Consider the following 288,358-nt stretch of genomic DNA (forward strand, 5'->3'; position numbering starts at 1 on the left):
GTCTCACTTAGCAACATAAATTTGGGGTGCAATTGCAGTCATAAGTCGAGAGCTATATGCGTTACGTTCTTCTTCTGAGACAGTGAAAGCTCAGACTCCCCCCCCCATAAAAAGTTAGGGGAGCATTTAGATGAAATAAAACTCTAAAATGCTGCCTGCTGGCATCAGAAAAATATAAATCTTAGAAATCAAACCATTATTTTTTATTTATTTACTCTGAACTTTTAGTTTCAGCCAAAGTGCAGGCCAAGTTCCCAAAGGAAGAAGCATCTTTTTATACACGGTGATGTGAAGCAGAGATATCTGAGGCTGGCCTGCCCTGGACAGGGGACAGATCCCTCTGGGCTTTCAGCACTGACCCAAAGGAACGTACCGAACCCGGGCAGCCTTTGGCAACTTGCCCTTCATTCGTCTACAGGCTGATTTGGTGTTTTCTGCACAACTCCGGAAAGGAAATGGAAGGATTATTCAATGAAAAGGCTGGGATTTATTTGCTAGTATTACTTATTCATAGAAAGCACAGCATTAAAACATCCATGCACAGTAAATTTTTAAAAAAAAAATCTAAGCTGTTGCAAACTTGGGAAGTAACCCTCGCTCTTTTCTTTGTATGGATAGTGTGAGCAGCATAATGATAAGTACAGCATCATTTCTGAGCGGCTGCTTCTGTTTTTGGAAGGAAAAAGGCATTCTTCACATGCTCATCTGTATTGAACAGGCTCCCATCAGCAATGTTTGGCTAAGAGCTGCTTGTAAAATGGCCGCCAAAGTAAAATCTCAACCTCTACGCTATAAAAATTCCTTCACTGCCCCTTTCAGGTCAGTCAAGGCTAAAGAGCCCGAGGACAGAGTGGCTGAAGGGAAAACAAGCCACACAACTTGGCCCACAGCCTGGCCAAGTGACTCTGTTAGAGTATAGATGCCAGTCTCGAACCAGGAAAGCAATCAACATAAATTATGCTGACTGACAGCCAAAGCTAGGCTGACAGCAATGCTCTTTTTTTTTCATGTAGGACAAGTTGAAGAAAGTGCTTGATGAAGTTTCTTGGTCTGGTTTCTCTCCAAGTATCACTTACTAGTAGGAAAACCACCCACGGATTGTCTGCTTATTGTGTGGTGGTGTGGGATGGGCTAGTGTGGATGGATGTTTTGAGTGGTTGACCTCCCCTGCCCAACTAATGGTTCTTTGGCCATGGTTGGCCAAACATCTTGGAGAAGGTATCCTTGGCTGGAGGGACTCATTTTTGTTGCTGTAGAAAAAGGCAACTGGTGCATATGAAGAGGGTTCACCTGAGGCTACAGATTCAATGTGCTCTTTTCCATTCTTGAGTGACAAAAAACTTGACACCAGTTTGGGTACATACTGAACTCTTGAAAGAGTCCTTCCAAGCAACCTGGTGCTTATGGAGTCATATGATGTGGGATCTGAAGGTGTGAGATGTTGATCTACCTCTAATGGCTGTTTCATGTTCCCAGCTGAAGTAGCACTCAAGGCCTCTTCGAACTTCTCACCAGACAGGATAATGGGGGTCAATGAGCAGGAGGGTGATCTTCAGTGTGAATTATGAGCATCACGCTCAGCTGAGGTGAGTCCTTGAGATCTGAAGAAGCTTCTCAGATAACCTCATCTGCATCTTCTCCCTTTGAAGCCAAGAAGTCCTCGGTGGTTGGTCAAACTTCTTCGGGAAAGCTTTTATCTGCTAACCAACTGGATAAAACTAATCTTCCATTAACTCACAGGGGTTACAATACTTTAGTAGCAGAAACAGGAAATCAGTCCTATTTTTCCCACCATTTGGCACTGAGTGAGGCCAGTCTTCCCATTAAAGGTTATTTGTCAGCTGGGCCAATTATTCTTCAATCACTCTTCAGTGCTTTCCCAACCTTACAGGAGACCGGCTGTTTAGACCCGTTTCTCAACCTCAGCAGCTTTAAGATCTGTAGATGTGGAGTCCCAGAATTCCCTAGCCAGCTTTAAAGTTGCTGAGGAATGTTGCTTTAGAGTCTAGACCACGGTGGATTTTCCATTCTTTGTTTGGCATCTTGTCCAAATTTCAGCAATCAAAAGAGGACAGGTCTGCATACGGTTTTTTGAGTTGATTTGGAGTAGAAAGACACCCGACTAGCTAGTGCATCTTTACAGAATGCAGTTATTTTCAAAAGAGGCTTATTTACAAAGCTGGGCTAGGACTCGCTGAAAGCACTGCCTTTGATTAAATGTGCTGCGACTAATGGACTTGAAAAAATGAGATTGTTGGTAATGTGCTGGCTGTAGAGCAGCAAAGGGTAAATAATAGCCGCCGATTGCTTTTCTGCATCATGTTTTCAAAGCAGCACCCTTGACCCTTTCCTCCTAGGCCGGGGGTTGGCTCAAAGATGGCCCAGAATGCAAAATGACTCTGGGAATTGGTCCCTTCCTTGCCTAATGAGGATGTAACAGGCTGGATTATGTGGGCCGTGGGCTGGTCCAGGGAGCCCTTACAACTCTCAGGAGCTGCTGGAATGAACCACAGGAATGGGACCTGCCCGTTAAGATGGGTGGCAATCAATCTGGAGTGTTGGAAGCTCAACATAGATACTAGATTAGAACACTGGACTACAAGTAGTCCTCGACTTACAAGAATTTGTTTAGTGACCAAAGTTACAATGGCACTGAAAAAAGGGACTTATAACCATTTCTTACACTTATGACTGTTGCATTATCCCCATGGTCATGGGATGGTTGGCAACCGACTCATATTTATGATGGTCGCAATGTCCCGGGATCACGTGATCCCAATTTTCTGACGAGCAAAGTCAAGAGGGAAGCGAATTTCACTCAAGAACTGTCCCATTAACTTAACAACTTCAGTGATTCACTTAACAACTGTGATAAGAAGGATGGGGCAAAACTCACTTAACAAATGTCCCACTTATCAACAGAAATTTTGGGTTTAACTGTGGTCACAAATAGAGGACTAACTTTAGTTGCCTTCCATATGAAATTCATGGCTATGACCATAGGCCAGTCACTTCTCTACCTATTCTACTTTAGGATGCCTGAGCAGGTATCAGAATCCCACCCATCTGCATTTGTGAAATGTTGAAGGATCCACAGACTTCTGTCCAGAATCTCACCAAACTCTGAAGTGAACAGAAAGGCTGACCGCAACTATTAGAACCGAGTTGCCCATAATAAATTTAAAGATGGAAAAACAACTCCAACACATCATTATACACATATTGACTGCAGCTCGTATAGCATATGCTCAATGTTGGAAGAGTGAAAATATTCCCACAAATGATATGATTATGTACAAAATCTTGGAATGCGCAGAAATGAACAAACTTACGTTAGAATTAAAAGACAAGGAGGCGACTGAATGTTATGAAATTTTGAATAAATGTTATAATTGGCTAGAACAGAGAAAGAAAAAGACATAATTATTGATGTACATAAAATGTAAATAAGATGTAAAGAATGCTTAAAATGTAGAGTACTGTTCTGTTAAAAGAAAAGATTTATGTTTATGTATTTTAAGTTTGTTTTGGTGTATGGTGTATGGTGAAAAATAAAAAAAAATCCTGCAAAAAAAAAAAAAGAACCGAGTTGCCCAAATTGAGATGACCACTAGATAGCAGCCAAGAGCTAGAAAGGGGGTATCTCCATACATCTCTGCTGCCATCTGGTGGTTGCCCCCACTTTTGCAGCCCAGGTTGGATAATTCTTTTCTATGAAAAACTGCTCGAACAGCATTCTTCAAAATGAAAAAGATCTTCTGCAGTCATGACATAAGCCTAAGACTGACAATCAGGCTTGTCAGATGTTATATTTTTTCTATCCTGCTCTGTGGAGTAGAGAGTTGGTCTCTGACAGAAGGCCACCTGAAGAGACTAGAAACATTTGAAATGTGGATTTACAGGCGGTTGTTACATATAAGCTGGGTTGACAAGATCAGAAATGAGGGGGTGATAAGCCGTCTGGGAAAGCCAAGGGAAATCATCAAAACAATTAAAAAAACGAAAGTTAGAATATTTTGGACATGTGATGCGACACCCAGAAAAATACGGCATACTCCATTTAATCCTCCAGGGAAAGATTGAAGGCAAATGAGGTCTAGGCAGAAGAACATCATGGCTTCAAAATCCAAGGGACTGGTTTGGACAAAACTCAGCAGCACTTTTTCGTGCGGCTGCTGATAAAAACAGGATCGCCAACGTCCAATAACGGATATGGCACAAGAAGAAGAAGAACTGCTCCAACCATACTGAAGGTGTATTTCCAGACAGGAGGCCTGAACAGCTAAACCTGGCTTCCAAACGGTGTGCTGATTAAAAAAAAAAAAAAATCAAGAGAAAACGAGGACAGAGGATGCCTCCCCCAGATTCTCTGTTTAAAAATATTACTAAACTCTTTCACCACCAGATTTCTTCTCCTCTTTGAATTATCTGCAGCCAACACTTTTACCATGTCCTTGTGGGAATTCAGACAATCTCATGGAGAAAGGATGGAGAAGCAGGAAAAAAGAGAAAGAAAACATGCTCACTTTTCCTGTGTATTTTCTTCTACCGTGCTGTGTTCAAGCCACTTAAATAGAGACCATCAAAATATTTACCCAAAGAATATTTACAAGGGGACTGGGAATGACTTCTCGGTGCAAATACCCACCTGCAAGGTATTTTGAAGGACTTTCTCAGGAGAAGAAAGGCCTTCGGGCTAACAGTGCCTGTAGCTTCTTCTCCTCTTCCCTGATTCCAGCTAGTAACCTCTCCTCCCAACTGATGGAATTTGCATTTTTCACTGAAAAGAAATCCCTGCGTGTTCAGTGGAAGGACATGTATTTGACCCGTGGAAAAGAGGCTCCTCAATCCTGCTCAGAAGACACAAGAGTTTCCCACCACTGTCCCAATCCCATCCCTGCAGAATTTCCTTTTGGTGCCTGTAGTAGTGCACAGATGTGCCTTCTGATAAGAGACACCTCTCCCTCCCTCCCTCCCTCCCTCCCTCTCTCCCTCCATCCCTCCCTCTCCTGCTCTGGTATTCAGCACCAGGCGGCACACAAGGACCTGCAGCTTGAGAATCAATTAGAAGCATTAGAAGCATTACGGTGAATTGCACCATTTGGAGCAGTTCCCAAAATTAATCTAGGCTGCTGCTGCATGAAGTGGGCCCTGTCAAACGAATTAATTGTACCCTCCTTGGTAAGGGTGCTTGGGGCAGATGAGGTGGGGCAGGACCCACAAGTATGAACAAAAATGCTCACATAGAAGAGTGTATTTCTCCCCCCCACACACAATTCTCTTTTAAGCCAAAGCTACTTTGAATTTACTTGGATTTTTTTCTCTCTCTGACACGTATAAGAGATTTGGATTTTTTTTTTTTTTACAAAGCGAGGTGCTACCCTATACTCTCAATCCAGGGTCTCTTCCTAGTGAAAAAGAGTTTGGGGTTTTTTTGTGGAAGGGGCCTCTTAAGATTCTTTCCTTCGCTGCATTCTTCACCCCTCCATGAGGTGGCAAACATGGAATTGGCTTCCTTATGCTGTTGACACTGAGTAAACACTTTTGGCCTGCAAAAGCTCGGGTGGCCACTAGATGGCAGCAAAGAGAAATAGAGGGGGAAAATTCATTTTTGCTGCCCCCAGTGGACATCCCAAGTGCTACCCTGGGGCACGGCAGGCGCATGTGGGAAAACCCTCCTTCAACAGTAAGGAAGATGTGGCCTGGCCTGACTCATGAGCTGGGAACAGAATGAATTCTGCCAAGGCATGTGGGTGCTGTAATTGGGGTGACTCAGCCTTTATCAAGCAACTCAAAAAACAGAGCGGCCCCCGAATTCTCTAATTCCATCATATTGTAGGTTTTTCACATGTACAACCGTAGCAGCATCCCCAGAGTCACATGATTTACATTCAGATGCTTGGCAACTGACTCATATTTACGACGGTTGCAGTGTCCCAGGGTCACGTGATCCCCGTCTGACAAGCCAAGTCAAGGAGGAAGCCAGATTCACTTAACAACCATGTTACTAACTTAACAACTGCAGCAATTCACTTAACAACTGTAGCAGAAAAGTCATAAAATGGGGCAAAACTCACTTAACAAATTTCTCACTTAGCAACATACATTTTAGCAGTGCTTTTTTTCTATATATAAAAAAAAAAGGTGCTGGAACTCACACACGTCATACAACCCGCCATGCCTATCCTACAAGGTTCCATCCAAAAAAGATGCCGGAACTCCCTTCTGGGTGTTTTATGAGGAAAAAAAGCCCTGCGTTTTAGGCTCAGTTGTGCTCATAAGTTGTACTTGTACAACCTTGCAAGGCACCCTGGCTCTCTTCCTAATAACCAGCCAAAGGTCTAGAAAAGACTCTGGAAAGGGATGCAGAACTGGAAGGAAGAAAGATCGTGGAAGGAAAGCTGACAAAGCAGCGCCCAGCAGGATCCAGCTCCAGCCTGGGAAGACCAAATGCCACTGTCACTTCAGCCTTCGACTCCCGTGTCCTCCAGGATTGGGCAGACAATTTGGCTCCCGTAATTCCTCCCCTGAATACTAGGGAAAATCCTCATGAGCTATTCTTCATTCAATCCGTCGATCAGAATAGAGCTGGAAGGGACCTTGGAGGTCTTCTAATCCAACCCCCTGCTCAAGCAGGAGACCCTATACAGTTTGAGACAAGTGGCTGTCCAGTCTCTTCTTAAAAAACACCACTGATGGAGCACTTACAACTTCTGGAGGCAAGCTGTTTCATTGGTTAATCGTCTTCACTTCAGGAAGTTTCTCCTTAATCCCAGGTTGCTTCTTTCCTTGATTAATTTCCATCCATTGTTTCGTGTCTTCCCTTCTGGTACTTTGGAAAATAAGTTGACACCCCCCACCCATCTTTGTGGCAGTCCCTCAAATACTGGAATATTGCTATCATGTCCCACCTGGTCCTTCTTTTGTCTAGACTGACCAAACCCAAATCCTGCAGCCGTTCTTCATATTTTTAGTCTCCAGGCCTTTAATCATCTTAGTTGCTCCTCTCTGCACTTTTTCCAAAGTCTCAACAATCCTCAGTGGCTATTCTTGTCAAGTAACCCACAGAATTGTTGTAGACCCTCCCTTGTGGAGGTCAAATCGGCAGCCCCACACAGGAGCACTCTATTCCAATTGTGCATGCCCCTCACTTTAAGACGGGTGCAGTGGCAAAACACAGGAACCCTGGGATGCAGCAGCTGGAGCAAGCAGGCAAAACTGAGAGGCAGTGATGGCAATTCTGCTCCTTGCAAGCTCTGTGCATTTCCTGTGGAGTAGATTAGCACACCCATCAGCGGCTCCCAAGAAGAGATAATGACATACAATTTCACATCTGCTCATCTTGGCATAATGGCCATCTCAAAGAGTCAAGGAGGGAGAAGGGAGGAATCTATTTGAAATTAAGTGAGTTTCTCCTGCCCAGATTGCACCACAACCTGATTAGGAAGGCCAGAAAGCTCAACTCACATAACAGAATAACAGAATTGGATGGGACCTTGGGGGGGGGGTGTCTTCTAGTCCAATCCCCTGCTCAGCAAGAAACCCTAAACCATTTCAGACAAATGGTTGTCCAATTGCTTCTTCAAAACCTCCAGTGCTGGCACATTCACAACTTCTGGAGGCAAGTCGTTCCACTGATTCAGCAAGCTGTTCCACTGGTTAATTGTTCTGTTAGGAAATTTCTCCTTAGTTCCAGATTGCTTCTCTCCTTGATGAGTTTCCATCTGTTGCTTCTTGTCCTGCCTTCAGATGCTTTGGAGAATGAGTTGGCCCTCTCTTCTTTGTGGTAGCCCCTCAAATATTGGAACACGGCTGTCACGTCATCCTTAGTTCTTCTTTTCACTAGTCTAGACGTACCCAATTCCAGCAACTGTTCTTTATGTTTTAGCCTCCAGTCCCTTAATCATCTTTGTTGCTCTTCTCTGCACTCTTTCTAGAATCTCAACATCTTTTTTACATTGTGGCAACCAAAACTGGATGCAATATTCCAAGTGTGGCCTTACCCAGGCATTATAGAGTGGTACTAACACTTCACGTGATCTTGTTTCTATCCTTCTGTTGATGTAGCGTAGGATTGCATTGGCATTTTTGGCAGCTGCAGCACAAGGCTGGCTCCTATTTAAGGGATTGTCCACTAGGATGTGGATATATTTGAAGGCAAACCTTGGCATGAAGCCTGCAATCTATCCATAGTCAGCATTTGCAGTATGAAACAGGGGAGCTATGCTCAAGGAAAGAATGAAAAAAGATCCCCAAATACTCAGATCCCAAGGAATCCAGCCGGACTGGGTCTGTTTGATGGCCCTATCTTAAGTAACCTCTTCTCCCTAATTTTTAAATAGGCTCCTTTGGAAAGTGACAATTCCTACCTGGATAAGGAACAGGTTCCTAGAATTGCTGCTGTATTTTTAGGAACACAGGAAAACCCTTTAATCCAGGCACTGTTCCAAGCGATTTATTATATTTGTTATTTTTATGACCCTCTCTCTCCCTCTGCCCCACCCCGTTTTTAATCCTCTTTATTGTAAAAAGAAAGCACAATTCCAACCCGAGACGGGGCTGGCCACAGAAACCTTGTCTGGACCATCTGCTGGCACCCTAACAGCCTTGCATCTTCCTGACGGAAGCACTCAGGGCCGCCATTCCATTCAGCTCCCGCAGCCGGCTGGTGTGCCTGCAAAGACCAGAGAGAGACAGCAAAACCAGATATAAAAGATGCTGGCCAGACAGATCTGAAGGCAGCAGCTTCAAAAGAAAATTCTGTGTGGCGATCAACAAGATTTGTCGGCAAGCAGAAGAGGGCAATGACATTTCTTCACATTCTATCCCAGAAGGACAACATGGGACATATTTCAGTCTGAGGGGAGGACTTCATTGTCCCCAACAATTGGTGACTTTATGTTCTCAGAACCATTGTTCTGGAACCTGGCCTCATTTAGGCAGAACTTCACTTTTTCTCAGTATCCTTATGTAGCCTTTCTCTTTCCAAATATGTTAAAATACCTCGGTCCTTCTGCGTGTAAGGAAATCTACCCCAATTCAAATAGGGTGCGTTTAAATGCCAAAGGTGAGCACAAATACCTTGCTCAGGTATCCCCCGGCTTGGGGGACGGAAGGACCATCAGGCTGAGGTCCTTCCATTTAATGGGTGAAATTCTTCTAGGTTTGGCTGATTCCCTTGGTCCAAACAGGATGCACGCCTTCTTTACACTGACTGCAGATGGAAAACCCAACTGATTCTATCAGCAGGATTCTACCAACCCCGTTTGGATCACAGCCAAGCAATCTTCCAGCTCCGATCTTACATAACTTTACCCCAAAGCAAATTCTTGAGACCTCCTAGGATTGAGGGAAGCTGGCACCACAGCCTTGGCCACTCTCTCCAAGTCTGGTTTAGAGAGACCATCAAAGTGACGAGGAAGCCACCTAACAGGAGAACCTCTCCAGAGAATGAAGAACTTCTCACAAATGAAGAAGTGCACCCACCCCCAATACCACTATCCCAACTTCTGTCTCACACCACACACCGGGAGGAGTTCCAGAAGATACCAAAGAAATTTTTTGGGAAACTTCAAGATGGGGGGCAGGAGGAGGATTTGAGTCCATCCATAAAGGTTCTCAGAAACACAAAGGGAGGGGACAATTCCTGACCAGGCCACTCAGAAGAAGACTTGCCTGGCATCAGCTGCGCAGAGCTTCCCTAAGGCGATGGCTGCATTGTCTTGCACAGAAGCCTTTTGGGCTCTCCCTGTGGTGACTCTCAAGAGGATTCTGACCACATCCGTGTCCAGCAAATTGGTGGCTGTGCCAGGCACCTCCAGACATTTCTCCAGGCAGAAAGCAGCGTTGCCTGCCACCCCCTCGTTCGGCCAGGACAGAAGCTTCAGCAACAGGCTGCATTCTGGGGGAGAGACCAAACAAGGCCGAATTAGATCCTGGGAGGAGTGAAAGCTAAAATGGAAGGTTAATTCCCTCAGTGCCAAGGGGATTTGTGGAAAGGCAAGATGGAGGGAGGAATGGCTGAATTCTTGGGAGGGGGAGGCCATGCCAATTAAACTCTCCCTCTCGGAAAAGACCATCTTTGAACCAACCAACAAGGAGGTCAACAGCCTCCAGCAGCACCCAGAGGAAGGAGGTTGCAGGATGATTAGAGGGCCAGGAAGCCAACTGGCACCAGGACTAAAAAGAACAGAGCCACGGGAGCTTTCCAGAAAGAGCCCTCTTGTTTGTTTATTCGTGTCAGAAGCATCACAATTAAAATAAGGCATTCTCTACAACATAAAATTTAAAATATAAAACGCAAGATTAAAATACGTACAAGTGAAACAAATCTTGCCCAGAAACATTCATTGCATTCTGACAGGCTGCCGTGAGGTCGGCAAGTGTACAATAGGGACACAAAGGACAGGCATAAATGTATGTGTTGTTGTCTGCATGTCACCACAATCGCAAAGGGCAGAAGCCCCATTTGTTCAAGGTGTCTCTGGGTCTTCTTGTACCCGTGAGCCTTATTGCCAGGAGAAAGGAGGGTTTCTTCAAAAGGAGAAGCCAGCAAAATCCCAGGGCTTTCCCCTTTTTCCTCCCTCCATAATTTGAAGCTCCTGCTCACCCTCCAAAGGTGTCCCAACCCTCAGGAAGCACCTTTTTCTCAGGCAGCCACAGAATTTTGCAACCATTTTTATCGCAGAGGAAGCCTTGAAATAGTTTTCGGCTCTCGAGGAACAAACATATAAAAACGTAATGATACAATTCCAACCTATCCGTGTTTTACAACAGCAGGCAGGCTGATGGCTGAATTCCCAGGGCTGTGAGCACTAGAACTGCATGTTGTACACAGTTACAAAAAAAAATGTATGTTTTATTTTTGCAATCATGCCTTCTTGTGGAACCTCAGCTGAGAAAAACTGCTCTAGAGGAAGGTGATCCTTTTTGGCCAGCAGTTCTATTTCTCTAAGTGAGCTGGGACTGGGAGGATGCCTCAAAGGAATACAGGATGGCCTCTGATCTTTCAAGGGGGGGGGCAGGTTCTGCCCCACAAAGCTATTTTTTAAGAAAGGGAGGAACGTACTCCAGAGGCCACCCTATCACTTGGCTTCTCTGACATTTCTGGGGTGGTTGCTCAACTTTAGCAACTTTAAGAAAGGTGGACTTCAACTCCCAGAACTCCCCAGCCAACCATGCTGGCTGGGGAATTCTGGGAGTTGAAGTCTGTATCTCTGAAAGTTGCCCAGTTTGAACAACCCTGCCCTAGACTGAGTAGAAGGCAGCGGCACTTACTCTTATCCAGTTTCACAATCTGCGTCAGAGCCAGCCGACTATTCTTGGCACAAATGGCAAGGACCTTCATGGCATAACCGGTCGTGGTTTGTCCACCAGCCTAGATTGGAGACAGGAAAAGACACATAAACACACACACACACACACACACACACACACACACACACACATCAAAAGCAGAGACTTGTCTCCAGAAACCCTATATTGCAGAAACAAGAACTTCACGTTTTAGGTCTCCGGAGACTTTTAATGTTGCAAGTTCTAAGCATCTGTAGGGAGAAGGCGCTAGAACACTAGAGCTGGCCCATGAGAAAAATCAGCTTCATGAGCTGAGACCCACCCAGGGTCTGATGCTGTGCAGGTGTTTCTGTGTTCTGGAGGTGAAACAAGTTAATGCTAGGTAGGGATCAAGTCAGTGTTTTGCAAACTTGGCCGCTTGAAGATGTGTGGACTTCAACTCCCAGGGAATTCTGGGAATTGAAGTCCACACATCTTCAAGCAGCCAAGTTTGCAAAATACTGGATTAAGTGCTAAATGGGACAGTAGCTACCTGTACCTAGCAGCATTCCTAACACTGCGAAACCAGCCTGCATCATATTTCTCCTCTCCCCGAAGACCCCAAAAGCATCTATTCCACATTTGCTGTTCCTTTCCACCCCATTTTTTCTCTTCCAGCGCTCTACCTCGGGCAGTGTGTGAATGTGGAACCGGGATGTTCTTCTTACTGCTGCTCTGATGCGCCAGGAGCCCCTTTGCATCTACCGCCTGGGTATTAATTGTGACCGCCCATCGGTGTCTGATTTTTTGGTGAAACAGCTGAGGAAGGAAAACCTGTTCAGGAGCCAAGGGCGCATGAAAGATGCAGGGAGGGAACAGGCCACTCCGTTCTGCACCGTTGGCTTGCAGAGTTCATCACCGTGAGCTGATGGAGGGCTCAGGGGATGGCTGGGTCTCTGAAGAGAAGGTCATTTCTGCCCCAAGGCAGAGAGGGAAGTAGGGCTCACGACATTGGCAGAACATACCCCCTGGCATCTCCATCTAAAAGACCTTGGAAGCAGGAGGCGGTAAGAAAATGTTTGGGAAGCTGCTACTGATCTCAAGATACGTTAAGGGACACAGTCACGTTCTTCTGTTTTGACCCGGACAATGACAAAAACTGTAACAGCCACTGTGTAGGACAAACAAGTAGAAGACTGGTCAAGTGTATCTATGAACACCAAGTAGCAGTCAGAAGATTGCTCAATACATGGACAGACTAAGAAAGAGTTTCAACTGGAAAACTGTAATCATCCTAGACCAAGCCAAGTCCAAAAGCATTCTGGAGAATTTCTGGAAGTTGGGCACTCAGACAAAGCAGCCATCAACAGGCACATAGAGATAAACCACATCTACATACCATTCAAAAAGGACAATCTACAAGCCAAAAGAAGAAGAAATAAAAAGACCAAAACACCTCCTCACCAGCATTCAACACCAGGATGAGCAGAGGTTAACACCAAGATCAATACCAGAACAACAACCAAGCAGTAAACAACAGGCTAATCAAGGAACTACCACGAATATAAAAGAGAATATAATCCCACTCCCTTTTAGCATTGATGGTGTTCCCTAGTTGGGTCACGAAATGTCTGCAAGGAAATAACCCAGCTCAGAGAGCACCAGGGACCCCACAGTCCTCCTCCTCCTCTCTACAAACCCCACATCCTCCTAGCACTGATGATGTTCCCTTGTTGGGTCATGAAACATCTTCAACAAGACAACCAAGTTCAGAGAGCACCAAGGATCCCACAGTCATCCTCCTCCTCCTCCTCCTCCACTCTGCAAACCCCCTCCCTTCTAGCACTGATGATGTTACCTAGTTAGGTCACGAAATGTTTCAAGGAAACAACCCAACTCAGAGAGCACCAAGGACCCCATAGAAAGATTCAGCCAGAGGCTCCTATTGTTTGATTCGGCTGAATTTAGCTGAAAGGATGAACACTGCAGAGGATCAGAACAGCTAAAAACTGCAATGTGCAACTTGACTCCCTGTAGAACACCAGGGAAGATGGAAAACAAGCCAATTGGGCCTTCACACTCCATGCTTCTGGCATGGGAATAATGGAGTTGTCTGCTCGCGCACTGGGCAGAAGCATTTCAAGGCCACTGGGACGGAAAGTCCTGTCTAATGTAAGGACCCACCCCACTTTGCATCTTAAGAAGACAGAACTCTTGGAATAATTCTTCCAACAGGCATCCTTTATTAAGAGAAAATGGTTGCAGGTGTTCTAGACAGGACTTGGGGTCCAAGCTCTCCCATTCAAGGTTTTAAGGGGTTCCCCTATAGCCCCACCCAATCAACCCCCTCTTTCAATGATAGTCTCAGGCATTACACTTCCACCCCCTTTTCATTACTGCCCGGCTGGATGGAGACTTCAAAGAAACTACATGAAAGGAAACGGCCCCATTCTTATGGTTAGTTCTTTTGCAACACACACATTCAGTTCCTTAGAAGTCTACTGAAGGAAGTGAGGGCCATAAAGCCCCTTTGTTCTCCCCCTTCTCTCCCTCTTATGGCAGAATCCAGAGAAGGCAGAATTGGGGTTTTCTATATTTGATAACTAAAGATGAAATATAATTGGATTCTGACATCATAGCTCTGAAATAGGAAGACCACCGGAGATGGCAAATTACCTTCAGAAATCGGATCGCTTTCCTCACCACGTCTTGTCTCACAGCTTCTTCCAGAGCCACCAGACTTGTCGGCAGGACGTGACTCAAAAGCCCCACGGCTCTCTTAGAGAAAATAGAAAAGAGATGGAGGCTCACAGGGAAAGGGCTGGGTGGTTGTTTCTCCAAGCAAGTTATCAAGTTGCCTTATCTGCTTCCTGGGCTGGTCACGTCAAGGGCCCAGGAACCCGCCCAGCTGGTTGCCATCTTGCTTTTTCCAGGCTCAGAGAAGGAGCAGGGCGCAGCACCATGGGATCCTGACACCGATGCAAGTAATCACTGACTTACAACCGTTTATGCAGTAGCCATTTGAAATTACACTGGCTCTGAAACAAGAGACCTATGACTGATCCTCAGGCTTACGACCACAGCAGCATCCCGATGGTCATGTGATCGAAAACTGGGCGCTTGGCTAACTGGCATGTACTTACAATGGTTGCAGCATCCCTGGGTCACGTGACCGCCCTTTGGGACCTTCCCAGTCGGCTTCAGACAAAACAAAGTCAGTGGGGGAAATCAGTTTTGTTTCCTGGCTTCCGTGACTCACTCAACAACCGGGGTGAAAAAGGTTGCGAAATCTGGCACGACTCGCCGCCTGGCTAGCAACAGACGTTCTGGGACTGATTGTAGATTGAGGTGACTGGGGCAAGGTCAGGGGTGGGGAACCTTGGCTCTTGTACGACTCATGGACTTCAACTCCCAGAATTCCTGAGTCAGCCACGCTGAGGGGAAAGGGAGAGGTTTCTAAGATGAGCCATGCTGGCTCAGGAATTCTGGGAGTTGAAGTCCACGAGTCATAAAAGAGCCCAGGTTGCCTACCCCTGGGCAAGGTGTAAAGGGAATTAAAGGTGGCAATTCTGGAGGGGGTCTGAAAAAGACACGGGGAGGGGGCAACAGAGACAATAAGAGGAGGGGAATCAGTAGAAAGCTGATAAGAGAAGTACTTTCTGTTCGATTAATTCTGCCAGCTTCTACCTTACAGACGTCCAATAAAGGGAAACAAACAAACAAACAATAAATAAATAATAAACAAAACGGAGTGACATTTGTACTGGGAATGAAAGGTGAGGAGGGAAAGGCAAATCCCAGAATGATCTAGTCATCAATAAGCCCAAAGCTTGGGACTCTTCACCTTCAGCATAAGGTCTCCTGCTTGGGCGAGCGATGGGTGGGGTTGGACTGGAGGACCTCCAAGGTCCCTTCCAAGTCTTTTATTCTGTTTTGTTACTCTATTATTCTTTCCATGATTGTGTGTATCCAACCTGTCAAGCCCAAAGAAAGTCCGGAATGGTATAGGACAGTGATGGCGAACCTTTTAGAGATCGAGTGCCCAAACCACAACCCCAAACTCAGTTATTTATTGCAAAGTGCCAGGGCCGCTTCAGCATTGTGGTGCCCTCAGGGGGGCATGGGGTTGTGGCCCACTGGGTGGGCATGGCTCCAGTTGTCACAGCAGACTGGGTGGGTGTGGCTGGGAGGGGGCATGGCCACCTCGATGTTGCTCATGGAGGGGGCACCTGTAGGGTTGGGGGAGATCCAGGGGGTCTCTGGTGGGTGGGGCGGTGGGCAGGAGGCCCAGCATAGATGGGGGGAGGCATGCAATCCTAGCTGGGACTGGGGGGCCATGGTGCCGATGGAGATCCGGCTTTCCCTGCTCGGGGTGGCCTTTGGCTTGCTGGCTGTGGGCGTGCTCCACCTCTACTCGAGCTTGCTAGCTGGCCGCTTCGCCTCCTTTGTGCTGGGCAGCGGCGGCCTAATGGACCTGTGCAAGCTGCTGGCAGCAGCAGCATGCATGCCCATAGAGAGGGCTCTGAGTGCCGCCTCTGGCACGCGTGCCATAGGTTCGCCACCACTGGTATAGGACCTCCTGTCATGGGCGGCAGGGGAGGGGGGGTTGGACTAGAAGACCTCCAAGGTCCCTTCCAGCTCTCTTGTTTGATGTTCTGTGTTCTAACACTCACTGTGATGATCCTCCCGTCTGGACTGTTGAAGAGAGACATACACGTGTCACAGATTTCTTCTGCAAGTTCCTGAAACAACCATCGGGATTAGAATGCCAGTGTGCAAAGGGCAGAACTAGTCTGCTCCAGTTGTCACGGCAAACACAAAATCGGTGGTCTTCCTTGGACAGAAGAACAGACAGAAGCAGGAGGACCAAGCTGGGCTGAGACCTGCTCAAACCCAAAACTTGTGGGGTGGGGGGCAGAAGATTGACTCAACCCCCCGCTCTTTCACAGCCCACTTTATCCCACGGGGATGTGATGTGGATAAAGGGGCAATGTGTAATTCCCTGAACAACTCCTCCCCCCCGGGCCTGCCCAGGTCAAAGAGGACGTCTTTCCAGCTCAGAATTCCTCAAAGGAGCCCCCCCCCCCAAGGAATGAAGGGCATGGAAAGAGGAGGTAGATCAGATGAGAATCCCAGAGGTTCTGAGGCCATAAAGCGATGCAGATTTATAAATCACCTCGATGACTGAGTTGGGTTCCAGGGAGAGGTTCATCATTAGGCCTAGGACTGCATGCAAACATTCAGGATATCTGGCGACACTGTTTTCGATCCAGCATTGATTCTACAGAAGCAGAAAACACAACCTCGTCACAAGGTCAGCCAATCCCTTGGATGCTCCAAAATGGATGAATTCTTCTGCTGTACCACCCCTTAATCCCTTGGTAGCATCTCCTGATCAAAGACACCTCACTAGGAAGGTTGTCTCCCAGGGAACCCCAAGGTCATTATGGTAAAGAAGCAATAGATGCTGGCGTGTCCAGCGAGACTTGGATTGGGGTCTCTTTCTTGGTGTCAGGCCTGCCCCAGCCCGATCCCTTGACTCCATTTGGTTGAAGTGACAGGTTCCTTTACTAAAAGATGTTGGTTGCAGTAGAGTCAGGCTAGAACTAAATTTCCCGCGCTCAAAAGATACAGAAAGTTTCCCTGCGTCCCAGCCCTCCCACCCCACCTCCCGACCAGTCCATCTTCAGCCAATAAGAGTCCGCCTAGGAGAGGACCTAGGTGTTTTGAGAATGCTGGGATGTTTAGGGTAATTCACATTCTTCCCCTTGGGTGCTGGCACAAACCGGTTCCGAGCTCTCCTCCTCTTCGTCAAGCTGTCCTCCCCCCCTCCTGATTTCCCATCACGTACACATGAAGGTTGATTGCCCCACTGTTTCCCCCCCCCCGGTGTCTCCCCTCCTCCCTCCTAGCCTCTGATGGCAGGATGCCAGCAAGGCGCCAATCCGAAGATGGCAGACCTTAGTCAGAAATTCTAGAGACTGGCAGCCAGTTGATTGTTGAGGGATGGAGAACTTGTTGGCCAAAACACTCTGACTGAACTCAAGGCCACCTTAAGGGAACCCTTCAGTTCATAAGAGCAAAGCAAATCCAGAGCAGCCAGGATTGACGTGGTTAGAGAAGGGCCAGGTGGCAAAAAAAGAAGAGGTTATGACTCAGGGGGTTTGATTTGTCAGCTGAGCTTCCCACTTCCCACAGGCTAATGGAGCAGAAAGGAGACAGGCGGGCGTGGAAGGAGGAAGCAACCGAATGGACAATCAACCGGCCGCAGCAAATGGCGAGACGTACCACGAAGCTCAAGCAAGCTTGCCAGCATTCCTGATTTTCGGTCATCTGCATCCGGATGACCACATCTGAGCAGAGGTCTCCCATGAGGGCAATGCACTGGCTCAGGACCGTCTCCTTCAAAGGCTTGGAAGAGCTCTTGAGAGAAAAGAAGAACAGCTTCATTGGGGCACCCCAGCAAGAGACCCAGTCGAGTCTGAAACCACAGGCAGCTGCAATGTTCAAAAAATTCCATCTAATTGATCTGGTTTTCTAGAATGTTCAAAAAGGTTCACGTTTAGAGAACAGTCGGATTTCTGTCGGGTGGTGTTGAGATATCAACAGGAAAAACAAAACCAATAAAACAAAATGGAAAAAAAAATAGGGGAAGAGGAAGAATGATGAGAAAATCTTTCAGGAGCTCGAAGTAGACGTTGAAATGGATTCTGAGCTGCTTTTCGGGGAAAGAAACCCGAAGGCAGGTAAATCTTCTGTAAATAATCTGTAGCTGGGCACTCGGGGTCCTATTTGCAACCTCGACTCCTGCAGAAGGAGATCGGCTAAGACAGTGGTGGCAAACCTACGGCACACATGCCAGAGGTGGCACTCAGAGCCCTCTCTCTGGGCACGTGCGCTGTCACCCCATCCCCACCTCCCCCCCGCGGCCCCCTCATCACCAGTCCCCCCAGAGGAGAGTCACCCCCGAGGCTGGCCCACACGGAGCAGCACACCCAAGGACATGGCAGCTGGGCAGCAGGGACAAGACTCCGCCCTCGCACCCATCATGCACAGTGGATGCTGCAGGGCGCAGGCGGAAGACATGGCTGCCATGGCGCTGCTGGGCCGTCTGGGCGATCTGCAGTGGGTGGCGCTGTGGGCGGGCGGGCTGGGACGGGTGGGTGGAGCAGGGGAGGAGTTGGGATAAGATGGGGGTGGGGCAGTTTTTGGGCACTCAGTCTCTAAAAGCCCAGTGATGGGCTAAGACGATCCAAGTTCCAGACGATTCAAGATGGGGAAAGGGATGTCATCACTAACGCCCTTTCAAGTCATCACAGCAATTCTGGGCTTGGAGGGGGGGGGGCGGTTCAGGAAACACCTAAAGTTCCCGTTATCCTTTTTCATAAAACCTCCGTCTATTTTTAGTGCTGGGTCCTGCCAACCTGGTTCCTGATATCAAATATCAATGAGTCAACGCCGAGAAACAGAACTTGGGGGTACAAACATCAGGAAGAAAAAAGGTTTGCTTACCAGCAATTGAGTAAAGATTGGCAAGGCTTCTGTGGACAGTTTAATACGGCACTGGATTTTGAAGCTGTAAGCAAAGTAAGACGGAGAGTTAAGACTTTGAGTTCTGGTCTTCAAGAGACCGAGGTGGCCATCCAAGAGTTAAATCTTGCCCTGTAGACACCATTTACCATTTTATACCCAAATCAGAATTCTATTAAAGCTCAAACTTGGACACAGAGGAGCTGGAGAATGCCACTCACTTTTCTTCCAGGATTAAGTGGGTCAGCAAATTCATTGCGCTGGCAGCTCTGCTGTCAGCAACTTTAACTAAGGATATCAATGTCTGTAGCCACCTGGAAAAGAAAAGCCATGTTCTCTGGGGTCTACAGGAGATCTACAATTCCAATAAATTGGCCAGAGTAAAATTTAAGGATAGTTATCAGTTTGTACCCAGAAAACCTTGCACCAGGGAGTGAAAGCTATAGTGTTCCATGAATTATGCGGAATACAATTTGGATGGCTTGACTAGCCCTTAGTGAGTACTAACTCTGAGCAGAAATTGTAGAAAACAACTTTAGCATTTTTGGCCCCCCCAGGAGAAGAAGCAAAATAGCTCTGATGCCTTCTGAGTGATGCCAACTGGCCTTCAAGTTCACCACTGGGGGAATTGGAGAGGGGCGTGTTAAAGAGTAGAAATTCACTGGGTTCCACCGATAAATGGTATCAGCTGCAGGCTTTTCCACAGAACTGGGCAAAAGGAGACTGACTCATGGAAATACTTGCTGGCAGCATTAGAAACAACCCCTGTAGTTTGTTTTTTTTTAAAAAAAGACCTTGATGATATAATCATTGCATAACGTTCCTCTTCATCAGAAAATGTACGGTATGTTCAAAAGTTTTTCAAAGGGCAGTATTTCTGGGCTCCTCAGAATTATCCTAATTTCCCATGATGTGGATAGATTCTTGCTAACCCAGAAGGATATTTAAAAAAATGACAGAAGCTCTAAATCGGGACTGTCCAACCTTGACAACTTTAAGTCTTGTAGATTTCAACTCCCAGAATTCCCCAACCACCCAGGCTTAGACCTTTCAATCAAGGTCTTCTGAGTCTCTGTCAGCTCCACTACGGAAGAGACGTCCAACCTTAGCAAATTTAAGACCGGTGGACTTCAACTCCCAGAATGCCCCAGCCAGGTGTATGGTATATCCCAGCTTTCCATTTAGAGCAGGGGTGTCCAACATTGCCAACATTAAGACCTGCTGGGGCTCTGCTCATTATGCCAGCCAGCCAGCAAGAGCCTCAGTAACTTTCTGAGGTGGTCAGGAGCTTCTCTCTGCTTCAGCACGAAGACCCAGTTGGGTTGCAGAGGAGTGGGGGAGGGGCAGCCATATCATCACTCTGTGCAGTTTACTTGGTGGTGTTCAGATGTCTGACCAGGAGGATCCTCCCGTGCTCAGTCTCCGCGAAGAGAGACAGCAGAGCCATGCACTGTTCCTGGACTTCAGGCGCCTCCGAGCACAGCAAGCCGGGAAGCTGCGCATTCACATCGGGATGAGTTAGAAGCAGCCGCTGGTTCTCCTCTGGGGTGAGAAGGAAGCAAAGCCAGAAGAAAGTTTCAGCCAGAGGGCTGCACCAAACGCTCTACAAGTCCTTCTCCTAGTCCCCTCTGCCTTCCCCAAAATGTGCGACCGCCGGAGCGTCCTTTTGTGCCCCAGTGAAGAGATCCGTCTATCTCCAGGAGCGATGGAAAAAAAGGAGCATTCTGTCTGCAGAATCTAAACATCTGACTTGCTCACCCCTCTGAAGGGCAAATTATGTCTCACACAGAGGTGGGAAAAGCAATCCATGTCTCACTTAGTGATCTGGATCGAGGCAAATTTGGACATCAGCATGCCCAAGAAACTAAGCTAGTCTCCTTTATCCAACCCACTTCCTTTCCCCAGATTGCTGGTTCCTTCAGAGGGCCCAAGGAGACCCTTCCCCCAGACAGGCTTGACACTCAACAGAAGCCACAATGGCTCCCCCACATAGCTACACTCTTTACAGGCATAAAGACCCTGGATCTTGGTAAGGCAAATAAAATTCTTGTGAAGGAAGAGGGATCTTGCCTGAGGAATGCTGGCATTATTCAATGAAAAGGCTGACTGAGAAGAACCCAAGGTCAGAGAGACAGCCAGACACAAGAGCCAAGTTGTGAAGCCTCTAGGACAGTGGTTCTCAACCTGGGGGTCGGGACCCCATTTGGGGTCGAATGACCATTTCACGGGGGTCGCCAAACAACGCTGTCCGCCATTTCCCCCCCTTTTCCCTAGCTGTCCTACTCCCTCTTATTGGTGGCCACACCCACTTGGGGGTCACCACAACATGGGGAACTGTATTATGGGGTCACGGCATTAGAAAGGTTGAGAACCACTTCTCTAGGAGAAACCGAAGTATCTGGGAAAATGATTTGCCACCCACACAGGAAGGTGGTGTGGAGCAATCCACAGGTTTGTGCTAATGCTGCCCTTGCAGCGGAGACCTTTGACCTGTAACTCTTTGGTGCTTGCCAAGGTCTCAGCAGGATTTGTGCCTGAAAGAGCAGAGCTGCCCTCCCCGGAAGGATGGATGGAGTCAAAATCAGCATCCCAGGAGGAAGGACTGGCACAGATTACCGTTCCCTTTGCAGACGGCTTGCCAGAGGAGAAGCAGGGAGCGAACCAGCTCCAGTTCGGCAGGCGAGCTGATCTTGGCGCCGAGGACCCTGGAGAAGAAAGGGGCTGATTAAATGAAGGGCCAACTCCTTGCTGCAGAATTGCTTGTCTTCCCAGGATAACAAAACACAAGCTCTGGATTTGGCCTCTGATCTGGATGCTTTGAAAGAGCCTCTCAGCCTTGCAAGAGACCAAGCCGGGCGTTGGGCAGAGACAAATAAAAAGCTGCCACGCCTGGCCGTGAGTTCCCCCTTCATGGCAAAACCTTCCCTTCCAAGGAAGCCTTAAGACTGAAATAATGCAATAAATGAATAATGATGCCAAATTATACCCTTACTGACAAACTGAGCATCTGTCAGCAGAGGTGGGAAAGAAAGATTTCTCTTGCCAGTTTCAAATAAATAACATTCCCCTCCTTGGTAAGGAAAAACACGTGGGAAATAGGGGAAGAGATTTTTCTTCTGGAGGGAGGCTTGGAGTAGGAAAAGATCTCTCCAGCGTAACGGTTCTCCCCCCAAAAGAGTTGAAAGAGTTATGTGGGCTGCCTCTCAGAGAAAGAAAACACACAGGATCATTCCTCAGCTTGGCCTTAATAAGAATAGAATAGAATAGAATAGAATAGAATAGAATAGAATAGAATAGAATAGAATAGAATAGAATAGAATAGAATAGAACTGGAAGGGACCTTGCAGGTCTTCTAGTCTGACCCCTTGCTCAGGCAGGAAACCCTATACCATTTCAGACAAATGGCTGTCCAGTCTCTTCTTTAAAAACCTCCAGTGTTGGAGCATCCACAACTTCTGCAGGCAAGCTGTTCCACTGATTAACTGTTCTAACTATCAGGAAATTCCTCCTTGGTTCTAGGTTGCTTCTCTCTTTGATTAGCTTCCATCCATTGCTTCTCGTCCTGCCCTCTGGTGCTTTGGAAAATAAGTTGACCCCCTCCTCTTCTTTGTGGCAGCCCCTGATATATTGGAAGACAGCTATTGTGCCACCCCTCATCCTTCTCTTCATTAAACTAGACATACCCAATTCAAGCCACCGTTCTTTTTATGTTTCAGCCTCCAGCTCCCTAATCATCTTTGTTGCTCTTCTCTACACACTTTCTAGAGTCTCAACATCTTTTTTATGATGGACTAAGAGGGCACTTTTCAAACCTCTGAACTGATCGCCACAAACAATCTGATGTTTGTGATGTCCACACTGCTTTCCTTGCTGGTCTGGCCAGCTCCGTATAACTATGCTGCTGTGCCCGAGGCTGGTCAGCCCTGCTGCAGGCCACAGAACCCATTCTGTTTTCTGCCCATCATCTTGGGGCTGCTGTGCCACGAGACCCCTTCTCCCATCTTCTCCGGATGAGAACACCTACTGTTCTATGACCTTGTTGTCGGAGATGACGCTGAACCCGCCGTTCATCCTAAATAAAGTTTGCTCGGTGCCTGCAAGCAATTCAGACAAGGGAGAAGACATTCAGATGTAAGCAATATCTCGCTAGCAGCTAAAACCCAGGATTAAGAGCTGAGGGTGCAGCATTTCCTGGTGTCTGGGTTAAGATTCTTTGTGGAACACTGGGAAATTGGAAGTTCAGTCTGGGGCTGCTCCTTCTACGGGACACTCACAGGCTTGAACTAGGTCCGCCAGAAGCCGAATGCCACCTGCGTAATAAAGAAGGTCCTGATCCGGCTTGCTGAGTTTCTGAAGCATCTCATTCACGGTGACCGCGGTGAGTTTCCCGGACTTGAAATCTTCTGCTGCTCTCTCCTCCTCACAGAGTCTTTTTTCCTCCAAGTCTATTTTGTGTATGCAGTCTGAGGGTGGGAAAGGGCAGAATTGACAGGTGGGAAGAGGAGAAAACGGGATGAAATGAACCGAGGTGAATGATGTGATCCTGGCTTGGGGCAACCCAGGGGACAATTGCCGATCCTGTCCTTCAGGGCCTGTGTTTGGTCTTTTGGTGCTTAGTGGGACGGGGGCAGCAGGGTGACGCGGGAAGACCGGGGCGCCTTACCTTTGCACAGCTTCTCCTTCTGGGGGTCAATTTCTAAAATCTTCAGGTAGCACTCTCTGGCCTGGAAGCAGAAGGAAAAAACATCAGAAACACCAGAAAGAGAGGGAGAGAGGAGCAACCAAGAAAAAGCCTCGGCCTCATGGCTAGCACAAAACACCAAGGCATCTCCCCTCTTGCTGAAATCTCGGCCTCACAATTTACTTCCCAGGACAATCCTGCAAACGCAGGCGCTTCTGAGCGCCCCCAGCCAGCTGAGACTCAGCCATGCTCTCTCTGGTTTTTCTCCCCCAAAGACTGGAGTCCCCGGAAGTTTAAAATTAAAGTGTTTGTTAACAGCAGGGGTCTTCAAACTTGGCCCTTTTATGACTTGTGGACTTCAGCTCCCAGAATTCCTCAGCCAGCTTTGCCAGCTTCTAGGAGTTGAAGTCCACAAGTCATAAAAAGGCCAAGTTTGAAGACCCCTGGCTAACAGTTTAGTCAACAGGCTACGGGCAAAGGCATCTGACCTGCCAATTCTGAGCATGGCTTCTTGAGGACTATCTCCCCGGGGCCCCTTTTTAATCTTCTCGTTTTCCTTCCTCAACAACAATGCAGACCCACCAGCATCTGAACAAGTTAATACAACTCACATTCAGACAGTAGAGGCAGTCCCTAACTTACAACCATTTGTTTAGCAAGTGTTCAAAGTTACAATGGCACTGAAAAAAAGTTACTTGTAACTGGTCCTCAGGCTTATGACCCTCGCAGTATCCCGATGGTCAGGTGACCGAGATTCAGAGGTCTGCCCCGGGGGGGGCGGGGGGTCACATGGTTGCACCTGCAACCTTCCCAGCCAGCAAAGTCTGGCAAGCAAAGTCAAAGGAGGGGAAGCCAGATTCGCTTAATGACCACATGATTCGCGTAACGACTGAGCAAAAAAAACAAACAAAAAAACCCACAATGTGGCAGGACTCACTTAAGAAGCGCCTTGCTTAGCCAGGGAGATACTGGCCCCATTTGGGGAGATAAATCGGGGACTACCTGTAATAACTCGGCGCAACGCAGACCCCGAGCCCGATGAGGTCTCACCTGCTGGAACTGCTTCTTGGCTTGGTGGGCCTTTCCCATATGGAAGAGAGCCTTGGTGCATTTTTCATCACACTACGGGAAAGAGAATCGTTTAGTAAAATTCACAGATCGCCATGTCCCCAATTAAGGGCTGCGAAAATGGCACCAGGGGGGGTTTGGCTGGTGGGTATGGGTGTTAAAAATATCAAGATGGGGGGGGGGAGGCTACAGTTGTGTGGCTGAAGCTGGGCACTCTGTGTGTGTGTGTGTGTGTGTGTGTGTGTGTGTGTGTGTGTGTGAAAAGGGGGTCATTCAACGGGAGCAGCTTGTCACTGGAAACTGAAGGTGTTTCAGCCCTTTTAGAAAATTACTACTTACTTTTTATTGTCTAGCAGAGGACCGTACGGGCCAAAGCCACCTGCCTATTGCCGTTTTGACTGGATGCCACCTTGCCACTCAGAGCCCAGATCCCTCCCTGGGCCTGTTCTGTCCCTCTCACGGAGGGCAGGGACGGAAGGAGGGAACGAGTCTTACCCTCAATGCCCAGCTGCAGTCGCTAATGGCTTTCTCGTACTTCCGCAACTTGATGTAGGCCTAATGCAAAAATAAGCCCGGAGAAGCACGTTGTTGACTTGGTGCTGTTCCTTCAAAATGCCAGCCGTCCCACCTGGGCTTTCCTGCCAGAAGAGCTGAGCCGTTCACCAGCCAGACCGCTGATGTCAGAAAACCTGGGCAGGCTGGTTTCAGTTAGTAGCCACGGGTTGTATTGCTGGCTCAGATTGTTGAATTTCCTACAATATTCTCAGAAAAACGTATTTAGGAGGAAATAAGATGGAAGGTTGTGGCTAGACTACTGCAAGTCCAGGTCTCCAGGGAAACTCATCCTGCTTCTCTGAGCTTCTGTAGAGGAGGCCAAGCAATGGAATTAGCCTTTTTTTTTTTTCTTCACAGGGTGGGGGGCAATCTGGACCCACGGTTTCCTATAGATTCACTTTTCTGAGCTCCAAATTTGTGGGATTTGGTTCTGTAAAGGGGAAACCTCTTGAGTCAGGCAGAATTTTGAGGCTGAGAGAATTTTGAGGGAAAGAACACACAACCAGGGTAGCCCACTTTTCTGTAATTCTTCAGCTAAAGAATTATCTCTGCCTAAAGAATCACTCCAAAGAAGGCTTGCAAGTAAAAGAGAGCTGAGAGAGATCAAAGGATGGATCCTGACGGACACTTTTCAGGAAAGGAAGCTTCCAAGCATCTCATGCAGAGCTTCAGAGGGGCGAGAAAAAAGCAGGAACGGGAAGAGATAAGGAGAGGCGCCTCTGCCTATGGATGTTGAAGTATTTTCCCTGTGATGTAGGAGTCACCTTCATGTAGAGTTGGGGAACAGCCTGCAATGCCTTCTCTATCCCTGAGAGAAAGGAAGATCCGAGAACCCTGTCATCGGGACGGACTGATAGAGTTGTCTTTCCCTAGACAGGAATGTCTAATTGATGTCTTTTGCTACTTGGAGAAAGGGATCAGCAGTCCCGAGCTGGCCTTTGTGTGACTCTGCAGAACAGCAGCCACATCCCAAGGGCAGGACCCCCAGCAGGAGCTGGCAACTGGGGTGCCAAGGTCCTGGAGGAAGGGGCCGCTGGCACACTGACCTGCGCCCGGTTGGTATACAAGGCTGGCATGTCCTTTTGCTTCTTCAGGCCTTCTGTGTAGTTTTGCACAGCTGAAGCGTAGTCCCCTTTGCTGAAAGCGTCGTTCCCTTGGTCTTTCAGGGCTGTGGGAAAGAGGAATAACTGAAGGCGCTTTTTTTTTTTAAAAAAAAAAAGTCAAGTTGTTACAGGAGGTGTGGAGAAAGGCCTCCAAAAAGGGAGGGAAGGTCTGCTCCTGACGCAGTGGCAGTGATCAGAGAAAGGAGACTGGAGAAAGCAGTTTGTGAAACCCTCACCCCACTTAACCCACAGGAAGATTAAAGGGGGGGGGCTGGAAGCTCATTCAGCCTTGCTCGGTTCTGTTCCCGTGTCTGTTCTAATAAAAGTAGCTTTGGGTCTGTGGGGGCCCCGTTCCTTAGCCTGCCCTGCCCAATGGGGCTGTGGCCATTACGCTCGGCTGGAAAGTGGGAGGAGAGCATGAAGGCTCTCGTGGCAGCACGGGGCAACTTGCCACGGCCAGCTCACCATGGGACAACTCGCTGTGGGACAACTCAATAATTCAATTTAATTATTTAAAATGATTAAAACGCTATTTTAAGTTTTGCCATTCTCCTTTCATTTTGTCCCTCCTTTGGCATCCTTTCTTTAACGATTCTATTCCACTATTTTTTCGATATTAGCACAATTTTTGTCCGGCGGCGAGTTAGCCATAGCGAGTTGTCGTTAGACCCTCTCGCGATCCAAGAACCGTCAAATTTCCGCTGGTGTTGTTGAACTGTAAGCCTCTCCCTGCTGTCTGCTGAGCTGCAATGATGCCTTGAGATCAATCAAGCAACTCTTGACAGTCCACAAAACTGCGGGAGGCTTGAATTGCCCCGCAAAACCTTTGCCAGGGGCCGAGATCCTCGGGGGGGGGGGGGGGCAAGTTCCAGGACTTCCTTTCTAGCCAACAGCTCCCTCTGCTTCTGCTGAAGTCCAACGCAACCCAACCCTCACCGTTTGCCAAGGCTTCATTTTCTTTCCTCCTCCTGGCTCGCTCCTGGGCATCCTTCTCTAAAGCCGCCAGGAAGCTCTCTAAAAGTCAGCAAAGCAAAGACAGAGGTTCAGTCCAAAGGCTATTTGAAAAGGGGAAAAGAGCAAAGTCATTTCAGAGATAGGAAGTGGAAATCTACAAAGGCCGATTCATTAAAGTGGCAGCCAACTAGAACGGGGGTCTGAAGCTTCCATTTACAGAGAGCCAGACTGCAGAGACAGGGTAGTCCCTGCTTTGAAGAAAGAAAAAAAAGCAACATTTCTAAGAGAGAGAGGAGCTCTCTAATTTCTGGCTAATGGAGTGATTAATATATCCTGAATTGCACCTTCCAGCCAATGAAGGATAATTCATGTATTTAGTAAATAACTGGATCCAGTTCTGATTTTACAACTGATTGGTCTTACCTGGATTCATTGTCTCCTCTTGACTTGGCAACCCCTAGAAGAGTGGAAGGACAGCCGAAAGTCAGCTGGAGGCTATGGGAAGGAAGGAAGGAAGGAAGGAAGGAAGGAAGGAAGGAAGAAAGAATGGAAATGGGGAAAATATCTTGTGGAGGAAGGCAGAGACAGATCAGTTTTGCATTGCTGACAAGAAACCCAGTTTGATGATATTACCAGGGGTCCTATTATATAAGTCTTTACTTCGTTACAGGAGCAGTTTGCTTAGGCTGGTCAACTAAGTAGGGTCAGGCTTAATTATTCCACTAATTATGCCTATTAATTATCTTTATGGGAGACCACCCAAGAATGCCCGCAGGTCCGCTGGAGGAGACCTGGGCGAGCCCCCCTGGGCCCAGAACAACCACAGAGACGTCTCCACGAAGTCACCCCAAGTCGGACTGAGCTTGAAGGAGACGTTGCCTTTGCTGCATGAGAGAAACATAAGTGAGAAAAATGAATCAGACTCATTTTTCAGAGCCACTTAAACGCGACTTGCACAATAACATACACCTCAAAAAGTGCTTCCAAAGCTGTCAAAGTTAATTTCAGTCAATAACCTTAAAAATCCACCCGGTGGAATGAAAACAAACAAAAGGCCCAGAACATTCTGGGTGCAAGATAGAAAAAACAATTTGGACCAGGATTTTGCAGGCATTTCAATTGGGCAAATGGCAGCTGCAGGCAGATGATTTAAGTGGCTTTAATAGCTCACCGCCGTTCTTTGTAGCAGAACCTTTCAAAAAAAAAAAAAAATCTCTTTGTGGGGCCAAAAATGGTAGAGGGTCAATTCTGAACAGGTCCCTATGCTAGAATAAGTACAACAAGTTGCATAAATGGAACTAGACTAGAGTTACCTTCTGATTAATTCATTTAAAGAACTGAATATTTTGCCTTTTGTCTTTTCCAGGATTATATACCCTATTAGCATTATAACCTAACTGGGGGTAGTCGAATAACAAAGTGAGGATAAAAATCTTCTAAAATAACTACAATTAAATTAAACGTGTCTGGATGAATCAGACTAGGAGATTTATAAGATACAACCCAGCCAGACAATCGAGCCGCTTTGAGGGGTCAGGGTTGGGTCTGCATCCATCCCAGAATTTTTCAGAGGTAAGGGATTCCATGAAAGGTTAGAAGCGAGTCCCAGCCGTGATTCTTCTGACACTCCAAAGTGGATGGAAAAAAGATTTCCATTGAATCCAACAGAAAGCTATTTTTCAAATCCAGCTTTGGGGTTCGGGGGATATATATTTATTTAAGCTAGGATTTTTTCTCAGGTTGTCCTCAGTTTACGACCACAACTGAGCCCAAAATGTCTCTTGTTAAGTGAGACATTTGTTAAGTGAGTTTTGCCCCATTTTACAACCTTTCTTGCCACAATGATTAAGTGAATCCCTGCAGTTGTGATGTTAGTAATCTGGTTGTTAAGTGAATCTGGCTTCCCCATTGACTTTGCTGGTCAGGTCGCAAAAGGGGATCACCTTACCCCGGGATGCTGCAACCGTCATAAGTATGAGCCAGTTGCCAAGCATCTGAATTTGGATCTTGTGACCATGGGGGGTGCCACAACGGTCGTAAGTGTGAAAAATGGTCATAGGTCACTTTTTTCAGTACTGTTTTAACTTTGAACGGTCATTAAATGAACTGCTGTATGTCGAAGACTAGATGTAGGTATCCCTTCAACAGCAAGCTTACTAACAGAGGCTTCTGAACCCCAAGCGGTGTGTTTGTGTAATCATCTTAGCAGCCAAAGGGAGAGTCGCTCTTTCCCTTAAGCTGCTAAAATGGATAAGAAGCCCCGATTACTTGTTGAAAACGGATTTGTTCAGTCTCATTCATTGGAACCAGGACGCCTGATTTGTTCTCGAAGGACCCAAGGTTACCGGTGAAGGCTGCATGTTGATGACCGTCCTGTCCACTTTGGGCTTCGGCTTCTTTCCCTCCTCGCCTGAAATGGACCCGAGTCTCTTCTCCGTATCTGCAATGGCTTTTTCCTGGATGGCCGGATCGCTGGACTTCAGGCCTTCAATCAAGGCCGCTGGAAAGGAATGTTTTTAAAGACAAATAGGTCATTGGGAAACAGGAAAAGTAATGTAGGACCAATCAGGAGTTTTAAGGCTTGGGAACATTTTCCAGAGGGGAGAGGAGGTCAAAAAAGTCAAGATGGCAGCTGCAATGGATGCCCAGCTCTCCTGATCCCTGTTGATTCAATGCTGGGGGGGCACCTTGGCTCCAAAGACCCCCGGCAGTTTCAACGGACCCTCAGCCGAGGTCACCACCATGCAGCGGGGGGGGGGGGGGGAGGAAGGGAAAACGGACCACTGGGTGATCTCCCTGAAGGAGGAAAAAAAAAGAGAGAGAGAATTCTTTTCCTGAAACCGAAGGGGAGATCTGAAGGTCCCGAGCGGTCAAAAGGGAGCCGGGGTGGGCAGCAATCCAAGCGGGGACCCTCAATCCCTCTTATCCCGGCACCCATCAATGAGGGGCTTCTCCTCTATCCTTGCACAGAAGGACCCCGGCAGACCCCCACCCATTCACCTGCCAGCCTGCTGCAAGGCCTCCAAGGCCGGACTGGGCAGGGAAGGGGCTGCCTTTTGGGGGAGTACCCTGCCCTTAGCCAGATGGGAGACCCCCGGCTGGGGGGGGGAGGCTGGAGAAATGCCACAAACCAGGAAAACCAGGCAGATTTGGGGAGGGGGTCTCGGCCCCCCTCAAGTAGAGAGCCGGGGGGACCCTGGCGGGACCCCGCCCCCCCCCACGCCCGAGGACCAAGCCGGGCTCACCGACTTCGTCCACGTCCTGCAGGAAGCTCTGCAGCTCCCGCTCCTCCCGCCGCCCCGACATCCTCGGCTGGGGAAGGGCCCCGGGGCCCGGCTGGCTGCGGGGCGGAGCTGCACCGGTTGGACAGCCGAAGCGCTCCGGGAACCGGCTCGAAAACTCCGCCCGGAGCCCCGGCGGGCGCGTCTGCTGTCGCCCCGGCAACCATGGGCGGGGCTATGCAAAGCGGAGTCGCGGCGGGACGGCCCTCTTGTGGGAAGGAGGGAGACGCGGCCGCGGAACCCCCTCCTTTCGGGCGGGGCTATGCAAAACCCCGACGCGGGGGGCGAGCGCGAGGCATTGTGAGTCTGCGCTCTGGCCGTTGCTGCAATTCCCACCAGCCCTTGCTCTGCGCAGCGGCTGCTGGGAGTTGAAGTCTCGAAAACGCAGGGGAAGCCCGGTTGCCTACAGCTCCCACAGTTCCCAGCCGCTGAAGGTTTGCAGGACTTTCTGGCTTGGAATTCTGGGGGTTGAAGTCCGCGCGTCTTAAAGTGGCCGCGTTTGAATTCAGGCCGGATCGCCCAATACTGTAATACTCACCAATTCAATGGAAACTAAGCATCTTTTAAAACACCTGAATTTCTCTGAACATCTCAAGTAGATTTCTTACTTGTTCCAGCTTGGACTTCATCCAAGGCTCTCTGAGCAGCAAATAATATTTAACAATTTTTCTATTCCTTATTAAGGACTTCTCAGCGTCCCTTCTGGGAGCACCCCAAAAAAATTCCCCATGGAGGCTTACAGAAATGCAAGCACTTATGAAGCAAAGCAGATGTTAGACCAAGAATCCTAAAATTCCTATTTTAGGGCAGTTACTGCTAAAAAAAAGCCAGGAGTTTCAATCTTCCACTGAAACAATGCACAATTTATCTGCCCTTGTTTTCTATTGTGGCCAACAGAAGTGCCAGTAGCTGGCTGCACTGTTGTTAAGACCTATAATCTGATAAAGCAGAACACACAATAAAAAGTAAACAAACTGAGTCCGTATGTTGCATCTTTGCCTTTGCACCAGCGAATGGACAGATTTTGGCCAGAAGTGACCTTTTTGCCCAGGCAGGCCAGGAGGACACAGTCTGCTGCTTTTAGCTGAGAAGAACCCATCTTTCTGGCCTGGATATTAATATAAAAGATAAAGGTTTCCCTGACTAGTCACGTCCGACTTTAAGGAGTAGTGGTCATCTTTGTTTCTTGGCTGAGGGAGCCAGAATTGTCCGAAGACATTTCCGTGCTCACGTGGCCAGCATGGCTCTATGCCAGTGGTTCTCAACCTTTTTAATGCCATGATGCCCAACCGGTCGTAAGTCGAGGACTACTCAACCGGTCGTAAGTCGAGGACTACTCAACTGGTGCAGCACCGTTTGCAGAATGGGACTTTTGGCGGGCTCAGCAGGGCAGAGACAGCCTGGACAATTCCTATTGGCTTTTGAAAGCCAATAGAATTAGACTCTATTCAAGAGAGTCTATTCTATTGGCTTTCAAAAGCCAATAGAATAAAAGGGAGTAGCACAGCTAAGGAAAAGGGGGAAAAAATGGTGGACTGCATTGTTTGGCGACCCCCGTGAAATGGTCGTTCGACCCCAAATGAGGTCCCGACCCAGAGGTTGAGAACCACTGCTGTATGCCAAAGGCACACAGAACGCTGATGGCTTCCCACCGAAGTGGTACCTATTGATCTACTCGCATTTGCATGTTATAGAACTGCTAGGTGGGCAGGAGTGGGGGCAGGAATGGGAACTCACCCTGTTGCACAGAGCTCAGGTCTTGAACCCGGGCTGCCAACTTTTCAGCTGACAGGCTCAGCTTCTTAAACACTAAGCGTCTTGCCCTCCCCCTAGATATTAATATACAGAATATTAATATACAGAACAGCAATTTTTATGAATCAATGTACTTTAAAATGTAACCAATAACACATATAATTTTATTTCCCCAAAGCTTACAAAATTGCCTATATCTTTCCATCATAGACGTACCACAGTATTATGTTGTCCTTCCATATAATTTTATTACTGTTATCCATGGGCTCTATCCCACGCACCAGATAACAATGGAGAGGGAAGCTGGATCCCCTCACCTGCCACTAGATGGCGGCAGTGGCTCATTTAACCATCGCAGTCTCCCTCCATCCCAAATTTCTTCATTCTAGCTCAGTGTTTGTCAACCTTGACAATTTTAAGGCATGTGGACTTCAACTCCCAGAATTCCACAGCCAGCAATGCTGGCTGTGGAATTCTGGGAGTTGAAGTCCACATGCCTTAAAATTGTCAAGGTTGAGAAACACTGTTCTAGCTGCTGTTTTCTGGAGAGGTGCTGAGCAGGACTTTCTCCTTCCCTGTCCTCCCCCCAACTTTAGACTGATAAGCCATCACCAAAGGTTAGTTAACCTAGCAAGAAATGGGCAGCCAAATGCTCCAAATCTGATAGAAAAATCAAGGTCAAGAACAGCCACTGCAGAAACTTAACTCTGGAGTGGAAAACAAAAGGAGGCACTGGATTATAACACTGTCCACTAGATGGTGTTTGTGGCTAATACAGTGGGTTTTTGTTTTTTTTTTCAATTTTATGACTTGTGGACAGCAGCTCCCTGAATTCTAGGAGTTCAAGTCCATACCTCATAAATTTGCCAAGACTGAAAAAAAAAAACACAGGAGTCCCCACCCTTGGCAACTTTAAGACTTGTGGACTTCAACTCCCAGAATTCTGGGAATTGAAGTCCACAGGTCGTAAAGTTGCCAAGGTTGGAGACCCCTGGGCTAACATGTGCAAAGACTAATGGAGAGACATCATGCTCCTTTCCATTGGCAAATCGCTTTCACACCAATCCCTATTTGTCTTCTCCCACTGCAGGTTGGCACGATCTCGTTTGGGAGAGCGGCCTCAACTGATCAGGATCAGCTCCAACCAGCTAACATTTGAGCACAGAGAAGGCCAAGGAACCAGTAGCCAAAAAATCAGGAGGCGTTTGGTAGCCCAGAAGCTTCTGCTTTGATCGTATTGGTTAGTGGGAAATCCTTGATGGAGTCAGGATTTCTCTTGCGGTCCCCCAGCTGCAGCGACATCCCAGGAGGGCTGGGGAAGGGGCTTCGTCACACAGTTCCTGTCGCAGCACAAGGAAAACTGGCTTTGAGACAGGCACTTGTGGGGCAAGGGAACACCAGGAAGAGGAGGAGGGGAACAAAGCAAAATACAGGTAGTCCTTGACTTATAACCATTTGCTTAGTGACCGTTCAAAGTTACAACAGCATTAAAAAGTGACTTATGACCGTCTTTCACACTTATGATCGTTGCAGCATAATCAAAATTCAGACACTTGGCGACTGACTCACAGTTACGATGGTCGTAGTGTCCCGAGGTTACGTGATCCCCCTTTTGCGACCTTCTGACAAGCAATGTCACTGGGGAAGCCAGAGTCACTTAACAATCGTGTGATTAACAATTGCAGTGATTCACTTAACTCTTGCAAGAAAGGTCACACAATGGGGCAAAACTCCCTTGACAAATGCCTCACTTAGCAATGGAAATTTTCAGCTGAGACCTGTAAGGAGATTCTGCACTCAGATGCTGAGGCTCCAGAATAGCTGAGCTAAAAACATGATGCAAAGCACTTTGCTACACAACATAGCATCTTTGGGAACCCCCAAAGCTGCCCTCTTGATGGCACCGGAGTCTTACCTTTGGTGTAAGACAAAGGGACGTCTACAGTCAGCAGGCCTCGGCTTCAGAAGCCCCGCACGGCCCGACAGCCAATGCCACAACAGCCCCACAGGGCATACGCTCAAAGCACCCCCCAAGTGTGCCAGGAGATCCTGCACACCAGCCCGTGTTTGGATGTTCTTCCTCCTCCAGCACTGAAGGACTCAGACCTTGGACAATGCAGCGATTGTCCTCCTTGGGGGCTCCGTCAGCTTCCTCCTTCTCTCCTCTCCATTTTGCTCCTTGCCCTGGAGACACACAGCTTCCAGACAACCGTCCAGGTTAATCCCGGCCCACCTGTGAGTAGATAATGGGCTAATGGCCTGAGTAGTAGTAAATAAGAATGGCAGGTCTCAAAACCCTTGAGCTTTCCCTTTCCCATCCTCCAGGCTTAACTGCTATTTGACAGGCCAGCCGATTCCTTTACCAACTTTGTGCTTTTAATTAAAGCTGTCAATCATCCCAGAAAACTCATTAAAATTGCATTCAGCTTGGAGGATAGGGGGCACCCAGCAAAGCGATCTCATCTCCTTTTCTATGCACGATCAGGAGGGCTGGAAGGTATGCAACGAGGTGCATAGAATTCATAGGGAAATCACTCTCTGGTTGGGCTCAAGACAACCACGGACGGTATGAACCACAGATTCAGCTGAGCATCTGACGACTCGGGTCCCCTTAGCAACCTCTTTTCAATCTCACCCAGGTCAGTTCTTCTTCTCCATTTCTGGGAGGTCAAAAGGAAGGTCTCAGCTGTTGCTGAGATCACCCCCAACTTAGCAGGGGGGGGGGCAGGCTTGCTCCACCTCCTGGCTCCCTGGAGGCTGGTGTAGTTGGAGCTGTCCAGCTCCATGTTGACCCTGAAGTCCTTTCTAAGAGTCAAAATGCCTTTGGCTTTCTGGCGGGCCTTTGTCTCCCCCAAGGAGCTCTCGTGCCCCTGCAGGACGATGCTTCTGAAAAGGGCACCATTACCAAAGTTGTCAGAAACAGCTGTGATGAATGTGCTCCACCAAACCAATTGGGACATCAGGCATGTCAATGGACTGTAACATCGCAAGACACAAACTGAACGCAAATACTTCTTGGAACGCGAGCCGGTGGAGGACTGATCCAAATTGCTAGTAACCGTTTGACGGCTGGGATTGGCAGGAGCACCCTGGGTTCTGATGGAGAATGGCAGAATAGAGAAGCCACAGATCAAAACTCAGGCAAATAAGCTCAGAGGAAATCAAGCCTAATCGAGGAAGCACCGAGACGACTCCCACCAGCAGTGACAGGGAGATCAACAGGGAGCAAACCCCACACTCTTGTAGCACTGATGAGGTTATCTAGTAGGGTTATGAAATGTCTACAAGAAAACAACCAAACTCAAGAGAGCACCAGATCTATTCTACTTGACAAAATGGGCTTTGTCAAGTAGAGTTGCAGATCTTTTGGAAGCTGGTAGTCCTGGCACATCTAGAGGTGCCAGCTGGGTTTCTGTTGTTTTCCTGCAGATGTTTCATAACCCAACTAGGTAACCTCATCTGTGCTGGAAGACAGTGGCCTTTGCTCTCTGTTTCTCTATTAGTGGCCTGCCCTGTCCGTGCTGGTGGGAGTCGCCTCAGTGCTTCCTTGATTAGGCTACCCATAATATGCCTAGGAAAAGGCAAAGCCACCTTTAGACTATCCCTTTCCCAGAACTGCCCCGCAAGACCAATGCAACAGAGGCTTACACAAAATCCTTTTTTTTTTGGGGTAATTTTTATTTGAACACAAGTATTGTGACAGAATGCAAAGTCAAAATTCTTCGTTAGCATCAGTATTTACATTGGTGAGAATGGCAATAAAGGTGGTGCCCATTGTTTCACTTGGTAAAAAGTTTTTTGTCTTTTGTTTTGTTTTTTATAACAAGAGAGAAGGCCCCTGAAAGAGGGATGCTGGAGGGGGTGGGGTGGGCAGAGGGGTGAGAGCCACCGTCCCCCCTGCCTAAGGGAACCGGGGCTCTGAAGACCGTCCCACAGTCAGAGGAGACGGGTGGGGGGGTTGCAGGAGAAAACGCACAGTAAGAAACAAACAAAGTCGAACCCTTTGGGGTAGAAACCAAGCAGATAATGTGCTACTGTCTTTCCCCCCCTAATATATTGCATGATAAAACACGTTTACTGTACTACAAGAAGTATGAATGCCAGATAGATAGATAGATAGATAGATAGATAGATAGATAGATAGATAGATAGATACCGATGGTGCATACATATCTAGATGTACACATTGTAAACAGTGGGGCTGTTGGTCCCTCTTCAAAGTTTGTATCCCCTTAGAAAATAAAATATAAAACATGAGCGCAAAGACTCTGTTCTTTAAAAAAAAAAAAAAAAAAGGAAAAGGAGAATGCCATTTCCGAATGAAGCCCACAACGAGCCCAGCCCTTTCCCTGCAGGGAAGGAAGAGGCGGGACGGCCGTTCGCTGGTCAGGACATGGAGTCCTCTCCTTAAGGGATCGCCAGCTGACGTTCTCCAGAACCTTCCTGAGCCCCGGAAGAAGACCACGCTCCTGCTCGGGAAGCGACATGGTTTTCCAAGCCTTCAGGAGCCCCACAACTTTTCTCCACAGTGTCAGGCGAGTTCTCCACCCATGTGAGAGGATCAGCCTGGTGAGGTGTCCCTGTGTGGCCACCTCTGAAATGGACGGGGAGGGTGGAAAAGGAGCAAATTTCCACCATCCCCCCCCCCGTCTCAGCCTTCCTGGGAGCCGCTGGGGGCTTAAGGACACAGGGAGGGGGGGAGAAGGACTGGCCAAACAGGCTCCCTTCCTGGCAAGGCCCCCCTGTATGTTCCTGCCCTTGTGAACCTGCTTAGGATCATCTTCCAGGGCTCCAAGAAGGAGGGTGAGTGTCAGATGGGTGCCCCCCCCCCCGGCAGGAGCTGAAGGCAACCACAATAGAACTGAGCAAAAGGACAAGACTGCTTCCGCCCCCCCCGCCCCCCCCCGGAAAGCCTGACCAGGAGATGATGCAGCATCACACCCGGGTGTGCCCGGAGATGCCGCTTGCGGCCCCCCACCCCTCCCTCGGCCCCGTCTCTGCCCCCAAGGAATGTTACATATCACATTCAGTTTCACAGGTTGTACATTTATTGAAAGACGAACTCCTCTCTGGTCAAGAACAGCTCTTTTTTTTTTTTACATCTCCTGAACCCAAGAGGTCTGCTTTCGGGTTTTGTTTTTTTTTTTTCTCGATCACCCAAACTATCCCTGCTACACTTTCCACATCCGAACTAGATTGAAGGTTTTTTTTTCTTTCTTCGATTAAAAAAAGATCGTTACTATGACAAAGAACACATTTCACATTAAGATATTCACGCACTCACAGTGCACAAGCTTGCAGATCTAATGATTAAAAAAAATGAAAACAATTTTTTTTTTTTTACAAAAGGGCTGTCTTTTTCACTTCTCTATCCCTTTTTCCACATTCCCATTTGCAGAATAATATTTTTTTGAAAAGCTAAATTACAGTTTTAGGCACAAGACCCTGGCAGAAATTTGTGAATGCCGAGTTTGCACCTACCAGTCTCTTACAATAACCCAGGAGTAGCCCTTGTGGTTCAAACAGCACTACTCCGGCAAACAGCAGTCAAGACTGTTGAACGCTTTATTCGGTCCGCTTAACATTCTGACAAGAAGCAGCATTCTAACCCCAGCTATGGGGTATTTTGAACCACTGGCGATTTCCTAAGGGTGTTCTAGATCAGTAGATCCAAACTAGAACCCCCACTCCTTTTGCAAACCCCTTTTTGCCCAGGTTTTTGCGTTAGGCAAGGGAACTGCTAGCGCCCAGGAGAAAGCTGACACCATTCACTCCTGGAGCGATGAAAACAGGGGAGGGAAGGCCACCTGTCTGCGCGTGAGCCTTTTCACAAAGCATGCCTGTGCCAGATGCAGCCCTTGGAGGCAGCATCTTGTTATGCCAAAACAAGCACCCTGGTCCTACAAGGGATTGCTTGTAACATTCAGAAATTGTGCAGTGCCAGCGCCCTTGGCCCCACTGACTGCACGGCTCCCTCCCAACACAGCAAGTTCCTTAAACAGGAGAGTCTCACTACGTATCTAAGACTCTGTAGGCTGAAACTGGATTTTACCTACAAAGAGAGGATGGATCTATATGTAAGCCAGGACACCCAAACCGAAGGAACTGCATCCTCTATCAGCAGAGACCAGGGACTTCTACCTAAGCCAGCTGCTTCTTTCCCCAAGGGGTCAAATGGCCAAAAACCCCCTCGCCCTGCCAAAGGTCGCGTTTGATGCACTAATGGCTTTTTAAGGAAGATCTCAGCTCTAACTGCCTGGATCTGGGAAAGTCCAAACCGGCTCTCCTAAACAGGTCTTGAATGGGACTGGGCAATGCTGGGGCTGCCAAGCTAAGCCTTTGGATCCCTTGCTGAATGGCTTCTCACCCTCCCCCGGCCAGGAATCAGGATGGACACCCACCGGATCCGCCACCAGACCCTGGCCACCCTTGGGGGCTGGAGCTTGGGGCGGGCTGCGTCTGTGCCAGCCCGGTCCAGCCCAAGACGCGCCCTCAGTCTATACATTCTTTAAGACAGATTTACAGTTCTTACATCCTAGCCTTAGGCATATTTATATACATACATTTGGACTGCACTCCAAGAAACCTCCAGGGATGCTGCTTTCCAGGGCCATAAAAGTACCCTCAAGGTTCAACTTGGCCAACAGCCTTCGTGACATTTGCATTTACAGTACGGTTATTCTTCCGAAGCCAAGCCACGATTAACTGGCTCCTGAAATTCAACACAATATATAATTCATCAAATATATTAAGTTAGGAAGGAACCGTTTATCAACAGCAGGAGGTGCCACTCCCCGCTGCCCCCTACCTGGATGTGGGTGACCTACCAATGTTCCAAATCTCCCTATTTTTCAGTGGAGAGCAGGTGGGGGGGGGTCTCAGGGACGTCCCCACGGCTCTTCTGGAGGCGACCCATCCCAGGTGCTCTCTGGAAGGTTACAGGAAAATCTGTTGCGAGTGGACAGGGTTGAGAAGGAACCACTTGAGCATCACCCAGGCCAAGTTAACTTTTGTGGATTCTAGGGGGTAGGTTAAGCACCACGTGGGGATATTCTCCCTTAAACTCAAGCACTTTGTAAAATCTTCGGGGGGGGGGCTACATTCCTGCCTTCCCAAACTCTACTTCCTTCAAGGGGGTGCTTAGAGTTTCCTGCATGTTTCTCAAGGAACTAGCTTGGACCAAGAGACCAGCTGGCCCTTAATTCACCCATCTCTATCAAAAGAAGGATCAAGGGAAAGGGGAGGGTTACTTGATTTTCTTACTTTAGTAAGAATTAAAAATAAAAATAATTAAAGAAAGATAAAAGGGAAAACATCTATGTAAACATCCATATTTTAAAATGTCTCCCTCTGCAAAGCAAGCATGCTGGCCCACCTATTATCTATATAGCCTGCATTTTAGTTTCTCGGTCAGTCTCTCTCTCTTTTTCTCTTTCTCTCTCTCACTCTCTCTTTCTCTCTCTAAAAAGGCAGCTATTTTACATACTTTTAAACACAAGTTTTAAAAAAACACATTTTGTTGACTGTAAACACTGGAAGAAAAAAAATGTTGGCAAAACAAATGAACAAGAAGGACCCCCTCCCCTCCCACAAAGACAGAAGAGAACCAACAAACGAACGGAGAATACTGTGATTTGAAACCGGTCTCCCTTCTTCAATGCAAAGATAGGAATTAGAACTAAGGAGTCGAAGGGCGCCATCAGCTGCAGCCTCTTCCAGGAAACCCAGGGAAATGAACCGAGGTGCTCATTGCCAAGGGTTCCCCCAGAGACGAAGAGCGGCTGGGCCCCCAGGCTTCAAGACATGAGAACAGGGGTCAGTTAGGGAGGACGAACGCACCTTTGGGACCAGAAGAAATTCAAAATCAACCAGGGAAAAAAGAGGGAGGAAACGGTCTCTCCACTTAGCTGGAATATATAAAAATAAAAGATTTGTGGCTGGCGGTACTATTCTGCTCAACCACGCCTTGCTAATTCTGTTTCTGATTCTCCCTAAATTTGCGGTAGTTAGTTTGGTTTCACTGACACCTCTGCACAGATGTTTTGCACAGACTCTCTGCTGTGCTACCGAGGACGTCTGTCCTCGAAGTAGTAGTAGAAGGGGTAAAAAAAGAGGGGGTTCCTTTCCTCTTAAAAGCAAGTGCACATGAAAGTAAGATTCTTTCTACAAACCTACCCAAACAAAAACAAAAAACAAAAAAAAACAAGCCCTAATAAAAACACCCCCCCCAATAACGAAACACATTTTCCCCATTGTATGCATTTTTTTTGTCTGTTTTCATTTAAAAAAGGCAAAGACACTAGAGGAATGAGATGTGTATTTTTTCTGTTTTAAATGCTCAGGTGAAGCTGTTCTGTCATTTTTTTCTTTTAAATTTCCATCTGCTCTGCTTTTGGCCTGGGTGCCCCATCATGCTTTGCTCTCAGTTTCATTTGTTTGTGTGGCTTCGGTGGGGACCGTCTTCACTTCTGCAGGGGCTGCTGCCTTGTTGGCGTCTGTGGTGGGGACTGACGGCTTTTCTTCTACAGCGTTTTTCCTGTGTGGAAAACCAGAGAAACACGGCCCGTCAGAGGGAGGTGGGTGATGCTTGTTTCCAGAAAAAGGGCAGGAGGGACCAGGGGCTGGGACCCCTCTTGGGCGGCTGAGGAAGGGACTCAAACGTGCTGGATGACACTTCGGTCATCAATAGCCACCCTTTCTGAAAGAATGATCTGGAGGTCACTAGAAAAACTGTTTAAGAATTGGCTTGGTGAGAGATCTTTCTTTCTTTCTTTCTTTCCTTTCTCTCTCTGGTGAAGGGGCTTTTTTATCTGTTTTAGGTACATCACACAATACAAGCACTTAATGGACTTGGGGAGGAGGGTCCCAACAGGGAAAATAAGAAACCACTTTGGCCAAATTGGGAAGTTGTTTGTGAGAAGCTCTGGAATCCAGGCCCTCCGGCCATGATGCCAACAGAGGGCCTGTGGTCACTTGCTCCTCAGGACCCTCCTGAGCCCAGGACCCTTGTCTTTCCTGCTTCTCCTAACCTGGGGTCAGGGTGGGAGAAGGACAAGTTTTAGAAAGCCCCAAAGATGCCACCTGGCCTTCCCGACCTTTGTAAAACATAAATTCCCTTTTTGTTTCCTATTTGTGGGGAGGATGACCCAGCACGAACGTGTGATGGGGATAATTACCATAATTATCTCATCACTGCACAATCTTTTTCAACAAAGCCTCCATCACCAGAACCATATTTGGGGAGGACAGCCAGTCCTTTGGGATCTGTTCAGAATCCAGTTTTTCCAAACTCCGGATTTCCTTCAAGATTCTTACAGCTCTTCCATTTTTCAGCCCTTCTCCTCTGTTCTTTTCCAGCTAGCAATCCCAAAGTCCTCACAGGGCAGGACATGCTCTGGCCAGGAGACTGCCAACCCCCTCCCCCTTTGGGACCCCTGATGCTTCTCTGAACCCCGGAGGCAGAGGTGGGCACGGGGATGTCTACTCACCACCGGGTAGGACGTGCCCAGAATGGAACTCTTAACCATTCAAGGATCTGGCCAACCAACCCAACCTGCTCCTCCTGGCAGTCTCAAGGGACCCAACCCTCCCTAGATGGGCCGTAACCCCTCAAGTGGCGTCTTGGCTTCCCTTTGGGGGGGAGAGCCTTCGAGCGAGATGGGGAAAAGTCAGTTTCACCAGAGCGCCTAGAGGACTGGATGGACCCCACACGCCAGTTGTGATGGCTTGGTGAAGGAGCCACAGCACAGGTTAGCTTGCTTAGAGGAAAAGCCAGGTTAACACAGAGAAGGGGGCAAAGCAGTGGGCCATAGAACCCCCTCCCCAGCACAGCACAAGAAAGAGAAGGGGTGCATCGCAAAGGGGCGCAAGCTGGAGGCCTACTCTGTCTTGGCAGACGCTGGCAATGCCGAGGTCTCCAGGGTGGGCACGGGGGCCACGGCTGGGGCTTCGGCAACGGGGGCCGCTGTGCCCAGGGCGGCAAAAACATCCTTGGCAAGGTCAAGATCAGGCGTCTTGAAGGTCCCCTCGTCCATTTTAAAGTCCTCATTCTGAGGAGGTTTTCTGGTGCCCCCCGGGGCCACCTCGCCTGTCTGGCTCCCCGCGGTCTTCGGTGCCTCTGTCGGACTCTTTGCTGTGCCGGACTGGGTGGCTTCCTTCTCTGGGCTTCTGGCACTGGAGGCCGCCTCCTGCTTGGGCTCGGATGAGGCTGGAAGGCTGGCTGGATTTGAGGGTGGGGAGGCAACGGCAGGGCCCTTGGGAGCCTCGGGCCCCTTGGCGGTGGAGCTGGGACTCAACACCGCCCCCTGGTGGTTGAGGACATTGGAGGATAGATTGCCAGTGGCCGGAGGGGACGTGGGGGTGTCACTGAGGTCCACCAGGGGAGCCACTTTGGGGGCCGAGGCCGGGGGAGGCGAAGATGCCGTGGCAGCTTTGGAAGGCGTGCTCTGGCTGGGGGGCCCAGCAGTGGCATTGGGTATGGGAGTGTCTGGCAGTGTGATGCTGGAGGTTAGCGTGGTTGTCTCACTGGTGGGGCTATTTTGGGCAGTGGCAAAAGTCTCAGTGATGGTGTCAGAGTTTGTGGTGACTGTGGTCACTGACGGCATCATGTCCTCTGTGGCTGCCACGGTGTCGGCAGGGTGCCTGTGAGGAGGGTGGGAAGCGAGAGAGAGAGAGAGAGAGAGAGAGGCAGTGACAGCCGTCAACGTCACAAGCGGCTGGAGGAGTCAATGCAACAGCCGGACTCGCATGCAGTTATTTTGGCACAAACAAAGGGGAGGAAGGAGAGAAATAGAGGCAAGAGGGTCGAGCCTGAGGAGAGTCATCCAGGCAGGACGGGGCCAGCGGTGTCGGGTGCAGGCCACGGCGACCTCACGTGTCTTGGCGCCACTGTGCCGATACAATTGGTGCACATAAATCGTTCATCTCACTGGTACTATGACACTACAATGACCACGGCACTGCATGGGTACTTAGAGGAGGGGTTTCTACAGATGGGGGAGGGGTGAGAGAATCCTGAGCTTGTAATTAAACACAAAAATATTCCCTTTTGGAGATGCTCAGTTTGGGCTGGACATTCCTCCTCTCTCACCCTGCTTGGGGTTCCCAAGGGTCAATTGAGGCAATAGACAAAATGGACTCCAGGCCACAAAAACCCACACAGAAAAGGAAATGCATGACTCTTTCGAGGCCCATAAGCCACCTCCATTTCTCCCTTAGGATAGCCAGATTTCCAGATGCTGGACCTGCTTCCACAGTGGCCTCCATGCCCTTCTCACCCTCACTCACTCCTGGCACCCAACCTGGGCACCTGGCACGAGGCCCACAGAGGCCGGGAGGATGATGAGCATCCTGGTGTTCTCCTCCAGGGAAAGTGCCCCCCCAACCTACTCTGGCTCAGTGAGCGGGGTTGTCTCGTTTGGTTCTGTGTGTTTGCCTCCATCGTGATTGGGTGTCCGTTCCTCTTCCGTCCGCACCTCAACGATGGGCTCTTTTGATTCGTCCTTCCTGCAAGGGAGGGAGGGATTCAGAATTGTAGTCTCTCAGTTTGTTCCCGAAAACGTTTCCTACTTGCAACGGGTGGAAACTAATCAAGGAGAGAAGCAACCTAGAACTAAGGAGGAATTTCTGGACAGTTAGACCAATTAATCAGTGGAACGGCTTCTCTCCAGAAGGTGTGGATGCTTTGGAGGTTTCTAAGAAGAGACTGGAGAGACACTTGTCTGGAACAGTATGGGGTCTCCTGCTGGAGCAAGGGGTTGGACTAGAAGATCTCCAAGATCCCTTCCAGCTCTGTTATTCTGCCCCTTTCCTACTCATTACACTGCTGGTGGATTACGAAGGCAGCACTCTGACCCATCTCTCCTGGCTAGCTTGCAAAACGTTAAACAGAGCATGGCGGAAACTCGAAATAGGCAGGGCGATGCTAAAACCTTCCTTATTTAGATTTAACACAACACAGTTGTGACTCAGCTGCCACCTTCTGCAACGCATCAACTGTGGGGAAGGAGAGATGGCTTCCTCCCTCTAAGCAGGGGAGCGGGCTTCCAGTTACTCACGAGAAGGCAGCCTTGCCCTCTTCCATGTCCTTCCCCTTTGCGCCGGGACCCGATTTGCCACACAGGTTGACGGCGATGCACATAAAAAGGCCGCACTTGTTCAGGAAGTAGCAGGTGACGTCCACGGCCACCAGCAGGAGGACGAAGATGACGATGAGGATGCCCACAATGGCTGCTGTGCCCAGTCCTGATGTTGGGGTGCTGCTGGCTTTGGACCCCAAAAGGAAGCAGAGAAGATATGATGAGCAAGGAGGCAAGGCCACCTTCTGCTTGGCTCAGGCCCTTTCAATCTCCTCTCTGCCCAACAGGAATACTACTTCTCCTCTCGTCTGTGGAGCGTCTCAACCCTCCAGGTGATATGTTGTCCCAGAGGTGCTTTCCGAAAGGCAACTGGACTTTCTTGGCCTTTTCCTTGAAAACATGGTGTTTCTCATCCAAGAAGCATCTTTAGAACTGAAGAAGTTCTGAAGAAGCTTCTTGGATGAGAAGCAAAATGTTTCTGGAGGGAAAACCCAAGAAAGTCCAGTTGCTTTTTGGAAAGCAGCTTTGGGACATTACTCCTCTCTCCCAAGCAAAGCAAGGGAAGACAATGCAGCTCCTGCTTAGGCCTGGAGGGGAGGTTTTGGAGAGGGCGCCCAATGAAAAGAGCAGCAAGCACCGCACTGCGTTCCACCTCTCCCTGTTTTGGACATTTTCAGGAACGTTTGCCTAATTTCTGTAAAAACTCTTGTTGAGCTGGGACCAAAAAGCTTAGAGTAGGTGGAAGCACCATGAAAACAGATGGCTTTGAGATTATTATTCTATTTCTTTTAATGGATTACAGCTCTACTGCAATTGTACTTTTTTGTTTGTTTCTGTTGCAGCATCAAAAGGTTTTACATACACTGTTCAGGCCAATCAACATTCTGTGCGTGCAACCTTCAATTGGTTTTACAAAACTTCCCATAGGTTGGGAAAGACATTCCCCTGCCCCCCCCCCAAAAGCCATTTTGCTCCAGACATGTGAGGTGGTTGCTGTCTCGGGGGTTCTTTTGTGGGATCAATTTTAGCAGAGCACACAAAGACACTGGATCCAACGCCAACCGATTCAGAGGACTTCTTGCCTCCTTCCCCAGAGAAGGCAGCATGTCGGGCGTACTTCCCTCTGCATCAGAAGTCCATTAAGGTCTCTGGAGCAGGGCTGTACCTACCTGATCCGCTTGATGCCAAGATCTACCATTAAGCAACTCCATCTGCTCTGGTGAGGATAGGGAGAAGACCCCAAATGCATTTTCCTTCTATCTTACAGTCTAAATTCATGGATGGCTTGCTCAGCTATGAGCAACGTTTTTCTCTTGGTCTATTCCCTCTGAGGAAAGAGTTTCGTAAGCTGTCAAGTTTTTACTTCTTTTCATCTCATGAATTTCCCATGATGGACGTTCAACATGAGCCATTGTCTATTGCAAATGCCTACGGAGGGTCACGGCTGTCCCAAAGGTGCTTTTTCAAAAGCTTCTTGGATGAGAAGCAAAATGTTTTCAAGGGAAAACAAAGTCCAGCTGTCTTTTGAAAAAGCACCTTTGAGATGTCCACCACAAAGGTTTCCGGGCGCATTTTTCACCTCAGATCTGAAAACGCTGTTAGGGCCCTTCTGGGGGCAGCTTTGTGCCTGCCAACCTGACCTTGTTTGGGGGAAATGAATCTTTCCTGTCCTGTGCCCAAACTTTCAGCCCATCTCTTAGGAACTGATAAAATATCACAAGGAAAGACTCTGTATTTGCAATGAGACAATGAAATTATTTATTTTCATGGCTGCAGAAAGAAAGTTCTTTGATTTATGCCCCCCCCCCCCACTCCAGAGCAAGAAAAAAGCAACAGCTATTTTTGGCCCACTGGGGAAGCAGTTTTGATACAGCTATGCATATATGTATATATATTTTAAAAAAAATAGGTGTCTTATATAACCTCCCCCCTCTTTTTAATGCAAATGTGCAAATATCATGAAAGGCTTCAGCAGAATTGCTGTGACAAAGCAGAACTGTCCTATAAATAGCCTTTATGGAGAGCATCCAGAGTGGTCCAGGAGATGCCAGGTTGAAGCACATGGATTAATGCAGTTTGGAAGAGGCCAGGTTGGGATGATATACAGGGGGTCCTCGACTTCCGAGCACAATTATGTGTTGCTAAGCGAGACATTTGTTGTGAGTTTGCTCCATTTTACAACCTTTCTTGTCACAGTTGTTAAGTGGAACCCTGCGGTTGTTCATTGTTAAGTGAATCTGGCTTCCCCATTAACTTTGCTTGTCAGAAGGTCACAAACAGAGATCACATGACTGTGTGTGTGTGTGTGTGTGTGTGTGTGTGTGCGCGCGCGTGCGTGGTGGCTAGACATGGTTTGGGTCCTAACAGGTCAATGGGCATGGAACAAGAAAGGGCGAAAGAGGCTCTCGCCCAGCCTGCCTCCCCAGCCTAACACCCTTCAAATTTGTTGGGTGTGGTAGTTCTCTGAAAAGCTGATGTAGGAGGAACACACACACACAAACACACATCATTCATGGGCAGAACCTAAACTGCTCAACCTTTACGGCCCATTCAAACAGATCTGGGGAAATGGTCCAAGAGAAAGATTTATCTGTCTTAAGAAACAAGAGAGCCCTCCTCTGCATGTTGACCTTCCCTTCCCCTGAAGCAGGGCTCTCCAAACTTGGCAACTTTAAGACTTGTGGACCTCAACTCCCAGAATTCCCCAGCCAGCTAGGTTGTGGAGTTGAAGTCCACAAAGTGGATGCAGATCTTGGTCTCCATTGTGGGAGGATCTCTTCACAAGCAACTTCACTGGGGACGAGGAGAATCAAGTCAGCGTCTTGTTACCCCATGAAATCCTTCTTACATAAGGCGACTTTAGTCCAGACTCACAAGTCTGATAGCCCCATTTTGGTGTTGAGGATAGACAGGCCTCCGAGAGCTCCAATGGTTGACAGTCCCCATCCACTTCATCCAGCACGGGGACGATGGCAGTGAAAGCTCAACGAACGCGATGGGCACTGGGTGGGGGAATGGTGTGGGAACACAATGGACTTTGCTGCTTGGCGCCATTGGCAAGGAAACGTGAGGGGGAGGGCTCCACCAGGGATACAAATACAGGGAGTCCTTGACTTACCACCGCAACTGAGCCCAATTGGCTTAGCAAAATTGGAGTTTGACCGATTTTACGACCTTCCTTGCCACAATTGTTAAATGTATCCCTGCAGTTGTTAAGTTAGTAGCATGGATATTAAGTGAATCTGGCTTCCCCATTGAATTTGCTTGTCAGAATGTCACAAAAGGGGATCACTTGACCCCGGGACATAGCAACCGTCATAAATATGAGTGAGTTGCCCGGTGTCCGAATTTTGATCACCTGACTATGGGGATGCCGCAATGGTCGTGCAAAAAACGGTCATAAGTCACCTTTTTCCAGTGCCCTTTGTAACTTCGAATGGTCACTAAATGAACTGTAGTTAAGTCGAGGACCTTTGCAGATACACCTAATCTGCAAAGCTTATCTTTTGCACTTCCTTTGGCATTATGGCTGCATTTTCGTCCTCCATTTTATAGCGGGCAAAGGAGAGTGACGAGGGGAAACGGAGACAAAACCTGCTTTCAGAAAAATCAACTTTTTTCCATTACAGCTTGAAAAGTGTAAGCGATCGGTTTTATTTTTCACAGCCAGGGGCTCAAAAGGGGTTAAGAGGAGAAGCCGTTGTACTTCAGGAGAGACATGCAGAGAATCTTAAAACATGCCCGGTTTAAAATATTGCCTCCTCCTTCCTCATTGCAAAATAGCAAATCTCTCTGCCCAAAAGAAAAATATTTTCCTGTGCTGCACCCACCCCCGCCCCTTCCCACGTCCCCCTCCCCGGACAGATGCCATCCTTGGAAAACCAGGGGCCCCCTCTCGGTGTCCGGCCTCAGGGGGACAACGGGGGTCTTCGGAAAGCAGCTGCTGTGTGTCCCTAGCAGAGCCAAAGCAGAGCTGCTGGGATCAGGAGCAGAGAGACCCAAGGAGACGAAGCAGCTGGACTTCCCAAGGTGGCTGCCACAATCAAGGAGGGTTCCCAGGATTAGGAAACGGGGACCGGCGTGGAAAGGGTCGTTTTTTGAAAAGGGAAATGTCGGTGGCGCAGGCAGAAAAGTGGATGTTTCCATTGGGGTCCAAAGTGGCATGTAGGACAACAGAAACACGAAAGGAACAACGGGGGTAGAAGGGAAGGGATCAGAATAAAAAAAAAAAAAAGAAGAAAGAGAGAAAGAGAGAGAGAATAGATAAAAGAAAAAATAGGTCATAAATACAGAAAAAACGATAAGAATTTTAAAAAGTTTTTGCTTAACTCAGTATAAATTAAAGAAAAATGTTCAAAAAGTTAGAGAAGAACAGAGCAGCGGTAGCAGCAGCGGCAGCAGCGATGATGGTAATAGAGAAGCCTGATGGGGAAGCCAGCAGTAAGAGGGGGAGAGAGAATAGGGATGGGGGGAGGACTGGGGGCAGCTGACACTGAAGGGGCCGAGGGGCAGAGGAGAGGGGTCAGGTCATGACTGAAGTGCCTCAGGCCTCCTTGGTCCTCCCCCCCCACCTTTGCACAGAGCAAAAGGGGGCAACCAGAAACTGTGAGAATTTCCAGAATAAGAGACTTGGAAGGGACCTTGGAGGTCTTCTAGTCCAACCCCCTGCTCAGGCCGGAAACTCTATACTACTTCAGACAAATGGTTGTCCAATCTTTTCTTAAAAACTTCCAGAGCCAGTTTGAGGTGATACAGCCCAGGCTGATCTTAATCTCCTGAGACTAGACTGCAGTTCCCAACATAGCCTGTTTGACTTGGTGGGTTTGCTTTCAATTAAATTCAGTATCCAGCATTAGGTAAGACATCCAGTTGAGTCCTAGGCAGGTTGTCCAAATTAAGTTTCTCTTTGCATCTCTCAACCGAACACGCCTATATTCAGTCAAGTCGGAATCTCTGTTGTTGTTGTTCAGTGACTAAGTTGGGTCTGAGAGGTCTTTCCTGCTTTCTAAGCTTGGAGGACCAAATATGGCCACAAGTACGGATGGATACTACCTAGTTTATTCAAGGCCTCTATCAGTGTTCAAGAACGATGATCTTTCCTGGGTGGGTCTTGTCCATCTGTTGTCAGTCCTGGACTAGGTTCCTGGTCATGCAGACAGGAAAACACATTTACTTTTCCTGTCCAACATAAAGAGCTACATAATTGCTCTCTGGAAAATGAGACTCAGTCTCCTCACACTGAGGCTGGCTCACAACTGGTTTCCATGCCTAAAGTGGGACTAGAACTCACAATCACCTAGTTTCTAGCCTGGTTCCTTCACCACTAGATCAAACAGGCTCATGGTTTACCAAATAAACTGCAGCAGGCTGGTTTGACATTTCCTTCGACAGATTAAACTGAAAGCAAATAAAACTTATTGTGGCTTGCCACAAAGTGTCCTGAGGTCACCAAGTCCCTTTCTTCTGCTTGCTTTCCACCAGCCAAGAATGCCATTCAACCTTCCGCCAATTCTAAAATAGCAACTAGAGGTTGTTGAATTGTAGCTCCTGCTCTCCTCACCACCACATTTTGGACCATGTTTACTGAGATTGACTGGGACTCAGGCACCAACTCGGGAGGGTCCCACTGAGCAAATGCAGAAGGTCAAGATTTCAGTAGGACCTTCCAACCAGAATGTCAAAGTTTAGAGCTAGCCTTCTTCAGAATTTGCCACAGAAATTTGACTCTGAGCATTTAGAAAATGTAATGTGATGCCTTAATGCCGAATTTCAACCCACCAGGACAGACCTCATACAAACTGGAGATTTTTCAGGGGGCTGGAAACACAAGATGAAGGCTAGAGGACAGGCCGGTTAAGAAGTTGTAGATTCAAATTTTTGCCAACTAAATCGTGTTTTAAATATACCTGAAGTCAGTCTCCCATTCCATTCCCCAATTAGATTTATTTCAAATGGAGCTGTACAATTTGTCTTTCAGACAAACCAAGGTGAGGGGCATTAGAACTGCTGATGTGGCTGAATGAAGCGTCAGTTGTTTTAGTATGTTACTGGACATGACTATAATGAAACTGTCCCCTCAAGTGAAATATAAATCTTTGGCTGACAAATTGTATCGAAGACCCATTGCAGCCTATGTCGTGCAGAAAGAAAGAGAGAAAGAGGGAAAGAAAAAAAAAAGAGAGAGAGAGACTGACTGTCTTCCCCTTCTCAATCTGTCCCTCTGGAGGCTGTGGGAAGGAAGGAAGGAAAGAAAGGAGGAAGGAAAGGAAGGAGGGAAGGAGGGAAGGAAAAAAGAAAGAAAGAAAGCTATAGAGACCACCATCTTTTTTTAAAATGCCTTTTCTATGTGATCGCCCTCCATCACTTTCAATTATTTCAAAATTAGGGCTGGCAGGAACTCCAAAGGGCGGGGGGATAGAGAGGGGTAAAATCTGCAGTATTTTTAGTAGTTGCCCACCCAAAGCAAAACCAACAATACAAAGGAGCTAAATATAAATACACACTTAATTTGCATCCAGCTCTTTGTAGCCAGGCATTTGAAGGAACCGTCTTAGAAGAGAATGCACAGCTGACCAGGTTTTCTCATACCGTTACTGTCTTGGCCCCTGGGAAGGGGACGATCAGCGACAAGTGGAGAAAAACCAGTGACCCAAACTGGTGGGTTCCCCCACTTGCCCCTTGCCTTCCTTGGAAGAGCCTGACTCAAAAGCCATGCACAGCAAATTCAACCGTCTCGAGATTTGCCGGGGGAACCGACCACAGATGGAGCACGCATACCGCAGACGGGCCCTTTCGGGATGTTCGCGGCTGAAGAGCTACGTTCTAAGATGGATTACCAGTTATGAGGATGACTGAAAGCAAGCGAGTTGCTGAGGAGTTTCTGTTGCTTTTTTCTCGGTGGTTTTAAATTGAAGCGCATTAAAGGATGTGGTGCCAGTGCATTAAGTTCAAGCGGAAAACAAGGGTAGAAAATGAGGGGCTACCTGGGATGATGGTGGGCTGGGCCGAGGTCCTGAAAGCGTAACGCGCTGGCTTAGACTTCCCTTGCTGGTTCTCTGCAATGACGGTGACTTCGTACTCCGCGTTCCAGTCGAGAGATTTCAGCATGACATGGTCGCTGCCCGAAGGGAGACGGATTTCCGGTTTCCAGTCGGGAGATTGTTTCTGCAGAAAAGTGGGAGGCGTGGGGTAAGGGAGGAGGAGAACGGGAGCATGAGCACCATGGGGCTGGGAAGTTTCAGAAGCTTGACACGAAAGACCAACCCATCCCTTGCATCCTTTAGCTGTTGGCTTTTGCACCAAAGCTCTTGTCTGGTCAGGCCATCAAGGTTCAGTTAGCAGGACATCAACCAAGGAAGAAAGTTCTCTGGTGTCCTAGGCTGAACCTTGTCCTGCCCACCTGGGGAGGGGCTCCTGCTCTGCCCCTGAGCCACAGGGGTCCTCTGACATCATGGCATGTTGAAGCTGGAGACAGATCCCCATGCTAGCCACCTGGCCATTAACAGAACAGCTTCCCAACAGCGACTAGGAAGGTCCTTTGTAGGAATCTAGGTGATCAATTAAATCCCCAAAGGAAGGAGGGGGGATGCCCAACTTGCTGTGATCTTGTCCCATCCTTCTTTAGTAAAGAATTTCCTGGAGAACCTTGCCTTCTGTGGAGATGGGGCACCTGGTAAAGGAGAAGTCTAGGAGTATAAGTAAGGCAAGTCAGGCTGCTGATGCCTCTGTCTTAGTATTGGCTGAAGCTTTTCTTGCTCCACATGGAGCGTGCCAGAATTAACAAAGTTATAAACGATGGTGAGACAGGAGCATCCCTTATGGCAAGGGACTCCAATGTTGGCAACTTTTAAGACCTGTGGACTTCGACTCCCAGGATTCCTTAGCCAGCCATGGGAATTCTGGGCTTTGAAATCTATCGGTTATAAAGTTGCCAAGGTTGGAGACCCTGACTTAGGGGATGTCATGGCACCTGCCTAGAGCCTCTAGGCCAGTGGTTCTCAACCTTTCTAATGCCGCAACCCCATAATACAGTTCCCCATGTTGTGGTGACCCCCAAACACTTATACATCACCGGGTGCCAGGGGCGTGGCCAAAGAAAAGGGGGAAAAAATGGCGGACAGCCTTGTTTGGCGACCCCCATGAAATGGTCATTCGACCCCAAATGGGGTCCCGACCCACAGGTTGAGAACCACTGCTCTAGGCATTTTCATTCCAACAGAAGCTCTAGGGAAGAACATCATGCTCCATAGACCTTCACTGGCTGCTGGGGATGCCTTCAAAGACAAGATCACACAGAAATCTTGATTACTTTCATGCTCTTCCACGTTCCCCTTTTTCTCAAGCCCGCCCATCCTTGGCCTGCTGAACCCAAACAACTGTACACTGAGGCTTCCCCAGTGGAGGCTGGAAAGGGTTCTGGATGCCAGCAGAATGTCTTTGTTTGCCCCTGGCCAGGGCAGTTTGCAAAAGAGCCCTAGTAAACTCAAACACATTCCTACAAAACCTGGGGCCTTGAGTTATTTCTGCTACTGCTTCTCCCATCTTCCTTTTCAAAGGAGTAGTACAAGAATAGGGGCTGAATGAAGATTTCCAAAAATGAAACATTTTCAAAGGAAGTTAATGGTGAAGCCTATGGCAAGTATTTGAAAATGCTCAATATTTTCCCAGAGAAATAATGCAGAGAAGAGGGGGAAACGGGAAGCAGAAAGACATTATAGCCACATTTTAAATGATCTTCTTTATCTTTCTTAATTTTGATTTTGAGTTTAAAAGAGAAACAGGGCTTTCCTACAAGGCACCTTTTTCTAGGAAGCTACTGTAATCTTTTCTCACTAAGCACAATAATTCTTTCTGCTTTTTCCAACATTCAAATGCATAGAAATTTATCTGACAAAATGACTGACTCAGCTAAGGGTTGTTCCTTTTAAATATCAGCCGAGAGTTAAAAACCAGCCTCAGAAGCTAAGTGAGGTTTGTCAGCCAGACTTACAACTCTGTATTTAATGAGATAGTGGCGGATGGGGGAGCCCCCGTCGTCCTGCTTGATGAGGTTCACTTTGATGGAGTTTCCGTCTTCTCCTATGTGGCCTTCGAGCTTTGGCGCGCTGGGCTCCCCTGCCAAAATGGGTGCAATTGCACATTGAACGGGACAAGCAACAGACTCAACAAATACACAGTGACATCCCATATTCGACCCAGTTAAAATATGCTCCTGTGACCCAATTCAGAAGGTTGGCCATCTTCATACGACCAATTCCATACCACCTCCATCTTTTCACTGCAGCCTAAAAGTTTGTCATGAAGCAAAAGGATTTGAAGAAGATTTTGTAGATGACCAGGCTGAATCCGAGGGAGGAGTCAAGCGTGTTATCAGTTTCGCATCCCTTTGTGCCCACAAGTGGTCAAAGTCCAGCCCTCCTTGAATTCCATTGACTCTTATCTACCGCCAATTTGCCTTAACCGTGGCCAAAGGGAGTAGGCAGGAAAACTGGAGGGAGCCTGGAGCTTTGCCTTAATGTTTGCAGAATTTGAATATTGTAGAAGTGTCAATAGACATTTTATATATTTCTTGCATTTATATCCCATTTCCCTTCATGATCTGAAAGATGTGCATAGTGTTTCCTTGTCTCATTTTTTTCCTCGAAGCTAACATGTAGACATTTTCTCCTCCTTCCCCCCCAGCTGTGTGGGGGAAAACACAACAGCTTTGTGTTGACAATCACATAGCCCTTCTTTGGTTTCTTGTCAAATTTCAACAGGAAAATTTTAGAAGACTCTGGAATCTGCAAGAAATTTGTGCACTGATTGCCCACCTCTGCACCAGAGGAACCTCTGGGCCTGCCTATGTTCCCATCTAAATAGCTTTTCTGTTTCAGTTCATGTGTACACGTGCACACAGACACACCCTCTTGCTTTTGTTGTAGGAGCCTAAACTATAATAACCACTTATATATATCCTACAGAAGCCAACATGAAGGAGAAGTTGAAACCAACATGAAATTTTCAGGAAACTACCCTGAGAATTCTATTTTATTTTCCTTCCTTGCTCTTTCCTGAAATTAATTGTTTCTTCTGAGAAGACCACTAAACCTTGGCAACTTTAAGACTTATGGACTTCAACTCCCAGAATTCCTCAGCCAGCAAGTCTGGGAGTTGAAGTCCACAAGTCTTAAAGTTGCCAAGGTTGGAGAGCCCTGTCCTAAATGATGCTAGAGTGAGGATAGGATGAGCATGCAAAAGTGTGGGTTGGCTGCTGTACCCGTGGATGGACCAAAAAGAAAACAAGGAAACCCAAAAGCCAAAGGGAAGGGAAAGAAAAGACCACCTTAAGATGGTCAAAAGAAGTTCCAGTGCTACCTCCTGCTAACAGGAACCTCTAAATTTAAGCAACTAATCATCTAGAATTTCTCTCCAGTGGATAATATTCAATGGAATGCTTTTTTCCCAGGCTCACCAGTCATGATCAAGAGTTTTGTTTAGAAGCAGCAAAAATACGGACAGCTCCTAAGTTGGAACAAGTGGGGAAGAAAAGAGTAGTAATCTGACTCAAGAGGTCTTAGCCATAGTCTTAGCCAAGAGTAGTTACTTCAAGGTTATTAAGAAAGGAGACATAGTAGTAGCTGCTGGCAAGTCTCTAGCAGAAGATACTCTAAAGAAAAATGTTGAGTTTTTTTCCTAAAATGTCTAAAAGAAGAGGTCCAGCTCCTTTCTGACCAGGTCTAGCCTGTATGTCCATTCGTGTTCGGGATGACTGGTCTGATCCTGCCATCCCTAAGAAAAGAAACAAGGCCAGGGCTCCCTTTGTCTTCTTTCTGCTGAAAGCAAAACTTTTCCCTCCCAGGACCCAAAGAATGGACCTATTTTGCCCTGGAGGGGCAGTGACCAGAGAATGCCAACCCACTGCAGGTGAAACAGGAAAGGATCCCTCTGATCTAGTTTCTTGCCTTCTTGCAACAACTGAAAAAGGGTCACGCTCCGAAGATCCATTCCATCGCTTGCTAGTTAATGGGCAACTGAAGGAAAATTGCCCGCTCCCTCTTCCCACTCCAACTGCTTCCAGGCCCTCACCTTTGATGGGGGATGCTCTGGCTGGAAATGATGGAGGAGGAGGAGGAGTCGATGACTGTCAAAGGGCTCCCTGCATCCTCCCTTCTCCAAGGGCATTGATTTATGCCTCCTTTTCCTCCAAAGGGAAACTTTCTGACAAGCATTCTGGGGCCCTGGCAGTGGCTGGAGACAAGTGGAAGTCCAGAAGAAGCATCAGGCCCAAGATGAGATCAGACAATTCATGGCTCAGGGTTTGGTTTTCTGCTCTCCAGATAAAAGTGACAGATTGGGAGATGGAGGGTGGGAGGGCGGAGAGATTTGCACCAGGACAGGTGCAACTGAAGGGAACCCAGGCATTGTTTTTCAATAGACAGAAGTCACCCAGCACTTTCCCAAGGACTTCTGGGAAACTACAGCCCATAAATTAAAATCAGGATAGTACCATAAACTCATTAGGAACAGAGGGAAAAAAAAAACCCTGTATGTGCGCCCATTGCTCACATTAGAACATTTGGGAGGTGCAAAGGGGGAGAGGGCGGGGGAAAGTAAAGCTACAGACGAATAAATAAACAAATTGGGTATTATTACCTGATGACGATGAACATCTAGAAAGTTTATTCTATAAAGGAGATAGAGGTGGGGTTTTGTTTTGTTTCATTTTAGCAGACGTCAATTAAAATAATTATGGGAAGGGTGAGATATTAGAAAAGAGTGAAAAGGCACAAAAAACAAATCACAGAAATTTCAGAGACAAATGGACCGTGTCTATGACATGAGTGATTTGTTGTCTTTGCCTAAAATCTATTTTGACAAATCTTAATTTTTAGCTGTCAAAATAAACATAACAACTGAGATTATCCCAGGTCCTTTTTATTGTTCACAGTCCTCTTGATTAATATCTGACAATGTATATTGATAGTTTCCACCCATTTTTATTTAGGGACTTTTTTTTTGTAATGTTTAATCTAAACATTACATTCCTTTTTTAAAAATTGTGCAATGTTTTGATTTCTGCCTGTAAAATTCATCCAGATAGATAATTAAAAGAAAACAAAAGGAGCTTGCATGAATTTTAGGTTTTTCTCATTCTGATCTCGCTCTAAATCCAGATTTGCCAGCAGTGCTTGACTGCTCCTTCTCAGATCTCAAAGGCTTACGGAGGAATCATATCAACAGAGGGAAGCTGGTTTTCCAGAGTCAGGACAGACCCGAGGATGGATCTTTCCACTCCTCCCCACTCTTTTATCACTTCTATATGGAAAGGGGCTTTGAAAGTCTGGACCAGACTCAGAATGATGTTAACTCTCAAATAACGAGCGCTGAAGGAAAAAAGAAGTTAGGGTTATTATAAAGTCAACAACCCCCACAATCCGAGAAAGAGAGGACGAGACGACCACACTTAGAGCTTGCCCATGCAACCTAGAGGAAAAGGAACACAACCTCTTTTTACACAGCAACTCATTTGCCTTGAATGGATAACAGGGACAGGTGACCGTTGACTTCGGCACACACCATCCCTAAGCCCTGACCGTGCGAAGCAGGCTGGCAGTCCAAAAGGCAGGTGGGCCCTTCCCTGCCTCTTGCTTCAGCGTTCATGCCCTCCTTTGTGCATCGAGAGGAGAAAGGAGCCATCTGCCCCTCAGGTATCTCAGGAGCAAAGAGGGACATTAAAATGCAATGAAGGAAATGGTGTCTTTTCTTTGCAACAGCACCGCTTCTCCTTCAGTTCAGCAGGAGGGAGAAGAGCCGCCCTCTAGAGTGGACCCAACTCGGAAAGGCTGAGCAGGGGGCTATAAAAAAATGTTTGGTCCCATGCCTCTCCTTGGAGCACAATTAAAGACCCTTCCCCGCTTCCTGGTCCTATGCCATTAAGCGCCTTTCAAGGCTCTCCCCACCCCCTTTGGTCACTGTGTAAAAAGGATTGAAAACTGTGACAAAAGCTCCTGCCACAGTTTCAAATCACGAATGGCACTAATCACAAGTTTAGTCAATAGTTGAGGTAGAAAGAGACACAGAAGAGAAAGAGGGTTAAAGTAACACACAAAGAAATGAGATGGATGGGGGGGGGAGGGAGAAGACAACAGGCTGCACACAATCAAGAAGGCCGAGGGTTAGTTCCAGGGGGATGTCGCCCAAACATCTGTGGAAGGAGAGAGAGAAAACAGGACAGTGGCTTCTTCACTCCACACGTGGCAACAGCTGTTGAGTTACTCAGGTTAGTTTCCCTGGCAAACCCCTGCTTGAACGCAAAAGGGAGCAGCATTCCGAGATGGGGGTCAAATGGGGTGAAATGATGATGGCCTTGGGTGCTTTTCCAAATAAACTATTGATCTTCTGAGAAGCAAAAGGGCAAGTTGGTCTTCTCAAATGTCAGGCGGGGGCAAATCAAGTGACATTCTAGACCAGGGGTGCCCAAACTTGGCAACTTTAAGACCTGTGGACTTCAACTCCTAGAATTCTTCAGCCCTACCAGAATATTTCCTCTGTGCCAGTTTTATTCCCATTGGGTGAACCAACTCTGCAAAACCCTTTGGTCATGCAAACATATGTAAACTCTCTCTTGATTGACTTAATGGCTGACATTTATATAAGTGACTCACTTCCTAGCTGTCCTCTGCCTTCTCAATTTCCCTGTTCAGGGAAGATGAGTCTAAGGAAATAGCAATTGGATTAAAAAAAAAAAAGAGGACAGAAGTACGGTAGTCCAGGAGAAGGGATACTTAGCACTTCCCCAAGTGATGCTTCTTATTACCTCCAACCTCCCTAAAACATAAAAACATATAAAACTGACTGCAGAAAAAGACCTAGTGATCCATCAAGACTGCTCTTTTGAGTTTTTTGTTTTTTTCTTTCTTTTCTTTCTCTCTCCTTTCCTTTATTTTTTTATTTATATAGATTTTATTTTATTTTTATTTTTGTTGGATGATGGACACGTGCTCATTCCAAGCATGTTTAAACTCAGTTACTAATGACTGACCCACTACCTCCTCTGGAAGTTGGTTCCAAGCTTCCACTACTCCTTCTGTGAAGTCCTACTTTCTAACAAGACTTTTGAACTTCTCTCCTGTCCCCCCACACGAGTTTATCCAGAAGACTTTGCTTAATAGCAAAAACAATATTTTTTTTTGCTTAACATCTGAGCATGCTTGTTTGTGCCACTGGCATGAAGCCTTGGCCTCTTATCCAAGCATCTAATCACCGATTGCTGCTAGCATGGAGGTGGAGAATAGGTCTTCAGCCTTGGGCTACTACTTAGTAGACCCAGTCCTAGAAAACCAGGGCCAGATGGGTCTTTCAGAGGTCACCCAAGATCTTGTGTTGCAACAGGACATGTTTGTCCTGGATTTCTTTCTCTCCTGTGCAACATCAAACTTCCTTAATCGGATGGTTACATCAATGCAACCATGGCAGCATTCCAGGTCTCGCACGGTAACTGGGATTTGCTGATGGACCAATAACTGCAGGATGAGCAGACAAACTCAGTGAAGAAGCTTGCATTTTGTACTCAGCACTAACCACTGGGCCTGCAGTTTATCTACACGAGTATATTCAGAATATGTTTTTATCTGCAACATGTTCTGGAAGAAAAATACACCTGATAATAGAAATTGAGAAAGGGACCCCTGGCACAACGGAAGCAAACAATTTAGCCTGGCACCCCCAAACACAGCAGTGACTTGCCCTCACAGAAGAGCAACAGAAGGATGAATTTAGTTGGGTTGCATGCAGACATAATGTGTTGAACAAAGCTTTAAAAAATAATGAGAGGTTATAGAAGGAAAATTTTAAGCGATGACAATTCAGAGGTTCTGAATGGAAAAAAAAGGTATCGTGTTTCTAATTTGTTTTGTTTTGTCCTGTGCAGAATTTGTTAACTAATCAGAACAAAGGCTGTGTTTTGTTGCTGTCATTTAATTTTTTTACCTTCTGTTCACCAGCGTGGACGACATCATCAGCACCATGCAAGCCACATGACAAAGTCACATGATACGCACGCACATGATTTGGTTGAAAGGAAAGTGGAGGAAGTCACATGAAAAATACAAAAAAAAAAAAATTAAAAAAACTGATGTAAACAATGGGCAAAAAAGAATCAACAACATTTACAGATTAAAGTCTAAACAAAATCAAATTAGCCATTCTACTGAAACACCAGAGCAGACAGTTAAAAACAAAACAAAACAAAACTCCACCAATCTAAAAAAACACAAGATTATTATTAAACAAGCGCAAGCACTGAGGTCCTTGTAGGGAAAGGCTGGGTGGGTTAGGCAGAGCTCTGGGGCAGCAGATTAATTAATACCAAATCAGATAAAGAGTCACAAAACATCACTGGGACTACTAGAGAAGGGTTCCTCTTAGCAATCAACTCCTGGCACAGCCGTAACAAAGGGAAGGAGGGAAAGGGAAGGGAGGGTAGTGGAGGGGAGGGGAGAGGGGAGGGGATGGAAGGAGAGGGGAGGGAAGGGAAGGCCCAGGGATTTCATTTAGCAACAGGCCATTCACCCAAAAGGACACTAAAGAAGAAAGTCAGCTTCTAAAATTTAAGGCAAATGGAGCGGGCTGCCTTCCTTTAGGCATCGCCTCTTCTCTGTAGGAATAGAAAAACAAAGGAAAACCAATAGACCCCATGCCCCCCCCCCAGTCTTCCCACTCTGCTAGCTGTGAAGGAAGATAAACGGAGGGTGCCTAGCCCAGACTCCAGGTTTTCCATCATCAGTGCTCCAGGCCAACTGGAAGAGTCCATTAGGATGGGCCAAGTCTTCAGAGCTGAGCAAGACTCTGAAAGGATCAATCAATAATTTTGCTGTACGTGGAAATTCCCGAGGCGTGTGTGTGTCTCACAGTGTCCAAAGGCCTCTTTGCTGGCTTGGACAGCAGTGAAGGTTGATGCAACAAGCGCCTCCTTTTCACATCATTTAAGAATTGTTCTTGTATGGCATCATCAAACCAGCTTCTCCATTATGACCTAACTTGAAAACCTGGTATAACCCTAAATATCGTATCAGCAAGTTAACATCTTTTATTTTACTTTATTTTATTTTTAATGAGGAAGAAGGATTGCCTGCTCAGGACAAGGCATGGGTGATCGGCCAGCGAGGGAGGCCAACTGGTCTCTTGCTACGAGGAAAGAGCAGCCAGAAGGACAAATCTTCACAAACAAGCCAAAATCCCTTTGCAACAGCATCTCAAAGTCCACAGCCCAGATCAACCCTGTGGTCTCTAAAGCAAAATCGGAGGCACGCAAAGCTTCGTGGCCTGGAAGGGCCCTCATTAAGCAACTCCAGAGTCATACAATTTGGACGCAAATCTTGAGCATTTCCACTGTTTCTCTGCAGCCTGACATCTCCTGGCCTCCTTCTCCATTAATAGCTGCTCATCTCATGAAACCTTTTGGCCCCATTCAGATTCACAGCTTGTAGGCACCAAAATAAATGGTGATATGGAAGGAAGAAAGAGGAGACCATTTCTGAATGAAACTCCTGTCGCTCAGAACCTTGCTTTTGAGCAGCTCTGTTGTGGAAAGAAAAAAAATCTAAGACCCCCAAATCCATTCGGAATCTTCTCAGTCAAGAACCCCTGTCCATTCAGAGAGGCTTGATGTCACTTGCCTATCTTAACTTTCACTCTTTTCTTCTTCTCTGTGAAATAATCTGGTGTGTGTGTGTGTGTGTGTGTGTGTGTGTGTGTGTGAGAGAGAGAGAGAGAGAGAGAGAGAGAGAGAGAGAGAGAGAGAGAGAGAGAGAGAGAGAGACTCTATTCCCCTCTTCTCGATCTGTCTCTCTGGGATGAGAACAAACCTATTCAAACAGCCAGGATGCCATGCCACTCTTTACCACTGCAAAGAGGTTGAGTTTTCATTAATCATCTGCTTCATCTTCCATCCAAGGTCTTTCTTGAACTTTCTCAAATGGTCCTACATCCAAAGCACTGTTTAAGTTTAAGGACTGGATGCTTTGGAGATGTACAAAAACTTTTCAAGGACTTGGTTGTTTTTTTTATATTTTCTTTGAGCCCTTCAGATTCATCCTGCTCAATGTTGAAATATAATTTAATTCATCTCTGCCACTTGCAAAGATCAATAAGCTACTTATAACGGGTGCATGAAAGGAAGCATGAGGAGAAGAGAATAAAGGCTTCCTGGAGCATGGCTAAAAATCCCAATCACATCCATGTCAATGCCTATGGTTTTTTTTCTCCTGCGGCGAAGTTGGGGGGAGGAGAAAGGCTCCCTCTCCCTTAATTCACACCCATCTGGTCCACATTTGCTGGACGACCAGCCCTCTGAGACGGCAAAGTCCCAGCCACTGACTGAATGGGACCCTGGTTTGGGGGGGAAGCAAAGGGGCAAGAGCAGAGACTGTGTGGGGAGGGAGGGAGGGAGAAAAGGGGAGGAAACCATCTTGCTCCTCTCAATCTGGTCCGGTAATTTCAGTTTTGATGGGATGCTGGGTTGCTATGGCAACATAAAGGATAGATAAGACCCATAAAGGTGAAGCCTGCTGTGAAGATAAATTATGAAGGAAAATAAAAAGCAGAGCGGAGAAAGAGAGACAAGACCTAATGAGGAGAATGAACACAAAGGAGGAGAGACTTTGCCCTCTGGATTTACTGGCTATGAGCATTAAGGTTAGAGCAGCTTTTCTCAAGCTGGTGTCCTCCAGTTGTGCTGCACGAGGACCCCCCACCCGCCCTTGGCAGCTGCAGATAATGGAAGCCTTACCTCAGTCCCTGTGAGGGACACCAAGTTGGGGAAAGCTGACTTCATGTGGCGTCTTGCCAAGGTCGCCCACTTGCCAAGACTATGGGGAAAATATAAGGACTGGGTAGGGGAAAGGAAGGGAAGGAGGAAGGAAGGAAGGAAGGAAGGGAGAGGGGGAGGGAGAGGGGGAGGGAGGAAGGGCCCCAAACCTCCTTCAGGGAGGGTGGGATAGAAATGTAGTAAGTAACCACAATGTCTGAAGAAAAATGGTAGGAGGGAAGAAATGGCACTGGATCTGAAGCCTTGGCAGAGGCAGGATTCAGAGACACAACAGACATCTGGCTGTCCACAGTGGAGAAATGAATATCCCAGTCACTAGAATTGGGAAGAAAGAGGTCCCCAGTAGAAGACAAGGCTCGGAAGAACCAACGCTACTACAATTGTTCTACAGAAAAGGGCAGAATATGGTCCCTGAACCAGACCATCCTCAATGGCCTCCTCTGCCTAAGGCAGTGTTTCTCAACCTTGACAATTTTAAGGCATGTGGACTTCAACTCCCAGAATTCCACAGCCAGCAATGCTGTGGAATTCTGGGAGTTGAAGTCCACATGCCTTAAAATTGTCAAGGTTGAGAAACACTGGCCTAAGGTAAACCTATTTCTTGGCAAGAACTTCAAAAAACACCATGAAAGAGATTCTTCTCAAAAGGAATGATGTACTTTTGAGTCAGAAATATTTGTTGCTTTCCACATTCCCAAGGAATAACCTGGCCAAGGTGCCCCTGCCAGTCAGAGTGGGGGAAACCCAAGAGAAACCATTGTGTGGATTTCTGGAGATGGTGGTCAACAGATCGACCGCTGAGTGCCAGACTCCTGATTCCAGTTTCATCTGAATGCACCAGGTGAGTTCAGATACTTCTCGCTGTCTCAGCCTTACTCTCTCCACCTGTCTATAAAATGAGGGAATGATGCAAATCTACTTCACTGGTTGCTGTTTTTCTTTTGAACACAATTTCCTTCTAAAATCTTAGGGGGAAAAAAACATCAAGGAAGGATTATATCATTTGTAAGCTCTCGCCTCTCAAAAACTCCTGGAAGTTTTCTTTAAAAAATTATTTGAGAAGGAATTTAGAAGCCATTCAGGGTTGTTCTGTGTCCTTTCTCCAGCTTTTTATTTAATCCCGAAGAAGCAGAATAGCTCATCATGACACCAACACTGAGATTTCTATTTCGGGTACCTTCCATTGATGAAATTCATCTCTCATTACTTCTCTCTCTCTCCTGTTTAATTCCCCTGAAAAAAATTAGGTAATAACATCCTGGCAATTACATTCAAAAGGTTAACAGCTCAATCACAACGAAGCCCAGGAATCTTTCACAGCAACTTCATTCCTTTGCTAACCGCTTCCTCTCTCTCTCAAACTGCAATCAGTAACCTAATGAAATATATTGCTTCACAGATTCCATCTGGCCCTGATTATTTGACAGCAGATTTTATTTTATTATTTAGGAAAGAGGAAGGGGACTTTTTCCTGAAGCTGAAGAGTTGCAACTATGAGGGAGGTGGGCAATTTCTAAATGTGATCGATCAATAAATAAATAAGCTACAGATGTGAGCAGTTTTGAGGCCCACCCAGGTGACAAACACCCTCATGACCTTTCTCCAAAGGGCTGATCTCAGGGAAACCCCTTGCCCTCTTAAGAAATGCAAGTGCAAGCTTCTGTTTACGGCAGTTCTGGTGTCGCCGGAAGGCAAGACCCCACCCAGCCCACAGGATGGCTTTGTGGGGCCAGGTTCTCATAGACATGGCTGTGGCAGCCATGTTTTCCTTCCAGCTGTTCCACTGAAGGGAATCTTCTCTGTGTCCCTCTGAGAAGTCTCAGCTGTCTGCATTCTCTTGTATTAAATATTAAACTGTATAAAGTGGACTTCCTTAAGTATAGACCCGGCTCTTATCTACACAAGCTAAATCAGATCTCTCTGTCCAGCAGCAGGTCACGTCAGAAGCCCTCCAGAGTGAAGGGCTACTGCCCTCTTTGGCCTCCTGCCTGGAGATCAAGGCAACCGGCAATCTCCCACACTTTTGGCCTCATCTGCCAGAACTCTCTGGCATAGAAATTTTCCACTGAAAGGGAACTCAGGAAACCATGTTATGCTCCCTGATGGAAGACGTTTCATCTACAGTTAAGGCAGGGTAAAAGTAAATGGTTGATTCTGATGGTCTGGAATCCTAAGAGGCCTTTAAGACTCCTTTCATACCAAGCCAGAATAGGAATGTCCACTCTGGCCAGTTACTGTAGATCAGACTGTCTTGAAAGTTTATAATGAAGTCTGCCTTCATTCATCTAACCGAGAATAGATGCTGGCTGGGGAATTCTGGGAGTTGAAGTCCACGAGTCTTAAAGTTGTCAAGGCTGGAGAGTCCTGGAGATGTTTCTCAGTTAGATGAATGAAGGTAGACAGGGAGAGAGAACTTCTAATATTCTCTTTTAGGGAATGGTTCTTGAACTATAAACAAAATTCAAATTATGGAGAGATCAGTAATGTTCTTATGAAGTTCTTCCCCTGCTTTCTACATATAGACTTTCAAGACAGCCTTGAAAGGACTGTCTTTTTATATTTTCCCCTCTGTCTTTGCCTGAGCTATTTCTGCTATTTTTTTTCCTGCCTCTCTTGAACAATCTTTTCTCCGCAAATAGGGCCTGGCAGAATCTGACTGCCTTGCCTGAGATAGCTTGCGGGTATCAATATTGCATGTCCCTGCCATGGAGGAAGAAGAGAAGAGAAGAGAAGAGGAAGAGAAGAGAAGAGAAGAGAAGGAGGGAAGAGAAGAGGAGGAGAAGGGAAGAGAAGAAAAAGGAGAAGAAGAAAAAGGAGAAGAGAAGAAGAGAGGAGAGGAGAGAAAGAAAAGAAAAAGAGAAAAGACACCTCCACTCCAGCCAGGTGGCATGCAGATAGAGACAACATGCAGACTCTGGAGGTAAGGGGGAAAGGGAGCATCCACCTCTTGACCAGGTGTTAATGGGAAACACAACAGCTACTTGAGCGTCAGTATTGTTAAGAGAACTGATTTACCCACTACAGACAAGGAGAAAGAGAAGCAAAGCCAAAGAGAGAAATGTTAAGTTAGGAGAAATCACACGTGGATCTACAGGACACGTTAAAGCCGGGGCACTCTATGGAGAGGAACGGAGAAGCAGCACTTACGTGGCGGTGGGGTGCCTGTGGTTCCCCCATGGGCGGAAGACGGAAGATGTAAAGAAAAGACAGACCCCCAAAAAAGAAAAGAGGCAACAGAGATGAAAAGAAAAAAATTGATGGAGGAAGGTGCCAAACACAAGACAACACTCTGGGCCGCCCAACTGTTGAGGACTAGCTCCTCAGGAGGCGGACCAGCTTTTCAGGGTAAAATAAGGGTAAAACAACAACGGGCACAATGGGCCACCCTTCAACTCATTGCAAGAGTTGAGGAAATAGGTTACACATCACAGAACAGCTGCTAAGGAGAGGAAGGTATCGGAAGTCGTAAATATGGAGGTTATTCCTGCATCAATGAATTATGCAGGCAGCCCAGTTTCCTTTAGTTTTTTCTTTTTTCTTTTAACAGGTGGCCATCCTTCCAAACTTAGCTTTGTCTGTGACATCTCGCATTTTCCTTTTTTAAAACATGCATCCTGGGAGACCCAGAGGCGTTTCTATAATAAAAAGGCTGCTACAGACAGGGAGGCAAGGTGGGTAGCCCCTGCTTAATGCATTGAAGAGGGAGAGAGGGGGATGGGGAATGCCCCCCCCCAGGAGTTTTGCTGGAGGTCGCAGAAGCAGAGAGGATGGAAGAGGGTTGCTCTTGATCATTTCTGGGCAGGGAAGGAGGATAGCCAGTCAGCCAGAGGTGATAAAAGGGACCCAGCCCCTGAACTTGAGTAAGAGGGCTATATAGCTGAATTCGTCTCTCTCCAAATTCAAAGGGCGCAGATTTGAGATGCATCAGAAATAAATCCAATTTGTCTTTGAGTTTCCCAGAGCTTACAAATTATACAAAGCAGGGAGGATCTAAACAGGACTGCAAACTGCCCATCTTCTTCCAGAGAAGAAGACTAAGAGCAGTTAGAGCAGATACCCCTCACACAGAGGCTGGAAAAAAAAAATACACCGGCAGGGCCCACAGGCTCCCCCCCACTCGCCTGCTGCTCTGCCAGAGTGTGTGGGGGTCTTGCAGCCTATAAAATGGGAGTGGGAGGCAGCCCATTCATGGATGCTATTTGCCAAGCAGACATTTTTACGTCATTCTGAACCGAATTGCACTTGATCGGTTCTCCGCTAGCCAGGGGATTTTAATGCATGCTTCCACATTGCTTGGTCAGCAGCTGTTCCGGAAACAAATTGATGGGAAATTCAGGTTTGGATAAAACAATGAAGATCTCGTAGTTCAACCTGCCTGAATTTACCGCCCTCAGTTGCGGCGAAAGGTGGCTTTAAGAGCCAATTGTGCAAGTCGGCAGAAAGTGCTAAATCTGTTGCCGGACACGGGATGGGGGAGGACAAAACTGCCCCAGTTTTTCTCTCCAAGCACAGTCGGAAAGACCGCATCCTTCTTCACCTGAAGCTGATCTTCTAAAGCTATGGGACCCTATTCTTTTTTTTAATGTAAGTTTTTATTGATTTTTTTTAATACAGTTCAAAAGTACTTATTCAACAAATGTGTTGTCTGAGTTTATCACTCAAAATTCCTAATCTCTTGTTCGTTTCCCCAACCATTGATAAAATAAGTCCCAAGTTCCATTTGCGCACAATCTAACATTTTTTTAATTATTTCTTCCTCTGGTGGTATTTCTTCATTTTCCCAATATTGTGCGAATATGATTCTTGCTGTTCTTGTTACATGTAAAATTAAGTATATACTATGGGACTCTATTCTTAAGTAGATTACGGATCTCTCGGGGAGATCCAGTAGAGCTGGGACCAGGTAGGAGATTGGGACAGCCCAGCCTTGGAAAGAGCTGTGCTCCAAATGAGCTCTTAAGCGGAAGTACATTTTCAAAACTGCTTCACAGGTAGTTCTTGACTTACAACCATCCATGAAGTGACCAAAATTATAACAGCACTGAAAAAAGCGACTGATGAACATTTTTCACCCTTAGAACCGCTGCAGCCTGTCCGTGGGCAGCTGATCAAAATTTGGACGCTTGCAGCTGTTTCATATTTATGACTGTTGCCATGCCCCGGGGTCACGCGACCCCCTTTTGCGACCTTCTGCCAAGCAACCTCAGTGGGGAAGGCAGAGTCACTTGTTGCCAGTTTAACAACGGCAGTGATTTACTTAACAGTTGTGGCAAGATGGGTTGTAAAAAGGGGCAAAACTCACTTAGGAGCCATCTTGCTTAGCAACAGAAATCTTGGGGCTCAATGTGGCCAAGGTAAGTCGAGAACCACCTGTAGCCCTCAAGCCCATCTTTCCTGAGAGTAAAAGCTTGGAGGCTAAATCGGGGGGTATTTTTTTACCCTTCTAATCTCTTAAAGCAGCCCCCTTTCCCCCAAAACGGGGGTCCTGGCTTCCCCAACCCATCTCTAACCTCCTCCTGGCTTAATTAACAAGAAGATGTGAGGATCGGCATTTTTAAAAAACCAATAGAAGTAGCTGTAGCCGTGTAATAATAATAATAATAACACATTCCTAAGTGCTGATAGTGCACCCTCCACAACCCTTTGTCAAAAACACAACTGGACAATAGGATTTAAAAAAAGAAGAAAAAGAAGAAGAAAGAAAAGATCTTGGGTGGGATGTTCCAGCTCAGGGACAGGGAGGGAACCTGCGCAGAGTTCGGGAGAGGAGCAGGTGAGAGGTGAAGGATGGGCAGTTGACTCAAGAAAGGGCTGAGGGGAGAAGGGAGGGCTTTACTTACGAACTGGCTGCGTCTTGAAGTCGGAGAGGGGGCTGATCTCCCCGGTGCCTTTGCCGTTGATGGCCGTCAGTCGGATGGCGTACATGGTCTCTGGCTTCAAGCCGATGACCGTGAAGATGCCTTCCGTGTTGGCTGTGCCAGGAGAGACAGAAGGCAAATAGAGGATCAGAACCATCTCTAGGAATGTTCCACCTCACTTTTCTACCTTTGCTTATATGCAGCAGTGTGGGAAAATGTTAAGCCATGCCGGACAAGAGTTTATGCCATAAGGAAGGCAGAGACAGGCCGGCTTCATTTAGACGGGGGGTCTCCAAACTAGGTAACCTTGTGGACTTCAACTCCCAGAGGGAATTGGGGAATTCTGGGAGTTGAAGTCCACATGCCTTAAAATGGTCAAGGTTGAGAAACACTGCACTAGAGGTTCTCCAGAGGATCCAAGGGAATATCTAAAAAGGTTAAATCCTGGCAACTGGACCAAAGTTTATTAAAACCGAGACCTTTTGCTACTCATCCAAGTAACTTCTTCAGTCAAAATGAAGATTTGGGCAAGAATCGTTGGAAAGAACCAGCTCTTGCCATACAGACTCTGTGTGTGTGTGTGTGTGTTTCCCAAAATGAAAAAGCAACATGTAAATGAAGGTCATGGCAAAAGTATCTTAACAGGTTAAATCACGGCAACTGCACCAAACACTCTGATTCTCTGCCTATGCAAATCTTTATTTTGACTGAAGAAGTTACTCGGATGATTAACGAAACATCTCAGTTTTAATAAACTTTGGTCCTGTTGCCAGCATTTAACCTTTTAAGATACTTTTCGCCTGGGTGATTGGAGTCTTCGTTTGCATGAACCCCAGGAATCCATCTAAATTTGATTTAGGCAGAAGACATTTTCTGTAGGTGCAGCTAGGCTTTTTTCCCCAAAGAAAGGTCAGCGTTCGTTTTGGGGAGAAATAATCTGCTTCTTAGAAGAAAAGAGCTATTTTTGGAGCTGCTGCTGTTTCTTCCCTATTGCTTTATGGCTGTGGCATTTAAGAATTAATGCTTTCAAATTTTTTGGTTCTGCTTTCATTTTCCCGCTGGCTAGCTTCAGCCTTTCCCCCCCCCCATTTTGGGAAGGGGAGAAGAGTGTAAATGCGACCAATAAAAGGATCAAAGCAGATCTCTCTTATCAGCCAGAATGGAAAAGTTGCCAAGTTGCCCCCCCCACACCCTGCTTCCCTTCCCATCTTTTAATTGTACTTCAGTGTTTGACTTTGTGTGCTAACATATTTATCTTTGTACTCTATATACGTTTTTTTTGGGGGGGGGGTTGGTTTTTTTTTTTTGTTTTCTGCCTCCAGAAGTGGTGAATGCTCCAACACTGCAAGTTTTTAAGAAGAGACTGGATAGCCATTTGTCTGAAATGGTTGTAGGGTTTCCTGCCTGAGGAGGTGGTTGGACTAGATGACCTCCAAGGTCCCTTCTAACTTTATCATCATCATCATCATCATCATTATGATTGTAAGCCCCCCAGAGTTACCTTGAGGTAAGATGGACGGTCAATAATTTTTACAAATAAACAAATCATCAATGTGGGACAGGTTCTGCCCCCTCACCTTCTTTGGCGTCGTAGATTCGGGTGTGCCAGTCTTCCTCCCCGATAGCTTGCCACTCGGCCTTGTACCACAGGATGGGGACACCCCCGCTGGCCTCCGGTTCATCAAACTTGATCTGGGCTGTGCTGGAGTAGGGCTCCACTTTCTCAATGGAAGGCGCAGAGGGAGTATCTGCAGAGGATGGGAACCGGAAAAGGAGGTCAGGCACAGACTAGGCCAAGATTCTGATCCCAGCAGGAGCCAGTCGCTGAGGGAGCCTGGGAGGTTGAACGGTCAATGTTGTCAGAAGACGCTTTCATCCTCCTTTGATTTATTCCAGGGCTCTCCAAACTTGGCGACTTTGAGACTTGTGGACTTCAAGTCCCAGAATTCCCCAGCTAGCCATGGGCTGGCTGGGGAATTCTGGGAGTTGAAGTCCACAAGTCTTAAAATCATCAAGTTTGGAGAGCCCTGATTTATTCCAAAGAAAGAGAAGACCACTCCAAACTAACCTGCTTGCACAAGGATGAACTCGGAAGATTCCTGGCCAATCCGGTTGGCTGCTGTGCAATTGTAATTCCCGAAATCATTTTCTGAATATGGCGTCACCTGAAAAAAAGTAGGCTGACCAGGTGAGTCAGAGAAGGCTTCTCAGGAAGAAAAACTAAGCAAGCATTTTGGATTTTTGTTAATTAGAAGACAGTTTAAGGACTGTCCAAGTCTATATGGTGCACAGAAAATAGGCAGGTAATTGGCAGCCTGGCCATTCTCAGGTTACCAGAACGGAGATTAGGAACAGAGTCAGGAGAGAAGGAAGGAAGGTACATTTTTGCACACAACAAATTTATAGAATTTGTGGAAACAGATATAGAGGCACCCATTATCTTCAATAACTAATCAAAACCAAGCAATTAATGGAGATGGAGGAGGAGGAGGAGGAGGAGGAGGAAGAAAAGTGATCTAGCTCTCAGCCTGGAAGAAGGGAAATCAAACATAACATGTGTAAAGGTTGCACAACACCAAACTGGGATGCTGGGAAGGGAGCAAAGCTGCTCCTGAGCACTTTCATAGTCCTCGGGTGTCCCTGTAACTGTCTAAAGCACTCTAAACATGTGCTAAGTGTCAACTGGTACAACTATCCTAAATGGATGGGGTTGCCTGAGCAATGCCATCTTTGGCTTGAATCCTTGACTTTAGTGCGGTTCCTCTGTCCTTTGCACATCTTCTTGTGCGCCCACAGATGCAGCCCGCCCCTTCCCAGCTCTCACCTCCAGGTAACTGGCAGCTGGTGTGTTGTAGATCCGGATGTTGCTGTAGTTGGAGCTGGGCAGCAGCTGTCCATCCCGGAACCATGAGATGACAGCGCTAGGGTAAGCAAAGACTTCGCAGGTGATGTTTGCGGGGTTACCTTCCCAGGTGTAAACTGCAACAGGGCCCTGCAACTTTGGGGCATCTGGAACCAAGGGGGAGCAATGTTGAAGTCAGTCTCCAAGAGAAGGCATCAAGAAGAACATCTCCCCATCTTCTCATCCCTTCTTCCCACCCACCCTCTTTGCGTAATTCTGCCATGGCAACTAATGCTTCTCTAGATGATGCCCCAGGCAGATTCAGCCAATAAGGCCAAAGCAAAGGATCTTGGGCACGCAGCCCACAAATACACCATATTGTATTCCTTGCAAGATCTTGGGCAGTTCATTTATTTGGGGCAAAGGACCTCGGACTGCAGATCATTCAAACTCTTGACTATGTCTGTAGGCAGATGCAGTCAATTCTTTGCTCAGACACCTCCTATATTTGACTGTTGAGAAATCAAGGGAACTAGGAAGCCCAGGCAATGTCCAAGAAGAATGAAACTTCAACGAGACATGCTGTACAAACACAGCTACAGGTCCCTTTACTCAACAATATGTTCCCAAGAGTGGCCACCTAGAAGCAAACATTACTCCAGCTCATCAGCTGACTTCACAAGCAAAAATCCTCCCTCACTTTTGCCCCATTTATTACAATCCAAAGTGCACTGTAGTAGTATTCTGTTAGTACATGTAGAAGTACACCACAATCAGAAGTACACTGCAGAAGTACACTCTCTGCTCATGAGAGCTCCAACCCAATGGATAAATATAAACTTCCTCAATGTAAAGATGGACAACAAGCTTCAGCTAATATCGGTTAGTTTGGCTTGTTGCCTTTGATTCTTGCCACTTGGCCATAAGGCCAGTCAATATCAGTGGATGATGTGCTCTGTTTTCCAGTTCCTCTCATTCTCTCCCACCTTTCCACCCCTCCCCAAGTCTCACAGGTATTCCATAAAAGTTCATCACCTGAGCGTCCATCTCCAGCTCAGAATGACCCTTTCCTGTTCTGATTCTTGCTCTTTACTCTGCCAGTGATCACTGTTTCCATCCCATGAGTTGGAAGAGAAGGGAGAAACACAGGAGCTGGCTCTACTTGGAGCAAGGGTAGAATGACTCAACTTACACTGAACTTCTAAGTACATGACTTGGGAGTCTTGCCCAATGGTGTTGCTGGCTATGCAGGTGTACTCCCCAGCATCGGTGTACTGAATATCCTTCAGGGTCAGGGAAGACACACGGGCGTGGCTGCGGACTTCAATGCGTCCATCTAGGGTCTAGCAGGAAAGAGAGGAAAAGTCTCAGAAGATGGGTATGACGTGAATTCTGCAAGGGAGGCAATGCTGGTTATGCAGAAAATACCTCTTCGGCAGGTCAATTCCGCCCTGCGGACTAAGCTGCTTGCCTCCCATGAGGTCCTGGCAGTTTCCTAGCCAGTTTCAGAAATTCCAGTCTGGACTGCAATGGATTGGCAACCAGTTCTGGCTGGTGCTCAGTCCAAGCTAAGCCGCCAGATAGACCTAATTGGTCATTCTCCTACTTCTTGTCTTTCCCATCTTTAACGGCCAGACAAACCTGGTTGGCTGGCTTCCGTGCGGTCCAGCCTATCAACGCCCTCCTGTCCCTTTAAGGGGTTGTTCCCTCTTCTCTGGATCCCGTTCCTTTCCTTTGTTTTTCTTTTCTAAGATTTGTTTGCAACACAGATGCCTTCAAGCCACATTTCTTTACTCCCTTTGCTGCTAACTCAGAACCTTTATATTTCCCCTCCTTATCTCTCCCCCCCCCCAGTTTACCATTGTGAAATAGGTTTATTTCATTCCTACACTTCTCGGAAGGTCTGTGGAAATGCTACGGCAAGGAGGTTGAGCTTCCTTGAAACAAAGTCGTAATGAACCTGGGTTTAAGACTGAAGATGAAGGGAAGGTTTGTGATATCCTGGGCAGGGATGGAGAAGGAAGCTGGCATCAACTGCAGGGAGATGTAAGGACTGACTGGAACACGAGCTTCTAGGAGAGCTCCCAGCTATCCCTGGATCAATGACACCTGTCCCTCTCCTAAGAGAGAACACATTTTATATGGCTTGCCTGGACTTCAGCACCCTTCCTTCCCAATCTGCCCGTTTCACGAGATTTTTTTTCTCTTTTGATGGAATTATAGGCCAGCTAAAAAGGAGACACCTGTCCATTCTCCCCTCACAGATAATGTAAAGATCCAGGGGCACCCGCACAAAACCTGCACATTGATCCTTCCCAAATCCACTGGAGAAGAGATGACTAACCCCAAAGAGTTCCCTGAATCAGCATTCCAAAAGGGAAACGTCACCCCCCTTTCTTGTGCATGAAGAGGCTTGTTCCAACCCCAAAGGGAACACAGGCACACACGGAGAGAGCTGAAAGGCCTGGTTTGATTGGGTGTTGCCATGGCAACAGATGCAGGCAGAGGATGGCTGCTGCAGAGATGCCAAAACAGGCCTGGCAGCCATTCCCAACCTCAACCCATGCAAATCAGCCAAGGGGGTCCTCCTGCAAACTCCTTTGGATGCAGCCTAGGATTTGGGGAGGGGCAATTTAAAGACTATGTCCTTGGAATGGCCTTTGCCATTTGCCCATCTCTGCTCAATTCCTGAACCATCAATTTTAGATCCTCAAAATTAAGGACTGGCCATCCTGGAAACCTAAGATTTTCACTGGACAGAAATTGCCTCAAGTGAGCAGAACCATCCCCATGTTATCAGTTGCGCACTGAACAGGAAGGATCCCTTCTGTGGGCAGAGGAAGAGTCTCACGCATCAGCCCAGCTCCATCCCACACAAAGATCACTATCTCACTCACATCTGTCTTTGTGCAATTCAGGATTTGTTCACTCTCTGCCCAAGCCCAGGTGAAGAGCATCTTATGACAAAAGCTCCTTCTGCTTTCGATTCTCATCCCCCTGCTTGAAGTGGAAATTTGGAATCCCCACAGCCATGGCTACCCTCCCCAGATCCAAACTCAATAAGCAACTGAGGCACGCATTTCATCCTTTTGGGTTACATTAAGGAACATGTGGTGGCCCATTAAATATGCACAAGAAACCCAGCCCAGAAGCCAGAAACTCTGATCTAGAGCCAGTTCTCCAAACTTGGCAACTTTAAGGCTTGTGGACTTCAATTCCCAGAATTCCTTAGCCAGCCAGCCTCCAGGCTATATTATTTCAACAACACAAAACTGAAATAAAATCTATCCAAAGGACCATTAACCCTCAATCCTGTCTGATGCTTTTCCAAAATATAATAGAGGGAACAAAACCATGAAAAAGGGCATTTTCTTCCTGAAAATAAGTTGCTGCTTAAAGCTTCAGCTACCAATCATGCTGGCTGGGAATTCTGGGAGTTGAAGTCCACAAGTTTTAAAAGTTGGCAAGTTTGCAGACTCCTGATCTAGAGGGCCCTTTTCTGAAATGGGTGCAATTGGAGACAGGACCGTTGCTTTGCTTCTGAGATGGAATGTGATGCAAACATTAAAAGAGAACAGAGTGTGTCTAATTGGAAAGAAATGAGCAAACACATTAATTGGTGGATAGAGAGGAACAGCTTTGGTCCCAGGGAATGCAAGCGCTTTACGTATTTTAAGAAGTCTGCTTTGGATATTTGCGCCTCAGCAGCTCCAAACTTTGTGAATTTGATGTTGCATATTGTCATGGAAAAGCTATGGGACCCTTTTAAATCCACCAGCATCCCAAGGAGCAAGTGAGAACTAGCCAAGATTTGGCCCGTTTTAAGAGAGGATGCTTGCTCACTTCAACATCCACTAGGAATATATATATATTCCAGCTGAATTTATATCCTCAGCATCGGTGAAGTTACATTGTTAACACTAGCTTTTAGTTTGCTTTGTTACTTCTACAATCAATTGGTTATTTTGCAATAGCTAAATATTTACAAAATGATAGATACGTAAAGCTAGATAAAATGAACTATTGGTCTGGTAAGCTAATACCTCTTGTTTCTCGGGCCTGGTCCATGAAGCCTGGAAAGAATAAATAAATAACACACACACACACACACACACACACACACACAAAGAATAATAAATTTCTTACATATGTTGTGCTGTCCTTCCCCCCACCAGCCCACCCCCTCGCCCCCATTTCAGTTACCACCATTTATGCTTCCCCCTTCATTCCGTGCGCATGCAAAATCAAAATAGGTAAGGCAAATGTGCAAGGAAGGTGACTTACTAATGGAACGAAAACTACCTCCGTTCCTGAATATCTATCGGTTCTTTTCAGAAATGCAGAAACCCAACTGATCAAACGCCACAAAGCTACTGAAGGGTAATGGATGCTGGAGATTTTTTTTTAACGTTGCCAAGCATTCAGGCTGTGCCTCAACCTTTGCTTTCCCAACTTGATCTGCTAAAGTGAAGGGGACCACAGACAGCAAGCATGACACAAAACCAGACGCCCAAGAGACAAATGGGATGTTGGAAGGAGAAGGGGACCAACACGGCATGGTTATTCCAAGGCTTCCCCAGTAAACAATGACTGTAGTCTCGCATGCCACATCCACAACACCAGTTCTCCTAGCAAACAAACAAACAAAAAAGTGTCTTAACTTTGATTTAGAGCAGAGGTATCTAAGCTTGGCCACATTAAGACTTGTGAACTTCAACTCCCAGAATTCAATGCAGGCTGAGGAATTCTGGGAGTTGAAGTCCACAAGTCTTAACATGGCTAAATTTGGACACCCTGATTTAGAGGCTGCCGAGAGTGTTGGGAAACCCCCTCTCTTCACCAAAGGCAAATCCAGTCCATACTGCAAGTAACAACTGCTCCAGATATTCACACAGGAATTTAAATTCAGTTAGATATGAATGGACGTCTTATTGTTATAGTTCAATGCCATCATCTGAGGAAAAGGCCTCCAGGGTGTATTATTTTAACAACATAAAATTGAAATAAAATACATCCAAAGGGCCATTAGCGCTCAGTTGTCTGATGCTTTCCCCAAATATAATGGGGGAGGGACCATGGAAAAGAGGCATTTTCTTCCTGATAATAAGTGTCAGCTATGAACCAAAGAGTTCTAGGCTTCAGAAATCCCTTATATAGCTTTAGAAAAACCATATCTCTATTTTCATAATATGGAGCCTAATTTTCATAAGGAACGGGAATAGAAAGCACTTTCTAAGATATAAAAACAGTTTACAAGCCTGCTATTTATTTTTAAATTATATTTTTATGTGGATAACTCTCATAGAATCCAGGCAGTTCTGAGGGGAAAAAGTGAGCTGGATTTTTGAAGATCATGTTTAAAAAGGAATGTAATTTTTTTTGTTGGATAGAGGCACTGTCAATCAGATGAAAGTTTAAATAAAAAGTGCCATAACTTTATGTGTCGCTTTACAAATAACCATGGCAAATCTGAGTGGTAAAATATAAGTAAATGATGCAGTTAGTTAGCAGAATCTTCCCTAAAGGTCTTCTGGAAAAGAGAATCACACTTACGACTATTACTGATATTTTTCCCCAGATTTATAGGCCCTTTTTATAACATGACACTTGACTGACAGAGGCAACATGATTTTTGCAAGTTTTTTTTAAAAAAGAATAATCATACAACATCCACCATTTTTTACCTACAGTGGTGGCCGCTAAATTCAGCAAAGAATTGCTGTCCCAAGCAGTAACAATCAAAGCTGTGGCATTAGAGCACGGGTATCCAACCTTGGCAACTTTAAGATCTATGGACTTCAACTCCCAGAATTCCCTAGCCAGACAGCTATGCTATTCTATGCTGGCTGGGGAATTTTGGGAATTTAAGCCCAGAGGTCTTAAAGTTGCCAAGGTTGGGCATCCCCTGCTCTAGAAGATGTGATTACACACCTCTGCTCAATTCCGGAACCATAAAGTTTAGATCCTCAAAATTAGGACCCGCCACCCTGAAAACCTCAGATTTTCAATTCCATCTGGACAGAATTGCTAAAATGAGGATTGTTTGACTTGTTTCTGGCAGTTGCCTTCAACAGACGTGGGGGGTCTGATGTTTAGAAGGAAAGCGGGGGAATTATGGTGAAAGGTTTCAGGAAAACAATCTACCACCTACTATCAGATAAAGAGATTCTCTAAACCCAGGCTTGCGCTAAGCGCACAGAGGTCAGAGAAGATTAACCTCACGCAAAGATGGAGAAACACCTGCTGCGGGTGTTAAGCATCATCAACTGGTGATTCCATCTCCAGGGCGCTGTAGCTGGTTAAGAAAGACACGGGTTCAAGTCCCTATTTAAGCACTAGGTTCATTGGATGACTCTGAGCCAGTCATATATTTTTTCTACCGTCTATCTTACAGGATCACCGCTGCAAGGATAAAATTAAGGGAGTTTCCCCCCTTCCCAGGAATGCTGACTTGGCCTCTCATAAGAAAAGATGAGAATGTAACAATAAAATAACATAAAATCATTGAAAAACAAAGGCAAATATTTGCATAGTGTGATAAACCAAACTTCCCCCTCCTCTATCATCCAGATTGGTCCAAGATATCTGGAAAACACTAAATCGAGAAACTCTATAATAAACTGATCTCTTCTTCTTTCTTTTCTTTTTAAACAGCCATTGCAGTGGTTTGATTCAGCCAGTTCGCATCGGTTCGGTAGAACTGGTAGCTAATTTTTTGTTGACTTTGGCGAACTGGCTGATGCCCTAGCCCTTTTTCGCAAGGCCCAGAACGGACCACCGGAAGCACGTGGACGCCACTTCCAGAAGTCTGTTCTGAGCCAGGGAGGCCTCCCAGGCCCAGAACAGACTTCCAGAAGTGGCATCCATGCAGAGAACCGGTTGTTCAGATATCTGAATCCCACTGAGCCATTGATAATGGTGGCTGTTTGTTTTGAGCACTGATAACCCCAGAGGATCCCTCACTATCATTCTGCTTCGTTGCACTTGGAAGGCAGGGGGGCATTAACAAGAAAGCTACAGTGCAGGCAACTGAGAACTGCGCAGGAGATAGTTGGCAACCAAACCAGGATAAAATGCAGAGGCCACACACTGCTGAAAAGAAAATAACAACTGCAGCTCTGAGCAGCATGCATCAAACAAGACTTCCAGCCCGCTGGCTCCACATAACAAATTATCCTTAAAAAATGAACTTTCGCAGTTCTTTGGTATCGATTGTCCAACCATAGAGGTGAATGTTTCAAAAATAGTTAGCAGTTTGACAGTCATTCCTTGAAGAGTCCTCTACGAAAAGGTAATATTTTCAAGGGGAAAATGTCATGGTGAACTTACCTGCTCCTTTGTACTATTCTGCACTATTCTGCATCATCTTCCCATGTCATTCGTGCTGAAAGACTATAGAATTGCCTTCCCTTAAGCCAGGTCTAGCTAGGTCAGGTCTACACCGGCCTTCCTTGAACTGATGTTGGATTATTGTATCTAAACATTTATCCAGCAAGAAGGTCACATAAGGCTGAAACTCTGCACTCTGGCAACAGGGTTGTCCGGATGATCAGTTCTGAAACCTTTCCAATCTTAGCTGGAATCAAAAGGGTTTCTACAACTGAGCTATGTCCCACTTATTTCTCCTTGTGAATTCTAAAAACTGGACCCAAGAATGAGCCTTGCCATAAATGATCTCCAGCAGTCCATTAACAAGTTGTACCATTCTTGAAAATCTTTCATCTTGTGTGCCATGACTATCCCTGTATGACAGCGGTCCCCAACTTTTTTTGGCACCAGAGACCAGCTTCCTGGAAGACAATTTTTCCATGGACTGGGAAGGGGGAATGGTTTTGTGCACCATCTAGATTCCTCGCATGCACAGTTTACAGTAGGGTTTCATGTGGCCCAGTTCCTAATAGGCCACGGACCGGTATTGCTCTGCAGCCCGGGAGGGTTGGGGACCCTTGCTGTATGGTACAAAAGAGTAAGAAGCATTTGGTTACCAAAAGCCCACCTGTTGGTCGATCAGGGCAAGGAAGTATCCTGACCTGTAGGAAGCCCTCAAGAAGACAGAGCCTTGTCTTAGTATGATGCTGCAACACTATTAGTCTTTTGAGTTCAGATCTCAATTCCTTTCCTTTTTAATATTAGCATTAGTAATGTACTGTTTGATCTTGTAGCTATAGGATTTCAGATCTCCGCTCTCAGGTTCTGCAAATATCTGCCTTTCCCACCAGATCCCAAGGGCAGGAGACATGCACCGATCCCATTGGTGGGCTTGGTTTTTCTTTCCAAACTGCTAATTATTTTTGCCAGTACGGACAGAAACAACTTCCAGAAGTGAGCAATGACAGGTAACAAGCAAACACAGAGGCAGCCATGGCTTTTGTGCCTAAAATTATGTGCAGCGCAAGTACAAATGCAGGCGATCAAGAGAAAAGGGGAAAAGAACCATCCACAAGCTAATTGTGTTCTAGAAAAAACTTTCAGGTTCTCCTTTGCCCGTCACCCCCTCTCCTCAAGGCAACGTATACATTTGAAAAGAGTTGCTGGAACAGCAGTGCACGCTGAAGCAAGAGCATCCAAGACTGGAATCCAGATGACTCAGATCATCCCTTGCCCATCACAAGCCTCTTCAAAGACACTGAAGGTGGATTCACTTGGTTAGGAGACTGGCATTAGTCCCTCTTGAAATGTTAATTTCAAATCGAGATCAAGAGAACAATGCATAATGAGTTGGTCAACCTCATCCTCTGGGAGGAAAAACCATCAGGACATCAAAGGTCTTCTGTCCACAATGACACCATGGGACAGGTGGCGTCACTTGCTGGTTTCTTGAGAATAGATTTGCACCCTGCCATCGTGATGCTTAGAGAGCCTTTCCCAGCCAAGGCCTTCTAAGTCTCTCACTACCCACTACCCTCTACAGCAGGGGTGTCCAATCTTGGCAACTTTAACACCCGTGGACTTCCAACTCCCAGAATGGCTGTGGAATTCTGGGAGTTGAAGTCCACAGGTCTTAAAATTGTCAAAGTTGGACGCCCCTGCTCTACATTATGCAGACTACTACTCCCATTTCTCCAGACAGTCTCCCAGGAAGAGTCCCACTATCTGTGCTGGGACCTGTAGCTTGCCACTTCACAACAGGGTAGAGATGATTTTCTCTGACTGAGCTGTTTTCCTGTGACAGCCCTTCCCCTGCATGAAAGACCTCTTTTGTAAGCTCCTCCTTAACAAATGTTGGCCTTCCCACTACTAACGCTTTCTCCTGATTGATAACTTTCCAACTGCTTAAAAAAACTTTATGTGATCACATCGGCAAGGCTTCAATGAAGGTTTCATGGCTCTGGGTTTGGATTCAGCCAGGACTTTTGGCCACGTTTCCATGTAAGGAGAGGGCTGTCTCTGCTAGTCCAATTCCACTGCAACAACGAGCTTCCTTCAGCAGTGGAGAACTTGGTGTTTTCAGATGTTCAGGAGCTATTTTTGATATTGCCTAAATGCAAATTACAATTATCTACGCCTGACCTACAAAGCTTTGATTTCAGCGTGCAAAGCTGCAGAACTAGGAGAATCCAAAGTCCTGGCCTATCTCCCCCTCCATCTTTGGTTTCTGCTACCTGGGGGTGTGAACAGGTAGTCTAGGAGAAAGCCATACCTTCTCTTCACTACTGATGTTTCGGGAAGAGGTCCTCCAAGTGATGGAGGGGATGGGATCGCCAGAGGCCTCGCAGGTCAGAATGATCTGGTCTTCCAGCTCCATTGCAGTTTTGTTCTCCACAAAGGTGATCTGAGGCTTTGCTAAAGAAAGGGTAAAAAAAGAGACATACCCGGTTGAATTGGCAATTGGAGATCGCAGACCCCTTCTCTTGGTAGCTCATTGTCAAAAAGGAGGACCTGGATTGCTAAGGGGGCTACTAAGAGAATTAGAAGCGCCATATCGTCCAATAACACAAGAGGTAATTTGCATAGGATGACGCATTCTGCATATTTGAATGGGTCAAAATTAACTGCGGGATAAAAACGAAACAAAGCTTTTGTCATCTTTTTTCAGAAAAGGGGCGTTGTCTTACCTGAACGCCTTTTCTCAGTACGGCGATGGAAAATCCACCAATGGGTTTTCTCTGTCTGCCTGCTCTTGAGACCAAGTAGCCAAACTTGACACGCCCCCTCTGGCTAGGAGATCCAGTCTTGACGAGGGTGAAAGTGGCTGATGCTGTGCGAGGTGTTGGCTCTCAACCCCTTAATACCGGCCTAACTGACCTAAAGGGTGGATGTGGATCCTCCATCTCCATACTGAGAAAAGGTAAGACAACGCCCCTTCTCCAGTACAGGAGATGGAGAATCCACCAATGGGAAATACCAAAGCCTCACTGTCCCAACGGGTGGGAAACAGATAAGGCCGGATCTACGTCCCCGAAGACCACCTGCTGAAGGATCCTCCGACCAAAGGAGGCGTTGCGGAAGCGAAGCAGTCAATCCTATTATGGCGTACGAATGGTGAGGACGGGGAACATGTTGCAGCCCTGCAAATCTCCTTGATGGACACCCGAGTGGCCCATGCCGCAGATGTCGCAGCGCTGCGAGTGGAATGGGCTGTGATATGACTTGGAGCCGACAGGGAAGAAGACTGGTACGCCTCTGCAATACAGGTCCTGATCCACCTGCCTATAGTGCCAGCGGACACCTTCTGTCCCAGAGAAGCCGGAAGGAAGGAAATAAAGAGGGCCTTAGATCTGTGAAAAGGCTCCGTGCGTTTGATGTAATGTCGCAGAGCCCTGTGGATGTCCAGTATGTGCCATTGCCGCTCCAAGTCATGGGAAGGATTGGGACAAAAATTTGGCAAGATGACTTCCTTTGCCCTATGGAAGAGTGAGTTGACCTTGGGCACGAAAGCGGGATCCAAACGAAGGACCACCCGGTCTTGGTGGAAGATGCAAAGGTCATTCCTGACTGAGAGAGCAGCCAGTTCAGAGATACGCCTGGCTGACGTGATTAAGAATGCAACCTTAAGAGACAATGCCCGCAATGGTATAATAGCAATGGCCTCAAAGGGCGGTTTTGTTAGAGCGCGAAGCACACGAGGCAGCTCCCAAGAGGGGTACCTGTGTACCACGGGAGGCCTGTTGTTGCATGCACCCTTGATGAAGGCGCATATTCTAGGGTGATGTGCTAAAGGAACTGAATCCGCACAAGTGAGCAACGTTGATAGGGCTGCCATCTACCTACGAATGGTAGCAGGGGCCAGGCCTCTGTCCAGACCATCCAGAAGGTAATCTACGATCTGAGGGATGGTTAATTTGTAGACATCCAGTTGTCGCCTTCTGCACCAATGGCAAAATTTTTTCCAAGTAGAATCATAAATACAATTGGTCGCCGGACGACGAGAGGCCTGAATCATGGTAATTGCCCGTGGTGAGAATAACTCCTGCGTCATGATGCGGCGCTCAAGCGCCAAACAGTCAATTGTAACCACTGAGGGTCCAGGTGTTGGAGGACCCCTTGGTGCAAGGACACGCGATGTGGGGGAATCTTCCAAAGAGGAGACTGGGAGAGATTCATCAGGTCGGCAAACCAGGGCTTCTGTGGCCAGTACGGGGCCACGAGGATCACTTCCACTTGCTCCTGGAGCAGTTTGCGGATGGTCGCCAGAATGAGCGGGAGGGGAGGGAAGGCGTAAAGGAGACCTTGCAGTCACGGAGTCTGCAGGGCGTCCGTCCCCTCCGCCCCCGGAAGGTAATAACAGGAGAAGTACCTGGGGAGTTGGGCATTGTTTGATGATGTAAACAGGTCGAGGATCGGATGGCCGAACCTGTGGGAGATCTCGGAAAAAAGATCCGGATGCAATTCCCATTCTGAGGGGTCTACCGTAGAGCAACTCAGAAAGTCTGCCTGTTGGTTCTTGACCCCTGAGATGTGTTCAGCCCTGAGAGAGGCCAGGTTGGACTCTGCCCAGGAGCCCAGGAGCCGTGCCTCAGACATAAGGGACTTGGACCTGGTGCCCCCCTGCTGGTTCACATGGGCCTTGGACGCCATGTTGTCCATTAGGATCAATACGTGACGGGCCTTGATCAAGTGTCGGAATTGGCGAAGAGCTAAATGGATGGCCCTGAGCTCCAGCCAATTAATGTTGTGTCTCAAATCTGCGTGGGACCAACAGCCCTGCGCAAACTGAGACTGTAGATGGGCACCCCAACTGAATAGACTGGTGTCCATCATAATGGTGATGCAGTCCAGCTCCTTAAAAGATGACCCCTTGGTCACCGCTTGTGAGAACCATCAGTGTAGAGAACTGAGGGTGTGGACCGGGAGCCTGACCTGGTGGTTGGATGCGCTGGCATTCACTCGTTGGAATGGTAGGAGGAACCATTGAAGATCCCGCAAGTGGAGTCCGGCCCAGAGGACTATGGCTATGCAGGAGACCATATTTCCCAGAAGCTGGGAGAGTAAGACCAGTGGAACGGTGCGGTCCTTGTATACCCAATGAGCCAGATCCCTGATGCTGACCAACCGCTCCTTGGAGAGATAGACCATGCAGTTTGTGGTGTCTATGATGGCTCCCAGGTGCAGAAGCCTGGATGAGGGAACCATCTGGCTTTTTTGGAAGTTGACTGAGAACCCGTGCTGTTGGAGGACCTGAATAGTTAGTTCCGGGTCCAACTGGGTTGCCCGGAAGGAGGACGCTTGGATCAGGATGTCATCCAGGTAACACTGGACGCGTACCGGTACCTTCCGCAAGTGGGCGGCTAGTACAGCCAGGATCTTGGTGAACACCCTGGGTGCCAAGGAGAGGCCAAAAGGAAGGGCCTTGTACTGGAAATGACTGCCCCTGTTAACAGAGCCTGAGGAACTGCCAGTGAGCTGGATGGATGGGGATGTGGAGATACGCTTCCGTGAGATCTATTGACGCCAGGAAGTCTCCTTGTCTGATGCCTCCCAGGATAGACTGGAGTGATTGCATTTTGAACTTCGTGTATGTGATGTAATAGTTCAGACCTTTGAGGTCTAGAATTGCTCTCCATCCTTCTGAGGTCTTGGGGACCACAAAAAGAATGGAGTAGAATTCCCCTCCCATGTGGTCCGGCAGTACCGGTTCTATGGCCGGAATCTCTAGAACAGTGGTTCTCAACCTGTGGGTCGGGACCCCATTTGGGGTTGAACGACCATTTCACGGGGGTCGCCAAACAACGCAGTCCGCCATTTTTTTCTCCCTTTTCCTTAGCTGTGCTACTCCCTTTTATTCTATTGGCTTTTGAAAGCCAATAGAATAGACTCTCTTGAATAGAGTCTAATTCTATTGGCTTTCAAAAGCCAATAGGAATTGTCCAGGCTGTCTCTGCCCTGCTGAGCCCGCCAAAAGTCCCATTCTGCAAACGGTGCTGCACCAGTTGAGTAGTCCTCGACTTACGACCGGTTGAGTAGTCCTTGACTTATGAACGGTTGGGGGTCGCGGCATTAAAAAGGTTGAGAACCACTGCTCTAGAAGATGTTGAATGGCCTCCTGCATAAGTCTCCCTTTGAGTGGATCCTGGGAAATGGGACAGATGATGAAGCGGTCCGGGGGGCTGGCTAGAAACTCCAGGGACAGGCCAAACTGGATGATTTGTCCAGGTGTCCATGGATGTGAGTTCCCACTGATGGAAGAAGTGGGCCAGCCTTCCCCCAATGGGAAGTGCGGGTGTAAGAGTCACTTGGACCTCCTATAGGGGCGTCCTGCTCCTTGAAATGGCCTCTTAGATTGGTTCTGCTGCCTAGGCCGAAAGCCCGGCCTGTCATACGGACGGTCATATGGCCTGTTCTGCCTGGGTGTGTATGAGCGGGAGGACTGAGTAACTGTGGAACCTGCTGCCGGCTGAAAGGACTGCCTGCGGAATTAGGGAGCGGGAGGTTTGTCGGCCTGTTTATTCAAGTGAGTCATGACCTTCCGTTTGTTCTTGTTCTCCACAAGGTATGGGGCAAGGGCCTCCCCAAAAAGAACTGCCCAGATAGAGGGCAGTTGCAAGACGCCATTTGGCTTTGGCGTCAGCCTGCCAGCGTTTCAGCCATAGCATCCTGCTGGCTGTAATGTTGGATGCTAGAGACCTAGAAGCAAAGTTGGCTGACTGAAGCGTCGCGTCCGCAGCATACTCAGTGGCCGCCACCATTTTGCTTAGGTCCTGGTGAGCCCGAATGTCCTCGGCAGGGACTCTGGCCTGAAGTTGACGAAGCCATAAAAGGGTGGTCCGGACAAAGAAGGACGCACAAGTGGCCGTTTTAATTGATGGGTCTTCCGGAAAGTTTGGTCCCATTTTCTGTCATCCGCTTTAAGTGCCTCCGACATGTCCCCAGCGACCGCAGTCTGGGATACCAGAGGGGTCCAGGCTTCGTCTACCTTGGGGACCTCCAGGGCCTCAGTGAGGTCTGTGGAGGTGCTAAAAATCTTTTTATCAGTCCCACTTACGGAAGGAAAGGAGGAAGGGGAGGCCCATTGCTTTTTGGTCCCTTTAAGAAAAATAGAGGGACATGGAACTTTATGTTGGGCTGCCACCATTTCAAAAAATATCGGATTTGGACTGGAATCCAATGTTGCCTGCAGCTGAGAGAACTGATCGGACCCTGTTTGCTGTTGATGTGGCCTTACGAAGCAGGGGAAGAAACAGGGTTGGATTGAACAGGCCTCCCGATGGGGAGGGTTCAGGGGGAAGTTCCTCCTCCTCTGATAGATTAAAGTCCGGCTGCTCCTCACCCTGCAGGGATGAGTATCCACTCATGGAGAAGTGTGCAGGAGGTGTGGATTCCTGAAGTATAGGGAACCCCATAGGAGGGACATAAGGTGGCATGGCCGACGTGGAAGCCCCCTGTCCGGGTGGATGGAAGGTCCACAACCTTGGATAGCAAGCTTCAAAGCATCTGTCAGAGAAAATGTCTCCGATGTCTGGTCCTCTGAACCTTGCGGCCGTTGGCGTGAAGGTGGCCTCTGGAGCTGAACCCGAGACGGTTGCTGTGTGTTGAACCAATTCAGAAGGGGAACTAAGTGTGGCGGGCGTCCCTGTGAGAGACCACACGCCCTGAGCTGAGGTTGAAGGACCTAAAGGAAGGTCAAATTCAGGGGCCGCCATTTGATCCATCTCTAATCTGGCCTGTCTCTGCGCTCTGGAGAACTCCTTCTCCAGAGCCTGGTGCCTACGGCTGGCTTGCTTTTCCGCCAACTTGGAAAGCTTCTTCAGAGTGGCCTTAGCCTTGGATTTGAGCTTGCCTGCCGCCTCCTGATCAGACATTTTGTGCCAGCCGTAACTGGAGGATGGGGAGGCAGTGCTCATGGGTTGAGGCATCATGGAGTCCTCCATCCTGGCTAAGCTGTCTCAGGGAAACTGAGGCGGAGCTCTGGCAGGCAAGTGGTTGGCAGAAGCGAAATTGAAGCAAGTAACGAAGACTGCTCCCCTGACCACCTGACCAGAAAACAATCTATCTGGGCTTTGGTCACGACAATTGAGTCAGATGCCGAAGGCACAGTTGGGGACACGCTCCGGGCTCTGCCTGGAGGCCTTAAGTGGCCAGTCAAGGTGCACCAGATGGCCCAATGAAGGGCGCAGAGGGCCTAAAAGGAGGCTTGGCAGAGGCAATGTGAATTCAAAATGGCAGCTCCGAATCAAGATGGTGGCGTGAGAATTTGGGCTGTGAATTATTGGGGATGTAAATAATGATGCAGTTAATGAGGCCTAGATGGCAGTTGCTGGGCAGGGCTAGAATAGTTTTTCAGATGTGCTGAGAAGTAGCCAGAATATAGGAAAGGCCTTGTGGGAGAGCTTGGGGGCCTGCAGTCAATACAGGAGGTCTGATGTGTAGGCCTGAGGGAGGGCCTCACGATGTTCCCAAGATGGTGGCCGCAACGTGCTCTGCCAAAATTCCTGGGATGGCAAGGTCAGGTGAGGGGCCTGAAGTCCTGGGGGAAGTCCCTGTAGTACACAGAGGCCTTCAACACTCAATCCGGCTGATGTGAATTTGCAAGGCTGGCCACGTGGCGCACCCAAAATGGCGGCCGCAGCGAACTTAGTTGCAGTTTCTTAGAATCAGCAAGGATATGCTAAGATTCCTGAAGCCCTTGTCTCAAAAACTTAGAAAGGCCGAATTAATTGCCTGCAGAATCTGTCGTTGATGACAAAGGGAACCTCTGTTAAGCCTGTGAGTTCGGCAGCCGTCCAAAATGGCGGCTGCGACTTTGGAGCTGTTAGAAACGGCCTCCAGAGGTGTCGAGGATGAAGGTGAACTCTGGGATTGATTGTGGTTGCAGCGCTGAGCTCTGCGCAGGAAAGCCAATGGGGGAACTGGCAAGGAATTTTCCTCCCCCCCTCAAGAGCCCTGGGGAGATGAACGGAGAAGTACTTCCCCCCCCCACCCCACAAACCTCAAATCAGCCGATTTGAGGCTGCGCTGATTCAGCGTTCCTGGGGAAAATGTTTGGGGGAAAAAAACCTTTTTTTTTTAAATGGAATCACTAATTAGGGAATGCACAAATACCAAGATTGAGGCAAGGAGAATTCAACAATGGATCTCTGACCTGCTAGATTGAATTGAAGATCTCTAAAACCTGAGAACCATACCTGATACCTCTTCAAGAGCTTGAGACCAAGCCAAGACTGGATCTCCTAGCCAGAGGGGGCATGTCAAGTCTGGCTACTTGGTCTCAAGAACAGGCAGACAGAGAAAACCCATTGGTGGATTCTCCATCTCCTGTACTGGAGAATAGCAATAAAGTTATGCAGCACGAGCAATTCACTAGGCACAGTCCTCAGCCTTTCAGAACTTGCTTTATAACACTAAGGACTAGACACTTTAAAAAAATGGACGTGTCACAGAACTACCTGAAAAAAAATTCAGACTTAATTCTACCCACGATTTGTTAGTGGATAATCAAGTCTCTGATTCTGGGACTCTGATTATGATCAAGGAAACAAAAAGGCAAAGAGCAGTGAAGCCCACTTACCAAAGACTTTGAGGTGTACGGTGGCGTCATGCTCTCCCGCTTTATTCTCAGCGATACACACATACTCGGCCTCATCGTTCTTCTCCACCCTGTGGATGGTCAGCTCAGAGCCATCATAACTGAAGCCGTACTTCTCCTCATCCTCCCCTCGTTCTATTAGTTCTCCGTCCCTGCAGGTGAGAAAGCCCACGGGCAGAGATGGACATGAGCTGGGAGTCTGGCTCACCAGGAGACGGTGAATTCTTGTCCTGCTTTGTGCATGAAAGCCAGCTGGACAACTTTGGGCCAATCACCAGGAGGTGAGTTCTAGTCTCACCTTATCACAAAGGCTGGCTGGGTGACTTTGGGCCAATCACCAGGAGACGGTGAGTTCTAGTCTCACCTTATCTACGAAAGCCAGCTGGGTGACTTTGGGCCAATCACCAGGAGACGGTGAGTTCTAGTCTCACCTTATCTACGAAGGCTGGCTGGGTGACTTTGGGCCAATCACCAGGAGACGGTGAGTTCTAGTCACACGTTAGGCATGAAAGCTAACTGGGTGACTTTAGCCAGTCCCTCCCTCTCTCAGCCCAGCTCACCTCACAGGGTTGTTGTGGTGGGGAAAATCGGAGGAGGAGGAGGAGGTGTTGGATGTGTTGAGTAGCTTATAAAAACGGTAATGATGGGATACAAATTAATAAATGAGCAGCCCCAGTTCCTCCCACCACCAGGGCACACACAAACCCCTCTTACTTGGTCCAGCTGATGATGGGCTCTGGGAAGCCATCAGCCTCACACACCAGTTTGACCGACTGGCTGAGGTTGGCAGTGGCGTTGACCGTCCCCTGCCGAGAGCGAACGGTGGGAGGCACTGGAAGAGAGGAAAGTGGAATCAGGTCTGCCGGCCTTTGGTGGCGAAAGAGGAGCAGGTGAGACCCCTGTAAAGTGGACTCATTTGTGGGTCTCTCTTCTACGCTCACCCCTCGCCTCTTTTCTTGGCCCGATTCCTAGAAGGTAACCTGATTCCAACCAGCTGATTACTCTAGAACTGGAGGGCAGCTGCACTTCGACCCTCTAAGCTTCCTCTTCTTTTTTTTAATTTTAAACTTTTATTAGTTTATCAAAATATAAAGCACAAAGGAAAATGAAAATGTGAAAGTAAGAGAGGCAAAAGAGAAGAGGAAAAAGTGTAGGAAATAAAAAAGAAAAGCTTTGACTTCCGACTCGTTTTAGCACAGTAAAATAAGATAATAATACACACCCTCAACTTTTTACTTTTATATAGTAATATTTACTAGCCATTTCTACAACAAAAAAACCTATCTAATCAGCAAAATCCAAAGTCAAAGTTTCATATTTTTTTCCACCTGAAGCACAAAGTTCAAAAGCGGTTTCCAAACAAAAGCGGTGGAAACAAAGTTAGCTGCATTCTTTTCTTTAATTAAAGATAAAAGTAAGCTCCATCTTCTGAACAGGCTGTCTTTCTACAGTGCTTGTCTAGAAAAAAAACACGTGCACAAATCCGGAAACATGTCCAAAGAGCCATCTGCTACTTTAAGGTTTGTTAGCATCATACTGGTTATATTGCTGCATTTGACTGCTTAAAGACATAATTAATGCAGAGCACAACAGGAGAAATAAAACATTTAGAGTTCAGCTTTCCCTGAAAAGGATGCCCACTTTAATGGCTCAGGTTTATGTGATCGGCTGTCAGAGTCCTAAAGTTACCTATTCACACGTTTATGACTTCACTCGTGGTTACAGAGCATCAATCTGTGCGTGCATTTGGCAGAGGCAGCAGTTAAGAAGTTGAGTAACTGGGATGTCTAAATGCTCAGGGTGGTATTTACCAACTCACAGAAGCAGAAGGCACCAACAGAACACTTGCACCTTTCTGTAAAGGGTGCCTGGGGACTTGAGGAAGGTGACCTACTTGGGAATCAGCCAGTGCCAAGGAGCAAGTGGCTGAGGACAATTTCTTCTACCTGCCCTGGAAATTATTATCATGGCATGACAGTTGCTGAACTATCTTCTAGCTTGTCCACAACTCAGAAGGGTTAAAATAAAAATAAATGGACTCTCTTTCTATTCTTCCATTTCAAGGCTGCCGAAGAAGCTCTGTGGTCAAATTCTAATGAGTGAACAGAGAGAAACTATTTGTCAGCTAGCAATCCTCCTTCCTTCCCAAATTGATGTTCTCCAGATGTACACCACAGGCAAGCAGGGATGGGCTCAGCTGGCGCGGTGTGAGTCATGGCTTTTGGCCTTCTGCGGGATATCAGATTCGGAAGAGCTGAAAGGAGTGGACAATGCCAGGTGCAGCCCCCAAAGCTCACGTGCCATCTAAGGCGAGATGCTCACCATTCACAATGATCCGGATATCCCTGAAGTCCACCTCTCCCCGTGCCAAGATCCTCCCCTCACAGCGATACATGCCTTCGTCGCTTTTCTTGATCCCTCTGATCTGGAGGTAGTTATTGCTCAACACCACAAACCTCACTGGAAAGAATGGAGGAGAGAAGTTGATAGGTGTAAGATTGGCTACCAGGAGCTCCCAACCTTCCATCTTGGGCAAGCTTCATCATGAGACACGCATGCTCCTTTCATTACAAATGGAAAGAGCTTCTTGGAAAGAACCAAGTCCAATCAAACCCAACCATAATTACTGAACTCAGCCTACAATTTGCATTCCAGATGTTTCAGCTTGACTTATCAGTAGCTACATCAGAACAGCCCGGCCAGGCTTCACTCATTCTGGTGCTTGGCTCTCCAGAAGTAATCTAGAACATTCAAGTTATGTGGAGGGCTTCCCGTGCACCTCAAAACATGCATGCACACACAGACACACACACACCACAAAGATGCACACACTTACCGTCTTTTTTCAGGACCACATCCCTGCCCATGTGCTTCCACATAATCGTAGGAGGCAGCGAGGAGACAATATCACAGATAATAACTGCATCTTCTCCTTCTTTGAACTCCTGTGGGCTGGGGGCATGTTTGAAGGTCAGCTTCTCTGGAAAGTAGATGCAGGCAAAAGGAAGAGTAAATCCTGAGACGGTTGGAGTTCATGTAGCAAACATGCTAAGCGGATGAGAAGGTCTGCTCTTTTCAGCTGAAGGGATCAGGGACCTTGCAAGAGAGCAAATCAGCTCCTGGAGCAAGTAACTAACCACTAGGCTGCTCATGGATGCACGAGAGCGTTTCGCTTCACCCTATTCTGGAGGTTCTGCTCTGTCAAACACCTGACATGAAGCTAAAAGAAGTACGCACAACTCACTAACCTTAATAAAAATATAAATTAATGGAAAATGCACATTCCAGAAGTGGAGGTTGGGCTTCCTTATCTCCATCAGATACCAATTTCAGAAAGGACTTAGCTGGGAGGAGGCAGGATTGACAGATCCATCACAAATGTTGTTTCTCTTCTTAGGTCATTCTATGGAAGATGTCTGCAACCTTGGCCAACTTTAAAACTTGTGGACTTCAACTCCCAGAATTCCCCAGCCAGCATTCTAGGGGTTGAAGTCCACAAATCTTAAAGTTGCCAGGTTTGGAGACCTCTGTTCTATGGGGCAGAGGGAAAAGTAGGACTTCTCTTGCTCCCCACCCTGCCCTTCCTTCTCCAGCCCAACCACTTACGAAAGATCTTCACATTAAGAGTGGCCTCTTCCTCCCCTTCCTCACTGGAGACCACACACTTGTAGATGCCGGCGTCCTCTATGTTGGCGTTATAGATGGTGAGAGTAGAAGAATCATCGGACCGGACCACAGAAATGTGCTGCTGGTTTGTTGTCAGCTTATCACCATTGGGGGCAAACCAGAAGATTTCTTTGGATTTGGCATCACCGCTCACTGAAACCAAGGAAGAAATCCAGGCAGAAGCTGGGTGAGGCTACCTGCTGGGTAAGTGTGTGTGTGTGTGTGTGTGTGTATGTGTGTGTGTGTGACTGGCAGCCTTTCAAGACAGCCAGACCAAAACAAAGTCACACAGGGCAATACTCATTTTATTGCAATGATCTAGAAACGGAATCTTGCAAGTCTGGATGCACAATTGTTTATTTATTATTCAAATGTATTGGCCACCCGACTCCAGTAGATTTTGCTCTTCCTTCCACTTCTCTTTATCTTCATGAGACCTAGGGAGGATCTTGTCTGAGTTGTTTTTTTCAGGTTTATTTTTTTCAATTTGATTTAGTAAATTTATTTGTCACCCATCTCATAATGAATGACTCTGAGCAGCTACAGGTTACATGATAGGGGGTTGGACTAGAAGACCTCCAAGGTCCCTTCCAACTCTGTTATTCCGTTATTATTTCTGCCCTGGACTCAACCCTCTTTTTTATCTGTCAGTTAATTCAGCTATTGCATGAGGAGAAGATATAGCTCTATTCAGTGGGTTTCCTCTCATGTAAAGCTGGATTCCTCCCATAGGTTCAACAGCTGATTATGCAGCTACTAACCTTGACATAAGAAAAATTTGGATTCTCCAACAGGCACCTCCACCTTATTTGGGACAATGTTCACCTGAAGGGAGACTGAAAGATAGAAAGAAGCACCATGAGGTTACAATGTTCTTGCTGGCCAAACAAAGAAAGGTGTCATCTAATATTAATTGCAAACCTGAATGTCTGCAGAAAAGATTGTTAGGTCTAAGATTCTGAGCTGGGTTAAGACTACAGTCAAGAGGAATGCTGGCTTACCACCAGCTGATCAGATACTTAGGAGCTGAGGATTTGGGCAGCACAAGGTAACAACAACCAACGACTTAATAGCCTGCCATCAACACCCCAATCAACCAATAAGAAGCCATCCCCAACCAGCACCACATAAATACCATGCACAGAATAGCATAAAGCAGTAGTTCTCAACCTTTTCTTCATCACAGACCCCTTTAGATACCTTCTGTGGCTACAGACCACGGCCACAGACCCCAAGACTTAGCTCAAGATTTAAATCATAACATTTCTTCAAGCTTTTGCAGACCCCCTCTGTTGACATTCTGGCCTCCCAGGGGCCTGTGGGCCACAGGTTGAGAACCACTGGCCTAAAGTACACATCCCAGTAGGGAGACGTTCTCTGAGGATGGGCTCCAGCATGTGTCCGAAAGCTCAAAAGATTAAAGCTCTGGTCACAGCGACCGACCCAGATTGGTTCCTGTTAGTGTAGCCCAGACATGTCAAACACAAGGTCCGGGAGCCGGATGTGGCCCGCGAAGTGGTTTCATGTGGCCCGCGAAGCCATTCTGGAAACAGTGAGGGAACAGCCCCCGCTGCCTTGGCCCTGGCCCAGGCCAGCCAGGAGCCAACGTACAATTTTGTGGTGGTGATCTTGGCACTTGCCCCAGTGGACCATGCCTTGGCACTTGCCCCGGTCTCACCCCCTTCTGCCAGAGACCCTCAGATCTGTCCCACTCCTGCAAGGCCCCCCATAGGCACCCTTGACGTGAATGATGTAGAACTGGCCACGCCCACCCAGTAGGCCACACCCACTCCATCTATGCCCACCCAGTAGGCTGCACCCACTCTGGCCACACATCCCCGCCCCCCCCAGGGCAACCGCAACGCTGATGAGGCCCTCAGTGAAATTGAGTTTGACATCCCTGGTGTAGCCCAAAGTGAAGACTTTCAGATGCTATATGGATTTTTAACAAGATCATTTGCATAGACCTCACCACACCTGCAACTTAAAGTTAGAATACATCTTGTTACTAAAGTTAAGGAAAGCAATTTTCATGATTTCTCTATAAGAATTAAGAGGTTTTCCCAATCCACACCATGCTTTTCTTTCTAATTCTTTCCACTCACATGGCTTCACTGGAGGCGAGTAACTTTCCTCCCCCTCTCCCAATAATGTGCCAGCTATTCTTTTTATGCTGTTTTATTTCTGGGTAATTCAATTTTGCCCGTCCATTCTCCTTCGGCATAATTCACTCCCAGACAGAATGACAGGACTGGACATCATTCTCCCACTGAGAGGTTGGTTAGATTTAGTGCAGCAAAGACCTAAATAGCCAGGACTGAGCAACCTTGGGCCCATCTGCCTTTCCCCTGCCTCTCTTAGGCATGCTGTATAGGGCCAGCGCAATTTGGGCTGCAAGATCCTAAGTGGGTAGTTGGTCACTCTGGTCTTAAGTATGGATCTCCACATAGAGCAGTTTCCAGACAGTGACTTCTCCTTGCTTCTTGTTGGATGAAGAATAAATAACCCTAAGGCATCTATTTTGACCAAATCATGCCAAAAATTCACCAGAGAAAGCAATTATGCTTGGAAGAGTTAGCGGTAAAAGGAAGCCAGGCCACCAAAGAACACTGTGGGTGGACACCATCAAAGCTGACACCAGCCAGAGCATAGAACAACTCGAAGTAGCAGTGCAAGATCGGAAGATGTGGAGAGACCTGGCCCAGAGAATCGCCAAGAATCAGACACAACTGAATGGATAACGTTGCCGTCATCATCATAGCATCTATACAAATTCAAGCGTGAGATTGCCATGAAAAATGTGAAGAAGGCCTGGCTCAGCTTTGTCCCATGTTCAGGCAATGCTTGCAAAGCACCTCCCCCCCTTCCACAGAACATGCCTGTCTCTCTGTGCAGCTGGCCGAGACTCTTTCTGCTGTGTACTCTAAGGGTACTCTAAGGGCCTCCGCACCCACAAGGGCATTCGCCATATCTCCCAAACCTTGGCATCTGAGAGCGTTGTGGTCTTTCATGAAAAGTAATGAGCCATTAGAGAAGACGTAATTGGATCCTGGCTCCCATCTGTGGATACATTTGCTGAAGCTTCCTGCCCTAACAAGTCCGGGTCAAAGAAAGATTTCAAGAGGGTCTGACCTAATGTGAGCAATTTCTAAATTGCGGTCATTAGTTGGAGAGAAAACAATCGCCTTAGTAAAAGAACTGCTTGGTCCAGCAGAGTCAGAGCATTTTTTCCCCGTCTCTATTGTTAAAAATGCTTAATCTGTTCCACCCTTTAGTGGCCCAGTGCTACAGGACTGGTTTGCTTGCCTTTGGAGATGGTTAGAGCACAGACCTGTTTTTTTTCGAGTGCCCACCTGCCTCTGGTTAAGAACCTAAAAGCTGGAGGGCATCATTTTCCAGCATCTTCTTCACTAGACTCACGCATTTACTGGCTACCACAGAAAAGCAATACCAAACAGCCTCGCTCCAAGAGGGGAGACAGTTAAAAATCTTGTCTGTAAGCCAGTGGATGTTCCTCCTAAAATAAACAGAAAGCGCCAAGGTTAAAAACTTTTAGCGTTTCCTGATTTACTGTCTCCGAGGTAGTCATTATGGTTCTCCATATTCTACAATGATATACAGGAGGTGTCACTGCTGACAGCAGTACTGGACTACTGCAAGAGCATCCGTGCCTGATTTGAAATAGACTCTTCAACGAGGAAAAAGGCCAAAGGCACCTCCAGTCAGATCAGCCTCTGTGTAACTTTGGCCCGTGACTAAGATGGGGAGAACAGCGCAACGGCTCCTGGCTGGAGGGCAACCAGTGCATCAAGGAAATTGAGTTGATATCAACAAGCATTCCGTCATTAAAAGTAATCTAGGTTTAAAAAAAAAAAACCCCGAGAAACTAGGATAAATGAAGAGTTATTGCCACTCAATTGTGGGCAACTATTTGGAACAGAATCCAGGTCCTGACATCACCATGACCTGCTTTTCTCCTGTGACAACTGATCAAACGGAAATGCTAGAGCAGAGAGTTGCTAACCTTTTCCTGGGGCTCTCTGTACCATCAAAAAGCTTCTGTAGAAGACACAGTTGAGGCACTTTCTCTTGCCCACGCCAGATAAAAGTGCCCCTGAGCTGCTTTGGAGGGAATCCCGCATTCTGTGTGTCTAAAGTAATCCCACAACTCAAGGAACATGACAAAAGTATGCCTAAAACCAGGAATCCCACGGTCAAGGGATTACCTTTTTTATAAACTGATATCCTTCAAATGCAGCACTGTTTAAATTTAGAAACTGTGATATTGTAGAAAGATGCTGGTGGAGTAAATTACATGGCAGATAGTAACAGGTCATCCCATATTATTGTTATTTTTTGGCTGCTCACAGGCCTCCTTTAATATTCTTATGGCTTACTTTGCATGGGTGTCGTAGCCAGGACAAAGGCTGTGTATATGATGAAGGCAGGAAAACAGGAATTCAAGGCTGGTGACAGTCACTAGAGGACATCAGGAGGTGTTGCTAGACGGCAGCTTGACCATCCTCCCTTGACCCAAAGATGCTTTTCCAGTGGGCAACTGGACTTTCTTGGTTTTTTTCCTTGAAAACATTTAGCTTCTCATCCAAGAAGCCTATTCAGTTCTTCAGAACTAGCCATGGCTTTCAAGGAAAAAACCAAGAAGGTCCAGGTGTTTTTTGGCAAAGCACTTGTGGGATAACCATCATCTGGATGTTTCAGAATCTCTACAGACATTTCTCCTCCCCTAACTTTAGCTACATTTAAAACTCTGAATCTGAGGGTACATCTCTTTTGCTTTTCCTTCAACTCAACCATTTCAAGTTCTAAAAAAACTTTCCAGCTGAACTATGCATGTCACTGGCACATGCATGCATGTGTGTGTGTGGGAGAGAGACAGCTCTGGACATCTTTACTCCAACGCCAAAATTTGGAATCAGCAAATCGGCTCATACTTCTTAAGCTTTCATTGCCACAAAGCCTTCAGATTTCCTTGCAGGAGACAGATGATAAAAGCATGGCTTTATTTTCCAAACATGTTCCGCTTTCCATTTTAGCAGCTCCTGCTAGAGCAGATCAAAGGGCAATCTACCCAATTAACAGCTCTCACAGTGAGGGATGGAAGGATAGGTCCACCCTCACCAAAATGGTATCAAATAATGAAAAGCACCCCCTGCGTTTATTTTCATGTACCTGGATCAATGCTCTGGAGTGATTCTTTACAAAACTGGGGAGCTAATGTTTTCCATGCATAGCTCTTAAATTCAACCTTTGACAGGTGAAGGCTGAACAGGAGAACATGGTATAAAATAAGTATTTAATCCCTTCTCTAAAGAAAGTGAAGGGTGTCTGTTGCATCTAATCACAAGATCCATCATCTGTGACAAATTTAATCATCAACTAAACAGACCCCCTCCAACCAAATCCAACAGAAAGCAAGCAATGCATAAATAAATAAGCAAATGAGAAGGCAAGCCAGCGAATAATGTTGTAGAAATGTCAGTTCCATTTCCATTTGCAGGATTAAGCCCCACTTCAGTAGGGAATTCTGAATTCTAGAATCTCAGTCTTTCCTCAACCACCATCATTGCTGCCTGTTTACACAGTGGTGACTCATAACCTTCCCTGGCTGGTTTCATGATAGAATGAGGAAAAGTTGAGGTGATTCTTGACTAATCTGACTGTTATGTGAAGGTACGTATCTCGCTCATCCTTACACAGAAGACCTGCACTGACAGGGAACACTTCAAACAGAGTTCAAAATCAGAAGCTGCCTAACTCATTAAAGCAACCATGTCTTTTTTCAGTATTTTGACACTTAAAGTAGAGATGTTTCTACTGCAGGCCACACTATGCTGGAAACAGACCCGATTGCATTGATTTGTTGCAAACAGAAGTTTGTTCACCCTCCCACCCATCCCAAAGTGCTTCTTTCAAATAATCTGGGACACCACACAACCTTTAAAGGCCCACAGAGAGAAGATTATGCCTTTAGAGGGCTACACGGATTGACCCTTACGTGATCTTCCTGGAAATTGTGGTGGAGTAGCAAGCTTAAAGTTTTGAAATAAAGATGTTACTAGCAAAATTCAGCCATTTTCCAACCCCTGGGATTTTACACTCCACTGTTAGGAATAATAATAAAAAAAATCTTGCAAGCCTCTGAGAAAGTAAGGCCCTCCCCACATAACTGCTCTTTCGCGCACAATAAAGCTACGCACACTGCAGACTCTGTGGCTAGAGACTGAATTATTCTCTCTTCTCCGCTCCTCAGGATAGGATTTGCAGAGTTCTACTGGACCCCAAGACAAAATCGACTGTTCCCACCAAATGGAATAAAATATAGATGGGATCTCATAAAATCACACCAGATCTCAAGTAAGGAAGCTCAAGATTTCAGCACTACGGTAGATGGACAGTCTTGGGAGAGACCTAAGCATCTTTCTTGTCTCATGTTGTGATCCTCCCATATTTTGTCAGGCGTTGTGAGGTTGCAGAATGAGATCCAGGGCAAAAAAAAAAAAAAAAAAAAAAAAAAAAAATTGGCTGGCCCCTGTTGCATGCCTTTATCATGCCTTAGCAATGATTTCAAATTATGAAACTAAAGCAAAATGATGCAAAACTCAGAATCTGCACAGTGGAAATCTGAATTTCCAACTCGGCATTCAGGGGTTCCTTGTGGGGGGCAGGAAAAGTATATTTTTGGAAAGTCTGTATCTCTTTGGAGAGCAAAAGGGCCAGAATTACTTCCTTATAAACCTCCTCTGCATTTAGCTGGGCCCACTGAATTGTCACTCCATATTTAGTTGCTCATCTGGGAAGCTTCAATCCATATTCTTTGGATGAGATCAGCTGTTCTCCCACATTTTGAGGACACATCAGCTCTTCTCCTGGTTTTAACACACTCTTGCCATGGGGGAGGGAAGGATGAGATGGTGGAAATCAACATAAAAAATCAATGTCTGTGGAGATTCTCAGTCATCCGGGTCATGGTTGTCCCAGGGTTTTTCAAAAGGCAATTGGACATTCTTTGTTTTTCCTGAAGAAATATCGCTTCTCATTCACCAGGCTTCAGTTTTCTGTAGAAGAACTGAAGAAGCTTCTTGGATGAGAAGTGAAACATCTTCAAGGGGGAAAATCCAAGAAAGTCCAGCTGCCTTTAAAAAAACCACCTGTGGGATAATAAATCAAATAAACAAAACTTAAGAAGCTTAAGATGAGGTTTCATATGTTCTAGGAGTTGTTGCAAGAACTGAGACTGAATAACCTCAAGTCAAGAAAGCCCTTTCTTCAATCAAGCAGCTGCAGTGTTTTTGAAGAAAGAAAGAAAAAAAGAAGGAAGGAAGGAAGGAAGGAAGGAAGGAAGGAAGGAAGGAAGGATGAAAATCTAGAGCACTGAGTTTTCTCAATATTAATCATATCATTATTCTATAATTAACAGTTAATGGTAGAACCTCAGAAGCAGCCTGTCAGGACATGTGTATGTAAGAGTCTGGGGGAAGGGGAGGGGTTGTAATCTTTGATTGCTCCCAGGCAATGATTAGACCAGGCATTTGCCATCTGCTCCCCTGTCGTCTTAGCACTCTGGTCACTGGAACTCTTTCTGCCGCCGATGGACCCGAGCAAGCCAGCGCCAGCCAGCCCTATCTGTGCTCAGGAATGCAGCGGACATCCAGAAACAGAAACAGAGGCTATTTTCCACGGTCCCTTGTCATTTGGGGGACAAACAATCGCCTTTGTCATCCAGAGGGCTCTCTGTGGCAGCAGCTACCTTAGCTGACCCTCTTTGCTGCACCAGCTGAACGTCTAGACAAACGGGGGGGGGGGAGAGCAACAGGGAGTCGTCCTCGTTTTTTTTGCCAGTGCAGATCATAAGGTAGAGTGCAAATCTTCCTCCCTTATCTTGTCTTATGGAGCCCAGGTAGACAGAAAAGGATAAACACGTGGATTTCTACCCCCCCAACACACACACACACACACACACACACACACACACACCTCCTACTCCAACCTGCAGAAGGGGTTTTACACATTTAATGGTCTACGCTGCCCTAGTTCCCTAATCCAGATAATCTTCTCCCCTCCTTGAAAGGGAAAAGGCAAAGAGGAATGTTTAATCGTTTTCTACCAGAAGAAAACCAACAACCGGCAGATCGCTCTCTGTTATCGCAAAGATGCATCACACAGACAAATGCACAAGCTGTATAAAAACACTGCACCTCTAGGGAAAGGTAGCACACGCTGGCCACACCCGCAAATACTGCAGTGACGGAGCTGAAGGCTTTGCAAACACCTTAGGATTTAGCTCTGCCATGATAAATTGCAGATTAGGAGCCTGTATGAGTTCAATATTCTTCCACGTTCCCAAATGGGGAAAAAAGAAATAGTTTCTGCAAGGTAAACAGAGAGAGTTCAAGCCAATATTCCATTGCCTATTATATGAGACAGAACAGACCAGACGTAGCGACTGTGAGGCTTCGCTGTTGACATACTTTTATATCTTAGGCAATTTGCAAGACCAAAGAGCACCCTGACAAAGAGCTGTTGGGAAAAACTATGCAGAACTAAGCACGTTGTTGTTGTTGTTTTAAAAAAAGTCAGATTACTCTCTTGCTAACAGATCAAAGCCAAATGATGGGATTAAAATCTCCTACAAGTCTGAATAAAATCACACATTAGAAAAACGTCCATTAAACTGCCTTGGGAGGAGGAAACCATCAGCCATTTTGGATTTTTTATAGAGAGAATTCAAAGATGGGGGGGGGGGGCTTGTCATAGCCCAGATGGAAATATGCTGTGCAGATACAGTTCCATTCTCAAGGAAGCCATGTTGTGTTTGCCAGCCACCATTTGCTTTTCAAAACCAACAAAGACTCAAGGAAAGCAGAGATGGTTTAAAGCATAATCTTAAAACAGTTCTGCAATTAGTTTTCGGGGGCTCTGGCATCCTAACTAGTCTTCGAAGGAGGCAACCCAAAGGCTTCATTTCCAAAGTAAAGTTCACAGTTCTTCCTTTCCTTAAAAACAAAAATGAAATATAACCAAAAGACACCAATCAACCATGAGATCTACAATGTGGTTGGGTTGGCTTGGTTTTTGCCATAGGCAATGCATGAAATCAGTGATTGTTAAGCTGTGACTTTGCAAAAGCCAGTCAATTGCACGTCTAAGCAAAACCCGTTGCTAGAAGCGATGTGTGAATGAATGACTGTTTTTGCTGAATTTACCCAAATCCCCTCATTCCTCACTCCATGTGAGAAGAAAGGACAGCTAATCAGCGAGGGTTTTGCTTGCCTGTCTCCTGCAAAGAAGGGAGGCAGAGACGGAGCAAAGCAGCTGAAATCGAGCTAAGAGCTGCCCCCAACGGAGAAACAGCCAATTATATGTTGGTGTGGAGAGCCAGCACACACAGCACGTTCTGCCAGTGACATGCTGCCCGAGAATTATGGGACTGTAGTCCCTCCAACTCATTTATATATTATTATTTTTATCTTATTTATTGATATCCCCTGCCTTTATTATTACTTATAAATAACCCACGCTGGTGAATATACCCAATTCTCCTTCTTTCTCCTCTTCTTCTCACCACGACAACCCGGTGAAGTGAATTGGGCTGAGAGAGAGGGAATGGCCCAAAGTCACCCAGCTGGCTTTCATGGTCAAGGCGGAACTTGAACTCAGGGTCCTTTGCTTTCTAGCCCAGGTTCTTCACCACTAGACCAAACTGGCTGCCTTCACCCACCTGAATGCTTTTGGGTTGTACCTGAGAGTTCTCAGAATTGAAATCCAGTATCTGAGATTGGGGGAGAAGGAGCCTGTGGGTGTTGGATTAAACAAGGAGGGAGGAATTGAAATGGCCCAACCAAGCGCTGTGTACCGCCATGGTTCCCCTTTGGTGTCTCTGGACTGATCAGTTTAAGCACTTCATCACACTCGCTTCTAAGTCATCTAAGAGAAAATGGTGATTCCATGCTACGCTTTTAAAAGTGGTAACTACTGTTTAAGAGCTGTTGTTAATTTTCAGCCCACTTACTGTTTATTCTTGGTTCCCATTGTTGGGTAATTGATGGATCCGCTAAAAACCAATGATCTGTGAAGACATATAGTAGCTAATTCACAGCAACGAATTAAAGAGTAAAGCCAAGAGCCCACAGCCACTTGAGAACGTTGGTTTATATATACATACACATATATGTGCACACACACACACACACACACACACACACCAGCGGGAAATCTCTTTTCCAAGAAGGACTGTTCTGCAACCTCCAGTGAAACTGACGGAACAGAATCCTCTGTGCAAAAAGGATCCCCCACAATTTCTAAGCATACCTAAGAAATCCTTTGGCACGGAGGAGATTTTTATTCCGCAATGAGCCCCAGTAGCTGAGTTGGGGCAATGACTGAGTAACTGATTCTTCAGGGCGCAGTGACAGAAGGAACCCGGGTTTCTCAGGATAATCTCCACACGTTCGGAAGACGGCAGGAGATGCCTTTCAAACCACTTCAGAGGCTTTGGGGAGTGGAAATTGTAGCATGTGGAAGTGGATTCGGATGCTGTAGAAGAGGGTTCTATAGATAATCCTTGATTTACGACCACAATTGGGCCCAAACGTATGCTGCTAAGTGAGACATTTGCTAAGTGATTTTTGCCCCATTTTATGATCTTTCTTGCCAGTTATTTGAGTGAATCACTGCAGTTGTTTAGTAACACAGTTGTTAAGTGAACCTGGCTTCCCCCTTGACTTTGCTTGTCAGAAGGTGGCAAAAGGGGATCACGTGACCATGCTGTGACCGTCATAAATATGAGTCAGTTGCCAAGTTGTCAGTTGTCTGAATTTTGAACACATGGCCGCGAGGATGGTACAACGGTCGTTAAGTGTGAAAAATGATCATAGGTCCCTTTTTTTCAATGTCATTATAATTTCAGTCACTAAACTAACTGGTGTAAGTTGAGGACTACCTGAATTTAAGCTGGAAGAGGGAGGCAACTGGTGATGCTGTGGTTAAACCGTTGTGCAGAAACGATGGCTGCTCGGCTGCCAATCTTTCAGAAATCCTGTGTTACCTGGTGCCACTTCCATATAAATCGTGGAAAACGAAGGTTGGAGTTTGTGGCAGTATTTTCCTCCGGAAGTAAATACAGGGGTGCTAGAACCCAGTGGGCTCCTTCAACAAGACTGCCTCACCAGAGATTGACAGGGGGAAGAGCTTCATACAGGGCATAATTAATTGACAGGGTTCTTCGGGGGGGGGGTGTTAAATTAAATTCCCCTCTGATTGGAAGCAGTTTGCTCTTCCTCTCCTGCCAAGTCAGAGGCAGACTGCACCAGAGTGCTCTGTTAGTAACACCCTGCAGCCCAGGGAAAGGGAAGGCTGTTAGCAAAAGGTTGAAGGTAACGGAGCCTGTTTTGTTCATGTAGGACAAGCAGATGGAAAATGAAAACCCGAGTGAGAGAATCTCTTTCGGCTTCATCCTGTCAAAAGAAGATTGCAAGTCCCTCCTGTTCCCAAAGCAGGACCTCAAAAGCTAGGAGAGGGTCTTGGAAAAAGATGGCCTCCTCCACCCGGCCTGGGCATGCCAAGCTAAGGTCAGCCAGCAGGGGGCGACCAAAGACCAAGGCCGAGCCGAATTTCTAGCCCAGCCTCTCTAGAAAAAGGGTGAAAATCTTTTGTGCCACCAAGTCACTGCAGCCATTCAACAGCAGAGCCAGCCAGGGGTCCCAGCGGTGCAAACAGAGAGGAAAAGGTCTGGTCTATCTCTCCTCTGCTTGTGAAGGAGCTGTCCATCACTCAATCATGTCGTGCCCCACAATGAATTACTACTCATCCAGCCTGGGGAAAAACAGACTCTCTTTTTCTTCAGTCTTTCTTTCCAAGTGGCTCCCCCCAAAGGAGGTGCCTTGGATGCTTGGCATCCCATGTTTTTTTTTTTTTTAAGCCAAAGGAGGGGGCAGCATGGAAGGGGAGATGTTCCGGGCTCATCTTCTCCCTGGTAGAACAGGCTGTACGGAGAGCGCAGCCAGCGTCCCTGTTTCCCCCCCCCCCCCCCGCGTGCTGACAGGCAGGCTGCAGCTGTTTCATATGAGGGCTGTGTGAGTTCTGAAGCGCACTGTGGCACCTCCGGAAAGATTCATAACTGCCTTTGCAAATAAACAAACCAGAGAGGGATCTGTTCACATTTGAATATGGAAAGCCAGGGAAGACTTGGCTCTGGACAGCTATAACGGTTCTAACCGTTTCCAGGGAGGTAGGACGTGCATACAGCAGCCTCTTTGCGAAGAAGAAGTCCAGAACGTCAGCCTTCAGAGACGTGTGTGTGTGTGTATGTGTGTGTGTGTGTACACGCACACCACACTTCTAAGTGGAGGAATGTTACAGAGAAGCTAATGTTTATCCAGGACTCCGTTTCCTTGAAAGGCAGTCATTGTGCAGATATTGCTAAGATGCCCCAAACAATCTTTCTGTCAAGGTAGGTTCACTTCTGGGGAAGGAGATATTCGGACCATTAACATCTCAGTATTCCCCAAAAAATTTCTGGGCTGGGCCATATCTCTAAGAGGGCTTCCTCTCCATCTGGTTTTCCGAAAGCTCTAGGAAAGATGAAATCCAACAAAACGATGAGTCATCTTTTAGGCTGCTCCGAGGGTCTTTTGCTGCGTTTGGGGAACAAATGTTGCTACAGCCTTTAAAGCAGTAATTCTGTCGGAGTCCTTAGGCGGAAGGGTTGTGGGGCAGGAAGAACCCCCGAGGTAATTCTGGCTTGCCTCAGCCTAATCATCAGCATCAGCGTCTTTGCTGCTCTCCACGGGACTAGGAGCAGTCCTAGGGGATTGGGCCTTTGGAATCAGTGACTCCACCAGCCTCTAAATTCCCAGGCGTTGAACTGTTCAAGGAAGCTGTCCAAATTGTACATTTCAAGATGGAAGATCAGAAGTTCTTGGGGAAGGCCGCCCAATGGGAAGTTGACTTCAAACAGGCAAATATACCTTGTCACTAGAAGTAATCTTTTCATTTACATTCAAGACTCTCTAGCACTAATGGTGTTAACTCATTTGGGTAATGAAACATCTGCAAGAAAACAACTAAGCTCAGAAAAAGCACCAAAGAGCCCTCACCTTCAAGACTTTCCCTTTCCCTAGAAAGACACGTTGCAATCCTACACCCCATCCAACCTTTAAAGCATGTGAAGGAAAGAGTAGCAGGGAAGAGAGGAGAGGAACTGTGGAGATACTCCAAGGAACTGGCTTGGTAAGAGTGTTAAAAAGAAACAAATCTGTGCAATCTACTAAAATGAGCTTCATCAAAGCACATACAAGCAGCAATAAACACAGTCTGATGGGATCCATTATTCTCCACGCAAACACACACACCTTTTTTGCCCTCAACAGATTAAAAAAAAATCAGAAAAACAGATTCTATACAAATCCATAATACTATTACAAGCCACTTCTCCATAGTGACACTGAATTCCAGATATTCAGCACCCCTCCCTTCTTGTCCAGACATATCTTGTCAGGCCTACAAAGAACGAAGGAGTGAAAATGGGACGATATTCTTGAAGGCTGTGGCAGAGGGGAATGGATTGCAATAATCTAAATAACCGAGTGTGCGTGTGGAAGAGGTGGAGAAGGTATGAATTGTGTTGACACAATGGACACATACCGGATTACCACAGAGGAGATCCAGACTAAAATCCCCACTCAGCCTTGAAGCTCACCAGGTGACTGATGGTCAGCCGTAATCTCTGCAGCTGCCTCCTCGCCCAAGGCTCTTAGGCAGAGAGGATTACAGGCAAGGCCATGAACTCTTCACAGGAAAGTCAAAAATACAGGCTACTAAGAGTGTCCCATTTACGGACACCTCATACTTGCAAATGGGCTGCCTGCTATTAAAAATGGCGGACGGCATCCTCCTTTCTCGAGCCGATGAATCCCTGAAGCTGCACAATGTTTTCGTGAAATGCTGAAGACACACGTTTTTAATATAAAGGTTGTTTTCAGCAATTCATGAAAACATTACATGACTTCTATCAGTTCGTTGGCTCAAGGAAGGCGAAGGCCATCCGCCATTTTTAATAATAGGCCGTCCGTTCAGAAGTAGGAGTTCTGAATTACATACAAATTCGAATTCAATGGAGACTTAGGAACGGATCTTGTTCTTAACTTGAGGATTGCCTCTCATAAAGAAAAGATGTAGAGCTGAACCACCAGTTAAAAGGACCACGGGTGATAAGATGTTGTAGGAAAAGAGCCTCCCATAAGCTCACATTAGTCCCAAATCAGGAGGGTCTAGTAATATTGTTTCACACTAACCTATTTTATTAAAAGGCACATGCTTTTCTGAGTGAAATGTTATGTGTTTTAATAAGATCTGTTAGTCTAAAAAGGTGCCACCAAACTCTTCCCAGTAATAGGAAATATTCTTTTCTGTCTGAAATGCTACAGATATTTATTAGGAATAATCAACGAAGATACTGATGGAGGATTACCCAGAGATGCAAGGGTCAACCTCTTTTTCACCCAGGCTGGACATTCCAAACACAAACTCCCAGGATAAATGCCAAGGACTAACAAATGAGTTGTTTCATCTCAAGCGCAGTCCTACCATCCAAGCAAAGGCACCCAGTCAAGGGGTCATATTGCACCATCCTACTGATACTGGATCCACAGACACAACTTATTTTCAGTTCTCAAGCAAAAAGGCCTGAGAGCCACTCACCTTGAAAAAATATAACGGCTTCTATTTGGGATGCATAATTTATCCCACAGCGACATCCTGCTGATGACAACGGCCCAATTACTTTAGGCGTGCTGCCCTCTAACAACCGATTCCTTAATAAGAAAGCTAATTTAGTCTCATCTCAAGAGATTGTGGCATCAACTTTTCTTTCTGAGGTTTGCTGACTCCAGAAATACTTTTTTTGGAGCAGACGGAGAAATGAGAGACAGCCGGCATCCTGCTGGGTCATTCCAGCCCATTAAAATTCCGGGGGTCCACCACAGGCACAACCAGCTGATCCCATGCAGTGTATAAGCAAAATGTGTGTAAAATAGCCTGCTCTTTCTTGCACGCAGCCTCTTAAAAAGTGTGAAGCTTAAACTGTGCCACTATCCTAGATGGATTTGCTGGCTACACAAAATAGGGTTCCGGACAATCTACCCAAATTGCTAAATAGGTCAAAATTAGCTGCTGCTTTTTTAGTTGTCTGCAGTATTTCTCAAACTTGGAAAATGGGTGGATTTCAACTTCCAGAATTTCCCAGCCAGCCTTACTGGCTGGGGAATTCTGGGAGTTGAATTCCACCAAATTCCTCAGAGGAAGATTAGGAAAAAGATTATTAAAGACCATTACAGACTTCCAGGGCTTTAGATAAGGCTGAAATAGCTACCCAAAAATTTAAAATTGAGAAGACAACATAGTTTCGCCGAGATCTTTACCATTACCCCCCCCCCCAAATATCAGATCTAGACATGATGCATAGTAGTGTCTACGGGTCACATTTATTTCATCAAGCAATGAACAATAATCAATAAAGTTGGCCTTTTTTGCTCGATGGGAGTAAAATATCAAGTGAAAATTCTTATTTAGGTGAGTTGGGATTTATTTGACCAAGGCTTCAAAAGAAAGGGACAAAATACCTATACCAGACCCCATGGAATAGTGGTCAAGGCCTCAGTCTAGAAGCCAGGAAATGGTCACTTCTAATCCCACCATAGGCACAAAGCTAGCTGGGTGACCTTGGGCCAGTCACTTTCTCTCCGCCCTAGGAATAAGGCAATGGAAACTAATTCTGCAGAAAACTGAGTCTGGCAGAGTCAGACATGACAGAACAGGAAGGTGGGGGGAACAAGAACAAGAGATAAACTTGGAGAACTGCAATTCTCCAGAGAAGAGAGAGAAAGCACATTTTGTAACAAAAACAGTGCACCAGAGAAGCCACCACAACACCACCGACAACAAACAACAGCAGGCAAACAAGTCATTTTGGGCAGGGAGCGGTTTCTTTTATTTTGGGAGTATGAAGAATGGAGTTAGATGTTCTTCTTTATGAATAGGAACCATTTTTGGTGATGCTGATTTGTTGTGCAGCTGCTCAATTTGGACTTAAATTTAGGTGGGGGGGGGAGAAATTATGCAGAAATAACCCTGTTTTCTACAGCTACAAAAGGGAATGCACTCCAATCCATCTTCTTTTATTTTCCTGAAAATAAACAAGGGGATCAGGTGCAATGCCAGACCTGCTCACCTTGGAAACTGTGACACTCCTGCTCCATCACCCTTCAAACTGTGCAAGGTACCAGTCAGAAGCCTGGACAAAACCAGGTTCTTCAAAAAAAAAAAAAAACACACACAAACAAACAGCAGAGATTGCAGCTCCCTCCTTTTTGCCTTCGTCCTTTCGGGGAAAGACAAAGGATTGCTCAAAGGGGAGGCCTGTGAATATTCATGAGCTGCCTTGCACGTTCCCTTCCAACAGAATCACAGCTTGCCAAAGGATAATTTTTATATTGAGTTGCTGCCTCCCAGCAATGAAGTACATTCTGCTCAGTGATGGTCCACAGACTCTTTGCACGGTGGACAGGAATGGCTGCCTTTGGGGGGAGGGCTGGGGAGAGAGAGGCGTTATTATCTAAAGCAGGGGCCTCCAACCTTGGCCACTTCAAGACCTGTGGACTTCAGATCCCAGAATTCTTTGCTGGCTGGGGAATTCTGGGAGTTGAGGTCCATAGGTCTTAAAGTTGCCAAGGTTGGCCACCCCTTCTGTAGAGAGTCGTGGGGTTGACAGAGAGTTTTCCTGACCTTGATTGAAAGGTCCAAGCATGGCTGGCTGGGACATTTTGGGAGGAAGTCCACAGCTCTTAAAGTCGCCAAAGTTGGATACCCTGATCTAAACAATAACCACATCGAAAGAAGCCATTTTAAGAAATAGTCACTTCCCTTTGTTGAAGACAGATTCCAAAGAAGATGGTGCCTTCTGAGGCAGTCGGCATCAACTGAAATTTCCATTACATCTACAGATATTGATTTTGGGGTAGTGAAACCTCTGACAGTAATTGATTGTGCTGCTAATGCTATGGAACAGAATGGCTTTTCAGGGGTCAACCACAAAATGTCTGCAATCCAGATGATGAGGAAAAGGGATAATTGTCAGTGAGGCTGAGTTAATGCTTCGCAAGAGTCTTCTGGACAGGGAAAAAAATATGGATAGAAGACCAGGGAAGAGAGAACTAGTTAATCGCAATTTTTATTTGAATGGAAGATCTAAATGCTCGACTCCATTCATGCCAAGCTCATATGCAGTCATTTAAAGTGTCTTTAGATGCTGCACTCCAGAAGAGGCCTTCACACATTGTGCTTGAACAGCACAAAGTATTTGGCCAACATTGGTGCATCGGAGTGACCTACCACTTCCTTTCATCCCAATCTCTGTTGCAAGTCAAAATGTTTTCACACACTCAAAGCAAAACTTGTCAAGTTATATTAGGAAGTGACCTATTAGCCTTGGCGGCTGCTTATTCCACAAAGATTCTCGAGTGTTTCTTAAAGTCAACCCTCCGCCTTCAGAAGACTGAAACCAGGCAGACACAGAAGCGATCTTACAAACAGGCATTTATCCAGACTGTCACCCCATAGGCATACACATATCATATTTCATATATACACAACATCCTTATCAATCTCATGCGTACAAAAATACACATCATGCATGCAACTATGAAAATATTCACAAAAATCACTTCATAGGGAAAAAATTGATGGTAGTCTTCAATGCATAAACAAGGCCTCAAGCTCAGAAACTATCTGATCTGAATGTCAAATTCATCTCTTCCAAAAATTCCACAAAAGGCCTTATTTAACCATAAAATAATGGAAGGGTAATAAGAAAGTGGCTCTCCCAGTGATGAACCACACCTCAATTAGTCACACACACATACACACACACACACACACACACACACACACCATTCAGCTATGGAAGAATCCTCTCACTTCCACAGTAAATAATTCGCAAAGTCCTCCTCTTATTTTACAACCACGGGAAACTGGATTAGGAGTGATTATCCACTGTCTCCAGGGTGTTAAATCTTATGCTAAAGGACAGGGAGTTTATCACTATGAAACTCTCCAAAGGGCACACAAGAAAAACATAAAAGATATTTGGAATGTAATACCAGAAGCAACTAGAAGTGACTTAGTTCCATTTTCATGGGGTTCTTTGGAATTATGTCATTTGCGTGCCCATGTGCTACATGCATTTGAAACAGGCATTCTGTTTTTCTAAAAAAAAAAAAAAACCTTAAAATATCAAGGCAGGGAGACATTATCTATAAAAAAAATCCCAGAATTACTCCATGCTAAACAGAATGTTCAGTTTAGTTCAGAATGAAATTTATATTAATATTTCTTCCAGAAAATACTGCCCAAAAAGCAAGAAACGGGGTCACTGTTTATATTTTTCTTTTCTTTCTTTCTTTCTTTCTTTCTTTCTCTCTCTCTTTCTTTCTTTTCTTTCTCTCCTCCAACTCCTCCTCCCCCCCCACACACACTCAGATGCATTAGGCAGAAAGCTTTAATTGCAATGCGATACATATACTCCTTTAGAATTATGCTGTTTTTCACCGTACACAGAGCATGTTAATGTGGTAGAATTAGATGGCCATTTTGTCAAGGAAAACGACTCACTCTCACAGTCTGTGTGAGATTCAAATAGGTCCAACAGACTGATTACAGCTTTGGACTGCAACTTAAACACTCTTAAAGGAATAAATACTTCACCCCACGGACTCATTCTACATTTAAATGGGTGCAAATGAGGAGAAGCTGGATGCCGAGAGGACACGGCAGCCAGCCTCATGACCCTTTTTTCTGTGGCATTTGATGAAAATTACTGTACCTGGTTAAATAAGTGACTGGATTCCACCACCCCCCTCCCACCAAAGGGGATGGAGGTGTGTTGGGAAGGGGGAACTGATCTTGCTACTCTGCAGAGCCAGTTGCCATGGCAACAACCCAGTGGTTGATGGGTTGGAAGGGAGGCCTGAGGTTCCAGGGGGCTGGGGGAGACAGCGGAGGGGAGAGGGAGAGAGAAAAAGTAAGCGAAGTCTCAGATCTGAAAATGTGGTTCGGAAGAAGGATGAGGAACAGCAGGAAGGCAGGAAACCAAAGGAGAGGAGCTGCAAGACTCAGACCGGGGCATCAGAGAGATCAAGACTAAGAATTGGGAAGAGAAGCTCAGAGAGCCAAGCAGCACCGCCACGCAGATGGGGAAGAAATGGATGCCCAGCGGGCAAAGGCGCTTGTGAGGGCTTCTGGGAGCTGAGCTTCAAATCTGCAGTCAACCACAAAGCTGAGTCCAGTTATGTAAGGAGCAAATCACTGGGATGAGGACAGGGGAGAGAATCCTATTCTGCAAACAAAATAATAATAATACAAAGACCTGCAAATAGAAGTAGAATGACTGTGACAAAAGAAAGCAAAAGTAGACCCAATAAGGATCGGTGCCTTGAGTTCAATCCCCGAATGTCTGGAGCACCACCTGAACACCTTCGGCACTGACAAAATCACCATCAGTCAATTGTGAAAGGCAGCTTGACTCAGAACAGCTGACATTTAACACCATCTAGCAACAACATCCACCTATCCCAGGTCCTCGGGAAGACTCGATAGGTGAATAAAAAGGACAAATCCTGTCTAAACATCTGGCTGACTATAGCAGCATAATAATAATAGGGAGGCGAGGAGTCCTGCTTTAATTAGTAAACAATGTTTTCCTTTTGCATCACTTTGTCCATAAGACACCCAAACCAAGTCATATCAGAAGTCCCAGCTTTGACTATCCCTTCTAGATTCAGGAAAAAAAAATTATTCAAAAGTATTTACTCCTGAATCATAGTTAGTTGGGGGGAGGGGATTCCTGTCAATAAAGCATTTCACATTTATACTTAGTCCAGTTCAATTTTTTAGAAGCATCCAGGCCTTGCAAGCATCTAATTAGTAGATGTCATTGAACACAATGAGACACCAACAAAACATCTGATCAGATTGTGCTCCCATGTGAAAACAAGAAGAACCTTTCCTTACAAGAAGCAGCAACTGTAGTTAAATCACCATGGAAGGCTATCAAGAAGTTTGCAAGAGGCAGGGTTTTATGCTTGTCCTGATGATATTCTTGATAGAAGCTATTTAATGCTCAGAGGCAGAATGGGTCATAAAACTAATAGCCTTGTTATTTTCCATAGCAAATGTTTTCATTCACCTGCAGTGGTGTAAGTTGAGAAACTTAATGAAATTCCAAATCTTAATTAAGAACTTGACAAAGAAAACTGTATTTCCTCAAATAAGGAGAAGAAGCTTGGGTGAGAACTTCTGATTGCTGTTGGAAACTGGTGGAAAGAGAGCCTTTGGAACAGAAATTTGATTATGACCAAATGATACCTCTATTTTTTTCCTCTGGCAATTGTCTACAGAGCTTCTTGTTGCCCGTGGTTTCTAAAGGAGTAAGGAAGTGTCAACAGGTCAAGCAAGCAGCAACATTGGCCACTGGATGTCCTGAGGCTTATTTCAGACTAACCCTGCTGCAAGAACAAAATGGAGAATAATATAGCCATTTGGAAGGTAAAAAGCTGAACGTGCACATATTGCTCCAAAATACAACCCACTAGATCAGGGATGTCCAACCTTAGGCTTTAAGACTTGTAGACTTCAACTCTCAGAAGACTTTGAAACTTGTGGCCTTCAAAACTTTTAAGACTTGTGAACTTAAAAGTTTTGTGGACATCAATTCCTGGAATTCCACAGCCAGCAGTGGAATTGAACTTCACAGGTCTTCAAGTTGACAAGGTTGGCCACCCTCTTTCTAGAGGTCACGGCCAAGGCCACATGCATTAAAACACATCTTTGGACTCCCTGGAAGAACAGTGGCTTTCATGCCAGCCAAGAAATGAGCTGCTTTTAACATTACTTGTTACTAAAAAGCAACCCTCTGCCATTAACCTACAGTAGGAAAATCCTGATCAAGCCAAGGGGGAGGCATGAAGCTACGGCCTAAGGGAAGAACGGCTCTGCCACCTCCTTGATCCAGGAAAGAGAACCAGTGGTGTGTTTATCAGAACCACCTTCGCAACTCTTTAATAGTATTTGGCATTGTTTTGTTTCCTGCATTCTCCCGAAGTGCTTTGAGCAAAACTGAACCAGGAGAGTGTTTCTCACACCTCTGGTGTCAGAAAGATTTCAAATGCTTGGTAGATGCTTCAGCACTTCCTCCCACATGCCAAAGAGCCTCAGCCCACTTGTTTGGCAAACAGGTTTATGACTTTTAATAGACTCGCATCATAACTTGGCCTGTTTCCTGCCAAGTGCATGCAGGCCCCAGCAGCAATCAATATTCCATTTAAGTTGCAAATTAATTTTTCATATGTAGTGGCATTCAAGCCTTCAGATCACAGCAACAGCAAGAAAAGCCTTATGTGTATTAACAGGAGGGGGAAAAATGAGAATTTCAAAAGGAAATTAATGAGATTTAAAAGCTTCCTGGATCCTCACTTTGCATTTGATCAGAATGCTAGATGAACTGCAGAAGATGAAGTATGCCCTTGCATATGTACGTGCACACACATACTCCATGTGAGACAGTATGTGATTTGTGTGTTGTGCTATGCTCTGCGGGGGCCCATATCTTTAGAATATTGCCTCAAATGAGAGATGTAGAACTATAGGAAGGGAGCACAGCCCCAGATCCTGTAGCCCCAAACTGGGAAATGATTTATTGATTAAACCTTGAGCTGAGCCAACTAGAAGAAGCAACATCCACTGTTATAATACAGCAGCAATATATCATGCTTATTCCCTCCCCTCCCCCAAAAAAAGATACTATAAAGTTATTGTTGGACCAGAGTCAAGAAGAACTAGCAGACAAAATGAGAGTGGGCTCAGCAATTTTCCCCAAAGAGAACAGCATAGTACAAATTGCCCCCTCCTCCCCCTCTGAAGCATGGATGGCTGAGGAATTCTAGGAGCTGAAGTCCACAAGTCATAATATTACCAAGGTTGGAGATCCCTGGACCAACTCCTGATGCAGAAGGATTGCAGAACTCCCCCATTTTATGATAAGATAAACTACATCTGGGCCTCAAAAATTACCTTCCACTGGCATTTAAATCTGCACGGTACAATTTATTGGTGAGGCTAAATCTACAGTGCTTCATTTAGCTGCACAGAACCGCTACAAGGGATGCTGCTTCTTAATTCACCAGATCCTCAAATAGTGATCTTGAGCTGTGGATCTACAGATTTTCACTTGATGGTTGTTCTGATCTTTCCCAGGTTATAAATGGTTTATTGCTGAGCGCAGTCTTAGAATGGAAAAATATGCTCAGCTAAGACACTTTGTTTTACATTAGATAAAGCTTCCGGACCTTCTTCAAACGCATGAGATATTTTGCAGAAATGTAAAACCAGCAGATAAGAAAGCTTAAGCGCTTTCTATTCAACTGGGATTAAAAATACTGCAGATCATCTACCTAGTGCTCTTTTTTAGAAAAAAAAAAAGCTGAACGATATGGGTAGACCACTGTTTGCCTCAAAGAGAGACAACGTTCTTACAGTCCTATATTGTTAAAATTATCCCTGCAAAATGCTTGCCTTACTTCATATTTGGCTGAAATAAACAGGAAGAAAATCTGAAACTCACCTATTGCCATCATTTCTGATATGGCTTTGCGGTTCTCCAGAATTTTGTGCTGGAGAAAGATGAAACTATGAGACTGAGCTATCAAAACACTAAACAGGCTTCTATACTATATTTTATTCTATAACTCATTAATCAAAGGAGGATTATTAATAAAATGTGGAGATCATTCAGTTCTTGGTTTCCTATGCTTCAAACAAAGCAACACAATTCACTAGGTTCACTGTTCTAATTGTTTTTAATTGTTTTCTGGTGAAAGTGAAAAGTGAGTTTCCTAGTTTAGAGAATCGCTTAATTTTATTACCTGGAGAGGTTAATCTATGTTGTGGTAGTCTCCTTCAACACTCTCATTACTTGGAATGGAAGGTATAAACTGGAATATTTGATTAATAGCCAAGGCGCCGCTGTGTTGCATGAACAAGGACCCTCTTGATGGATCAATTAATCATTAGTTCTACAGATTGGCAGTTCTGTTTCTCACTCTTTCTTTTGAAACATCCAATCAAAATTTCTGTATGTACGAGTTACAACAAACAAAGTGTCAGGGCTACTCACAATTCTGTGTCACAACGCCATTCAACTTTACTTGACCCGAGAAAACAAATGTCATGGGAAAACCATCTTATTTTTTTTAAATGAAAAAAAAAAAAATCCAGGCTAATTACATTGAGTTGGCAGTTCTGTGCAAGAGGATCTCTCATAATTGTTACAGATGACCAGAAAGTCCATGCAAAAGCATGGGACGCCACCCAGGCACGGGAAGAAAGAATTAGACTGTTTCTTTTTGGGAAGCTTTTGTTCGGGCAGTGGAAGGCCAGCTCTTTCCTCCTGGCCCAACTACTTCCTTTGTGGTCATCTTTCTCATAATAGGGGCCAAAGAACATCCAGACCAGTGGTTCTCAACCTTTCTAATGCCGCGACCCCATAATATAGTTCCCCATGTTGTGGTGACCCCCAACCACTTATACATCACTGGGTGCCAGGGGTGTGGCCAAAGAAAAGGGGGAAAAATGGCAGACAGCCTTGTTTGGCGACCCCCGTGAAATGGTCATTTGACCCCAAATGGGGTCCCGACCCACAGGTTGAGAACCACTGATCCAGACGGTATGAAGTTAGCCAAGGGTCTAGTGATGGGGGAAGGGCCTCAGCTACGTATGAAGAGTAACCTTGCATGCACGCAGATTCTATTGATAGCATCCCTGCCTTTATTCTTTAAGAAGTGGGTAACGGGACAGGAGAAACCTCATTCTATTCAAAACGTGGAAAGTCAATGACCATCATAACTGTTCACCTTGGGCTAGATAGACAAACAATACATAAAGGTAAAAGGTGACGGTTTCCCTGCCCAGGAGGTGATGCTCATTGTCATTTCTTATCCGAGGCAGCCAGCATTGTCCAAAGACATTTACTTGGTCGTGTGGTGAGCATGACTATACACCGAGGTGCATGGAATGCTGTTACTTTCCCACCGAAGTGGTACCTATTACTTTACTCACATTTGCATGCTTTCAAATTGCTAGGTGGGCAGGAGCTGAGGCAAGTTATGGGAGCTCGCCCCATCATGCAGTGCTCAGGTCTTGAACCCGGGCTCTCAGCTTTCAGCTGACAAGCTCTGCATCTTTAACTGCTGAGCCATTGTGGTTGAAAAACGTCTTTCTGTCCAAAACATGGAAAGTCAAAGACCATCATAAACTGTTGACCTTGGGCTAGATAGACAAACAATAAATAGAGCCAAACTAATCTAGAAACAACTGAAAATTCAGACAGCCAAATTTCCAGAGCTAAGAACTCTCTTCCAGCCCCCACTTGAATAACAGCCATTCCCCCAAATGGAAGATATATTATGTAGCAGTGAACCTCCTGAAGCCGCAAAGCCCATAAGCCCCTTCACCCAAGACCCATGTTCCCTAAAGTCTGCATAAACATTGCCACCAATTTGAAACTAATCTTAATCCACTAAACATAGAGAATAGTCATGTTAAGTGTATTTAATAATTTAATCAAGTATAATTTTGTTTTGACCCTGTCTATTTTTGGTTTGCTTGTTTGTTTTAACCTCAGATCTTTTTTGGAAACTGGATAATTCTGAATCAGTCCTACCACTCAGTGGATGATTATGACTCTTAAGAACATATCCAAGTAGGAGCCTGAGTTACAAAATAAATCTCTCGTATCAGGGGTCCCCAAATTTGACACCTTGAAACCTGTGGACTCCAACTCTCAGAATTCCTCAGCCAACATGGAGATCAACCACCTGGAATTTGGCTTTATGGGGGACCTGGTTTCAGTATTGTCCCAGTGGCAAAGAATTTGTCTCAAAGAAGATTTTTTTTACACAAGTTACATGCTTGTCAAAAAGAAGAGACAGGAATCTTGCAGGTTATGGAGCTCTGCCCTGCTGCAATTTTATGCAGCTGACATCAGTCAAACCAGTTGGAAAGTGTCAGATGAAATGTTCCAATTTGAGACTAGCCACTGATAAACAAACCAAGATAATCCTGCAATGAATACATGTTAAAGGATTTACCAGCACTATAAAGATGTCACTAGCTAGGCTAGTTGGGTCCTGACAAGTGGGATGAGCCAAGAGCCAGACCCAGACAGAAAATAGAAACTGAGCACAGAGAGCAATAATGCCTGACCCACATCAAAACAGAGGAGCTATTATAACAGCTAGAAAGCCAGAAGGGGACTGACCTGCTCTAATAAACACAGTATATCTTATATGTAACTATTTGTTTCTTCTCCTCCATAAACTCAAGGTCCATGCTTATTCTATGCTACCAAAATACTTGTAAACAATATCCTCCCAAATCCAGATGCAGGAGCAATTCTATTGCTGAGCTATAAAAGTCAAGATAGTTGCACAAATATGGACTGAAGAAAAGATGAACAACACAAAAGTCCTCCATTTTTACCATGAGCTTGGTTTGGGGGATTTACAATTCTCATTCCATACAACTCATCATGCAAAGTATTCAGACCTATATGCATACATACATGCAAGTATTCATACATAATATAACAAACATTCATACGTACATACATTTATGCATACCGGTAGCTGTGTCCTGGATAACTATGTTATCCAAATATTTCGTTCTTGTAATTCTTTAGACTTTAGTTCTCAAAGAACACATTCTGCTATATAAACAGGTGCAGTCACTATGGAGAAGTCCTCTCTATCCTTATTTGTCACTCCACATGCAGCTTTGCAACGCCAAGGAAGCAAAAACTACACAAATTTTAATAAGGTGTTGTAGGAGTAGAGCTGTATTGGTTAACAGTAGCAAAAAAACCAAAGAAGAGTAATGGTTCCTTCCCAGGAAGAATTTGTGACTAATAAAAGCTGCTCAGAGTTATTAGAATAGAATATCTTCATTGTCATTGTGTAACTCACAATGAAATTAAATATGATAGTGAAGATGGGCAGCTATCTAAATCTTTAAAATAAGTAGAAAAATAAGTAGAAAGAATTTGTTAGAAAGAATCAATTCAAAAGTCCCTCCCCCCTTCACACTTAATTCATTGGACAAAGATCCAAGATCTCTGTAAATCTCCAGCACCAGAATCTTCCAGCAAACTGCATTTCGTTTTTATATATATATAAATATTTTTATTGAGTTTTATAAAGGTAATAAGGGGATAGGGTCAAAAAGGGCAAGACAACGGGAAACATACAAAAAGGTTAGACCAGGGAAAAGGGGTAACACAAAAGTGGGATTAATCCCACAAAATAACATCGCTTCAGCAAGTCTCCCAGTCCGGGTTTACATATTAAATCTTAATAATTACTCTATTATTAAACAACTTTCCATATAATCACGTAAATAACAAATTAGTCAATAAATCTCTTTCATTTCACTACTTAATAATGCTTAATATTATTGATAATCACTTTAAAATAATAATATACTACATATTAATTATAGTTTTAATATTGCATGTGCTGACAGCCGCAAGAATAATATTTGCCCAATTTTTGAAAAATGAAAATTTACCATCTGACCAGGCTATAACAAAAAAAATACTTGAAAGTGCAGAAATGGATAGACTGACTTTAGAAATGAAAGAGAAAAAAGACACAATTTACTTTAAAACATGGGGAAAATTTTATTATTGGTTAGAAACATGCTAGAGTGAGAAAAGGTTCTGAAATTTAAAGAGATAATTGATAATTTGTATTTATATTCCATGATTATTTGTATGAACTTGTTCTTATTCCTTCTTCTTCTTTTTCTTCCTCTTTGTATATTTGTGATCTTAAATAATATGGTAAACAGTAAACTGCATTTCTTAACCAAGGACTGCACAATTAGTGACCTGCCAGGCCAAATACAAATCATATATATTAGATGATGTGATAAACAGTCAGGGTTTTTTTTACCATCTGCCTGGTATTACAAAACAGTAGACTTGCCAAGCAGCTGTTTGAACACAATGAGAAGCAGGCAGATGATGGGCTATGTTCAGTTTAATGAGTCACAACATGGGGATACCTGCCATACAATGTTGAGAATCAGGAAGACTCTCTAGCTCTTCTTCTTCTGTCTTGGTGGATCTACTATTTCAATGGTCCGGTGAATAGTGACAGAGGATTTGGGCACAGGACAGATTCAAGTAATATTTGGACATCTCTAAGTAAGTAAGTAAGTAAGTAGGCTGGATGAATGGATGGATGGATGGATGGATGGAAAGATAGATAAGAAAGAAAGATTCCCTTTACATCAGAAAGCAACACTATATGGGGAAGATACTAGATTTTCAAGTAATTAAGACCCTCCCTGTCTTGAATTCATAACAAGTTTCAACTTTTATAGTCTTACATATCACACTAATTTGCAGAAAAACCTATAGAAATCAGTTTGCTCAAGCATAAACAGACCAGAATAACTATCTCAAAATAATTCAGGAGCATTCAAAACCAACCAAACACCTGGGAGGAAAAGATGCTGTTGAACCACCCTAGATGAAACCTTCCTGGCAAATGGAAAACCAACTAGGATCAAAGGATAACCTTTGAATTGAAGAACTGAAGAAGCTTCTTGGATGAGAAGAGAAAGGTTTCCAAGGGGGGGGGGGAACAAGAAAGCCCAGCTGGCCTTTTGCAAATAGCACCTTTGGAGCAACCATGACCTGGATGATGGAAAATCTTCATAGGTATCAAAGGATAACCAAACGGAAGCTGTTAAAGAAGGACAGTTCTGAATAACCATATTGTAGAACTACCAAACTACCATCTCTGTCCTCAACTACTTCAGTATTTGTGTACAAAGGAAACGCAGGATTAAACAGGGGATTCCAAGCACTTTCTCAATGCCAGATATAAATAGTATGTGTTTTTAATATTTTAAGTACTTGCTAAAACTAACTTAGGGCTAGGGCTAGGGATATTGCTTAGGACAGGAGTAGGCAACCTTGGCTCTTTTATGACTCATGGATTTCAACTCCCAAAATTCCTGAGCCAGCATGGCTGGCTCAAGAATTCTGGGAGTTAAAGTCCACGAGTCATAAAAGAGCCAAGGTTGCCTACCCCCGGCTTAGGAAAAAGACATCTCTTAGGTGTACATGGCATGCTTTGCAAAAGAAACCCCACAATTAGTTCCTGAGATAACGGTGTGCAGAACAGGCAGCCTTAATATCCTCAGACATCTATTAGGGACCTCTTATTAAGCACAGCAAAGCCAATGAGATAAGTTGTCAGACAACCTTATCACTTCAAGAAGCCAAGGTAGAAAACACAGCTGGAGTTAATCTATGTTTCCCAGGTTTTCTAGGCAAATTTCACCTGAAATAAATTGTCCAATTCTGAACATTTCAGACAAACTGAATTACTCATTCAGATCAGGTCAGTGAAAGTGTGTGTGTGTGTGTGTGTGTGTGTGTGTGTGTGTGTGTGTGTGAAGACATGTCCTGCAAGGAATAATTAAGAAACAGTATTTGTTTAGCCTTTAGGAGGAAAGACAAGGGGGAGATGTGATAGCATTCCTCACAGAGCTTTGCTCTCGGTTAACTCATAGGCTATAATTAATGGATTTCAATTTTTGAAAGTCCACATTTCAACCGAAGCCTGAAGACTCTGATGATGGAACTGTTGCGTCCTTGGCGGGAAAACAGACACGAGAAGCAGCTGGAGTTCTCAGATTCTTTTATTCAGCGTTCAGCTTACAGGAAGATGGCTTCAGCCTCGCCCAACGCCTCGCAGCCTCTTATATAGGCAACTCCCGGGTAAATGGGTTACTTTTCCCGCGCCAGCACCCGCGCATGCGCACGGCGCTGGCGACAGCCTGTCTGGTCCCGGGCAGCTTTGCACCTGCCCGGGACTGCCTGCAAACGCCCGAGCCGTTTGCAAGGCTCGGGACATAACACCCCTTTCCCCCGGGCTAAAACTACTACCAACATACAACATTTATTTTATATGACATTTTGCTCCCCAGTGCTCCCACTGTTTACTGGCCTTTGCCTTGCCAGCAATGTTATGTAGTCTTCTAGGTACTTAGGAGATTTCTTTGCTCTCTGTGACCTTCTTAGCTGTGGGTTACTGGCATAAGTCCCCTGACTGGAGGGAGGCGTGAGCCTGTTCTCTCTATTGTGCCCTGGTGTCTTCCAAGGACTGTGCCCCGATGCCTGGCCTGCTTGCTTGCCCACCGGGCTCGTCAGGCCAGGGCTTCTGTTGCTTTGTGACCTGGTTGACCTACCTAGCTGTAGACCCTCAGGCCCCTTGAAGTGATAGCCACTGCTGGGCGTCTCTGTAGAACCTCCTGGGTCAGTCCAAGACCTGTCAGGAGGCTGTCCATTCCCTGAACCCCATTCTGTGCTCGGGCTCGTGTGGGTTTCTGTACTTTCCCAAAACTCAGGTGTTCCCTGATTTGTGCTAGGGTTGTTGTAGTCGGGACTTGGTTCCTCGACTAGCTCTGTGTATGTTTGACCCCCTGTAGGATTTGGGGTAAGGTCAGGCCAACCTTGGGGATTGTGTGCCAGCTCTCTTGCGGGGAATGATTTGTTGGGATGCCCCCGGGTATCCTCCGTTGCTGGAGTGCTGTGTGATGTGTGTGGAAAGTGAGTATGCCCCCGGGGTGACTCCCTGGCTGGAGTAGGCGTGAGTGCCTGTTGTGTGGGTAAGCTCCATGACTTCCTTTTCGGAGCAATTGCGGAATCTTGGGACGGGCCGTTTGTGGCTCCCTCAGTGGAGATGGGCAGTAACTCTTGCCCTTCCCTTTGCTCCAAAGGGTCCCCCTCCCCCCCTGGAAAAGACCCAGGAGTCTCAGCAGAAAAGTCTCGCCTAGAGCGAAGTTGGTCGATGTGCCGACGTAGGACACGACCGTTGTCCAGGGCAACCTCGTATGAGAGAGGACCTATGATCCTGGACACAGAAGCGGGGACCCATGTATGACCAGGCCCGTAATTGCGAGCCCAAACCGGGGCACCCACAAGTAGTCGTCTAGGTGCCCTAGGATGTGAGGTAGATGAAGGCAGTCTGTCCGGATGCAACCGGTCAAGTCTAGTAGTAAGTTGGCGCCCCCAACGAAGTTCAGCTGGACTTCTCCCTGTAGAAGTGGACGGTGTGGTGCGATAAGAAAGGAGAAAGTCAGCCAACCTGTGATGCCAGTCCCCGTAGGTGAGTCTCTTCAAGGCGTCCTTTGCGATGCGCACCATGCGTTCCGCCATACCGTTGGTGGACGGGTGAAAAGGCGCAGACGTGGCATGACGAATTCAGGTTTGCCTGTAAGAAAGCTTGGAATTCGGAGGAGGTGAATTGAGGGCCGTTGTCGGACACAATGACATCTGGCAGCCCGTGTGCAGCAAAAATCCCCCTCAGTACCTGAATAGTCTTTGCAGTGGTGGTGGATGAGACAGGCACAACCTCAAGCCATTTTGAATGGCTGTCAACAAGGACCAAGAAGAACTGGCCCTGAAAGGGCCCAGCGTAGTCAATGTGCACCCTAGACCATGGGGACTGTGTTTCCTCCCATCTATGCACAGGAGCTTGGGGCATCTCTGGGCGAGATCGTTGGCAGAGGTGGCATGCGTGCACCTTAGCCTCAATATCTTTATCTAAAGCAGGCCACCACAAGTGGCTTCGTGCAAGAGCCTTCATACGGACAATGCCAGGATGACCCTCGTGGAGGGATTCTAAGACCCTAGTCCTCATTGAGGTGGGAATGACAACTCTGTTTCCCCAAAGCAGACAACCCTGAGAAAGGGACAGTTCGTTTCTTTTGGACCAGAAACTCTGAAACTCAGGACTAGGGCAGTGCTCAGGCCACCCGGACAGGACCCAGGAGCGGACACGTGAAAGTGTGTGATCTGTACCTGTTTCAGCGGTAACATCCCTGGCACTAAGAGGGAGCTCGGGCAAGGCTTGGATTGATAGAATGTTGACAGCTGGCGCGGGGTCAGCTTCTACTACTGGCAGAGGCAACCTACTGAGGCCATCAGCATGGCCCATTTCTTTCCCAGGCTTGTGGAGTAATGAAAAATCATATGCAGACAAAAAAATAGACCACCTAAGCATTCTAGGGGAAATGATGTGGGGAGTCTGCTTACGTGTGGTAAACAGTCCCAGCAGAGGCTTATGGTCAGTGAAGACCGTGAAATGCCTGCCATATAGAAAATCGTGGAATTTTTTAATTCCAGCAACAACAGCCAGAGCCTCCCTGTCTATCTGAGCGTAGTTGCGCTCGGCAGAAGACAGTGTTCTGGAGTAGTATGCAATAGGAACCTGAGTTCCATCAGACCTGAGGTGACTCAGGACAGCTCCAACCCCGTAGGGGGATGCATCACAAGCGATGCACACAGGAAGAGACTCGTTGAAATGTGCAAGAACACTGTTAGAAGTGAGCAAGGCCTTGACTTCTTTAAAGCAAGCCTCATGTGCTTGTGACCACAGCCACACAGCTTGTTTGTCTAGTAGCCTGTGAAGAGGCTCAGCTACACTAGCTTTATGTGGAAGAAAAGAATTGTAGAAATTCAGGAGGCCTAGGAAAGGCCTGAAGTTCGGCCTTAGACTTTGGCCTGGGTGCTTGTAAAATAGCAGTTAGTTTGGATTCAGCAGGATGAATCCCAGCAGCATCAATTTTGAATCCCAGAAATTCAGTAGAAGGCACCCCGATCTTGCATTTGTCTTTTCTGAGCTTGAGGCCTGATTCCCTGAATCTTAACAGGACAGCCCTAAGTCTTTCAGCTAGAATGTGTGTGGAGTCTCCTGCAATCAAGACATCGTCAAAGTAGGGGCAGACCCCTGGTATACCTCGTAGTGTGTTTTCCATTACGCTTTGGAAAATCCCAGGAGCGACATTTACTCCAAACTGTAGCCTTTTTACTTTAAAGGCTCCCCTGTGGGTCACAATGGTCTGAGCTATGGCAGCATCATCATCAACAGGCAGCTGTTGATATGCTTGAGCTAGGTCAAGCTTTGCAAAAACACGCCCCCCCTTGAGAGAGGCCAGGATGTGACTGACCACAGGAACAGGATAGGCATGTTGCTGCAATGCCTTATTGAGTGTGCATTTGTAATCAGCACAAATGCGAATGTCCCCATTTGCCTTTAGAGGCGTGACAATGGGGGTCTCCCACGGGCTGGAATCAACAGGTTCTAGGATTCCCTGTTGGATTAGTTTGTCTAATTCAGTGTCAATCTTACTTTTTAAAGCAAAAGGGACCCTTCTTGCTTTAATCCTAATGGGAGTGACAGTGGGGTCTAGCTTTAAGGACACAGGTGGTCCTTTGAATGTGCCCAGCTGGGGGCTGAAAACATCTGCAAATTCTTTGCAGACTTCCTGTAGGTCGAGTGTTTGTAAGCTGTTGAGTCCTGTGACGTGTATCCCCAGGGCCTCAAACCAATCGAGTCCTATGAGACTCGTTCGTTCACCCCCTACTACTAATAAGTCTAGTGGACCTTCAAAACTCTTGTATTGCACGTTAAGGGTGGCCTCCCCCTTAACACACACTCTTGAGTTCTGAAAATCTGTTAATACAATATCAGAAGGCCTTAACTTGGCCTTAGACCCACTACTGGAACAAATCTTCCTAAATGTATGCAATGAAATGATGGACAGGGCAGACCCTGTGTCTAGTTCCATAGATAATGGAACCCCTTGTAGCTTCACGTTGAGTGACAGCTTTTTCTTCATGGGCTTGTGTGTGCCTGTTCTACAGATGCTTCTTCGCGAAGCGCAAAAACCTACCCTATTCTGGCTGGGGAATCTGGTACCTTTCAGGCGTTCTTCTTGGGGTTGTGCCTTTCGTCGGCTCAGACACACAGCTGCAATATGCCCTTGTTTGCCGCATGCCCGACAGGTAGCGGAGCGGAACTTGCAGTCGGTTCTCCTGTGGCGACCTCCACAGCCGATGCACTTGAGCAGAGCCGAAGAGCTTCCCTTCTGGTTCTCTTCCTTCGCGGGGTGTAGACGGTCGACTTCCTCGTCCGGATCCTCCTCGGAGTTTCGTCGGACGTCTTCCTGGTGCACGGACGCACCCTCTGCACTGTTTCTGATCGGCCGCATGTTTTTGATGGCGCCGCCTGCTGCTTCTTCTGCGGTGACTTCCCTTAAGGCGTCTTGGAAGGATAATTCTTCCTTGGCAAAAAGTCTCTGTTGTAGCTCTCGATGCCTTAGCCCGCACACGAATCGGTCCCTCAGTCGTTCCTCGAGGTCCTTGAACTCGCAGGGCTTGGCGGCCTTCCGTAGCGCGGCGATGTATTCCTTGGCTGTTTCACCGGACCGTTGATCCCTCTGCTCGAAGGTGTGGCGCCATGAGATAACGGACACCTTGGGGTGGAAGTGCTCTTTCAGCAGCTTCTTCAGGTCTGCGTAGCTTACAGACTCTACTGGAACAGGTGCTGCAAGATTTTCTGCGATTTCGAAGGCGTCTTGGCCGCAAACGCAAAGCAGGGTGGCGGCCTTCAAGCTATCTTCCCTCACTTGGTTTGCCTTGAAGTAGTTCTCCATTCTGGATACGTAGGACTCCCACCGCTCTGGATGTGAGACGTCGAATTCCGAAGCCTTCCGATTTTCGCCATCTTCGGATCTTCAGGAGACGGGTCTATCAGCCAGCCTACCCCCGAATGCGCACCGGATTGGCGGGCAGCTGCCGAGTCGACGCCGTTCCTCTTCCGCCGCTCAGGACTCCTTGGGTAAGCTTACACTTCTTCCTTTCCAGGTAGTGCAAGGCATCCCACCCTCGTCGCCAGTGTTGCGTCCTTGGCGGGAAAACAGACACGAGAAGCAGCTGGAGTTCTCAGTTTCTTTTATTCAGCGTTCAGCTTACAGGAAGATGGCTTCAGCCTCGCCCAACGCCTCGCAGCCTCTTATATAGGCAACTCCCGGGTAAATGGGTTACTTTTCCCGCGCCAGCACCCGCGCATGCGCACGGCGCTGGCGACAGCCTGTCTGGTCCCGGGCAGCTTTGCACCTGCCCGGGACTGCCTGCAAACGCCCGAGCCGTTTGCAAAGGCTCGGGACATAACAGGAACCACTTATTAAAAAGGATAAATGAACCAGAGTTCCTCAAGCAGAACCTGGACAATCTTCTGTTGGGGATATTTCAATACTGAATAACTTCCATGGGGTTCTGTTTAAAACAGTGCTCTTAAAAAAAGCCAATACGCTGGGTTAGCTTATTAAATTTCAAGGACCTATGGAGACTATCAATATCTGGAAGACCAAAATCCCTACAGAAGCAACCAGATTCGTAGAAGGTGAGATGAACGAGATTAATTCATGAAGTTTCGATTCATTTACAATAGTCACAATCCCCCAAATCAAAACAACTCTGCCTGCTGTTTGAGCCTCTTAGCTTGACAACAAAGAGCAGAGCAGAATATTCTGGACTTCATAGTCCATAGTGCCTGTCACCATCCTTGCCCACTGCAGCAGAAACATGGAGAATGTCTTGATCCAAGGCAACAAATGGTGGCCTCATGCTTGCAGGATGGAAGTGTTCAGCAGGAGAAGCGTGGCACAAATCAACCTGTTTTTGAAGAAACCACCTATTTTTCAAACAAATCCGGGAGACAAGCAATGAAAGGACAAATTCTGTTCAAACCATCTAAAAGAGATCTTGGTGCAGCTGTGGTCAACAAGGTATTTCTGCTATCATGTAACCTCTGGACCTGCTTTTCACCAGACAAGACATACCCAATTCCTGCAATTGGTCTTCGTATGTTGCAGCCTCCAGCTCCCGAATCATCTTAGTTGCTCTTCTCTGCACCCTTTCCAGAGTCTCGACATCTCTTTTATATCATAATCAGTACATCAAGATGAAGCAGCAAGCATGAATGACACCAGCCCTGGGATAAGCAGGTAATATGAAACCAAAAGATTTGCCAGCTATAGAATGAGGCGAATGAGAGAGCCAACTTCCCCTTCATCTCTTAGTCAATAAACCATTTTCCATTCATTTCTCCTCTGCTCAGATCCGCTCCAGCCTCTCCCAACTGCAGCCTATAGAGAAGATCGTTCTATAAACGTGTGACTCCAATTCTTTCTTTGCCGTCTCCTTTCACTTCATTTGTTGCATTAATTATTTGTTGCTTTTCTATGCTTCTGTAATCAAAAGATTCTCAGCAGGACTATATACAATGTAAACAATAAAAAAATGTCCATGGCACACCAAGTAATTAAAAATGCTAAAATAAGTAGTGCTAATAAAACCACAGCAACACTAAAGTCAGTTAATCTACAGTGTCCACCCGCTAAATCACAAAAACCGCTGAAAGAGCTCCAATTGATGAAGCCCTCCCCCCCACCCCTGCATCTTCCTGCCTATTCTTTCTTGCCTGGAACTAGGCGCTGAAACAGAAAAACACTGTGAGAGCCACTTTGGGGCAATGATGAGGGCTCCAGGCTAGAAACCAGGAGATTGGGAGTTCTAGTCCCTCCTTAGGCATAAAGTCAGCTAGGGCCAGCCCCTCTCGCTCAAACCTAGGAAGGGCAATGGCAATCCACTTCTGAGAAACCTTGGCAAGAAAATTGCAGGGACCTGTCTACTGGTCTCCAAGAACTGGGAGGGAGGGAGGGAGGGAGGGAGGGAGGGAGGAAGGAAGGAAGGAAGGAAGGAAGGAAGGAAGGAAGGAAGGAAGGAAGGAAGGAAGGAAGGAAGGAAGGAAGGAAGGAAGGAAGGAAGGAAGAGTTATACCATTGCCCCAAAGATCATATTGTGTTCCAGCAAAGGAGACGTGGTCCAGGAAGCCATACATCTTGACAAACAACCTTAATCGAATACTGTTTCTACCTAAAGTATGAGGTGGAGTCCTTAAGTGGCACCAAGTGGGGAAGATGTTATGATGAACCCACTGATATTTTGCCAGCACGAATTTTTATAGAATGGAAACTTGGCTTGGTAAGGATAAAATAAAGAATATGCCACGCTAGATGGGTCTCCTATAATGGATGTGCTTGGATTTACCTGGAATTAAATATTACAGCTCCAGTTTAGATTACTACTGGTATTTGTCCTATTGCAAATGTTTTTCTTTTGGCTTCATTATCTACTTAGGATTCGGCCTGGATCCACCCTTGTTCACACATTGTTTGACAGTATAATCTTGTATATCCAGAGGAGCCAAAAACAGACACCCAAAATAGATTTGATCCTTTGAGGAATCTGAAGCTCTAACACAAGTAAAATCAGCTCCCTAAAATAGAGAGCTCCCTCAGCTATAATTGCAAATTTCCTTAATACAGACACCATAATATGCATTCCTTTCATGGAAAAACTAAGTAACAAAAATGTGAGTAAATGTAAACATTGAAGGAAATTGGTATTTCTCTCCATGAACAGGTCCTCAAATTGAGAAACTGTGTGTTAAATGAAAACCAAACAAATTTCTTCTAGGTGCTATTTTTGGAGAGATACCTGTATGGCCTCTCATATCTCCCCTTTTGGAGCAACCTTCCCCACCCCTGAGAATCAGAGGACCCCACCCCATTTGCCTTCCAGAAACCTGGCCCCTATCCCTGTCCTTGGCCTAGGACAGATGTGAGCGTAGCCAATGCAAGAGCCTGGGGAGGCCCTTGCACCCCTGGGTTTGGGGCAGGTGGTGCTATGGTGGGTCTGGTTTACTTTATTTATCCTGATTTTATTTAATAATGTTGTGAGCTGTTTAGGATTGTTTGTACAATATAGGCCTCCAAATACATTTCCAAAGAAATATTCAAATATCTGGTTACTTTCTTTTCCCTGTTATAGGATGTCCACGACAAAAGAAATTCAAAGGAACAGTGATATGTCCCCCAATCCCTTTGCCCAGATCCCACTGGGACCTTCACTGACACTTACAAAGAAACAGACTTTGCTCATAATCATGTATCCAAAGCAACTGCTATATTCCATTACATTCTGTTAAGCTTTTCTCTAATTTTTAAATTTAAATATGCAATGCTAAAAATGCAACAGAATGCCGAATGCTACAAGTTCAATCAGAAGCATTACTGGAGCATGAAAGAACAACAATATGAAATTAAGCTGTAAAACACATAGATATTTATGGTCCAATAATCAATGCATACTATTATTGTTGTATTATTTTACCACCGTGATTGAAAACTGCAGCACATAAGTATTACTAAAAAGCTTTTCGGATTGCCTGCTATTGTTATTAATCACTCTGTACTCTAAACATTCCCCAAGGAACGCTGCGATGCATACAGGCAATCTTCTCCAATTTCTCTACCACAATACCCAGCTTTTCAGTTTGATAATCAAGGAACCAATATTTGTTCCTTTCATTTTTTCTAGGATAGCTATTACTTCCCTCGCTCTCCAACATCCGAGGCAGCTTGGCTTCACAGCTATGCAAATAATACATCCAGCAATTAATCTCAAGATTATGATGGTTGGTCTTAACAAAATCCAATTTTTGCATTCTCTTCAGAGAGAGGGATTCAAACAACGGGAGGCTGCAGGCTTTCCTGGAGAACAGTGGGAAAAGACTGCACTGCGTTGCTGTAGGATGAGAAATCAAGATGATGGATGAATGGGAGGCTCACTTGATGGGCCAATATTGCTGCTGTTCAACAAGACAGACAGTAGCAACTGACCCCTTTCATATGGCCCTTTCATGACTTGTGGACTTCAACGCCCAGAATTCCTGAGCCAGCCATACTTTACAGCATCATTCCTTTTTCAGTTCCTCCCACAGATGCTGGTAATGATTAGGGGCTACATGTGTGTCTGATTGCAGCTGTTTTTAATAGATGGGTGGTCCAAAAGATGAAAAAGTTTGGCTCCAGGCCAACAGTTGATGGTGCAGACAGATGAAGTCAAAATGAAAAAGGGTGAAGACTTATTTGAAATGTTGTCCAAAAGTGGCATCTTGATGCCTGCTTCAAAATACATCTTCTTATCCCACCAAAAAGCTATTGCTATGTCAAAACAGACAGCAACGAGGATTCCCTTTTTTAGTTTTACATTTCAGAAGCTGCTGGAAAGATTCCAAACACTGAAAAATACTCCAGATGTTTCAATTATGCTTGACTGAGGACTCTGAACCTTACTGTATTCCTTTCATGATGCAAAAAGAAGGGCGAAAGCCTTGAAGCATTAACATTTAGAAAAGCAGGAAAATAAAACATGCCAGTGTTATCACCACTGGAATAAAAAACATTCCTTTCCTCAGCTACGGAACAAACGCTGTTGAGTCAAATTTGAAAGTAACAAAAATGAAGTATACACAACAACCTGCTTGGTGTAACTCTGAAGTACCTTGAAAAACTCTGAATAATAATTCCTTGACAGGGATAGTGTCTTTGTTCTGGGCCAATTTTTAACTTTCCATCAGTCAATCCAGATCTTTGAAATAAAAAAAAAATCAGCCTATAATTTTCATGGACTCCAAAGGCTTATATTTCAACTAGTTGATAATGCCGAACTCCAGATTGCCCCAAGAACTCCTTTTGCAGGAAGAAAGACCATTCTGAATCCCCTGTGCAAGATCTGCTGTTTGCCTTTGTCATGGGAAGAAAATCAATTTGTGATTTGCCAAGATTAACTCTTCTTTTGTGGTAAGAGAAAGTTATCAGCTTTCAGACATGCACATGGGCAATCCAAGGTACGGCAGCAAGCCTTCAAGTAAGCATCGGATCTCTTCCAAGAGATTTAGATCAGAATCCAGATACCACCACCAACTAATTCTCTGCTAACTAGATTTTCATGGAGGGCGTAATGCACCAGCCGGTCCTCCTGAATGAAACTTTTTAGTGGGCATCTAGGTGCAGAACAGCACATCCCTAGCCTGCAAAGCTCCTTATCTGCAGCCCTACGGATCTCTGGGAGATCTAAGAAGGTCCTTACTGATGCTGTGGAGATGCTACTGGCTAATGGAGACAATTCTGAGGGAGGCATCCCTGCCTTGACTCCACAGAAGGCATCAAGAAACAGCAACTATTACCTCCATACTAGGAACACAATTTCTTTGCCACCTTTCCGATCCACCACCTTTCCAGAGAGGACCCCATTTTTTATATCAAGGTACAATAAAAGTGCAGACTGGCCCAGGATCAGCTTCCTGTTTGTTTAACAGCAAGAGAGCAAAGCTCAAAGTAGGGGTTCATGTTTCTTACAGGAAGCCAATGCATGACAAACAAGGTCTCTACTGCCCGTCTCTCTTCCTCCTCCCTGGCTCGATCTCTTCCCTCCAATGCATCTCATTATCACCCAAACGGAGACCCTCCCTCTGGATCAGATCGTAAGCCTAGCTAGGTCACTCTTTTTTCCAAAGCTGCAAACTGGATGCCAGTGGGAGGCCCTGGAGCAGAAGATCAGCGCCACAGGTACTCGGGCTCACTGCCTTTGATCCTGGAAGTAAGGTTAGTCATGGTGACCGGTAGCTGGTAAAGCCATTTTCGTCCACAAATAGGTCTAATTTGCCTTTAGAGCTGCCCACGTTGGCAGCCATCAGCCTTCTCCATAATTTAATTGCATGCTGGATGAATAAGTGACTATTTTTGGTTCTTCTCCTGCCATTCAGCTCACAGGATGATGGCCTCAGGTTCTAGAATGCTGAGCAGGCGGGGAAAAAATTACCTCTTACTATCGTCACACGATGCCAACTTTTATATTCCTCCATTATCCCAGCCCCTTCAGTGTCTGTCTGCTTTTCCCACCATTCTAATGCTTTGACTGTTGTGCTTGCTGCTTTTCTGCGTCTTCTAAAAGACCTCTTTGTTTTATTTGGTTTGACTTATAGAGGTAGTAGTAGTAGTAGTAGTAGTAGTAGTAGTAATAGTAATAAAGTTGGAAGGGACCTTGGAGGTCATCAAGTCCAACCCCCTGCTCAGGCAGGAAACCCTATACCATTTCAAACAAATGGCTGTCCAGTCTCTTCTTGAAAACTTCCAGTGTTGGAGCATTCACCGCTTCTGGAGGCAGGTTGTTCCATTGGTTAATTGTTCTCACTGTCAAGAAGTTTCTCCTTAGTTCTAGGTTGCTTCTCTCCTTGATTAGTTTCCATCTGTTGCTTCTTGTCTTGCCTTCAGGCGCCTTGGAAAATAGCTTGACTCCCTCTTCTTTGTGGCAGCCCCTGAGATATTGGAATACTGCTATCATGTCCCCCCTCGTCCTTCTCTTCATTAAACTAGACATACTCAATTCCAGCAGTCTTTTCTTATATGCTTTGACCTCCAGTCTTTGTTGCTCTTCTCTATACTCTTTCTAGAGTCTCAACATCTTTTTTACATCGTGGTGACCAAAACTGGATGCAGTATTCCAAGTGTGGCCTTACCAAGGCATTGTAAAGTGGTATTAATATTTCACGTGATCTTGATTCTATCCCTCTGTTAATGCAGCCTAGCACTGTGTTGGCCTTTTTGGTAGCTGCAGCACACTGCTGGCTCCTATTTAAGTGATTGTCCACTAGGACTCCGAGGTCCCTCTCACAGTTACTACTATTGAGCAAGGTATCCTCTATACTATACCTGTACATTTGGTTTTTCTTGCCTAAATGTAGAACCTTACTTTTTTCACAATTGAATTTCATTTTGTTAGATAGCACTCAGTGTTCAAGTCTGTCCAGATCCTCCTGTATCCTAAGCCTGTCTTTTGGAGTGTTGGCTATTCCTGCCAGCTTGGTGTCATCTGCAAATTTGATGATTTCCTCATCTATCCCCTCGTCCAAATCATTGATGAAGATGTTGAAGAGCACTGGGCCCAGAACAGAGCCCTGGGGCACCCCACTACACACTTCCCTCATGTAGATGCGGTTCCATTGAGGACCACACACTGAGTACTGCCGGTCAGCCAGCTATGGATCCATCTGGTGGTGATGCTGTCTAGCCCACATTTTTCTATCTTATCAAGTAGTAGGTTGTGATCTACTTTATCAAATGCCTTACTTAAGTCCAAGTAAATTATATCCACAGCATTCCTCTGATCCACTAATTTTGTCACGGTTAAAGAATGCAATAAGATTTGTCTGTCATGATCTGTTTTTGACAAACCCATGTTGGTTTTTAGTAATGACTTTGTTTGCCTCTAGGTGTTCGCTGATTTGTTGTTTGATTATCTTTTCCAGAATCTTCCCAGGTATTGAGGTCAGGATAATAGGTCTGTAATTTCCTGGGTCCATTTTTTTCCCTTTTTTGAAGATGGGAACTACATCAGCTCTTTTCCAGTCCTCCGGTAGTTCCCCAGTGTTCCAGGATCTTTGAAAAATATTGTTCAATGGTTCTGAGATCACATCTGCCAGTTCCTTGAGAACCCTGGGGTGTAATCCATCTGGTCCTGGTGATTTGAACTCATCTAGGCTGGACAGGTGCTCACTTACCGTTTTCTTGCCTATCTTAACTTGCATTTCTATTCTGTTTTTTATGGCACTATTTTTGGTAGGTTGGTCTGTTTTTTCCCTTTGTGTAAAGACAGATGCAAAAAATGAATTAAATAGTTCTGCTTTCTCCCTGTTGCTTGTCACCTTCTTGCCACTTCCACCCACTAATGGACCAATCATTTCCTTCACTTTTTTCTTGTTTTTTACATGTTGAAAGAAGCTTTTTTTGTTATTTTTGACTTGGTCGCAAGCCTTAGTTCATTTTGAGCCTTGGCTTTCCTCACTTCATCTTTGCAGGCTCGGGCTATTTGCTGATATTCTGACTTAGTTATGTGCCCCTCTTTCCACTTTCTATACTTGTCTTTTTTATCTTTCAATTTGTCAGAGAGTTCTTTATGCAGCCATGCTGGTTTCTTTTGAGAGCTGTTATTTTTCCTCTTTGTTGGTATTGTGCTGGACTGGGCTTTTATTATCTCACTTTTCAAAATTTCCCAAGCTTCTTGAGTTGTTTTCCCCTTGAGGATTCTCATCCATGGAATCCTTCCCAAACCCTCTCTAAGTTTATTGAAATTAGCTCTCTTAAAGTCCAAGACTCTAGTTTGACTGTGTTCTATTGCTTGTGCTTCCATAATGTTGAATTCCAATATTGCATGATCACTACCTCCCAAGGTTCCTGTGGCTTCAACACCTTCTATCATTTCATCTCTGTTAGTGAGAATTAGATCCAAAATGGCTAATCACCTAGTTCCCTTCTCTACTTTTTGGGAGACAAAGTTGTCTGCTAGGTTTGTCAGGAATCTGTTTGATCTTCCACTTGGTGAAGAGTTTGTCTCCCAGTTGATGTCAGGGTAGTTAAAGTCCCCCATTACTATTGTGATGTGCTTCCTACATACCTTAGTTAGCTGACTAGCAAAAAGTTCATCTATTTCCTCTGTTTGGTTGGGTGGCCTGTAGTATACACCTATGGAAATGTCATTTCCCCCCCCTTTTATATTAGCCGAAATGCATTCAAGACAGTTTTCATTATTGTTGTGCTCTATTTCTGTAGAGATGTAGTTAGTTCTTACATATAGAGAAACTCCGCCTCCTCTTTTATTTGGTCTGTTTCTTTTAAATAATTTAAATCCCTCTAGCTGTGTCCTTGACTTATGACCACAAATTTTTGTTAACTCGATCACACAGTTGTTTAAGTGAATCTGGCTTCCCCATTGACTTTGCTTGTCAGAAGATCGCAATAAATAAATAAATAAATAAATAATAAACAAACAAACAAACAAACAAACCACCAGAGAATTCAAAACATGTCTCCAGAAGTTGTGAGTGCTCCATCCCTGGAGGTTTTCAAGAAGAGACTGGACAACTATTTGTCTGAAATGGTATAAAGTCACCTGCTTGAGCAGGGGGTTGGACTAGAAGATCTCAAAGGCCCCTTCCAACTCTCTGATTCTGCTATTCTCCTTCTCCCCTTCCCTTCCATTAAAAATCTTCTGGATGGCTAATTCATGTCCACTGCTTGGCTGAGTGAATGGACGGAGGGGAAGCAAAGAGAAGGGAACCCATCCAAAGACCTTCAGGCAACTATTCATGTATTCAGACAAAGATCTGAAAGACCTCATACATACAATTGAAAGTCAGCAGAAAAATATTATTGAAAGAAAATTGGGTAGCATTCTCAAAATTTCCCAACCATGCATTAAGTCTCATACATGCTCGGAATCTAACCAAAAAAGAAAGAAAACAATGCTAAAAGCATGTAGCAATTTGTCATAATCTTCATTTTGTTTTGGTTTTTCTGCAAATGAGTAAAAATGTAAACTTTTATGGGATCCTTCCTTCCAAGCACAACTCAGACTATATCTTTCTCTCAAGGATCAAATGAAACCTTTAAATGTCATACACCTTTAAAGAAAATACAATGGCTACATGGCTATCCGGCCAACAAACACTGTTCAATAAAACAAGTGAACAACACAATGCAACATGGTACTAGGATGTTCTCTTTATCATTGAGAAAAGAACAGTAGAAGTCATAATTAAAACCACACAGAATACCATGAAAAAAGTGTTCATTCTAATGGACAAGGATATGACTCATGTCTTCAAAGTAATTGCAACAGCACCAGTTTTGGGAAACCAAAATCCTTGACCGGTTAGTCGCGTGTGTTTGAACACTGTCAAATCCTGAGCTAAGGATGGGTAAGTTTACTTATGATTACGGTTCCTTGCATTGGTGTATCATATATCTGGGTGATACATCTGTGCAGAATACAAACTACAGAACAGGGGTCTCCAAACTTGGCAACTTTACGACTTGTGGACTTCAACTCAAGCCAGCATAATTCAGGAGTGGGCAACTATGGCAACTTTACCCACCTGTGGACTTCATCCTGAGCCATGCTGGCTGAGAAATTCTGGAAGCTGAGGTCCACAAGTCTTAAAGTTGCCAAGCTTGGAGACCTCTGTTCTACAGCACCAGAGGACTTTGGGGCAACAAACAAGAGGCTATGAGAGTGTGTGAGCATGTCTCCCACCCCCTTATGTATCAAATAGCTGTGCAGCTGGATGCTATTTGAATAGCGCAGCTCCAAAGCCCGAGTTCAAAAGCTTTGACAACTTGAACTCACATAAAAATATGGACCTAAGGCCATTTTTCAAGTCTATAAATGTTAGCTTGAGCCTCCTAGCTATACAAAAGATGCCCATTAATTTTTAGGCCATTCTTTCATACCGAGGATTACATCATGATGCCAGAAGAAAAAGAGTTTCAAAAACTGCCCATGGAGAGTAACTTCAGGTAGATCTTTAGTTAATGGATTGATTAGCACAATCAAGAAAAGACGGCACCCTTTTGCTTAAAAACTTCAATTATGATGTACTGTATTGTCAGGAGGTCTTACCTTTTTAAGATGAAGACCAAAGACATCCAGAGTTAAGGTAAGAGGGGAACGTTTGAAAAATTGGGCAGCCAGATGAAATTGAGCAGGAAGCAGGAGAAAAAAAGAAAAATACAGTTTCATTAGACCCTAATGACTCAAAGATGCTAACATCATTAACACTACCAGTAAATGGTCTATTGTAAATTAAATAGAGGAAATTAGCAGAATTTGGGCAAAACCACAAGCCTTTAACTGTAGAGAACGTTGAGTAATCTTTTCACTTCCCAGATGGTATATTGCAGATTTTGGCTGCGGTCCGTTAAAAAAAATCACCATAACCTAAGGAAGTGGCCATAAAGAAGAGGCGGTCAAGCCATTCCCCAAAGCACCAGAAGGCAGGACAAGAAGCAACGGATGGAAACCAATCAAGGAGAGAAGCAGCCTGGAACTGAGGAGAAATTTCCTGACAGTGAGAACAATTAACCAGTAGAACAGGTTGCCTCCAGAAGTTGTGGGTGCTCCAAAATTGGAGGTTTTTAAAAGATTGGACAACCATCTGTCTGAAATGGTATAGGGCAGGCATGTCAAACTCGCGACGTCACGTGACGTTGTGCGACATATCAGGAATTTCCCCCCATTGCCGGCAATGTGGTGGGCGCAGTTTCAATGTGAGGCATCTGGCCCGCAAGCCAGCAATTTGACATGCCTGGTCTAGGTTTTCCTGCCTGAGCAGGGGGTTGATTAGAAGACTTCCAAAGTCCCTTCCAACTCTGTTATTCTGTATTCTGTTTCCTCAAATAATTCACCTTAATATTGGAAGGGTTTCTTTAGTTTGTTGAGAATACCCCAAAGGAAGATTAATTTCCCTCCCAACCAACCAATCTCCTATGCAGAGAGGGCCGAGTTATTTTCCTTCAGAGAAAACTGACAGGTCTTCTTCACCCATCGCTCCACTCAAATTCAGACTTTGCAACCGCAGCACCCTGGCTTCCTCCCCACCCACACCATCACCACCACCACCAAGGAGCAGCAGCTTCCTCTTCCGTTAGGACCATTCCGCTCCATAAAATCACTCCTTCTGGTTCTTCCCCTGGAAAAATGGCTCCCTGTCCTCCCATCGCTGCTGTGTGAATTGACTGTTGGACAATGTCTGGTACCCGGCATCAGAGCTCTGTAGCAAGTCAGGTGCACTTCCAAGCAGGCACTTTGGAACACGCAGGGATGCAAATGGAGCGCCCAAGGGCAACTTTTTCAAGTATGGCAACTTTACGACCTGTGGACTTCAACTCCCAGAATTCCTGAGCCAGTTCTGCTGGCTCAGGAATTCTGAGAGATGAAGTCCACAGATCCTAAAGTTGCCATAGTTGTCCACCCCAAGGTGTGATCCCAGGAGAAAACATGGCTGCTTGAAAGAGTTGCAAACAAGAGCAAGGTTTACACCACCTGAGTGGCCCTTATGGAAACCCAAGCATTGCCCAGCCTAATTTAGGAGGTACCGTAGGTAATATCTGGAGAAGGTATTGCCAAATTCACTTTCTTGCCAGCTATGCAGATCTTGGCTGAAGGAAGAATGCAGTTGGCAAGCACAGAGAATGGCGCCTTGCGTGCTTGCTTGCCTTCGGTCAGGCACCGAATCTGATAAATTTAGCAGAAAGAAGCATCAACGCTTCCAGGGAACCATCAGCAAGCAATTCCTCATCAGGCTGTATGATTGACAGTTGTCTCCAAGAAGTCAGTTTCCTAATTCATTCTCAGCTGCCTCACTGGCTGTCTGGGGAGAGGGAGTGCAAAACATCAGGTGCTTTATTTGGCTTCTAGAGAGGGTTGGCACCTGCTCCTCTCCTCCTTCTTTCAGGCACCCTCCAGATAGCGGGTGTGCCTTGCTAAGTGATGATTCTCTGGTAGTCCCACCACACTTGCAGGGTGCCAAGTTGCCAAAGGCTCTTGTAGCCCTCTGCCATTTCCTTCTTTTGTCTCTCCTGCTTCCCAGGCTCAGAAAATATCCCAGGATCCAGGAGGAATGCCAGCAGTTATCGCAACACATCAGCGATGCATGGCTGGGTCTTCGCCACACCTGCAAAGGCGCATGTCTCATAGCAGCCACCCAGGCGTGACAGCGAGATCACTGTGTGCCATGCACACTGTGCTACTATTGTTCAGCCACAGCTGTGTTTCGATGATCATGCTGTGCTTTTCCTGAATAAATGTTAACACAGAAATAACGACAGCCTCGGCAGCACAATAGCAAGATAACGCAACTGTGCGCCGCAGCCAAGAGCAGCCATATGCCCGGCATGGCTTTTGTTGGTATTGTTTTAAAAGCAAGAAACAGGCATCTCGGCAGTTCAGTCTGCCTTGTAATCTCTCTCTCTCTCTCTCTCTCTCTCATTATTAGTATTCAATTCTTGTGTGACAGGGAACGGCACTTCTACATGCACAAATAAAAGCAGATTATTAAAATGTGCATAGAAAAAAGTGTACATTTTAGCTTCATCTGTCTCTAAGTCTAAGGCGTTTTCTCTCTTCTCAGCGATCCTGTTCAACACATGACAGACCACAATATTTTAACGCAAGGCAAAAGGATTTCCAAGCAAGTCCCAGAAGCTGAGGAGTCCTTCCCTTGCAGTCAAGAGGGATTTATTATTCTGTGCCGTCACAATCTCTTCAGAAAGTCTGAAAACATTTCTTCGTTAAGGACCACTGATTAGTTTCTAAATGTCAAAACGGAAACCCACCCGTTACTGTCCCAGAAGCTCTTTCCTGCCTTATTCCTCCCAGGACGTGAAATGGCCCTCGCCAGGACCCCCTCCCGCTGACACGGTGGCCTGTGAGCATATGGGAAAGCACCGAGGGAAGGCAAAGAGGGGAAAGGGGAGCCGATCAGAGCCCCAGCAGTAAATCACAAGTCTCTAGTCTCTGAAAGGAGAGAAAATCAAAGCCACACAGGCCTCAAAGACTCCTTTGTTGTGTCAAGGGGGGGGGGGCAGAGGGAGGGAGGCCAGAACATAAATAAATTGGAAAGAAACTGTGAAAAGAAGCTGGGGCCTGTAAAAATGCCTGTGCACATTCCAGCCTTATATTCATGCCGTTTGGGTAGCAAGGAAGCTACAAGTGTCACGGGACTCGCCAATCGTGGTGAAGTATTACTCTCCAAGGGAGAGCAGCCTTGCTAAATTATCCAGATGAGTGCTGGGCTAGACACAGGTTGATGAAGTCTTTGGGCAAATCTGCGTGGGCAATGTATCCACAAATGAAGGTAAATAGACGGGTCCCAGGATAAGGTTGCAGGATCCAATCTGAGTCGGTCCCTGGGACCAAAGATTTATACTTCCAAGCTTTTGGGCTCGTTCTGGAGCCCGTCATCAAGGAAACTTCTCTATCTCCAGAATATGGGCACATGATAATCTAGAGAGGAAGACAAGCCCCAAAGCATGGGAAAATAAGCCTTTCATCCGGGTGACTGTCTCAGGTTGGGTCCTGCAAATCCATCCACACTCAAAGCTATTAGAGCAGCCCCTCCTTGGTCGTAGTTGCTTAACAAGGGATTGTGCTACCTTTGGCCAAAGATGGTAGAATTCCATAAAATTGCCATCCTGTTGGTCAATTTCATTCATCCAACCAGATCTGTGTATCCCCTTCTGAGTCTATGCACCATTTACGTATATTTTCAGCACCCACAGAGAAAAGGCTCCTTCTGCCAACCCATATTACTGGCCTTGAATTCACAACTGCTCCTCAGAAGAAGATCTATAGCTCCCCATCCCATTATTATGGGTCAGTAATAACATGTAAGTAATCATCTATGCACTGCAAAGTGACCATGACTCAAACTTACTGCCAACAACCAACATCATAGACCTTTAATTTCCAGACAAAGAGATTCATGCAGTAACACTCCATGTACAATTTATAATGTTAATGGGTCAGAGCAGGAACCTCAACGTTATTTTGATCCAATAATCATGAGCTGAACAGGGGGGGGGGAATGAACATGAACAAAACATCTTACAATAAACGACAAACAGTGGGATGGGCAAGAGACAGGCGTTGTTTCTCACTAACACAGTGGTTCTGAACCTTTCTAATGCCGTGACCCCATAATACAGTTCCCCATGTTGTGGTGACCCCCAAGTGGGTGTGGCCACCAATAAGAGGGAGTAGGACAGCTAGGGAAAAGGGAAAAAAAATGGCGGACAGCGTGGTTTGGCGACCCCCGTGAAATGGTCGTTCGACCCCAAGGGGGGTCCCGACCCACAGGTTGAGAACCACTGCGCTAACAACACTGGTGTTATGCAAGAGGAAAAGAAGAAAAGAGAGGAAGGGAGAAGAGGAGGCAATGTTTGAGCTTTGAGCAATCTGAAGAGCCACATATGGCTTGTTAAAAAGTGAAGTGATTTTTTTAGCAGAGATGTTCAAAATGATAAATATTTTTGGAAAGGCAATTGGCACAGAATTTTACACACGCACTGAGAAGGGCATGGCATTAAAAGGTCATGCTGTGGCAAGGAATGTTAAAAGAGAAAAGGGCCAGCACATTTTTATTTAAGGACCATCAGCAGATCCAGTTATAAACTGTTTTGCAGCTGTTTCTATCCCTTAATTCAGAAAAAAAGCTTTCAGGAAAAAGCCTGCTTGAGCACACTTTTTAGGAGTTGACTCTTCAAATGTCTACAGAGATCCTCAATCATCCAGGACCAGGTCAGGGGTGTCCAACCTAGGTAACTTTAAGATTTGTGGACTTCAACTCCCAGAATTTCACAAGTCTTAAAGTTGCCTAGCTTGAACACCCCTGATCCAGGTCATGGTTGTCCCAAGGGTGGTTTTTTTCCAAAAAGCAACTAGATTTTCTTGTTTTTTTCTTTGAAAATCTTTCACTTCTCATCCAAGAAGCTGGATAAAGAAGAAGCTTCTTGGATGAGAAGCGAAACATTTTCAAAGGAAAAAAAAATCCCAGTTGCCGTCTGAGAAAAAAAGCACCTTTAGGACAAGACCTTTCAAATTCATTTCTTGTGTCTTCCAAGCAGAAGGGATCTACGGTGATGTCATCTCCCCCCCCCCCCAACCCCTCAGTAGTGGCTCAGATAAGGAGAGTTAGATCAAGAAAGGGATGGTAGTCTGAAATACTGAGAAGAGTGTTTTGGAGCTCCAAAAGTGTAAAGTGTTTACACTTTAAGCCTCTACAACTCACACAAGGCTGACCATCTCCAACTAAAAGAACAAATAATTCCTTGATCTGAACATTTGTTTAAAAAGTGTTTCTTCAATTTCCCTGCTTTGTCTCCTTGGAAAGCAACGAATTACAGCTTCCATCTGGTTCAAAATATATGTATGTTGGAAGAGAGGAATTTATTTGTAACCCCAACAGGGCAGAAGGTATCACGCTTATGGCTTGTTAAATAGTTCAGAAGAAGTATGTCAAATCTTTGGGGCACATCTAGATTTTCCTTAGTCTAGTATATAAAAGAAACGCCTTTGGGGAGGATTTAAGAGACTTACATAAAAATTCCAGATTTGCCTTCCTGGCCCTTTGGTCTTTTCATCTTTTTTGACCTTGATCATCCTTTTCCAATGTAATGTCTTCCAGGTATGATGGCTTATGAGCTCCATAAATGAGCAGCCATCAATAACCATTGTTTCAGATATGACCCAGATAAGCACAGAGTCCACTGCATGTCTTCAACTGGGAGCCAGAAGGCCACTACAGAGCTTTAATTTGGATTTCTGCAATGAGCATAGAGTTGGGCACCATGGTCTGTAGAGGCCCTTCCAATCTAGTATTCTAAGGTAGGAGTCTCCAGCCTTTGCCCACTTTAAGACTTGTGAACTTCAACTCCCAGAATTTCCCAGCCAGCGTCTGACCCATCGCGACCCCGTGGACAATGTTCCTCCAGGTCAGAGGTTCTCAACCTTCCTAATGCCACGACCCTTTAATACAGTTCCTCATGTTGTGGTGACCCCCAATCATAAAATTATTTATTTATTTATTTATTTATGAGACTTATATACCGCTTTAAGTGCAAGCACTCTCTGAGCGGTGTACACCAGTAAGCAATTTGTGTATATATGTGTATATATATATATATATATATATATATATATATATATATATATATATATATATATATATATACATTGCCCCCAACAATCTGGGTCCTCATTTTACCTACCCCGGAAGGATGGAAGGCTGAGTCAACCTTGAGCCGGTGAGATTTGAACCGCTGACCTGCTGAACACAGTCAGCTAAAGTGGCCTGCAGTACTTCACTCTAACTGCTGCGCCACCTCGGCTCTATTTTCGTTGCTACTTCATAACTGTAATTTTGCTACAATGTAAATGTCTGATATGTAGGGTGTATTTTTATTGTTACGAATTGAACATAATTAAAGCATAGTTATTAATCACAAAAACAATATAGCAATGCTCGCTGAAGAAGCTTACTCTTCCTTGCTCAAAACTGTTGGGAGGGAGGGAAGGGAAAGGAAGGAAGATTGAAGGGGAAAGGAAGGAGATGGAGAAGGAAGGAGATTGAAGGGGAAAGGAAGGAAGAAAGGAGAAAGAGATTGAAGGGGAAGGAAGGAAGGAAGGAAGATTGAAGGGGAAAGGAATGAGATGGAGAAGGAAGGAGATGGAGAAGGAAGGAGATTGAAGGGGAAAAGAAGGAAGGAAGGAAGGAAGGAAGGAAGGAAGGAAGGAAGGAAGGAAGGAAGGAAGGAAGGAAGGAAGGAAGGAAGGTTGAAGGGGAAAGGAAGAAGATGGAGAAGGTAAGAGATTGAAGGGGGAAGGAAGGAAGGATAGAGATTTAAGGGGAAGGGATGGAGATGGAAGGATGGAAGGAAGATTGAAGGGGAAAGGAAGGAGATGGAAGGAAGGAAGAAAGGAAGGAAGGAAGGAAGGAAGGAAGGAAGGAAGGAAGGAAGGAAGGAAGGAAGGAAGGAAGGAAGGAGAGAGAGATTGAAGGGGAAGGGATGGAGATGGAGATGGAAGGAAGGAAAGAAGATTGAAGGGGAAAGGAAGGAAATGGAGAAGGAAGGAGATTGAAGGGGGGAGGAAGGAAGGAAGGAAGGAGAGATTGAAGGAGAAGGGAAGGAGATGGATGGATGGATGGATGGATGGAAGGAAGGAAGGAAGGAAGGAAGGAAGGAAAAGGTACGTTATAACACCCGACGGGGAAAGATATTTTAACCCCCGGTGGCTGATTGAGGAAGCCTGGTCCGTCAGACCGATTTCCAAATAAGCCTGATTGGGGAGGCGGGAGTGTAAATGATGTATGAAAGGATGCTTCCCATTGCCCCTTCCCCTCCCTTTTTGGCTACCACCGGGAAAACACACAGGCGTGCGTGCGCAGGGGTAAGAAAGCACAAATGCCGAATTAAAACCGGTGCCAACGTTTCCAAACGAAATGCTCTGAGCCGCGAAGCCTTATCCAAAGCAGGGTCCGCTCAAATGATTTCTCTTCCCTTCCATCCGTTTTTTTTTCGTCCCCCATATCTGAGCAGAGCCGCCGCTGGCCTGCCCCCGTAGCCAAGGATCCTGGACCAGCGCCTTTCCAAACTGTGGCACTGCTTGCGGCGGGGGTCGGGGTGGGGGAGAGGGATCCTTTCTTACAGCCCCGAAACGAGTTTTCTCCTTTGATTTCGGGTCTCCGTTGCCGGCTTGCGGGAGTGGATCGCGGCTCTGTAATCTGCCTCGATCGATAGAAAGCCAGGAGGCGAAAGGAAGGAAGGATGGAAGGAAGGATTGATCTTTGGAGAGTCATGTTTTCCCAGATGGTGATGAACTGCAACTCCCAGCATTCCCCACTCTTCTACAGTGCTTTTTAGGGCTGCTGGGGATGGTGGTCCAGTAAGGTCTGGAGACACACACAGATGCCCTAGCAGGGAAAATTGGCCAGGTAATTGCTGCGGCTTTACTTGGAGGCATTCTGCAGCTCCTGAAAATCACTTTAACCAATTTTCCCTGGTTCATCAAAGGCAACAAGTAATAAAACAAGGAACAGGTACCAGTAATAAAATAGCCCAAATTGTCCTTTCCAGCGCAGATGAAAAGAACCAGGGAAAGGGAAATCGCATCTGCCTCTTTGACCAACGGGAAGAGAAGCGGTAGGAAAAGCGCTGCGTTTCGGCCTGGGACACAGCCTTGCCCGCAGGCAAGGATGCACAACCAGCTCTGCACAATTGCCCGGGGAGGGGGGGAGGCTCTGGCGGAGCAGCCCAGCGGCAGCACCAGCAACGGCCCAGACCCAGCTCGGCCGCCCACACAGCTGAGCCGGTTGGGGGCACGCGCGATGGCACTGCGGCGGCAGGAGCAGGCGTTGTTGGAGAAGGGCGCCCTGGAGGCTGAGGAGCCGGCAGAGGAGGGCGGCGGTGGCGGCCAGATAGAGGAGCAGTGTCTCGGTTCCTAAGACCATCGGAAATATGTATTTTCCGATGGTCTTAGGCGACCCCTGTGAAAGCGTCATTCGACCCCTCAAAAGGGCCACGACCCAGAGGTTAAGAACCGCTGCTCCACGTCTTCCTGTCCTCTACCATCTTCTGGAGTCCATTTAAGCTCACTCCTACTGCTTCATTGACTCCATCCAGCCATCTCTGTCGTCTCCTTCTTCTATTGCCCTCAATCTTTCCCAGCATTAGACTCTTCTCCAGTGAGTCCTGAGCTAAAGACAGGTAAATTTACTTGTAACTACAGTTCCTTGCACCAGTGTATCACCTATCTGGATGATACATCTGTGCAGAATACACATTCTAGAGCAGAGGTCTCCAAACTTGGCAACTTTAAGACTTGTGGACTTCAGCTCCCAGCCAGCTATGTTGTAGAGTTGAAGTTCACAAGTTTTAAAGTTGCCAAGGTTGGAGATCCCTGTTCTAAAGTACCTTCATAGGAATTATTACAAATAATATGAAGGACGCCTCCATCAGTGCGCCTACATAACTGAATGGGTGTGTAAAGTAAAAGGAGGGGGGCTTGGTTTCCTCCACTTTTTCTCTCAGATGGATGTTGCAAGGGCACCGATGTTCCCTATAGCTCCAACCGTGTTGATGAAAACTGAAACTTTAATTAATAGCTGGAGGCTCAACTTCATTAAGCTGGAGTGCTGAGTCTGCCAGCTCCATTACCTCCACCCTGGCACAAGGTGGGAAAGACCAGAAGGTGAACTTGGTCTGCTGTGAGCAAGAAGGGCTGCATTACCTGCTCCCTGGATGAAAGGCCACCAAAGTGTCCAGCAAGGGAAATTAGCTTGAACTTTTATCTTGGCTTGGTTGAAGGGACAAAATACCCAGCAATCCAGTCCAAGGGGCCTCACAGGTGTTCTGCGATCCCCAGCATGGTTGGCTGGGGAATTCTGGGAGTTGAAGTCCACATGTCTTCAAGCTGCCACGGTTGGAGACCTCTGCATTAAAGCAACTCACAATGAATCAAATTAAAAACAATGAGTCTTGAGACATCTGCAACCAATTTGTCCCATTGCCTTTAGAAAAACTTAATGGTAATTCCTAGCAGTTGTTGTTATGTCGAAATTAGTGGTGAATATGCAGCTGCAGGTGGCCCACAACTTACAACCACAATTGAGCCCATCATTTCTACTGTTAAGTGAGACAGTTGTTCAGTACCGCCGTTGACAAGTTAGTGACCCAGTTGTTAAGTGAAACTGGCTTCCCCCATTGACTTCGCTTGTCAAAAGGTCACGAAAGGGGGATCGATCACCTAATCCTGGGATATGGCAACCGTCATAAATGTGAATCAGCTGCCAAGCATCCAAATGCAAATCACATGACCACGGGGATGCTGCAACGGTCATAAGTATGAAAAACGGTCATATGTCCCTTTTTTCAGTGGCATTGTGACTTTAAACAGTCACTAAATGAACCACTGTTAAGTCAGGACTGCCTGTAATGCACGTAGTTTAGGATTCATGGTTTGCTGTCAGGGACAAATTGATCTGAAATCGCTCCTTTGGATTGGAACATCTTTAGGGAAAGCTGCACTTCCCCCCTTGAGCCTCCTAGCAGGCAAGCCTGTCAAAGGCACAGCGCTTAAGAAACATCCCTATTAACAATCTGCCGTGTAAACGGTCTCCTCCTCTTCCCAGGATTACAAAGCCTTTCTGTCAGGCAATTATCAGACTTTAAAAATATTTATATGAGTGCCAATTCCGTGTATTTATTTTTTTCCTATCAGCCATGACTATAAACAACTCCCCTCTACCTTGAAATGCTTCGCTACCCCCGGAAGGCACAGCGATGTGCTCTGCGGCTGGCAAAACCCATGGAAGCCCACCCGAGTGCAAAAACTACGTTTTTTCATGAGACACGGCTCTCTCCCCCTGCATTGTGTGCAGTCACAGTAGGTGTGTCGTGTGTGGTAGAAATTTTAAAGAGAAGATAGTCCACCTGAACTTCCCTGAAGGATACCCAGCAGGAAGAACACAACTGTGACCTGCCTCACAAGGCTTTGGACACACAAATGGCCTATTTTCTTAGGTAAGAATCCTTTCTGTTTCGGTTGCTAAGTGAGACATTTCTTCAGTTTGACCCATTTTACGACCTTCCTTGCCGTAATTGTTAAGTCAATCACTGCAGTTGTTAAGTTACTAACGAGGTTGTTAAGGGAATCTGGCTTCCCCCCATTGAGTATGCTCATCCAATGGTCGCAAAAGGGGATCATGTGACTCTGGGACACTACACCATCATAAATAGGAGTCAGTTGCCAAGAGTCTGGACTTTGACCATGGGGACGCTATAAAGGTTGTATGTATTTAAAACTGGTGATAAAGTCATTTTTTTCAGTGCTGTTGTATGTTCAAACGGCCACTAAACGAATGGTTGTAACTTGAGGACTAGCCCTATCATAATCCTCCACTTTCCTTCTTCACACGGAGCACATGCTGGGAAGAACCACACATACTTTGAAGGCATTAAAAGTCTGCTTTGAGTTTTCATATCCTCACACGGAGGCAAAAATTTCCACAGTGAATATCTGACAACTTTGAACTCCACAAACAGCACTTCAGTCCGGCCTGCACCATCACAACTTTATGGCCTTAATGGAAGAAATAAGTTTTACTTTTTAACTTCAGATCATTTTTCAAAACAAAGCTTTATTGTGATTAACAACTGATTAAATGACTTTCTCAGTCGGCTGAAGAAGGCATAAAATATTAAAAGCCAAAAATAATCGGTGTTTCATTTAGGAGATTTATGAAACTGTCCTGTGTTTTCCACCTTTTAATACTTTGTCTTCTTGTTCTGTTGCTGTTTCACCAAAAGGTTAATTGCCCTTTCCTAAAAAGGAAAGGGTCATGCTGTCCTTTTAAAGAAACATTTGTCCTAAAACCATCATGTTTTGCTAAACACTTTAACAAAATTTCTCTCTTTGGCCCATTTTATTATTTTTTTTAAAAAAAACAACAACCCAACTTTGTAAAATATGAGAGCAATTGCTGGACAGGGCTGTGAAGCAATACAAAGGGATAATATGTCAAGTGTGGAATTTGTCCAAGCACATTGTCCTTCCACGATGCAATCAAATCTACAGTTGGTCTCTGCACCCCACCCACCCATTCCCTCAGTAAACGGAAGCCCCCTGACCCTGAACTCCTCTCCAACTGTGTTTCTATGGAAGGAATTTGGAGAGAAACAACTGTCACGAATATATGATTTAAGATTAAGAATTTGGACAGACGGAAGGGGCATTGTCTTACCTGAAAGCCTTTTCTCAGCATGACGATAGAGAAAGTACCATTAGCAATAGCAACGGCAACAGCGCTTAGACTTATATATCGCTTCACAGTGCTTTACACCCTTCTCTAAGGGCTTTACAGAGTCAGCATTTTTGCCCCCCACAAACAGAGTCCTCATTTTACCGACCTCAGAAAGACCAACGGCTGAGTCGACCTGGAGCCCCATCAGGATCGACCTGCTGGCAATTGGCAGAGTTTGCCTGCAATACTGCACTCTAACCACTAAGCCACCAGGTTCTACCAAAACCCTCATGATGCTGCAAACTCTCCTTGATCAAAGCATTTCCTCATTTACCTGAAAGAACTACACCCTGAGTTTAACAGTTTTGCTCTCAGCTTCTTTGGAGCTTCTACCATGCGAAGAATCACGCCGGGAAGCAAAATCCACCGTAGAATATGAGAGCAGTGCTCTTTGAGGAACTGAAGACCATCTTTTACAGAGGCTGATCAGGTGCCTCCACGAAGCCCACAAGCCAGCCTCCTCCAGCTATTGGTCTCTCTAAAGCATGGCCTCTTGGTGACTTATGGACTTCCTGAGCATGGCGGACTCAGGAATCTGGGGAATGGAAGTCCACAAGTCATGAAAGGGCGAAGGCTCCCCACCCCTGCTCTAAAGGGAGATGAGGTAAAAACATGTTTTTTTCTCCCTCGATAAGCCCAGCATCCCTGTAAGTCGGGCACGTCCCCAAAGAGCGTGGCAATTTTCATCAGTCAAATGCTGGTATTTGCAGAGGCGGAACTGCTTGATGAGATGAAGAAAGCAAGGTTGCAACCACAGGTTATACCCCTCGGTTTGTTTATGCACAAAAGGACTGGTTTAGAACAATGAATCAGAATGAGTATGCTAATTCTATTAGCCTGATGGAACAGGCCTGATAAATTAATTAATTACAGCCTCTTTCAATCTGTCTCAAGTCTCCCATTTCCTCATAAAAAACTGGGAACTGGGAACTTAAAAGCAAGATAGACCAATTGCCCCAACCATCAAAAAACTACATATCCTCAGTGCTCTTATCTGCATAATGAGACAGCTGTCCTCTGCTTCAGAAAAAAGGACACCATAGACCACCTCCCTCCCTTCTTAATTTATCTTTGTTGTGAAGAAACATACAAGCTCAGTAATTTCCTATCTTTTTGTTGCCCCAATTCTGGACGTGTTGAGTGTATTTCGACTGATGAAAGCCCAGGGTCTACTGTAATGTCCCTTTTCATCTCTCTGAGTAATGATCACTATTTCATTTCTCCGCTCTCTTATGATAAGCTAAGTACCAAATTAATCATAGCAAGGGAATATCAAGTGCAATAAATGGTACAAATCAAGAAACTGGTGCAGAATTAATAAGAGATTGTTGGATTAGCCGTGCAAAACAGAACTGAAAAGTCATCATTATAGGTGGATATCAATCCAATGTTACATCTCCAGTTGGGAGTTTTCTACTATTTGGTGAACAGATGGTTCACATTGGAGAGCCCAGCAAAAAACATCACTCCAGAGCACTCCCACTGGTCAAGCTGATATCCACTGCAAGACTCCAGGAAACCCATTGGGAACAGCCAAAACTCCTATAAAATTCCAGGTACCCATCTATAAAATTATTGCGTATACCGGGAGTGGCCAGAGCAACCAACAGAGAGGCATTGAATCATATAAAACCACAAACATTATCAGAAGCCAAAATCCCAAGAGCAACATCTCATTTACTTTGGCCATGTCATACGTGCACATCCATTGCAGAAGTCAATGATGCTAGGAATCGCTAGTGGACCAAGAAGGGGCAAGTGAAGAACATGCTGGTTCAATACCATCAAAACTGATACAAAGATGAACATCCAACAATTGAAAGAAGCTATGCTTGACAGGGTAAGATGGAGAGCACTTGCCTATAAAGTCTCCAATTGAATGGACGTCATCATCTTCTTCAACATCATCATGCTGTTGCATGCTTAATAGGCTGCAGTATGGGGTGAACATAACTTTTATAAGCGTTGGGAAGCCAAAATATTTGTGGGACTTGCTTTGTTGTGATAATTCACTTTATGGCAGTGATCTGGAACCGAAGCCACAAGATCTCCGAGGTATGCTTGTAATTCTTTCCAGGCAATAAACGAAGTCCTTACGTAACTCTCCCTCCCCAAATCCTCTGCAGTTGTGGGGTCAGGAGAAATGGTCAGGAAGAACACCCAGGCTGATACTTCAAGGAAGACTGTCTCTCTTTAGGGATCCATAAACTGAAGAACTGGGTTTTCAACTACAGATAATCCTTGAATTACAACTATTCGTTGTTCGAAGTTACAACGGCACTGAAAAAAGTAACTTATGGCTGTTTTTACACTTACGGCAGTTGCAGCATCCCCAGGGTCTGTGATCAAAATTCAAACCCTTGGCCACTGGTTCATATTTATGACAGTCACAGTGTCCCAGGGTCACGTGATCCCCTTTTGCAACCTTCTGACAAGCAAAGTCAATGGGGAAGCCAGATTCACTTAACAACCGGGTTATTAATTTAACAACTGCAGTGATTCACTTAACAAGTATGGCAAGAAACTGTGTAAAACAGGGGCAAAACTCACTTAACCATTGCCTCATTTAGCAACCCAAATTTTTGTCCTAAGTTGAGAACTACCTGTACCAAGGATTGAAAACCGGAACCTTCAAAAGTTCAAGTTGCTGTTGCAGTTTGAGCCATGTTCTGAATTTCAACCTGAGTTCTAGAAACGTTGAAATCCAGAAGACTTCCTTGACTTTTAGTCCATACATCTGTTCTCCACAAATCACATCAAACACACTTTTCTCTCTGTTTCTCTAGCCTACAGATAAGTGATACTGACAATATTTCTGGACAGATGGCCTGTTTCAGCCCACACTCTCAATAAGTGAACAACGAGAGTATTGCCTCTTCAGTCAGTGTGAAACCCAAACCAGGCTATCGAGAGATACGGCTCTTAAAATAACCTCAAACTAGTCAAAACCCGAGCAAATGTGGCTTCTCAGGCACCAAGATCATCTTGCTGCCAAATAACATCCTGCCAAATAATTTGAAGTCAAAAAGTTAGCAGTAGACTGCTGCTTGAACCTGTGAGCGACTGACTTCTCTGTGAATAAAATCCGAGAAGACGGTATGATCTTCATATTTGTCTAATAACTTTCTTCCAAAGAGGATGGAATCAAATCATGTTTGCATTTTCTCATTACTATTATCGTGACCTTCTTCAGTCTGACGCTGTGGCATTTCCACTGTTATTAAGCAGATGTTGTAATCCTCTTTTTTCTTCAAGGAATCCTACGCCATGCATATAACTCCTCTCTTTCCTGTTATTCTTAGGAAGTAAGTTATGATGAGACAGAAGGAATGGGGGGGTCAACATAGCCGGGGGGGGGGCCTTCAGGGAAATACTTATAACCTGATTTTCACTACTTCTAGCCCAACACTCAATGGCTGCCATCAGTATCCTGGGTGTCCTATAAACAGAAAAATGTCCACAACCAGCCAGCGCAGCAAAGAGGGCAATTGGGGTCCTCCCCAGACATGTTGTAGGCTGGGGAAGAATATATGATGGCCACTGGTTCCATTTCAACCATATGACCATTTATGTAAAAGTAGCAGGTCTTTTGAGAATTTGAGAATTTGCACAAGGCCTGGATGGCTTGGCACCTCTCAGTCTTACCCTTGATTTCTAATTTCTATGAAGGTCAGGAAGATCAAATATCAAGTCATTATCACCTTATTATCTGGAGTCAGAGATCAATCCAAACATTCCAGAAATTGAGAATAGACAGACAGAGAGATAACCTCAAACACTGTTTGGAACAGTTAGTTTGGAAGACTTTCTTATCAAATGAGAAATTCAAAGCCCAAATTTCAGTGTAAACAACTTGCTTTTTAGTACACAGAGAACTGGATGTATTTGACAACCTGCAAAACTTTACAAACCCATTTATTTGCTAACCCATGACATTTTATGTTTGGCACTTGTAAGGAGCAAGCCACCCTCCAAATGAAGAAAATCAGATAACTAAGGAACAAGGTGTGGGGATTTGTTTACTCAAATAAGTGTCAATGTGCTTGGGGAACTTTTCAACCACATCCACAGCTTGTTTTTCTTCACAATTAATTATTAGTCAGTTTCCAAGGCAACCAGAGGTCAAAAATAATCTATGTAAACTACTCTGAGGGGCCAGAGACCAAGATGGCATCATCAGCATAAAATAAAGAAGAACGTCTCCCTTTGTGCATTTTAACTGGAAAGAAAGACTTTCTCTCCATTCCAAACAAGGTCATTTACAAACAGATTAAATAACAGCAATGCAAAGACATAGCCTTATTGGTCAATTTTGAGGGGATAAGAAGCAGACAGATTTATGCAAGATAAAACATAAATGTCTCTGGCTTAGAAATGGATGATACAGACAAGAGAACCCAATTTCAGTAGAGAAAGAACTGAACATGACTGATTGTAGTGTTACACAGAGGTGGAAGAAGCTATAGAAAGCAAGAGGAAAAGCAGCTATTTTACCTAGGGGTTTACAGAGTTTCTGTTATCTGACATTGGTTTAAGAGGACAAGGACACTCTTTGGGTCAAGGATGATGAAGAAGAAAGCAAGTATCCTCCAAAGCCATGGATCCTGCCCAGGCATTTCTGTTCATTCAGCACCCAGCCTGCCTCCCCCCACCCCCACCCTCAGGACTAGCTGCTCTTTCCTCAAGGCTGTCAATGCAAACCACATTTGCTTGCATAAAAGTCACGCCATTTTTATGAGCAGGTAGAACCAGATGCTTAGTTAAAAGGTAAAATTTGATTAACAAGAAAAGCCACAGGAATAGGAACAGGTGTTGTCATACAAGACCTGCAGATAATGACCTACTGCAGTGTTTTCCAAACTTGACAATTTTAAGGCATGAGGACTTCAACTCCCAGAATTCCACAGCCAGCAACGCTGGCTGTGGAATTCTGGGAGTTGAAGTCCACATGCCTTAAAATTGTCAAGTTTGGGAAACACTGACCTACTGTAAAAAGTAGGGCTCCGCCCACAAAAAGAGGGGGAGGACTGGGGAAGGGATAGGAATACCATCTTAAGTAGCCTCTTTATTGCATCTCATTAATCCAAAGCAATAGCTCCATGGTGTCAGAAAGGAACGACTACGGGCAAAACTCTTGAGTACCAAGGGACGGTTGTTCTCCTGCTGCTGAAGCATTCTTAAGACCATCCTATGGCAGTGCCTTATACTAAGCCCCCCTAAACCTGGACTGCCTACCCCAGCTCTTTCCAATCCCATCGGCATGACCAACTCCATCACTTTTTTCTGGTGACACTTGTTCACATTCACGACACATTCCCAAATTCACCAACCCCAAAACCGAGCAACAGGAAAACTTGTGTAAACACATCTCTACAAAATCTAGTTGTAATGAAGGAGCCACAGGGACAAAATGTCAGGATCCAGCACTGGTTTTTTTGATGAATTTCCAAAGAGTTTCTGGATTCCCCTGATTGGAAGAACTCTGATTTACAGTGTCTTTTGTGGGCAGCCTTGTTTGTTTCTATTTCAGAGAAGTAACATTAGGAGTCATTCAACACCACTAGGTGGTAGTTTTCCTTAAAAAGATAAAACTTTCTTTGCTGGGAGAAAAGCCAATATTCTAACTTTAGAAGAGGACACTGACCACAATCTTTCGATGTAAGATAAAAGCTCCTGAGTGAGACAGAGAAGATGCCATGGTGCTGTCCTGCTTTTTGTTTCCCTCATCAAAGTCACGGGCAGGTTTTATTTTTAGATCTTGTTTGTCTGGATCAAAACGCAGTAGTTCATAATCGATGCTTAATGGTAAAGCAGTGTTTGAAATATTTACATGCTGGATTTTTGTGCCATAAAGAGGACCGCTGGAGAGGAGAAGAGGAGCAGGCGATGAAGTTTTTGCTGGTCTGACTTTGTCAAAAAATTCACATTAGCAGTGAGGAAGCGCCCAGAAATGGGCACAAGGAAATGGAAGCCAGATGTTGTCCAGGATACGGCAATTCTTAGGAACTCCAGCACTTCACTTTCTCTTTCTCGTACCAGGAAAAAATATTTTTTCCAAAGCTTTTGCTTTGATTCCTTGTTGCCAAATGAACCCTCTAAGATGAACAGACCTTTATTCTTGCTGATTGGATTAGGGCAGCCCTCCTCAATGTATACCAACCAGATGAGTTTGACTTCAAGTCCCATTTTCTAATCTGGTGCAACCTTCGGAACACCCATCCTCAAAGCTTTACAACACACAATAGCATGCTGGCTGAGAATTATAGGCATTAAAATCCGGCACAACTGGAGGATATAAGTTTGGACAAAGTAGATTAGCTCAGGGGTCTCCAAATTTGGCAACTTGAAGACTTGTGGATTTCAACAGGGCTGGGCTGGCTGGGGAATTCTGGGAATTGAAGTCCACAAGTCTTCAAGTTGCCAAGTGTGGAGACCCCTAGATTAGAGCCTCAGATTTACTGCAATTCTTGCCAAATGAAAGGGTAACACCACTGATATCCTCTTCTGTAACTTCAGCCTCAAGGGTTGGGTTCTAACATAATGTGAAACCGTGGCAATCAAGGCTGGCCCTGGATCCATTTGCACCCATTCCAAAATGCCTCTCGAGCAGAGCCCAAGCAAGAAGGCAAGATGCCTTCTTTAATAAGTTTTAACCCCAAGAATGAGAGGAGAATCTTGAGAATTGAGACAGGAGCCATCTAACCCTCCTTTATTCATGAGTTCATTCATTCTTCAAAGTTTCTGAAACTCTTTTCCCCAGTACTCGAACTAGTAGTCGGTTTATTTGGTAAGCCTGGAATGTGGAATCCCATCAGCCACTCGGCTACTTGTTTGCATTCAGAGATGCTTCTCTTTCTTTCTCAAACTTAGTGCAATCTCTTACAATGCTCTTTCTTACTGGCTCTCCAAGTACACAGATGCAGTCTTTATGTGGGGTGGGGAGAAGAGAAGGAAGCACAAATAACTCACTTAGGAGAGGTTCCACACATCTCCCTGGGGGCTCTATTTCCTGATGGACTAAGGTGGACTCCATCTGCCCAGACACAAATCTGTCAGGCAAGGTCATTCCATCCCAGCCCTTCGGGGCCATTTCAATTGCCAGGCCGTTCTAAAATGGCCCCATGGCTGTGATTGTGGGCCTTGAGGTTGGCTTTGACTGGACCTGACTGTCCACAGGAATGTGCAAGGCAAGGACAAACGTGGCTGAGGTCTTATTTTCTGGGACTCAAAACTTAATCTTGATGAGAAGTTGCTTCTTTGATCCATACTAGCAGTTTGGGAAAAAACAGAGAGACTAAAATAATAATTCAGCTAAAGCAAAGTTTCCAGTGGCTTTGGCCATGTTGTTTGATCTTTGATCAACATAAATTGGCAAATCATTAAAAGCACAACGAAGTCCTGACGGTGCCCTAATGTCTTCAGGGAGATCTGTCCAGCCCAGTATCTACATCCCGCAGTCCCACTGTCTGCAGAGCTGTGATTCTTCAAGGCCACATCTTGCAGGAAAAAACATTCTGGCAGAAGAACCCATGTCTAAAAGTGGTAAATCCCTGACATCGATGCAAATAAGGTACAGGGTCCACTGCGTAAAGCTGCAGGGAGCCCCTCAAAACTAAGAACCCCTCTAAAGAAAATCTCCAGCAATTTGCAACACATCAAAACGGAATCAAAAGTTAACCTGTTATTTCACTCGCTTAATTAAATTAAAATTATGTAAATAAAACCACATTCAATTTTTCTTCTCACCTTCTCTGACTCGTGAAGAACAGCCCCAACATATCACAAAAAACCCAAGTTCAGTCCTTCGTCTGTCAAAGATTGTCACCCTGATTTCAACTACTGGTTGTTAGCTAGGGCAGGGCTCGCCAAACCTGGCAACTTTAAGACTTGTGGACTTCAACTCCCAGAATTGCTGACTGAGGAACTCTGGGAGTTGAAATCTACAAGTCTTAAAGCTGCCAAGTTTGGAGAGCCCTGAGCTACGGGGCTGGAAACCTGAAAATTGTAGCCTGATGTGCCTAACCAGCGTGAACAAGGGAAAGGCAAGGAAAGAACATGGTGAGACACAGAGCCTATGCTTTCTTTTAATATAAACTTGCTCTATGTTTGCTTGCATGACGTTGTGTGGCCTCCTGGTTCAAAGGTTAAGGCCAGATCAAAGTGAACCTGGCACTGCAGGAGTTCAAACACTCCTGCTTTTATGGTATTAATAATAATAAATGTCAGGGAGGAAGAACTTTTCAACTGGCGACTTAACCTGCAAAAAGATTAAGGAATTCAATGTCCTGCATTACCACCTAAATAACACAAACAAATCAATACTATATCAAATTCAGGTCAAAATAAGACTTGATTTTTCCATTAGTCTGACAAATGCAGCTGTACAACATGGAAAAAAGACACAACACTGACAACATCGCTTCATCCCATCATGCAAGTCAGATTTCAGTGATACAAGAAGATTTTTGAGGAACGAGGACTACCCAAAGAAAAAGAAGAAAAAGCCTTTAAGATAAGGGTAGCTTTGTACAAAATCTCACCCCAAAGGTTTTCAATTTTGTTCCTCAAATATTTTCTGATGTTAAATAAGAACAATTTCCCACATATATTTTTCATAAAAGATGGGCAAATGATTAAGTTATTTGAGTTTATGTGTAACAATTAACTGTACCAGTAAAGGTTTTAATTTAACTTCCAGAAAAAGATTTCGAAACGTAAGAAGTTGCAGATTGAAGACCAGATAACAACTCATTGAAGCAGCCATGAAAAGCTTGGAAAGAGATGCAACTGCTTTAATGAGTAACCAACATTTACTCTCCCGTGTACTCCAAATCACCTTTCAAATCTGAAGCGCTGCATATTCTTTTGACGCACTGAAACCATGTTCCGAATTACATGAAAAAGAAAACAAAAACTTATTTTCCCTTCTTCTGCACTATTAGCAGACAAAAACCTAGCAAGTATCGGTGAGACAAATCCATCACTGCCAAAAATCCAAATTAAGGCTTTGAAGTTTGCTACCCATTTATTATTTTTTATATCTAAGAGGCCCATTTGAGTAAAACTAGGTAGCCCATATATTGCTTCTCACCCAGCAGGTGGAGACAAATAATAAATCCAAACCTTCATCAAAGAATTCATTCTTTGGACAGAGAATCAAGGTCTGTAGATACAGCTTAAATGAGCAATGTTTTTGCTCAGGAAAGCCAATTACAAATTCCCTGGGGAAGTCAAAATCCAGTTGTTGGCTCAGAATTTCTTTCTATAGCTCAAGACTACTTTGTTCTGAACCTGTTTCTGGATTGGATGTTGGTAGATTAAATTAACAGAACTCAGGAGGATGATATTTATTGACCAATTTCACATGTTTGTTGCTACAACAACCACAACTTAACTACTTTTGTAACTCCTGATGTATTTAACCTTCGGGGTGGCTGCACAAAAGCAAATACCCAACCCAAGGATATTTTGCCCTATATCAGGGATCTCCAACTTTGGCAACTTTAAGACATGTGGACTTCAACTCCCAGAATTCCCCAGCCAGTCATGTTGCATTCTGAGAGTTGAAGTCCACAAGTTTTAAAGTATTTATGTACAGGAAAAATTCATGTATTTTAAAATTATTGTAAAATCCATTTATTCAAGTACAGGAAAATTTTCTAAGCCAACATTTTCCAGAAAACCCACATCTCAGAGCCAGCTCTCTCTCCCTTACCAGATGGGGACAGAAGTCAAATGGACATTCAAACATGCACTCAGCCTTTCAAGCATCAGCAAATTCTTCTTCTTCTTCTTCTTTTTGATGGTCCTTTGAAAACATTTTTAGAGGCTGATTAATAGGAGCTACAGGAGAGATGAATGGAAAGAAACATCAGCCACAAAGCACAGTGGGGGAAGGAATGGCTTTTATCCAGAAGAAGGAACAGTTCACTAGCGAGAGGGGGAAAAAGATGGAGGAATTGCACAGGGAAAATACACCATGGCACAAAAGGCAACACGTTTCAAAACATTTCAACCACAACAAGAACAAATGTGCACTGATCACTTTTCAAATGTCATTTTTCTTTCATCTTGCCTCTTTGGTCAAGCAGTCTCTGTGGATTTATATTCCATCTTATGACACACCATTAATGTCACTTTTTTTCACATGAACACAAAAGCCTGAAATTTGTGAGGTATAAACATTGGCTGCAAGACTAATAACTCACTAGCAAGGCATCCTGGGAGAAATAACAGCATTCATTCGAGAAACTGCTCTAGAACGGGACCTCCAAATATACTACTCCACAAGGGTATGGCTTGACTGGAGAAAAGAAGGACTAGGAGCGACATGAAAGCAGTATTCCAGGGGCTGCCACAAAGAAGAGGGGGCAACTTATTTTCCAGAAGACAAGACGATGGAAACTAATCAAAGAGAGACGCAACCTAGAATTAAGGAGAAACTTCCTGACACTGAAGACAATTAACCAATGGAACTGCTTGCCACCAGAAGTTGTGGGTGCTCCAATTCTGGAAATTTTCAAGAAGAGACTGGACAGCCACTTGTCTGAAATGGTATAGGGTCTCTTGATTGTGCAGGGGGTTGGACTAGAGGACCTCCAAGGTCCCTTCCAGCTCTATTCTGGTTGATTGAACTGGGTCTCCATTCCAAATAAAGTGGATATCCAAACACACTACTCCAATTCAATTTGATACAAACTCTTTCCATCTTCACCTTTGTTTATTGTTGTATTTATTTCCTGTTTTAACATTGAACCACCCAGAGAAGTTGTGAGTCGGGCAGTATATAATTTGAATTACTAATAATAATAATGTGAGACCCTGTTTGGTGCAGTGGTTAAGGCATCAACCTAGAAACTGGGAGACCATGAGTTTCAAATTTCCCAGGAAATACACAAGGGGCCACTCCCGTTCCCGCCCAACACTGAAGCACCAGAGAAATCATGAACATAACCCCAAGAATATTTTCAAGAACAGCAACAATACTGCTTCAGAAAAAAGCCAGGGAATTCCTACAGCTTTCCCATAAAGGAATCTGCAAAGTAAAATTTCAACTGTGCTTTCAATTCAAGACTGTGGTTTACTGAATGACGTTACATGGTGCTACTCATCTGTCATCATCAGCATCTACCACAGTGTGTCTTAGATTTCTTCCCTGGAAGAATATTATAGAGTTTGATATGATTATGCTCTCTGTATTTAATAATTTTCACGCTGCTACACATGAAAACAGTACTTTGGTGGCTACTTTAAAAGCAGCTGTGGGCTCTTCTTCTTTTATAAGGCAGATACAACTTGGGGATTTCAGGTTATTTGCTCAGCACACTCTCTCCCGAGGTTACCTTCTGTAGCAACCGGAGTCAGTCTTTAAATCATCTGGAGAGCTAATCCACCTCACACTTTTGTTCTGCATAAACATTTCCCTACAGAGTTCTAAAAATCCAGCGACCTTTTTCAAAACTGGCCCAAGGAAAAGCTAAAACTACTTGGAAAGAAGCACTCGTGATCTGGACTCCTAAAGTTTCCGACCATTAAGAGAATCGTGGCAGGAGCTCAAATTGCTTATTTTTAATTTCACTGTCTACTATTGCCCACCAGGCTTGCACTGGGGCTAATTTGGAAATAAGGTTCTCCGGTATGAGTGGAAGCGTTAACAGCAAAATTGTTTCACGCAGCCTCACCTTTTCCCAGGGTAATAGATCTTTGTCTCTGCAAAACCCATAAGAATCCCTTCAACTCTGTCTTATTCCCTTCCCAAAAAACAAAAAACCCTCCAAAGTCTTCAAACTGATGGCATCATCACACAAGTCAAACTCACCCAAAAAGATCTAGTCCTGCCTTAGTCAGGAAAACCAGTTGGGTGACTTTAAGCCAATCACCAGTCCTGCCTTAGGCACAAAAGCAACGGGGTGACCTTGGGCCAGTTACTCTCTCTCTCAGCCCAACCTACCTCACAGGGTTGTTGTTGTGGGAAAAACAGGCGTCAGAAGTATTAGGTATGTCTGATGCCTTCAAGTAACTGTTACAATAATACAGGCAGGATAAAAACAATTTAAAAAAAAAGATTTAAAATGAGGAAGGAAACAAGGAAGCCAGCATACTGTAGCTAACATCAGACCAGCTAGCTGACCTAATTTCAACTCTTTACACCAGGAGTCTTCAAACTTGGCCCTTTTATGACTTGTGGACTTCAGCTCCCAGAATTCCTCAGTTGAAGAGCCAGGTTTGAAGATCCCTGCTTTACATCCTCTAAAAAATCTGAAATTCAAAAAGTGGGCTCCCATTCAGAGATGCAGCATAAATGTTTCATGCCAAATGGACTAATCGTTCATCCGACCTCAATCTTATCCATTCCTGGCTGGAATATTCTTTCCAATCCAATACCAACCAATTCACTGATTTCCACAAGATGATAAGCATTCCAAATTAAAGACAACTCCTATTGTCCTCACCCTTTTGCTTGTGCTCTTTTTAAACAGAAACAAAATCTTAGTATGTTCATTTCTCTCAAAGTTGCATTTCCTTTCTAAATATATTCTTCCCTTCAAAAAATTGCTATTCATTCTTAAATTAAATAACATTTCTAAATATATTTCCATTGCTTTGTTTTAGCTGAGAGCTGTTGCAACATATGAACAACTGCAATTCCGACAGACAGCACCGCTTCCCTTATTAATTTAGGGGCTGCAGAAAAAAGGCAATTAATTCTGTCTTGAAATTTACCCAGGAACCCCAACAAGATCTGTTCCTGCCTTTACCCCAATGTCCAAAGGATCACCAATGTTCATCTGAAGCAAACTTCCAATGAAGTATGGATGTTTTTTCTTCAGAATTATTTCAAAGAATAGCATAAATATGGGCAATTGCTTAAAAGAGTGTCTTTGTGGACACTCAATAGTTGGGTACAAAAGGGATAAAACCGAGCCCATCACTCTTACACCACAATTAATCCTAAAAAATAGATGCTGGAGATTAACTCTTCTGTGGTAAATCTTTCACCAACTTAGCTCAACTTGGTTTTAAAGTTCTTTATTATCACCTGATCCTCAGTCCTTTTGAACTCAACACATCAACTGGCTTGTAATACTTTTGCTTTGATACGCATCCTCTGGTTTGCAGGCAAGTCTTGCCTGTTGGGATGAAATAAAAAAATAACCATTTTCCTGCCCATCAGCAGTTAGTACTTCCCTCACCAAGGAAGAAACAGAAGAACTTGGCACGGATCAGTTTGGTGAAACCAAAGCAAGGTGTGGGATTCTATCTGAATGTTCTCCTAATGTCCTCACAGCCCAACTTTCAATCTCCCACAACCAACCACAGATTAATAAAGAGCACAAAACTCCTTTGATTTTTCTCCTTCCTAAAAAGGTAGTATCATAATAAACAGACTGGCAATTGTGAGACCAATACTTTCTCTGATGGGCGATTCCTACTACTGCACCGTTCTCTGCACCTCTGTTGGACCATCAAGGCCTATTTTGATTGGTTAATTTTAGCACACAGCTCCAGCAGATGTCCAAGGATTTGCTATTCAGCAGGCAGCCCTTACTACACGGCTCTCATAAGCTAAATATAAAACAAAGTGACCACAGAAACCTGAATGAGCTCAACAATGCCAAGCAAAAGGCTTCTTTCACCCAAAGTACAAGGCTCCTATTGACCCATAAGACCCAGAAGCAAAATTGTTTTTGTTTTGTTCGGAGTGAGAGCCCCAAGAGGTGCTGCAGGACATGGACCGATGTTCTCAAAATATTTTCTGAGGGTTTCTGTTCAGGTAGACCTCCTTAACAGGGTTTCCAGCCCACCCCACACACTGAGGTCAGTCCAGGTACCGTCCGAAAGGCCTTCTCTATGTGACCGTAATTTTGGAAGGTTTGCCACTTACCAGGGAGAGCCTTCTCAAATTTAGATTCATTTCTGGAACTCTGTCCAAGACCCTTCTCCTCTCCCATTCTGTTGTCCTTTTTCCAGGCATGACAATATCCTCTTTGCTGATGGCAATCCTTGCGGTTGGCCTTTATTCTTAGTACTGAATCTGCTATTCTTTCTTCCCTGAACTGATCTGAGCACTAGGTGCAATGCACCATCATCACCATCAATCTCGTCCTTTCCGTTTCACGAAGAACCCTGTTAGCTTCCTAGCCCCACATTTTCACCTAAGGCCATGGAAAACCCTTCCACACCACCATAGTGTAAACCCCTAATTTTACATTAGGTAATTTACCTTGTGTTGCTGCCCCCATGCCCTCCCCCCCAAGGAAATGGCTTAGAAAAGATGCTTGGCTTTAGACATTCCCCAAAACCAAGAAAAAAAGCAACAAGGCTTGCCATATTTCAAAGCCACCCGCACCACCCCAGTGCCTTTTCCCTCCATATTTTGCTTCCGCAATTAATGCTGGGGTGGAAATAATGGCTTTCTTGTTCATTCAGTGCATCATGAAGGCCAAACTCGTAGCCAAGTCCTCCATGAAGCTAAGGAAACGCATATTGAGAAGGCAAACAATCAGCACAACAAGCCCTGCCTTTGTGCCCAGCCGCTCCCCTGAACTGCCAGTATATGAACTCCATCTGAAAAAAAGTCAAGCCTTCCTTCTGCTGGACGAGATATGCATGAGGCAGAGGGCAGGGGAAAAAACATGATGATGATGGTGGTGGTGGATCACATGACTCCGGGACACTGCAACCATCATAAATATGAATCAGTTGCCAATCATCTGAATTTTGATCACATGACCACAGGGATCGTAAGTGCGTAAAATGGTCATAAGTCACTTTTTTCAGTGCCGTTGTAACTTCAAACGGTCACTAAACAAGCAGATATAAGTGGAGAATGACCTTGTAATTCAGGCTGCAAAACAGGACTGGATTACACAAGATAATGTCCTGGGAGATAGAAACACGGTTGCTAAGCCTAACTTTTTAAAGATCTCATGGAATACTTTCAAACCATAGTATTATTATTATTATTATCATTATCATTATTATTATTATCATTATGAAAAGAACTGGGAACAAGTGGAAAACTGTAGCCACAAGATGAATCCATCCAAGCCAAAGAAATTAGCAAATTATGATGAAGCATACTTTCCTGACGTATCATGCTCACTCTAATTCCATCTTTGTTTGCAGTTTATTACAGCTGGCCGCAATGAGCAAAGAGGTCCACTCAATTTTGTGCAAATCAGGAATTTGCACGACCACAAAACCTAAAGTGCTAGACATACTGTAGTTTTGCTCTGCAGAGAACTCCAAATTTGGCTAGTTAGATCATGATAAATTGCATAATTCAGGAATTCAGGGAAGGCGGTAAGTAGAAAGAGTAGTAAAGAGGAAAGAGTGTGAAGTTTAAGCTTCAGACCAGCAGTTATATCACAATTTATGCATGAAATGTTATGGGTCTATTTGCATATGCATCAAGTCATTTTCCTATTGGAGGGTGTGGAATTCCTGAGCTTAATCTTTGTAACAATGAAAACTCCATTATTTCTGAATGAAACAGAACTGAAGAAGCTTCTTGGATGGGACGTGAAATATTTTCAACCAGGAAAGTCCAGTTTGGAAAAGCACCTTTGGGACAATGAATACACCAGTTTGAATCAAAAGAAGTCATCTCGTCTGAATGTCAGTTTTCCACACTGAATGATTAAATTTTGCAAACTGAAATCCATGAGATAAAAAATAAATATGATAGTATCTCCAACCTTTCAACTGGTTTCTGGTTGGAAAGACATGGCTATCTGGCTCAGAGACAAATCCTTAACGGTTTAAAAGGTTTGATGATGATCACCAGAACAAAGAATTTGCCCTCAAAAAGGGCAAGATGAGTTGACTGATAGGCAATCCCTGTATCTGTAACAAAGCAGTTTCTGGAGCTTTTTGCTGAGATGAGAGTAAATCACATTTTAAAATCAATACAGAAGCTAAAAAAGTAAAGCCAGTGAAGGATCCAAAATTAAACCAATGTCTTTCATTTCTTTAGATGTCATCTTTCCAGCAGCTGAAGGATTCTGAGGGCTAAATTGTCTGTTTGGATTAATATTCCTTTCAATGGCTTCCCAAATTTATTATCCACTTTTCAGAATTCACTCTTAGTCCTGCTTGTCCAACCCCTCGATAGCATGCAGGCTCCATCCTTTTTAAGTCCTCTCCACTAGAGAAAATACACATTGTCAAATCCCAATCTAGCCAATGGAATTTCTCCATGGCAATATTTGGCTCCAGTACTACCAGCCCTTTTTTTGTGGCCCCTGGACCTTCTTCTGTCCACACTTGCTAAAAATCAGGTATAATTTTCCACTTTTTAAAGGTAATCTATGCCCTTTCTATTAAGGCTCCAGGACCAGTAGAGATAACCTTGAGACAGAGATTGGCTGGATCCATTGCCAAAGCAAAAAGGAAGGAAGAAAACATTGTTTAAGCTCCAAACAAGCAGAAAGTATGTGCAAGCAGCCAGCCAGATTACCCCCCCCCCAGTTCACATAAGCATAAAAAAGGGAGGAGGCACAGCAATATCAGACTTGCAATATTCTCTTATTATAGCCACTCTCAATAAAGATACTCTTGGCTTTCTGGAATCCGATTCTTAGTTTGGTCTATGTCAAGCGCAGGAAATCAGGAGTCCAGGCAGTTCGAATGTGCATATATAAGTTTATTGTATGCTAAAGCTCTCTACAAGAATCTGAACTACTAATGGTCAATTTGGCGGCAGATAAGAATCAACAGAATTCAAGGATGGCTGGACTTAGATTTCTTCTGAGCATGAAGGGGTTGAGACTGATGACCCCTCCCTCCCTCAGGCTCAGTCTAGTCATCTCCTACAGTCCCCCAGGTAGGGCTGGCAGATGCCATGTGGCCTTTATGCCACAGCCAAGCCTTTTAACAAGAACTAGGGCCACTGGACAGCTTCGTGCATCTCTCCATCTCTGAAATGCAGCTCACAGACAAATTCCAAATCAATTGCTTAATTCTATGCCAGATAGATCAGCAGTTTGACAGCTGTATGCCGGAAACATAAACTCTGAATGCAAGAAATAGCAAGTAAATTAGGAGGAAAGAACACAGGAAAAGACATGGATGGTGAGAGATGTCCATTTGTATGGACAGAATAATAATTATACTTTCTAGCAGCTTCTCAGCTACAGAACATATTGGACTTTTGCTAACAGTAGATATTGGTTCAAGGAGAACCCACTTATTCTGGCAAGGTATCACAAACCACACCTCAAAAATGTTGATAGTCATTTGATCACATTGCCCCAAATAGAATAAGCTTTGGTTTTTCTCTCATCTGATGGCATGTAGAAACCCCAGGAGGAAGAACAGTGAGGCAAACAGTGAGTTGCGGGACTTCCTAATGGGTATAAATCTTGATTCTGTTGAAAAAAACCCTGATATTAATAGTTCCAAAAGACTAATGGAAAATTTCTGCAGCCTACCTCCCAAGTTTCATCCTTACTTATATTTCACAAGCTGAGCTAGCTCTAATACAAGCCAGATGATTGGTTTAGGTGATTCCTCTTATCTCCAAGCAATATTTCCTTCTCCTTCAAAAGCAAATCAACAAAGGCAGACATATACAAACATACTAATTCTGAAAGATTTCTAGTCTAACCAAAGAATTTCAGACCTCAAAAGCATTGGTGTCCTGGATTCACCTTCCTCCGTGTTCCTAGCCTTGTTATTCTTTTCACAGCTCTACACTCCCTGTGCTCAGTTCTGTTTGCCCTCAATGGGGGACAGAGATCCTCTCAGCCAAGGAGGACAATCCCTAAACACTGACAATAGACCGGAGGAACCACAAGTTCCAGGAACAAGGTATACAGGGTTAAATCCTGCAACATAAACTACTCTGCCCTGGCATTTTCTAAAGCAAACTTGGCTCATCTCGCCATGATTTTGAAAGAGAACGCTGCAGTGCAAAATAGCTCCCCCACTTCATTCAGAAATGCATCACAGAGGCATAAGGAGAGCATCTTGATTCAGGTCAGAGATCTGTCCCTCTTTGAATATAAATTCTACCTAACCTCTCACCGGATCAGGTACAGCTTTTCCTATGCAGCTACATAGTAATTAAGCAAGATTTCCACTGGCTATGACGGAGATGGGGAAACTGCCATCCTCTGGATGTTCTTGCACACTGCAGAACCACCCCAATGGTGGTGGAGAAACATTGGACATTGTCACTCAGTAAAACCCGAAAATCCACACATTCCACCCCTGCTCTACAGAATCAAGCACATAATGCATAGCTCAACACACTGCCAGGCCCACAGCCGTAATTCATGTTCCACTGTCTTTAGCCTTACCTAAGAAAAGCCCAACTACCCTTGTCTTCCTTCTAGGATCTAGATGGTCAGCAGAGCTAGCTGAAGAGTCCTTCTTGAATTACAGGATCAACTGTTTGTGAGTTTTATTTTATCTTTTTGATTCCGGTTTTTTTATATGTATTGAGATTTTAGGGTTATTATTTTACTTTAAGTTGACCCTGTTAGACAGAAGTGGCCAACTCTGGCAACTTGATGACCTGTGGGCTCCCACAGCAGGGCTAGTTCAGGAATTCTAGGAGTTGAAGTCCATAGGTCATAAAGTTGTTATAGTTGCTCATAGGTATCTAGAGCATCTAGGCAATCAGTCAATCAATCAGTCAGTCAGTCAGTCAGTCAATCAATCAATCAAACAATCAATCAATGCATCGGACTAAAACTGCATAATCATGTGGCACCTTCACCCTGGCATCTCTGTATAATACTGGCAGCAGTCAGAGTTTACATTTCAGTCATCAATGTTCAATCCACTCACAGAATTGGCAGAGGAACAGTTATTTAAATCAAACCCTAGATCCTAAGACAGTTCAAGATGTCACCCTCAGCCCTGGATTTTGGAGGCTTCATCAAAGTTACCCTTTTTTGGTCTAACACAACAAAAAAACTGAATAATGACAGTGAACAAACAGCAAGACATCCATACTGTAACTTAGGATGCTCTCCTTATAGAAATTTGTGTAACATAAAATATGCTTGACTTTTATAGATTAAATTGGAACAGTACATAGACATAAAAGAAAAATTAAAGCCATTAGAAAGAAAAAAAGGCAATTTCTCTATTCGTAATTTAAAGGGTTGGTGTATCGAACACATCCAACATTCGCTTTTGTTTATGGGAACTTCAGGTTGTCCTGATGACAGTTTCATTAATCTGGAATTTGTTGAGATGAAATAATTGAAGAAACGGTATGACAGTTTGGTCAATAAAAGGTCCTGAAACTGAAAATTGAAACTATCGGCTATTCTCCCCTCCCCTTTTTACAGAAAATAAATTAGGTTCTTCTCCAAATGTCTTTAAAATTTCATTTTCAGATCTTTTACCTGGCAAACAATGGGTGGTTGAAGCTGCTTGTTATTTATGATATGAAGTCTTTGAGAGCTTTATAGACATAAACAGATGCACAAGTTTGAAAAACAGCAGAATGAGTATAATGAATCTCAATTATTGCAGAAACAGGAAAGAAAGAGACACCAAAGAACAAAGTAAATTTAGGGCAAAGGGAGCTTACTTATTTTAACCACCCAGTGATCCATTCAGAAAGAATCTACTGTAGAGGCACTAGGAATGTGCACTTTGCGGATCAATTATCGCTAATCTCTGGTCTATCATATTCCCATTTGGCTAAATCCAAGATGGGACACCTTCCAGATTACTTGAACCCAGTGTTTCTCAACTGTGGCAACTTTAAGATATGTGGACCTCAACTCCCATATGTCTTAAAGTTGGCAAGGTTGAGAAACTGCTTTAACCTATTCTGAAAGAAACAACCAGTTAGTGATGGCCAATCATCTATATTTTGACAGATTCAGCTCAGGTTTTGCCACATAAATCCACTTCTCCAGTTTTCTATTTGCTTTCCAAATGATCCTTAGAGTCAAGCCAGTGTGCACCACTGAGGATCAGTAATGATGATGTTGCAGCACAAAAAAGGAATCGTGATGCAATCTTGTGATCCCACTGAGATGCCTTTCAGCACTGTGATTTCCTTAGTGCACAGATGTGCTAGAGTGTATCCTTTTTTAGCTGTCAAGTCTAAATCTGTGAAAATCACAATCTCAAAGCCACAAAAACTCTGGTCACAAATTTACAATCAACCTGAAGGACAAGATAAATCAGGAAAATGTATCACCTCACTAAACCAATCCATTGTTAAATAATCCATTTCTTAGGAAAAACTAAACTTATATAGAACAGGGGTCTCCAATCTTGGCAACTCTAAGGCTTGTGGACTTCAACTCCCAGAATTCCTCAGCCAGCCACAAGTCCACAAGTCTTAAAGTTCCAAGGCTGGAGACCCCCGATAGAGAAAGTGGGCAGGAGTTTGAGTTGAGTCATCCATCACTCTTCAGCAAGCAAAAGGGGCGCTGTCTTACCTGAACGCCTTTTCTCAGTACGGAGATGGAGAATCCACCAATGGGTTTTCTCTGTCTGCCTGCTCTTGAGACCAAGTAGCCAAACTTGACACGCCCCCTCTGGCTAGGAGATCCAGTCTTGACAAGGACGAAAGTGGCTGATGCTGGATGAGGTGTTGGCTCTCAACCCCTTAATACCGGCCTAACTGACCTAAAGGGTGTGGATTCTCCATCTCCGTACTGAGAAAAGGCGTTCAGGTAAGACAATGCCCCTTCTCCAGTACAGGAGATGGAGAATCCATCAATGGGACATACCAAAGCCTCACTGTCCCGATGGGTGGGAAAGGGGCGTTGTCTTACCTGAACGCCTCTTCTCAGCATGATGATGTAGCATCCACCAGTGGGTAATCTCAGCCTTCCTGCTCAGTTGAGACTAAGCCAGAACTTTAGCCATGCCTCCCTTGGGCGGTGCCTTCCCCAGTTTTGACGAGGCGAAGCATCCATGACAAAGTCTGATGCAATGGCTCCTCCTGTAACTACACCTGCCTAGACTGCCTGTTAAGGGCGGGTGTGGATGCTACATCATCATGCTGAGAAAAGGCGTTCAGGTAAGACAACGCCCCTTCTCCAGCATGATGAATGTAGCATCCACCAGTGGGACATACCAAAGCCACCCATGTCCCTACGGGGAGGGAAAGTCTAGGCATGTGTCCCTTGTGAGGAAACTACCTGCTGCAAAACCCTTCTACCAAATGAGGCATCCGCCACAGCGAATTTATGAAGTTTGTAATGCCTTATAAATGAAGAGGGAGATGACCAGGTTGCTGCCCTACAGATCTCCTCAACAGAAGCCTGGGTAGACCAGGCTGCTGATGTGGTTGCGCTGCACGTAGAATGAGCGGTGATGTTTGTAGGCACTGGGAGAGACTGGGATCTATAGGCATGAGCAATGCAAGCCCTGATCCATCTTCCAATGGTTGAAGATGATACCTTTTTACCCATGGAAGAGGGCTGAAAAGACACAAACAGGGCCTCCGACTTGCGAAAAGCGGCAGTTCGCTTAACATAGTGGTGCAGAGCAATGCGCACATCTAACATGCCACAGCCTCTCCAGACGATGTGACAGGTTGGGACAAAAGTCTGGAAGAATCAAATCCTGAGACCTATGGAACCAGGTATTGACTTTCAGAATGAAAGAAGGGTCCAATCTAAGGACCACTCTGTCATCCAGAAACATACACAGGTCACTCCTAACCGAGAGCGCGGCCAATTCCAAAATGCGCCTTGCCGATGTGATGGCTACCAGAAAGGCAACCTTCAGCGAAAGGAAGTGAAGAGAGCAAGACCGGATGGGCTCAAACGGTGAAGTCATGAGGGCCTGTAATACTCTTGGTAAGTCCCATGAAGGATAACGATGCACCGCAGGAGGCTTAGCGTTAACTGCCTCTTTTAGAAAGGCGGCAACTGCAGGGTGCTATGATAATGGGACTAGATTGTCACATGTGAGAACTGTTGACAAGGCCGCAACCTGTCTGCGGATGGTACTATGTGATAGACCCTTATTCAGGCACTCCAAAAGGTAGTCTAAAATGTCAGGAATAGTGACCGCCAACGGTCTAAGATTATGTGTATTACACCACGTGCAGAAATTCTTCCACGTGGCATCATAGATTCTATTGGTCGAGGGCCGCCTTGAGGCTTGGATTATGGAGATCACCCCAGATGAATAGGACTGCTTGGTTAAACTCTCCCGCTCAAGTGCCAAGCGGCTAGGTGAAGCCACTGGGGGTCTAGGTGTTGAAGTCTCCCTTGACTGAGAGAGATGCGACCCGGCGGAATCTTCCACGGCGGGGAGAGAGACAAATCCACGAGGTCAGCAAACCATGGTCGCCTTGGACAGTGTGGGACAACTAAGATAACTTCTGCCTGTTCTTGAAGAAGCTTGTGGATGGTTGCTGGTATCAGGGGGAGAGGAGGAAAAGCATAAAGGAGCCCTTTGGGCCACTGGCTGCAGAGAGCATCCATTCCCTCTGCCCCCGGTGAGGGAAACCTTGTGAAGTACCTGGGTAGTTGGGAGTTTGTCGGGGAGGCGAACAGATCCACTTGTGGCTGTCCGAATCTGACTGAGATCTCCCTGAACAGGGCTGGGTCCAGGCGCCATTCCGAGTGGTCAACCATGACCGTGCTCAGTGAGTCGACTTGATGATTCACTTCCCCAGATATGTGCTCCGCACTGATAGATTCCAGGTTGGACTCTGCCCACAGCCCCAGGTCCAGGGCCTCCAACATGAGAGCCCATGACCAAGTCCCTCCTTGTCTGTTGACATGGGCCTTGGCTGCTACATTGTCCGTCAGAATAAGAACGTGTTTCCCCGCCACAAGGGCGGAAAATTGACGGAATGCCAGATGGCTTGCTCTGAGTTCCATCCAATTGATGTTGTGCGATAAATCTGACTGGGACCATTGACCTTGTGCCATGTGAGTCTGTAGGTGGGCGCCCCAGCCGAACAGGCTAGCATCTGTAATCAAGGTGAGCCTGGGAGGCTCCTTGAATAGGGATCCCCTGTTCATTGCTGACGACGTCCACCACAGAAGAGACAACAGTGTATGATGTGGAACTCTCACCTTCCTTGTGGAAGCACTCATGTTCCACTTCTGGAAAGGAAGGAGGAACCACTGGAGGGCTCTGGAATGTAGTCTGGCCCACGGAACGATCCCCAGACAGGAAACCATCTTTCCCAACAGCTGAGACAGCTGGACCAGTGGAACCACCTTTTCTCTCCATATCTTGTGGACAAGTGACCTGATACTGTCCTTGCGCTCCTGTGAGAGGTAAACCTTGCAAAGATTTGAGTCTATAATTGCTCCTAAGTGAAGGAGGCGAGTTGAAGGTGTTGTGTGACTCTTCTTGAAATTCACGGAAAATCCGTGCTCCTGAAGAGTATTGATTGTTAGTTGAAGGTCTGATTGGGCAGAATGGAAAGAACTGGATTGGATAATTATATCATCCAGGTAACATTGCACGCACACCGGAATTAATCTGAGATGGGCTGCCAAGACTGCCAATATCTTTGTGAATACCCAAGGGGCCGATGAAAGCCCGAAGGGTAGAGCCCTGTACTGATAATGCCGGTGCGCATAACAAAACCGGAGGAATCTGTGGTGTTGTGGGAGGATAGGGACGTGGAGGTACACCTCTGTCAGGTCTATAGAAGAGAGGAAATCCCCTTTTCTGATACTGGCCAGAATGGATTTGAGGGACTGCATCTTGAACCTTCTGTAGGTTAGGAAGTAATTGAGCTCCTTTAAATCCAGTATGGCCCTCCAACCCCCCGAGGCCTTGGGGACCACGAACAGAATGGAGTAAAATCCCCAACCTTTCTGTTCCCGAAGTACTGGTTCTATGGCTTTTATTTCTAACAGATGGGATATGGCCGTGGATACCAACTCAGCCTTGTTTGTGTTTCTTGAGGTGGGACACTGAATAAAGCAGTCTGGAGGGATGGTTATAAATTCTAGAGCAAGACTGTATCTTATGGTCTCCCTTACCCAAGAGTCATTGGTGGTAAGCTCCCAAGTGTCGCTGAACAGTGCTAAGCGATCGCCTATGGGAGGGCCCCCCTTGGCGTCACTTGGACCGCCTGTAAGGGCAACTCCCGGACCCTCGAAAGGGACGCTTGGATTGGAACTGACCTTTGGTTCCCGGATCTTGGTGGTCCTGCTGTCGATCCTGTCTGGGGGAGAAGGATCGGGAACCTCTGGTCCATTCCCAGGACTGCCCAGCCCGAAAGGGCTGCCTCCACTCCCAGGAACCACCGGCACGAAAGGCCTACCTGCGGAATTCCTACTGTGGCGTTTTATCTGGCCTCTTAGAGGGGTGCGCAAGGACCTTGCGCTTATCCTTCCCCTCTGTAAGGTATGGTTCTAGAATGGGGCTGAACAGCTTTGTACCATTGTACGTGTCTGTTGAGAGGCACCATTTGGACTTTAATTCAGCCCTCCACTGTTTCAACTACAGCAATCTGCGGGATGAAACAGTGCCCGCAATAGATCTGGCGGAATACCTGGCGGAATGGAGGGATGCATCTGCCATATATTCTGAAGCAGCAAGTAATTTTCCTAACATCTGGTGGGCACACACCTGGTCAGGAGAAATCAGGGCCTGCAGCTCGCAAAGCCACATAAAGGACGAAGACGTTGCCACCTTGATCGCCCATGCTGAGGCCTGGTGAGCTCTACGGAGAGAAAATTCAAACCTCTTGTCCTCCGCCTTTAGGGCTTCAGCCATATCTCCCGGAATTGTGGATGTGGAGAACAACGATGTGAGAGGAGTATCTACAGTAGGCACCTCTAGAAGAGAAGCAAATGAAGAGGAAACATTAAACAACTTCTTTTCCATACTATTGGGAGAAGGCAGAGTGGCCAATGAGGACCACTGTTTCTCCACAGTGGTGCGGAAGACACTTGGACAAGGAATTTGTCTTTCTTCCACTACTTTCTCTGCAAACAAGGGATTAGACCAGTGGTTCTCAACGTTTGTGTGACCGCGACCCCCGTCACACAAACGTTCTGCGCATGCGTGGCGGCGCACGCATGGGGGCGCTGCCCCCATGCACGGTGCGCATGCACGGCGGCGCCCCATGCGTGGCGCGCATGCGCAGCGGCGCCCCCCGAGGGGAGAAAATGGCAGATCGCCTTCTTTGGCGACCCCCGAAAAATGGTCGATCGACCCCAAATGGGGTCACAACCCATAGGTTGAGAACCGCTGGATTAGACTCTTGTGCAGTGGAGGTAGATGGTTTAGGTTCCTGTTCAGCAGCCAATTTAGCCGTAGTACAAGCCTTCATAAGCAATGACCTGAACAGTGAAGGATCGAAAAGACCTGATGTTGGGGCCAGATCCGATGCGACCTCCTCATCCTCTGACATAGGAATGCCTGCCGTCTCCAGATCCATTGATTCCTCTTTCCCTAACTGAGAGGATGTCTCAGAATCACCAGCGCCAGTTAACAGGGCATGCCCCGTTTGAGGTAAAGATATGGGCAGAGGTGGTGGTACCTGAGGAGACCCTTGGCCCATGTATGAGGCCATGAACTGTCCAAAGGCATGATGCATGAATGCCTGGAACTGCTCTGACCATGCCTCCTGTTGGTCTGAATAACGAATTCCAGCTGCAGTGGAAGGGTATGCTGCTTCAGGGACCTGTTGTGTGATGGAAGAAGGAGGAGGAGTGGGGGGAGAGGGACCAACCTGTTCAGTTTCCCCCTGAGAAGACCATGCCCTAGGGGAATCATGAGAAGGCACGAAATGAGGCCCGAATGGGGATGGGTCCAGTGAAACGGGGGGAACCACTTCAGCCTCACTGGACCTGAGCCTTTGAGCTCTGGAGAACTCCTTCTCCAACACCTGATGTCTCCTCGAGGCAGCTGCCTTGGAGGGCTCTATGTTCTTTGTCTTGGCCTTTTTCTTTCCCCCCGCATCCAATTCAGAGGATCTGCGCTTTTTTTGTGCGGGGGGAACATCAGAGCCCTGCGATGTCTGAGGAGTTGCACTGTCTGCCATCGCACACTGGATATTCCGGATAGGAGATGTCCAGGAATGGGGGAAAAATAACACGCAGATCTGGTTATCAGAGAGGGAGGTTCCCGCGCTCTGATGAACTGCGAAGGCAAACAGCCAGACAGTTCACTAGAACTGCCTGTCAAGGTCCTGCCGGCACAGCGCCGCGAACTAATAGGAACAGGATTCTAAATAAAAACCCCTCAGAGGATGCTACAAAGGAAGAGACTTTGTGAAGAATATGTGTGATCAATAGTGAAATCCAAAATGGCGGCCACACCCCCTTTCCAGCTATTTTATCTGATCAAGAGAGAAATATGCAAGAGCTTGAAAATCTGGCACAGCAGGCTAAATTTCTTGTGGAATCAGGCACAATTGCACCGCTATGGCATGTGACGGCCTTCAAAATGGCGACCACACCTGTTGCTGCAATTCAAAATGGCGACCTGAGGTCTCCTCGTCGCTCAAAATGGCAGTGCACTAATGAATGATCCAGCAACCTATTTGGGTCGTTCCGCCCGAAAAAGGAGCAGAGGGAGCTGAAATTAGTAAGGGCTACCTTCCCCTTCAATTATAAGCCAAAACAACTTGCATTTGGTAGCGCAGCCTCCGCTGCGATCCGAATCCTCATGCACTGGCAGAGACCTCGTGGCCATGAGATCGACGAAAAGAAGCCGCCCAGCCGAGCCGCGCTCCCGGTAATCCCCGAGCACCAAATAAAAGCACCGATTTCAGCGCTAAACAGCTGATCCCTCCTGAAATCCTTGACGATCCGGCGCGGCTGAGAAACAGTCTGGAGAGAGCCTGAAAGGGCCCTTTAGGACCTAAGAGGCACCTAAGCTGCCTTTGAGCTCCCCTAAGCCAAATAAACTTTGGCTAACAAATAGAAAAACAAACTTATATTAATCCTAAATTGTAAGCTACTACCAACAATCTATTAAATCTCTTTTTAACTAGCCTAACTGAGGAGCCAAACAAAGTTGCATCCTACTGAGCTGAGACTAAGTCAAAAACTGGGAAAGGCACCGCCCAAGGGAGGCGTGGCTAAAGTTCTGACTTAGTTTCAACTGAGCAGGAAGGCTGAGATTACCCACCGGTGGATGCTACATTCATCATGCTGGAGAACAGATAAGGCCGGATCTATGTCCCCGGAGACCACCTGCTGAAGGACCCGCCGACCAAAGGAGGCGTCTGCAGAAGCGAAGCGGTCAATCCTATAATGGCGTACAAATGGGGAGGGTGAGGACCATGTCGCAGCCCTGCAAATCTCCTCGATGGACGCCTGAGTGGCCCATGCCGCAAATGTCGCAGTGCTGCGAGTGGAATGGGCTGTGATATGACTTGGAGCCAACAGGGAAGAAGACTGGTACGCCTCCGCGATACAGGTCCTGATCCACCTGCCTATAGTGCCAGCGGACACCTTCTGTCCCAGGGAAGCCGGACAGAAGGAAATAAAAAGGGCCTTAGATCTGTAAAAAGGCTCCGTGCACTTGATGTAATGCCGCAGGGCCCTGTTGATGTCCAGTGTGTGCCACTGCCGCTCCAAGTCATGGGAAGGATTGGGGCAAAAATTTGGCAAGATGACTTCCTGTGTCCTATGGAAGAGTGAGTTGACCTTGGGCATGAAGGCAGGATCCAATCGAAGGACTACCCGGTTTTGGTGGAAGATGCAAAGATCATTCCTGACCGAGAGAGCAGCCAGTTCGGAGATACGCCTGGCTGACATGATGGCAATTAAGAATGCAATCTTAAGAGATAAGGCCCGCAGTGGTATAGTAGCAATAGGCTCAAAGGGAGGTTTTGTTAGTGCGCGAAGCACACGAGGCAGCTCCCAAGTGGGATACCTGTGTACCACTGGAGGCCTAGTGTTGCATGCACTCTTGATGAAGGTGTGTATCCTAGGATGATGAGCTAAAGGGACTGAATCTGCACAAGTGAGCAACGTCGATAGGGCTGCCACCTGCCTATGAATGGTCGCAGGGGCCAGTCCTCTGTCCAGACCATCCAGAAGATAATCTACGATCTGAGGGATGGTTAATTTGTAGACATCCAATTGTCACCTTCTGCACCAATGGCAAAAAATTTTCCAAGTAGAATCATAAATGCGATTGGTCATCGGGCAACGAGAGGCCTGGATCATGGTAATCGCCAGGAGAGAATAACTCTTGCATCATGATACTGCGCTCAAATGCCAGACGGTTAACTGCAACCACTGAGGGTACGGGTGTTGGAGGACCCCCTGGTGCAAGGACACGCGATGCAGGGGAATCTTCCACGGAGGAGACTGGAACAGATTCATCAGGTCGGCAAACCAGGGCCTCTGTGGCCAGTACGGGGCCACGAGGATCACTTCCGCCTGCTCTTGGAGTAGTTTGCGGATGGTCACCAGAATAAGCAGGAGGGGAGGGAAGGCATAAAGTAGACCTTGCGGCCACGGAGTCCGCAGGGCATCTGTTCCCTTTGCCCCTGGAAGGTAATAACTGGAGAAGTACCTGAGGAGTTGGACATTCGACGACGCAAAGAGGTCAAGTACCAGATGGCCAAACCTGTGGGAGATCTCAGAAAAAAGATCCATATGCAATCCCCATTCCAAGGGGTCTACCGTAGAGCGACTCAGAAAGTCTGCCTGCTGGTTCTTGACCCCTGAAATATGTTCGGCCCTGAGAGAGGCCAGGTTGGACTCTGCCCAGTAACCTAGCAGTCATGCCACTGACATAAGGGACTTGGACCTGGTGCCCCCCTGCCAGTTCACGTGGGCCTTGGATGCCATGTTGTCCGTGAGGATCAATACGTGACGGCCCCTGATCCAGTGTCGGAATTGACGAAGAGCTAAGTGAATGGCCCTGAGTTCCTGCCAATTGATGTTGTGTCTCAAGTCTGCGCGGGACCAACGGCCCTGCGCAAACTGAGACTGTAGATGGGCTCCCCAACTGAATAGACTGGCGTCCATCGTAATGGTGATGCGGTCCGGCTCCTTGAAAGGTGACCCCTTGTTACCGCTTGTGAGAACCACCAGCGTAGAGACCTGAGGGTTTGGACCGGTAGCCTCACCTGGTGGTTGGATGCGCTGGCATTCACTCGTTGGAATGGCAGGAGGAACCATTGGAGATACCGCAAGTGGAGTCTAGCCCAGGGGACTATGGCCATGTAGGAGACCATGTTTCCCAGAAGCTGGGAGAGTAAGACCAGTGGAACGGTGCAGTCCTTGTATACCCAATGAGCCAGATCCCTGATGCTGACCAACCGTTCCTGGGAGAGATAGACCATGCAGTTTGTGGTGTCTATGATGGCTCCCAGGTGCAGAAACCTGGATGAGGGAACCGTCTGGCTTTTTTGGAAGTTCACCGAGAACCCGTGCTGTTGGAGGACCTGAAAAGTTAGTTCCAGGTCCGACTGGGCTGCCCGGAAGGAGGACGGTTGGATCAAGTTGTCGTCCAGGTAACACTGGACGCATACCGGTACCTTCCGTAGATGGGCGGCTAGCACAGCCAGGATCTTGGTGAACACCCTGGGTGGGAGGAGAGGCCAAACGGAAGGGCTTTGTATTGGAAGTGATGGCCCTTGTAACAGAACCTGAGGAACCGCCGGTGACCTGGATGGATGGGAATGTGGAGATATGCTTCCGTGAGGTCTATTGACGCCAGGATGTCTCCTTGTCTGATGCCTCCTAGGATGGAATGGAGTGATTGCATTTTGAACTTTTTATGTGATATAATAGTTCAGGCTCTTGAGGTCTAGAATTGCTCTCCATCCCCCCGAGGTCTTGGGGACCACAAAGAGGATGGAGTAGAATCCCCTTCCCCTGTGGTCCGGTGGAACTGGTTCTATGGCCTGAATCTCTAGAAGATGTTGAATGGCCTCCTGCATAAGTCCGTTTGGTTGGATCCCGAGAAGTGGGACAGGTGATGAAGCAACCCAGGGGGTTGGCCAGAAATTCCAGAGACAGTCCAAACTGGACTGTTCATAAGACCCAGGCGTCCGTGGATGTGAGTTTCCACTGAAGAAGTGGGCAAGCCTTCCCCCAATGGGAAGTGTGGTGTAAGAGTCACTTGGCCCTCCGGTAGGGACGTCCTGCCCCTCGAAATGGCCTCTTGAATTGGTTCTGCTGCCTGGGTCGAAAGGCCAACCTGTCATATGGATGGTCATATGGCCTGTCCTGCCTGGGAGTATATGAACGGGAGGGCTGGGTGGCTGTTGAACCTGCTACCGGCCGAAAGGACTGCCTGCGGAAATACGGAGTGGCACGTTTGTTGGACCGTTTATTGAGATGAGCCATGACCTTCCGCTTGTCCTTGTTCTCCACAAGGTACAGAGTCAGAGCCTCCCCAAAGAGATTGTTCCCCAGATATGGAACAGTTGCGAGACGCCATTTGGCCTTGGCGTCAGCCAGTCAGTGTTTCAACCATAGCATCCTCCTAGCTCTAATGTTGGAGGCCAGAGACCTGGAAGCAAAGGTGGCTGACTGAAGTGTCGCGTCCACAGCATACTCAGTTGCCGCCACCATTTTGCTTAAGTTTTAGTGAGTCCAAATGTCCTCAGCAGGGACTCTGGCCTGAAGCTGCCGAAGCCATAAAAGGGTGGTTCGGACAAAGAAGGACGCACAAAGTGGCCGTTTTAATTGCCCAAGCCACTGACTGATGGGTCTTTCGGAAAGTTTGGTCCCATTTCCTATCGTCTGCTTTAAGCGCCTCAGACATGTCCCCAGTGACCGCAGTCTGGGACACCAGCGGGATTCAAGCCTTGTCCACCTTGGGGACCTCAAGGGCCTCAATTAACTCTGTAGAGGTACTAAAAATCTTTTTATCTGTCCCGCTTATAGAAGGAAATGAGGAAGGGGAGAACCATTGCTTTTTGATCCCCTTGTGAAATATAGAAGGACAGGGAATGTGGTGTGGGGCTGCCACCGTTTCAAAGAATATCGGATTTGGACTGAAATCCGATGTGGCCTGTGGCTGAGGGAACTGATTTCACCCAATGTTTGCTGTTGAGGTGGCCTTGCGAAGCAAGGGAAGAAACAGGGCTGGGTTGAATAGACCTCCAGATGGGGAGGGTTCAGGGGGGAGTTCCTCCTCCTCTGAAAGATTGAATTCTGGCTGATCCTCACCCTGCGGAGATGAGTATCCGTTCATTGAGGAGTGTGCAGGAGATGTAGGCTCCTGAAACATAGGTATCCCCGTAGGAGGGACATAAGGTGGCGTAGCTGATGTGGAAGCCCCCTGTCCAGGTGAATGGAAGGACCGTTCTGCTAGAGCGCGGTCCACAACCTTGGATAACAGGGTCTCAAGTCAGCCATTGGAGAAAATGTCTCCGAGGTCTGGACCCCTGAGCCCTGCTGCAGTTGGTGTGAAAGTGGCCTCAGGATCTGAATCCGAGGTAAGGGGTGGTAGATTGGTAACTGCGTGCTGAAGTAGTGCAGAAGATGCGGTGGGGGCTTCTGTCAGGGACTACATGCCCTGAGCTGAGATTGAAGGACCTAAAGGAAGGTCAAACTCAGGGGCCGCCATTTGATCCGTCTCTAATCCTGCCTGTCTCTGCGCTCTGGAAAACTCCTTCTCCAGAGCCTGATGCCTACGGCTCGCTTGCTTTTCCGCCAACTTCAAAGATTTCTTGAGAGTGGCCTTAGCCTTGGTTGTGAGCTTGCCTGCTCCCTCCGGTTTGGAGGTGTTGTGCCAACCGTAACTGGACGACGGTGAAGCCGTGCCCATGGGTTGAGGCACCATGGCTTCCTCCATTCTGGGTTGAGCTGTCTCAGGGAAACTGAGGCGGAGCTCTGGCAGGCAAGCGGTTGGCGGAAGTGAAATTGGAGCAAGTAACGAGGACTGCTCCCCTGACCACCTGACCGGAAATTCAAATCTATCTGGGCTTGGTCACGGCAACTGAGGCTGATGCCGAAGGCACGGTTGGGGACCCACTATGGGCTCTGCCCGGAGGCCTTAGGTGGCCAGTCAAGGTGCACCAGATAGCCCAATGAAGGGCGCAGAGGGCCTGAAGTAAGGCCTGGCAAGGAAGAATAAGGACAAAGTTGAGCAATTTGGCGTGGTCTGTGTGTTGGCAAATGATATACAACACACGCTCCTCCAATGCAGGCTCGGCCTGTATGACTATTAAGTCCTGGCTTGATGAGGCCTAAATAAGCGACCACGTGGCAATCAAAATGGCAACCGATTGAGTTGGAAGAGATAATTAGAATCCCTAGGGTTGTGCCTTAAGTAGGGAACTGAAGTCCTGAAGGAAAGGGGGTGCTTGAGCCACAGGAGCAAGCCAAAAAAATTTTTAGAACATGTAAAAGGGAACCATTTGATTCTTCATTGCCTTAGGTGGCAACAAAATGGCGACCACAATTCTTTCTGCCCTCGAAAAAGGGCCGTATCAACTCCAGGGAGGTTTTGGGGTAGCCGTGGCCGCAGCGCTAGGCGCCATGCCGGGAAATAGCCTCAAAAGGTGGCCTCCAATCGAAATGAAAAAGCGGAGCCCTTGAATCAGTTTTTAAAAGGCTTCGTTGCCTGAAACAGCAACCAAAATGGCGCCCGGGGCTTGCAAACAGCTCCGGAGGCCTGGAAATTGAAATGAGCAGACGTGGGAGCGCTGAATGCAGCTCCTCAGGTCCTGAGAGGGGAGGAGAAGATCGTTCTTAAGGTAGCTCTGTGAGTTACCCAAGAATATTTTTCCCCCAGAGCCCTGGGGAAAAACAAAACAAATACGAAGCAGTGGCCTCCCCCCCCCACCTCCCCTCCGATTTTAGACTGCGCTGAGCCCAGCGCTGCAGGGGAAACAGTAGGGAGGTATTAAAATTATTTAATATTATAAGTATTATAATGTTATAAGTATTAAAGTTATTGAGGGATATTACTAATAAAGGAGAATTCACCAATAGGTTTCTATCTGCTAATCTGCTGAGAGAGCCAACCCTGACACATCTTCAAGAGCTTGAGACCAAGTCAAGACTGGGTCTCCTAGCCAGAGGGGGCTTGTCAAGTTTGGCTACTTGGTCTCAAGAGCAGGCAGACAGAGAAAACCCATTGGTGGATTCTCCATCTCCTGTACTGGAGAATGTGGGATTTGACAAAGCAAGAAAGTTAAGTAGTACAGCTATTTCAGTTAAACTGTGATTTAACACAACCTGTAACTGAAGGTTTCTGTTTGTATGTTTATCTAATAAATACTGTTATTTAAAAAAAAATCCAAAGTATTTCAAACATGGGCAAGCAAAGATATATATAGAAATATAATAATGGTTGCACTCCATTATTAAAGCAAGTCTGATCTTTTGTGTCCATATTTTGCCAGTCGATTTGTCACTGCAGCGAGTACAGGCGAAGGAACAAATGCCATCAGGCAGGGCTACCGTGGTTTGAAGCTCTTGTTCCCAAAAAACACTAGGAAACATGAGCCAATTCTCATAGCAGTCGATTATTTTCTCTCTCGCCTGAATGGCTCCGAGCCTCGCCAATCGATGCTCTCCCCAGTGACTCACCACTCCAGACACATACAAACCAGGAGCGGCTCTTTCTCCATCGGAGGCTGTGGGGAAAGGCAACAAGGGAGCCTCTGTCAAGGTCCATCTCTTTGTTTCAGGCAGAGATAGAGACCACCTAAGGCAAGAACACTCTTGCTGGAACTACCAAGGGCCCCATGACAGACTCCTTCTGGAAGTTCTAGTTTAATGAAGAGGAGGACCATGGGTGACATGATAGCGTGTTCCAATATTTGAGGGGCTGCCACAAAGAAGAGGGGGTCAAGCTATTCTCCAAAGCACCTGAAGGCAAAATGAGAAGCAACGGATGGAAACTAATCAAAGAGAGAAGCAACCTGGAACTAAGGAGAAATTTGACTGAAATAGTATAGGGTCTCCTGCTTGAGCAGGGGCTTGGACTAGAAGACCCCAAGACCTTCCAATTCTGTTATTCTGTTAGGTTCCACTGTGTGAGAAAGGTAGGACATCTATTACAAAAAGCTAAATAATAATTAAAAAAAAACCTTAACTGTTGGATGACTTATTGAATCCCACTTATGACTTCAGCATATTTCACAATACAGTCTACTACATAGGGGAGTTTCAGGAACTAGGGAAACTTCCTGCTCGTTCTGAGCAAGAATCAGTATGGTTTTTTTTTCCTTTAATTTGTTAATAAAACAGGCCATCTCAATTACAATTTGTCACTTTAGCCAACTGACAGTTAAAATATACCAACAAAAAATATCTCAGCTTATCTAAATTTTGATCCTGTTCCTACCTCAAAATAATAATAAAAAAGCATCTGTCCAATAAGCAAGTCCTTTAATGTATGATAGGGGTCTCCAAACTTGGCAACTTTAAGACTTGTGGACCTCAGTTCCCAGAATCCCCCAGTCAGCCATGCTGCAGAGCCTTAAAGTGTGAACACAGTCATATTGGTTGGGGAATTCTGGGAATTGAAGTCCACAAGTCTTAAAGTTGCCAAGTTTGGAGATCCCTAATATATGAGATAAAAGCAAGGTGCTTGATCAGATCAGGAGGAAAGTGATAAATAGAACAGGAGGGTAATATAGCACTTTTCAGATCCTTTCTCCCCTCAACAGCCACCTTTGAGGGACATGAAAATCAGCAAGTAGATATAGCCATCATATGTCATTAAACTCTATGTTTTAAAAATACATTCTTATGACAGCATGGATACTTTTAATTCTGCGTATCTGTATACTTTGTCATTTGGTTCAAATTTTGCATATTGCATTTCCTGAATATTTGTTTATTTTAGGGAGCATTTCTGCCTATGTATGTGCATAATAGGGAAAAAAATATTGCATAATGCATATACTCTGAACTCTGACGAGCAACTGGCATAAATGCCTCCGTCCAGCCTCACAGCAGTCTCTCTTAAACTGGCCACCTGATCCTTCCCGCCTCTTCATGTCTCATGTTTGCCTAACATGCAAAATTTAAGCTTTCCCATGACTCAAAAAAGTAATTCCTGTTAGTGACTCTTGAGTTGATTTATAAATTCAAGGAGAGGCTTGGGTTTCAAAGACAAGGTTGCAATCCGGAAATTGGTTAATGGGTGAGGGTTAGGGATGACAGCTGAACATTCACTCTCCAACACAACCCACAAGCCCAAAAGGTGCAAGCAATCCCCTCTGACACGCCTAATCCTTAAAGAATCAATGCACAGGAAACAACAACAACAATAAAAACCACATTGTGATTTTGCATTCTGAGAAAGACAGCAGCATTTCAAAGAGTTTCAGATTTGCTATGATCAGGGTTTTTCTAGCTCAATTGTCTCCCTGCCCTCTCTTCACCAAGGCAGTCTTATGAAGATTTAAATTGCATTTAAATAAGAGTCATTTCTACTTGCTTCCTACTCCTTGGGCAAGGGGGGGGGGTAGTTTGCATTCAGTGTGTCTTTCGAGAGTACTGTTTTGGTAGTGCTCTAAGTTCAGTGCACACAAAGGGGAGGGGGTCTCTTGGTCTTATGCAGTAAATAGAGGACACACATCATTGTGCTTTTCATCTTTGTTCCTGAGAAGGCATCATTAAATTTTGAATAATTTAGCATGCATTTTAAGCACTTTCCCCAGGATAGGAAGAAAAAAAATATATACACCCTAAAGGAAAAAAATAGGGAAGGAGAGCTAGAGGTCTTTGCTAGTAAACAGTGGGCAGGGGGTCGCCCACCCAAGAAGCTACCTCCCAATGGTAGCAGCTTTAAGACTAAATTTTTTATTATCTGATATGGTAATACCTATCAGAAAAATGATAGGTTTTATACTCACTCACATACATTATCTATAAAACTCATTCAATAAGATGGATAAAATAACATAAGGGTGATTTTTGTCATCAGCTTCTGTCCAATGGGATAATCATAAACTTTTACCTTATCAGATTACTGGAACTGAATGCAATTCTGTATGTGAGAGAAAATATAGCAGAAATTTCCACACCAGCTTTCTCTAACCTCGGGCCTTCAAACGATTTCTACTTCCATAATTCTAGACAGGGCGGTTATCCTTGTCAATGGCTCTGGAAATTTTTTATTTTTATATAATTGAAATTTTATAAAATTTTTATTTCCCAGCCTCTCAAATGAAAATAACCACACGGAGACAATGTATTGATACTGTCAAGAGGTAGAAGCAAAACAGTTGCTGAGACCTACAATGCCTGCTTGTATCATCCATCACTGACTTAGAATAATATTAACAAGGCACCCTTGGGGTTCATATTGGCAAGAGTCAATTGCTCAGATGCTGAGCAAGGATCCGCAGCCCTTTTTCTTCATTAAATGGTAGTTTCAGTGTCTCCCAAATCTCTCAGAAAAGGTAGCTAATTGCCTCAAGATGGGAAAGGCCTCTTCCCTCACCTGCCCTCCCTCTGGCTTTGGCCATCTCGTTGGATGAACGCCATGCACCCAGGGTACCATCTGTCAACAAAGAACAGGATCGGTCTAGGCCAGTGTCTCTCAACCTTGACCATTTTAAGGCATGTGGACTTCCAGAATTCCACAGCCAGCATTGCTGGCTGTGGAATTCTGGGAGTTGAAGTCCACATGCCTTAAAATGGTCAAGGTTGAGAAACACTGGTCTAGGCTCTGCCCTGTTTTCTTGGCAGCCCATCCTAAAACATCTGATTGGAACAGAGAAAGAAAGTTGAGGTGGTAAAGAACCTCTTGATTCTTCAAGACATCTTCTCGAAAGGAACCCCAGATTGGTGCCCCCCTCATTCTCCTCACCTTATTTAAACGGGGGAAAGGAGCATATTCAGCCTCAAAAACATTCCCAGTTTAATGTCCCTACAAGTCTTATGCAAGAAAGGTTTCCAAATCAATTACTCTTGTCTTTGGAAACAGGGACAACCCTGCTTAGCATCCATACTGAGATCCAGTTCATTTCTACAGTATGCCAGAGAATTAAGCATGCCGAGCTGGTCTAAAACAAAGACAACCCAAGACTGTTATTACATCAACCGACACAGCTTGAATTCTGCAGGGAAAAGTCAGCATTATTATTCAAGTGACTTGCCATCTTCCCTCCACCAAGCTTCAACCTGCCATTTTGTTTCCTCTCTCTTGCATCATCTTGAGCCTGAGTAAGAAATCCCTTAGAGGCATGTTTTAAAAATCATACCATTTGCAAAGGTCCATATTCACAGGGAACAAATACCGTACGGTAATTTCAGAGACAAAGAACCTTTTGTAACACATTTTTCCTCTATCTAGAATTGTGAATACTCTATGCACATATTTTCCTCTGATCTTTTTTAGTTAATAAATCAACTTTACATGAGAAGTCACTGGACTGCCCATCCCTGTAAATACGCTGCCAACGTCTTCTCTAATCCCGCCCCCCCCCCTGCCAGTGACACAAGGCAACACGTAACAGAATAACAGAGCTGGAAGGAATCTTGGAGGTCTTCTACTCCAATCACCTATACCATTTCAGACAAATGGTTGTCCAATCCCTTCTTAAAACCCTCCAGTGTTGGAGCACCCACAACTTCTGAAGGGAGGCTGTTCCACTGTTTGCCCCCTTCTCACCAGCAGAACTTTGGGTCCTATCGCCCCAAAAGTGTTTTTTTCAAAAGGCAGCTGGGCTTTGGTTTTCCTTGAAGATGTTTCACTTTTCATCCAAGAAGCTTCAAAACTGAAGAAGCTTCTTGGAGGAGAAGCAAAACCTCTTCAAGGAAAACAAACTCCAGTTGCCTTTTGAAAAAGCACCTTTGGGACAACCATGACCTGGATGACTGAGAATCTCGATAGACATACGGGCCCCATCACTTCTATCCACATAGGCTAATTTTTTTTCTTTGCTTCTGTGTTTTGAGAAGGAAAGGCCAGAAATAGTACACAATCTTAGAATTCCTTAAAGTCCTGTTTTTATCTATTTTTGTCCAGCAGCAGAAAGGAGCCGTTTCTCCCATTGACAAGCATCCTATAGCAACAACTCTTTGATCTACAAAGTATACCGTCCTTCCTTCTTTACAGCTTTTAGGAATCCCTTTCTTTTCCAGTCACAACTTAGTTGTTCTTCATTATTACTTCTGTCTGCTTATTCCAGGCTGTCCCCTTCTGTGAAAAATAAGTCCAGGGGCTGGAGAAAAAGTTCCATCAGATTGCAAGGCTACCTGCCCGTCTCCCAGCAGGCTCTGACTGCCACTCAAGACACAGCTGTTCATGATGCGCAGTTCCCCCCCCCCAAGGAATTCTGAAGCTCTTTGCCAGGATTTGATGAGTTCAGAATGACATTGTGATTTCTAACAGTTTCCTAATTCTCAAGCAGTGATCTATGAGTTAGACAAGGTTCATAGATGACCTGCTAAGCTTTGAACAAGAAAGAACTGCATTACTTTGTGCCTCATTTCTGCCTTACTCTTCCAATTTTTATTGAACACACACACACACACACACACACACACAAAACTAGAAATGGGGGAGGGGAGCAACGACCTGTCATCCCTCAGCTACAAAATGAGAAAAGTATATTACTACTGTGCGAATTAAACATTAATAGCCACCAGACCAAAAATATCCAATAAAGGACGGAGAATAAGTGGCTTAGCTGAGCCTTTGAACTATACAGACTTACTGTAAACAAGAAAAGACAGGAATTATGGCCTTCTCTGCATTGTGAACATCTGTGCTCTGCACATTTCTAGCAATTCAGAAGAAATAGTACCAAAGGTGGTGATGTTAAAAGGACTGTAAACTGAAGGCTACTATCTACATACAATGATTTCCTTCTGTTGAGTTTAGAGCAGTGTTTCTCAACCTTGACAATTTTAAGGCATGTGGACTTCAACTCCCAGAATTCCACAGCCAGCATTGCTGGCTGTGGAATTCTGGGAGTTGAAGTCCACATGCCTTAAAATTGTCAAGGTTGAGAAACACTGGTTTAGAAGGATAGAGAGAGGAGTTTCTGCCAGATAAATTCTGAGCCTAATTGCGCTACAGATTTTTTGGTCGACTTGGTTCAGTCACTTGCTGCCTCTTCTTCCTCCTCCTCCATTTTGCTTCCCTAAGAACTCAACATCCAAGTGAGAATTTTGGAAAGAAACATTTGCAGTCATGGTGTTCCAATAGTCAAAACACCCTTTTAACTAGGATTATGAGACTTCCTAACAGAAAACAGTGAAAAATATCCAGAAAAAAAGCAAAATCAACTTTATGGATCATTTTCATTGCAGCCTTCCTCCATCCCACATCATTGATATGTGATATATAATTTCCAGAATACATAGTCCATATTCAAACTGGACTCTGGGCAATTTAGTCGTAGCACTTGGGGAAGAGCTAAGATTGCTCTGATGTCAACGCATGCAAATAAACTCCAGGAAATGTAACTTACCAATCATTATACCACTATTCCCGGTTAGCTGAGCAGTCATTAGAAATGTACAACTATTTTTCTCATCTTACTGAAATGGCAGACTATGTGAAATATATAAACAAGGTATTACCACAACAGAACAGGGGTTTTTTTAAGCTGAATAAGGCACCGGGAGAGATAGAAGCACAACAGAAATCTCCACAAATAACTGTTTTATTTCTTATCTACCCATTAAAAACATTCACACTCAACCACTCCCTCCCCCCAAGAAATAACATGTCATGTGGGAGTGCTGTGTGCAGCTAGCTCTTTATTATAAATGGTTGCATGCATTAAACTATCATGGAGGCTCCGAGTGAGTCAGACACCATTAACTCAAATATTGGCAATCTAGGGAATTTTTTAACCCTTGTAGGCTATAATACTCGTTCTTTCCTCCCTTCCATCTCCCTGTTTTGGGACCAAATACCAGGCATGCAATTATCCAAGATTTCACTGAAACATTTTTTTTTTAAGCCAGGCTTAAAAGAAACAAATGTTACAGAAAGAAAGAAAAGATAAGATGTAAGTTAGGGACCATCGTTTTAAAAGAGAATGTGTTTTCCATCTGTTTCGTCCACCCCCACCAGGCACGAATGCCAGATAATAAATTGGCATTCCAACCTTCTGTTCAAGAAAACAACCCTTCCATTTGTCCCCAGCATCCTCCACTCCCCCCCCCCAAGCCCCCACTCCGCTGCTGCTGCCGCCGCCTTTGTGTCTGATTGATGAGCTGGGGACAACAAAGCAAATAGACCCAGATCGGCTCTGCTACATGGCTCCTCTCGAGACCCACTTACATGGGGGCCTGTGTTGTGCGCCAAGATTTCACGGCAGACATTTGGTCTCCAAATGGCCCCTGAGGGCTGAGTTGTGTTCCCTGAGGTTTCGAGGCTGCATCTTCGAAAAGTCCTGGTTTCAATTCCAGAGGATTCTAGCCATCGTGGATTGGGATCTGGGCTGCCAACCGATTGAGAGAGCACCGAACTGGCTGGTGCAGAAATGAAACACAGGATCCTATGATAAACCAAAACAAACTCCTCTCCTTAAAGAGCTCACAAGCCAGCAGAGTAGCAATAAAGACCTTGGAAATGATATTCGGATGCTGGGATGTGTCTAGAACTCACAATCTCCTAGTCTCTAGCTGACCCCTTCACTGCCCCATCAAAGTGGCTCTCACAAGGTTCTTATAGTGGCTCCCAATTTGAAAAGCTTTTCAACCATCTTTCTAGATTAAAAAAAAAACTTTTCATTTCAATCTTAATTTCTCTCCTTCCCTGTACCAGTTGCTTTCTATATGTACTATAACAGTGTTTCTCAACCTTGCCCACTTTAAGAGGTGTGGACTTCAGTTCCCAGAATTCTGAGAGTTGTAGTCCACACCTCTTAAAAGTGGCCAAGGTTGAGAAGCAGTGTACTATAATAGATCACGAACAGATTTCCAATTGTAGACATCAACAAGCATTGCTGGTCCCAAGTTCATCACACTGACCAAGTACATCAACCTTCAACACTGTTGCCATTTTCAATCTCCTGTCGCTCTTCTTCCTTTTAATAATTTGCTTATGGCTCCTGGAAACAACTGTCACCCGTCTCCAAAAGTTGCCATGGATATCATTAATCATAATGTGGGGTTGAGCAAATGATGGCTGAGCAAATAACTTCAATGAATTGTCCTGTAAGGGGGGGTGTGCTTCAAAAATAATTCCAGCCTTGTTCAAAGACAACACTTCCCTGCTATTCCTAAAAACAGCTTGACTTTTTTTAAGCTTCTGTATGAGCCTGAACAAACAGTGCAGCTGTTTTAGGGATCCAACCCACAAAAATTAATGAAACTCCTACAGCAGCAGGAGTCTGTTTCAGGGGCATCCAGAAACTTCACTTTTATATATTTCATTGCTTTAAATTTTTAATGTATGTTCTTAAAGTGGAGTCGTCATTCTGTAGAAACCTTGTGAGGCATTTGTAGTCTTCCAGTCGGAAAGCAGAGTATAAATCATGCAGAAAAGGAGAAAGCCAACTTTTGTATTCCTTATAATGAACATGAAAGATGAATAACTTCAAAGACTATAAAATGGTAACTATTTCAGCCATACCAAAATGACACAGGTGGATTGTTCCCATGTTTGTATGTATTCAGAAAATTGCATTTTCAAAATCAAAGACCAACCCAGATTGAAAAAGAAAACCCAAGCTTGGCAACAGGAATTGTCCCATAGAACCTTTGACAGCAGCATCAGATGTCCCAAAGGTGCTTTTTCAAAGGCAACTGAACTTTGTTTTTCCTTGAAGACATTTTGCTTCTCCTCCAAGAAGCTTCTTCTGCAGACATTTCATTACCCAAACTAGGTAACATTAACACTGCCAGTGAAACGTCTGCAAGAAAATCGCCAAGCTCGGAGAGCAGCAAGGACCCCACAAGGACCCTGAGCTACAAATAGCCTGGCTGAGGAATTCTGGGAGTTGAAGTCCACAAGTCATAAAAGGGCCAAGTTTGAAGACCCCTGAATTGGACTCAAAACTCTTTATCCCCACTAACTCATAGGCAAAGGAAGAAAAGCCACAGCTTTCTACTTCATTTTACAGTAAACTATTGTTTCCTATTCTTCAACCGAAACAAACTTGTTTTGTGTGCATTTGAGGAAACACCACCTTCTTGTTTTGTGCTAACTGAAAGAGGAAGCTGGTAATCTTCCAGCTTATCATAAAAAGGAAAAAAGGATAGCATGTATTGCTTTTGGGGGGGGGGAATGCCAATTACATCCTGGAACCCAAAGGATAGATCTAATCCACAAAAAAATTGCCTCTTGAATTTCTCCAATTAACGTAATCTCTTTCCTCCCAAATAACTTGTCCTGCAGTTTGCATGGCTGTTGACACCCAGTTCTGTCTACCCTCTTTGGCTTAAGTTTTATATGATGCTCCAAAACGGCTGGGTTTGGTCTTAGGGTTAAAAAAATGAGAGGACTATCAGGGTTTGAGGACAGAGCAAACATTTTAGTGCTTGAGATATTAAGCACGAAAAATATTGAGAAATAACTCTTACCAAACGAGCAATCAAAGGTCTAGGGAGTGCTTGAGAGGTAAATGGCACGCAGATGTTAGTAAGCCATTTTCCACATACGATTTTTTTGCATCATTCCTTTATTATTTACCTCTCTGAGTCAGCCTCTGATTTCAGGAGTTCTCAGTCTTAGGTTGAAGCTCTCCAGGGCTCTGTAGGCAGCTGGCAGGGCTCCCACTTTTTTTTTTTTTTTTTTTAAAGAAATCTGAGTTTCAATGGGCAAAATGGGAGCTCTGTCAAAACTCAATTTGGCATTTTGCTCCTATTGAAGCCCAACATGAGCCGTTCCTTTGCACAAATATTGAGGATTCCTGTGATACAGAGTTTAAGAATTATTAAAAGTATAATTTTTAGGTGTTGCTCGAAACCTATGATAAATGAGATCAGGAACCGGTTGTCATGGAGAGGGAACATAAAACATGGATCATTTGGGGGGAATTGTCCTGCATCAAGGGGTTGAAGGCGCTCTATCCTGCTCTCCCTCTTGACCTGCCATTTCTGCATTCCAGGCAACTTGCAAGGTCTGAGTAAAACACAGCAACCAACTGGACATTCTTGCACCCACAAAACATTGCAGTAATTCTCTGCCTTTCAGCTCTTTTTTTAAAAAAAAAAACCTTCAATGAAATAAAACCCCTTTGAGAAAAACAATCACTCTCTTCCCCTCCTGCCCTGTTTTCCACCCCTCCCTCGGCACACTGTGGGTCTTCTCGTGGATGGGGAAAAAAGCCTTTCAAGCCACAATTAATATGCAAAAAGAGAAGCTGCTTTTTTCCAAAGCACATGAAAACCACCAAGCATTTCTCTTTAGGGTTGTTGTTGTTTTTTAATTCACATTTTCTTCAATTATTCACACCCTTCCTTTTCATGGGCAAGATCATTTAATTTCACCAAACCAAGAGATGCCAATTTGTCAATATTTTGTAAACACGCGCAAATTTGCTTATGTTGTTTAAATTTTTTGCATCCAACAAAGCCAAGCTAGCCACGGCTAATTCCCCAAACAAACATGTAATTCATATTTGAATTACTGCAAGAAAGTGCATTTAAATATCAATATGTTAATGAGGATTGTTTATGAATGTTTGATGATTTCTTCAAAGTGACTGTGGTGACAAAACACAGGACAATGGTGGTGATTTTAATACTAGGCATCGTACAAGGAGTGATTGTTTAGAATGACAGCCTGGGTTTTCCACAACAGATGTTAGAACTGAGGAAACCCATTAAGAACCAGACTTTTTTTTTTAATTTCATGAATAAAATTTCCATTTCCTGGAATTATTTTTCCATGCCGTATTTTCAAGACCATCTTCCCTGTAAGAAGCAGAGATAGGCACTCCTTTGTGGCTTGGGGACTGAGTTCAGAGTTTTGGAAGGGGGAAGAGTTTATTTATTTGTTTGTTTTATTTACAGTGGTACCTTGGTACTCAACTGCTTTGAAATTCATCGAATTTGGTACTCGATGCAATTTTTGTCCCAGTACTCATTGTTCGTTTGGTACTCAACGCACAAGCTTGAACTTGTCGGTGTCAGCTGCTTTGCGACCCGCTACATTATTCCTTATGGGAAAAATCTGTCTGGTCCCCATTGTTTTTGGTACTCATCATGCCACCCAGAACCAATTAAGGATGAGTATCGAGGTACCACTGTAGTTATTAAATTTATTTGCCGCCTATCTCGCCATGAGTTGCAATGTGTGCAACAATGATGGAAAGGAGCCCCCATGAATCCCTCAAGTGGGCAGGTCTAGAACTTTGATGGAAGTTTCTCTGTGGAGATTAGGGGAGATTTAGCCATTTTTCAGCCTTACACGTGTGTGTGTGTGTGTGTGTATGTGTGTGTGTGTATACATATATATATATTTCAGTAAAAAAGGAAGCGATCACCAGGAAATAAAACACCAAGGTTTTAATAAATAAAATCAAGCTTTCGATGGCTAACATCATCGTCAGGATACAAGCCAGTTAGTGAGGAAACCTGCTTTCCTCACTAACTGGCTTGTATCCTGACGATGATGGCAGATGTTAGCCATCGAAAGCTTGATTTTATTTATTAAAACCTTGGTGTTTTATTTCCTGGTGATCGCTTCCTTTTTTACTGAAATGTATGTACCCAGGAATCGCTATTCTTCAATTTTTAATGTAATTTTTAATATATATTATTAATGCATATATATGTATATATATATGTGTGTATGTATATATATATATATATATATATATATGGTCTGGGTTGCAGACAGCTGCTTCTCATCAAAGGCATTACGTATTTTATCTAAGACAAGGGTGTCCAACCTTGGCAATTTTAAGACCCTTGAACTCCTGCACTTTCTATTTTTCTTTTTATTCTTTTCTTTCTTTTTTTTAGTTTATGTAGAAACTGAAGAGAAGCTGTAAGAAACTCTAGAAACAAATGCACTATGCTTACCTAGATTAACAGTGATGAAACCTCGATGGAGCTATTCTTAGATCATTCTTTCAACTATGAATCAAAACCCCCAATTGCCAAATACAATTCCTCTCTATTCTTTTTTTAAAAGAGGAGTGTAAAACATTCTTATCTCATTCTTTTCAACAGAATACCATTATGAAAGACACGATCTTTTGTCAAGCCACTACTCAGTAACACAATCACAGCTTGCCAGTTCCCCGACTCTTCCAAGGATTCTGTTTCCATTGTGGAGGCTCCTGTGTCAGCAATCTGGCTTCCATCCCAGAAGCCCCATGGAACAATTGCTGGAGGAGGCCCTGGTCTTTCAGAGGTTCATTCCATGAGCTACGAAAACAGTGACACACAACTCCCTGGCTGCAAAGATTTCTGCACCTTCGGATGCTGCTCAAACTGTTTCATTAAGCAACTCACTGCCCCCATCCTAATGCCTTACTGGAATAGAAAAATAACAGAATTGGAAGGGAGCTTGGAGGTCTTCTAGTCCAACCCCCTGCTCACGCAGGAAACACTATACAATTTCAGACAAGTGGCTGTCCAGTCTCTTCTTAAAGACCTCCTGTGTTGGAGCACCCACAACTTCTGGTAGCAAGGAGTTCCACTGGTTAATTGTTCTAACTGCCAGGAAATTTCTCCTTAGTTCTAGGTTGCTTCTCTCCTTGATTAGTTTCCATCCGTTGCTTCTTGTCTTGCTTTCAGGAGCTTTGGAGAATAGGTTGACCCCCTCTTATTTCACAGACCTCTACAGCTCCCTTTCCAGAGGAACCAGCAGGAAATCTCAACTTCACCATGTGTTGTAATCTGCACCAATATCTTCTAACAAGGGAGGTGCTTCCACCCCCCCCCCCAATTACAGGGATAGGATTATCAGACATTCTGCAGAAGTTGGATATCTCTTCCTTCTTAGCCTCATGTCCTCCTTCTGGTAGGCACAGAGTTCAAATCAAATATTTATTGTTATTTTATTTTATTTATTTATTAAATTTGCTTGCCACCCATCTAGCCACAAAGTGACTTTGGATGGCTTACAACATTAAAAGGAAACTATAAATATATGTATAAATATATAAAATTACATTAAAAAATTATAATAAAATGCAAGTTATAAGTAAAGATAGGGAGGTCATTATTCTTTTGGAGTATCTTGAGAGTTTGGGGAGGGGGGAAACTATTTTTACTACAGTAGTTCATTCAAATGTTCTTGTATTATGACCTTGTAAATTGCCTACTTCCTCCTTTCCCTCATCTCTCAATAGGCCACCTAGATTTACAGTATTATTTCCTAATTCCAGAAAAGAAATCCATCAAAGCTATGGTCACTGTAGATCAGTGCTTCTCAGCCTTGGCAGTTTGAAGATGTGTGGACTTCAACCCCCAGAATTCCCCAGCCAGCACATGACCCATCATTTTTCTATGGGAAAGTCTAAAAAATGGGTCATCACTGATCCTATCTTATCACCAGCGTATGTTCTTGAAAATAAAAGATTGATTGGAAAAATACTAGTGTGTTCTCCTTTTCCCTCGTTTGTCCTCCTTTCCAATTATCTACATCTCTTCTCTGATATAGCCATAGTTTCATTCCATACAGCATTAACCTTGTGAACTCTCAAGCTTCCTCCTTCCATTATATATTCAAGATAGACAGTATTTAATATTTATTTGCTACGTATATGTAGGGATGTGGGTCTATACGTATGTTGTTCATAGTATGTTTAGGTGTGCGTCATGTATGTGTTTCACTTTTGAGAGCGGGCAACTAAATTTCATTTTTGATGTGTGCCGTTGTGCAGTAAAAAAATGACAATAAAGGTTATCTTATCTTATCTTATCTAAATGAAGAGTTTTTGAATTTCTGTTTGGCTTTTGAAGAAGGTCCAATTTACTGAAGTGTATTATTAAAAGATAATTTATTCTGGTGAATAATGTTAATATATATTATTAGTCAGTATATGTACATGTAACATAGATGCAGTTCTGCATAAGGCTGAAAAGATAATTTATTCTGGTGAATAATGTTAATAAATATTATTGCTCAGTATATGTACATGTAACACAGATGCAGTTCTGCATAAGGCTGAAAAAATAACTGATTTGGATTCATTTTGAAATCAAGCAGAGCTGATCTTGTAACTAGACCTGAATATTTACTCTTTCATATTAAACTGAGAATCAGAGCCAGGGGTTGTCAAACTCTGTCACAGCTGGAATTTCCTAGCTTCTCTATAAGATTTTTTTAAGGAAAATCATTGCCAAATTAAGCACAATGGAAAGTTCAAATTCCCAACAAAGCTTCATCGTGTATTTTGTTCTTTTCTATTCCATATTCAACTTTGTGAGATATCATTATACCTCTTTGATTTACTATACAGAACTAGGACTATACACAATTCTCCAAGTATGGCTGCAGTGTGGTGATTTTATTACACCTTTCCTAACAATCCCTGGACCCTTCTCACAAGTATTTAAGAGGTCTCTCTTGAAACTAAGAACACAAAACACCCATGATTGTGCTGAGAAATGTCCCAAACAAAAATTACGTATAACAACAAACAAATGACCAAAGAAAGTGGCAAAAATAAATGATCATATGTGTCCTTCACAATTCCATTTTAGAAAGGTAACAATCATTTCATGTCTGCAATATGTCTTACAACCTCAGAAGGACAGGCTGCCACAACTAGCTGGGCCCTGGAAAACAAAAACAGGCTTTCTTTTTACTGCATTGGCTATTTAACATTAGGCTTTAAGTCAAAATTGCTTCATTATATCTTATATGTTAAAGGTAAACATACCATTATATTATCTTTAGGTACAATATTAGTTTGTTTACAGAATTTGGTGATACAGTTTCAAATTTCATGTCAACAATTTTATTTTTATAAGTCATTGCTCTATTGTTTTACCCAAACTTTACAAATTCTTTCTCGTTTCACAAGTTTTACTCTGGATGTATAAAGACTTCTATACTAAAGCTAAAATTGAATTGGTGTCATTATTTTATGTTACTGATTAAATGTTTTAGCCAATTTAATAACATATTGGCTACATTATTATTCCAATGAGATGGCTGTAATCCTGTTTTCCAAAGCTTTGTTTTATTGATTAATGACTGAAATAAACAAACTTGACTTGACTTGACCTGGCCTGAACACATTTCTCTGGTTTAAACTACATTGACATTTTTGCTAAACAATGACAACAAACAAACCAAAATTATATTGGCTAGTACTGCTATTCTCATTCCTATCAGAAATAAGACTGCTCCAGATAACATTAAAGCAGAATTATCAATTTTATTATCCAAGAGGCTTGTGCTACTTCACATATGCCAGTATGAAAGCAAAGCTGTCTGGCTACAATCATGAAATGGGAAACAACCTTTGAACTCAAGCTTAAGTAATTAAGTAATTAGTTAGTTAATTTTATTTCTAAAGCCATCTATCTCAACAATTGATTCTGGGAAGCGTACATCTAAAGCATAAAAACACTTAAAACAATACAAAATAAATAAAGTAAAACTATTGCCATGGGTGTCCATCTTCCCCATCTAAGTGCAATATAGCTATGGAAACCATGTGATGATTATTTTTGTTTTAATTTTATAACATAATCCCTGGCCATTTTTGTTGTCTGATTCTGACTCCTGCATTATAAACTGAAAGGCAGATACAGACGGATACTTAAAGTTCCGACACTTTGTGGTATAGTTATAAATGCAGCATATTAAAAGCATTTGAAAAACTGCCATTTGGCACTCAGAGTAACATCAAAGGCAAAGTCACTAATGAACAGCTGCAAGAAAGAAGCAACGTTTCAACACAGAGAAAAGGCTTCAATAACACCCCACCAACAAACTCCAATTCATTTACATCCCTTTATATTAGCAAGGGTTTTAAGATTCCACCCTGTGCGGCATTTTCTCAGACAAAAGGATATCAGCCACTACAAACCTGACCATCAGATTTTATTCCAGTGGTTTGAATATTTAACAAAATGAAGACAGCTATCAGCACAATCTAATCAAGATTTCTGCACAACAAAAACCTCACTCTAATGGTGAGTGATATTTCCAAACCGAAAATATTTGCAAACATGCGCAAAAATTTAAGGGAGGTGAACCAGAAACTTAGAGGATGTCATTCCCACAGGAAAAGCCAGGAGATTCAATATACTATCTATCCTATATTTCATCTGCATTCATCTCTTCTTCACAAAACATCTCCACTTATTTATCCTGACACATGATCACACTTCCTATCGAGAAAATGACTTTTTAAATGCCCGAACACCTTGTACATATGAACTAGTTTTGATAAATTAGCCTGAAATTCTGTATCCCCTAAGAGAGTATCTCAGAGACCATTAATGGATTTCTCTCTCCATATCAGCAAGGCCACTCTGATCTTGAACAGAAATCTAATGTTTATTTATCATACAACAAAATTAAAATAAATATGGACTGAGAATGTGGAATAGATATAAATCCAAGGTTGTGCCCAAAAACATCTCTGTGGATGTCAGCTCAAGAAGTTACAATCACTCCAATAAAACAGAAAATCCTGCAATGCTTTTCGAATATCTTTGGTAATCAATAAAAAAAGGATGGGAACTCTCTAAATCAATAAAATTTGGTTTTGTCTTATAGAATGGTTGTTTGATCCTTTAGATCAGAGGTCTCCAGACTTGGCAACTTTAAGACTTGTGGACTTCAACTCCCAGAATTCCCCAACCAGCTTCAAATGAATACACAAGTAACTATCTGGGGTTAGATCAGTGGTTCTCAACCTTTTTAATGCCGCAACCCCCAACCGGTCGTAAGTCAAGGACTACTCAATCGGTCGTAAGTCGAGGACTACTCAACTGGTGCAGCACCGTTTGCAGAATGGGACTTTTGGCGGGCTCAGCAGGACAGAGACAGCCTGGACAATTCCTATTAGCTTTTGAAAGCCAATAGAATTAGACTCTATTCAAGAGAGTCTATTCTATTGGCTTTCAAAAGCCAATAGAATAAAAAGGAGTAGCACAGCTAAGGAAAAGGGGGAAAAACATGGCGGACTGCGTTGTTTGGCGACCCCCGTGAAATGGTTGTTCGACCCCAAATGGGGTCCCGACCCACAGGTTGAGAACCATTGGGTTAGATAGAAAACATATAAAGTCAATTTTGAAATCTAAAAGAGAGCCACACTCCTGAATGTTTTAAAATACTAAGATTCATCAAGTTAGCATTAAATTAAGTGTCCCGTTAAAAAGTCAGCTGGGCAAAACCGAGATCTCCATGTCAATATATCCAAATATCTCTGTTAGTTAAGAACACCTAGAGTGCTCAACAGGAAGATGCAAAGAGAGGAGCCATCTGCTGTATCCATACATTAAAGGCTGGCATTTCTGTTTGATTCAGAAAACTACCTTCCGGTGTCACTATTCCTGAGCGCAGAACAGGTCAACCAAAGGGAAATGGTTTCGAAAGGCTGTTGGGAGCAGAGGGGTCATCAAGCAGACATTGCAGTCCTACTGAAGGTTTCACCAGCACATCGTCATCTATCTCCTACTTAAGAAAGGGCTACATAAGCACTGACGACTGGATCGGACCCCTGCCCTTTCTAGTCCAGAAGGGTTTTCACAATGGCCAACCAACTGCAACAGAACGGCCACTGGTCACCCAGCAGATGGCCTTCAAAGGCACTTATGCTGCCATCACCATTGACATTTCTGCTTTCTTTACCCTACTGTAAATAAGAATCGGACCTCTTTTCTTAATGACATCATGAGCTTGATGGGATGCTCACCTTTCCTCTTCTCTTTGAAGCCACCCCCCTCCCCTCTCCTCCCTAAGATAGATGGCTTAGCACCCTTCAAACCAGGACCCTTGTTCTCTAAACACTTGGTTCACTATTATGCGTAGAATTGCTTCCCTTCCCCCCCCCCACACAAACCAATTTCACATGGTTCAGGTAAAAAAAAAAAGTTCTGCTCAGGAAGTGTGTGGGTTCTCAGTTGCACAATCATTAGTACCCTTCTTCTTCTTGTGCCATATCCGTTATCGGACATTGGCAATCATGTTGGCGATCCTGTTTTTATCAGCAGCTGCACGGAAAAGTTTTGTCCAAACCAGTCCCTTAGATTTTGAAGCCATGATGTTCTTCTTCTGCCTAGACCTCATTTGCCTTCAGTCTTTCCCTGGAGGATTAAATGGAGTATGCCGTATTTTTCTGGGTGTCACATCACATGTCCAAAATATTCTAATTTTTGTTTTTTTAATTGTTTTGATGATTTCCCTTGGCTTTCCCAGGCGACTTATCACCTCCTCATTTCTGATCTTGTCCACCCAGCTTATACGTAACAGCCGCCTGTAAATCCACATTTCAAATGCTTCTAGTCTCTTCAGGTGGCCTTCTGTCAGAGACCAACTCTCTACTCCACAGAGCAGGATAGAAAAAGGATAGCATCTGACAAGCCTGATTTTCAGTCTTAGGCTTATGTCGTGACTGCAGAAGACCTTTTTCATTTTGAAGAATGCTGTTCGAGCTTTCATTAGTACCCTTAAACAAGTCTATCATATACATTTTTGGGTTTCCAAAAGTAGGATGAAGACAGTGACTTGTCACAATGTGAATTGTTAAGAACAAACTTGGATTTTGGAGTGGCAGCCCCAGAAGAACATTGACTGACTGTCTTATATTGTACAGGACAATGTGAGGAAAGTGATGAAAGTGTATAATGTGTATAATGTGAGGAAAGTGATGAAAATAGACATGGAACATGGAGAAATGGTGCCATCCAACCAGGCCCCACTTTCTCCCTCTCACACACCATGGTAATCTGAGGGGTCCTTGGATGTTTCATTACCCAACTAACATCATCAGTGCACTGTTGGGTAATGAAACATGTGCAAGAAAACAACCAAGCTCAGAGAGGATCAAGGACCCCGGATTTCAACCCTGAGCTACAAGTATTCTCCTTTATTCGTACATGATGAATCTTTAGGACAGTGGTTCTCAACCTTTCTAATGCCGCGACCCCATAATACAGTTCCCCATGTTGTGGTGACCCCCAACCACTTATACATCACCGGGTGCCAGGGGCGTGGCCAAAGAAAAGGGGGAAAAATGGCGGACAGCCTTGTTTGGCGACCCCCGTGAAATGGTCGTTCGACCCCAAATGGGGTCCCGACCCACAGATTGAGAACCACTGCTTTAGGAGAAGCCAGAGCTCTATCTTATGTCTACATTGGAGTTCAACCATTATGACAAAATACAATATATCCAAGTCCCATGTCAAGGTATCTTTTTCTCATTTGACCCAAAACCTATGGCAAAAAGCAGAGAGAAGTATGTTAACTCCAACAGGGAGTTAGCAACTCCCTACAGCAAAAGACATGCTTCACTTTGTCTAGACTCCCTACACAATTCACAAACCTGGAAAACAAGCACTCCTTAAAACCAAATCATTATAACGTGCATATTTTCTTCACATCAGCTAACCCTCCTGTCCTACAAAATTTCTTCTGTTATCAGCTAGATTCCAAGTTTTTAAACTTATCTACAAGCTGACACATTTAGAAGCTGGCACCTCTCTAGAATTAATGTGATCCTAAAAACCCAAAATTTCCATTGCTAAGCAAGACAGTTATTAAGTGAACTTTGCCCCATTTTACAACCTTACTTGCCACAGTTGTTAAGTGAATCACAGAAATTGTTAAGTTAGTAACACGGTCAAGCAAATCTGACTTCCCCCTTTAACTTTGCTTGTCAAAAGGTTGCAAAAGATGACCACATGACATCGGGACACGGCAATCATTATAAATACATGCCCAATTCCAAGCATCCAAATTTCGATCACGTGACCATGGGGATGCTGCAACGGTCATAAGTGTGAAAAATGGTCATAAGTCAGTTTTTTCAGGGCTGTTGTAACTCTGAACAGTTACTAAACAAATGGTAGTAAATCAAGGATTATCCTCAACCATAAACAAAACAAATCGGACAAAATGCTAAGCTGCAAAAATATATTTGCCACCAGCAGTTAGATCTAACTGACATACAAATGTTTTATGAAACCTGCTAGTGCGCAGCCAACTCTGCAGGATTGGTTGACCACGGATGGTGTATCAACCACCTTGTGTCTAGAAATAGGTAACATCAAAGAACTCCGGCAGACTTGATAAAAAGCAATGGAGTCAACTTCCAGTGGGGAAAAATATCAAACCAAATCAACAATAAGCCATGATCTCTCCAAGAGTTTCCCAGCTGATATGTCTTGGAGGGCACCATGAGAAGTCAACCATGAGAAGAAGCGTCATCTCATCAAGATTCATGCAATGAGGAGACTAATGGCCTCTTAACGTATGCCACTCTGTTCCATTTTCAGCATCTCCAAATAATTAAGAGGATGCCTCCGCACACCAAGAAAGTAGGCCACGTAAACAACTATCAAAACAGTAAACTGTAGAACAGGGGTATCCCACCTTGGCAACTTGAAGACTTGTGGACGGCTAGGAAGGCTAAATGACTCCTGTCCCAGTTCTCAAGATTCTCCTCTCATTCTTGGGGTTAAAACTTATTAAAGAAGGCATCTTGCCTTCTTGCTTGGGCTCTGCTCGAGAGGCATTTTGGAATGGGTGCAAATGTATCCAGGGCTGGCTTTGATTGCCACAGGTTTCAATTCATGTTAGAACCCAACCCTTGAGACTGCAGTTACAGAAGAAGATATAAGTGGTGTTACCCTTTCATTTGGCAAGAATTGCAGTAAATCTGAGGCTCTAATCTAGGGGTCTCCACACTTGGCAACTTGAAGACTTGTAGACTTTAATTCCCAGAATTCTCCAGCCAGCATAGTGCACAAGTCTTCAAGATGCCAAGGTTGACACCACTGTTGTAGAAATTAGGACTCCAACCAGGTGCACCTAAGACACAATTCCAACACAGGCTAGTGGCTGCAACACACAGCTGTAGCAGGCCCTTACCTGTATCAGGTGGGACGTGTGCCAAGCATCCCTGTCGTGCAACAAGGCGGTTTTGAAGTTACTACACAACATTGCCAACGCATGGCTATGGTATTGAATGGAAGACTGGCACTGATATATCACTGGAGGCCCCACCCGGCAGGAGGTAAAACCCAGCCACAATAGACCAAGAGAATAGAATATCTTTATCGTCATTGTGTAACTCCCAACGAAATTAAGCACGGCTGTGTGTGTATGTATGTGTGTGCCAGGTAGGGAAAGGGGCATGGCTGAGAGGTCACCTGCCCATGAAGGGCAATTGGGGGTTTTCTCTGGCCACGCCCATCAACCATTGGGTGGAGGGCCATCTGTCAACGGGGCACTTGGGGAGGGGCTCCACATCCATGGAAAGGAGGTGATCGGGTGGGTCACTTCAGGGGGGGGGTCAGCACTCCAGCACTCCCAAGTGGCCATGGCATTCCAGAGGAGCCACAATTTAGGGCTGGGGGCATATTAGTGCAATATTCGGGGCAGCCCAACGGTGAATAGAAGTGAAGGATATGTGCGTGTATAATGTATATTCTTCTTTGTGGTTTTTACTTGTGTGTAGTGTGTACTGTGGACAGCACTTAATTTCGTTATGAGTTACACAATGACAATGAAGGTATTCTGTTCTATTGTATTCTATTCTGTCTTGGGCAAGGGGCCAATTGCCCACATTTTCGCTTGCCCAGCTCTTGGGGGGCTAAGGGGCTCAGGACCCTTGACGGGTCCTCTGTGCGCCCCCTAGGAGGGAGTCTCCGCCAGGCCGCCACAGCCCGAGGCTCAGCTGCTCCCCAGGAGCTGGCCTGACAGCGGCCGTCCCGCGTTTTCGTTACGGCGGGCGCCCGCTTGGAGAAGCTCGGGCCGAGCCGGGGCGCGGCGCGAGAAAAGCAGCTGCGGAGCCTAACGGCATTTCCCGCCCGGGCGCCGCGCCGCTCTGATTGGCCGAGGCAGCCGTCAACAACGCCCCGCTCCCCGCCCCCGCCCGGGCCCAGGGCTCTCGCTCGCTCGCTCGCTGTCTCGCGGGCGCGCGCCTGGCTCGGCTCGCAGGACCCGGGAGGGGCGGCCGCGGGGGCGCGCATCTTCTCCGAGGAGCCCTTTTTGTTGTTATTGCTTCTTTCGCGCGCCCCCCCCCCGCAATAGACGGTGGGGGTCTTTTCCTCTCGCCTTAGCTCGGTTGCACGGAGCATTTCTTATTTCCTCCCCCCGGCTCGCCCCCTCCCTCGACTTGGCCTCCGCCCCCCGCCCCCCGCCCCCCAATCCCCCCCTCCCACATTCCTTGCAAAGCTCTTTGCAAACTCCAATCCGCCTCTGCGACCTTCCCACCCGGGAATCACCCCCCCCCCCGGCGCCGCCTCCCCAAAGCGAGGTGGGCGCTTCTGCAAGCCGCCCGGCTAATGAATTAAATTGCAGATAATTGGACGCGGGGGGGGGACGTGTCGGGGCCGCCCGGCAGAAGGAGCCAGGCAGTCACCCGAGGGGCGGGGGGGAGGCAGCCCTTGCCCCCTTGCACGGCGGCACCGCGAACACCCTCCACGCCGCCGCCGCCGCCGCCTCCCTCCATTGTCTGCTGTTGGCACGCGAGGCAGACTAGGCACCGTCGCGCGCGCGGAGGGGCTAATCCGTGGCCCGCATCTGCACCTGCCCCCTTGCAAAGGCGCCGCTGCCCCCTCCCCACACCCACCCACCCACCCACCCAGGGCGCCCGGGCCGTCTCCCCCGCCGCGCGCCCTTGCCGCACGCCCTTTCCAGCCCCCCCCACGCCCTCGCCTGTCAAACGACGCGGTACAGCCCCCCCCCGTCCGCCCCGCACCAGCCCAGCATCCCGCCCCCCCCGTCCCAGCCAATCCCTCAATTTTGCATGCTCGTTTGAATAAGGACAACGTTGCTTAGGAGCGGGGGATCACCGGTGGGGTGGGGTGGAGTGGGTGCGCCGGGGCTTGCCCCCCCCCCATGGCCCCGTCCCACGGCCCCTCCCTGCTTCCCTCCCCCCCCCGCCTGCCGGCCCCATCCGCACCCACTGTCCGGGGTCGCCTTTGCCTGCGCGCAATCCTGCAGCCCGTTATCGGAGCCCGGCGGACGGCGCGACGGTTCCCCCCACCCTCCGGTGCCCAGCTCATTGTTTCCGCGCAAGATACCCGGGCGGCTTTCGCCCCGCGACCGGGCGACGAGGGGGGGGGGATCCCAGATGCTGCTCTCCGAAGCCCGCTAGCGCCCTCGTAGCGAGCCTCGCCGACACGAATGAAGCTGGGCAGGACAGGGAAGGCAAGCCGGGGGGCAAGGGCGAGGCAAGGGGTCTCTCCCTCTCTCTCCCTGCGCCCCCTCCCCGCCCCAAAAGAGGGAGCGCCTTGCCGGAGGGTCTCCCAGGCGCGCCCCAGCCCAGAGGTCCGGCAAAACCCCCCCGGGGGGGGGGGGAGAGAGGGCGCCTGGCAGCAACGCCAACAGCCGTCCCGGCTGGGCACGGGGGTCCCCGGCGTCGCCCCCTTTGGCAACCCCCCACCGCATCCCGAAAATAAAGCGTGGCAGGTACCTGCGGTGCCCAGGAGGAGCCAAGTCCAGAGGAGGTCCGTGCTTTGGAGCATGGTCACCGGCCGCCCGCCGCGGAAGTTGCGCTGCATAGATGCTTGGATGGGCAGATACAGATGTGCTTATGCCGGGCTGCTCGCTTTCCCCCCTTCGGTGGGAACCTGGGCGGGTCAACCCAGGAGATGCCAGGCGAGGAGGAAGGAGGGGGTAAAGGGGGGGAAGGAAAAAAAAAACGTCCGGAATGGCCCGCGAGAGCCCAACCGCCCTATCTCTGCAGGTCTCCCCGTTGATCTGTCGGCTGGGACAAATTAGTTTGATTTTTATCCAGGGGCTTCAGAGCTGCTTTCGGGAGCTGATCGGAGAATGAGTGACAGTCCCAGCCTCAGCACGCGGGCGGGAGCGCAGATCCCTGCGCTGTCCCGGCTTTGGGAGGGAGGCGGCGCGGCACTGCGCTGTGTTCTTCCACCCAGACTGGCCACCGAAATAGTTCAGTGCAATAGGCAGCATCCAGGAGGATGCTGGTTGGGGGGGGGGGGAGAGAGAGAAAGAAGAGGAAAAGCAAGCGCAACTGCCTAGAAAAGGTGGACTGGCTGGTTTGAAGGATCTGGATTCCTTCCCATTTCAAATAAAATAAAATAAAATAAGGCTGGTTTTCTCCAACCCCCCTTCCCCTCCTCCTCCTCCTCCTCCTCCTCCTTTTAATTTTCCTCTTTGCAGAGAAATGTGCACATTTGCACTGGGTTTTTTTTACCGTGGTTAGGAAAAAAAAAAACAATGCAAACTTGGAAGGACTGTGTCTGTAAGTAAGAGTAGGCATACTTGAGGTTGGGATGTTTCCCCCCCCCCCATTTATCCCTGAAAATGTAAACATGAGCACTGTTTTTACTTTACAATCTATAGGAAACATATACAACTCCAAAGACATGAAAACAGGAGAAGCCAACCAGCTTGGCCAAAACTCAAAGCCGCAGAAGGCAAAGTTTGGGGCTGAGATTGCAGACATTTGGAAACCAAACTCAAAATAACATTTGGAACAGCGGGAATGGGGGGGGGGGTGTGCCCAAATGAGATGCTCAACTGCTGACGTTGGACAAAATGTAATATCTCAAGACCCTCAGGAGGAAAAACATGCCCACCAGCTGAACCTCTGAACATAAATTCAAAGCACTTCTTTTACAAAAGAGGTCCATTCCAGGCCAACCTGGGCATCTTCAGATGGATTGGGACTACAGCTCCCAGAATTCCTGAACGGGCTGATGGATCACTTGTAGATGGAATCCTGATAACCTCTGGAGCTACCAAGTTGGGGGATTTCCTTAGAACAATCCATGAATTTGTGCTTAGATAGAGCAACCTAGGTAGAAGAGAATTAAATGCTAGAAAAAATATCCCTGGATAACCAAGGGTTCTAGATTCCTTCTGGAAACTTCATCCAGGAAGCCAGGAGGACTTAGCAGAGTTCAACCAAGTATGATGAAAACCAGATATTAATGACAGACTAACAGAACTGGAAGGACCCTTGAGGTCTGCTAGTCCAATCCTTTGCTCAAGCAGAAGACTTATACCATTTCAGACAAATGACAGTCCAGTTTCTTCTTAAAAACTTCCAGTGATGGAGCACCCACAACTTCCGGAGACAAACCATTCCACTGGTTAATTGTTCTGTCAGAAAATTTCTCTTTATTTTAGAAATCTCTTATGGATGGTTTAATTGATTTTCCTACATATAACCTGGGTAAGACTAGATAATCCTTGAAGTCTCTTCCAACTTTGTGCCAAAGAGTAGCAAAGAAAGGCAGAGAACTTCCAATGACAAGACTTCATAGGGACTATAAGCTAACTGGAAGAAGAATGTACAATATTGGTTGCTCGTTGGCATATTCTGGAAGGCACCGCAGAACATTTTTATCTTCTTAATATGCTTCAAAAGCCAAGATTTTTCACTCTCTAATTCTTGACATTTTTTCATCAGGATGTTTTTGAAGCCAACGATTAAACTAGATTTTAAGGAAATCTTCTTCCATTGATTTTCCTTGTGGGAAGCCATTTGGGAAGCTCGCAAATGGCCATCATATCACCCTGGGATGCTGCAACCCTTATAAAAACATCCCAGTTGCCAAGCGCCTGACTTTTGATCACATGATCCTGGGGACTTTGGAATGGCCGTTAATGCAAAGACCGGTTGTAAAGTCACTTTTTTCAGCACCATACTAACTTTGAGCAGTTGCTAAACGAATAGTTATAAATCAAAGACTGTCTGTATGCTGAGCTTTGAATTGGAAAATAATCTCCATGAAATGTCAGAAAGTCTGTAGTAAGTGCCTTGGCAAAAACAGCCCTATCTTACCTGCTAATATTGTTTAAACCATGGATAGAAACGCAATCCTCAGAAGTTTAGCTTAGCCTGTACAGGGGTTTTCCCCCTCTATTTTTAATTATTTAGAGAGCCACCCAGGAGAGGATCTATGTAAAGATTTTGTTGTGATAGTCTCTTCAGAGGCAACATTGAGAAAGGGAAAGGAAGACACAAAAAGAGACTAAATTAAAAGTGCTTGAGGTTCAACTAATTGGAAGGAGGGGGAAACCCAATTATTTTCCATCAGCAACTTCATTTTGCCTAAAATACTAGAAAATACTTCAGTTGGAAACGCCCCTTTGTCATAACATGCAACATAATTTGAGATGATTAGCTGTTCTTCTGCTTAAAAAGAGATGAAAATACAGGTAATTGTTTGCTTTTTAATTGCCAAGGGAATAATCAGAACTGTAAGATGGCATGTCAACGAGAGCAGACCGACAAATGTAAACTAATTTACACATCTTATTAAACATAATTTATTTTAAAAAACAAAATGAAAATGAAAAGCAGAGAGGAAAATCTACAAGTAGGCAAAGCACGAGGCCAGCTCCATGAACTTTTATCAGCTGCTGAAATACTTAAGAGCGCCTGAATAGGAAACCCAAGTGACACAACCTTGTTCAGATTTACGCACTGCACTAAACTCTAAGGCTGTTTCTGCGGGTTTAGCATGCTGTGAAACCCAGCCAATTGTGGCTCATAAATTTATGATTCATGGCTTAGAAGAGTGTTTCCCAGCCTGGGTACATACTCTCGATATATGGACCAACTCTCCAAATTCCAATTCTTCAGTTGTGAGATGTGAAATCTATAAAGGACACCTGGTTGGCTTAGCAAAATGTATAAACCAAGATAGTGTGGTTTGTCCAAGAGTCATGTTTAAAATAAACTATAGTGTAAGGTAAGATGCGGATTGTCCCCACCTCTGCTTTCTTACAAACTTTAATTCATGAACTCACCTTGGTTTTCTGGTTTTATTGATCACTCATGGAGCAGAGATATTCCATGAGCATATTCTGGAACACCCCAAAGTGCCTTCACTGTTGTATTATGGACAGTTGTAGCTTCCAAATGCTCTACATGACAGTCCTACATAGGGCACATCGCAGTTATCCAACTGGTAGGACAAGAATGAATTACTGTGAGTAACTCATGTTTTAGATCAGGGCTGTCCACCTTGGCAATCTTAAGACTTGTAGATCTTAATTCACAGAATTCTGAAAGTTGAAATCCACAAGTCTTAAAGTGGTCAAGGTTGGACGCCTATGCTTAGATCTTTTGAAAGTAAATAAATATGGGATTCTCACAAGTACCTTCTGTCATAAATCTGGACATAGTTTATTCAGCACACTATGATTAAACAAACCATGTTTTAATTAACATGGGAACCCAACCTTGCTTTCTGAACTTGACTGTCTGACACAGGACCTTAGATAATCAAAGCAGATTCTCTACCACTGATCCTGGCTCCTCCTTATTCTCCCTGATCATTAAAATTTGGTATTAATTATAATGATCACTGATTATTCAGATAGGCAAAGAACTAATCAAGATCACTCAAGGAGGCTATGTGTTATCTATCTGTTCCCCCAAATCCTCAGACAGATTTTGAATAGCCTCCAACTGAAAAACCTGGAGTGTCACAGCAGGTTGGTGTAGACAGGATTTAGCCAGATGAGAGAGGGGTCCCACCTAGTCTATGGCAATTTCCTGCTATTTGGGGAGACAGAGCAAATACAAACCATTTTTTTTAAATCACACAGTTCAAGGATTGGTGTCTTGCAATTACCACTCAGTTTTCCTTTGCAGGGATGACATTAGTGTCAGAGGAGGCCACAAGGAACATCAGCTGTCAAACCCCACCACGAGATGAAAGAATATTGGGGCATTACTCCCCTCTTATTGGCTGGGAAAATTGCTTCGTATTTGTGTCAAACCAATACAAAAGTTAACAGATACCATCACAACAAATATGATACAACAGCATAGAAATAAGACTGGTGGCTTGACAGGTGCGAGATCCTTCTCTATGTCTGAAAAAGAGAACAATTCATCCAGTTTGTCAAACCACCTTCTACATTTCAGATAATGCTTTAAGTAAGCCAAGACTGAGTTCAGTTTTACATGCAAGGCTAAGCCAAACTTGGTTCAGAGCAGTGTGGATTCCTAATCACCATGTTATTTCTATGAAAGTCAGAAGCTGGATCATCTTCCGTTGATGGTCCTCCGACATCCTCCTGTCTATATTATCCATCTAGATAGGAGGCTAAACTTTAGCACCAAGTTTCCTGAAAGGTTCATAAACTCAGTTTGCTTAGATGTCCTTCCCTTTGTGAATGGACTCATTTATACTTTCAATCTCTCTTGGTTTACTGAAGGACACCCCAATATAAAATGATCAACATCCAGGGGAGATCAAAGGGCACTTAGATGTGTCCCCCAGTGATCCTTTCTCAGGTTCTTTTCCCAACCAAATGAATGTGTTTGGCATTAACTCAGTTGCAACAGGTGGCAAGCTTGTGTGGGACTTAGTTTGAGCAGCTTTGCTAGACTTCACCCACACTCAGAAGAACTGGAATCGCTTGTCTGTTTGCAAAGCAACATGAGAAAACTGTGGCCAATTATCTACTTTCATGATATTAAAATCTGTTCTTTAATACTGAGATTACTTGGTTTTGCAAGGGAGATGAATTTTGACTGCCTCCACGAAGAGCATGAAAAAGTCTTTTTTTGTTCATGCCCACATTCAAATAGGCAACCATCTCTTCTCCTATAGTAGCTGTGAACAACCTTTCTGTTGTTGTTCCAATCATCATTGGAATTTTACACCAGAACAGAAATCTGGTGAATCTCATCACAGTGCCTCCGGAGAAGCAGCAAGTGTTCCTTAGAGGGCAGCTATTAGCGCTTTGGATTTCTTATTACATGAAGAAAATTACCTGCCACCATGCAGCCCTCGTGCCTTGCCCCAGAAAACTCCCACCCAGAGGCATGCACTGATGAGGTCATAAATGCTGGGATTAAAAATATATTTCTGCAAATCAAAAATTGAAATGCCTCAAAATGCTTCAGCTTTCCATTTTGAATAAAGGTAAAATCTCCCAGACTTCTGAATTCAAAACATCTCTATTCAGATTATTATTATTATCGATCATCGCACAGTCAGCCAGATGTTCAGACTGGATTTGGCATTTTGTCTACCTATCGAGTCCTTACCCAGGACCTGGGATAGGCAGATGTGGATGTTTGATGGTATTACAGATATCGTCGCAGGATGGAAGCAGTTCCTAATAAGGCTGCCTTTTGCAATTGACTAATAGCGAATTTGTCAATGCCAATGGTGTTCAAGTGGTGCTCCAATTGTTTTGGGATTGCACCCAAGGAGCCTATTGACTATTGGTACTACCCTTGCTTGCTTTTGCCACAGTCTTTCTATTTCTATTTGTAGGTCTTTGTATTTTGTTATCTTCTCCAGTTCTTTCTCTTCTATTCTGCTATCTCCAGGCACTGCCACGTCCACTATCCAGACTTTTTTGTCTTTCTTATCGACAATTGTTAAGTCTGGGGTGTTATGTTGCAGGTGCTTGTCTGTTTGAATTCTGAAGTCCCAGAGCAGTTTAATTTTATCATTTTCTATGACTTTCTCTATTTTATGATCCCACCAGTTTTTGCTTACAGGCAAATGATATTTTTTGCAGATCTTCCAATGCACCATTGTTGCTACTTTGTCATGCCGCTGCTTGTAATCAGTCTGTGCAATCTTCTTGCAACAGCTTACCAAGTGGTCCACTGTTTCTTCAGCTTCTTTGCATAGGCGGCACTTACTGTCTGTTGCTGTCTTCTCAATTTTGACTTTGTATGCATTTGTCCTTAAGGCTTGGTCTTGTGCAGCCAGAATTAGTCCTCGGTCTCTTTCTTCAATTTTCCTGCTCTTAGCCATTGCCAGGTTTTATTATTATCTGCTTTCCCAGCTATTTTTTTCATGTATTGGCCATGTAGTGCTTTGTCTTCCCATGCCTCTATTCTGTTCTTCATTTGGTCTTTCTTGTAGGCCAGTTTGGTCTCTCCAGTAGTTAGTAAGCCTTCCTGATATACTAATTTCAGTGCATCTTCATCATTGTTCTTCAGATATTCTTCCAAAGCCATTTTTTCTTCTTCAACCATCTGATGTACTTGTAGCATTCCACGCCCACCTATTTGCCTTGGTAGATAAAGTCTATCAATGTCACTGCGTGGATGAAGGGCATGATTCATTGTCATTATTTTTCTGGTCTGCCTATCCATTGCTTTTAGTTCTGCTTGAGTCCAGTCCACTATTCCAGCTGTGTACCTAATGACTGGGATTGCCCAGGTGTTGATTGCCTTTATGGTATTTCCTCCATTGAGTTTGGATTTTAAGATCTTCTTCACTCTCTTGATGTATTCACCTCTAATCTTTTTCTTGACTTCAGTGTGCTTGATGTTGTCAGCTTGAAGGATACCCAAGTATTTGTAGTACTCTTCCTCATCCAGACTCTTAATGTTATTTTCGTGGGGCATCTTGATTCCTTCAGTTTTCACTATTTTTCCTTGTTTGATAGTAAGTGTGGCACATTTGTCCAAGCCAAACTCCATTACAATATCTTGGCTATATATACGGACAGTGTTGAGCAGCGATTCTATTTCAGATGATGTTTTTCCATACAGCTTCAGATCATCCATGTAAAGGAGGTGGGATAGTCTGGCAGATGTTTTTGATGTTTGATAGCCATGTCCTGAGTTATTCAGTATTGTTGACAGAGGAAACAGTGCAATAACAAATAGTAATGGTGATAATGAATCTCCTTGAAATATTCCTCTCTTGATATTAACCTCTCCCAGCCTCTCACCATTGATATTATATTATTATTATTATTATTATTATTATTATTATTATTATTGATCATCGCACAGTCAGCTGGATCATCGCACAGTCAGCCAGATGTTCAGACTGGATTTGGCATTTTGTCTACCTATCGAGTCCTTACCCAGGACCTGGGATAGGCAGATGTGGATGTTTGATGGTATTGCAGATATCGTCGCAGGATGGAAGCAGTTCCTAATAAGGCCGCCTTTTGCAATTGACTAATAGTGAATTTGTCAATGCCAATGGTGTTCAAGTGGTGCTCCAATTGTTTTGGGATTGCACCCAAGGCGCCTATTGCTATTGGTACTACCCTTACTTGCTTTTGCCACAGTCTTTCTATTTCTATTTGTAGGTCTTTGTATTTTGTTATCTTCTCCAGTTCTTTCTCTTCTATTCTGCTGTCTGCAGGCACTGCCACATCCACTATCCAGACTTTTTTGTCTTTCTTATCGACAATTGTTAAGTCTGGGGTGTTATGTTGCAGGTGCTTGTCTGTTTGAATTCTGAAGTCCCAGAGCAATTTAATTTTATCATTTTCTATGACTTTCTCTATTTTATGATCCCACCAGTTTTTGCTTACAGGCAAATGATATTTTTTGCAGATCTTCCAATGCACCGTTGTTGCTACTTTGTCATGCCGCTGCTTGTAGTCAGTTTGTGCAATCTTCTTGCAACATCTTACCAGGTGGTCCACTGTTTCTTTCAGCTTCTTTGCATTGGCGGCACTTACTGTCTGTTGCTGTCTTCTCAATTTTGACTTTGTATGCATTTGTCCTTAAGGCTTGGTCTTGTGCAGCCAGAATTAGTCCCTCGGTCTCTTTCTTCAATTTTCCTGCTCTTAGCCATTGCCAGGTCTTGTTATTATCTGCTTTCCCAGCTATTTTTTTAATGTATTGGCCATGTAGTGCTTTGTCTTCCCATGCCTCTATTCTGTTCTTCATTTGGTCTTTCTTGTAGGCCAGTTTGGTCTCTCCAGTAGTCAGTAAGCCTTCCTGATATACTAATTTCAGTGCATCTTCATCATTGTTCTTCAGATATTCTTCCAAAGCCATTTTTTCTTCTTCAACAATCTGATGTACTTGTAGCATTCCACGCCCACCTATTTGCCTTGGTAGATAAAGTCTGTCAATGTCACTGCGTGGATGAAGGGCATGATTCATTGTCATTATTTTTCTGGTCTTCCTATCCATTGCTTTTAGTTCTGCTTGAGTCCAGTCCACTATTCCAGCTGTGTACCTAATGACTGGAATTGCCCAGGTGTTGATTGCCTTTATGGTATTTCCTCCATTGAGTTTGGACTTTAAGATCTTCTTCACTCTCTTGATGTATTCACCTCTAATCTTTTTCTTGACTTCAGTGTGCTTGATGTCGTCAGCTTGAAGGATACCCAAGTATTTGTAGTAATCTTCCTCATCCAGACTCTTAATGTTATTTTCGTGGGGCATCTTGATTCCTTCAGTTTTCACTACTTTTCCTTGTTTGATAGTAAGTGTGGCACATTTGTCCAAGCCAAACTCCATAGCAATATTTTGGCTATATATATGGACAGTGTTGAGCAGTGATTCTATTTCAGATGATGTTTTTCCATACAGCTTCAGATCATCCATGTAAAGGAGATGGGATAGCCTGGCAGATGTTTTTGATGTTTGATAGCCATGCCTGGGTTATTCAGTATTGTTGACAGTATTGAAACAGTGCAATATTTTTATTATTATTATTATTATTATTATTATTTTGGAGAATTTGGTAAGACAAGTAGCATTAGCTGGTGTCACAAAAGCAATATCATCAACAGGTAGGAGAAACATCTCCAGATATGTGTTTAAGTGAACTAAACTGGAGCGGAACATAGAATAGAGAATAACAGAGTTGGAAGAGATCTTGGAAGTCTTCTAGTCCAAACCCCTGCTTGAGCAGGAGACCCTAGACCAGTGATGGCGAACCTATGGCACGGGTGCCAGAGGCGGCACTCGGAGCCCTCTCTGTGGGCACACGTGCTGTTGCCCCAGCCTCGCCTCCCCCCGCGACCCCTTCCTCTCCAGCAGCCCCTCTGAAGGAGAGTCGCCCCTGAGCGTGGCCCACGCAGAGCAGCACAGCCAAGGACATGGCAGCCAGGCAGCATAGACAAGACACCCCCCATCGTGCACAGTTGATGCTGCAGATCATGGGCAGAGAGCGTGACCACCATAGCGCTGCTGCGCTGCCTGGGCGATCTTCAGTGGCCCTGGAGGCGGTGAGTGACCCTGCGGGCAGGCAGGGCAGGAGATGGGGGACGGAATGGGGGCAGGGCAGGGGGTGGAGTGGGGGTGGGGCCAGTTTTTGGGCACTCGGTCTCTAAAAGGTTCGCCATCACTGCCCTGTACCATTATGTATAAATGGCTGTCCACTCTCTTTTTGAAAGCCTCCAGTGATGGAGCACCCACAACTTCTGAAGACAAGCTGTTCCTTTGGTTGATTGCTCCCAAGGTTAGAAAGTTTCTCCTTAGTTCTAGGTTGCTTCTCTCCTTGATGAGTTTCCATCTGTTGCTTCTTGTCCTGCCTTCTGGTGCTTCGGAGAATGGGTTGACCCCTCTTCTTTGTAGCAGGCCCTCAAAATACTGGAATACTGCTATCATGTCACCCTTAGTCCTTCTTTTCATTAAACGTACCCAATTCCTGCAACCATACTTCATGTTTTAGCTTCTAGCCCTCTAATTATCTTTGTTGCTCTTCTCTGCACTGTGTCCAGAGTCTCAACATCTTTTTTTATATTGTGGTGACCAGAACTGGATGTAGTATTCCAAGTGTGATCTTACTAAGGACTGCTGTGCTATCTCTGAGGTCCAGCTTACAATCTCAGAATCAATTCTGAGGACCAGATGTTGGAAACCAAGAAAGGAAACTGCAGTGGAAAGCTTGCAAGCATGATGTAGACATCAACCTGCAAAGGTGAATTACAGTCTCAATCTGCAGAATAGAGGAGAAATAAAACATTCATCGACATACATCAAGAAATGATGGAGTCCCACTAAGTCTTCCTCGGTATTAGGTCAGATCTTGGCTTCGGGTTCAGTTCTTGGCCCAATTAGTCACTTTTCAATGGGACCAAAAATGGTGCTTTTTCCCTGTTAACTTTGCTTGCTCTATAATCTATGCTGGGTGAGGGGCTTTTGATTGTCCTCTATTTTTTTTAGCAAGCTCAACTAAAGCTGCTTTAATTGGATGATTTTTACCAGCTTGGCTTACGTTATGATTTGGCACAGTTTTTAGTGTTCTCTGCTGTTTTTTAAAAAAAGAAATTGTATTACTTTTATGATTATTGTAAGCTACCCTGAGAGCTTTATTAAGCAGAAAGGTGGCATTAAAACATCCTTTTAAACCATATATAAGATATTCTACTCTTTAAAGCCGCCATTAAATGGGAATCTGTCTGCAATAAACCCAGCATGTTTTGCTCACAAATCTTTCATTAACACCTGCACAACAGGTATCCCCACCTGAATGCCCTCTGCAATGAATTCCCACACTGACCTGGAGTAGAATGCCACTAAAAGCTACAATGCCTCAGACACCATTTCATTGCTTTCATTCAATAAACCACCATTTAAAAACTATAATTTGACATGACATGTGAATCATACCAATCAGAATTAAGCCAAACTTCTTTTCAAGTAAAACTTCTAATCACCTTTTATGCCAATAGCTATTGAACGGACACTTTACATTCATACACCTTGTTTTTCTAGAACTTTTAAGGCGGGGGGAATTTTATAGTTGAACCAAAGGAAAAGTTTGCAAAACGTATTAAAATAAGAGATCTTAACAATCTAACAAAACTTCCCTAATGTTCCCAATTTGGAACAAAAAGATTATTTCCTCATTAATGAGACTTCGGAAAGTAGAACCAAGCCTTTAAAAAAACATATTGAATAAAGGACAATTTTGACATTCAAAGATCCTCTATTGGAAGAGTTTTAAATTTTGCTCTTAAACAGGGACATTCCCAGGAGGACTGGGGGGGTTGGGGAAGAGAAGAGCACAATGGTTGCCCAGGTGTGGGGCTGAATTCCCACCCTTTTTTAAGACAGACGTTTTTCTTGAACTAGAAGAACATTTGCAATTCCCAGAACTTGATTCTCAAATCAGCTCAGGTACTCCTTGCTTAAAAGGAGTAACTTAGCTCCTCAGAGGTGAATGTTTGGCCAAAGGATCTGTTCCACCTTTATTTATTTATTTATTTATGAGACTTATATACCGCTTTAAGTGCAAACACTCTCTAAGTGGTGTACACCAGTAAGCAATGTATATATATATTTACATTGCCCCCAACAATCTGGGTCCTCATTTTACCTACCTCGGAAGGATGGAAGGCTGAGTCAACCTTGAGCTGGTGAGATTTGAACCGCTGACCTGCTGAACACAGTCAGCTAAAGTGGCCTGCAGTACTGCACTCTAACTGGGCCCCAAATTTTATCTTGATGATGCTCTCCGGCCCCGGGGAGGAACATAGAGAAGGTTTTCTGCTTTAAGCATACAGGTAGGCTTTCTTCAGCGGCGGTTCGCAGTTACTACATGTAAAGCTCACTTTATGACCAATTTTTGTATTGACGACCATTGCGCATAGGTCATCACTTTGATCCTTCTACAGCGCTAAAGATGGGGTGTGAGAAGCAAGTCAGATGCCTTTATTATTATTATTATTCTGGGAGAACTTGCAACTGCATGTTGAATTTTCCGGTTGTGGCAGAGCTCCTTTGCAACCAGCGGAAATAAAAATGGAGATTCCACATGAATGTAGTTCTGCATCCATCAAATTCTATGGCTGAGTGTCCTCCGTTGCTTCTATGCGCTTTTTTGAGAAATGTCATCCCTCTTCCTCAACTTATTGCTTTTTGTGTACAAGGGCTGAGAGAGGGAGATTAATGTTGAACGTTCTTATTTTGCCAGCTTTTTTTCTTTGCATCTATATTTGACTAGTGTCACATTTCCCCCGTTTTGATGTGAAACGAAGAAGAAAAGATGGAGAAAAATGGAAAGAAACCAATAATTTAATATACTTTTTCCCCACACAGCCATAGGGAGCAAAAGCTGACTAAATACACTTTTATATATTGAGTTCCATATTGTTTCATATGCCTTAACTGACAGCTATTGTTTTATGTATTTTTAAAGATTTGTATAGCTTTCAGGTTTTAGCTTTGAGCCACTCACAAGCACTTACAATCTAAAAAAGGTGGATTGTAAATATTTTAAAAGAAAAAAAAGACAGTTAATTAGCAATTCTACATCTGGGCTAAGAAACAAAAACCTAGAAACAGGAAACTTTCAATTAAAGGAACAGTTTTTGCTTGAGGGCTCAGCTGTCTACAGCCTCAGGATGGCTGACTATTAGAATTTCACTTTCTTTGGAATTTATCAGTGCCAACTCAACCATGTTTCTACCACCGACAGTACTGAAATATAAACATATTATCTGTCAAGTGCAGGAAATCAGGACTCCAGGTAGTTCAAATGAATATATAGGTTTATTGTATACTAACATTCTCTACAAGAATCTGAACTACTAACTGTCAAAGCCAGTTGGAAGTAGATAAGGGTCAAGGGAATTCAAAAGGGGCTGGATGTAGATGGCTTGTGGCTAAGAAAGGATTCCAGACTTATGGTACATTTGACCCCTCCCTCCTTCCCTCCCTCGGGCTCAGCCTGGTCATCTCCTTCTTTACATGCCCTTCTAATCTTTGTCCATGAAATTAAGAGGGATCATGCTGATTTTTGGCTTCTGGGTTGCCCATTATGAAAAAGAATTTGGATGGCATTTTTTTTTTTTTGAAAATAGGAAAGCTATTTGAAATTAAGGGCAGATACATGCAGCAAAGAGTTTGCATATTGAACACTTAGAAAAATTATTTGTTGGCTTTTACAAAAATTATTCAACCCTCTGCTGACCACCACTCAACCATTATGGGATGTAGAACAAGATTTGTAGCTCAGGATATGAATCTAGTCATCTGAGGCTTATTCAGTAAACTACAATTTAGCACAATGCATGAAGCCAGTTTTTTTGCTCAAGAATTTAAAAATCATCTACCCACTATACAAACCATGCTACTATTCTTTGACTGGCTGTCACAGACAGACCTGCAAGAGACAGATGTGATTCATATCTTGAGCTAAGCCTCAACTCTCGTCGGAAAAAGACACAATAGGTTGGGATCATTTACACTAAACAATAAGGCATTGTTTGCAAAACCACAAGACCTGGTTACTAAGCCCAAACCAAACAAATCACAGTAAATGGAGCCCACAACAGACCTCTCTACCTGAAAGGATGAGGCAATTAACTTTGAAAAATTGTTAATAAGGCAAATTCTCAGGTTGGTAATTTGAATAGCAATTAAAAGAGAATCTGGGAGAATAATTAAGGAAAGTCATACCAACTCATTTTGAAAATACAATAATGATAGGAGGGAGGGTGACTTGCCCAATCCTGGTTTTGCTCTTCCAGTTGGCTTCCAAAATGAGGTTGCTCTCCTGCTTGATATGTTCTGCTTTATCCATGTGTAGAATGAAAACACCATTTGGTTTTTATTCAAGGCCAATATAGGATTGCCACTCAAATATGATTTGTGGATTTGGCAGCTCTTCCTGAGCTCCAGACAAAGCTTCTTAGAGACAGTAATTGGTGAATCCACTTTTTCTTGGTCCACATGCCTTGAACAGGGAAAAAAACAGCCTGGTTGAGGGTTTCATTTACTGAGCTATTAATGAAACATAAAACAGATGTGGGAGACACTGGGTGAGTAATAGGAATTCTGTTATATATTTATCTGCCGAACCAAGAGCTTACATGCTTCAGAAGCACACAAGGTAGATTCCTTTTTTGCCAGTTTTAGGTCCAATTCTTTTTATTTTAGAACTATTAAATGGAAGATCTCACAAGTGAATTAAAATATAAAGTAGCATTTCTTATTCAACCATGCATGCTATGAATACAAATTCATCTTATGTAATCTAACCATCTTATATAAAGTTTTTTTTAAAAAAAACTGTTATAGAAGCTAATCAGCCTTATTAGGGCTACTTGGGATCTTAAGTAGAGGTGTCTTATATACTCAATGTTAATCCTTCACTTTTCCTGGAGACCTCATGGACAGAATGTGGGTTCCTAGAAAAAAAGAATGCTGTAGTAACCTGAATGTGACCTCAATAACATGGTTAGACTGCAGACTGTTCAGAGATAGGCATTAAACATAAGTTGTATAGCTTAACTTAATAACCAGGAGAACCAACTCACCAATACGTAGAAGGATTCACACTGAAGATCTTGCCCCATATCCAGGACTTCATTGAACTTGGATCCCTGGTCCACCAACAGCCAATTCAAGGAGAGCAAAAATCAGCAGTAGATGTACGGATCCCCAATATCCACATCACTCTATTTTTATTTATTTTCCTTCCAGCAATTTGCTAATGAAGAAAGGAGGGATATACGATACCCGTTTGGAAGCCCTTTTTATTTTTATCAGCTAGCTAGGCCTGTCCTCCAAGTTCTCCTTCCTATACACACAATAGTATGTCTCCTTTTAATTAAGTAAATGATGGTAGTAAATCTTAAACATTCTACATGAAGAGTCATATATATTGGCCTGATCCCCTGGATGTGTCTGATTCTTTATACATCTGCAGGAGAAAAACACACGCTAGTATTGATTAGGCAATTTATTATGGATTGCTCTCTACAAAGAGATAAGGAAAGTGGGTCCAGCCTGTGTATAAAATGGAAGGGCTACTGTCAAGAAAAGAGACACAGTTAATCATATAAACAGTACATTCCACATAGTTTTTAAAAATCTAGCTTAAAATAAATTTTTCATCCAACAACAACTTTCCAAATATATTTTCTACCCAACCACAGATAACAATTTTCCAACTGCATTTTCTGCATTTCAAAACAGTAATGCGACATTTGGTTGACAACTCCATTCCGACATTCACATTAAGCAGGGAAGTTCCAAAATTCATCAACATAACAACCAGAATTTGGGGCTCAAGCTAGATTAATAAGGATCTGACTAAACCATCTGGGAATTGCTGGCTAAGTCTTAGGAGAGTTGAAATCTAAACCACCTGAGAACACTAATTTGCTCATCCCTGATGTCATCTTTATTTCTTCATCATAGATGGTTGCAGCCAATTTGTGCATAAGTCTACTAGCTGAGAGATATATAGACTGTTTTTTTTTTTTCTCCATTAGATCAGAGGTGGGCAACTTTATGCCCTGTGGACTTCAACTCCCAGAATGCCTGAGCCAGCAAAGTCAGCCTCTCTGCAATAGCAAGCACAGCTTTAGGAGAAGTGTGTGCTGCTCTGCAAGGCCCGTGTCTTCGCCAGAGACATGGCAGAAGCTCAGATTCTCTTGTCACATATATGACGTTGCTTAGCAACACAGCTCCATGCACAGTCCAAATGCCAGCACAGAAGTCAAACTACGTAATGGAAAAGCCAGAGATGCTTTATTTGCTGCATTTATAGAAATATGTGCTAAGCTTCACAGACACATAGTGGGAAAATGGAAGCAGTTCATTGAGCATCTGGGCCAACCCAATAGCATCTATCCAGCTCTTGAAACCGAAAGGTTGGGAAAGAAAGCCAGGCCAGGCATAGACTCAGATCACTCCAGGAAATCTTCTTCCATTTGGAGTGACCAGCCCTCTTCTTAGAGAGTTAGATGGTACAGTCAACAACTGCCCTTCAAGACTGCAGAATGGAGGTAGGGACTGATGCATCTAACTGCTGAAGAAAGGAAGGAAGGAAGGAAGGAAGGAAGGAAGGAAGGAAGGAAGGAAGGAAGGAAGGAAGGAAGGAAGGAAGGAAGGAAGTCAGCAGCACAAGAGATGCTTTCAAGCAAAACCACATGCCCATTTTCAGATTGCAGCTCATTGTTCAGGTAAACAAGGTGAAAATCCCTCGTTCTGGTTAGCAACTGGATTTGTCTGTACTTAGGCTTATCTTCTGCAGCTGCTGACATATTTTGCTTCCCAGGCTGGTGGTAGGACCCCCTCTCTCTCCCCAAATGAGCTTCTATCCTGCTGTTCTTGCCACAAAAACAACATTTGCTCCGAGAAACACTGTAACGTCACTTGATCAAGCAAAAGGCAATCATGCAGAATTTACTTTTGGCAGCCACCGCCTAAATCTCTGCAGAATGAGGACTTGAATGATTAAGGAGTCTGGTTTTATTTTTCTTCCTGGCTGGGAGATAAACCTTCCCTTCCACGCCACCTTCAAGAGATTTCTTTTATTGCTTGCTAGATGAGCATTTATTAAAACCTCAGGAAATACTAATTTACATCCGATGAAAACCTAGTGCTGTTAATACACTTTCTGCTGAAAAAGGAGGGAAAGCTATTTTTGTCAAAGGAGATGGAGCTGGATCAGTCTTTTCTGCCATCAGTGGGATGCCCCCCCTTTCCTGAATGTCCTGAATATGATTTTGTTATAATTTTCACAAATGCCATCCTTGACATCCCAACATTCTGAATTGATCAGGTACTGAGAGACTAGCCCTTTTCTCCCCTTCGGTTCTGCCTCAAATTATTCCACAAATAATGTGAGGTTGCAGCTGTCCATGTCAAATTACATCCACTCCATCCTTGTTATGATATCGAATGTATATTCAGGAGCTCAGGTATCTTCTTAACATTCTTAACCGTAGCCTGTAAGGTCCTAATGCAGGGATCTTCAAAGTTGGCCCTTTTATGACTTGTGGACTTCAACTCCCAGAATTGCTCAGCCAGGCACACTGTTGAAGTCCACAAGTCATAAAAGGGCCAAGTTTGAAGACCCCTGTCCTAATGCAAAGGAGTGTCAACATGGCAATTATAGCAGGTATTTTCACTCACTGGGTTTAGGAGCTGGCAGAGACAGTTAGGCCATGAAGGCCATGCAAAGATATTGACTGAGTATTCATGTTACTCACAAACTTCAGTATTTGGCTCTTTTGACCTCCAGTTTGGAGGCTTTAAAACACATGTCCAAAGTTTGCCAGAGGACACCTGCAGCATTCCTGAGGAAGCCAATGTGCCTTGGGATGTTGGTCTATAAAATCAAAATAGGTAAGGAAAAACATGCCTCTCTCTGCCTAGGTTTGAAAACATGCATGATTGCGATGCTCAGCCATTGTCACATCAGGCTTGAGAAGATTCAACTCCATGGGTAGACCCATTTCAGCTGCCTGTGCTCCTTTCTGGCACCCCGTATTTCCAGGTGCCCGTGGAAGGGCTCAGGCTGAGCTATTCTGAAATAGCAGCTTATAATGGTAGCTCTCGGCTTACGGCCACAATTGAGCCAGTTCTGTTGCTAAGTGAGACAGTTGTTAAGTGAATTTTGCCCCATTTTATGACATTTCCTGCCACTGTTGTTAAGGGAAGCACTGCAGCTGTTGCGTAAGTAGCACAGATGTTAAGTGAACCTGGCTTTCCCACTGAGTTTGCTTGTCAGAAGGTCGCAAAAGGGGATCACGTGACCCTGGAATGCTGCAACTGCCATAAATAGGAGTCAGTCGCCAAGGGTTTGAACTTGGGTCACGTGACCATGGGGGTCCTAAATGTGGAAAAAAACAGTCATAAGTCGTTTTTTTCAGTGCCGTTGCAACTTCGGACGGTCAATAAATGAACTGTTGTAAATTGAGGACTACGTGTGTGTGTGTGTGTGTGTGTGTGTGTGTGTGTGTGTGTGTGTGATATTTCCAGATGTTTAGTGAGTCCTCCTTTACTCATAAACATCTGAAAGCCTTGTGCAGCAGTGTGCTCTGCCTCCTCCCTGTCTCAGCCAGCTCCCCACTGAAGGCTGCCAGGATCCAAATCAAAAGGGAACTCATTCCACTGTAGATAACATCTCCTGTATCCCCCATCATTTAAATGCACTCTGCATATTAAACTGTGTGCAGCCTAGTCTTCCTTTCAGGAATATGCTTTTAACATCACAATGCACCCTAAGATAAATGCATTTAAAAAACTGGCATAAAAATTTCTCCCACATAACACTGCTTTCCTTTATTTTATTTCATTTTATTTTTTAAAAAAAACAGGTCAATGTTCATTTTTATCTGGGAAATAACATATTGAGATTTCTCTTTTACTTCTTAAAAACAAGGAAGGTTTTATTAAAACCTTATTATCCGGGCTTCCCCAGGAGTTGCAGAGAATAACCCTGAAACAGTTTTATTTCTTCTTCTGTAGATGAAAGAAAGATAAACAGCTTTGATTACTGGTTTGACTAATGCAGATGGGATTTCAACAAACTAACGGGATCCTGCACCAACTTCCATCTGCTCAGAGAAGAAATTCAGTGCCTGCAGATCTTTTTTTCTTTCATTGAAACCCTCCTGCTGACAGAAACAGGAGTTAGGAAGTGTATTTCCAAAATCATAAAGGGTTTGGCAGAAGGTGTAAGTCTCATTATTGTCCAGGCCATGTTTCTGAAAGTAGTAATTGTACAACTCTTCAGATCCACTCTCAAAAATAATATTAACACCAAAATGTCTGGCTAGATTCATTACTAAATGAGATTTCTGTTCCCTGATATGGCCTAAAAAGATGCCCCCAGCAAGCTGACCAAGAAGACATTGCAGAAATTGTGGAGTTGGAAGGGACTCCAAGAATTATCTAGTCCAACTGTTCTGCAACGTACAGAAAATCCAATAAAACCAACTTCAGGAGGTGGTGTTCAGCCTCCTCTTAAAAAGCTTCTTGAGGTGAGAACCCACAACCTTCATAGGAAGACTTTTCCCCTGATGTATGGATCCTACTCTCAAGAAGTTGTCCGTGAAATCTGGGTTGCTGAAAAATGTACCTGTGTGTCAAAATTCAATCCCCAGGCAGAGCTAGGAAAGTCTCCAGTCTAGAAGCCTTGGAGATCTGCTGCTGGCCCTTGTAAACAGGATTGAGGTAGCTGGGCCTAAAGTGAGACTCAATGAAACACAGTTGTCTTGGTTTCTTCTCCCCATTATGAAAGGCTCATGGAGGAAGTCAAGCCAGATCCTTCAGCCATTTGCTACTGAGGGAAGGTCAGGACCCTGGACAGGGACGTTAATGCAGGTTCGGCCACCAGGGTTGATGTTCAGCACCATGGGCAGCAATCACGCGGCCGGTCGAAACAAGTGAGAGGTGGCCAGAAGCATAGTGGGAAATTTCTGATAGGAATGTACAACTGTCATATTTCATCAAATCTGGATTCAGTACGAATCTGGTGCTGCACATTTCAAGATGATCCAAGCAATACATGTATAATCTATCTTGAAATCTGGCTCAGAGCCATGGTATCAAATGCACAAATAATAAGTTATGATCATCCATAGTTCATGACATCGAACACAGTCTGTGTCCAGGACACCAGAAACTGTGAGTAGAATAGAATGAGACTTCAGGACTTCCTCTGTCTGTCTGTCTGTCTGTCTGTCTCTCTTCTCTTTCTCTCTCCCATCCATCCATCCATCCATCTGTCATCTATCTATCTATCTATCTATCTATCTATCTATCTATCTATCTATCTATCTATCTATCTATCTATCTTTCTATCATTTATCTGTCTGCCTGCCTGCCTGCCTGTCTGTCTCTCTCTCTTCTCTCTCTCATCCATCTATCTATCTTTCTATCATTTATCTGTGTTTTTCTGTCTGTCTGTCTATCTATCTATATCAGACATACACAAACACTATATTATATATAGTGTGTGTGTCTGCTATAGGAGGAGGTAATATATACATAAAACACATTGTAGGAAGCTAAATTTTGGGTTTATTTTACAATAAACTGGAAGCATCGTCTTTGCACTTATTTTGCAGCAAATTACTTAGCAAAACCAGCAGGGATCTGGTGTTGGTGCCATACTTGGCAAAGGGAAAAAACTGAAAAAAATGACACCATGCTTATCACCACCACCACCAATTTCCCTCTTGTGTTTTCCAGCCATCATTGGAGTACAAGCGAGGTTCGGCTAGAGATTTTCCTTGGGCTTTCTTTTGCCCTTGTGGACGTTCTGCTTGTTATTTCACAAGCTCTGCCTCTCTGCACAGAGAGATGCTTAAGACAAGATGCTGTTTGTAAGCAAATGGGAAGCAGGAAATGAAGCCCACTCACAGGCTAACAAGAATCCCACACAAGGGAAACAAGAGGCCCTTATTGGAGGCAGGACAGCCATGCCATTGTTTCACTTTTCCTTCTGCTGACTGTAAGAGCAATTTATCACTCTTAAAGTGCTAAATGGCAAGAAGCAGGATTCTTATGACTTATTAAACATCATGCTTAATGAGGAGCAGGAAAATTACAGAGACACAGGCCAACAAGTACAAGGCGTTCTCGACTTACGACTGATTGCTTAACAACCAGCTATGATGGGCTTCCCCATTAATCCATTAAAGGAGAATATTTGTAGCTCAGCATTGAAATGAGGGATCCATGGTGGATTCTGAGCTTGGTGGTTTTCTTGCAGACGTTTCATTACCCAAACCAGGTAACCTCCTCAGCTGATGTTGTTCTTTAGTTGATGTTGTTACCAATATGATGATGTTACCTAGTTTGGTAATAAAATGTCTGCAAGAAAACAAGCAAACTCAGAGTCACCAAGGACCCCTCAAATAACCCATTTTTAGAATCACAATGACTGTACACATAGACACACACACAGAGAGAGGGGGGAGGGAGGGAGGGAGGGAGAGAGAGGGGGGGGAGAGGGAGAGAGAGGGGGGGAGGGAGAGGGAGAGAGAGAGAGTCATGTTTTGGGCACTTAGCAACCAGATCACTTTTACAGCCATTTGTAATTTCTACTTTTTGTGGGTCTCCAATGTTTGGGGCAAAAAAAAAACCCACCACCCATTGGGATAAAGGTCAAATATTTATTATGTCACGACCATAATAAAAATAGTTATAACTTCAAATATGATCAGTTATGGCTGCAATGACCTGCAACCATAATTCCAGACTCAGTTACAGTCATAAGTTGAGAATTACCTGTAAGATCATTCAGCCAGGCTATGGTGTAAGCACATGGCAGAAAAAAGCAAGGGATCCTAAGGAAATCCTGAAGTCCTTTGGAATCCAGTAAAAGCATGGAATGTTTTTAATCTTAGGGGGACAATATTTTAGTTGCCAATTATGAGTGGCTTCCAATGTCCAAGTGATGAATAGTTTCACCACCTTTGCACCTTGTACTATATATGTTTTGACCCCTCCTTCTCCTCCTCCTCCTCTTTCTCCATCTCCTCCTATTTCACAGTTACTTATATTAGTAACTTTAGAATTCTTGGTATGAATTTAAAATATCTTCAAGCCCAATAAAGGTGAGAAAAGTTGTGGCATCTGAGAAGGTTCATTTGTCAGATGGTGACAATGGAGCTATAGGTCCATTGACCTTGACCTTGGTTGACAATTAAGTAATTAATAGAAGAAAAATGATCCAGTTTACTCAGGAATGTCAGCCCTGAGAAGTACAACCTCACCCATAACATTTTGTTTACCTGAACTGTGCTCTGAAGATACAGTTCCCATTCTCATTCTGTATGTGTTTGTGTGTATGCAAGATCTGTGTTTTCTTCAAGAGTTTATTTGCTTTGGGATATTCCTTATGGGGGGGGGGGAGGAATGGGAAGATCCTATCCTAGAAAGAGTGACAACCATGCCGTATGGCCTTTCATCCGAGACAGTTGTTTATATTAATAACTTTTTGGCAAGTCACACAAGCCAGCCTTTCTCCCACCCCCTGCAATTTTTCAAGAAATGAATCTTTGCACTTTGGCTGGCTCTGCCTTGGCAGTATAAAAGGAAGAAAAGACCAACTCATTTGTTGGCATTGGAGAATGTCAGAGAGCCACAGTCTGCCTGAATAAGTCAAAACTAAATGGCCCCCACATCCTCATCCTCCTTTCCTCCCCTTCCCTTCCTCTACTTCCTCCTATTTGACAGTTACTTATATTAGCGTTTTGATATTTGAATTCGTATCAATCATATTTTATTTTACTTTATTTCATTGCATTGGTTTGGTAACCAACAGGGACCAGTTGTAATCAGTGCTGTTGTAATCCTAAAGAAATGGTTGTAAATTGGGGAGAGGGGAGGGGAGAAGGAAGAGGGGAGAGGGGAGAGGAAGGGGAGGGAAAGGCCTGGAAGGAATGCAGTTTCAGCCTCTGTTTTCTGCAGATGAGTTTCTGGTTAACTGACAGAATCCCCCTGTGTCTTTTCAGTCCGTTGCAGCCATTCTCAAGAGCCCCCTTGTTACCATGCAGAGAGTTTCTTCCAAGGGCAGATCCAGACTTCTTGCTCTGCCTCCCAAGATGCTGAGTTCCAGTGATATCAGCCTCCCCCACTCCACCTCCCACCCCCAAAGCAGGGCTGCCTTCTGTGGTTCTGCAGGACCATCTTTCCCCCAGGGAGAAACAGATTCCAAAATCCCTGCAAAAAGTTTATATTTTCTTTTGTCTGTTAATTTTTCTTTGGAGTCCAAGTGAAGGGCAGCCAAAAGATCACTCCCAACATCTGGGCCTACCTTATGTTTGGAATAAAATGAAATAGAAACTGCAGGATAATTTTCCTCTGCTCCCCCCCCCCCATTCCTCCCTCCCAATGCTTAAAGTGGTTTCATTTGATAGGCAGGAAGAGGGGGTGCATTTTGTGACATATTCATTTTTGACAATCCCTCTGATCGTGACCAGGACCTACAAAGAGAGTTGACCGCAGCCCATAGGGAAAACTTTCAGTAGATGCATCAAAATAATCCAGATAGATAAAATAGATAGATAGATGGATAGACAGACAGACAGACAGACAGATGATAGATGATAGATGGGAGAGAGAGAGAAATAGATGATAGATGATAGACAGATAAATAGTTGAGATAGATGGATAGATGGATAGATGGATAGATAGAGATAGATAGATAGATAGATAGATAGATAGATAGATAGATAGATAGATAGATAGATAGATAGATAAATGTAAGAGAGAGAGGGGGGGCAGACATTTCCTTTGAAATGGTTGGATGCAGAGAGGAATACACCTCCGTATTCACTGCCTTGCATAGGAGGTGCCGTCTTCTTCTTCTTCCCTCTTCTAGAAATCCCCTCTTGGGAAAAACAAAACAAAACACACTGCTGCCCTTTCAGATGTTAAATGAAAAAAAACAGAGGTGCTACTGCCACTGCCTGGTAAGGTATGGGAGGAAAGAGAAAAAATTGAAAGAAAAAAAAGGTTAAAGAGAACAAGCTTCAGGAGGGGAAAATGAGGGCTCAGTGGATAGAGCAAGAATGGGATAAGATACCTAAGAATATATAAGAGTAAGCCAAGGTCCTCACAAAGACTGTTTATTCTCAACACCCCCACTGAGTACAGAGTCGGTATGCTTGGAGAATGCCTCAAGAGTTCTCCTGGCATCTCTTAGCTTAATGTCGGGGAGAAATATTAAAATAGAATATATCACCAGTTCTTCACTTCTGTCTATCCCAAAGGGTGCTGGAAAAACACACCAAGATGGTCTGATTTCTTCCATGTCCAGCAGAACCGTTCAAATGGATAAGAATTTGGGGATTTGGGAAAGGAATAAGAGATTACTGTATAGGGCAACCAGTATTTATTTTCTGTGGAGTTCTTGGTGCTCTCTGAGCTGGCTTGCTTTCTTACAGACATTTCATCACCAAACTAGGTAACATCATCATCAGTGCATCAGTATTTATTTTCCTTAGCTCTTTGAATGATGCATTTCGGGGAAAAAGATAGACAAAGTTGTAATAGGAGCCAAGAAAGTGGTTGCTAAGAATGGGGTGGGTCCTTCTGTCTCTTGCTCAAAAAGTGGAAATGTAAAGATTGGCTGAAATAGCAATTATGGGAGAGAATGTACACTTCAGAGGACCTCTTCCCACATACTCCTTGGAAATTGCTTTTGTCTTCTGGGTCACCATGAAGTTATCTCCATCTGCTCCATAGCTTAAGAATGAGCTGCTTTAAGACAACTTTTGGAAGCCTCCAATCATGTGTTCATCCACTTCTCCCATATGTGTTACACAGGGTTTAATCTGGAAGGGGTGGGCAGGGAGAGGAATAAATTATAAAACATATAACAGATTGCATTTTAACACTTGATTTAAAAACAGAACTTATAGCTTGTTAAAAGAGTCTCAAGCTGATTCAGAAGCCACCCAGAGAATGAAAAATACAGGCTTGATCTCTGGCGAGTCTCCAAGGACAAGAGGTTCGGTTGTGGTGGGACAATCCAAGAACACCTTGCTGCATCCTTTAGACATTTAGATGAGACATCCAGAAGAAATAATGGCATGTTCTTCCCACGTTAAGTTTTGATGTACTCTTAAAATATCACGGTCTTCAACTGTTCTTTCTTCTTACTGGTGCGATTGAAAGTGAATAGCTTCTTCCTGCTGCAAAACTGGGTTGGACCTCCTAGAGCAGGCAGGGGGGGTGCCTTGGAGGTTGGTTTCTCAACCTTCCAGAGAACCGCAAGAGTTCATCCAGGGATGATGCAACTTCCTTGAAGAGGAGGTGCCCATATTGACTTGTTTTTTTTTTCTTTGAGTAATGTTTAGGGTAAGAATGGGAAGGGGAGGGAAGGAAGATTTGAGGTGTCATATATTTCCCATTGCCACATATATTCCCCCCCCCAAAGTTCTTGAGTCACAATATTACCATTCTGCCATTGGATTTTGACCAGGCAATCTGAGGCTGCTGGGGGAAATGCAGTCAAGTCATGGGCCACCAATCTTCTACCTAGTCTTACAGGTCAAAAGTTAGGATACAGAAGAAGGATGTGATCATAGAGTGATGACCTACCAAAGATGGACACACATGGAGAAGCCAGTTTCCTTAGGATGGTTTGGTCTAGCTGGAGCTGAAACACAGTGGCTTCTGGAAAGTCAACCCAACAGATAATGAGATGTAGAAATGTAGAGAGATGCATACAAATCATGTATCAGTCATGAGGTTAGCAGAATGTACAAGCCATCTTTAAAACCTGCTAGACCCACTTTTTCAGGTCTATTGTTTTGAAATCCCATCTGACACTAATCCAAGACAGCAACCATAAAATTGTCCCTAAACTAACATTCTGTGGAACTGACAGTTGGATACCAACCTTCCCACTTGGCAAACTTTTCTCAAGATGCTTGATAGTCAGTTGCCAGTTCTGTCACTCTTCTCGGTATGGGCATCTTAGACTCCAGACCCCACTTAAGTGCCAAGTCACTGCCAGCAATTGATGGAGCTGCAGTTTAAATATTCTCTTGTTAACTTATTAGCTTTAATTATACACCATAACCTCTAATTATGTAATCTTAGAAATGAGTGTGCGGTGTTTGCAGGAGAGGGTGCATCTCTCTAGCCCAGCCTCCTCTCCATTTCCACTTTAACTCCTTTATAAATATTTGGTGACAAGTTTAAAGTCTTGTCAACACAGCGGGAACAGCAAGGATGGCTGTCTGAAACCAAAATCAGAAAACGGGAATCATGTAACAATGTCAGGCAGGCAATTAGGATAAAAAGTGAAGGATCATCATTGTTCCTTAAATGAAAAAAGGTATAGAATGCCATGCAGCTGCTGCAGGAAATGTAATGCCTGCCAGATGTAGGACAGCCCATAGTCATTGGAGTTCTTCAGGTCTGCCAAGTGGCTTCTCTAATCTGGGGTCTCTGATTCTGAATGAATTCCTCTGGACTCGATTGCCTGACAGTGACTTTGGCCATGATTAACTAGCTGAGATATAAAAAGTAGACCCTTGGCAAAACAAATTTCGCTGGTTGGGGCCTGAGATCTTCCAAGCCACCTAGATTCTGCTTCACAGGTGGGGCTCCTAAACTCGTCAGCACCTCTCCTTCCACTTGGTGAAGCTCAGTCTAACTCAGTCCTAGAGGACTTCAGCAAAGGAACTCTGACTCTTGAGCCAAATGGGTGTGCTTTATAAGACTCTGTTGTGGTCAGACATGCAGAGTAAACTAGGATCAACCTTGAATCAAAAGTCTTTGCTGAAGAGAACTCAGGAGCCAGAGCAGAGAGGAAACCAGGGCCAAAAGCCCCACAGAGGTCCCCCATTAGTTCAATTTCACTGCTGTATTGACTGGCAGAAGGAAGTCCAAGGCCAGCTGGGTGGAATTCACTGAGAAGCTGCATGGGGGGAAGCTTTTCATATTCTGGTGGTCAACAGTTCTAATGCTGTCTATCAAACTGCCACCAAAGCTTATGTCTCCAGAAGCTACTTTGAAAGTTATATCTCTATGATTAAAGTTGCTCTTTCTCATCTTCCAAGAAGGAGACTTTTTTTCCCCCATCAAACCATCATTATCTGTTTTCAATCTTGACTGTCTTTCAACTGAGATAAAGTGTTGGCTTCATCAAGAGCTATTATTCCAGCAGCGCTCAAAGCTGGTGAGCTTTTCTTTCATGGGGAAATTGAATCCCGACACACCAGCTGGGCCTGAGAAAGGCAGGTGACAGGTGCTCAGAAGTACAAAATCCCCTGCCCTCCTCTGCCAGAACCAGGAACCTGCCTCCAGGAGCTCCCTTGGTGGGGTCTTTCGATCTCCCAAGTCTCCTTAATGAGCAGACATTATGACCTGAGTGGGGGAAAGATGGCTATAAGAAGGCAGACTGAAGCCAACCAATTGTTCCTAGATTAAAGTGAGACGGAGAAACTCAATTGGGTTTGCAAATGAGATGCAAGGAAGAAAAAAAAATCGAGCAGAGGAGAATGTGATGATGAAAAGCAGCAGCATGAGCTCCTCAACCAAAAGTAGCTTTTAACAAATCTTGTTAAGAACAATCGTTCTCTCTTGCCATTTACTGCTTCCAATTGTTGTTGTTTTTTTATATTTTTGGAACAGTTTTTTTAAAATATGTTTTTAGTTATGAAAACATGGTTTGGTAGCAAGTGGGAATGAGAGCTTTAGTTGGTCCCATGATAGAGAAGTTGTGGCAACAGTGACTAGGGAGGCTGTCACACAAATTTGTCTTGGGTGCCACTTGTGCTGTTGGCTAGATGCCGCTTCAGACAATCACTCCCGCTTTAGTCACCATTACAATGTCCTCTACATGAAGCCATTCTTGACCATTGGGCCCTCTCTAGAACAAAATGAAATTCAAGGGTGAAAAAAATAAAGTTCTACATTTAGGCAAGAAAAACCAAATGCACAGGTATAGTATAGGTGGCACCTGGCTCAGTAGCAGTAACTGTGACCCACAGAAAAGAGACTAAGGGTGTGAAAAATGGGTTGCCTGGCACAATTCTGGCAAGCTTGTATTCTTTCTGGGTTGGTTTTCTCCATACTTAAACACACCGAGATGAAAGACAGCTAGGAGAATCATGACTCATCCAGAACCCTGGATTTCAGTGTGTGGTCTAAGTATCATCAGACATTCTTTGAGCTTCTAAACAAATTTGTGTTAGCCCTCACAAGGGCTGAAGAGTGAATAGTAGCCGCCTCTGCCATTTGCAAAAGAGACTTGGTCGTAATTCTGATAGCAGCCGTATTTCCAGCCCCTACCCCTACCTGTCCTGGGGTCTTTTCAGAATACCGGAGCTATGTTTGAACATCTGTCTTGCTCTCTCCAATCAGCCTCTCTGAATGGCTTCCATTCTGCTCTGTGCAGTTCTGTGATTTGTTCTCCATCCCGAAACAGCTATGGAGACCAGAGCATCCCCTTCCATTTTTTCTCATTATATATTTCAAAATTGCCTTGCACTGGTGCTATTTTTCATCAAAGCCAGACAGTTCATTTCCAATGAGTTCTGAAGTTCCTTCTTCTCTTAAGAATTCAACAGGTTTGGCTGCTTTTTTTTTTTTTTTTTTTGCCTGGGTCTTCTCTACATTGATGTCCTCTAGATTGACCTGGCATCCACTGATTTTCCAGTCAGAATGACGGTTGACTACACTGGGTGGAGAAGATAGGAGCAGGCATCCCTCAATCTGGAAGTCACCAAATTTAGGAAAAGTGCTGCTCTTCACCCAATTCCATCATCCTCATTTGAGGCCTAGGTTCCTGCTTATAATTTCAACCCTATGTGGTCCTCTTAGGTATGGTAGAATGCATTGGCAAAAACTACTATTTGACGCGACGTATTGCAGTATATCTAGATTTATTTTGCATGTCTGTATTTGGAAAGGTTAAAAATAAAAACAAAGCAAGAATATCATTATTTGGGCCCAGCTATTTCCAGAAGATCCAGATGTATCCTCTTATGATAGGAGGGAAATCTAGGCGGGAAATCTAGTAGGACCATCTGGCCTCCAACTCTCTTCCCCTCACCCCACCTCTGACAATACCAGTCCTCGTTAAGCATCCAGATTTGGGAGTGGCAACTCAGTTGTGAAGTAGTTTCTAAGCAAACCCACAACTGTGCTTATGATCTGACATCAGCCTTCCTTGCTTTGCAGATCTGCAAAGGTCATCCATGCAAAATCATTCTTTCATCGCTGTTGTTGCTGGACAAAGCACTCGCTAAGTGAAGATCCCCTGCAAAACTTGGCAACCTGGAATTTCGTGCTCCTTCCTGGAGTTCCATCAGTCCTGGTGTCTATGTTTGACCCCAGACCAGCTCCTTCCCTAGGGCTCCAGCTCCCCAGTTATGCAGAACTGCCAAGCCCTGTTGGCCTTCCAGCCCATGGCTGTCTTGTAAAGCATTAACTGGAAGTGACCCAAGCAGCCTTTTTTCCCAATGGCTATTATAATTGTGCCAGGCAGAGGAAAGGCCTCTCATTATGTTGACAGGTAAACATTGATTTTGGCTGCCAGGCTGGAGGGAGGCTGAATAGAGTGAGTCATCCCTGCCTGGGAGCACTTAGAGACCCTGTTCTCTAGGCCTGTTTGGATGTCCTGGACATGCTCCACCATGCTCATCCAAGTCCCAGCTTTGGGACTGCTTCTCGCAAGGTTTGGCTCAGGATGATCCCGTTGGGTTCATCTGTTGCCTTCAAAGCTTAAATATGGAGGAAAAGATGCTCCAAGCTCCAGAAGGGTTTGGGGCAGCGGGGCAGTCTGCTCCCTTTGGAGTTTGTGATGAGTCCTTGGCATTTGTGGGTCATAAATGTCAATCCTCTGAGAGTCAACCCAGGAAAGGATTGAGGGTAGGCAGAGAAATGCCTGCCCATCCTCTCAGAGTCTAATGATTGCACGACCACTTGTCTGAAATAGCATAGGAGGCTGGACTAGAAGACTTCCAAGGTCCTGTCCAACTCTGTTATTCTGGTCCTGTGTGCACACCTGGGTGGTTTTTGGAGCCAGGACAAAGAAAGGAACAAGCCTGCATCCCCTCTGTAGTTTTGCACCAATCCACTTCCTTTTCCCTGACATTTCTTCAGCAGGATGGGTAAAGATGAAAAGAGAGAACTCTCTGCAGGATCCAATACCATGGAGGACAAGAATGGACAAAGGATCCAATTTCTGGGCAATGTGGCTTCCACATCCAGATCTGGAGCTGTGGCTCAGGAATCAAGCAGTAGAATGGCAGGCAGGGGCCTCAGGTTTGATCTCCATCACCAGAGGAGAACAAGCTTGAAACTGCACCTCCCCTTCTTTTTCCTTGGGGTGCCCCAGGTCTCTTCCAGGATGAGAAACTCAAACTAGTTTAACTGAGACCCATAGACCTGGCCGTCAAGTCCAGGAGCATCAGGGCCTGGCCAGGGAGCCTCCTTTAACTCAGTGGGTCACCCAGTTCATCCTGAGCTAGTGTATTGCCAATGTCCTATGTAACATACTGATGGGATACAGAAGTGGTTAGGCCCTGCCTGCTCCAGAGAATAGGACCCAGCTTTAAAAACCAGGAAGAGGGATAAAGAAAAGTGAGGGGCAGGATAAGTGGAGGAGGAAGAGGTTATTAAAAAAAGTTATTTTGACAGCTGTCTTCTCTGGGAGATTGACCTGCCTTCTCACCACTGGAAGGTTGGAGAGGTTGGCTTGTCACAGTTTTGTTATGTGTGATGTACAAGGCAGGGCTTCACATTTGCATCCTGACCTTTTCTGACCCCACCCTCCCTCTGGGAAAGTGAGGTTAAGGTACCATTATCCTACCTATGGCTTCTTCAGTGCAGACCTAGGCAGCTGGTAGAGAGAAAAAAATGCAGTTAGTTGCCTAAACAAAGCTATGTTGTGCAGCCACTGTTGAGCAAATTAGTCTCAAGAGGCCCAAGGAGAGGTAGACAACACCAAGGTTGCATCAGACAGACAGTGCGCTCAAAATAGGATGGGCGCCTGCCTGCTGCCCATTTGGAAGGCTTTTGTGAAAGGAAAATGACTTGGTGGCAGGAAACCTCCTCTGGGATCCAGAATCCCCAGTGAGCATCAGGCGGAACCAGGGAGGCATCTTCCGTCAATTTTTCCACCTTCGCTCTCCTGCTATTTCAAAACACAAGTGGCTTCAACTCACCGGCTGTGTTGAAGCTCTGTTGGGAATTTGGTAGCCTGTACACACACACCATTCAACAGGTCCCACTTAGTCAGAAAAATATTTCACATTTCTAGGTTCTGTAAGGTTCTTTAATGACAAAACATTTCAAAAGAATAAGGAGAATCTTCCAGCTTTACATTGGAGCTGTAGCTTCTACATGGGAAGTTGATTGAGTTGTTTTATTGGGAAGTACATAATAAAGTGAAAAAAAAATTCTACTGAAAAGTTTTCATGTTGCAAACATTTTAAACTCCTTATAATCCATCAAAGCCATCATAGTTTTGGTCACCATGATGTAAAAAAGATGTTGAGACTCTAGAAAGAGTACAGAGAAGAGCAACAAAGATGATCAGGGGACTGGAGGCTAAAACATATAAGGAACGGTTGCTGGAATTGGGGATGTCCAGTTTAATAAAGAGAAAGATGAGGGCTGACATGATAGCATCAGGAGCTACCCCAAAGAAGAGGGAGTCAAGCTATTCTCCAAAGCACCTGAAGGCAGGACAAGAAGCAATGGATGGAGACTAACCAAAGAGAGAAGCAACCTAGAACTAAGGAGAAATTTTCTGACAGTTATAACAATTAACCAGTGGAACAACCTGCCTCCAGAAGCTGTGAGTGCTCCAACACTGGAAGTTTTTAAGAAGAGACTGGACAGCCATTTGTCTGAAATGGTATAGGGTTTCCTACCTGAGCAGGGGGTTGGACTAGATGACCTCCAAGGTCCTTTCCATCATCATCATCACTATTACTATTACTATTACTTACCAAGGAAATTGAAAGATGTCCTCTAGAAGATGGAGGGTCGGTGTGGACAACACCATTTCTTCAAGTTATAGTCAATACAGGCATTATCTTATGCCAAAACTTTGTAGGCCTCCTATTGTGACGCCACATGCACCTCAGATAATCCCCTTCCCTCAACTGCCCTCCTCTCCAGACAATCCCTCTCCTCTCTGATCAACATATTCATAGATGAAACTTGATTCGGTCCAGTGGATTTTCAATCAATCGAAGTGTATTTATAGTCCAAGACTAAACACCAAATGTATTCTCTAGCCATAGCACTGAAGACACTTCTTCGATGAGAAGTAAAACCTTTTTGAGGAAAAAAATATATAAGAAAGTCCAGTTGCCTTTTGGAAAAGCACATTTGGGACAACCATGACTTGGATGATGGAGAATCTCCCTAGACATTTCCAGCCACAACTACAGCAGCTGGTTCTTCTCTTATCCAGGAGGCTACTAGACCTTTGGTAAACCATCTCCAGATGCAGGCTGGCCTGTCTTCTCACCAGATTATTTTATAGTTTGGTTTCTCACTTCAAAACACAGTCCTTGCCGGAATTCTCAGCCAACTGCTTTAACTTTCCTTTCCATAAGTCTCAGAAAGACCACCAAGCTCAGAGAGCACCAAGGACCCCTCGATTTCAGAAAGACCTTTTACGGGATGAAGCTCTTCCCATCCCAGCAGCTCCCAGAGAGACAAACCTGATCAAGACACAGAAAAGCTTTTATGGCCAATTGCTGTAGGCTTCTCAGAAGCTTTTCTTCAGGAAAGAAGAAAAATCAAGCTTCTCTACACCAGCAGCGTTCTTCTGAATTATTTACATTTAAACACACCAACTTGTTTTGTGATGTCTTTTCCCTAGCCCAATTCCTCCCTTTCTCTCCCCTCCCAGCCCATCTATTTCCTGACAGAAAAAAAATATACTGGCTTATCTATGGTGCATTTTCTCAGAAGCTAATAGTAAATTTCCAAATGACTTTGGAACGGAGGAAACAGGCAATCATTTTCATAGTTATGCACAATAGCAGAAAAATCCCTTTTGCAGTCAATTTTTCAACAGCCACCGTATAAAATGACTGGTGTACTTGTCAAGTCAACATTGCAGGTTTAAGACTGATCCCACCTTTCACCTTTTTTGTTTTACTTCTTTTTGTAGTCTCCTCTTAAAGTCACCCGTGCTTCTAAATCTTCCTCCCATTTATTGCTGAAAGATGTCTCTGTTGGATTCTGCTGCATGACTTTAAAAAAGGACAACTTCATAGGAAATAGGTTTATCACAACTACAAGCCATGCCACTTATACAGAGTTGTCACGGTCAGGGATCGTACATCCCTCATCACACAAGTTGAGGGCAGGCAGATCCCTTTCCTCTGTTTCTGGGGTGTCCCTTAAGAAAAGTTGCATTTGCTTCTCTTGGGAAGAGATGGCTGTAAATCAGGTGGCTTTTACAGTCTCGTTGGGGGTATCAACCTGGTTAATCAAGGAGAGAACCAACCTAAAAATAAGGAGAAATTTCCTGACAATGAGAATAATTCACCAATGGAACGACTTGCCTTCAGAAGTTGTGACTATAAGATCTCCTGCTTGTGCAGAGGGTTGGACTAGAAGACCTCCAAGGTCCTTTCCAACTCTGTTTTTCTGTTAAGTGAGACAAAGCATTCAGTTATTGAAAAAAGTCTGAACAACTTTGCTTGCAGGACTAGTTTATCTAGCACAAACAGCTGACTCAAATCTCTGGGTAGATGCTGTACGTCTGGTCACCCACATTCTTCAACAGCAACTCCAGATATGCAAAGACCTCCAAGTAACACCTCCTCAGCTGAAGCTTCCAGATACTCTTCAAGCTCCATGTGGGGCGTCTTACCATAGTCCATTCAAGGGGCAACCAGGACATAAATAACTGAAAGTGAAGCCTACTGAACACAGTTGCATATTTTTAAGTTGCACTGTTCTATTGCATTAATATTGCCTAATGGCTGAAGTTTGTCATTGCCACCCTGCCTGCCAGGATGTGAGTGGCCAGGAGAGGTGGTTTCTCAAGCAGCGAGAATAAAAACGGGAAGAAAAGGATCTATGGCTAGCAGGCATGCCACAGAATCATCTCCTCCTGCATTCTTCCAGAGAGAATTCCATCGGGGTAAAAGGAAGGCAGCTGTGACACTAAATTGAATTTTATGGCATGCCAGTTATTTGGCTCAGCTGAATGTCTCTGTGGAAGCTTGATTACCGAAACCGCACTTGGTGGGGTGCTGGAATGGGTGGGAGCAGGAGGTACTGTAGAATACGGAGCAAGGAATGAAAAGAGCAGAGGACGGGCAGGGTGGGGGATTGGAAGTATTCCCGACATCTTTCCAAATAGTTCGGCAGGAAGGATGGAGGTACTCCACATTCCATGCGGGCATCCAGCCAAATTCACACCTGTCTGCCTCCCGGCTTTGGGTGGCATTCAGCAAGAGGAGATTTCCCTGTATCTAGGGGTGGCTCGGCCAGGAAAGCAGAACAGTCCAGGGAGGCCCTGCTTGCTTTGACTATTGGTCCACCTTGCCTGGGTCAGAACCAGGAAGAAATAACATCCTCAGGAGCCACTGAGGAACACTGAGGTGTGATCAGAAGGGAAATCAAGGCACTAGTTTAGCCCAGGTCACCTTCTGGGACCTTGATTTATTTTGTTTTATTAAGAAAATGTATATGGCTGCACAACTGTAATAATAACAATAATAATAATAATAATAATAATAATAATAATAATAATAATAATAATAATAATAATAAAGTTGGAAGGGACCTTGGACCTTGGAGGTCATCTAGTCCAACCGCCTGCTCAGGCAGGAAACCCTATACCATTTCAGACAAATGACCATCCAGTCTCTTCTTAAAAACTTCCAGTGTTGGAGCATTCACCACTTCTGGAGGCAGGTTGTTCCACTGGTTAATTGTTCTCACTGTCAGGAAGTTTCTCCTTAGTTCTAGGTTGCTTCTCTCCTTGATTAGTTTCCATCCGTTGCTTCTTGTCCTGCCTTCAGGTGCCTTGGAAAATAGCTTGACTCCCTCTTCTTTGGGGCAGCCCCTGAGATACTGGAACACTGCTATCATGTCCCCCCTCATCCTTCTCTTCATTAAACTAGACATACCCAATTCCAGCAACTCACTCATGGTGACTCCCAGCAGCTTACAAAGATAAAACCCCAATACGAAACTCAATAAACCATCACCCCCCCCCCTAATTACAACAATCAAACCAATTACATGATGGGCTTCATATCACCCTGGGGTCTTCAGGTCTGCTAGCAAAACCATGTCTTCAGGACCTTTTGTAAAAGTGGGGCCAATCTTATCTCTGCAGAGTTGATGTTCCTCAAGAGGGAGCCACCCTAGAGAGGGCCCTTCTTCTTGGTCCCAGCAGGACCACCTTAGCAGAAGGAACCTATAATATTCCCTACCTCCCTGCCCTGGTGTGTTGGGTAGACGCAACTTTAGAGGTGGTACCACTGCTTTTTTGTTGTCTCATTCATAGTCCAATGTAGTTGATATATAAATTTTAATACCCAGTATAGATGCCATCTCAAGATCTTCCAGGTGCCTTCCTGCCCTTTGATTCCAAGTTCTATGTTCGGTATGACTTGAATTTCCTAGTATCTTCACCTTTCCCCTTTTTTTAGTTGCAAGTAATTTCATGCTTCCTTTCTGTTTGTTTGTTTCAGCTGGGGGAGGACCCTTTTTTATGTTCCTCTGCAACCTTTGCTTAGCCAGCCTTTCTCAATAGCGAGATGGGGGGGGGTTACTTTACCAGAATTGGTCCACAAAAGGTGAGCATCCATCAACAGCAGTGAGAAGCTGCAATAACACACAATGAATGATCTGCTTATTACAGTGTACAAAGCTATTTTATGTTGACTCCGTTCACTGGCCCATGTAGAGATGGTCCAGACTTATCATCTCTGAACAGTAATAGCAACCTTGTTTTATTTATTAGATTCCACTGATCTGGCTAAAGTAGATGGAAGATCATTCCACCAGAGACGAGGAGTGAATGTGGATTCTTGCACATTGATTGGCCTGTCCTCTGGCACTTCTATTCAGGCGTGTAAGCTGGGCTTGAACGCTGTTGTTATTGCAAAGTCTTTTTGAGAGAAGTATGCCCACTTTTACTTTCCCTGCATAGCTACAGTTCTGATTATGAGCATTTGCTGCTGCAAGCTGTGTTGTAGCTGCCAGCTTTTTTAAAAAAAGAACAGACAAATTCATGGAAGGAGGAGGGACCTCGGCTGTTTCTCTTGATGCTAGTGGCATCTCCATGCTTAAAAAGGCCATTGGTGGGCAACATGACCCTTGGGTCAGAGGGGAAGATCAAGCCAGACATGGATGTCCCAGTGGTGCAGAGACCCTTCTTGTGTTGTTTTATTTATGTTACTTATTTAAAATATTTATATAGCCATCCATCTTTCAATTAACTCTGAGCAGCTCTTTGTATGGTTCTTAAGTAATTGCGTAGCCCCTCAAACATAGCAAACAAGATTATGATAATTGCTTTGGAAGAGGCTAGCTGTGCAAATGGAAAGAATGTGGCATGTCTCAAAGGCAGTTAGCCAACTGTTGGAAGGAAGCTGGATTAGGACACTTTTGGCTTGATCCAACACACTTTGGTTTTCTGCTCCATGTTCTGTGAAGTCCTTCTGAAGCACTCAACTGCTGGAAAAGCACTTTGGACTAACTATGGAACAAAACCAAAAAAAAATTGCCCCGAGATTCACATAGTCCAATGACACTACATGCTAGAGAAGACAAAAATTGGAGTTGGCAATTAGAGAAACCCTTCTCTTAGCGTATTGTCAAGACCAGGCCCATCAACTTGAGATGCCATGATATGGTTCATTTGTACAGCATGTTCCTTGAATACAGCTGTTGTTGTTAACCTGGATTTCAGAGTTATGCTTTGTGAACTCAGCCATACAGTATGGCCAAAGCACGGTTATATTTTTTCCCCTCCTCTCCACAGTTAAGAACTCAAAATCCTGGCTGTGTCATTCACTTCCTGGGAAGAAGTTCTCACAGCCACCTGACTGAGGTTGCACAAAAGGTGAGGCCAGGCTCTTCAGCTGCATCTATGATCCTGGTCTGAATCTACTCCTGGGAACAGAGTTTGTGGCACTCTGAAACCTGCCTGCGCTCCTGACTCCACGATGGAGATACCTATCTCTACACCACCCCCCACCATCACCCCTCACACTCCATCATGCTCTCAAGCTTCACTCTTCCTCTCTTATAAAGGGAAATGTTTGAACTGCAGAGTGTTTCAACATGAAGGGCTCCTTGGCTGGGCAGAAGTTGGCCAGACATGGGAGAGATGGAGGGAGGGAGGGAGGGAGGGATGGGGGGAGCAGGCAATGAACTCATAACCTTAGAACCAGCCCTGATCAAATAATTCATCCCCCCCCCCTGAAAAAAATTGTACAGAAATGGAAAAGAAATGAAGGCTGGTGGGAGACATGCTTTGATCCCTGAGAGAGGGAACTTCTCAAGAAGATGGTTGGTTCTCAAGCTTAATAAGTCCACTTGGTTTACTTTTTTCCTGATGGGAGAAATCTCTGATAGAAGGCACTTAAACTGTTCCCTAATGGTCAACTTCCTAGCTATAAGGGTGTCCTTGTACTTGTTTAGTAATAAGGTAGAACAGAGAAAGGGTTGAATTCACTTTCTCTCACAGTATAGTCCTCTCCCCAACTATTAGCAGCTTCCTTGGCTTCTCACATTTCCACAGCCTCCCAAGGAAGCCATCAGCAGCGGACTTCCCCCCCTGCAAGGGGCATTTTTAAAAGCAGGGCTACTATCATTCATGAGAAATTCCTGAAGTTCTTCACCTTCCCTGGCAAATTCCAGAAAAACCACCCATCAATTTCCATGTTAACAGCTTTGATGGATAGCTTCAAAAGCTCATTGGCCACAACTCTAGGACATTCTTCTCCCATGGGTGAGAAAAGCCATGGGAGAATTATATTAGTCAAAGAAAATTTCCAGTAGAAAACCAAAAACTCTCTTGAACCAAATCAAAAACTCTCTTGAATCTGCCAAACAGCTGGAGTTTACACACAGAATTCTTTTCCTGGGCTTTGGTTGCTTTTGCCAAAAGTATCTTCTGCTCACCAGCTGACTTGTGGGCTGGACATGGTCCATGTTCTAGGAATCCAAATTAAAATTCCCTGTCAAATGACTTTCCTGTCTCCCTGAGCAATACAGAGAGGAGGAGCCCATCACATCTATCAGTAATTGGTTCCACTATTAAACCATTCTTATCATTAAGAATTCTTCCTAACAGACAATCAGAATCAACTTTCCTTGCAACGTAAGACTTATTCCATGTTCTGAATTCCAATATGATAGAAAACAGAACTTGATCTTCTGCGTCACACCCTCTACAGAGCAAGGAGGATGACTTGATGGAGAGATGCAGGAAGTGTTGCCTCAGCAAATGGGGCTGAAGCATTTTTTTAAATCCAAAAGAGGCAGGCAACATTCAGAAGTGACTCAGGCAGACAGTTCCCTGAGTATAAGGAGGAGGTGAACATACAGCACAATTAGACATGAAAAATTCTGTCGCTAGAGCCAATCTTAAGAACAGTAATTTTAGAAGTCTTGTTGAGTTGATTTCGTAATGGGGCTGACACATTCCTTTAACAGATATTATCATACACATAATGTGCCAGTAATCTTTAGGATAAATTTGACAGAGGAGAAGGGGAAGAAGGAGGAGGAGGAGGAGGAGGAGGAGGAAGAGGAGGAGGAGAGGAGCAGGTGCCAACCCTCTCTAGAAGCCAAATAAAGCACCTGATGTTTTGCACTCCCTCTCCCCAGACAGCCAGTGAGGCAGCTGAGAATGAATTAGGAAACTGACTTCTTGGAGACAACTGTCAGTCATACAGCCTGATGAGGAATTGCTTGCTGATGGTTCCCTGGAAGCGTTGATGCTTCTTTCTGCTAAATTTATCAGATTCGGTGCCTGACTGAAGGCAAGCAAGCACGCAAGGCGCCATTCTCTGCGCTTGCCAACTGCATTCTTCCTTCAGCCAAGATCTGCAACTGGGCATCAGCTATTTTCTTCCACAATTTAATGGTGATAATTTGTCATTGCAGCCCAGTCTCCCAACTCCAGCTGAGCGTATTACAAGCCTAAATTCTCGCACAAACCTTCTTTTGCCATGTTCCATTTCCCTTCCGCATGTGTACTATATTGAGCAAATGTTACTAACATATTTATGCATTCCAAGTAGAAGATAGATCTTTCTGAAGCAATAGGGAGCAAGCGGCGTATGATTTATCCTTTCTTCATCTCCAGCGTATGTTCTTCCTCTCTTTCCCCCCATCCTCTCCAGTTAAAAGTGCTGCCTGCGAAGTGATATACTTTTTGACAAGATGGATTTTGACCTAAATATGCCAGAGTTTAAATGAATCAAGGGCTGTCGAATTCCTCTCCTTTCCATTCTTCACAAAGTTTAAGGGAATCGCTCTCCCTCCTTCCGTGCTCACTCCTTTTGACTCCAAACCCCCAACCCACCAAACACTTTCCCGGAGCACATTTGTACTTTGTCAGATCCTCCTGCTGTGAAATGGGACATGTTTGTTGGGAAGACAGTGATGTATATTTCAAAAGCAGCTTCAACTTTGGCTAACTGTAGCACGCCTGCTCCTCCCATACCTGAATTAAAGATAAACAGAAAATATAAAGATTACTGTGAAGGTTTAACCCCTTAGTTTGTACCACTATTTTTACTCAAAGCATATGGGATTTTTTAAGGCATTTTTCTCCTTTTGCATTAATAAATCCTCTTGGTTTGCGCTAGCTTTGGGCCTTGCAATTCTTGGTGCCTCTCCCTTCTTTGAGTCCCAGACAGAGTAGCCACAGAGCCATCAGGCTGCAATTTTGTTTTCCACTTCAGTTTTCTTACCCCTCAATCCCCCACCTTTTTTTTTTTTTATTTAGACCACACTTGCAATGGATGTATCCTGAATGAATGCTTCTTGCTGCTCTGGAGTAGCAAAGAGCTAGAAAGGCTAAGTAGCTGATGTGAACTGAATGGAATGTGTGAGCAGCTATTGATGCTCTGAAATTGTGCACCTAATATTGGAAGACCTTGGTCTAATAAGTGATGGGTTTACTCTTGGACATCAGGGAATTGACTAGACACTCAGGGGTTTTTGTCTTTGATCAAGTGGGAGCTTCTGAAAAAACTATCACAAGGTGATGCTCACCAAGCCAAGAAGGGGCAATCTGATACCCCTTTCTTCCTTCCACATGTTTTGTGAGTCTGGGCCAGATGTTTCTTCAATAAGGGAGCCACAACATTCTCTAGGCTATATTTACGCTTTGAGTGACATGACAGTGATTATCTCTTGGGCCAGGATAAAAGCTGAAGTTAGTGTCAGCTCAGTTATATTCACACTTGTTTCAAATTAATTTTTGTAACTGTATTACTCAGTAGTCTTTCCCTCATATTAAACAGTGGCAGCACACTGGGCTGGTTGGCTGGAAAACCAGCAGCCCCGGTTCGAGACCCAAGCTCCATGCGAAGGAGTGAGCTCCTGTTCCTCCCTCCAGCTCCTGCCAAATGCAAGTAGATAAATAGGTACCACTTGGGTGGGAAGGTGACAGTGCTCTGTGACGACATGCTGGCCACATGACTGCAGAAATGTGGTCGGACAGCGCTGGCTCAATGGCCTTGAAATGGAGATAAGTACCATCCCTTATAGTCGGCAACGACTAGAGAGTAAAATCCACAGGGACTCCTTTACCTTTACCGTATTAAACATTACCATCCAAAACAGGTCATTGCCAAGGTTTTATATTTGATTGTAGGATAGCACCTATCCCTTGATTCAGAACAGGGATATTTTGGGTAGCCCCAGCCATAATGTTTTTGCTCCCAATAGGTAAAAAGATGTTCCTCATCCAGACTCCCTGGACTATAATTGTTTACAAGGCTAGAAAGATCCTCTCTTCTCTGGGCATCTGAGCCAACCATGCTGGAAAGGGGAAGTAAGGGGCACCAGGACCTCAGGGGGATGACGTCAAAAGCGCTGCTTGCTAATTTACTCCATCAACCATTTGCCTATTTTCTATGCTCTGGCGAGACAGTGAATGCAGCGTCTGAGCTTCTTCTCATCCAGAAGCAGCTCCCGTGTGCATGGAATGAAGAAAGAAACCCACTACTTGGATTTCTGAGCATAATTCAGCCCCGGGAGAGTAACTCCTAGTTGCATGCTGGAGCAATGGGTTGTCCAGCAGTTGCATCTGACTGCATTCTCCCAACGCTGCCCTTTCAAAAAAATCCGAAAGCATGTTGATTGTTGAACCATTAATTCTTCTAAGGAGAGGAACTGGCCACGGAGGCTCACATCATTTTATTTTGCTACTTCAGGTGGGGGTGAGACAACTGAGCAGCCCAATTCAGCCAAGGGGCTGGCATTTCCAGCCAAACCTAGCTGCACATGAAAGTGAGCACTGAAATCTAGGGTTTACAAAGAAATGCTGTGAAGAACAGACGTTCTTTGCCCCCCACACTGTAACCTTTCTGAAGTCGGGAGAAGCTATTTTTTCATTAGCAGAAGTGTGGAGAAACAGCAGGGGCCAATCCGATGCCAGAAGCCCCAAGAAGCTGGCCAACAACCCAGAACGTGATCATCTGTTTAACTAATATTGTTTGCAATCATGGCTTGCCGTGAATACATGAATATGGACTTGGTTTAAGTGAACATGGGGTTCAATTCTGATGCAAAAGGAAGGCTTTTGTTGGAACACTATATCCCCCCCCCCCCATGGTGGCTCATCTGCAAGCCTTATCTTAAAAGAGATTGGGTCCAGTTTTCTACAAATGCACTCTAAAATCAAAGTAGGACTCTCTGTTCTTTTACAGGGAGGGAGGATTCACTGGAAAATGTTTGTTTCATGATCCCTGATTGTCGACAGGCCAAACACTACTGTATCTGGTGTCTGATGGAAGCATGACTAAGACTCTAAACGGCCTTCATTTCCTCTCAGTAATGCCAGCATTAATAATGCCATGGAGGGAGGGAGAAAGGAAAGAAGGAAAGAGAGAGAGAGAAGGAAGGAAGGAAGGAAGGAAGGAAGGAAGGAAGGAAGGAAGGAAGGAAGGAAGGAAGGAAGGAAGGAAGGAGGAAGCAGAGAAGGAAGGAAAGGGGTGAAGGAGGAAGGTGGGAGGGAGGAGAGAGAAAGAGGGAAAGAGGAAGGAAAGAAGGGAGGAAAGGTGGAAGGGAGGAAGAAGGAAAGAAAGAAGGAAGAAAAAAGGAAGGGAAGTTAAGGAGGGAAGCGGGAGGGAGGGAAGAAATGCAGAGAATGATCCATAAAAAATAGGAACAGCCTATGGAGTGTAAAGGTTCCAAAATTTCTTCTTTGGGCCAGCTCTTTCCCCAAACATTCAGCTCCTTCCATTCTTCCAAATTTGAATGGTGCTGAATTCAAGGCTGTTTGTTGCTGGACTTCCTGCCGTGTGTGTCCCGCTAGAACCGAAATGACAACTCCAGACTGTGACTGCTGGATTTCCCCTTGGAAGAGCACTCCTGGGCTTCCCAGGTGCCAGGTCCCATTAATTTGAAAGAAACGAGTCCTGGGTGCTAATGAGAGCCACCGATGTCTACAATGGTATTGCACAATGTTTTGTTATGACTGTCTGTCAACTACATTTCAAGAGATTTGTCAGACAGGTGCACATGAATTTTTGTAGGGGCCAGACTGGCTGTATGCAGAAGCTGGACAAAGGCCTTCTGTTAGGGCCAGTCCCTGTTGCGTGCAGCACACAACCGTCTGTTGCTAGAGGTCTATTCATTTCTTTGGTAGTCAGTCTCTACCAAACATCTGAGAATCTCTCTGAAGATTCTATCCAACATTTCCATTCCAGATGAAGACAGACATCTTGAAGATAGCAAAGTCCACATTCTGGACAGAGAGGACTAGTGTTTTGAAAGCAGGGTCAAAGAGGCCATCTATGTTAAAATTGAGCAGCCCTCTCTCAACAGAAGAGGAGCGATACGACATCACCTGTCTCCTGTCTACAACATATTCCATTCAGCAGCCAGTTGCCCTTTGGAAAAAGCACCCTTGGGACAACCATGACCTGGATGATCTCCATAGACATTCCAAATCAAATTCCAATAATCATGCCATTGGCAGGAAGGTCATCATCTTCACCTTGTAGCCTAGTCCTCTGCTCCTGTTTCTCGACAGTCTCATGAGATGGGATCATCACTGAACCAAACCTCACTGATAGCAAAAGCCAAGATTAAGTCTCCTTTTCAACAAGGATCTCCTGCTGAAGGCCAGCTTATTTTTCAAGAAGGTTCTCTTGTTTACATGTACTCCTCTTTTTTTGGTGTGATCATTTCTAGGTGTCTTCTGGGTTCCATGGCTGAGCATCTGTCAATGAAACCCGTATCGGTGGTGAAATCAGTTTTCTCTGTAACAAATGCACAGCCCACTGACTCAGCCAGATGCATTTCTCCAAGAATCAAGCTAAAATCTGCCATAGATCAGCAAAGGAGGGTATCACGGTGACAGTATCTGGCTGGGGCAGAAATATATTGCCTTCATATTCACAGAAGCGCAGATGCTCAGCCACTTAAACCAATTAACTGGATGGGGGCCATGGTCTCATCTAGCCATGGGCTGTGGGAAAGCTCATGTTTATTTCAGTTTATTAACACCACAGCCTGATTTGATTTAATTAAATTACCTTCTGTGATACCTGAGCTTGGTGGCAGAATTATGGGTTTCCTTTAAAACAGGGCTCTCCAAATTTGGCAACTTTAAGACCTGTGGACTTCCCAGAAATCCCCAGCCAGTATGGGCTCTGGGAGTTGAAGTCCACTAGACTTAAAGTAGCCAAGTTTGGAGACCCCTGCTTTAAACAAAACAATGAGAACCTCACCTGCTTTGGTTATCTTTTTAAATCACAGAGCTATGGCCTTCAAAAAACCTCTTCAGCATAGATAATCACTACTAGCAATGATGTACCTGTACTGGCATTTTAGCCAGTGAAATGTTCTGAGGAACTTGAAAGTTTACAGATCCATTTGCATTGTTTTGGTTGGTTCTAGAGACAATGACACCCAGCTCTGCATTTTCAACTTGCAAGCCAGACCCATCAAAATTAGAACTCTGCACAAAGGAATGATCTTTGCTGCCCTGGCCTGGCTGCCTTCCAGCTGGACCTGGGAATCTTAATGAGCTTTTAGCGATGCAACCTGGAAGAGCTTGTGCTGTCCCATTGATTATTTATTCTGGAGCAAATGTTGGCCAACGGGCTATCCAAATAACTTTGGGTTTCATGTCAGCAAAAAGAAGAAAACATACCAAAAGAAATTGGCTAGAACAGTGGTTCTCAACCTTTTTAATGCCACGACCCCCAACCAGTCGTAAGTCGAGGACTACTCAACCGGTCGTAAGTCAAGGACTACTCAACTGGTGCAGCACCGTTTGCAGAATGGGACTTTTGGCGGGCTCAGCAGGGCAGAGACAGCCTGGACAATTCCTAATGTCTTTTGAAAGCCAATAGAATTAGACTCTATTCAAGAGAGTCTATTCTATTGGCTTTCAAAAGCCAATAGAATAAAAGGGAGTAGCACAGCTAAGGAAAAGGGGGAAAAAATGGCGGACTGCGTTGCTTGGCAACCCCCATGAAATGGTCGTTCGACCCCATTGAGAACCACTGGGCTAGAATCTAGACTCCTGAATCCGGCGATGGGATTTCCAAAATCCAGAAGGTTTTGGTCCAGTTGCTTATATCAATCACTGCTGTTCCATCTTGCAGAAGCATCAAAATCAAGCAGTTATTGAGACCGCCGAATTCTAAATATCTGTGCCTCAAAATTGGAAAGAGGGTTATTTTCCTTTTTATAAAACGGTGATGACATGCACTTTGCAGTTCCTTGCTGCTTGTCCACATCTGTTCCAGTCTTCTGAAAGCAATTGGTAGCCAAATAACATCAGTTTAGAAGTTGATCAATAATCCCAGAATTGGGAAAATCAGGGCTGTTTGCCATGTTCTCTCACCTTCCCTTGATTAGCTGGAGCTGCATGAAAGTCATCTGGCTTCTTTTGTAGCCTATTGCAGGGCTTTTCAACCTTTTCACCCATTGTACCACTTTTAGGATATGGCAACTGTTGAGTCCTTGGCGGGAAGCAGACACGAGAAGCAGTTGAAGTTCTCAGTTTCCTTTATTCAGCGTTCAGCTTACAAGTAGATGGCTTCAGCAGCTCCCAAAACCTCCCAGCTTCTTATATAGACGCTTCCCGGGTAAATGTGTTACTTTTCCCGCGCCAGCACCCGCGCATGCGCACGGCGCTGGCGACAGCCTGTCTGGTCCCGGGCAGCTTTGCACCTGCCCGGGATTGCCTGCAAACGCCCGAGCCGTTTGCAAGGCTCGGGACATAATACCCCTTTCCCCCGGGCTAAAACTACTACCAACATATAAACATTTATTTTATGCAGTGTTCTGCTTCTCAGTGCTCCTATCGTTACCTGGCTTTTGTTTAGCCAGCAATGTTATGTAATCCTCTAAGTATTTAGGAGACTTCTTTGCTCTCTGTGACCTTCTCAGCTCTGGGTTACTAGCATGAGTTCCCTGACTGGAGGGAGATGTGAGCCTGTTCTCCTTATTTTGCCTTGGTGCCTTCCAAGGACTGTGCCCCGATGCCTGGCCTGCTTGCTTGCCCACCGGGCTCGTCAGGCCAGGGCTTCTGTCACTTTGTGACCTGGTTGACCTGCCTAGCTGTAGACCCTCGGGCCCCTTGAAGTGATAGCCACTGCTGGGCATCTCTGTTGAACCTCCTAGGTCCGTCCAAGACCTGTCAGGAGGCTGACCATTCCCTGAACCCCGTTCTGTGTCCGGGCTTGTGTGGGTTTCTGTACTTTCCCAAAACTCAGTTACTCCCTGATTTGGGCTAGAGGTGTTGTAGTCGGGACTTGGTTCCTCGACCACCTCCCTGTATGTTTGACCCCCTGTAGAATTTGGGGTAAGGTCAGGCCAACCTTGGGGATTGTGTGCCAGCTCTCTTGCGGGGAATGATTTGTTGGGATGCCCCCGGGTATCCTCCGTGACTGGAGTGCTGTGTGATGTGTGTGGAAGGTGAGTATGCCCCCGGGGTGACTCCCTGGCTGGAGTAGGCGTGAGTGCCTGTTGTGTGGGTAAGCTCCATGAATTCCTTTTCGGAGCACTTGCGGAACCCTGGGATGGGCCGTTTGTGGCTCCATCAGTGGAGATGGGCAGCAGCTCGTGCCCTTCCCTTTGCTCCAAAGGGTCCCCCTCCCCCCCTGGAAAAGACCCAGGAGTCTCATCTGAAAAGTCCCGCCTAGGGCGGAGTTGGTCGATGTGCCGACGCAGGACACGACCGTTGTCCAGGGCTACCTCGTAGGAGAGAGGACCTGTGACCCTGGAAATAGAAGCGGGGACCCAGGTATGACCAGGCCCGTAATTGCGAGCCCAAACCGGGGCACCCACAAGTAGTTGTCTAGGTGCCCTAGGATGTGAGGTAGATGAAGGCAGTCTGTCCGGATGCAACCGGTCAAGTTTAGTAGTAAGTTGACGCCCCCAGCGAAGTTCAGCTGGGCTTCTCCCTGTAGAAGTGGACGGTGTGGTGCGATAAGAAAGGAGAAAGTCAGCCAACCTGTGATGCCAGTCCCCGTAGGTGAGTCTTTTCAAGGCGTCCTTTGTGATGCGCACCATACGTTCAGCCATACCGTTGGTGGACGGGTGGAAGGGTGCAGACGTGGCATGACGAATCATGTTAGCCTGTAAGAAAGCTTGGAATTCGGAGGAAGTGAATTGAGGGCCGTTGTCAGACACGATGACATCTGGAAGCCCGTGTGCAGCAAAAATCCCCCTCAGTACCTGAATAGTCTTTGCAGTGGTGGTGGAAGAGACAGGTACAACCTCAAGCCATTTTGAATGGCTGTCAACAAGGACCAAGAAGAACTGGCCCTGAAAGGGCCCAGCGTAGTCAATGTGCACCCTAGACCATGGGGACTGCGTTTCCTCCCATTTATGCACGGGAGCTTGGGGCATCTCTGGGCGAGATCGTTGGCACAGGTGGCATGCATGCACCTTAGCCTCAATATCCTTATCTAAAACAGGCCACCACAAGTGGCTGCGTGCAAGAGCCTTCATACGAACAATGCCAGGATGACCCTCGTGGAGGGATTCTAAGACCCTAGTCCTCATTGAGGAGGGAATGACAACTCTGTTTCCCCAAAGCAGACAACCCTGAGAAAGGGACAACTCGTTTCTTTTGGACCAGAAACTCTGAAACTCAGGACTAGGGCAGTGCTCAGGCCAACCGGACAAAACCCAGGAACGGACACGTGAAAGTGTGTGATCTGTCCCTGTTTCAGCGGCAACATCCCTGGCACAAAGAGGAGCTCGGGCAAGGCTTGGATTGATAGAATGTTGACAGCTGGCGCAGGGTCAGCTTCTACTACTGGCAGAGGCAATCTACTGAGGCCATCAGCATGGCCCATTTCTTTCCCAGGCTTGTGGAGTAAAGAAAAATCATATGCAGACAGAAAAATAGACCACCTAAGCATTCTAGGGGAAATGATTTGGGGAGTCTGCTTACGTGTGGTAAACAGTCCCAGCAGAGGCTTATGGTCAGTAAAGACCGTGAAATGCCTGCCATAGATAAAATCGTGGAATTTTTTAATTCCAGCGACAACAGCCAGAGCCTCCCTGTCTATCTGAGCGTAGTTGCGCTCAGCAGAAGACAATGTTCTGGAGTAATATGCAACAGGAACCTGAGTTCCATCAGACCTGAGGTGGCTCAGGACAGCTCCTACCCCGTAAGGGGACGCATCACATGCGATGCACACAGGAAGAGATTCGTTGAAATGTGCAAGTACACTGTTAGAAGTGAGCAAGGCCTTGACTTTGTTAAAGCAAGCCTCATGTGTATGTGACCACTGCCACACTGCTTGTTTGTCTAGTAGCCTGTGAAGAGGCTCAGCTACACTAGCTTTATGTGGAAGAAAAGAATTGTAGAAATTCAGGAGGCCCAGGAAGGCCTGAAGTTCGGCCTTGGACTTTGGCCTAGGTGCTTCTAAAATAGCTGTCAGTTTGGATTCAGCAGGGTGAATCCCAGCAGCATCAATTTTGAACCCCAGAAATTCAGTAGAAGGCACCCCAATCTTGCATTTGTCTTTTTTGAGCTTGAGGCCTGACTTCCTGAATCTTAACAGAACAGCCCTTAGCCTTTCAGCTAGAATGTGTGTGGAGTCTCCTGCAATTAAGACATCATCAAAGTAGGGGCAAACCCCTGGTATACCCCGTAGTGTGTTTTCCATTACGCTTTGGAAAATCCCAGGAGCGACATTCACTCCAAACTGCAGCCTTTTTACCTTAAAGGCTCCCCTGTGGGTCACAATAGTCTGAGCTATAGCAGCATCATCATCAACAGGCAGCTGTTGATACGCTTGAGCTAGGTCAAGCTTTGCAAAAACGCGCCCCCCTTGAGGGAGGCCAGAATATGACTGACCACAGGAACAGGATAGGCATGTTGCTGCAATGCCTTATTCAGAGTGCATTTGTAGTCAGCACAAATGCGAATGTCCCCATTTGCCTTTAGAGGCGTGACAATGGGGGTCTCCCAAGGACTGGAATCAACAGGTTCTAGGATTCCCTGTTGAATCAGTTTGTCTAACTCAGTGTCAATTTACTCTTTAAAGCAAAAGGGACCCTTCTTGCTTTAATTCTAATGGGAGTGACAGTGGGGTCTAGCTTTAAGGACACAGGGGTCCTTTGAATGTGCCCAGCTGGGGGCTGAAAACATCTGCAAATTCTTTGCAGACTTCCTGTAGGTCGAGTGTTTGTAAACTGTTGAGTCCTGTGACGTGTATCCCCAGGGCCTCAAACCAATCGAGTCCTATGAGACTCGTTCGTTCACCCCCTACTACTAATAAGTCTAGTGGACCTTCAAAACTCTTGTATTGCACGTTAAGGGTGGCCTCCCCCTTAACACACACTCTTGAATTTTGAAAATCTGTTAACACAATGTCAGAAGGCCTTAACTTGGCCTGAGTTCCACTACCGGAACAAATCTTCCTAAATGTATGCAAGGAGATAATTGAAAAGGCAGACCCTGTGTCTAGTTCCATAGATAATGGAACCCTTGTAGCTTCACCTTGAGTGACAGCTTTTTCTTAATGGGCTTGTGTGTGCCTGTCCTAAGGATGCTTCTTCGCGAAGCGCAAAACCCTACCCTATTCTGGCTGGGGAATCTGGTACCTTTCAGGCGCGGTTCTTCCTGAGGTTGTACCTTTCGTCGGCCCAGACACACAGCTGCAATGTGTCCTTGTTTGCCGCATGCCCGGCAGGTAGCGGAGCGGAACTTGCAGTCGGTTCTCCTGTGGCGACCTCCACAGCCGATGCATTGAGCGGAGCTGAAGAGCTTCCCTTCTGTTTTTCTTCCGTCGTGGGATGGAGACGGTCAACTTCCTCGTCCGGATCCTCCTCGGAGTTCCTTTGGGCGTCTTCCTGGTTCACGGATGCAACCTCTGGACTGTTTCTGATCGGCCGCATGTTCTTGATAGCGCCGCCTGCTGCTTCTTCTGCGGTGACTTCCCTTAAGGCATCTTGGTAGGACAGTTCTTCTTTAGCGAAAAGTCTCTGTTGTAGATCTCGATGCCTTAACCCGCACACGAATCGGTCCCTCAGTCGTTCTTCGAGGTCTTTGAATTCACAGTGCTTGGCGGCCTTCCGTAATGCGGCGATGAATTCTTTGGCCGACTCACCGGGCCGTTGATCCCTCTGCTCGAAGGTGTGGCGCCATGCGATGACGGACATCTTGGGGTGGAAGTGCTCTTTCAGTAGCTTCTTCAGATCTGCGTAGCTGACAGACTCTACTGGAACAGGTGCTGCAAGGTGTTCTGCGATGTCGAAGGCGTCTTGACCGCAAACACAAAGCAGGGTGGCAGCCTTCAAGCTCTCTTCCCTCACTTGGTTTGCCTTGAAGTAGTTCTCCACCCTGGCTACGTATGACTCCCACCGCTCTGGATGTGAGACGTCGAATTCCGAAAGCCTTCCGATTTTTGCCATCTTTAGATCTTCAGGAGACGGGTCTATCAGCCAGCCTACCCCCGAATGCGCACCGGATTGGCGGGCAGCTGCCGAGTCGACGCCGTTCCTTTCCGCCGCTCAGGATTCCTTGGGTAAGCTTACACTTCTTCCTTTCCAGGCATCCCATCCTCGTCGCCAGTGTTGAGTCCTTGGCGGGAAGCAGACACGAGAAGCAGTTGAAGTTCTCAGTTTCCTTTATTCAGCGTTCAGCTTACAAGTAGATGGCTTCAGCAGCTCCCCAAACCTCCCAGCTTCTTATATAGACGCTTCCCGGGTAAAAGTGTTACTTTTCCCGCGCCAGCACCCGCGCATGCGCACGGCGCTGGCGACAGCCTGTCTGGTCCTGGGCAGCTTTGCACCTGCCCGGGACTGCCTGCAAACGCCCGAGCCGTTTGCAAGGCTCGGGACATAACAGCAACATCCAAATACCACCAGTTGCCTAGCAAGGTGTTAAAAACTTGATGACCCCCCCAAAAAGGAAAAAAGTTATAAAGTACAAGTAGTCCTCGACTTACAACAGTTTGCTTAGTGCCTGTTCGAAGTTACAATGGCACTGAAAAAAAGTGCCCCCCCCAAGCCACAGTCGAGCAAGACACTTGCCTGCCCAGCCAGTGGCGTTCTTCCTTCTGTCCGAGGTTTTCATTGTTCTGAGCATTTCTGTTGAGGATTGGCAGCGGGGGTGGGGTGGAGGTGTTTGGTTTTTATTTCCCCTGTCTGCAAGGTGGTTGCAGCAAGTTTTGGTCACTTCACATGACTCTGGGACACTGTGACCATCATAAATATGAATCAGTTGCCAAGCATCTGAATGTAAATCACAAGACCCTGGAGATGCTGCAACATTCCAGCTGATCGGCGCTTCTTCTGGACTCAGCAGAAGCACTAGGATCAGTGCTGCTTTCCAGCTGATTGGTGCTTCTGCAGGGCTTAGCAGAAGCTCCAGCTGGAGCCTGGTGCTGATCCCAGCGCTTCCGCTGAGCCCTGACAGCCCTGCAGCTCCAGCCATCTCCCGCTCAGGCTTGTGCAGTGCTGCCACTGGTTCAGCTCATCCCCCTCCCCCGCTATCACTTTTCTAGGATGGTCGCGTACCACCTGCCAGGTGCCAATGTACCACAGGTGGTACCCATACCACTGGTTGAAAAGCCCTGGCCTATTGGCTTCCATAGAAAATCATAAAAGCATACACAAAGGTTGGAGACATTCTTTTGGGTCATGGCATCCAACCCCCTACACACTGCAGAAACCCCTGTTTAGCCACTGCTTCAAGCTATCTCCTCAGACTCGGCACTCCTTGGTCCAGTTGTTGAAGTGCTTTAATTGCTGTTAAATCTGTGAAATCCTTATCTCAACCCCTGCACTCCATGCATCTTCTGCATGACACACCCTTTCAGATATTTGAAGAGTTGTCATCTCTTACAGAAACATCCTTTCCATCTCAATTTGCATGACTTTCATTTTTAATCTGCGGATCGCTTACCTTTTCTTTCGTTTAAGCTCTTCTCTGAACCTTTCTTACTGGCTTCTGTCCAGAACAGGACATCATTCTGGAGATGGAGTTCTGGCTAATGCCAGACCCTTCCTAAGTGGATCAGCCTTTTCTTGCTTGCTTGAGAATACAAGAAGGAACCCGTTGTGAGGATGTTCAGAACTAAAGGCTAGCTCCTCAAGGCTTCGTAATGGATTTAACACCTACCTTAGGAAAATCCATTTAGCCTACTCAGAAATGAAGGCCAGCCAAGGAGAAAAGGCTACAGTCAGCCCAGCCTTTAGCATTTTTCCTTCAGGAAATCTGAGAAACCAATCACCGTTTTGCAAGGAAGTAGAGGCAAGGAACATTACTCACGGGGAAATTACAAATGAGAAGTTCAGGAGGGAACCACGCTCCAATGCCACGCTGAGCTTGACTGGGCACTGAGAAATGTTTTACTCAGGCCTCAAACGTCAGAGGGAGAATTGCCAAGGCTGAGTAGCCAATGGGGAGGGAGGCTGTTTCAAGGAAACATGGTCTATCTCCAAGAAGAACTGATTGCTCTTTTTTGGGAAAGAAGCCAGACTGAGATCAAAAAGCAACCCTAGGAGAGAAGAACCTTACCTGCTGAACATCAGCCTTAAAATTTGGGCTCTTTTCAGGCACCTGTGCTGGGGACCCGGGAGCTGCCTTCTGCCGTCACCATAGATAAAATATGCTGTTGTGTCCCTGTGATGTCATCTTATAAAAAAGAAGATAGAACTGAGTTTCTTCTTCAAAAAGTAAAAAATAATAGCAGAAAACAGTGAGAAGCGAGGAAAAGAAATGCACTTGGCTACCAGCTGGGATGGACTGCTTGATTCCAGGGACAGGACTTCCAATTTGGCCTCCTTTACCAGAGAAAGTATCTGAAAATTCATCCACCCTGAGCATGGGATGATCTAAGGCACTCTAATTTAATCTTCTTCTCCCAACTGAGAAAAGAAGAGCTTGCTATCGCTCTTGGTCAAGACCTCCTTGCCTTCCTCCATGGAAGGAAGTTCCAAAACTTCTTCGGACAGCTTCATTCCGTAGTTCAGCATCTGGCTAGAAAAAGCAAGGGGGAAATAAAAAGGAGAGAAATGCTTAGGATTTCCATAAGATTAAGCCGGGATTTTTGTTAAACCATTTTTTGCAAACATAGCATAGCAGTTTTGCATATAACCAGGCCGACTGTGACTGGCTTATATCTTGTACATCACTCTAAACCAACAACAAGGCTGAATATGGCCCAGATAATATGTAAGTGAAGCCAGCTACGAACAAAGGGAGAAACTACCTTTTCTCAGCAAGGAGAAATCCCATCTTCTCACTATCTCCCAGGCCTATGTTTGTCTCAGGTTCCAGCTTCCTGTCTGTCTTTTCTAAAATAAATCCTGGAATCCACCAGAAGTCCCATTTTTTTTAATCTGGTGCACACCTCTCTGCCACACCCAGAAGCAGCAGTGTGTGTGTTGATGCCATCAGAGCAAAAAGGAATCTTCATCAGATTGTTGAGGACATCAAGAGCTACTTCAAAACACAAGTCCAAAGAAACAGTTGCTTCCAGCACACAGAAGGTCCAAGCATTGTTCTTCCAGTGTCCCTTTTTCCTTTGGCCCCTGGTTTCTGCTACTCTGGCTTTCAGCTTGACAAGAGGCAGAAGGAAAAGAGAAGGAGCATCACGAAGGAGCACCTGAGAAGGTTGGTTCTTCCTGGGCTCCATCCTGATTGCCTTGCTCTGGTGCTGGCCCTCATGCTGGCATTCGTCTCCAGTTTGCATCCATGGGCAGGATGCAAACTTGGCTCTGCAAAGGGACCCAGCTGAAAGTATCCCTCTGTTTGCATCCTGGGAACGTTTAGACAAAGTTTCAGGGCCTGCTTTTACACAGCCTCCCCATCAATTACCCCAGAATGTCTGTGTCTTTGTGCCGTGTTTTTATGGCCCTTTTCCTTTGTGATGTCTCCCCTCTTGAGCCTCTTTATTAGAGACCATTCTTCTATCTCTGTGCTGCCCTCTGCAGGACACTTTGGGGAGGGCCTTTTGGTTTCTTTGGGGGGGGGGCAGGAGAAGATGTCCACACTTCTTAAAATTACCAAGGTTGGACACCCCTGTAGGGCTGCTCTCTGAAACAGCTGGGTGGAGAAGCCATCTTGATTCCCGAGAGAAAAGGCAAACTGTCCTTGCGCAGTTCAGCGCCAATCCATGCGCCCAGCCCCTTAATGTCAAAACAAAGAGCCTTCCTTGAGCCAGATGCTAATGATCTCCCTAAGGCCTAATAACCATGGCGAGACCATCGCTGCTGCTCCCTTGCAAAGCTGTAAAACAGAGCATACCAATCCAGCCTTGCAACAATAAATAAGTCCTGCCCTGAATATGTTAAAGGGGCAGAACAATAGATGTCACTCCAGGCTGCCTCTCTAATCAAGGAAAAGAACAAGGGAAAAGTGAAGTGAGTCAGTCTGGAAGGTTGCCAAATGTACCCTGCGTAAAACACACACACAGAGAGAGAGAGAGAGAGAGAGAGACACACACACACACACACACACATGTACACAAAAAAAAAAAAACCCGGAGTATTCATTCATGGATCCTTGATGAAAAGTAGGGAAGGTGAATTTTGCATGGCAATATGGCAGAGAACAAATCTTCAGCAAGAACAAGACATCCTGGTTGCATTCAGCCAACATCTGCTCCGGTTTCAAACAGGGACCTGCAGGAGTCCTTTTGACAAACAGCTCAGAGAATGTTCCTCTCGCTCTGAATTCTCTGCAAGGCTGCTTTGCTTTAACTGAGGTTGTGTTGCCGCACGTGGGGTCTGCTTTACTCCCTTCCACCCCCAGAAACAGGACCAGAGGGGTGGGTTTTCCCCTTCTCCCAGAATAGGGAATCTTAGGATTGAAACAGGAGAATAGCTCTGTCCTTTCTTTCAAGACCTTCTGAGTGCTGTCTGGGATTCACGGCGGACGGACAAAAAGCTTTTTCCATCTGAAGAGCTGCTTCAGAAACAGGTAGATCTGTGGAACAAGTTACTGTGTTTGCCCACTGTGCCCATCAGCTCCAGCCACTGTCCCAACTGGCTGAAATGTGGGAGTTCTGGCTCAAATCATTTAGAACAGGGGTCTCCAAACTTGACCTATTTAAGACTTTTGGACTTCACCTCCCAGAATTCCCCAGTCAGCCATGGGGAGTTGGTCCACAAGTCTTAAAGTAGCCATGTTTGTAGACCCCTGGCTTAGACGGGACCTCCCTGGGCAAAGCAGAAATGCAGCAGCAGCTTGCTGTGGTCATAAGTCTTATTCTTGGTGGACGACACATCCCAACATGTGGTAGACAGGGGGCTGAATAAGAAGGGCTTTTAATGAGACTCAGTAGAGCCCCCTCTAATTTGCTTATAGCCACCACAAATTTAGGGAACGTCCAATCACCCGCTTCGGAAGAGAGGTGGTAGGAAGTCTCTCCAGATGTTCTTGGTTTCTACATTTTAGCTGCCTACGTGGAGGAGGTTTCCAATTATAAAATTTGTCCACAGAGTATGTAAGCCATGGGACACTTAGAGAGGGTGATTTGTGGGGGCTCAATGTACTCTTAGCCCATATTGATTTCATTCCTTGGTCCCTCCAAAAGAGAGATGTACTGTTCTTCCTGAATAAAAATGGAGAGGGCCATAATTATCCCCAAAACTGCAACTCTGTGTTATCTCTAAATGCTGCTGTGTCCCTCAGGCCAGCTGATTTGGCAGCATAGGGGCAAACTCCTCTCTGAGATGTCATGGGTTCACATCCCATGGGAGAAACTGCTATTCTTCAGCTGGTTGAAGGATCTATCTTGGCAACCATCTGGGTCTCTGGAGAAAAAAGAAGAGAAAGAAAAAACTGTCCAATTTTTTATCTGACGGCTGCACTGATAGTGAAAGTGCCTTTTGGCTCAAGGAATCAAGCTCAGCATCCTTTGCCCTGAAGAATCTTCACACATTCTGTTGCAAGTCACATCACAAGCCTAGAGAACAAACTAGTGGTGGGATTCAAATATGTGAACAACCGGTCCTCTGTGTGGATGCTACTTCCGGAAGTCCATTCAGCGCCTGGGCAACAAAAAATTAGCTACCGAACTGGTGCGAACTGGCTGAATCCCATCACTGGAACAAACCCTCCAGGATTCTGGAATGAGTGTCTAGAATCATTTGCCCTGCACAGAGGCTTCTGGATTTCTTGGCTTCCAAGATGTGTGTTTGTGCAGCAACGTGTAATTATTTCTAACAATGCTGCTTCAATTCCTGATGCCACCGCACCTCAAGTGTGAGGTGTTTCATACAGCACTGTGGCTCTCAGAAGGGAAGAGCAGTTTTTGGCAGATCATCATCATTCTGCATGGTGGTTTATTTTGCAAATGCTTCTGAGCTTCTCTGCTTAGGGGAAACTCACTCATGGCTGGGTGTAGCTAGGAACCCAACAACAGCAGGTTATGGGGAAGGTGATCAATTATTTGCAAAATGCAAATTGAGGCCGCCCAGGTTCTCAGCAAAATTTCTCTGTTTCCCTCCTGATCTGTAGGCACAGACACACGGCACAAAACTTTGCACCCTCGCCTACAGCCAGATCCTGCTAAGGTTTGCCATAAAAGGAGTTATTGCCCCCGTAGATATCCAGTTGTCGGGTGATTTGACAGCTAGCTTAATCAGCAAAGCTATGGCTCACCCAGTTGAGTTCTGCCAGAAGCTGGGGCTGCCAAGAACAGACTCCAGCCAGCTCCATCAAATGACTTTCAAACATATGTTAGATTAAAGTCTGAAATTAGCAAAAGGGGCCCTGAGTAAACACAAGGGAAAAACAGCAGGCTTCTAATCTCCATCCCACCATTCCTCCTTCTCCTTCTAAATGGAAGTTCGTTTGTTCTTTTTTAAAAAAAGAAGAAGAAGAAATGATTTGAGTACTTAAAACCAGAGGAAATGATGTTCTGCCAAGCTGGATGAGATCTCTGAAGTCCTTGAAAGAATGTCTGCATATGTCCATTAATCTCTGCTGAATGGAAAGACAAACGACTGCATATTCAGCGTAACATCTCTTTCCTGTATTATTCACCACCCGGTGAATAATACAGTGGCGGTAGCAATGTTTGACAAGTTGATGTGTTGCTGTCAGGAAGACTGCTGGTAGCTGCTTTAAAAAAAAAAGGCTTCGTTTCCTCCTCTTTTAAATGTCAACACCAAAGAGCAGAGGCTTCCTTGGTGCTCCCCAAAGCCACTTCAACTTCTGTCCAAGAATGAGACAGACACCTGATCGGGGTCCGAAAAGTTCCCTTGTGTCCCATAGTGCCATCAGGTGGGAGCAACCATCTGGGGGGGAGAGCATTACCTGAAGAGCAGGCTCTTCTAATGATAGTTCTCCTGACTGTCAGGTTGGTCCTTTTGACTCTGCCTCCCCCTTCTATTTTTGCAGACATTGATCCATGATTGTTCCTCCCAACCAGCTAGGAACATTTCTTGTCATGAGACAGGACTCTCCCTGAATCCCCTGGTCCTCTGTGCAAGGTGAGGATGACAGCGGGATTCATCAGCTCGATGAGGATGGAGATGGGCACCAAAGTGGAGACTAACTCTGGAAACATTGGTGGAGGTTTGGGGTCCAACACACCTGGTCAACATTCACAATTCAACCTCCACTAGTTATTAGCGGGGGGGGGGGATATTCTCTAATGAGGTTCTCTCTCTGTGTCTCTTTTTCCGTCTCTCTCTCCCGTCCTCCCAGAATCAATATTTGATGTTAATATTATGTGCTCAGTCATTTGCAAAACAAACAGAATTGCTTACCCTGCCTTTCCAGACAGTTGGTAACAGTGACACCAGAGAAATCAGCTACATGCTGTTTGCTTTGATTGTTCTAATCACGACAACGTGAAACTTTTTGAGAAAAAGGGATGATTAGGGTGAAAAAGGCTCCGTTTTTCCTCTCCAGGCACCACTGTCTGCCTAATAAACAGGATTGTCGCTGCAGAGAAAAGCAGCAATGAAGAAACTGAATCGAGAGAGGACAAAGGACAAGGGTGGGGGGTGGGTGGAATTGTACTTGTGTTTCTCACAAAAGACAACTCAGATTTCACCTTCTGGAATCAGAAGTCTGAATTCTTCTGTGGAAGAGCTTTTCTTTCAAGAGGCCTCCTGCCAAACCATGATGTTCTTAACAATGGTTTATTACATGACTGGGTCCGCAACAGGCTAAGCATTTACAAATCATAAGAGTTGAGATTATGCGAAATTACCCCACGGCAAAGCTACCCTGATCACATTATAGCTTTAATGAGGTGTGAACTTGGTAAAGGGCTCCTGCTGAATGTCATGTGAATTGTTTTTTATTTAGGAATCAGGACCTGTAGAACAAACATGAGGGAGAATCGTGGGAGGCCCTTGTGGTGGAACATCCCAGCAAGTTTGCGATTTCTCAGGGCCAAAACGAAATTAGAATCTGCCTCTTTCTGGCCCAACCTAGTCTCTTTTAAGACACCCCCACCCCCAGAGTTCCAGCATGGAAGCTGTCTCAATTCTATACCAGCAGCCTCTTCTTGCTTTCTGCAAAGTGTTATGAAAACAAAAGGTATTTTTAAATAATTCATTTTCGGCTGAAAATCAGCAGGAAAATGCTCCAGTGTTACTCTGACTGCATCACCACCAGTTTTCACAGCATGATCTTTTTATCTTTGGGGGGGGGGTACAAAAAAAGGGAAGAATCAGAACTTTGTCCTGTGAGCAGACTGGAACTGGGAAGAATACAGCAATTTTAAAAAATGGAAACTGGCAAAATTGGCAATGATGGAGAACAGGGTTGAACTGATGGGTTCCTGATGCCCTCTGAGCTCAGACTCTCAAAAAGAATAGGAAAAGGGGGGGGGGGAAATACCACACCCTCTCATATCACACACCTACTACCCAACTGCCCAATGAGAGAAATGGTCATCCAACGCACAATCTCACCGGCTCAAGGTTGACTCAGCCTTCCATCCTTCCGGGGTAGGTAAAATGAGGACCCAGATTGTTGGGGGCAATGTAAATATATATATATATTATATATATATATATATATATATATAATATATATATATATATATATATACATACATACATATATATTATATATATATATATATATATATATATATATATATTATATATATTTGTCTGAGGTTAAAAAGGAAGAAACAGCTAAAACCACACATTGCTGCTCAAAGCAAGAAGCTAAAAACACCAGCCTGAAGATGACGAAGGTGACTTCGTCGAAACGTTGCCAAGACACTTCCAATTTTACGCGGGAGAAAACCCGAACAACCAAAGACCTATATATATATATATATATATATATATATATATATATATATATATATATATATATATATTTGTTTTCTGAGATTTTCGCGGGTATTTGTGTGTAGGTCTTTGGTTGTTCGGGTTTTCTCCCACGTAAAATTGGAAGTGTCTTGGCGACGTTTCGACGAAGTCCCATTCGTCATCTTCAGGCTGATGTTTTCAGCTTCGTGCTTCGAGCAGCAAATATATATACATTGCTTACTGGTGTACACCGCTTAGAGAGTGCTTCACTTAAAGCGGTATATAAGTCTCATAAATAAATAAATAAATAAATAACTAAATAAATAACTAAATAAATAAATAAATTAGGTCAATCGAAGAAAAAACAACATCCAATCCGAAGGTTCTCTCCAAAACCTACCCATGGCTGGGAGGACACATTTTATTGATTTGTCTTAGAAAATTTGTATGGCCACTCATCCTATGGTGTTATACCTCACAGCAACAATAATAAGAATGTGTAAAAATACATTAAAAGCCCAAGCAATAAATTGGTGTATATAAATAACTAAAAAACCTCACTTCTCCATGTCAAAGCACTGATGATAGTAGCTATCATGCAATATCTGCAATAAGAAAACCAAAGCTGGAGAACACCAAGAGTCCTTCAAAAGAGAGATTGTCAGAGCCAACCATTTTGGCTCTTTTTTCACCTGCCTGAGCAGGGGGTTGGACTAAAGGACTTCTAAGGTCCCTTCCAATTCTGTTATTGTTTTCTGTTTCTTTAGGATGGAGTAAACAATCCCCAATCAAAGGAAGTTGACAGCCCTGGTCTGCATCTAAACAGGGAAGAGACAGAAGACCTTTGAGATCCAAGCATGTGTAGCAGGTGCCCTTCAGTTTGGCCAGCCCAGGGACTGTTGCCACTCCCTGCTTCTCGCCAGGTCCAGAGAGAGACCTCTGAGGCCACCAAGGTTGGCTTTCAGACCTAGCAAGCTGTGATTTAATCAACAATAATGATCAAGGTTGTGAGGTTTCTCACAGAAGCCCTAGTGTAGATCTACTGATCCTGGCAAACAGGAATCCTAGGACTTCAAGGGTTTACACGCTGGTTGAAGGAAAGAGATGGAGAGAAAGGAACCAGGAGAAGGTGGAAGCAAACTGCTCTCCAACTCCACTTTCTTCTCCAAGAGCATGGAGGATCAGCTACTCAGGAACAACACGGTGGTGCAAATGAGCTCCAGAGACAGATCCCATTAGCATTAATGGTCTAATTACCAGCACATCTTCCTCAATATTTACCCTTAAGTGGTATCCAAAGTTTCATTACTTTCCATTCCTGAAAAGAAAGCAGCCTCTGCTGCCCCTCACCCACAAAGGCATGGCAAGGGGAGGGGGGAAAGGAAAACAAAAGACCCCTTCCCTTTGATTCATGCAACCAGAGACCTCACCTTTTATGCTCAGCCAGATTGCAGGCAGGCAGGCAAAAAAGGGGTCTCTGCTGAAAGACCAGGAGGGGAGGGGGATCAGGAGGATGAAAGGAACAGTGAAACCAAATAAGGCAGGAAAACTTCAGACTTTCGGAGGCCAAAGTGGTCCAGGATTTGCGTGACAGCAGCATGTTCCATTTTTTTTTATCAACGTCTTAATATCCCCAGCATTAAATTTACTACAGGCAATTTCTGGAACTGTTTATAGGTTTTTAAAAAAAACAAACCAAAGTCTACATGGGCACATTTTTGTGTGCATTTTGCAAAGGCCTACTTTTTGGTCTTCTTTCTCCTGCACGAAGCCAAGATGTTTGTGCTTTGCAAAACTATTTTGTACGAGTGCCATGTGCGCCCTCTCCCCTAAAATATGCATTTGGGCTGTGGGTGGTATGACTATGAGGGTGGGTGGGCGAGCATGGGTGTGAGCTGCACTGCAAAATTCAGAAATAGATTGCAGCACATAACTCCATTCTGACTTAGGAACATGGGTCTCCTCTCAGAACCGAAGGGGAAGCAAAAAGTTTTTGGCCTCACTTTTAGGAATTCTTCTCTGGCCACCTCTTAGGAATAAAGCCCCACTGAGAAAAGAATCCATGAATCCAGACTGAAAAGAGAAGATTATACAGGCATCTTAGGCCAGATTCTAAGCAAAGCTGGAGAGATATTTCCAGCTGCTCCTCAAAAGTCCACTTTGATCTTGATGATGATGATGATAATCACCTGGCTTTCCATTTCTTTCTGTAAATTCATTTCCTGATCTCCTGATGTGTTAGGTTTATTTTACTCTCCCCTACACCAGTGTATGGGATAAAGTGCTGGACAAGGAGTAGGTCATCCAGGACAAATCAATAGTCCTCGGTGCAATGAAGGAATCTATGATCCTGTCCCCATCACCAGATATTCCTTTTTGCTCCTCCCCATCCATATTCCTTGCTTCCTCCAACTTGTCTCTAGTTATATTCACCTTGAAAAAGAGGCTGCAAACTAAAAACTCCTTTTTATGCCAGTCCTCCTTCCCTGGTGTACCTTCAAACAGCCCCCAGACCTTGCTGCAAGAGAAGGTTCAAGAAAATGGAGAAAGAAAGGGAGGGGTGACCTTGGCCTCTCCTTGCTGGCTTCTTTGAGGCTGTTGCTGCCTCCAGACGTAACTGTAGCCCCCCCCCCCCTCCATATCAAAGGATATGACATTGTTATTCTAGGGAGAAGGCCCTGGGGATCTACTTCTCTCCCAACGTGCCCTCGGCTGCTGCAGAAAGAAACACAAAAAATTAAATCCACCAGCCTGGAAAGAATCTGGGATGAGAATTTCCTTTCAAAAGCTCCTGTGCTAAACCAGGATTTACAAACATCTCTTTCTGCATATAGAATATCAGATCTGGAAAGAAGAGGCTGTATTTTCCCCTATTATTAAGCAGCTGCTGAAATCGAAGCAAAAAGATTGGGAGAGGGGGGGGGCTGGTCTTTCTCAATGCTTTCAAAACAAGGAAAACTCCATATTTGCCCTTTCATAAAGGAAGGGATGATTTTGTAACACATTGGATAGAAGCCCTAGATTAGATTTTATCCTTACTCCTGAGCAAAATACAAGCCACTTAAAATTAATTATGTTTTGCAACATTGATATGATACCCGCTATCCAATGTTCTCATACAACAAAAGGAAATTAATACGAAGACAATCAAACCAGAAAAATATAAAATCAGAACCCAACCAAAACACTATTAGTGCAGGATGCAACTAATGTAAATTAAACTCTCAGCAGTCTCTGTTCTTTCAGCTCTTAAAACTCTAGAAATGTCGCAGAAACTAGAGAGTCCTACAATAATGTACAAAATCAAAAATAAAGGTTAAGGCTGCTGTCTGGCCTTCTATGAATCCAAGCACAGACTTTGAGGAACTTTCCTGGGCACCCCAGAAGAAAGATGGCAGTGGTTAGATTGAGCAGGGCTCTCCAACCTTGGCAACTTTAAGACATGTTGATTTCAACTTCCAGAATTCCCCAGCCAGCCATGAATTCTGGGAGTTGAAGTCCAGAAGTCTTAAAGTTACCAAGTTTGGAGACCTCTGAGGTAGACCATGTTTCTGCCATTCACAAAGCCACAGGTGAACCCTCAACTCTTTCAGGCATCCAGTTACTATTGGTGATAGGTGTTATGTCCCGAGCCTTTGCAAACGGCTCGGGCGTTTGCAGGCAGTCCCGGGCAGGTGCAAAGCTGCCCGGGACCAGACAGGCTGTCGCCAGCGCCGTGCGCATGCGCGGGTGCTGGCGCGGGAAAAGTAACCCATTTACCCGGGAGTTGCCTATATAAGAGGCTGCGAGGCGTTTGGGCGAGGCTGAAGCCATCTTCCTGTAAGCTGAACGCTGAATAAATGAAACTGAGAACTCCAGCTGCTTCTCGTGTCTGTTTTCCCGCCACGGACTCAACACTGGCGACGAGGATGGGATGCCTTGCACTACCTGGAAAGGAAGAAGTGTAAGCTTACCCAAGGAGTCCTGAGCGGCGAAAGAGGAACGGCGTCGACTCGGCAGCTGCCCGCCAATCCGGTGCGCATTCGGGGGTAGGCGGGCTGATAGACCCGTCTCCTGAAGATCCGAAGATGGCGAAAATCGGAAGGCTTTCGGAATTCGACGTCTCACATCCAGAGCGGTGGGAGTCCTACGTATCCAGAATGGAGAACTACTTCAAGGCAAACCAAGTGAGGGAAGATAGCTTGAAGGCTGCCACCCTGCTTTGCGCTTGCGGCCAAGACGCCTTCGAAATCGCAGAAAACCTTGCAGCACCTGTTCAAGTAGAGTCTGTAAGCTACGCAGACCTGAAGAAGCTGCTGAAGGACCACTTTCACCCCAAGGTGTCCGTTATCTCATGGCGCCACACCTTCGAGCCGAGGGATCAACGGTCCGGTGAGTCAGTCAAGGAATACATCGCCGCGTTACGGAAGGCCGCCAAGCCCTGCGAGTTCAAGGACCTCGAGGAACGACGGAGGGACCGATTCGTGTGCGGGTTGAGGCATCGAGAGCTACAACAGAGACTTTTCGCTAAGGAAGAATTATCCTTCCAAGACGCTTTAAGGGAAGCCACCGCGGAAGAAGAAGCAGGCGGCGCCGTCAAGAACATGCGGCCGATCAGAAGCAGTGCAGAGGGTGCGTCCGTGCACCAAGAAGACGTCCGACGAAACTCCGAGGAGGATCCGTACGAAGAAGTCGACCGTCTACACCCCGCGAAGGGAGAAAATCAGAAGGAAAGCTCTTCAGCTCCGCTCAAGTGCATCGGCTGTGGAGGTCGCCACAGGAGAACCGACTGCAAGTTCCGCTCCGATACCTGCCGGGCATGCGGCAAACAAGGGCACATTGCAGCTGTGTGTCTGGGCCGACGAAAGGCACAACCTCAAGAAGAACGCCTGAAGGGTACCAGAGTCCCCAGCCAGAATAGGGTAGGTTTTTGCGCTTCGCGTAGAAACATCTGTAGGACAGGCACACACAAGCCGATGAAGAAAAAGCTGTCACTCAACGTGAAGCTACAAGGGGTTCCATTATCTATGGAACTAGACACGGGGTCTGCCCCTACTTTGACGATGTCTTGATTGCAGGAGACTCCACACACATTCTAGCTGAAAGGCTTAGGGCTGTCCTGTTAAGATTCAGGAAATCAGGCCTTAAGCTCAGAAAAGACAAATGCAAGATTGGGGTGCCTTCTACTGAATTTCTGGGATTCAAAATTGATGCTGCTGGGATTCATCCTGCTGAATCCAAACTAACTGCTATTTTAGAAGCACCCAGGCCAAAGTCTAAGGCCGAACTTCAGGCCTTCCTAGGCCTCCTGAATTTCTACAATTCTTTTCTTCCACATAAAGCTAGTGTAGCTGAGCCTCTTCACAGGCTACTAGACAAACAAGCTGTGTGGCTGTGGTCACAAGCACATGAGGCTTGCTTTAAAGAAGTCAAGGCCTTGCTCACTTCTAACAGTGTTCTTGCACATTTCAACGAGTCTCTCCCTGTGTGCATCGCTTGTGATGCATCCCCCTACGGGGTTGGAGCTGTCCTGAGTCACCTCAGGTCTGATGGAACTCAGGTTCCTATTGCATACTACTCCAGAACATTGTCTTCTGCCGAGCGCAACTACGCTCAGATAGACAGGGAGGCTCTGGCTGTTGTTGCTGGAATTAAAAAATTCCACGATTTTCTATATGGCAGGCATTTCACGGTCTTCACTGACCATAAGCCTCTGCTGGGACTGTTTACCACACGTAAGCAGACTCCCCACATCATTTCCCCTAGAATGCTTAGGTGGTCTATTTTTTTGTCTGCATATGATTTTTCATTACTCCACAAGCCTGGGAAAGAAATGGGCCATGCTGATGGCCTCAGTAGGTTGCCTCTGCCAGTAGTAGAAGCTGACCCCGCGCCAGCTGTCAACATTCTATCAATCCAAGCCTTGCCCGAGCTCCCTCTTAGTGCCAGGGATGTTACCGCTGAAACAGGTACAGATCACACACTTTCACGTGTCCGCTCCTGGGTCCTGTCCGGGTGGCCTGAGCACTGCCCTAGTCCTGAGTTTCAGAGTTTCTGGTCCAAAAGGAACGAACTGTCCCTTTCTCAGGGTTGTCTTGCTTTGGGGAAACAGAGTTGTCATTCCCACCTCAATGAGGACTAGGGTCTTAGAATCCCTCCACGAGGGTCATCCTGGCATTGTTCGTATGAAGGCTCTTGCACGCAGCCACTTGTGGTGGCCTGCTTTAGATAAAGATATTGAGGCTAAGGTACACGCATGCCACCTGTGCCAACGATCTCGCCCAGAGATGCCCCAAGCTCCTGTGCATAGATGGGAGGAAACACAGTCCCCATGGTCTAGGGTGCACATTGACTACGCTGGGCCCTTTCAGGGCCAGTTCTTCTTGGTCCTTGTTGACAGCCATTCAAAATGGCTTGAGGTTGTGCCTGTCTCATCCACCACCACTGCAAAGACTATTCAGGTACTGAGGGGGATTTTTGCTGCACACGGGCTGCCAGATGTCATTGTGTCTGACAACGGCCCTCAATTCACCTCCTCCGAATTCCAAGCTTTCTTACAGGCAAACCTGATTCGTCATGCCACATCTGCGCCTTTTCACCCTTCCACCAACGGTATGGCTGAACGCATGGTGCGCATCGCAAAGGACGCCTTGAAGAGACTCACCTACGGGGACTGGCATCACAGGTTGGCTGACTTTCTCCTTTCTTATCGCACCACACCGTCCACTTCTACAGGGAGAAGTCCAGCTGAACTTCGTTGGGGGCGCCAACTTACTACTAGACTTGACCGGTTGCATCCGGACAGACTGCCTTCATCTACCTCACATCCTAGGGCACCTAGACAACTACTTGTGGGTGCCCCGGTTTGGGCTCGCAATTACGGGCCTGGTCATACATGGGTCCCCGCTTCTGTGTCCAGGATCACAGGTCCTCTCTCCTACGAGGTTGCCCTGGACAACGGTCGTGTCCTGCGTCGGCACATCGACCAACTCCGCTCTAGGCGGGACTTTTCTGCTGAAACTCCTGGGTCTTTTCCAGGGGGGGAGGGGGACCCTTTGGAGCAAAGGGAAGGGCAAGAGTTACTGCCCATCTCCACTGAGGGCCACAGACGGCCCGTCCCAAGATTTGCAATTGCTCCGAAAAGGAAGTCATGGAGCTTACCCACACAACAGGCATCCACCACGCCTACTCCAGCCAGGGAGTCACCCCGGGGGCATACTCACTTTCCACACACATCACACAGCACTCCAGTCACGGAGGATACCCGGGGGCATCCCAACAAATCATTCCCCGCAAGAGAGCTGGCACACAATCCCCAAAGTTGGCCTGACCTTACCCCAAATCCTACAGAGGGTCAAACATACACAGAGCTAGTCGAGGAACCAAGTCCCGACTACAACACCCCTAGCACAAATCAGGGGACACCTGAGTTTTGGGAGAGTACAGAAACCCACATGAGCCCAAACACAGAATGGGGTTCAGGGAATGGACAGCCTCCTGACAGGTCTTGGACTGACCTAGGAGGTCCTACAGAGACGCCCAGCAGCGGCTATCACTTCAAGGGGCCTGAGGGTCTACAGCTAGGCAGGTCAACCAGGTCACAAAGCAACAGAAGCCCTGGCCTGACGAGCCCGGTGGGCAAGCAAGCAGGCCAGGCATCGGGGCACAGTCCTTGGAAGACACCAGGGCACAATAGAGAGAATAGGCTCACGCCTCCCTCCAGTCAGGGGACTTATGCCAGTAACCCACAGCTAAGAAGGTCACAGAGAGCAAAGAAATCTCCCAAGTACCTAGAAGACTACATAACATTGCTGGCAAGGCAAAGGCCAGTAAACAGTGGGAGCACTGGGGAGCAAAATGTCATATAAAATAAATGTTGTATGTTGGTAGTAGTTTTAGCCCGGGGGAAAGGGGTGTTATGTCCCGAGCCTTTGCAAACGGCTCGGGCGTTTGCAGGCAGTCCCGGGCAGGTGCAAAGCTGCCCGGGACCAGACAGGCTGTCGCCAGCGCCGTGCGCATGCGCGGGTGCTGGCGCGGGAAAAGTAACCCATTTACCCGGGAGTTGCCTATATAAGGGGCTGCGAGGCGTTTGGGCTGAGCTGAAGCCATCTTCCTGTAAGCTGAACGCTGAATAAAAGAACCTGAGGACTCCAGCTGCTTCTCGTGTCTGTTTTCCCGCCAAGGACGCAACAATAGGCATCTACTGGAGCAAATGACATCATAGATATCATGATGTAACCACAAAGCAATTGCATCATTTTCCACATGACATCATTATAGCTGTCAGCAAAGCATCCAACAGCAGTAAAATTGGAATGCCTGACCCAGTAGGGTTCTCACGCATGTTCCTGGCAAAACTGTATCCGTAACTTCTCAGCCTAGCAAAGGCCGAGGAGGCACCTTTAATCTCACAAGTCTCAGAGAGAAATTTGGCTCCTTCAAGGACAGTTCTACTCAAGTGTAATGTTCTCTGGCCTGATCTTTTGGGCACAACATGGTAGGGACAGAGGAAACATCTCTGAAGTTCTGGTGAGATGGTTCTCTGGGGCTCCTAACTCTCACAAACAAACTCCACAGCAATACTGATGTATGATCTGAAGGAATTTCTCCTAACCTCCTAACCAGGTAAGTTATAATATAAGTTATATATATATTCCAGATTACATCTAGCTTGAGACTCATTCTTTGAATACATCAGCTTGCACCAAGACTGGCTTAGGAAGATTTTGCTCTCACTGTACATGCTAAAATTATCCCTATTTTCTGATAAATATTCTTTGATCTCAACCGTCCTCAAGATCAGCAAAGTTGACCCTACTCAAACAATGTGGCTTTGAGCAGAATCCAACAAAAACAGGAAAACATAATTATGCAATGTTAACTATAACCCAATATAGAAAATAGTGCAAAATATCACAATTAAACAGCTGAAAGAGCTCTCTGCTCAGCTGGGCCCAACTGGTCAAGGGTCTTTGTTCTAATTCCACAAATAATGAAAATTGTTGTGGAGTTGAGGTTTGTTGAAGGTCATATCAAAGTAAGAGGAGCTCTATTATTTCTCCTTTGTCCTTTTTCAGTGAATGAAGACACAAGCGAGTTTCATTTTTCCTGCCTGCATTGTGCACACGTCCCAGTAAGGGTAGGTGAGTATGTGTGTGGACTACAATTCAAGGCACAATTTCCCCAAAGTGTAATGCATCACACCAATATGTAAATCACAGCTACCTTATCTCTGTGGAGGTATCACCCCCTGAATACGAATGAGGTCACCCCTTCTCTACTTTCACCCTTCACATGCAGATGTGAAGGGTCCCTGCCTGCCAGGCCACCCCCCTCCTATATAAAATCCCACCCTTGACGAAGGTGCCAGGTCCTTGAGGGCATTGTGTTTCCTTGCGGAAGGGCCAGGCAAAGACAGGTGCTTCGGGATCCTGAATGAGCTCTCAGCCAGCAGATCCAAAGGGGACAGAATCGCCATTCATGTCTCTTTCATGCCACGGCAGGGGAGAGGACAAGGATCCCTTTGACCAGATTTTGGCTCCCGGTATTTTTGCTGTAACCCACAGAGCTCACTGTGAGAATTCCAAGCAGGGCCCTGGAGAGCTGCCTTTGCCAGCCCTGAATGAGAAAGGGGCGTTTGTCTGGATCAAGCGAACAGGATCCATCAAGCTCCTGGAGGCGATGCCATGAAGACACCAGAGGAGGCCACTTCTCCAACAGAAATTGGCCAGATCACTGTCGCCATTTTTGCCACCTGTCCAGAGAGAGTGCCAAGTTCCTGGAAGGACCGAAGGGCAAGCAAACAAGCTGGTTTCACCTACAGCCCTCTGCACCTATAAGAAGCTGGTCTCAGCCGTTGTCCACTCTTGTCTCCTCAGTTAGCGAAGATATTGCCTTCCCCAGTTTAGTGCCCTCAGATCTGCTGAACAGCAAAATTGCCCACCTGGCTGGGAGTTCTGGAAAGAGGAAGGATGTTAGATGAAGTCAACCTACAAAACTACCTTCCAATTGAAGAGAATATTTGTAACTCAGGGTCAGACTGTGGAGTCCTTGGTGTTCTCTGAACTTGGTTTTTTTTCTTGCAGATGTTTCATTACCCAACTAGATAACATCATCAGTGCAAGATGGGAGTAAACAGCCTAATCAGGGAACCTTAAAGAACACTCTCAACACTCCAGGACAAGCCACCTGTATATAAACAGAGAGCAAGCCCCACTCCCTCTAATACTGACAACATTCCCTAGTTGTCATCTAGGGAAAAAACAGCCAAGCTCAGAGAGCATCAAGGACTCCATAATGTCTTCTAGCTCACAACCTCCCTCAGAGAGGCTCTTGCTATGATGGGTAGACATTGAACCATCACTTCTATCTGGCATCTGCTTAATTTGCACAGTTGCTACACACTTCTGTACAGCACATTACTATTTCCAGCCACCTCTATAAAGGTTGCAGGTACCAATGAATTAGTACAGAAAGACAGGTAAGGAGGAAGACCATATGTCTCATGGCGAGCATCTCTTTTCTCCTGGGACCTCTGATGTTCTTATTACAGGGGAACGTGGTGAAAAGAAGACAGGAAGGAAGAGGCCAGCTGGTTGGTGGGTAGCAGAATAATCAAGGACCCTTCATAACCTTTTTGGGGAGCTTCTGTCACATGTGATTGATGAGTATGAAGCATCTAGGGAAGTTCTGAGCAAAAAAATTTAACATAGCTATTTACTGGACGGACTTAACCCTGTTTACCCATGTTCTCCATCTGGATTAAATAGAACTCCCTTGTAGGAATGTCAAAGAGTAATGAAGTTGTCTACAAAAATATTTTGACCCCAAAAAGACATGAGAGAAGAACTCATTATGCTTGAAGAACCTAGAGGTTATCCGCCTTTTCAAACCCCATCCAGACAAAAAAGCTGAAGTCTTCAGCAAGGACAGCTCAAGCCTTGTAAGATGTTGATGCTCATAAGTAGATCTCAGCATGTTAGAAACCTTTTACTAAAATTTTGGGGAGCCTCTTAGAAATTGAGCTGGTGGCCCTCTTATTGCTAATCTTCCTTTCAGCAGACCAAGTGAGCTCCCACTGAAAAAGTACCAACATTTACACCTGTTTGGCACCCATCTGCTGACATGAGCTCCCAGATTTTCCATTTGCTCTTTAGGGGGCCCACTCTTGCAATCTCCCACCCGCCACCCTATTTGAAGGGCTTTCAGTTGCCAGGTAAATCGCTGACTTGAAGGATGTAATTATCAGCAGTGGGGGAGCATCTTCCCCTCTGCCAGACAGACCTTCCAGGGGATGCAGGAAGATTTACGCACTGAGCAGGTCATTAAGGTGTCAAGATGGCAAACATTTGGAGGTGGGCAGACGGAAGAAGGAGTTGTTCCATTCCCAAATTATTCCAGCAGTTCCATTGCCTTATCAAAAGGTTTCCACTCTCCTTACATTAGCTTTGATTTGACAAGCCTCACCAAATTATTTCTCTTTGCTAGGCCACATCCTGTTCAGGTGTTCAAAATAAACACAGGGAGAGGAAGATCAAAACTAGTTCTTGCTTCATACTTGGTTGCTGATGGATTGTTCCAGAGGTTCAGGGCTGGGGTTATATATTGATTTTTTAAAGTTCTGTTTCCCATATATTCCGGCTTTTTCCAGCTGTTATCCCATATTACTCAGACCTGGGGGGAGGCAGTAAACTCCTTCACCAACCACAGTAAGCCATTGTTTGTTCAACTGTGATTTATTGGGTCTACTAAACTGCAGATAGGCTTGCTGCAACATTCTCTCCCACAAACTATGGATTACAAGCCCCCATAGTTTGGGTTCATTCAACCATACTACTTGGCCAACTCTAACGGAGCATGTTACAACCTCGTGCAATGTGCCAATTCAGCAACTTGGGTTACCGAGTAAGAATGAAACCTGAAACCTGAAACTTCACCTCTCGTTTGAAATATCAAGTAGATGCCAAAACTGACTGTCTTGACTTTGTGGGTGTGAACAGTCAGCAGAGAGGGAAGCTGAGTAGGGAGACTCAATAAAGATGTTTTTCTATTTGCCGAATTGTGTGATCATGAACAGCAAATTGTGTAAATTACTCTACACAGCATAGAAAGAGGACTTGAGAAAATTCACAGCAGAAAGCTTTTATTTCCACAGGAAAGAAACGGTGCTCAAAATCAACTTCTCTGCATTCCTTTCAGGTTAAGCTTAATAATAATAATAATAATAATAATAATAATAATAATAATCATCGTAATAATAATAATAAAGTTGGAAGGGACCTTGGAGGTCATTTAGTGCAAACCCCCCCCCCCTTCAGGCAGGAAACAAATGGCCATCCAGTCTCTTCTTAAAAACTTCCACTGTTGGAGCATTCACCACTTCTGGAGGCAAGTTGTTCCACTGATTAATTGTTCTAACTGTCAGAAAAATTCTCCTTAGTTCTAGGTTGCTTCTCTCTTTGATTAGTTTCCATCCTTTGCTTCTTGTTCTACTTCATATGCTTGACTTCTTCTTTGTGGCAACCCCTGAGATATTGGAACACTGCTATCATGTCCCCCCTTGTCCTTCTCTTTGTTAAACTAGACATATCCAATTCTAGCAACCCTTCCTTATATGTTTTAGCCTCCAGTCCCCTGATCATCTTTGTTGCTCTTCTCTGTACTCTTTCTAGAGTCTCAACATCTTTTTTACCTTGTGGTGACCAAAACTGGATGCAGTATTCCAGGTGTGGCCTTACCAAAGCATTGTAAAGTGGTATTAATACTTCGCGTGATCTTGATTCTATCCCTCTGTTAATGCAGCCTAGCACTGCGTTGGCTTTTTTGGGCAGCTGCAACACACTGCTGGCTTATATTTAAGTGATTGTCCATTAGGACTCCGAGATCCCTCTCACAGTTACTACTATTGAAAAAGGTACCACCTATATTATACCTGTGCATTTGTTTTTCTTGCCTAAATGTAGAACCTTGCTTTTTTCACCACTGAATTTCATTTTGTTAGATAGCGCCCAATGTTCAAGTCTGTCAAGATTCTTCTGGAGTGTTGGCTATTTCTGCCAGCTTGGTGTCGTCTGCAAATTCGATGAGTTCCCCATCTATCACCTCATCGAAATCATTGATGAAGATGTTGAAGAGCACTGGGCTCAGAGCAGAGCCCTGGGACACCCCACTACATACTTCCCTCATGTAGATGCGGTTCCATTGAGGACCACACACTGAGTACAGCCGGTCAGCCAGCTACGGATCCATCTGGTGGAGATGCTGTCTAACCCATATTTTTCTATCTAATCAAATAGTAGGTTGTGATCTATTTTATCAAATGTTTTACTGAAGTCCAAGTAAATTATATTCATAGCATTCCTCTGGTCCACTAATTTTGTCACTTGGTCAAAGAATGCAGTAAGATTTGTCTGGCATGATCTGTTTTGACAAACCCACGTTGGCTTTTGGTAATGACTTTGTTTGCTTGTAGGTGTTCGCTGATTCGTTACTTGATTATCTTTTCCAGAATCTTCCCAGGTATTGATGTCAGGCTGATGGATCTATTGTTTCCTGGATCCATTTTTTTCCCTTTTTTGAAGAGGGGAACTACATCAGCTCTTTTCCAGCCCTCTGGTAGTTCCCCAATATTCCATGATCTTTGAAAGATATTGTTCAGTGGTTCAGAGATCACATCTGCCAGTTCCTTCAGAGGCGAGGTGGCGCAGCAGTTAGAGTGCAGTACTGCAGGCCACTTTAGCTGACTGTGTTCAGCAGGTCAGTGGTTCAAATCTCACCGGCTCAAGGTGGACTCAGCCTTCCATCCTTCTGGGGTAGGCAAAATGAGGACCCAGATTGTTGGCGGCAATGTAAATATATATGTATATACATTGCTTACTGGTGTACACCGCTTAGAGAGTGCTTGCACTTAAAGCGGTATATAAGTCTCATAAAATAAATAAATAAATAAACCTTGGGGTGTAATCCATCTGGTCCTGGTGAGTTGAACTCAGCCTCCTTCATCCCTGGATCAAACATCTCGTTCTGTAGTTGCCTTCAAGACCACACCTATTTATTTTAATGCCAAATGATTCATGTTGTTTTAAAGCAGCCTTTGAAAAAAGAGGAAAGAGAATAGAGAGCTCAGGGCTGATGCCTGTCCCCAAACTTGGAAAGATGGCAATCAGAAGCAATGGTAAAGCTCTCTCCACTTTTTGCTGAAAGAGGCTGAAGAAGATGGCCACAGTTGCAGTTCCAGCCTGTCCCTTTCCTCCTGGGGGTGATTTGGGTGTGTGCTCTGAATTACAGCCCATCCATGGGTGATAATCTTAGAGGCAGATAGCTTCACAATATGGAATGCTGCCTGCAGTGGAGGCAGACAAGGGAATACTTCTGGCCAGCGAGATGGCAAAGAGAAGCATTAATTAATCTCCGCATGTGCTGCCTGGAAAATCCATCTTCATGCGTTACCCACATGGTATCCCTTAAAAGCACAACCACTGGAAGTTATGGGCTTTTGGACTTGCTAAAAAAGATGCCATTAAACCTCAGACTTTTCCAAGCTGTTCTCCTCCTTCCTTAACCCCTATCGCCTTGGTAACCATTCATTTTCTTCTGCTGGTTTGACTGCTCTCCTTCTTTCCAATGGTCACTGGAGGTGCATACAAGACTTTCCACACAATCTTGAATGCCATTCTTGTATCTCACCTTGGTCAGCAACACTTGGTTGGAAACAGTTTAAGATGGATGGACTTCAAAGGCAGTCACCTTTCTTTTTTTTTTTTTCTTCTCCCAGTTTTCCCTCTTGAGTCGAGTCAGACCTTCATGAGGTAAGTGTATACCTAGGATCTCATTGGGCACAATTGCTTTCTCTCTTCCTAGCTGAGTTTTTTTCACAACAGAGAACCTCATCATTTTTTGACCCTTGATCTTCCATTTGCTGATATTTTCTCCAAAACACATACTTTGGATAGTGGCAGCCAATTTCCACCTGCAATTTCCTGAGTATTCCTACCAAGAACATATTCTGGTTGGGATTCTGCTTGAATGAGACCTTCTTTAGTTGGTAATTCTCCCAACCTATGGAATATTTGTCCTAGAACTGGTTGCGTTTCAAAGAGTTGAGTCCAGAGTACTGAAGAGAAGAAATGTTGGTCAACCACTCAACAGGAGACTCCTTAACCCTCTCAGTCTCTCAGGCTTGAACAAAGTTACCTGCAATTCAAAACCAACTAGAGGAGCTACAACAGGTTTCCACAACGTTTGCAGCCCATCTGCTTAATCAATGAAACATGGATCAAACGGCAGCACTGTGGTGTAGATCCCCTTTGTCGTATTTTTAATTCCCTACCCAAAGTGATAATGGATGTTAAATTAGCTTACTTCTTATTTAATCTTCTGTTGTAAATTAAAGGGTTTAAAGCTCAGAAGAAGAAATAATACCTCTTTTGAGAAAAGATGTTAACACACCCTATCTTAATCTCATTTTTGGGAAAGAATTACACATTTCTTCATGAATCACAGGCAATGGTATTTGAGAGTTAAAATCTGCGTCTTTTCCCACATATTGTGTCCTCTTTTTAGGAAACTCAGCTGAGGCCAACTGAAATACTGTTTACACCATTAAGATGAATGAAACAGGAATTTCTGGAAGTATATTAAAACAGTCTTCTCAAACTAAGGTGGCTTTGAGAATTTATTTTCCAACTTAACTCTTTCTGGTCACTAATTCTGAGTGATAAACTGGCCTTAAACATCGAAACCCCATTAAACATTGCAGTTTGCTTCATCTGCCATTGCATGGTTTAATTCTTCTTAAAATAATCCAAACCAGGGCAGGAAAATTCCACAAATTTCTGTTTTGTAAGGAGCAATTTTATTTCATCTGCCTGCATTTTAGTATTGGATGACCTTGAATTCTAATGTCATGTGAAGGCAACAAAAATATATCTTCAACCTGTTTCTGCTCACGTGTATAATTTTTTAAAAAATCTCCAAATTCCTTCCTTTCTGTGATGGTATGGTAGGATAGTCCTCTGCCACTGGTTTCCAAAGCACAAACTTTGCAAGTAACAAGAAGTATTGACAACTTAGAAGCAGGCAGAGGCATCCATGGGGGGAGGGGATGTCCCAAAAGTCCAGATGGCATACATAAAAGGGGGTAAGGCCTCAATAACATGATTACAGGTACCCTCCTATATGCCAAAATAATCAAAGAGAGGAGCAATCTAGGACTAAGAAGAAATTTCTTGACAGTGAGGATTAACCAATGGAACAGCTTGCTTCCACTGAAGTGGTGGAGGTTTTTAAGAAGAGATATTTGTCTGAAATGGTATAGGGTCTCCTGCTTGAGCAAGAGGTTGGACTAGAAGACCTCCACAGTCCCTTTCAACTCTGTTATTTGGTTATCCTTATGTTTTTGGATACCATCCCCCACACCCACCCTGGAAATCTCTGGATCTAGAGACGTCCTCACTCCCTGGTTCTTCCTAGTAGAGAAGACAATGGCTATGAATTGTGCATGAGATCCTTTCACAGTTGACACAGGCCATTGGACTTTTTATATATTCATATATTTAAAAGACTAAGCTTCACAGAGGAGGATTTTTTTAATGGCCTCACCATAACCATTTGATCTGCCTATCTTCTTTTCCCTGGGAATTATTTCTCATTAAAGTACCTTTTTTACACTGCCTCTGTTTACGGAACCAAGTATGGCAACACGCTTATCCCCGATTTTGATCTTTTGCGGTGATATTTATCTTTGATGCTGGCTTTATAGAACTGCCAATGGCTTTACTTTTCTCTCTGTCTTGCTCTGGGCCCATGGAGCTATGGGAACCGGCATTAAATGCCCATTCAGATACACCATCAAAATGAATTTTTGAAACAAAAGGGAACGTTTTTAACATTAGCACTTTGCAAGCATCTCTTCCCTCAAGACAAGTGAATTATTTACAGAATCCCTCACACATAAATTGGACCACAGGAGACATCTGTATATTTTTCTTCTACTGCACTTCTTCCATTTTGTTCACTGCCACTGGGGAAAAAACAGAACATCAGTGCTTCCTTTTCTTGATCCCAAAACTTAACTGAGACATAAGTTGAGATATCTACACACCAAAAATATCATTCACATCTACAGGTACTCCTAGACTTGCTACCGTTCACTTAGCAAGCGTTTGAAGTTACAACTGAAAAAAGCATCCTATGATCAAAATTTGGGCATCTGGCATTTGGCAACCAGCATGTAATAGAATGGTTGCAGCATCCTGGGGGGGTGAGCATGTCTTCATTTGTGATATTCCCAGCCGGTGTCCAACAAACCAAGTCAGTGGGGGAAGCCGGATTCATTCAACGACTGTGTGGTTCACATAACAATTGCAGTGATTCACTTAACCACATCAAAACAAAGAGGTTATAAAATCAGGTGCAATGGAAATCCTGGTTTGAAATGTAGTTGTAAGTTGAGGACTATAGATACTGGCAGTGTTAAACTTGTTGGGAAGAATTTGTTTTCAGTATAAGTGAAGAATCTGCTAAAATGAGGCCCTTTGGCCTTGAAAATCCAAAATATGTACCGTAAATGCTGGCGTATAAGGCGACTTCCGCGAGCGCTGAAATCGGCGCCAAAGATGGGGGTCGTCTTATACGCCGGAAATACTGGTAGTTTCCGGTGTATAAGATGACATTCTAGGAATGCAGCCCGGCGATAAAGACGGGGGTCATCTTATACGCCGGGTCGCCTTGTACGCCGGCATATGCAGTACTGTCTCTGTTTGCAGGACCTCAATTCTGAACACCCGGGGGACTCCAGAGGGAATAGAGTCGCCTTAATTCAGAGGACACCAATACCTGAATTAGGCTGAGACTTGGCTGCCTAATGAAAAGCAAAATCCTTAGAAAGTTTCTCCTTAGCACTGCCAAGGAAGAGGAATTTGTGAAATACCCTGGATGAAATTTGCTCGTGTTAACAAAAAAACCATTTCAGCTTGAAACTTCCTTGACAAAGTTTGCCTGAGGAGACCCAATAAATTAGTCTTCACCAACATTTCAGGAAAAATTCAGTGGCAGCTATGAAGTAAAATAAGTAGCAAATAATCAACTTCTGAAGTCGAGTCTTCAGAAGGAGGAGGGAGGGAGATTCGGAGCTTACCTTTGGAGCTACATCTAGAACCGAGAGGTGAGGTCTCTGATCCCCAGTCCTCTAGGGCTTCCCCTAGATTCAATTTTACAACAAAAGAAATCTGTGATAAATCAAACTCTGCAAGTATTTCTGTACCTCGGCTTCAGCCTCCCTGCTGAGGCCACCATAAGTTTATTCTCTTTGCTTCCACAAAATTTTCATACAATTGACATTGAGAATCATCACTACTAACAATAACAAATTATTTATATTTTATGGCTCAGCTGCATTTTAGTAGGAATTAAAAGCACCCAGAACAGTTCACTCCACAACAAATCAGTAAAAACATTAAGTAGAGGTAGTCATTTCTGGTGCAGTAACAAACAAAATTTAAAAGAAAGTACCAAGAATTCAACCATGAGCATTGATTAGATCAGTGGTTCTCAACCTTTTTAATGCCGCAACCCCCAACCAGTCGTAAGTCGAGGACTACTCAACCGGTCGTAAATCGAGGACTACTCAACTGGTGCAGCACCGTTTGCAGAATGGGACTTTTGGCGGGCTCAGCAGGGCAGAGACAGCCTGGACAACTCCTATTGGCTTTTGAAAGCCAATAGAATTAGACTCTATTCAAGAGAGTCTATTCTATTGGCTTTCAAAAGCCAATAGAATAAAAGGGAGTAGCACAGCTAAGGAAAAGGGGAAAAAAATGGCGGACTGCGTTGTTTGGTGACCCCCATGAAATGGTCGTTCGACCCCAAATGGGGTCCCGACTCACAGGTTGAGAACCACTGGATTAGATGATCTACAAGACCACCCACTTCCAAGCTCTCCTTTCAATGATGTGACATAGACATCTCCATATTGGCTCTGAATGCATTGGTCAGGCTATTATTTTTAACAAAAATCACCGTGCAAATTAAAGACTATATTCAGACTACCCATTGTACCCTGTGAGGTCAAGACCTAGCAAGTGCATTCTCACAACATGTATCATGATAGCATTGTGCAAATGAAACAGTTGGTGTCATGAGCCAAGTGACATCACCATGTCTTCTAACACAGGGGTCCCAACCCCCAGGCTGTGAACTGGTACCGGTCCATGGCCTGCCAGCAACCAGTCTGCACAAACAAACAAAGCCCCATCCGTGGGATACAGGCAGCACACAAAACCATGCACTCTCCAGTCCGTGGAAAAATCTTTCTCCACAGAACTGGTCCCTGATGCCCAAAAGGTTGGGGACCTCTGTTCTAACAGACCCTCCTTGGATGCAACTCCCAGGCAACCATTCACAGATCTCTTGTCATTGAGATGCATCGAACCTGCCAGCTCATCTTTCCTCCTTCTATTGGAACCCCACCTTTCCTTGCAAACACCAGTTAGGATATCTTCCACTCACAGTTTTCATTTCCCTCCCCAATAAAGGAATAGCTCCAGTTTGAATGACCTGCCATCCATGAGTCCTTGATTCAGTCCAAGTTGAGAATTGTTTTGCAGACAAGAACATGCACAAGGCATTTGGGTAAAAGTATGTGTGGAGTCAACACACATGATGATGAAGAAATCAGGGCCATCAAACTTAGCTGAGCTGCCAAGTAAGCAAACTCGCTAGTCTTAGCTTCATGTTTCATGACCATGTCAATGATCAAAGGAAAACACTAAACATAAATCAAACTGCTGATCAGCCCAGATCAGTTATTTTAGCCTGGGAAGGAAGGGAAAATACAAAGTCTCTCCCTCTTCTGTCTTCTGTCTTCTCTCTCTCCTGGGTTAAATAACTCTCTTGGACACTTGCAGAGTGAAGGAAAGGGACATACTCTTGAAAGGATTAGGCTGGGGTTTTCCTGTCAGAGGAATCTGACAAGTTGGACTCTGAAGCACAAGCTCTTTGACCATGTCTGTAGAGCAGATGAAATTGGTAGAAGAAGACTTTGCACTGTGTGTGGGCTGCTTTGAAGATATCCTGGAAACAGCTGGGACTGGGACAGGCTAGAAAGATCATATCTGCCCAGTTTTTAAGCAACTGCACTGGTATCTATTCCATTCTGGAATGGAGTTCAAAGTGAGGGCCTCAGACCCTGGGAGATTCAGCTGCCTTGACTGCATTATTTGCTGAGGAGTTTACTTGACTCTCATACAAAGAAGTAGCTTCCAATCCTTTTTAGGACATTCAATTATTAATTTACCTCTTCCTCTATGATTATAAGTCTCTTCTTTCTATGTTCTATTCTGTCTAACCATCAAAACCATAAATCATACATTCATTTTTTTCCTGTTTTACACAAAAACATCCATAAAGGTTTAGATTGTTGTTTGCCGCTCAGAGTCACTTTCTACCAGGGGCCATATAAATTTGATTCACAAATAAATAATAAATAAACATTATCTTTTCTCTGATCAGATTATCAATTCAGCCATTTCATCATGTTCCATCATCTTCAACATTCACTTCTCCATAGTGACATGTGAAAAACGGAGGGCTTCCATTGGACATTGGCTTCCACCATCTTGACCTGATGTTCTTAGTTATATTTACACTAAGTTGAATGAATTACCAAAAGGTTGAAAATCTGGTCTACTAAACCCAGGGCTTTTTTTGTCATAGAACGCCCAGAACGGAGTTCCGGCACCTTTTTTGGATGGAACCTTGTAGGGTAGGCAAGGCGGGTTGTATGATGCGTGTGAGTTCTGGCACACTTTTTTTTTTTTTTTTTACAAAAAAAGCACTGACTAAACCAGAGAAGTTACTTCATTTAGGGTTTCACCTGAATGGCCTTCCAGAAAGTATGAGGGACATCTTCCAGATCTTGAAGAGTCAACATTCTCCTTGGTGGATCTTAGAAGGGCCACCATGCTCTCCTTTTCTCCCTCTGTGTACTGTATATACAAACACACACACACACACTCACCCATATCCAACTGACTCCATGCTCTCCAGTTACATTTCATTACTGGGAAAGTTACACTCCCTATAATGTTCTTTGAAGAAATATTGCATGGCTAGTTTTAAGAACATTTCTTGCTGAGGTATAATTCCAGGAGCTGAGTCTGCATCTGGCTTTAAGTTTCTGCAGATAATATTTCTGGGACCTTCCGGTGGTTTGAGATAGGAGAGTTAATTTCCTCTTTCGCCCTTAATCACAATCTGAAACTCACCTGTGAGTGTTAGACTACATTCTCTGTAATTTATCTATTAACTTTGAAACTGGTACAGCAAATAAACTTAACCAGCACTTGTGAAACTGCAGTGAGTTTCTTTTTCCCAGTTTTTCCAATAAATCACCTCAGATAGCTTAGTGTCCAATCAATAGAAGAGGGAGAAAATCTACCAAAGTATTAGATTTCATTGCATCCAATTTAGACTATTACTTCCTTCCATGTGGTCTGAGGAATCATGGAAATTAATCACTTCCCACTGCCCCAATGAACTGTCTATGGGGCTCCCATATTGATACTGCATTTTTCTGCTTGAAACCAACCATTAATTATGAAGGCTTGTCATTACCACTGGTCCAATTGTTTTTTATGAACAATGGCTCAAATGGGCTTACATTAGGCAAGGTCATCGCCCATAATATGCAGCAAGGCCAAGTGAATTTGGGACAATTGGCTTAAATGAACAAATCAATGAAACTTATTTTGATGCAGAATTTGCATAGACTAATTTGCAAGTCCAAGGCGTATGCATCACCTTCCCTGCTTTGGTGGGAAATGCATGCAAAGGTCGTGTGCACTTGGAATTTTGCAATGCAAATAGCAGTGGTTAGTTCAGCCATTTCAACAGCAGGCACCATGTGGGCCAGTAGATTAAAGCAACTCCATAAAAGCAAGACCAGGAATTATCATGGGGACTCTCTTCTGTGGTAGAATTTGGCACTTTTTAGGCTGAGCCCAGCTGGGAAGCAATATTTGCAATAGTTGCTTGTGTTAACCAGAACATTAAAAGTTACTTTCCTTTAAAAAAAAAAAAAATCTGTACTGGCTCCCTGTTGGGAATCTACACTGATTTTATTGCAATGTAGTTGATCCACTTACAAGGAAGAAGCCCCATTAAAGTAGAGATCGATAATCTTTCTTTCTTTCTTTCTTTCTTTCTTTCTTTCTTTCTTTCTTTCTTTCTTTCTTTTATTTTTTCCTTCCTTTCTTCCCTCCCTCCCTCCCTCTTCCTTCCCTTCTTTCTTTCCTCCCTCCCTCATTCCAGATTCCTTCCCTCTTTCCCTCCATCCATCCATCCATCCATCCATCCATCCATCCATCCATCATCTATCAAGTTAGATAAAGTTAGTTACATCTTCAGGATTCCATGCCACAGAAAGATAGAAGCTTAAGGAGAAGCGAGGAGCACCAGAGTCTGAAAACAGCACAACTGGAACATCAAGCAAATCCAGATGGGAGTCCGCAAAGATTTGGTCACAGGTGTGTGGTTTCCATGTTAAAAGCCAAGCAACAGGTTGATCTCATGGAGGAAAGACTTCAAAGTCACTTGCAAATGAGGCCAAAGTGGACTTTATTATAGTTTCAATTCTGGACTTGGCTCACCTGTGTGATCTCAGGGGATAAAGTTCTCTGCATCTATGGCTTCCCTTACCTTAGAAGTGGGGAAAATAATACATCTCAGTGCTGAGTCTATTGGAGTTTAGTGGCTTATAACAATTGCACATAAATCTCAAGTTATGATGGAACCCCGGATAATTTAACAGAACTGAGTCTGTAGAGAGTCCTCTTTAGTCTCTATAATTCAACAGAGTGACATCTCTATATACAGAACTTGATCGTTTTCAGAAGTACAAACAGGGACCAAATTTGTTAGATATACATTTCCATATAATTTCACAATTCTTTCCATCTGTCTTTCCTTAATGGATACAATTTTGTATGTAAAGGAATGTTTGCGGATAAAATACATATATCCCCCCAAAAGCGTGCACTTGGGGACAATTACACCTAAAGCATATTAAAGGCACATTGCTTGCAAAAATATATATTAGAGGAAAGTTGTACAAAAGCAAGGGCATGCAAATAACCATTTATTTTCAGGAGCAACGACATGAAATGAGAAACATTTGTGTGGGCTTTCTAAAAATACTCTTAAAACCAATAGAAAAATGAGATGAAAGACAAGAAAAAACCAAGCCACACTGAATTTCACAAAGTTAAATTCCTAAGAACCTCTGCATTTGCAAGTGGGGGTAGCACAGGGACTTGCTTCCATCCTTGAATAAAATGGGTTATGGTTGAAGGAGAGGCAGCTGGAACTTGCAAATACTCCTTGCCCATTTTTTGCACACCAAATCAACGTATAATTAATTAATAGTGTTCTCGAAGCTTCGTGTTGGTAGTCTGAGAAAAATCAGTGACGAGGATTGTGACAAAACAGAAAGGATCGGTTATCCTTTTAGATGTTGTGAGCTTTACTCGATAGATCTCCAGATCCTTAGAGTCCTAGTTTTGGGCTTCCAAAAGGAGTTTTAGCTTGGCTGCCATGGTGGGAGGAGATGAGAACAATGGGGGCCAATGAATGAGTGCAGTGTTCATCTAGGAAATAAAATTCCACTTTCTCTGTTATTTAGCTGGCCCAGGCCTGGAGTTCACATTTTGCTGCACATCCATTTTTGCTGCTGTCTTCCCCTGTCAATAACAAGGTAGATGTTGAGAGGCAGTTGCACAGGGAAACGCTTTAAGCTGTCAGTCGTCGAGACTCCAAACTAATTTGATTCTGCAGGATGAAAATGGAAAAACTTGGTTCTGTTGGCTACAGCCAAGGAGGGAAATGTGCAGGTGATGCCCATTTCACTGTGGAGGAATGGACAGAAAGAAAGATAAAATCAGAAGAACAAAAGGAAGGGTTTGGAGCCCAGACACACGTTTCACATTCAAAGTTTGGCTCAGAATTTGAAATGATTGGTGGCTTATAATCACTGCATGCCATGAAACAGATCACTGACAATACAGTCTCAACACTGAATTCAGTATCTGGAGTTTAGTTACTATGGCCAAGATTTCATTGGACAAAAAAAGAATTGCATTGTCAATTCAATTGGCACAGGAAACAGCAAACATTGGAAGGAAGAACCAAATTAGCATCTTCAAAGCCTTAATTTGGTCTTCAGATGGAAGCAAGTTGTGTAAGGCCAAACCTAAGGGGTTTGGCATTCATCCCAGAGGAACTGAAGGAATGGCCAATGAGAGCGGACTCCTGCCTGGGATATCATGTTCAATAAATTCACAGGAAGCCCCATCAAACCTGATAAAATGCTCAAGCATCCAACTCTTTAGACCAGTGTTTCTCAACCTTGGCTGGCTAAGGAATTCTGGACGTTGAAGTCCACACATCTTTAAAGTGCTAATGGTTGAAAAACATGGCTCTAGGTAATGCTTGCACCTTGCCTGAAACCACACACCAGCCTTTCAACCCCATCAGTTTTGGGATTGTCAGAAGGTTAAATCTTGCTCCACCGTAACTCCAAAGGAAGTTCTTGATTCGAAACGTCTTGGACTAAACAAACTTTTTAAAAACATTTTCCTGCAGGTTTCTTTTTTTCATTTCCCTGGTGTTGGTGTTTCCCAATTTTGTCTTTCTAGCAGCTGGAGAAAATCATCCTGGGCAGGATCATGAGGGATTATGAAGCCCTTTCATGGTCCCAACAGGTTACGGCTGTGAGTGAGATTTCTTGTTTCAATTTCCTGTTGTGAAAGCTGGCATATGACATCACTCAAAGGTAGGCCTGTGAGACTGTGGCGCAGTAAGATGTGATCCTGAAATCGTTCTTTGGGAAACAATATCTCAAAATAGAAGTCTTGTTTTATGTATGGCATTATCCTTTCCCTTCACATCAGAGCCATGAACGGTTGAAATTTGATTGACATCTCACTGGGGAAGAGTTCAGTCTTACAGAGAGATTCAACATCTGAAATATATATATTGCTTAAAGCAATTATTTATTTAAAACATTTATATAACATCTCGTACCAAACTCTGGGCAGCTCCCAATCATGTACAATAAAAATATTAAAAACAAAAATATTAAAAACAAAAATATGAAAGCCCCAAACCTGGCACCATGATTTGCTAATTTTCTATTAGAGTTGCTGATGGCTGTACTGGTGGTACCTAAGACTACGCACAATGATGTAATTACTTCTTGGGATGGAAAGAAACTTTAATTCTTCCCCAGGATGATAAGAAGCAGGCTATAATCTTGTCAATTAGAGGTTTTATGGAAAAGAACTATAAACATTATTATTGTTTTGACAGCACTCAATCTCCTTCCTGTGCCTCTTTAACCAGCTCCAATCACCCAAGAGCGATATAGTTAAATGCTGGGAAACATTAATAAATCACCCACTTCTCTCTGACAGGGCAAAGTCCTAGTCCTAGTTATGGAACACAGCAATGGATGTGACCCTTTGAAGGAACATCTCTCAAGGAACAGACTTCCTGAACAGTAAATTCTAGATCTGAAAACTAAATTAAGGAAGGAAAAGGAGGAGGAGGAGGAGGAGGAGGGCAAAGATTTGATCTTGGTGTTTTGCATGCTTTCTACCAATTCTTGGAAGGATTTTGAAGGTCAGTAAAAAGTGGTAAAAAGGAACCAGGCCACCAAAGAACACGGTGGCTGGACACCATCAAAGTGGACACCAGCCAGAACACAGAACAACTCAGAGAAGCAGTGCAAGATCGGAAGATGTGGAAAGACCTGGCCCATAGAATCGCCAAGAATTGGACACAACTCAATGGCTATCATCATCATCACCATCACCATCATCTTCATCATCATCAGAAAGCAGCCACTTTGCTCTTTGGTGGCTCTCAAGCTTCTCAGCTCATCTGACGATTAAAAAACATTACGGTCCTCCCCTGATGAAGCATGAAAACAGTAGCATAATCCCAAAATACACTTAGCATAAAAGATGTGGGCGTATCCAAAAATGTGTTTTAAAATTCTATTCTTGGCCATTGTGGCTAATCCATACTTTTAAAAATTTGTCTAGCCAATACAACGTTATATCTTACTTCTTAAATAAAATGGCTAGAAGGTAAAAGGTAAAGGTTTTCCTGTCCTCTCATGTCTGACTCTGCAGCAGAGAGA

At 45.1% G+C, this 288,358-nt stretch overlaps 2 protein-coding genes across 18 annotated transcripts; both read right to left on the reverse strand.

Moving 5' to 3' along the window:
• Positions 1-8,439: 8,439 nt before the first annotated feature.
• Positions 8,440-30,697, reverse strand: TTC12 (tetratricopeptide repeat domain 12). Of its 2 annotated transcripts, XM_039350519.1 has the most exons (21): positions 30,411-30,697; positions 29,511-29,665; positions 27,589-27,622; positions 27,148-27,225; positions 26,155-26,276; positions 25,049-25,108; positions 24,536-24,607; positions 23,468-23,528; positions 23,079-23,267; positions 22,829-22,898; positions 21,421-21,509; positions 20,178-20,346; positions 19,026-19,118; positions 18,787-18,850; positions 17,563-17,697; positions 16,451-16,555; positions 15,948-16,016; positions 13,951-14,052; positions 11,278-11,377; positions 9,676-9,901; positions 8,440-8,674 (listed from the first exon to the last, which is right to left on the reverse strand). In XM_039350519.1, exons 1-21 carry the CDS (start codon positions 30,469-30,471, stop codon positions 8,599-8,601), a joined length of 2,130 nt encoding a protein of 709 aa, XP_039206453.1. In that variant the 5' UTR covers positions 30,472-30,697; the 3' UTR covers positions 8,440-8,598. The 2 variants fall into 2 exon arrangements, with proteins under 2 accessions (XP_039206453.1, XP_039206454.1); XM_039350520.1 differs by lacking the exon at positions 30,411-30,697 and having other exon boundaries at positions 27,589-27,660; positions 29,511-29,612.
• Positions 30,698-37,231: 6,534 nt separating this feature from the next.
• NCAM1 (neural cell adhesion molecule 1) lies at positions 37,232-204,311 on the reverse strand. Of its 16 annotated transcripts, XM_039350521.1 has the most exons (22): positions 203,827-204,311; positions 92,178-92,252; positions 91,357-91,569; positions 90,587-90,730; positions 90,073-90,210; positions 88,465-88,582; positions 87,733-87,902; positions 80,428-80,570; positions 74,831-74,860; positions 71,980-72,130; positions 70,770-70,954; positions 70,014-70,110; positions 69,523-69,693; positions 67,928-68,059; positions 65,235-65,249; positions 59,249-59,251; positions 53,268-53,392; positions 51,262-51,442; positions 44,258-44,465; positions 43,590-43,706; positions 42,084-42,842; positions 37,232-40,737 (listed from the first exon to the last, which is right to left on the reverse strand). In XM_039350521.1, the coding sequence occupies exons 1-22, from the start codon at positions 203,912-203,914 to the stop codon at positions 40,611-40,613; spliced, it is 3,390 nt and encodes a 1,129-aa protein (XP_039206455.1). In that variant the 5' UTR covers positions 203,915-204,311; the 3' UTR covers positions 37,232-40,610. The 16 variants fall into 16 exon arrangements, with proteins under 16 accessions (XP_039206455.1, XP_039206459.1, XP_039206456.1 ...); XM_039350525.1 differs by lacking the exon at positions 74,831-74,860; XM_039350522.1 differs by lacking the exon at positions 59,249-59,251.
• Positions 204,312-288,358: the final 84,047 nt, after the last annotated feature.

The sequence above is a fragment of the Crotalus tigris genome, unplaced genomic scaffold, assembly GCF_016545835.1.
Source record: "Crotalus tigris isolate CLP2741 ecotype Arizona unplaced genomic scaffold, ASM1654583v1 scf7180000018340.3345759, whole genome shotgun sequence".
In the NCBI taxonomy this organism is placed as follows: domain Eukaryota; kingdom Metazoa; phylum Chordata; class Lepidosauria; order Squamata; family Viperidae; genus Crotalus; species Crotalus tigris.

Bases quoted from the DNA above. Each gene is read 5' to 3' on its own strand.
- NCAM1 (XM_039350521.1), bottom strand. From the start codon at position 203,914: ATGCAGCGCAACTTCCGCGGCGGGCGGCCGGTGACCATGCTCCAAAGC. The intron at 88,583-90,072 runs GTGAGCATCTCG...CCTCTCTTCCAG, and splicing joins TATCCGGATCATTGTGAATG to TGCCTCCCACCGTTCGCTCT. The intron at 51,443-53,267 runs GTAAGTCTGGCT...ACTTTTCTGCAG, and splicing joins ATCTCATTAAATACAGAGTT to AAACAATCTCCCGACTGGAA.
- TTC12 (XM_039350519.1), bottom strand. From the start codon at position 30,471: ATGTCGGGGCGGCGGGAGGAGCGGGAGCTGCAGAGCTTCCTGCAGGAC. The intron at 27,623-29,510 runs GTAACCTTGGGT...CCACTCTTCTAG, and splicing joins TCAACATGCAGCCTTCACCG to GGGTTGCCAAGTCAAGAGGA. The intron at 21,510-22,828 runs GTAGGTGTTCTC...TTTCTTCTCCAG, and splicing joins GACAACAAGGTCATAGAACA to GGTCCTCGGCGCCAAGATCA.